Genomic DNA, 225,659 nt, shown 5'->3' on the forward strand with positions numbered 1-225,659 from the left:
ATTGAATCATCAGTACATGAAAGCACCATCACTAAAACCAAAGGTTTTTAACACCTCCTCCAGCTTCATCTGCCTGTAGAAAAGCAACACAAGGGGTGACCCAGCAGTCTCCAGTGTTGCAAAGTATATTGGTCAGTTTTAAATCAGTGACTGAGTTCCTTAGAACTCTATACCTTATTTTGACTTTTTGACAAGATTATGGTAGAATTGGCCTGCTTTTCCTTAGTGATTTTGTACCTGGACTTTACTGTGACACCTTAATGGAACAGAACCATCATTATTATTAGCTACACCCCTGTGAAAAGTGAAAATGGCTGTGAATAATGTCTACTGTATTGCAGTCTTGACAGTGATGCAGAAATGGTGCAATTTGTATCTCGTTCAGTGTGACATTTGAATGCTGACAGACTGACTGACCAGTCCAGTCTGATCAACTTTAATGAAAGTTTATAGGTTTAAAAAAAGTTACTATGTTTACATGACAGTTGCCTCTCTCCAGGTATAATCAAATTATTAGAAGGAAGGACAAACTGCTACAGTACATGTGTACTGGAGGAGACACATGCTTGGTATATACCTCCACCATGGCCATCTGTGGGATTGGCAGTAACAGTATGGGGAGGTACTGTATAATATGAATATAAATCATCTGAGAGGAAATACTGTATAATATGAATATAAATCATCTGAGACCTCCTCAAATCAAGGTGACTGCACCTATATTGGCAAAATGGAAAATAAAAATAACTGGCCCATGACCTGAAAAAAGGGCCCATGACCTGAAAAAATATAATTAATGGTCTTAGGGATAAACCCCTACAGTCTTTCTGTTTTCTTTAATTACCAGATACAACACCATGGAACATAATGTATGTTGTAACTGACAGAACCACCTTGTGGAATTACATATACTCAACTTTCAGACATCACAGGAGAAAGACTGTAGAATATTAAAAGGGAAAATTTTATCAGGGAAAATATATGCCACACAAGCCTCCTGCAACTCAGTTTGCATTTACTTCTTTCAAAAAATTAGCAGTGCAATGAATAGAGCTCAATGTAGAGTGAATACAATCAACCATTTGCTAGGTTACAAAAATAGCAATTTTCAGTTCTCCAGACACAACAAGGGAAAACTGCTGATCTACAGTGCAGACCAGAGGATCATACCTACTGTAATACTGACAGAAATTAATGTGACATGCAGAACATGGAGGCTGCATTAGTTGTCATTTCACCAGGCAGTAAGAATTACACATTTTCATACAATTATAAAGTACATTTTGAGCTAACATCAAATCAAAAAACACAACCAATCAAGTTTATTCTGGGGGTAAAGAGAGGGAAAAAAACAAACAACAACAAAACCTAAAGTAATGTAATTGGTTTTTTGTGTTATCAGTCATTTTATGAATGGTGGACATTTTAGAGCAAGAGCTAAAAAAAAAAAACTCTCATCCTCTACTGCAATGCGGTATGAGTACAAATACCCTGTCTTTTCAGTATACTAGAGTTAGAAGAAAAATAATAAAAACTAGATGAAATTCAGTAGATGCCTAAATTCAGAGTAAATTCTTTACAAATTATCATCACTGACATAATTGTGAAATTATTAGATTAGAGTTACATTTCATTCAACTGAATTAACCCCAAAACTCATAGTGCAGTTAATTACAGCAATGCAAAACAGGTAAGTAGAGAAACATATATAGAGAAAGTGATATTTCACAGTTAGACTTTATGTCTACCAGCAGACCTGGGAAAAGCCCAGCTCTCATTACGCTGCTGTTGCTTCCTTCTGTGACCGTTTTCAGGTCAGGCACCTGGGCTTCATTCCAAATGGAATTATCTTCAAAGTTCATGTCAGCTAATAAAAGATAAATACATTCAACATGTTAATAGTGTTGAAGACTTTCAGGGGTGGCTTGTGAATGTAATACTTGAGTGCCATCTAGTGACAAAAAGAAACACTGCAGCCCCTATTATTTGCAAACCACTGCTAAAGTAAAGTTAACATGGACATTGTTCAAATAACATGATTCATGGTGTATGGGATAAGTGACAGATGAAGTAATGAAATGCTGGTAAAATGTCACTGGAGTAGGCAATCAGGTAAGCTACTGGCAGAGCTTGGCAGGATGGGGATAAAATCCTAAATGTAGAATTTGTGATTATAACATAAATTATTCTGATGGCATACATTTTAGTTTGCAGAAATATATGACAATTCCAGTGAAAATTGGTGCAATCTTAGCAGTTTGTTGCAGTTTTCTTGGGTTGGATTCATTGGTGGGGGAGGTCAAGGATGATGATGAAAGTCCCTCTTCCCGCCTGTCTTACTGACCAGTTTTACATCTGTGATGATGATGTCATGGCTCACTGCCTTGCACATGTCATAGACAGTCAGCGCTGCAACAGAGACAGCTGTCAAAGCCTCCATCTCAACTCCCGTCCTGCCCGTAGTGCGACACGTTGCTGTGATGACCGCAGCGTTCTGCAACTCATCGAGGTCAAAGGTGACAGAGGTGTGGTCTAAGGGGAGTGGGTGGCAGAGCGGGATGAGGGCTGAGGTCTGCTTGGAAGCCATGATGCCGGCCAACTGTGCCACGGCCAAGGCGTCACCCTTAGCCAGCTGGTTATCCCGAAGCAGCCGGAAGGCAGTGGGGCCCAAGATGATGGTGGAGCGGGCTGTGGCTGTTCGACGTGTGGGAACTTTCCCTCCAACATCCACCATTGAGGCTCGGCCCTGGGCATCTGTATGGGTCAGCTGGGCTTCGGTGGTTTCATCCAGGTGAGTGTTGGAGACATTTGTGCCTGACTTGGTCTGATCACTCACAAACTGTTTGAGTTTGACACTGGGGTCTTCACTGGAACTTTGATTGTGGCACAGTCTAACGATGTGTGTTAGACTGTGTTTAAGATTTAAACGGTGTTTAAGATTTATTTTGGCATTCATTAGAAGTGTGCAAAAAATAGGTTTTCCTGGGGTCCTGAGTAAGTGGCTCCTCAAAGCATTAGGACCCCTGGCTTGTGCATACCTGAGAGTGTCTTCATTAATGAAGCTCATGACATTTGTGCGTGTAGTAAAACTTCCGGTCTCAGTGTGACAACTGGTAAGACTATTACCAAACTCAGAGGAGTGAAGGGGTGCTACACTGTGGAGGTTGTCTATCGTATTAGGTTTTTCTTTGTTGATATGTGACCTAACATGGGTACCCCCACTCATTAAGGTTCTAGAGCAACAAACATGGGCTGTCTGTGTTGAAGCAATGCAGTCTGGAAGGCACAAAAAACCCTCTCTATTCAGGACTCTCCTGCTGCCTGAATGGCACATGTGAGGAGCTGCTGCTGGAGAGAGGAATGTGTCGTTTGTAAGCTGGGAAACAATGGGGAAAGCTCTCTGGCTGTCTTGTGTCTTTGGCAGAGACAAAGACCTTTGGGATGTGGTGCCTGTTGGGAAAAGAGTCAACAGTCTGTTTAACAAAAACAACAAACATTCATATTTAGATGAAGATACAGTCACAGTTCAGATACAAGTTAGTAATTGTTATTAGTTCAAATGTAAATGCATCTTGAAGCTGCATAATTTACTATGAATGGGCTGGGCTGTGAATGTAGGGAAAAAATGTGGTGGTACAGCCCATGATGACCAAAACATCACAAATAAATCATGACTGAGCAGCGATAGAACAAACTGAGCGTGAGAGGTTTGTACGTACAGCCATGTCACCCACCAATGAGGATCATAGGTCTATTCTTCATCTGAGAGATACTGAACATGCCTGATGACACAAAAAGAAAGATATTACATTCCAGTAGAACTTCAAACTCCCTAAATAATCTGTGAGTACACCCCACAAATGATGTGTTGTATATAAACTACCTGCGTGTTGTTTCTTCTTCCTGCCCACAGCAGCTCCAATGATTTGCAGTAGCTCTTCATCTGATGCCCCGGAGCGCAAGACATCTCTCAAGGACACCTCGGAGTTCCCAAACAAACACACCTGAGAGAAAACAGACAGGAAGGAGTGTGGTTAAGTCAATAAAACAGAATCTTGGATGGTTCCAAACCAAAGAAAGGATGAGATTATTATAGCTAATATGTAAATCTATAATTACACGCTCACACACACACACACACACACACACAGTGTGTGTTACATTAACACAAAAACAGACCTCACAAACAACTCCTTGAGCCTAACAAAGAACAACTGTAGCTTTACCTTGAGGCTGCCATCTGCAGTGATGCGTAAGCGGTTGCAGGAGCCACAGAAATGGTCAGACATGGAGGTGATGAAGCCCACCTGACCTTTGAAGCCTGGCACTTTAAATGTCTGTTACAAGACAGAGAAGAGCGTCAAAAAAGTATCCCTGTGAAAGATTTCTTTAGAAATGGTTTCAAGCATTCAAACCAATGACAAATTGATTTGGCTCTTACAGCTGACACGTTTTTCTCAGATCTGACCATGAATAAGATTTGTTAGAAGATTGTGAATGTTGATTTCAGTTTTCTGTTGGCTAACCAATTAATAAACTAATAATTCCAGCACTACAAATGTGTGTCTGCTGAGAAGATACATAGTGTGTTCTGAAAGCTCTGAGTCTGAATGACTTACAGGTGATCAGAAGGATTCAATAATAATTTCAACTGTCAAAACAATATTTCTTAGAGAAATTTTAAATAACACACACTAGTCTAAACAAGAATGAATGGTGTTAGCCATCATCTTTGCCAGTGTTTCAGCTCTTACAGTAAAGGACACTGACCTTGGCAGTGTCTGTGTGTTCAGTTTGAAGCATTTCCAGATTGGGCCACTGCTGCCTGATGCGGTCCAGCATCTCCTGGTAACTCACCATCTTCTTAAAGTTCCATTTGTTGCCTGCAGAGAGGAGAAGAGGCAGTGTGGGTCAGTATAGGGTGTAGCATATCACAAGCTACAGCATATTTCAGCTGATCGACAATTCAACAACCAGTGACTTGTGTGTGTAGTAGCATATCAGTAATGTTTCTGCAAGCAAAACTGAACAGACCACATTTTCTTCAGAGGGAAAGGGGAGGAAGAACCCAAGCTGTGCTGAGTGGCCAAAAACATATTATACCCTGGATAAAACACTGCATTAATTTTAGTAATACCATTTTATTGGTGTTACTTGATTCTTAAAAGAGTTACCTGAACACTATTTTTTGGATTTTTTTAGACCTGCTGCAGTAGCTATGAGCATTGAAGGCAGAATTATGCAGCATTTTTCCATATTGTGTTCATATTTAAATGTCTTTGAAATGTCTAAACTATTTTTAAATAATGCATGAAAATGGCCTAGTAATATAATCTGACTCTTCAGATACCTTTCTAGACCTGTGTGATAAGACATTGTGGGAAGTGAACACTCACCGTCGAAGGGCATGTATTCGATGAAGCGCACCTCCAGAGGCTTCTTCTCTGTCAGCGCCACAAAATCTAGCAGCTCATCCTCATTGAGGCCTCGCAAGACCACACAGTTAACCTACAGAGGGCAGCAGACAACAGCAGGCCACTGATCACTAAGCTGTACATTCATTTCCTCAGCAGCCTGTTACAGTGTCTCAACTGTACGGAAGGCCAGAACCACGCAGTAACTAGACATTTTAGTAACCACACAGGCATCTGCACAAACAAAATGACTTCCTGGAGATGCATGCATTAATATTTAATTGCCTAAGACAGGCTTAACATCTTAGCCTGTTCAGATGTCAGTTTATTCATTAGTTAGTTTTTCTTAACATGTTTTCCATGCAGAATGCAATGAGGAACTGTGGTATGCAGTGATTAGTCACATACAGCAAATCAGGAAGCAGAACAGTGATTCTCTGCCTTTTGTGGGTAAAATGTCATGGCATGGATAAAATATTATATTTAGCAACTCTGTTACAACACTGTGCTGCCACAGCACTTTGGCATTAAGAGAAGAAAGTAACAGCCAATGTTTTACCTCCCTCTAATAATAAATACACTTATCCATAAATATTTAAAAAATTCAAAACCATAATTCAGATTATTCAGAGCCGTATCACTGTTGGTTCCAACAATGGTCAACAACAGTCAGAAATATTTATGATTCTTGACCTGCAGTACTTTATCTTTCTATGTTTATTGTTTTGCACCAAAATACCAAAGCGAATTCCTTGTATGTATAAACCTACTTGTCAATAAAGCTGATTCTGATTTTGAAATACAAGATGAGGAAATTTCACTTTTTTAGAGCATCAAGCTATATTTTTTCCTTCTTCCTGGCTTTTTCATTCCAATTATGTTTCAGTAACCACAATACGTTTGTTTTGTAGTAAAAATCCTCCATATTATCGGATATCCTCCATAAATGTTTTTAGGTCAAAGCAAGTTTGAAAAGATGAACAAAATACCTTGACAGGGTTGTAGCCCATTTCGATGGCCTTATCAATGCTCTCCATGACCTTGTGAAACCCTGGAAAAAAAACGATAGAAATTGATGATGAAATGTTTAAACTTTTGCAATTAACACATTAATCATACCTTGATTAATTAGCAGCTAGAGCTTTTTTAACAGCAAACTGCCAAGATCAGACTAATTTGTTTTCATTTGCACAAAATGCACAAATCCAGGCAGACTTACACTGGCTGGTGGGCTTTTCTGTAGGAGGTTAGGCTTATGTTTAGTCATCTAGGATTCTCATAATTGCAATTGAATGTCACATGTTGTACTTAAAATCCTAAATAAGCTTACTGAAGGCTAAGAGACAGTATTTCTTTGAGACTATACCTACAGACCTAACGTCTGCTAAACCTTTAACTGAAGAAAAAAAAAAAAATCAGGTGTTGTGGAAGAGGACTGGCTCAGACAACGCTTTTTTTCAACAACTTGAAGTTTTGGACGGACAAGGAGAACTGCAATTGCAGAGACAAACTAACACTGTTAGACTGTCAAACTGAGGACTGAACACCAGTTGCTTTTTTTTTTTTTACATTGAGACAGAGACTCCAGTGACGACAATATACAACCTTACATTCAGCTGTGCTCTTGATTCAACACAAGCCACAGCTGCAGTTAAGCATACTTTAGCTACAGTATCAAACATTTACTATTATTCTAAGATTACTTGTAGCATCAAAAACTGTTCTCTGACACTCCTATTACATTAGAGTGGCTGTGGCTCAGGAGGTACAGCGGGTTGTCCACCGATCACTGGGTTGGAGGTTTGATCGCCACCTCCTCCTGTCCACATGTTGAAGTGTCCTTGGGAAAGACACTGAACCCCAAATTGCTCCCGATGGTCAGGCCAGCACCATGCATGGTAGCTCACTGCCATCGGTGTGTGAATGTGTGTGTGAATGGGTGAATAAAAAATTTGTAAAGCGTTTTGGATAAAACCATTTACATTGTATGCTTCAAATCACTTAACCTTCCTTTAAGTCTTGCAGCTGACATTATGGGTCAAATACTTTTCCGTACCTTTCCGCCTGACAATAAACTCAAATTTGGCAGGGACCAGTGAATCCAGGCTGATGTTAATCAGGTCAAGGCCAGCATCTTTCAGCTTAGGCAGAAGCCTGGCCAAGTTCATGCCGTTGGTTGTCACTGCAATGGTTTTCAGGCCCTCCAACTTCCTGAGTTCAGCTGTAGGAGAGCAAACGTGGGAACAAGGAAGAGAAAAAAAGGACAGAGAGTGAGACACAGAGAGAAAACTGTGATGCTAAATGTTTTCATCCAGTATTTGCCAGGTGTAACTGTTGCAGAGCTAACTGAGCTAACTCACAAAACTTAAGTTCACCCCTTTAGATTTAAGAGTAAAAGTGGTAATATCAAAATGGTTGACATATCTGGCCTGACACTTCTGATGTAAATTGGGATGACTTTTAAAGAAGTACTCCACCGATTTAGCATTGCACTTCTGTAATACTGTCGGACTCACGATGGACAGTTTAAAACAATATATCAAAAATAAATGCAGTACAACCAGAGATATTGTGTTTTTCATTCCGTGCATTCTTCTTCAAAACCTGGCACCTATATGACATTACCCACAATGCAACTGTTTGTGCGCATTACACTAGCAGTGGCTAATGTAGCCTCGAGCTGCTAGCCTCAACCATAGATGAGGAGCAGGCTACAGAGATCTGGTACACTCACTCCTTTCTAACTCACATACCCTGATTCTTTTCATTTTCAAACGTTGTCAATGCGTTTTGCTAGTAGCAGAGGTCTGGTGAGCTCACTTCTTTCTAACTCCACACACCCCCAGATATTTTTCATTTTCAAACTTAGTCTCAAACGTAGTCTTCAGCCCCAGCCAACGCTGACCAAAGTGACAATTTATCAGTTCCCTTGGAAGACACTAAATGCTTTATACAATGTTTTTTCACATATGCAGTAGTACTCCCCAGGAACTGTAAACAGACTTTGATGTCTAAAAATCAGTGGAATTCCCCTTTAAATTACACTTCACAAAAATAACTAAATATACCACAAATTACAAAGCGTTATGCTAATAATGTCAGACTACATTACTTCATTGGTTAGGTTAGCTTAAGCAGATGTTTCCCACTCACTATAAACTGCATTAATACTACCAACTCTGAAAGACATATTTCGCCATGTATGCATGTATAAATAAAATAAAATAACACCTACATTTACAAAAGATTGGCAGTTAACTTTAATATATCGCTAGGTCCCCTACAACTGCTGGTTTTGGCAGTTACGTTACAGCTTGTGATGCTACAGTGACTTTGAGTCTTCACCAAAGAAAGAATCACTGAATGTACATCTGTTTTCTGCATTTTAGCACAGGAGCTCATGATCAATATGTTAAAAAGCTTTATATAATCAAACCCTAACATTTAACTAATTTCATGAATGCACCATGACATTAACCCCCCAAAATTAAAAATTTAAATGAACCCCCAACACCAATCCTGCGGCCAATGCCTGAAACATTTAATCACATTTTTTAAAAAACTGTTCATTTTGTCAGAAAAGAACAACAAAACTGGTTATAGTTTCCACTTCACAGTAAACTTTGATGAGGGTCATCAGGTCACAGTGGTGACTTGTCACATGTCACAGCGATAATTTCTGATCTTAATGGGGCAGCCTGTGGTCCTCTTTCTACAAAGACATTACCCATTGGTCACACCACATTGATTTGTTCATTCATATCATGCTTTAATGTTGCTCCCACAAGCACTGTTCTCAGAACATAATCTTCAGTGGCTGAGGCGGCAGTGGTTAATCTACAAATCAGGCTTCAAAATTGAAATTATGTGAGAATATGTCATTTGACTAAGCACATAGCTGTGGTATAACAAATCATTTTCCCTTCCACACATATGTCTTAATCTGAAGGCATGCATGGAAGAGTCAGTCCTGCTCCTCTCCTCTCTCTCCTTCCTCATGTCACTTAGAAAAGCTCTAGTCTAGTCAACAGGGTTAGAACATGAATCATAGCCTTGAATACCAAATGCTGAAGCATTCCTCTGAAAAGACTTTCACTTCATCCACTTAGGCATATAGTAAATTGCATAAAGCAGTTTGTATGCGCCACAAGTTGGTTACAAGTGTTGAAACAACTCAAAACAGCTCTCTATGTCCTGTTTTTATGATTTAAAAAAATAAAACACATACTTACGGAGTAGTGGACACACATGTGTTTCTACATAAATAATGGTGAACTAATGTGACTGGCAGCATATCAGAATCACAAAGGCCAACCCACCTTAATACACCTTAATATTAGCTAAATTAATTTTCACTAGTTCCTTACTGATGATATGCAGCACATCAGGTCTGATGAGGGGCTCTCCTCCAGTGAGGCGAATTTTCTCCACCCCCTCCTGGACGAAGAGGCGAGCCAGGGTCAGTACCTCTGATGTGGACAGCAGCTGGCCCCGTGGTGTAAGCTTCACCCCCTCCTCTGGCATGCAGTACTGACCTGAACATGGGAAGAAAGATACCAAACAAGATACCAAAGATGTAATATGCCACTCAACAGCTTTTATTCTACATTATCACAAGTTCACATATTTTTCAATACGTGGGGTTCTGGTAATTCTGGGAATTGAAAGGTGAAAGTGCCACAGAGGTGGCTCTACTTAGCAACATGACTTACAGCTAACATGTGAAATAAATGCAAAAATTATAAACCAGAGATGTAAACGTTAATGTATCCTTATAAAATGTATTTGTTTGATGATTATTTTTTCCTGTGGTCACCAATATTTTTAAATAATGCTCTACCTCCAGAGCCACAGCCGCCCCACATACAACAACATATCAAATGAAGATGATCATGCTGTTTCTCTTTTCAGAGAATGTTTGCATCCCATTGAGTTATTTAACTTGTCTAATTTGTTAAAGAGTTGGGTTCTAGATATAAAGCTACAGTTATATCAGCTCTGCTTTTCTTTCCACGGACATATCAGCTGTCGTCAGTATGTGTTTCTTACTTTCAAGATTATATTGCCCCTAGTGACAAACAGGTTTATCTGACCTGCACCGGTCCGACCCAGCAAGAGCGGCTATATGGAGCAACTTGACACATTTTACATTTCACAATTCTTCCATTTCAGGAGAAATTTAAAAGATTAGGCAGGCAGGTACTTTTTTTTTTTATAATTACATGCTAATTAACCTGTCCACTAATATATATGATTTACAAATTGATCCAGAGCCAATTCCCAAAGATATTTTTAACCGTTTAACCCTATTGTGCAGTACTTCATCACATACAAGCTGGACCTGTAAAACATTTATTTTCTATTTTAAAAATCTCTTTAAAAGTTTACATTTCTGGTTGGATATAAGCTGATGATTGGCCTGATGACCATCTCCTGTGCCTGCCATATATCTCTATGCCAGGCCTACTTAGATTGCACAGCTCTTGATATTTTCATAGAGACAAGTACTGATTTGGATAAACTGAACTTTTGTTAGTGCTACATACAAAATGTAGCACTAACTAAAATAACAATTCATCCAAATAACAAGCCTTGAGCAAGAAAAAAGGACCAAAGAAAAAGAAGAAAAAGAGGACTTATCCTCTTCAAGTAAAAGCCATTCCATTTAGAAAAACTATGTTCAAAACATCACTTTACATATTCTGCTGCCATTTCCTCTTTCTTTGGTAACAAGGAATCGAGGAGTTTCGGAATGACTGTTCTTCAATCTGATGAGAAAAGTTCTGCAGTCTTGTCAACAAACATCCTACTGCTGAAGCATCTTTGAATCCCCACCAGCTCCAGATGCTTTTCTACAGCTGACCCTGACCTCTACAGGGGGAGGGAAAACTGTGTTCCCGTGAGGATCAGTGAAATCTAACATTATCAGTAAGAGTTGCTGTGGTGGTAGGGGTTATAGTAGCAGCAGTATAATTATTATTACTGAATATGGTTTCTTCAACTATCTTCTTCAAGATAAGCACCAGGGAACATAAACCAAAGCGGCTGAGGACGCCTTTAATATGGCACAGTGGGGGCATCTACTCACAGCGCAGGTTGCATTTCTCAGTCAGGGAGATGCGCAGGTAGCTGTGCCTCCGGCCAAAGTTGTCAGTCAAGAACGCTGAAAAGGGTAGTATGCTGTCATCTCTTAGTCTCTCCTGGGGATAAAGACAACAGGAAAATGGCACTGTGGAACTGATCTGACACAAAAACAATTGCTGATAGTGAGGTACAGTAGCACTACTATGTCTTGTTTTGCAATATTAATTTGCATCAAACACAAGACTTCTGTTAACATACCGGTTCATTTATCTTATCCTTATTTATGTCTTGTCAAAGAATATTGGTGCCTTAGTCTGAGGCTGAATCTGTGTCCAGAAAACAGAAACAGTTAAAACCATTTATAGTTTTTGCAAGATACAAAACACTGGGGCCAGATTCTGGGAAAAACACAGGGATACTGTATGTGATAATCTGGAATTAGCTACATTTAAATAAAAATATCAACACATCAAAAGACTTCACTAAGTCAGTCACACTGGGGGAGTTGCACATAGCTTTGTAAATGACACATGACATTCGACTGTCAAAGGTGGGTTGCTTTTATGTCAAAATTTGTCAGCACAAAGGCAAGCACACGACTCAGCGGTAGATTAAACACACTAACATTAATCACAGGACCCAACAAGATACATAATATTTAAGCATCCCCGTTTATTTCTGTGTAGAAGACTAATTACAGTAATCTGAGGCTAATAGTTTAAATCCATTGGTCCTCTGGATACAATTCCAAAAGCCCACAAATACCTTCAACAACAGCCATTTTTGATTCTCAGAAAGACCTTTGAAAACGCTTTGGGAAAATATTTTCCTAGTTCATTCACCCCGTCACTGACATTACAAGTCCCTGCCAGGCATAGAGAGAGACAAAGCAAGTAGCTGAACAATAAACTTCCCCTTGCAAAGGATGTCTGTTATCTGTGATGTGAGTTAATAAAATCCTGAGGTTTAGCGGAGCTAAAATTATGCTCCACCATGGAAGAAATGTGCATCTAGTTTCAGGTATAAATTATAGGCCTACATTTGTATTTAATAAGGAAATCCTGGCTGAAGTAATAGGTAAGTAAGTAGTTCCTCGATTTTGATATCTAATCCTCTGTTTTAATATCAAGAACCTCCCCATTTGCAGATTATTGACAAAGGAATTGATTTAGGACTGAACTAGTGATAGTGTTGTGTAGGTTTGTATAGTTCATTAAAACAGCAATTGTTTACATAGCATTACTATTTAGGATCCTCTGTAATGAATTTGCAATATTTCAGGCCAGGGAAAATAAACTGGTGTAAAGTGGCATTTTGCCTGTGTCTTTCTAACACCACTGTTGTAGTTAACTTGCTGGTTTAATATTTAACGCTAGGTTGGTGCAACAGAGTTAGCTAGTTCAGCCTTTATTGGGCCCTTAACTGTGCAAGGGTTGTGGCGAAGCTACGTCACAAACTGACACAACTAGTCACCTAACATGCCTTTAGTTAATAAACTATAGTTAGCTAACAACTCCAGTAACTAGCCTGTGATTAGAAATTCACGGTGAAAACCTTATCACCAAGTAACGTTGTAACTTGTAGGCAGTGTCAGTATTACCTGTCTTGATGCGGCGAAGTTGGGAGCAGATAAAGTGGAGTCTCCAAGTTCAAGTTTATTTTCCTTGTGCGTAGCACTGGAATACAGTCGCGGGGTGTTCCCATTTACGCATTGCACGAAGAATTTTCTGAAATGTGTTAAACTGTTGTGTCTGTCAAACAAGCGGCAGCATATGCTAGCGTGAGTAGCCATGGTATTACTTTCTGACAGCTCCGAGGTTGTTCACGGGGCTCTTGCTATGAGCTCCTGCAGTAAACATGTCAGTTAACCCGAAGACTGAGAGAGAAGTGTCAGAGGCGGGGTTACGTCAGCCAAACGTGTCAACATACGCAAGTGCTGGTGCATGGTGGGTAGTGTAGTCCGGGGGACTCTGGAGTCAGTAAAATGGTGTGGAACACCTTTTAGAGTCTATACCCCAATAAAGCTCTTACATAAATGGTTCCCATGAACCTGTGTCCTTTGTGCAGTGACCAAGCACCACAATTGACCCGAGACCTTTCATATATATTTATGTGAATAAAATATAGTATAAATATTTTCTGAGGCATACATGTGTGCCATTTTCATTATGTGACAGAAGTCCCTTAGGTCACGTGATCGCACTTGAGTCACCTCTGTTCGCTGATAAAGATTGTGAGAGGCACTTGAAATCTGTCATAAAGCTAGTAAGTGGACCTTTGAGTTGAGATTATTGTGTCACACACACACACACACACACACACACACTGCTCCCAATGTCAAGAATGAACTTCCGCATGCTCAACATCTGAGATGTCGGTCAAAACACCAAAACACACACAACACCTTTCAATTCACACAAATCTGTGAAGGAATCCCCTCAGAATGTTTAGAAATCAAATGTGTAAAAAAATGCATTTCATTTACAGTATGTAGACTATAGTATATACAGCTACAATGTTTGATATATATTTGCACAATGCACTTAATCAGTTACAGTCACCATATTCAGAGTGCAGGTATAATTAAAACACAATGGCATTGTTGGATAAGTGGTCACAGAGCACAGTAGAAATATTCTTCTTCCAGGTGTGTCACTGCTGATCAGGGAAATGATCCACCTACTGTTGCAAATGGTTTCTAACTCACACATAGAACTTTAGATATATTCCTTGAGCTTTTTTCCAAAGCCATATGATGATGTGATCCTGATATCATGTGACCAAAATTTCACACTTAGGTCATGTGATAACAACTGAACCATCTCCATGACAACAGAGCAAACTCCATTCGCTGATGAAGGCCAAGAGATGTGGTTGAATGCTGTGGAAAATGTCCAGTAGGTGGAACCTGTGCTAAGAATCTTTTGTCAAACTACAGTGTACAAGCTCAATAATGACGCTCCAAGCTCAATGTGATGACAGGCTTTAAAATTACTACATGAACACTATGTGCATATATGCTCAAACAAGCAAAAAATATATTTATTGTTTGATTTGGGCCATTTTTATAAAACATTTTTGACACACCGTAACTGATACAAACAAGTCACATTTCCACAATACAGACAAGTAAGCAATTTCACTCTACAGTAGCAATCCAACAAAAATACCAAGCCCAATAAATATCAAAATACATATCAGATCAGACTTGCAATAACAGGTCTCAAGATTAAGGGATCAGAACAAAAAAACATGATTGGGTGACTCCAGTCACTTCAAACCTACCACCTGTATATTCTGTACTGTGCTATGCTCATCACCACTCTGCCTTGCCAGTGGGAAGACACTGTTTGCAATGTATGATATATCCACTAGATGGCCATACAATCTTGAATTAGTTTTTTGGAGTCTGCACAGCACTTAAGCATTTAGAAGAGAAATATACAGTCTGGCTTATGAGATGAAGACAATAACAAAGAGCATTTTGTTATTGGGGTAATCTTTTGGAAGAACTCTCAGCATAATCAACATATCTCATATACGGGATGATAGAAAATGACAGTCTGTCGCTGTATAATATTAACATTAAACAGAGGAGGGTATCAAGGTGAATGTTCTGGTTGTAAAATGTCTGTATGTCAAAGAATTTTGACAAATACAACTGCAGTAATTTAATTTTTGATATTTCTATGCTCCTAGGCAATCCAGTCCATATATTTGTGAAAATAACTCTCTCCCAAAGCTGGAAATAGAAGACCTGTTGGATCTGCAGAGTGTTTCTGTTTCCTGATGAGGGGCATTGTATTCTAATCAACACACCTCATGCAGACTAAAAAGCTGTTTGCCTGTAATATGTATTTTTGAAGTAGCCCTGCTGAGTTCAGCCCTGCCAGTAAATAATGAACCATGCTGTACCATGCAAGGATAATCTGCAAAATCAAATATGTACCACAAATAGATGATTTGCAGAGTCCAGTTTTATTTAACTCATGTGCAGTGAGATGAGATGTGCTCATGAGCGAAAACCAAACTTATTTATCTGGTGTTCACATTGTCATACCAATGATTTTCCTTTGTCTCAACGGTGAGGTGAACCGTATTCTAACTGACTCAGTGCACATGGCAGTGAACCCACAGAGGGGAGCAAAGGTGATTTTGTTGAGGAATCATTCAGAAGTTAATGTCTTGGATCAGCACAAGGGCTAAAGAGGTCCAGCAGTGAGTGGCAGAAGGCCCTCACCGGTCACAGGGCTCCATCAGTGCTGAACAATGAACCAAAACGTTATTCCATGCATCATGACATTACTACATTTTTTTTTACATTTAAAGTTGATTGATTGATTTATTGACACTGCGAACACACCCTCAGTTTGGAATCAGTCCTTTCATAGTTACAGCTAAAATAAGATAACTGTCGAAATTGCCAAAATTGAGTCAATTGCTCACACTGTCTTTATCAAATTCCCTTTTGACAGACAGAGAGGGCTAAACATATCCTCTTTAGGAGGCTTGTCACTTTTATACTAAGGGAAATGAATTTAATTCTTGGAGACTAATGCTTATGTTTCAACTCAAACATACTGGCCTTCCACCAGCCTGTAGGTGAAGACATGCAGTGTTGTTGTCAGACCCTTCGAGTTCGACAGTGAGCTGATCTATTTACTAAGAGCCCTAATTCGTTTGTTGGAAATTCTTGAATTCTTGAGCTTTCACTGAATATTATTTACAATTTTTTTACATTTCACACCTCTCATAGGTTGAACTCCTTTTGGAATTTGTACTTTTCCTTCTGCTATAGCTGTACATAATTAACTGAGCAGTTCAAATCTCTATTGACAATTGAAGACATTAAAAGCGCGGATACCATTCAAACAATACAGAATTTAAAAAAGGTTCATATGAGAAAAGTAAAAATGGAGAGATAGGACAATAGGAATGTGGATAAGATAAACTGCTCACCCAGATTGCTGAACTGCTTCCTTTTTCTGTATGATGGATTCTATGCACTTCAGCATTAACATATACATTGAAAGCAAACAGACCTGGATACTGAGTTATCAAGGGTCACTCAAGATTCTAATAGCTACAATAAATAAATTACACACAAAGCTAAAATATGGTCTTTCATTCCCAGAAGAAATTATTATAGTTTTCTTAATGAATATGGACATACTTGACATTGCTTTTCATCCTCGACACTGCTTTGTGACAGAGAAAAAAATATACTATGTAACATTTGATGTCCTTTATGGAGGTGAAAATGTTATTGATCACAAAGGTTATTGATTAAATAGTTATTGATCAGCGTTTGCTTCCATGCTGCACTGCAAAGCACATTCCCAAAGCCCTCTCTATCAATGATGGCTTATGCAAGTTTCTATTGCCTTTCACCATTCTCCTTTTAGCACCTGAAATGCATCCAGCTCCACCGACCGCTTCAGCTGTGCAGAAGAGTATGAAATCGCAGCCAGCCAAGAATTCTGTGAAGCATGTTGATTTCTTCACTCCATGTGAATCTCACAACAATTTACCCTGCTTTAGCTTTTATTTAATTTTTTTAGCTCTTTCTCCATCAAACTGGGCACCCTGCACGATTTAACTAATGTCTTTTTGTCTCTGCATTTCTAGGAGTTGTCAGCCATGTGAAAGTGGCGCTCAGCTGATGTTCATATGAGCTCATGCAGAATGTCTCAGTAATCACATTTAAAATGCAGGTTTTACACACTGCATTTATAATGTGTGCAGAGGTTTTCTACAAAGCGTCATGACAACTGCATCAGTGTATTTATTCGAGACAACATAACTTATAGAGTAAAATTGAGTTAGAATGACTTTCTACAAGCAATTATTGCATCATTTTAAAATATGGCAACTATCACACAAAAGTCATGAAATGCCTCTTCAGAGATGCACAGTAGTGTTGTGATCTGAATGCAATCATATCCAGTCTGGATTTGAACCTTGTTAAAACCATTACACGTCTGACACATGGATGGTGTTGCTGTGGTCTTGCAAGGTGTGAGGAGTACATTAGCACAAATGAACAAGTGTCAACCAAAGCTGGAATCAAAGAGCTTTGACGCAGTATTGCTCCCTCTTTGAATGTTCATACCCACTTATCTTTAATTGCCACCTGGACGAATTTTTGCTGCCAACCAGCAACCACAATTCCATGCAGAACCATGCCAACAGGCAAAAAGTGTAGTCTGCAGGCCTGTTAGTCCCCTTAAATGGTTGGAATGACAGTGGTAATTATCCTGTAATTAAACAGAGGTATTTAAAGCCAGCGCCGATCGTGAAAGAGATTCCTCAAATGATAGGCTCACTTCCCACTCTTGTCCAGCAGTATTCTCTCCTATTCTGTGTGGGCATGATTTACTATTGAAATAGAGGGAACGTGAATTTGCATATGGCTAACACCAACTGGTGTCACACTGTAACAGTTAATCTCTGGAGTTGTTTTGCTGAGCAGTATCTAATGGAAGGATTAAATATGTTGATCTTGTGATCTCCAATGGTGAACTGAAAGAGAAAAACCCTTTCAATTCAATTTGTCCTTGAAATGCATCATTTACACATATCTCCATTTTGACAACATTTTTGAGTTACATATATGATTTACGACAATAAGTGAGGCAGATAGTCAAGCAAGTCAAGCATAAAAAAGTAAGCCATTTCCCCCTGGTTGCTGTAATGTAAGATTTAACAAACAGTGTAGAACATCTTAGATTTGAGTCATAAATAATGAACACATATCAGAATCAGAATTACTTTATTGATCCCCGCGGGGAAACTTTTGTTACAGCAGCTCACTATCACGTCAGTGCACACAGGAATAGAAGTACTAAGCAAAAAATATAATACACTATAATACAGGTCAGAAAATAAATAAAATAAAATAAAATAAAAGTACCAAGTGGGTATAAGTATAAAATAAGTGTGAAGTACAAAGTGGGTTTACCGGTTGATGATAATAATACGGTATAAGGTAATAGTGCATGAACTGTCAAGTTAAGTTTATTAAGATTATAATGAGACATTGGGGTCACTCTAAAGAATCCCTTTACTGAATTAGCCAACCAAGTCATCTTCTCCAGTAGAGGTACAGTTTCGGACAAAATACATGTGCTGTGCAAACAGTGGCATATTTACACAGAGCAGACAGAGCAACATTAACATTCATTTGAGTTGGTTTGTGCACACCTGATGAACGTAAATGCAATATTCACGTTCCTTTTAGCTTTGTTTTTACACATACTACTTAGATTAAACTTATTTTTGTGGAGTTGTTCTTTGGCAGGGCAGTACTGAAAATTATCCATGACATTCATCTTCTATACATCAGGTTGATTTCCACTGACTAGCTGCAGGACGCCAGTTAAAATTATTTCTGCCCTCAAGCAGGAACTAATTGTGGTGTTGGCATCAGTGAGCCGCGCTCGGTAAGCAGGTGGTGCAGGTCTATGAGGCTATTTAGTCATTAGTCATCGGCATTTGTCATGCCGTTTGGGATGCATTGAGCCTCCGTTTTTTGCTTATATGGTGGAGGAAGTTGGGCATCCTCCTGTTCCCCACTGATCGAAACCTGGCAGCTTTGTAGTTTTGATGCATTCATCACACTGAATGCTGGCCCATGATGTCGGGAATGAGTTATTTAACGGTGCGAATAATAATGAATGACAGTGATGATATTCCTATTCTTTCTAGCAGTTTAAAAGACATGACAATTGCAGTAGTGTTTTTAGTTCTTTTGGTGGAAGTACAGAGCTCTTTCACTCAGTCAGGTCAAACCACGCAGCACTTAGGTGCTTTTAGTGTTACATTTTGTTTTTGGCAGATCCAGAAGCAGACACAGAGACAGAGGTTGTAGTAAGTAAAAGGTTTTAATGAATCAATGATGATCAGATGTAGGGGTTTCACTGGGCTGAGGACAGAAGGGGCAGGCACGTAAGTGTAATGGAGAATGGCTGGAGATGAGGTGAGATGGCGTGTGTAGGAGATGGCTGGGCGACGACACTGGCACCGGAGCCCTGAAGCCCAAAAGAGAAGATCCAATTAACCAGAGGCACAGGGAAAAACACAAGAAGGAACACTAGAAAATAATCCGAGAGGTCCGGCCGAGAGCACACCAGCACCAGTAGGACGGAGCAATCTGCCGACAAGTGGTTGCAGAGTTGGAGTATTTAAGTTGAGAGTTGAGATGATTGGAGTCAGACCAGGTTCCAGGAGAGGTAGCCGCACCCACAACACACATGACACACACACACACACACACACACACACACACACATGGAGGAGGAGACAGGTAAGAGACACAGGCGAACATCAAGAAAACCTGGAGTCGGCCGGAGCCGTGACATTTAGATTCTCAAGTTAAGCTCATGCATTCATATTCCTTTCTCCTCAGTTCAAATGCATCAAAAAGTATCCATATCATGTGTCTTTTTCTTTGCGTTCAAATTTGGCAAACTTTATCTGAGGAATTCCTACATGCTACACACATGGCCAATTCCCTTACTCAAATATAGGGCTAACATATAGCACTCTTACATTAGCCTTATTATGAGAGACATGCTGAGGTACTTGTGGCTAGCTAGCCATGTAGCCAGCTGCGTTGAGCTATGATACTCACATTAATATAAAAATCTGAAAGTACTTACATGATCACACAGTCGTCCTTTCTCCCTGTAGCCATTGTTGCTGTGTGGTGCTCAGCTGTTTTGTATAATCTGCTATGAGATTTGTTTTCAGCAAGAAAACACTTCGACTAAAGCTGGGTCAACACTACGCTAACACTAACACTAGTTAACATCAACTTTTACTGTAGCTGTCTAATGTGGAGCGCTATGGGTTTTAATACCATCCCTACAATGTACTGTACTCTTTGATTGGATTAAAATGTAAATATTTACCTAATGTCTTATAGTGTAAGGATGATTGAAATGTAATTTTACAGTAAGTGTTGCAATATAGGGCCCCTATAATTATTAAATGATGGGGAAAAAAGGGATTCCTAAAGCAAACTAGCCATATTCTAAGAATACCATAGATAACATTACATGAAACACTACAGCACAAAGTAACCTAAATCTATAGCTAATGTATGAAAGATTCATCACTTGATCTGACTGAGTCTGAGTCTCACTCCACTCGATGATGAAATATGCAGGTTGTGCAATGAACTGGCAACCACTGGAATGGAATAGAAGGAGGTCTGGCTCTATTTCAGGAAATAGGCAATGCAGAATCTTTATATATTTATCATATTTGCCTAGTCTGACAGTTTGATCTGAGTTTCATGAGCCTAGTTCTTGCGCTGTTTCAACCAATCAGAGTAGCGAAACGTGTGACTTCAAATCTGGACCGGTAACACTACTCTGTCAGTCATCGTGTCATACCTGCCCCATATTAGATAAACTGTTGTGATTGGCCCGACAGAATCCAGGACGGGTGGAATGGGAAAGGGGCCAGACGTCGCTGCCAGAGCAAATGAAACATGGCTTGGCAGATTCATCTGGTTCCCAGGCTAGAATGAAGAGACAATCTGACACAATGTCCTAAATTACTGAGCATGGTGTTTTTTAGCATTGGAAGCAATGACTAAACAATGGTAAAAAGAGTTTTGCATCCTCATTTTAAAGAGACTAACATTTCACATGCTTGTCTTGTCTTACCATGTATTTAAGAGACAGGGAGGACAAAATAAAGAGTGTGCCATTGTTCCATGACCAGTGGAGCAACCCTCTGATCTGTACATACCAAGGTCACTGGGACATCCACTGAAAGGGAGAGATAAGGAGAGATACTACAACTATAGTCATGTGTGTAATTACATGATATGAATGCCTGTTTAGAGATTTATTGCCGCAGAATGGTTAGAAGGTGACTTTCATGTTTATGCCTGTAAGCCACTTTGCCAGTATGTCTCAGGAACAATGGCTGCTCTGAGATAAAACATATTAATAGGATAGTTTCTGTACTGCTACAGATTGGACACCAGCCACAATCTATGTACTCCTCTGCTTTTCAGTTTCTGAAAATTGAGAAAATCCACATACTCTAACTAGCTATACTGCCATGTAAACATGATACACTTTCAGACTGTAATTACGAACAACCTAGGAAAAAAACAAGTTGAGTTCTGAGTTGGAATTTTAAGGAATTTCTGAATATATACAGATATATCTCCCATTTTGTGAAAAGTCAAGAAGAGTCATAAAGTCAGCAAACTGACTTGTCACAGCAGTATCTAGTTAATGTTGGTTAACATTGGCTACCAGCCACCATAAGCTTCTCACACACCAGAACAAGTAACGCTGTAAATGCAAAATCCCTGTGTGTATTGAAGTGAGCAAGGGTGGGTTTTATTTACTTATGAATTAATTTAATCTGTAAGAGGAAGCTTGTTATTTCTTCTTTCAAAAGTCAGTGACACACTTTAAAGCTTTGTATACTAGGCAACATTTAGCAAAAAGCATCTGGTCTTGTAAGCCTAAACCACAAAGTGAAGATTCTCCTCACTTTTATGGATTGACCCTAAATGTTAAGTATGGAAACGTCACTGGCCAAAAGATCATTTAAATACCCACTGTCTCTTACACAAAAATGAGCACCTTTAAATTTAGAGAATTCACACAGACCAACCAGGATGGCAAACACAAAGAGAGCATGATGTCTAGGTACTGAAGTCCAAATGTTTCTAGCAGTTAACTATTGCTGGCTTTTTGAGTCGCTGAGTGCAGCCATTTTGTTTACTGATAGTCTGTCTTTGCAGCTGATACTCTTGACCTTGACACTGGGCATTGCCAAGTTGTAAAAATTAATCTCTTTTGGATTATAGCTTCATGACTGCTGGCAGGATTGTCATAGCTCTCAATCCACCAGGAACAAACACTAACAATAATCAATATCCTCCAGAGGTGTCGTTCTTTGACATCCAGCATTATGTAAGGACAATGCATTGTCCTTTGTTGACTTCATGCTTTAGCTGAGGGACATGGGGACTCCCAGCACATGCAGTGCATATATGAAGTTAATCCTCAAGCTGTTATCACTTCTCTGAGAGAGTGGGTGTTAGCCACAAGAGACAGCTCAGAAAACGCAGGGACAAAAAGATGTTCAGAAATGAGGAAGACAGCTACAAAATAACTTTGAACATGAAATGGTAAGACGAACCTCAGTGGGTTGGGACAAAGCAGTTTTTCTAATGATGCAGTGCTGCAAATGCACATTGATTATAACCACTGATTCTATAATCACAGTATATGGTTTCCCCAGGCAGTGGAGAGGTTAATGTGATCATGCTAAGCATTTCGGTCATTAAACTTTAAAAATAATTTCCCTGCAAAAAGTAGATACGTTCCTTCAGCTTTTCAAGACTTGCATCTTAAGACATGTAAAGATCAGGGAAATGCAGTCCCACAACATCTTCACTTTTTTAACATTATTATTATTATTATTATTTTTAATCACTATTATTAGACAACTGACAGTGGAGACTGAAGGGTAACAGCAAATATGGTGGCAGACAATGGGGATGTTTTGAACATCAAAGATTAAATCCAGGTGAGAGGCACAGGCAAAAAAATAAAATGTCCTTTCAGTACTGCTTTGGAATTCAGTGTGACATTTAATTTTATCTTCAGACCATTTAAACAGAAAAGAAAAAAATCAGTGAATAAATCAGTGATTAAATGTCATTTTGAGAATCTTAATGCAATTACTTTAATGCATTACCCACAACTATTCTTAGCTGAATAATTTTTTTGTCATGTTGAAACACACCCGCATGTCCAGTACCTTAAGGTTAAGGGTATACTCACTGAATTATATTACTTCAAGCCTCAGCAGTTTGGACTCTCTTCCATCCTTTTACTTCTTAAAGGAGCTATTATTAACTCCTGCAGAGGTGAAGCACTTTCTAGTTCTCAGAGATTAATGAAAAGGTAGTCAGCATATGAATAATTTAGGTTTGTCCTCTTCATTCATTGCTGAACTCAATTTGGACAGATACCCACTTAACCCTACAGTTTCTTCTCCCTTTAGCTGACATCTTTTCAGGAATTTGATTGTAATGGTTTCAGTACATGATTGCCTAGTTTGCAGGAGCAGTGTGTTTGTTGCAGAATTATAAAGATATTAAATTATGAGTAAAAATAAAAAAGTAAAAGTAATCTATGATAACATGAGGGGAATGAAAATGCTGTGAAAGACTCAGCGGTGCTAATACCTGTGTCATTTGACATTTGCCTGCCAAATTCCTTCTTCAAACCATAACTTAAATAGAATTTATAGAACTGCTTGGAATGCAATTATGGAAATATCTGTAAGCAATTTCAACTATTTCTTTAGCTTTGAATACATTTTTCATTGAGACCCAGTGCAGCAGGTTAATTCAAATGCTGCAGTGCATTGGAAGTTAGCTTAAGGATGGCTGTCAGAAGGTTTACAGTACTGTCATCAGTTCCCAGAGAGTTTTCCCACTGCAACGTGTTACAGCAAGCCTGCATGCATCCTCACAAATGGTACTGAGATTGGTTTTAACTCTAACTGCAGCATAACTGCAACTTCTACAGTTTCTGTATTAATTTGCACTCTCATCGGAGCAGATCTGTGTCTCAATAGCAATTTTAGCTATTACTTTAATCTAATTTTCAGTCTCTATTACAATTTGGAACTTCCACACATCCACACTTTAACCTATAAAATAAACTGAACTGCATAAATCACAAAAAGAGTGGGCCAGCCTGAGCCAGACACTGGCTCTGAGGCACTGGACACATTAAATGTAAGGCAGGACAGGTTTTCAAATTAAACTAATGTATTGCCACATAACAATACATTAAAAAAGATGATAGAAATATACAACACATTTTTATAATTAATAAAATAACAATAAGAAGGACACATGTGATTTTCACCTTTACATGCACTCTCTTTCCTCCTCCTATTTCACAATATGCACAGTAAGGTTGGATTAAGAATATATTTATGTGAAATATGAATATATAGCCAATGTATCTCAGTTGAAAAAAAAAACACCTTCATCTGCTTTCAAGAAAAGAACAAGCTTTCTTCCCAATCAATTTTACTTTTAGTTGTTTGTCCCCAGGCATTCAGAGTGCTGGAAATGCAGCTATGTACATATGGCCAAAAGTACACCATGGACTAAAATATTCTCATTCTTCCCTCAAGGAAAGATTTTGTATGCTCGCAGTAGCTCTGCAGCCAGTGACATTTTAAAGAGCAATTTGCAAGAAATGGATGTGAAAAGGAAGCTAGCTCAACCATATGATAGAGTTTCCCTCATGTCCTCAACAATATTTAGAAAGGTGTACAGCCCAGAACAGTCAAGCTATGAACACATTATCCTTAGTTGGGTTATCTCAAGAAGCACAAAGTTATGTGTTTGTTATGGCTGAGGGCATACAAATTTCTTCCTTACGGGATAATAAACAGTCTTATTTGATTTCTCATGTTGAGTGATGTTCAACACAAAGCAAAAGTGATGATATCTCCCCAGCTTCTAAACTACTGTAGCATACATCTATCTGAGGATTAACAGACAAAGCAGTGGTCGTAATATGCAAATGAACAGAAAGGGAAAACATTTGTTATGTTGCATCTGGCGTATGGGAGGTATACAATTGATCAAGAAAAAATTGTGCTGCAATATTAGCGCAGTAATATTCACTTTTAAAAGGGTCGCTTCACCCAAATTGCAAAAACATTTTTTCACTTACCTCTAGTGGTATCTTGTGTAATTTTCTAATTTGTCCAGGTTTTGAGATATTGGTCTGCCTCGACCCAAATATAACGAAGGTGAATGTAATTTTGTTTGTTGTGCTTCAGCCACGTCAAGTCAACAGCAACAGCAACAGCTCTTTCCAGAAACAAGTTACGGAGGGGGTGTCACGGTAGCCTAAGGTGTATTCCACATAACCGCAATGCCCTCGGTTCTAATCCAGCCAGGGCCAAGAGTACTTAGCTGCAGACACAAAATGGCGAACCTCTGCAAGAGCACTTCCACAGTTGACTGGAAATCACGTGACCTCAGCAGCGGAAGTTGGTTTTCTTCAGGTCTTTTTGCGTAGCAGGCCTTACTGTAAAACACAACTTTCTAACTTTATTCACTGATTTTCGTGAAACTAGTGATACGGGGCACTGAATTTGATTAATTTACTGTTTATCAGACCACAAATGAGACAAAAATTAGGTTGGAAAAACGATAGATGCCAGAGCGGAGTGTTTCTAGGGGGCGGGCCTCACTGATTACTGTAAAAAAACACAAGAACTTTAACTTATTTCAGTGAAATTGGATCATATTTTATGGAGAAAATATTTTCTGGTTTTCCCTCTAATGTCCCCTGGCTGCTCTGCCTCAACTCTCTGTGATTTACGGAGTTTACGGAGAAATTAACATTTTCTGCATGGAGATTTTCTGCCACAAATGGACCAAGCATGCACATGCGTAATGTAGACGTTCACGCAAAAATGACACAAAGAAGACCTACTTCCGCTGCTGAGTACCGAGGTGCCTCTTGTGGAGGTCTGCCATTATGTTTGCATCCAGATCCCTCTCGCCAGGGCTGTGGTTGCAGGTCAGCCCCATTTTTCTCCCACAATTTCCTGTCAGCCTCTCAACTGAATACTATCTAATAAAAAGGCAAAAATACCTTACATCAGCATGCTAACATGCTCATAATGGCAATACTAACATGCTGATGTTTAATAGGTGTAAGGTTTACCATGTTCACCATCTTAGTTTAGCATGTTAGCATGCTAACATTTGCTAAGAAGCAACTAACACAAAGTACAACTGAGGCTGATGGAAGTGTCATTAATTTTGCAGGTATTTGGTCATGGATGAGGGAATTGGACACATTAAAATGTTAACCTGATGATGACACTAGATTAAGAGTTTAGGGATCAGTTATTAGGATTCATTCTCAGGATAACTTCAGTGTCAGAAATGTCATGACAATTCATTGAATGGTTGTTGAGATATTTCAGCCAACATGACCTCCACAGATGCCACCATACCCCATGGTGGCTTTGTTAACAGTCATTTATTGAGATTTTTCAGTCTGGACCAAAATGGCAATCTAGTAAGTGTTATACTTCACTGGATAAGTGAAAACTTTGACCTGCGGGTGCTGCTTTAGTCAAAGGATCACCAAAGTTATTACAATTTATCCTGAGGGGAACATGAATGTCTGTATAAAATTTCATGACAATCCATGAATTAGTTGTTGAGATATGTCAGTCTTGACCAAACTGTTGGCCCATCCGACTGTCCTACTGAAAGTCATTAGGATACATAGTTTGAGATGCCATGAATGTCTGCACTAAATCTTTGTGCCAATCCATCTAGTATATGCTAAGATATTTCAGGGGATAAGTGAAAACATTGACTAGTTGGTGGCGCTAAAGTAAGAAAATACTTCATTCCACCAGAATCACCAGCAGCTCAGTGTGTATGTGTGATAGCTCAGTTTTCATTTTCTCAGTTATGTAAACTGTAGCCAATAGGAAGTGTTTTATTAAGACACACCACCAATTTGATTCTAATCAATTCAAATATTTCAAATGTATTCATGGGTTTCTCAAACTTTTATTCGCTGCATTTTAATGCATTTGCTTTTTTACCCCTACAAGAAATCCAAAACACAAAGTATTACAGCCATCTGTTACTCAATCAAGTACCCTTAAGGTCTGGTCAGAGTACTGCCACTAATCTCATATAGTCTAAAGTCTGTCTCACTTTCTGTTATGTGTGCCATAAATTATAACCTACACATAGGTCAGTACATGTTCACAAAACACACCAAACAGGACAATCTCTTCACCCCCTGCCAGCAGTGGCCTTTGCAGGAAGAACATGCATTATTGACCAAGACGTGCTTTGCAACACTAAAAAAGTGAGACATAAAGAGTCTCCAGCGTTGGCACTTGAATACACATTCTCTCAAAGAGGCGAGCTGCCCTAAAAACTAGACGGAGTGACCAGCTGTGAGCAATGCAATCATTGAGCAGGCAAGGCTGAGTGCTCGCTCCACATCAGACCGGCAGAATGAAAAAAATAGATGTCTGAAAGGTCACCATCCTGCGGCTTTTACAGATTAATTCTCAAGATCAATAATTTAGCTGTCAGAAGGGCTGTTGAATCTAAAGTAAGGACACTGAAGTGTTTCTCACTCCATTCATGAAGTGTTGCTGTCTCCCACTTCCCAGTAAAGTTGAGACCTAAACTGAAGCATTTCTTGACAACAGTGAAGTGAAGTTCACCCTGATAGAGTGCTGTGCTTTTCAATAAACACTGAGAAAGCTGAGAGCAGTGATACTGAACAAGATGGAGCCATGGGATTCCATTTCAGTCAAGTCAGTGGAAAAGTCCACTGCACCAGTGTCCATAGATTAATTGAGACATTTCTGTGAAAATGTGCTTTACACATTTCAGGTCACAAAAACTAAACTAAAAATCACCAAAATAACATACTTGGACTATCTGTGTTTGCCAGAAATACATTAACTGCTTGAATCACTACACAAGTACATGGTGGCACCAGTGTGATAGCTGTTTTTGGCACCAGATACATTACTTGTTTGAATGACACAAATAAAACCCAGGAACCTGAATAAAAAACATCCTAAATTATACACCCTGCAAAAATATTCAGTTTGACAGTCATTTCCTCCAAAAAAAAAAAAAAAAATTCATTTGGCAACGTTTGACTTGGATGATTTCTTAATAAATTTGACTGCTTCAACTTAAAGGTACCCTGTGTAATTTCGGCCACTAGTAGTGCTACTGAGCAATGTTTGGATGAGTGGGTCCCTGTTTGTATGTTTTTATCTTGTGCACACGCAGTAGGATGCATATGAATATGCACAAGCACACAGATGACATGATACAGGAAGTCCAGTTTGAGTAACATTTCCATTAGTTTGAATGTTTATCAGATGCCAAAACAATAATTTACAATACTCTGAGACAGGATTAGAGTGTTTTCTGAGTGAGTTTTTGTCATGGTCACAATGGTAATTAATTAAGGTTTCAACAGCAAAATGAGTTTTAAACCATCAGTGATGCCGCAAACTGAGGACACTCTTCAACATAGCCTTATTTTGAAAATCACTTGTATTTTTCAACAGTGATACCACTTCCTCTTCCGCACCAGGTGCCAAATATCATGTGACGACGTCACTCTTTCCGTTAATGTCCTGTCTGAATGAAGCCATGACAAACATTAACGTAAAAGACATGTCTAAATGACAAGAATCCATCACTTTAACAGATAGATAAAGCCAGTAATTGTACATGTTCCATGTCTGAAAAGGTTTATAAAATGTAGCAGATACACTGTATATCGAAGTGTATAGGGTATTGATGGGAATTATGGCTCTTTGAAGCCTTTAAGGCTTATGGCTCCGTTCCTTTCCAAGAGCAATCTCTGCACTGTACAGTGGACAATACTCAAATGTTAATTCAAATTTGAAAATGAAAATTAGTAGTAAGTTCTATTCTCTGTGATTTTTAAAATCAGAATTCTGACTTAACTATTAGAATTCTGATTTTATCCTCAGAAATCTGAGAATAGTCAGAATTAGAAGAATATGATTATATTCTATACCTCAGAATTCTAAAGATAAAGATCAGAACTCTGAGAATAAAGTCAGAATTCTGAGATTAAAGTTCAGAGTTCTGAGATGAAGGTGGGAATTCTCAGGTTTAAATAAGAAATCTCAGATTAAAAGTTAGAATACTGAGATCAAAGTCAGAATTCTGAGAATAGATTTCTGAGATTGAAATGAGAATTCTGAAATTAAAGATCTGAGGAGGATAGTAGGATATCTGAGATTAAAGTCAGAATCCTGAGATGAAAGGTCAGAATTCTGAGAATTAAGTCAGATTAAAGGGAGAAATAAAAACCGAGGATAGTCAGATTTCTGAGATTAAAAGTCAGATTTCTGAGTAGTGAGAATTCTCAGGTTAAGTCAGAATTCTCAGATTAAAGTCAGAATTCTGAGAATAAAGTTTAGTCAGAATTCTGAGAATACAAAATTTAGTTAGATTTCTGAGATTAAAGTGAGAATTCTCAGGTTAAAAGTCAGATTTGCAAGATTAAAGAGAGAATTAAAGGTTAGTTCCGAGGATAGTCAGATTTCTGAGATTAAAGTGAGAATCCTGAGATTAAAGTGAGATTGAGATTAAGTGAGAATTCTGAGATTAAAGAAGTCAGAATTCTGAGAATAAAGAATAGAGAATCTGAGAATAAAATCAGAAGTCTGAGATTAGAGAATTCTGAGATTTGAAGATTAAAGGAGAATTCTGAGATTAGAATTCTGAGAATAGTCAGATTTCTGAGATTAAAGGTTGTCAGAATTCTGAGATTAAAGTAAGATGTCTGAGATAAAGTCAGAATTCTGAGAGATAGAATCAGATTTCTGAGAATTCTGAGATTAATCAGAATTCTGAGATTAAAGTCAGAGTTCTGAGATTAAAGTGAGAATTCTGAGATTAAAGGTCAGTTCTGAGATTAAAGTGAGAATTCTCAGATTAAAAGTCAGAATAGTCAGATGTCTGAGATTATAGTGAGAGATATGTGAGATTAAAGTCAGATGTTCTGAGATTCTGAGATTAAAGTCAATTCTGAGATTAAAGTGAGAATTCTGAGATTAAAAGTCAGAATTCTGAGATTCTGAAGATTAAAGTCAGAATAGAGAGACTAAAGCGAGAAATCTGAGACTAAAGAGAATTCAGAGATTAGTCAGAATTTTAGAGAATTCTCAGGTTGTCAGAATAGAGATGTCTGAGAAGGTCAAAAAGAATTAGTAAATTTGAAGTTAGAATTATGAGATTTAAGGTCAGAGTTCTGAGAATAGTCAGATTTCTGAGATTAAAGTTAGAATCCTGAGACTAAAGAGAATTCAGAGATTAGTCAGAATTTTAGAGAATTCTCAGGTTGTCAGAATAGAGATGTCTGAGATTAAAGTGAGAATCCTGAGATTAAAGCGAGAATCCTGAGATTAAAGTGAGAATTCTCAGGTTAAAAGTCAGAATTCTCAGATTCAGTCAGAATACTGAGAATAATCAGATTTGTGATATTAGTCAGAATTCTGAGATTAAAGGCCAGAGTTCTGAGATTAAAGCGAGAAATCTGAGACTAAAAGAATTCAGAGAATTCTGAGATAGATAAATGAATTTTGTGAGAATTCTCAGATTTCAGAGAATTCTCAGATTGTCAGAATACTGAGAATAGTCAGATGTCTGAGATTAAAGTGAGAATCCTGAGATTAAAGTGAGAATCCTGAGATTAAATGTCAGAGTTCTGAGATTAAAGTGAGAATTCTGAGATTAAATGTCAGAGTTCTGAGATTAAAGCGAGAAATCTGAGACTAAAGAGAATTCAGAGATTAGTCAGAATTTTAGAGAATTCTCAGGTTGTCAGAATACTGAGAATAGTCAGATGTCTGACATTAAAGTGAGAATCCTGAGATTAAATGTCAGAGTTCTGAGATTAAAGAGAATAGTCAGATGTCTGAGATTAAAGTGAGAATCCTGAGGTCTGATATTAAAGTGAGAATCCTCAGGTTAAAAGTCAGAATTCTCAGATTCAGTCAGAATACTAAGAATAATCAGATTTGTGAGATTAGTCAGATGTCTGAGATTAAAGGCCAGAGTTCTGAGAATAGTCAGATTTCTGAGATTAAAGGGAGAATTCTGGAAACAAAGTGAGAATTCCGAGGAAAGATTTCTGAGTGTCACAATTATGAGAATAAAGTCTTGTCAGAATTCTAAAATTAGGTCAGATTTCTGAGATTAAAGGGAGAATTCTAAGTCAGAATTCAGAGATTAGTCAGATTTCTGATATTAAAGAATAGAATTCTGAGAATAAAGTCATTACATTTAATGTTAGAATTCTGAGATTGGTCAGAGTTCTGAGATTAAAGTGAGAATTCTCAGGTTAAAAGTCAGAATACTGAGATTCAAAAGCAGAATACTGAGAATAGTCAGATTTGTGAGATTAAGGTCAGAATTCTGAGATTAAAGATCAGAATTCTGAAATCTGAGAATTCCGCGAATTCTAAAGTCAAAAATCTGAGAGTAAATTTGAAGTTAGAATTACGTGATTAAAGATCAGAGTTCTGAGAATAGTCAGATTTCTGAGATTAAAGGGAGAATTCTAAGATTAAGGTCAGAATTCTGAAATTAAAGTGAGAAGTCAGAAAACTGATAATAGTCAGATGTCTGAGATGAAAGTGAGAATCATGAGAATAGTGAGAATCCTGAGATTAAATGTCAGTGTTGAGATTAAAGCGATTAAATGTCAGAATACTGAGAATACAATTATTAAATTTAAAGTCAGATTTCTGAGATTAAAGGGAGAATTCTGAGATTAAACTCAGAATTCTAAGATTAGTCAGATTTCTGATATTAAAGAATAGAATTCTGAGACTAAAGTCACTACATTTAAATTTAGAATTCTGAGATTGGTCAGTTCTGAGATTAAAGAGAAAATTCTCAAGTTGTCAGAATACTGAGAATAGTCAATTTCTGAGATTAAAGTGAGAATCCTGAGATTAAATGTCAGAGTTCTGAGATTAAAGGGAGAGTTCTGAGACTAACAGTCAGATTCTGAGTTCAAAGGGAGAATTCTGAGATTAAAGTCAGAATTCAGAGATTAAAGAGAATTTTGAGATTAAAGTGAGAAATCTCAGATTAAGTCAGAATACTGAGAATAGTCAGATGTCTGAGAATAGTGAGAATCCTGAGATTAAAGTGAGAATCCTGAGATTAAATGTCAGATTTCTGAGATTAAAGAGAGAATTCTGAGATTAAAGTCAGAATTCTTAGTGTTATATATTTCTGATATAATTCTGAGAATAGTCAGTACATTTTAAGTTAGAATTCTGAGATTGAAGATTAGATTTCTGAGATTAAAGTGAGAATTCTCAGGTTAAAAGTCAGAATACTGAGATTCAAGATTAGAATACTAATAGTCAGATTTGTGAGATTAATGACAGAATTCTGAGATATAAAGTCAGAAATCTGAAAATAAGGTGAGAATTCTGCGAATTCTGCGAATTCTATAAAGGTAAAAAATCTGAGAATACAAATAGTAAGTTTGAAGTTAGAATTAGATTAGATTAAATTAGAGGGAGAATTCTGAGATTAAATGTCAGAGTTCTGAGATTAAAGCGAGAATTCTGAGATTAAAGTGAGAATCCTGAGATTAAATGTCAGAGTTCTGAGATTAAAGTGAGAATTCTGAGATTAAATGTCAGAGTTCTGAGATTAAAGCGAGAATTCTGAGATTAGAGAATTCAGAGATTAGTCAGAATTTTAGAGAATTCTCAGGTTGTCAGAATACTGAGAATAGTCAGATGTCTGAGATTAAAGTGAGAATCCTGAGATTAAAGTTCAGAGATCTGAGATAAAGTGAGAATTCTCAGGTTAAAAGTCAGAATTCTCAGATTCAGTCAGAATACTGAGAATAATCAGATTTCTGAGATTAGTCAGAATTCTGAGATTAAAGGCCAGAGTTCTGAGAATAGTCAGATTTCTGAGATTAAAGGGAGAATTCTGGAAACAAAGTGAGAATTCCGAGGATAGTAAGATTTCTGAGTGTCACAATTATGAGAATAAAGTCTTGTCAGAATTCTAAAATTAGGTCAGATTTCTGAGATTAAAGGGAGAATTCTAAGTCAGAATTCTAAGATTAGTCAGATTTCTGATATTAAAGAATAGAATTCTGAGAATAAAGTCATTACATTTAAAGTTAGAATTCTGAGATTGGTCAGAGTTCTGAGATTAAAGTGAGAATTCTCAGGTTAAAAGTCAGAATACTGAGATTCAAAAGCAGAATACTGAGAATAGTCAGATTTGTGAGATTAAAGAGAATTCTGAGATTAAAGATCAGAGTTCTGAGAATAGTTAGATTTCTGAGATTAAAGAGAGAATTCTCACGTTAAAAGTCAGAATACTGAGAATAGCTGAGTTCTTAGATGAAAGTGAGAATTCTGAGATTAAAGTGAGAATCCTGAGATTAAATGTCAGAATTCTGAAAATAAAGTGAGAATTCTGCGAATTCTAAAAAGTTAAAAAATCTGAGAATACAAATAGTAAGTTTGAAGATAGAATTATGAGATTAAAGATCAGAGTTCTGAGAATAGATTTATGAGAGTAAAGTGAGAATTCTTAGATTAAAATCAAAATTCCGAGGATAGTAAGATTTCTGTAAAAATCTTAAAGTCACAATTATGAGAATAAAGTCAGAATTCTAAAATTAGGTCAGAATTTAAATTTAAATTTAAAGTCAGATTTCTGAGAGAATTCTGAGATTAAAGTCAGAATTCTGAGGATAGTCAGATTTCTGATATAAAAGAATAGAATTCTGAGAATAAAGTCAGTACATTTTAAAGTTAGAATTCTGAGATTGAAGGTCAGAGTTCTGAGATTAGTGAGAATTCTCAGGTTAAAGGTCAGAATACTGAGATTCAGAATTCTGCGAATTCTAAAGTCAAAAATCTGAGAAAATTTGAATTATGTGATTAAAGACAGAGTTCTGAGATTAAAGAGAGAATTCTGAGATTAAGGTCAGAATTCTGAGATTAAAGGGAGAATCCTGAGAATAGTGAGAATCCTGAGATTAAATGTCAGTGTTGAGATTAAGCAAGAATTCTGAGATTAAAGAGAATTCAGAGATTAAATGTCAGTATACTGAGAATAGTCAGATGTCTGAGATTAAAGTGAGAATCCTGAAGAATTAAGAGATTAAATGTCAGAGATTAAAGTTAAAGTTAGAAAATCTGATTATTAAATGTCAGATGTCTGAGATTAAAGTGAGAATTCTGAGATTTAAAAGAGAATTCTGAGATTAGTCAGAATTTTGAGAATTCTCAGGTTGTCAAATAGTCAGATTCTGAGATTAAAGTGAGAATCCTGAGAGATTAAAGTGAGAATTCTGAGATTAAAGTGAGAATTCTGAGATTAAAGAGAATTCTGAGATTAAAGAGAATTCTGAGATTAAAGAGATTTCAGAGATTAAAGTGAGAATCAGAATTTTAGAGAAATCTCAAGAGAGAATTCTCAGGTTGTCAGAATACTGAGAATAGTCAGATGTCTGAGATTAAAGTGAGAATCCTGAGAGTAAGTGAGAATCCTGAAAGTGAGAATCCTGAGATTAAATCAGAGTTCTGAGATTAAAGTGAGAATTCTGAGATTAAATGTCAGAGTTCTGAGATTAAAGTGAGAATTCTGAGATTAAAGAGAATTCAGAGATTAGTCAGAATTTTAGAGAATTCTCAGGTTGTCAGAATACTGAGAATAGTCAGATGTCTGAGATTAAAGTGAGAATCCTGAGATTGAAGTGAGAATCCTGAGATTAAATGTCAGAGTTCTGAGATTAAAGTGAGAATTCTGAGATTAAAAGTTAGAGATCTGAGATTAAAGTGAGAATTCTGAGATTAAATGTCAGAGTTCTGAGACTAAAGCGAGAAATCTGAGACTAAAGAGAATTCAGAGATTAGTCAGAATTTTAGAGAATTCTCAGGTTGTCAGAATAGAGATGTCTGAGATTAAAGTGAGAATCCTGAGAATAGTGAGAATTTCTGAGATTAAAGTCTGAGAGATTAAAGTGAGAATTCTCAGATTAAGTCAGAATACTGAGAATAATCAGATTTGAGATTAGTCAGAATTCTGAGATTAAGAGTTCTGAGATTAAAGCGAGAATCTGAGACTAAAGAGAATTCAGAGATAGTCAGAATTTTAGAGAATTCTCAGATTGTCAGAATACTGAGAATAGTCAGATGTCTGACATTAAAGTGAGAATCCTGAGATTAAATGTCAGAGTTCTGAGATTAAAGAGAGAATTCTGAGATTAAATGTCAGAGTTCTGAGACTAAAGCGAGAATACTGAGATTAAAGAGAATTCTGAGATTAGTCAAAAGAGAATTCTCAGAGAATACTGAGAATAGAATTTAGAGAATTCAGTGAGAGAATTCTCAGAATAGAGAATACTGAGAATAGTCAGATGTCTGAGATTAAAGTGAGAATCCTGAGATTAAAGTGAGAATTCTCAGGTTAAAAGTCAGAATTCTCAGATTCAGTCAGAATACTGAGAATAATCAGATTTGTGATATTAGTCAGAATTCTGAGATTAAAGGCCAGAGTTCTGAGATTAAAGCGAGAAATCTGAGACTAAAAGAATTCAGAGATAGTAAGAATTTTAGAGAATTCTCAGATTGTCAGAATACTGAGAATAGTCAGATGTCTGAGATTAAAGTGAGAATCCTGAAAGTGAGAATCCTGAGATTAAATCAGAGTTCTGAGATTAAAGTGAGAATTCTGAGATTAAATGTCAGAGTTCTGAGATTAAAGTGAGAATTCTGAGATTAAAGAGAATTCAGAGATTAGTCAGAATTTTAGAGAATTCTCAGGTTGTCAGAATACTGAGAATAGTCAGATGTCTGACATTAAAGTGAGAATCCTGAGATTAAATGTCAGAGTTCTGAGATTAAAGAGAATAGCCAGATGTCTGAGATTAAAGTGAGAATCCTGAGGTCTGAGATTAAAGTGAGAATCCTCAGGTTAAAAGTCAGAATTCTCAGATTCAGTCAGAATACTAAGAATAATCAGATTTGTGAGATTAGTCAGAATTCTGAGATTAAAGGCCAGAGTTCTGAGAATAGTCAGATTTCTGAGATTAAAGGGAGAATTCTGGAAACAAAGTGAGAATTCCGAGGAAAGATTTCTGAGTGTCACAATTATGAGAATAAAGTCTTGTCAGAATTCTAAAATTAGGTCAGATTTCTGAGATTAAAGGGAGAATTCTAAGTCAGAATTCAGAGATTAGTCAGATTTCTGATATTAAAGAATAGAATTCTGAGAATAAAGTCATTACATTTAATGTTAGAATTCTGAGATTGGTCAGAGTTCTGAGATTAAAGTGAGAATTCTCAGGTTAAAAGTCAGAATACTGAGATTCAAAAGCAGAATACTGAGAATAGTCAGATTTGTGAGATTAAAGAGAATTCTGAGATTAAAGGTCAGAGTTCTGAGAATAGTTAGATTTCTGAGATTAAAGAGAGAATTCTCAAGTTAAGATTAACTTGAGAAGTCAGAATACTGAGAATAGTCAATTTCTGAGATTAAAATGAGAATCCTGAGATTAAATGTCAGATTTCTGAGATTAAAGGGAGAATTCTGAGATTAGTCAGAATTCAGAGATTAAAGTCAGAATTTTGAGATTAAAGTGAGAATTCTGAGACTAAAGAGAATTCAGAGATTAGTCAGAATTTTAGAGAATTCTCAGGTTGTCAGAATAGTCAGATGTCTGCGATTAAAGTGAGAATCCTGAGATTAAAGTGAGAAATCTGAGATTAAAAGTCAGAGATCTGAGATTAAAGTGAGAATTCTCAGGTTAGAATTCTCAGATTCAGTCAGAATTTTGAGAATGTTTAGATTTCTGAGATTAGTCAGAATTCTGAGATTACAGGCCAGAGTTCTGAGAATAGTCAGATTTCTGAGATTAAAGAATAGAATTCTGAGAATAAAGTGAGAATTCTGAGGATAGTGAAATTAAAGTCAGAGTTCTGAGATTAACGTCAGTCAGAATTCTGAGATTAAAAAGTCAGAGAATACTAAAAATAGGTCAGAATTCTGAGAATACAATTATTAAATTTAAAGTCAGATTTCTGAGATTAAAGAGAGAATTCTGAGATTAAAGTCAGAATTCTAAGATTAGTCAGATTTCTGATATTAAAGAATAGAATTCTGAGAAAAAAGTCAATACATTTAAAGTTAGAATTCTGAGATTGGTTAGAGTTCGGACATTAGTGAGAATTCTCAGGTTAAAGATCAGAATACTGAGATTCAAAGTAAGAATACTGAGAATAGTCAGATTTGTGAGATTAAATAGAATTCTGAGATTAAAGGTCAGAATTCTGAAATCAAAGTGAGAATTCTGCAAATTCTAAAATTAGGTTAGAATTCAGAAGATTAAAGTTAGAGATTCTGAGATTAAAGTCAGAATTCTGAGAAAGTAAATTCTGAGAAATTTCAGAGATTAAATAGAGATTAAAGTCAGAATTCAGAGATTAAAGTGAGAATTCTGAATTTTAAAGTCTGAGAGAAGGTCAGAATTCTGAGATTAAAGAATTTTCAGAATTCTGAGATTAAAGTCAGAGTTCTGAGAGAAAGTCAGATTTCTGAGATTAAAGTCAGAATTCTGAGATTAAAGTCAGAATTCTGAGAAAAGTCAGAATCTGAGATTAAATCAGAATTCTGAGATTAAAGAATTCTGAGATTAGAATTCTGAGATTAAAGTCAGAATTCTGAGATTAAAGTCAGAATTCTGAGATTAGTCAGAATTCTGAGAAAGTGTCAGAATTTCAGATTAAAGAGAATTCTGAGAATAATCAGATTTCTGAGATTAAAGTCAGAATTCTGAGATTAAAGGTCAGAATTCTGAGATTAAAGTGAGAATTCTGAGATTAAAGTCAGATTCTGAGATTAAAGTCAGAATTCTGAGAATTCTGAGATTGGTCAGAGATTATCAGAGAGATAGAAATTTAAAGTGAGAATCAGATGAGATTAAAGTCAGAATTCTGAGATTAAAGTCAGAATTCTGAGATTAAAGTCAGATTCTGAGATTAAAATGAGATTCTGAGATTAAATCTGAGAATTCTGAGAAGAGAATTCTGAGATTAAGAATTCAGAATTCTGAGATTAAAGAAATTCAGAATTCTGAGATTAAAGAGAGAAATTCTGAGATTAGTCAGAATTCTGAGATTAAAGTTAGAATTCTGAGATTAAAGGAAAGAGATTCTGAGATTAAAGTGAGAATTCTGAGATTAAAGTCAGAATTCTGAGATTAAAGTCAGATTTAAAGTGAGAATTAATAGATTAGTGAGAAATTCAGAATACTGAATTCTAGATTCTGAGATTAAAGTGAGAATACATGAGATTAAAGTCAGAATTCTGAGATTAAAGATGAGAATTCTGAGATTAAAGTCAGAATTCTGAGATTAAAGAGTTCAGAATTCTGAGATTAAAGAGTTCTCATTTGAGAATAGTCAGAATTTTTAGATTAAGTCAGAGAATTCTGAGATTCAAATAGTCAGAATTCTCAGATGACTGAATTAAAGTCAGAATTCTGATTAAAGTCAGAATTCTGAGATTAAAGTCAGAGATTTTGAGATTAAAGAGAGATTTCTGAGATTAAAAAGTCAGAATTCTGAGATTAGTAGAATTCAGAATTCTAGAATTTAAAGTCAGAATTCTGAGATTAAAAGTCAGAATTCTGAGATTAAAGTCAGATTTCTGAGATTAAAGAGAATTCTGAGAATAAGAGTCAGAATTCTGAGATTAAATCTGAATTCTAGAATTTAGAATAAAAGAATTCTGTCAGAAGTAGATAGTCAGATGAGATTAAAGTTAGAGAATTCTGAGATTAAAGTGAGAATTCTGAGATTAAATGTCAGAATTCTGAGATTAAAGTCAGAATCTGAGATTAAAGTCAGAGATTCTGAGATTAAAGTCAGAATTCTGAGATTAAAGTCAGAATTCTGAGATTAAATTCAGAATTCTGAGATTAAAGTCAGAATTCTGAGATTAAAGTCAGAATTCTGAGATTAAAGTCAGATTCTGAGAAAAGAGAGATTCTGAGATTTAAGTGAGAATTCTGAGATTAAAGTCAGAATTCTGAGATTAAAGTCAGAATTCTGAGATTTAGGAGAATTCTGAGATTAAAGAGATCTTCTGAGATTAAAGTCAGAATTCTGAGAATAGTCAGATTTCTGAGATTAAAGTGAGAATTCTGAGATTAAAGTGAGAATTCTGAGATTAAAGTGAGAATCCTGAGATTAAAGAAATTCTGAGATTAAAGTCAGAGATTCTGAGAATAAAAATTCAGAGTTCTGAGATTAAAGTCAGAATTCTGAGATTAAAGTCAGAATTCAGAAATTAGTCAGAATTTTAGAGAATTCTCAGGTTGTCAGAATACTGAGAATAGTCAGATGTCTGAGATTAAAGTGAGAATCCTGAGATTAAAGTGAGAATCCTGAGATTAAAGTGAGAATTCTGAGATTAAATGTCAGAGTTCTGAGATTAAAAGTCAGAATACCGAGATTAAAGTCAGAATTCTGAGATTAAAGTCAGAATTCTGAGATTAAAGTCAGAATTTTAGAGAATTCAGAGATTAGTCAGAATTTTAGAGATTAGTCAGAATTCTCAGAATAAAGTGAGAATAAAGTCAGATTTCTGAGATTAAAGTGAGAATCCTGAGATTAAATATCAGTTCTGAGATTAAAGTGAGAATTCTGAGATTAGAGTTCTGAGGAGAGTCAGATTTCTGAGATTAAAGGGAGAATTCTGATTAAATCAGAGTTCTGAGATTAAGTGAGAATTCTGAGAATAAAGTCAGAATTCAGAGATTGAAGTCAGAATTCTGAGATTAGTCAGAATTCTGAGATTAAAGTGTCAGAATTCTGAGAATAAATAGTCAGAATTCTGAGAATAAAGTCTGAGAATTCTGAGATTAAGTCAGAATTCTGAGATTAGTCAGAATTCTGAGATTAGAGTCAGAATTCTGAGAATAAAGTCAGAATTCTGAGATTAAAGTCAGAATTCTGAGATTAAAGTCAGAATTCTGAGATTAGTCAGAATTCAGAGAAATGAGATTTGGTCAGAATTCTGAGATTTAAAGTCAGAATTCTGAGATTAAAGAGAGAGAATTCTGAGAGATTAAAGTCAGAATTCTGAATTAAGAATTCAGAGATTCTGAGTTAAGAATTCTGAGATTAGTCAGATTTCTGAGATTAAAGAGAATTCTGAGATTAAGAGATTCTGAAAAATGTCAGAGATTCTGAGATTAAAGTCAGAATTCTGAGAATAAAGGTCAGAATTCTGAGATTAAACTGAGATTAGTCAGAATCTGAGATTAGAGAGAATCTAAAGTGAGAATTCTGAGATTAAAGTCAGAATTGAGGAGAGTCAGATTTCTGAGATTAAAGGGAGAATTCTGATTAAATCAGAGTTCTGAGATTAAGTGAGAATTCTGAGATTAAAGGGAGAAATCTGAGAATAAAGTCAGAATTCAGAGATTGAAGTCAGAATTCTGAGATTAAAGTCAGAGATTCTGAGATTAAAGAGATTCTGAGATTAATAGTCAGATATCTGAGTAAGGTGAGAATTCTTAGATTAAATCAGAATTCTGAGGATTTCTGAGATTAAAGTCACAATTATGAGATTAAAGTCAGAATTCTGAGATTAAAGTCAGAATTCTGAGATTAGAGAAAGTCAGAATTCTGAGAGGTCAGAATTCTGAGATTAGTCAGAATTCTGAGATTAAAGTCAGAATTCTGAGATTAAAGTGAGAGATTCTGAGATTAAAGTCAGAATTCTGAGATTAAAAGTCAGAGTTCTGAGATTAAAGTGAGATTCAGAGATTCTGAGATTACTGAGATTAGTCAGATTGAGTGAGAGAATAAAGTGAGAATTCTGAGAATTAAATTTGTCAGAATTCTGAGATTCAGATGTCAGTTAGAATTCTGAGAATAAGAGTTCAGAGATCTGAGATTAGTCAGAATTCTGAGATTAAAGGAGAGTTCTGAGAAGATTAAGAATTCTGAGATTAAAGTCAGAATTCTGAGATTAAAGTCAGAATTCTGAGATTAAAGTCAGAATCTGAGAGATTAAAGTGAGAATTCTGAGATTAAATCAGATTCTGAGATTAAAGAGAATTCTGAGATTAAATCAGAATTCTGAGATTAAAGAAGAGAATTCTGAGAATAAAGTCAGAATTCTGAGATTAAAGTCAGAATTCTGAGAGTCAGAGAATGAGATTAGAGTAAATTCAGAATTAGAATTAGTGAGAATTCTGAGATTCAGAAGAATAGAATTCTGAGAATAAAGTCAGACATTTAGAATTTGAATTTGAGATTCAGAGAGTTCTGAGATTAAAGTGAGAATTCTCAGCTTAAAAGTCAGAATACTGAGATTCAAAGTCAGAATACTGAGAATAGTCAGATTTCTGAGATTAAAGTCAGAGATTCTGAGATTAAAGAAATCAGAGAAATTCAGAAATCTGAGAGTTAGAGAGAATTCTGAGATTAAAGTCAGAATTCTGAATTCTGAGAGAATTTGAGAATAGAATTAGAGAATTAAAGATCAGAGTTCTGAGAATAGTCAGATTTCTGAGATTAAAGGAAATTCTGAGATTAAAGTCAGAATTCTGAGATTAAAGTCAGAATTCTGAGATTAAAGTGAGAATTCTGAGATTAAGTGAGAATCTGAGAATAGTCAGAATTAGAAGAATTAAATTCAGAATTGTCAGAATTCTGAGATTAAAGTCAGAATTCTGAGATTAAAGTGAGAATTCTGAGATTAAAGTCAGAATTCTGAGATTAAAGTCAGAATTCTGAGATTAAATGTCAGAATTCTGAGATTAAAGTCAGAATTCTGAGATTAAAGTCAGAATTTCTGAGATTAAAGTCAGAATTCTGAGATTAAAGATTGTCAGAATTCTGAGATTAGTCAGAATTCTGAGAATTAAAGTCAGAATTCTGAGATTAAAGTCAGAATTCTGAGATTAAATGTCAGAATTCTGAGATTAAAGTGAGAATTCTGAGATTAAAGTGAGAATTCTGAGATTAAAGTCATGTCAGAGATTCTGAGATTAAAGTGAGAATTCTGAGACTAAAGAGTTCAGATTTTAGTGAGAATTGATGAGAATTCTCAGAATTCTGAGAATAAAGTCAGATTTCTGAGAATAAAGAGAATTCTGAGATTAAAGTGAGAATTCTGAGATTAAATACTCAGAATTCTGAGATTAATCAGATTTCTGAGATTAAAGTCAGAATTCTGAGATTAAAGAGAATTCTGAGATTAAAGTCAGAATTCTGAGATTAAAGAATTCTAGAATTCTGAGATTAAAGTCAGAATTCTGAGATTAAAGTCAGAATTCTGAGAAAATCAGAATTCTGAGATTAAAGTCAGAATTCTGAGATTAAAGAGAATTCTGAGATTAAAGTCAGAATTCTGAGATTAGTCAGAATTCTGAGATTAAAGTGAGAATCTCTGAGATTAAAGTCAGAGATTCTGAGATTAAAGTCAGAATTCTGAGATTAAAGTCAGAATTCTGAGATTAAAGTCAGAATTCTGAGATTAAATTCAGAGAATTCTGAGATTAAAGTCAGAATTCTGAGATTAAATAGAGAGATTCTGATTAGTCAGATTCTGAAATTAAAGTGAGAATCCTGAGATTAAAGAATAAGAGATTTCTGAGATTAAAGTGAGAATTCTGAGATTAAAGTCAGAATTCTGAGATTAAGTCAGAATTCTGAGATTAAAGTTCAGAATTCTGAGATTAAAGTCAGAATTCTGAGATTAAAGTCAGAATTCTGAGATTAGTCAGATTTCTGAGATTAAAGGTCAGAATTCTGAGATTAAAGTCAGAATTCTGAGATTAAAGTCAGAATTCTGAGATTCTGAGATTAAAGTCAGAATTCTGAGAGAATAATCAGAATATCTGAGATTAAAGTCAGAATTCTGAGATTAAAGTCAGAAATTCTGAGATTAAAGTCAGAATTCTGAGATAATCAGAATAAAAGATTAAGTCAGAATTCTGAGATTTAAAATGTCAGAATTCTGAGAATAGTCAGATTTCTGAGATTAAGTCAGAATTCTGAGATTAAAGGTCAGAATTCTGAGAATAGTCAGAATTCTGAGATTAAAGAGAATTCTGAGATTAAAGAGAATTCTGAGATTAAAGTCAGAATTCTGAGATTAAATGTCAGAATTCTGAGATTAGAGAGATGTCTGAGAGAAAAGTCAGAATTCTGAGATTAAAGTCAGAATTCTGAGATTAAAGTCAGAAGATTAAAGAGAGAATTCTGAGAAAGTCAGAATTCTGAGATTAAAGTCAGAATTCTGAGATTAAAGTCAGAATTCTGAGATTAAAGTCAGAATTCTGAGATTAAAGTCAGAATTCTGAGATTAAAGTTAGAATTCAGAATTCTGAGAATAAAGTCAGAAATTCTGAGATTAAAGTCAGAATACTGAGAATAGTCAGATTTCTGAGATTAAAGTCAGAATTCTGAGATAAAGTAAAGTCAGAATTCTGAGATTAAAGTCAGATTTCTGAGATTAAAGTGAGAATTTCTGAAGTCAGAAATGTCAGAATTCTGAGATTAAAGTGAGAATTCTGAGATTAAGAAAGTCAGAATTCTGAGATTAAAGTCAGAATTCTGAGATTAAAGTCAGAATTCTCAGAATAAAGTCAGAATCTGAGATTAAAGTCAGAATTCTGAGATTATAGTCAGAATTCTGAGATTAAAGTCAGAATTCTGAGATTAAAGTCAGAATTCTGAGATTAAAGTTCTGAATTCTGAGAATAAAGAGAATTCTGAGATTAAAGTCAGAATTCTGAGATTAAAGTCAGAATTCTGAGATTAAAGATTCTGAGATTAAATTCTGAGTTAGAATTCTGAGATTAAAGTCAGAATTCTGAGATTAAAGTCAGAGAATTCTGAGATTAAAGTGAGAATTCTGAGATTAAAGTCAGAATTCTGAGATTAAAGTCAGAATTCTGAGATTAAAGTCAGAATTCTGAGATTAAAGTCAGAATTCTGAGATTCTTAGAGAATTCTGAGATTAGTCAGAATTCTGAGATTAGTCAGATTTCTGAGATTAAAGTCAGAATTCTGAGATTAAAGTCAGAATTCTGAGAAAGTCAGAATTCTGAGATTAAAGTCAGAATTCTGAGATTAAAGTCAGAATTTCTGAGATTAAAGTCAGAATTCTGAGATTAAAGTCAGAATTCTGAGATTAAAGTCAGATTCTGAGATTAAGTCAGAATTCTGAGATTAAAGTCAGAATTCTGAGATTAGTCAGATTTCTGAGATTAAAGTCAGAATTCTGAGATTAAAGTCAGAATTCTGAGATTAAAGAGAGATTTCTGAGATTAAAGTCAGAATTCTGAGATTAAAGTCAGAATTCTGAGATTAAAGTCAGAATTCTGAGATTAAAGTGAGAATTCTGAGATTAAGAATTCTGAGATTAGTCAGAATTCTGAGATTAAAGAGTCAGAATTCTGAGATTAAAAGTCAGAATTTAAAGAGAATTAAGATTAGTCAGATTTCTGAGATTAAAGTCAGAATTCTGAGATTAAAGTCAGAGTTTGAGATTAGAATAATTCTTCTGAGATTAAAGGGTCAATTTCTGAGATAAATTATCAGAGAATTTTGAGATTCAGAGAATTCTGAGATTAAAAGAGATTTCTGAGATTAAAGTCAGAATTCTGATTATAGTCAGAATTCTGAGATTAAAGTCAGAATTCTGAGATTAAAAGTCAGAATTCTGAGATTAAAAAGTCAGAATTCTGAGATTAAAGTCAGAATTCTGAGATTAAAGTCAGAATTCTGAGATTAAAAGTCAGAATTCTGAGATTAAAGTCAGAATTCAGAGATTTTCTGCAATTTTGAGAATTAGAAAGATTAAATTGAGAGAATTCTGAGAGAATTCAGAGTTAGAGAATAGATGAGATTAAATTAAAGTGAGAATTCTGAGATTAAAAGTCAGAATTCTGAGATTAAAGTGAATTCTGAGATTAAAGTCAGAATTCTGAGATTAAGTCAGAATTCTGAGAAAAGTCAGAGAATTCTGAGAATTAGAGATTAAAGTGAGATTAAAGTAGAGAATTCTGAGAGATTAAAGTCAGAATTCTGAGAATAGTCAGAATTCTGAGATTAAAAGTCAGAATTCTGAGATTAAAGTGTTCAGAGATTAAATTAGAGTTCTGAGATTTCTGTCAGATTTCTGAGATTAAAGTCACAATTCTGAGATTAATTCTGAGATTAAAGTTAAAAGAATTCTGAGATTAAAGTCAGAATTCTGAGATTAAAGTCAGAATTCTGAGATTAAAGTCAGAATTCTGAGAATAAAGTCAGAGATCTGAGATTAAAGAGAATTTAAAATTCTGAGAATAAAGAATTAAATTCTGAGATTAAAGAGAATTCTGAGATTAAAGTCAGAATTCTGAGATTAAAGTCAGAATTCTGAGAAAAAGTCAGATTTCTGAGATTAAAGTCAGAATTTCTGAGATTAAAGTCAGAATTCTGAGATTAAAGTCAGAATTCTGAGATTAAAGTGAGAGAATTCTGAGATTAAAGTCAGAATTCTGAGAATAGTCAGAATTCTGAGATTAAGAGAATTCTGAGATAAAGTGAGAATTCTGAGATTAAATGTCAGAATTCTGAGATTAAAGTCAGAATTCTGAGATTAAAATCAGAATTCTGAGATTAAAGTCAGAATTCTGAGATTAAAGAGAATTCTGAATTTGAGATTTCTGAGATTAAAGAGAATTCTGAGAATAAAGAATAGTCAGATTTCTGAGATTAAAGTCAGAATTCTGAGATTAAAGTGAGAATTCTGAGATTAAAATCAGTCAGAATTCTGAGAATTTAAAGTGAGAATTCTGAGATTAAAGTCAGAGATTCTGATTAAAGAGTCAGAATTCTGAGAATAAAGTCAGATGTCTGAGATTAATAATCAGATTTCTGAGATAAAGTGAGAATTCTGAGATTAAAGTGAGAATTCTGAGATTAAAAATCAGAATTCTGAGATTAAAAGTGAGAATTCTGAGATTAAAGTCAGAATTCTGAGAATAAAGTCAGGATTTAAGAGAATTGAAGAATTCTGAAATTAAAGTCTAAGTCAGAATTCTAAGATTAAAGTCAGAATTCTGAGAATATAAAGAATCTGAGATTCTGAGATCAGAATTCTGAGATTAAAGTCAGAATTCTCAGAAGTAAATTTAAAGTCAGAATTCTGAGATTAAAGTCAGAATTCTGAGAATAAAGTCAGATTTCTGAAATTTCTGAGAATTCTGAGAATAGTGAGAATTCTGAGTCAGATTTCTGAGATTAAAGTTAGAATTCTGAGATTAAAGTCAGAATTCTAAGGATAGTCAGATTTCTGATAAAAAAGAATAGAATACTGAGAATAAAGTCAGTACATTTGAAGTTAGAATTCTGAGATTGAAGGTCAGAGTTCTGAGATTAGTGAGAATTCTCAGGTTAAAAGTCAGAATACTGAGATTCAAAGTCAGAATACTGAGAATAGTCAGATTTCTGAGATTAAATTCTCAGATTAAAGAATTCTGAGATTAAAGAAGTCAGAATTCTGAAAATAAAGTGAGAATTCTGAGAATAAAGAAATTCTAAAATTAAAAATCTGAGAATACAAATAGTAAATTTGAAGTTAGAATTAGATTAGAGGAGATTAAAGAGATTTAAGTTCAGAATTCAGAGATTAAAGTCAGATTTCTGAGATTAAAGTGAGAATTCTGAGATTAAAATCAGAATTCTGAGAATAGTAGAGATGTCTGAGATTAAAGTGAGAATTCTGAGATTAGTGAGAATCCTGAGATTAAAGTGAGAATTCTGAGATTAAAGTGAAAATCCTGAGATTAAATGTCAGAGTTCTGAGATTAAAGCGAGAAATCTGAGATTTAAGAGAATTCAGAGATTAGTCAGAATTTTAGAGAATTCTCAGGTTGTCAGAATAGTCAGATGTCTGAGATTAAAGTGAGAATCCTGAGATTAAAGTGAGAATCCTGAGATTAAAGTGAGAATTCTGAGATTAAATGTCAGAGTTCTGAGATTAAAGCGAGAATTCTCAGGTTAAAAGTCAGAATAAAGAGATTAAGTTCTGAGATTAAAGTCAGAGAGAATTAGTCAGATTCTGAGATTAAAGGGAGAATTCTGAGAATTAAGGATAGTCAGATTTCTGAGATTAAAGTGAGAGAATTCTGAGAATTGTTAGAGAGAATTCTGAGATAAATGTCAGAATTCTGAGATTAATGTGAGAATTCTGAGATTAAAGATCAGAATTCTGAGAATTAAATCAGAATTCTGAAATTAAATCAGAATTCTGAGATTAAAGGTCAGAATTCTGAAATTAATTAAGTCAGAATTCTGAGAATAGATTAAAGTCAGAATTTAGAGATTAAAGTCAGATTCTGAGATTAAAGTGAGAATTCTGAGATTAAAGTCAGAATTCTGAGATTAAAGTGTCAGATTTCTGAGATTAAAGTTCAGAATTCTGAGATTAAAGTCAGAGTTCTGAGATTAAGAAGAATTCTGAGATTAAAGAGAATTCTCAGAATTCTGAGAATAGATTTAGTTAGAATTCTGAGATTAGTCAGATTTCTGAGTTAAGAATTTCTGAGATTAAAAGTCAGAATTCTGAAATATAGTGAGAATTCTGAGAATTCTGATGATTTCTGAGATTGAAGTGAGAATTCTGAGATTAGAAAGTTCAGAGTTCTGAGAATAAAGTCAGATTTCTGAGATTAAAGTCAGAATTCTGAGATTAAAGTCAGAATTCTGAGATTATATTTCTGATAGATTAAAGAATAGAATTTTGAGAATAGTCAGAATAAATGATTAGTTAGAATTCTGAGATTAAAAGTCAGAGTTCTGAGATTAAAGTAAAATTAGAAATTAAAGAGAATTCTGAGATTAGTCAGAATTCTAAGTTTAAAGTCAGAATTCTGAGAATAGTCAATTTGAAAGAGAAATTCTGAGATTAAAGGTCAGATTTCTGAGAATAAAGTCAATAAAGATAAAAATTCTGAGATTAAAGAGATTCAGATTAAAGTCAGAATTTGAGATTAAAGAATTCTGAGAATAAGTCAGAATACTGAGAATAGTCAGATTTCTGAGATTAAAGGGAGAATTCTGAGATTAGGTTCTGAAACTTAAGAATTTCTGAGATTAAAAATCTGAATTAAGAGATTAGAAGTTCAGAATACTGAGATTAGAGTCAGAATTCTGAGAATAGTTCTGATCTATGAGATTGAAGAAGAATTCTGAGATTAAAAGTCTGAGTTCTAAGATTGAGATTAAAGTAAGAATTCTGAGAATAAAGTCTGTTTAGTCAGAATCCTGGGAATGATGTCAATAAATTTAAAGTCAGAATTCTGAGATTAAAGGTCAGAATTCTGAGAATAATCAGATTTCTGACATTAAAGTTAGAATTCTGATTAGTGAGAATTCTGGTTAAAAGTCAGAGTTCTGAGATTAAAGTAAGAATTCTGAGATTAAAGTCAGAATTCTAAGGATAGTCAGATTTCTGATATAAAAGAATAGAATTCTGAGAATAAAGTCAGTACATTTAAAGTTAGAATTCTGAGATTGAAGCTCAGAGTTCTGAGATTAGTGAAAATTCTCAGGTTAAGTCAGACTGACTCAAATTCAAAATACTGAGAATAGGCAGATTTGTGAGATTAATGTCAGAATTCTGAGATTAAAGGTCAGAATTTTGAAAATAAAGTGACAATTCTGCGAATTCGGCAAATTCTAAAAAGGTAAAAAAATCTGAGAATACAAATAGTAAATTTGAAGTTAGAATTATAAGATTAAAGATCAGAGTTCTGAGAATAGATTTCTGAGAGTAAAGTGAGAATTTTTAGATTAAAATCAGAATTCCGAGGATAGTAAGATTTCTGATATAAAAGAGAATTCTGAGATCAAAGTCAGAATTCTGAGATTAGTGAGAATTCTCAGGTTAAAAGTCAGAATACTGAGATTAAAGTCAGAATTTTGAGATTAAAGTGAGAATTCTCAGGTTAAGTCAGAACACTGAGAATAGTCAGATGTCTGAGATTAAAGTGAGAATCCTGAGAATAGTGAGAATGCTGAGATTAAATGTCTGAGTTCTGAGATTAAAGTGAGAATTCTAATAAATGTCAGTTCTGAGATTAAAGCGAGAATTCTGAATCCTGAGATTAAATGTCAGATTAAAGTGAGAATTCTCAGATTGTCAGAATACTGAGATGAAAGCTCAGAATTTTGAGATTAAAGATCAGAATTCTGAGATTAAATCAGTAAATTTAAATCAGAATGCTAGATGAGATTAAAGTCAGAATTCTGAGAATCTTGTCAGAATTCTGAGAATACTTTCCAAGATTAGGAGAATTCTGAGATTAAAGTCAGATTCTGAGATCAAAAGAATCAGAATTCCGAGGATAGATTTCTGAGATTAAAGTTCAGAATTCTGAGATTAAAGTCAGAATTCTAGTCAGAATTCTGAATATTTCTGATCAGAATTCTGAGAATACAATTAGTATTTTAAAGTCAGAATTCTGAGATTAAAGTCAGAATTCTTAGATTAAAGTGAGAATTCTGAGGTTAAAAGTCAGATTTCTGAGATTCAAGATGAGAATTCTGAGATCAAAGTTCAGAGTTCTGAGGAGAGTCAGATTTCTGAGATTAAAGGGAGAATTCTGAGATAAAGTCAGAATTCTGAAGATATTTTCTGATATTAAAGATGGTAGAATTCTGAGAATAGTCATAGTAAATTTGAAGTTAGAATTCTGAGATTAAAAGTCAGAGTTCTGAGATTAAAGAGAATTCAAAGATTAGTCAGAATTTTGAGAAGTCAGAATTCTCAAGTTTAAAGTCAGAATTCTGAGATTAGTCAGATGTCTGAATTAGTGAGATTCCTGAGATTAAAGGTCAGAATTCTGAGAATTAAGTTCAAGATTAAATAAAAATTCTGAATTTTAGAGAATCATGAGATCTGAGATTAAAGTGAGAATTCTCAGATTAAAAATTCTCAATAAGTCAGAATACTGAGCATAGTCAGATTTCCGAGATTAAAGGGATGATTCTGAGATTAGTTAGAATTCTGAATAGTAAGAATACTGAGAGATTAAAAATCTGAATTATGAGATTAAAGTCTTGTCAGAATTCTAAATTAGAGTCAGAATTCTGAGAATACAATTATTATTTAAAATCAGATTTCTAAAGAAGAATTCTGAGATTAAAAGTCAGAATTCTAGATTTGTCAGATTTCTGATTTAAAGATTAGAAATCTGAGAAATAAAGTCTGTTTAAAGTTAGAATCCTGGGAATGATGAGAATTCTCAATTTAAAGTCAGAATTCTGAGATTAAAGGTCAGAATTCTGAGGATAGTCAGATTTGTGAGATTAGAGAATTCTGAGATTAAAGGTCAGAGTTCTGAGAATAGTCAGATTTCTGAGATTAAAAGTCAGAGTTCTGAGATTAAAGTCAGAATTCTGAGATTAAAGTCAGAATTCTAAGATTAGTCAGAAATCTGATATAAAAGAATAGAATTCTGAGAATAAAGTCAGTACATTTAGAATTCAGAATTCTGAGATTGAGTCAGAATCCTGAGATTAAAGTGAGAATTCTCAGGTTGTCAGAATACTGAGATTCAAGATTAGAATACTGAGAATAGTCAGATTTGTGAGAATAATGTCAGAATTCTGAGATTTAAAGTCAGAAATCTGAAAATAAAGTGAGAATTCTGCGAATTCTAAAAAGGTAAAAAATCTGAGAATACAAATAGTAAATTTGAAGTTAGAATTATGAGATTAAAGATCAGAGTTCTGAGAATAGTCAGAATGTTGAGATTAAAGTGAGAATTCTCAGGTTAAGTCAGAACACTGAGAATAGTCAGATGTCTGAGATGAAAGTGAGAATCCAGAGAATAGTGAGAATCCTGATTAAATGTCAGAATTTTGAGATTAAAGTGAGAATTCTGAGATTAAATGTCAGAGTTCTGAGATTAAAGCGAGAATTCTGAGATTAAAGAGAATTCAAAGATTAGTCAGAATTTTGAGATTAGAGAATTCTCAGGTTGTCAGAATACTGAGAATAGTCAGATGTCTGAGATTAAAGTGAGAATCCTGAGATTAAAGGGAGAATCCTGAGATTAAAGTTCTGAGATCAAAGTGAGAATTCTGAGGTTAAATTAGATTAAAGAATAGTTCTGAGAATAGTCAGATATCTGAGAATAAACTGTATTCCTAGATTAAAATCAGAATTCCGAGGATAGTAAGATTTCTGAGATTAACGGGAGAATTCTGAGTATAGATTTCTGATTAAAGAATAGCATTCTGAGAAAGTAAATTTAGAATTCTGACATTAAAAGTCAGAGTTCTGAGATTGAAGTGAGAATTCTCAGCTTAAAAGTCAGAATACTGAGATTCAGTCAGAATACTGAGAATTCTCATATTTGAGAATCAGTTAAATTCAGATTAAAGTGAGAACAGATTGTCAGAATACTGAGATGAAAGATCAGAATTTTGAGATGAAAGGTCAGAATTCTGAGAATTAAATCAGTAAATTTAAATCAGAATTCTGAGATGAAAGGTCAGAATTCTGAGAATTAAGTCAGAATACTGAGAATACTTTCCAAGATTAAAGGGTTGATTCTGAGATTAAAGTGAGAATTCTTAGATCAAAATCAGAATTCCGAGGACAGATTTCTGAGATTAAAGTTCAGAATTCTGAGAATAAAGTCTAGTCAGAATTCTAAAATGAGATCAGAATTCTGAGAATACAATTAGTAAGTTTAAAGTCAGAATTCTGAGATTAAAAGTCAGAATTCAGGAAATATAGTGAGAATTCTGAGCATGATTTCTGAGATCAAAGTGAGAATTCTGAGATCAAAGTTCAGAGTTCTGAGAATAGTCAGATTTCTGAGATTAAAGGGAGAATTCTGAGATTAGTCAGAATTCTGAAGATATATTTCTGATATTAAAGAATAGAATTTTGAGAATAGTCAGTAAATGTAGTTAGAATTCTGAGATTAAAAGTCAGAGTTCTGAGATTGTTTAAAATTAGAATTCTGAGAATGAAGTCAGAATTCTAAGTTTAAAGTCAGAATTCTGAGAATAGTAAATTTAAAGAGAATTCTGAGATGAAAGGTCAGATTTCTGAGAATTAAGTCAATAAATAAAAATCATTAATTTTTAGAATTCTGAGATGAAAAGTCAGAATTCTGAGATGAAAAGTCAGAATAAGTCAAAATACTGAGAATAGTCAGATTTCTGAGATTAAAGGGATGATTCTGAGATTAGGTTCTGAAACTGAGAATACTGAGGTTAAAAATCTGAATTCTCAGATTAGAAGTTAGACTACCGAGATTAGAGTCAGAATTCTGAGAATAGTCGGATCTATGAGATTGAAGAATTCTGAAATTAAAAGTCTGAGTTCTAAGATTGTTTAAAGTAAGAAATCTGAAAATAAAGTCTGTTTAGTCAGAATCCTGGGAATGATGTCAATAAATTTAAAGTCAGAATTCTGAGATTAAAGGTCAGAATTCTGAGAATAATCAGATTTCTGAGATTAAAGTTAGAATTCTGATTAGTGAGAATTCTGGTTAAAAGTCAGAGTTCTGAGATTAAAGTAAGAATTCTTAGATTAAAATCAGAATTCCGAGCATGGTCAAATTCCTCAGATTAAAGTTCAGAATTCTGAGAACAAAGTCTAGTTAAATTTCTAAAATGAGGTCAGAATTCTGAAAAACACAATTAGTGAGTTTAAAGTCAGAATTATGATATTAAAAGTCAGAATTCTGAGAATAGTCAGATTTATGAGATTAAATGGAGAATTCTGAGATGATAGTCAGAATTCTGAGGATAACCAGATTTCTGATATTAAAGAATAGAATTCTCAGAATAAAGTCAGTAAATTTAGTCAGAATTCTGAGAATTCAGGATGATAAATTTCTGAGAATAGTCAGATTTCTGAGATTAAAGTTAGCATTCTGAGTTTAAAGTCAGATTTCTGAGATTAAAGTGAGAATTCTCAGGTTAAAAATCAGAATTCTCAGATTAAAAGTTAGAATACTGAGATTTAAGTCAGAATTCTGAGAATAGTTGATATTCATGAGATTGAAGTAAGAATTCTGAAATTAAAGATCAGAGTTCTAGATGGTTTATAGGAAGAATTCTGAGAATAAAGTCTGATTGTTAGATTTCTGAAAATTCAGATTGTTTTTAAATTCAGAATTCTGAGAATTAAGTCAATATATTTAGTCAGAATTCTGAGATTAAAGGTCAGAATTCTGAGATTAGTGAGAATTCTCAGATTGTCAGAATTCTCAGATTAATTATCTGAGATTAAAGTGAGAATTCTTTGATAAAAGTCAGAATTCGGAGGATTTTCTGAGATTAAAGAGAGAATTCTGAGATTAAAGTCAGAGCTGATATTAAAGTGAGAATTCTCAAAGGGTATTTCTGATATAAGTCAGAATATTTAAATTCAGAATGCTGATATTTCAGAGTTCTGAGAATAGTCAGATTTTTTAGTTTAAAGATCAAAATTCTGAGAATAGTTATTCAGAATTCTAAAATAAAATCAGAATTATGAGAATAGTATGATTATTCAAAGTGAAATTCTAGAATGAAGTCAGAGATTAAAATGAGAATTCTCATGATTTATGAGGTTAAAAAAGTCAGAATTCTGATATTAAAAGTCAGAATTGTGATTTGTTAGTCAGAATTCTGAGAATGAAGGTCAGAGTTCTGAGATTAAAGTGAGAATTCTCAGATCAAAGCTCGCTTTTCTTAGATTAAAGCGAAAATTCTGATTCAAGAATTCAACTTCTTATTGTGTGTTTAAAGTCAGAAGTCTGAGAATTAAGTCAAAAATCTGAGAATAGAATAGAATTTCTGAGATCAAAGGTCAGAATTCTGACTTTATTCTCAGAGTTGAGACTTTAATCTCAGAATTTTGACTATTCTCAGAATTCTGGCTTTAATCTCAGAATCCTGACTTCTCAGACTTTTAAACATTCACTTTATTCTCAGAATTCTGACTATTCTCAGAATACTGTCTTTAATACCAGATTTCTGAACTTTAATCTGAGATTTCTGACTTCATTCTCAGAATTATGATCTTTAATCTCAGAATTCTGACTTTGTTCTCAGATTTTGAATTCTCAGAACTTCTGATTTAAATTTATTGACTTATTCTCAGAATTCTGTGTGTTTATCCTCTGAGAATTCTCACTTCCATCTTAAATCTCAGATCAAAGTTCAATTCTTTTCTTTGAACTCAATTACATTTTTCACATGTGACTTTTAATCACAGAATTCTAATCCTGATTTCATTCAGTTCTCATATAATCTCAGATCAGGACTTTGAACTCACACATGTGGCCCTAATCCTCATTCGTATATAAGGTCACACATGCAGTCCAGGTTCATAGAGAAATTATTTAGAGTAAAGTAGTTGTCCTCCTGATAACTCCTGAGCTCCATCAGAGCTGTCTAAAAATGTATTTCAGAAGCTAAAGGTGTAATTCTGTTTCCTTTGGAGTGTTTATAACAACAGTTTATATTTTTGTTACTTAAATATTATACCTAGCTAAGTGATTTCTCCTTGTGTTTTTAGTCAGATTATTAGGAAAGCGACAAGAATGCACAATTTTGGTGATTTTTTCTTAAAAATTTCCCCCCTTAGAATCATACCACTGAATGATTTCACTTTCACTATGTACGACTACATTGCCACTTGCCAGTAATTTGGTGCCCCCTGCTATAAACCTAGTTCCCCCCTTGGATATTTGTTCTAGCGCCGACAGGACGTCACTTGCGTGAACATCTGAATTGCGTGTGTTAGTGATCAACTTGTGGCAGAAAGGTGAGAAGGTCGCCGGGCCTCACTGATTACTGTACAAAAACATAACTTTATAACCTCTATTCACTGATTTTGGTGAAACTAGCAATATGGGGCACTGACTGCTTATCAGAGACAATGAGACAAGAATTAGCACAAGATGGTCAAAGATTGTGCAAAGTGTTTGTATGAGGACTGTGAGTAAATTAATTTAAGATTTCAGATTCAAGTTATGTGCCAAATGTATTATAAACCCTAGTGGGTTTATGAATTGTAAATTATGTTGACATGACCTTGTTTGATTTATCTTATAATAAAAATTATTTGAAATGTTTCCAGAAAATATTTTCTGGTTTTCTCTCTGGTGTCCTCCAGCTGCTCTGCCTCAACTCTTGGTGATTTATGGATTTTCCTGGACAGATAGCTTTAATTGTTGCTAAAGTAACTGCTAGCAGCTGCCTAGCTAGCTAGTTAGCTAGCTAGTTAGCTCAGTTAGCTGTGCAGCTAACAGTCCTATTAGCTGACTCTGCCCAGACTGGGAGCTTGGCGCACTGGGGAATGTTGGTGTTGTTTACATTACTAGCACAGGAGCTTTGGGCCACCGGGAGGATGAGGTTTTCAGTCCTGACAGGGAATACAGTACCAAGGTGATTTACAGCGGCTCTGACCAGGACTCTGACATGGCGGGGACAGGAGAGGTGTGACGCGGAAGAGGAGCAAGAGGGAGGTTGGGCATTAGTTAGCTCCCACTTCCGGAGGCCTGAGGAGGGGTTACAGCGGGGTCAGTCCCAGGGTCCCAGGAGCCAAACCCAGCAAGAAAACCACCTCGGTAATGTTACTGTATTTCCTGTCGTCAAACTGGCCTCCATTGGTCTCAGGAGCTGTGTTCGGTCCTGATCCAGTCATGTTTACTGGGAGGCTGCTGAGCCCAGTTCCTTTGCCTCCTCGGCCGGCTCCAGTTCTGGTGCCCATTCTGGTGCTCATTCTGGTGCCCATTCTGGTGCTCAATGCCAGCATTCCCTGCTGGGTCACCCCCGGCCTAAAAATCTCCTCCTCCCGATGGTCCAACGCTAAGGTAAGTAGATATTTAAGGTGTGGTGACTCCGTTTTCATGCCTAGCTACTGGATGATTGACCTGCATGTAGATGTTTGATTGCTGCAGCTGCTGTGTCATTCAAAACACAAACTATTGTCTAATGATGAATGCCACTATTCAACCTAATATCCATGGTCCATGTCTGCTAGATGTTTGGCTGATTTGTAGGAAACTATTCATAAAGTCAGTCGTGTGGATTTTAGGGAGATTACGGGTCATGCACATGCGCAGAACCGCTAAGCAGCACATCTCGATAGATAGAACATATTGACAGAACACCGGTTAAGAAAGTGGCTGGTAAAAAAAATTGAGTGGTTGGTAGATTTTGGAATCCACCAGCCACAGTGGCAAAAAAAGTTAATTTCCAACACTGATAAGAGGACTGAGAGATTTCATTTTCATTTTGACACCAGGAGAGATAAATGCAGCAGACTGGGGGCACTGTTTCACTTATTGCATTTGAATATTGTCCACTGTACAGCAGGTTAAGTCTTTGAAAATGAAACGTCAAATGGAGTTTTCATTTCAAAATTTTAGAAAATTGCATTTTCATTTTGACTTAAATATTGCTTGCATAAATGGAAAATTGTTTATATTTCTTTTTCAAATTTGAATTAACATTTGAATATTGTCCACTGTAGAGCGGGGTACGACTTTGAAAATTAAATGTCAAACAGCTTTTCCATTTTCATTTTAATATGGTCATAGAACACCCATACAAGTATGCGGAAATGAAAATGCAAATTTGATTATTGCATTTTCATTTTCATTTTTACTCAAATAACAGATACATATGTGGAAAATTATAATGCTATTGTGAAATTACATTTTCATTTCCAAGTTTACATAGATACATTTTAATATAGTCCCCTGTACGCTTCCATACATTTACATGCAAAGCAGGGAAGAAATCTGTCACCACCACCCCCGTACCAGATTCTGTGGTCACTCATTAACCATGTAAGCATTGCACTGAATCAGTAATTAAATTTACTGATTAGAATTGGAATACAGGCATGCAATAGGTGTTGTACTTGATGTTGTAATCTATCCCCAGTGCAAAGCTGATATGGCCAAGTGGATGGAATCTTATTTCATAGGGACTTGATCAGATATCAAGGAATACAACTCCTTCCCTATTTTCATGTCCAACTCAGCAACACCTCAAAATATCTATAATGATTCATTCTTCTGATGTGCATAAGATCTGAAAAAAACAGTGTGGCTCTATTAAATCTAATACAATGAACTGCAGAGTGCATTCAATGTGGGAGTCCAGTCTAAAAGCAAAAGGCTTCGTTGAGGCAGAATAATGAGAGCGAGACTGTTATTTAAAGACTGGAGCCATGACAACAGAAGATTACTGCTGGTGAGGAAAATTAGTTGTGCTTTTTTGAGAGAGAAAGAAAAGCGGAGGGGAATATGTTGCTATAATGTTATGCATGACATCAAATAAAGGAGATATGGTTTGGTTCTGTGTTGAGTGCAATGGGTTTGACTGACAGATGCTTTCCTTGCAGGATATGCTGCCTGCATTACTATTTGTTGTGAATACACAAAATGCAGAGGGCTACATGTTCAAATCACATAATGCTATATGGTTTTGAATCTGACAGTTTGGAGTTTTATTCACCCAAAAATGGAAGACACTCAGGCAGAAATATTGCATACTCACAAACTGGTGAGAAGGTCTGACCTCTGGGATCCTAAGAGTCTGCTGCCAAGCAGTGTTGTGTTTATGTGCTTTTACTTGATTATTTCAGAAATAATCTCCGTCCATACTAACACGCCTGAAAACACATATCCCATGACCATTCATTGTCTACTCTGCGGTTGGTAGCTTAGTTGCAGAAAATAATATGAATGAAGAACAGCAATGGCAAAGACTAAGACCAGAGATTTCTTTGCTTGGACTGTTGACGATTGAAAGTGACACGACCATAAGGCCGTCAACGCAGCAGAAAACATAGATTGGGAGTCATCATCATTGGGAGCATTATTCATCGCCAGAGGAAGCCATGGCAATGGGAAAGGAGTACCCACACAAGAAGGATGAAATCACAAAAGGTATGCAGGCCTAGCTATAATATTTTGGCTTGATACACTTGACACGTCATGACTGATAAGACCCAATCGGGAAGCGAACGTGGGTGTCATAATTTTTAAAAGTCTCCAGATTCCACCTGTCCAGACTAAAAAGCAATCCTGCGAGTTTTCAAACTAAAACGGGGTCAGCAGCATTTTCCAAAGTCCTCGTTTTAGGGGTTCGAAAATGCTGGAGTAGTGTGGACGCTAGGTGTAAATGTAGCAAAAGTGATGCATTTTAAAACATAAACGTATTGTGTAAGTGAGAAGTGTTTTTGGGGCCCAAAGCAGAAATTGTTCTGGGACCCCCTGGTGACCACCAGGTTGTAAGTAGCCTCTTAGTTCACTTAAACCTGTATTAGCAGATTTTTTGGCCACTTGGGGGTAGCGTAACACAACACTGACACATGTGTTAGCAAACAGTTGCCTGCTTACACATCCGGCAGACACACAACATTATCATTTATTTGCAGTCATGTTTCTGGCCACCTGATGAATGTAAGTCCAATATTCACTCTCCTTTATCTCTGTTTTGGTCTTCACGAACCTCTGACAAAAATATCCAGCTCTTTAGATTCTAAATTCTCCATTATGTTCAGAAGCTAGTCGCTAACTATGTCTATCTGCTGTTTGGTGCTGGACAGGTAGCATACAGTGGGTTTATTAGGGTTTTTTTGCTGAAAACAGCTGCCTGCTGCAACAATGAGCTAAAAGATGGTAAAATGCTCCATAGAGCTGAGGGGAATTGCTGAGTCGGGTGATAATTCTGTGTGGGTTCATCACACCAAGCAACACCTTTACCTGTAGTCATTTTTCAATTGTTAATATGAAAATATTGATTTGTGCAGCTGGAATATGCCACATAGTCTTGTTTTAGTTGAGTTTTTTTCTTTCATTAGCCTCTTTCTCATCATAATCTTGCTTTGTTTATCTTATTTGAATTGTTTAAAACACGCTTAAATCAGTTTTTTGTTGTAGCTTTAGAAATATGCTGTAACAGTCACATAATATTTTAAACAATATGAAAAATGAAACCTGAATGGCAAATTATACACAAACATAAACTGCTATAGACCTTTTCAAGTTGAAGAATTGTTCGCTGTCAGGTAAGGTTTACAGTCGTTTGAACTCAGTTCCAACTTCCAATTCCAAAATGTGCATGTGTATCCATTTTGATGCTTATATCTGAGCTCATGCACAATAGTCATTTTTATATATACCATACATTTTATAGACCTTTATTTAGTCATTGGATTGTAACAGTCAGTTGTCACTTGTCCTCAGTGTCAATTCCCTTGTCCCTTAACTTTTCTGGTAATGAGTGTCAATATCTTGCAACAAGACAGAGGAGGCCTGATTGCTGCTGTCACTAATATTAAGAACTGGCTCTTGGTGCCTGACTTTCAACAAATTAAACAGAAACCATGGTTGAAGGGTGAAATGTTGACATATCACCCAACAACTCATATCTGCCCTCCCAATCAGCAATACTAAGTTAAAAAAATGTAATATTTAAAGCCCCTATATGTAAAATTCTTATGTGATCATAACATCTTTCAAATTATTCTGAAGTTATTGTTACCATTTTGGTCAACCTTTAGTTATACCTGTTCCTTGCTGTCATATGACACCTGATTTAAATTGAAATTAAATTCAGTATAAAAGTCACCCCCTGTACGATGTGTTGAGTGGCCGTTCTTTTGTGCCCACATGAACATGATATGTGCATGTATTCTGTCATATTTGATGTATTTTTGATATGTGGCTCTAATCAATTTGTTTGGGGTTTTTTCACATGTATTTTATTGGTCTTGTTTTAGGTGCATCACTTCCTATTGCCCTTTTATGAGTGGATTCATTTGTTTTGTCTTGTGCATGTGTGACCAAACTGTTTAGTTTTAGATCAATAAGTTTTTGTTGTAGTAAAATGAGACCACTGCACCTACAAGCTACTCATCATGTGTTAATTATATATTAAAGGAATGAATCTGACAATTCTCTAGAGAGGGTGTGTTCTCTATCCCGACTGTTTTTTTTCTCCTTATCCAAATAAAACACATTTCTTTTCTTTTGTGCTGTAGTCTGGTTTACAATAAATTACCAAAATATATGGCTTTCTTTATCAAAGTACTTGTTGGTCAGTTAAACTAATCCATTTGGCAAGTGAATGCCACATTGACCATAAGTACACATCCTCTGGTTTCTTCAGGTTTCTGCGAACCCAACCCTCAAACTTGTAAGATCTTTATATAATGTGTTAAATCACAGCCTGATTTTGCCTTTAATTACACAACAAACTGCCTGCATTACCCTGTCAGTCACTTCCCTCCAAATGTTAACAAAGTTAAAATATGGTATTTTAAATGCTTATTATATAATTCTATCTTATGTCTTTAATTTTGTTAATTTTTCATGGATTTGTTGGAGGGTTTAAGGGAAAGTTTTTTTGTTGCATTTATATTATATCATATGTTTAGTTAAGGCCTGAAGATTTAATAAGATAAGTGATATATGTGAGAATAATGATTACCTGATTCAATCCTTTGTTTGCTGTTGGTGTTGTGTTTTGTAATATTTTCTTTGTAATATGTAATTTTCATGTACAGAAAAGTCATCCATCACTGATCGTCACTAATAGATTGTTGGAGCAGCTTTGTTGGATCCTTGTGTTTAAATGTGCACCCCACACCACATGTTCTGTAAGCGAAAGCCACCACCATCACAGTATTTTTTTCATGATCAGATCTGAAAACTTTATTAATATATTTTTTTCTAAGCAATCTCTTACACAGGGATTGAAGAATATGCATGATATGCATGTATTTTTGCTTTCCACTGTGATCACATGTTGTTGCCAATTGAGAAGTGTCACTTTCTAATGTGTTTGCCACAGTGCTGCTGCATCAGTGTCCATGTTTCACGAAACCTTGCACAAAAAAGATGCAGTGTGTGAAACTTCAGCTACCTAAACACTAACCTACCTATGCACTTGCCTACACTACAACATTACTACAACCAGTGGGAACTAATTAAAAATGACTAATTATCAGTAACCATTCTTCAATCAAAGGCTATTTACCATGAAATCCTCCTCCAGACACTGTGGGATTATAAGGATCGTGGCAGACCTCTGCTGTGAAGCATCAAAGAACACTGGGGGAAGCCAGGTATTGACAAGGAGGTTTTTATGTCTTTGATGCGTTTGTTTACAGGTTGCCATCGATCAAACATAGTAGGAGAGCCACAGAAATAAATAAATTGTACATTAGTAACATGGATGTTCATGCAGCAGCTGCACATTTGGAGTGAAGATCAGTTTGTCTCTTCTGTTTTTAAAGGTCATTACAGACTTTGGTCAGCAACATATAATTTCAACCTGTGTGTGTCCGTGCCATACAGTAGGAGTGAGACTGAGTCATCAGTCAATGATTGCTGATGCATAACATATGAAGTGCTATATTTGGTTAAACTCATGTCAGTTAATGTCGCTCTCTGTTAATTTCCCTTCATCCTCACACATCCTCTTTCATCCTTCTGAAAATTCCTTCTATTTTTACCTTCAGAGTGCAATACACTTTCTTTCAAAATTTGAAGCTATGAGTGTAAAGTTTTGCATCACTACACACCCTCAAAATATGACAGCACTAACGCTCTATATATCACTGCGTCTGATCGCTGCTCTCTCAGCCAGTGAAGCTGACAGATCATCATCTGAGACGGAGGATGAGGAGGTGGAGGCAGGATGAAGGAGTGAGAAGGAGACAGAGAGAAACAGCGGGTGGGGTGGTGGTGGAGGAAAGAGGGAGGGGTGTGTTTTTGAGTGTTTAGTGTGTGTGGGTGTGTATAGCCTTACTTTGAAGTGTTTTCCCGCTGGGGACGGCAGTTTCTCACAGACCGCTGCCTTGGACCGTGTCACATGCAATGCACAAGCACGGATAAACACAGAAACTTATATGGCAACATGCAGATGAAGACACAGACGGACTGATAAATGTGTATCCACACACACACACAGAGACGCATCTCACAGGATCAACAGTGGCATTCACTCATACAGCAAACACTGAACCTTGCCTTGCAATACAGCTCTGTTTTAGAGGAATAAAATCTAGTTTTTCAGGTATTTTCTGTCATCATCCGTGTGTCGTTTCTATACGAAATGGCTGCAGAAAGACACAATAAAACACTGACTGTGGCTCCTTGGAGAGGCAGTCCATTATGCAGGACTACACACAGGCAGACTCACTTCTGTAAACTCAAATAAATTCACAAAAAGTTGTGGCTTTTTGTCTTGCAAATGTAGTTTAATGCCATTGTTGGAATGTAACTATGTACATTTACTTAAGTACTGTACTTTGAGGTACTTTTACTTGAATATTTTTTTATGCTAATTTATACTTCTCCTTTATACTTCTAAGGGAAATATAGTACTTTTTACTCCACCACATTTATTTGACTGTTTTAGTTACTAGTTATTTTACACATTATGATTTTACACACAAAACATATAATGAGGTTATGATGCACTGTTATAGATTAAACTACCCAACAGTATAGTTAAAATGAACTCCAGCTCGATCAGCTGCAACAGTAAAATGCACACATTAATGCATCAGAAAGAACACAGCATAGTAAAATACTCACAGGGCCAGTACTTCCACTTTTGATACTTAGATAAATTAAATAATACTTACTTTTTCTTGCATTTTCAATGCAGGACTTGTAATGGAGTATTTCTATATAGCAGTATTACTTCTTTTAGCATGCCCTTCACCACTATTTAACTATATCTTTTTGGCAAATGAATGCAATATCAACAAAAAGTACTCAACCTCTTCTGTTTTCAATTTTGAATGACTCAAACTAAAGCAATTTGTGAAAATGTGGCAAGGCTTATAGTGGTCACATGGCTTGCATGCATATAAAAGACAGCTTTTTGGTTTTAATACTACTTTGAAGTGGACGTGAACATGCTGGCATAGACGGAAAATTCAAAACACACACACACACACACACACACTTCACTTTTTGACCTGAGCAAAAATAGTGAATCAGAATATTTGTTCACATCTCTGGAGGAGTGGTTGGCATTGTCAGCAGCTGTTCAACAGTCGCCTGTGGTTAATGTCTGGTTGGGTTAGATGTCTCCTGGACTGAAGTTTAATAAATGAGAACACATTTTGGATTGTTTAAATCAACTTTAGAGTCATCTGATTAAAGAGATTAATCACACACCTGTTTTCTGGAGCCTGCAATTTATGACTCCAATTTAAGGCATTTTTTAAAATGATAGAAGCTGTAAGTCCACCCACACTGGTCCCATCTAAGTCCCTATCTGATACATTTACCACCAAAACATTGAAACCTGATTATATTAAATATTAACTAGATTAAACTTGATTTGTACTGTCCTTCAAAAGACATTCTTGTTGTTTTTATTTATATTGTTGATATATAAAGTGCCACCGTGTACATGACTTAGCAGGTTACTGATGCTTTATTAATTCTCTATGCACATTTGAATGTACAAGTTATTTTCATGCACAACATTTAATTCTATAATAACAACAGCCTTCACAATAACAAGGGTTTATGGATGCAGCAACAAAAACAACACAGCTGTGTAAAGACAACATCTCTGTTATGGTGCAATGTACAGGTGTTACTGCATGGAGCTGCCCCAATGTGTCTGCAGGTCCATAAAAAAGACTCAATGTCTAAATGTCAAGGTCTTGCCATACCGAATTTTGTAAATTAACTTAATCTAGCTTTAGATGTTTGGAATTTTGTTTTGGTGCATTAGATTTGGACATGAGACTTTTTGATTTTCACATTTACTTCAATGAAATGTCCCTCATGTTTCAGTCTCAGGCAGTAAAAGGTCTTTTTGAAAAACGTCTTTATTTGCTCAAGCTTTTGTTGAGCCACAGTCTTAATGTCTTAATTTCTGCTTTTTCTGCGCGCGTCCCTGCCAGATTTCAGCTCCATCAGCTCGACTTCGTGCTTCGCCGCAGTCTCCAGCACTTTCTGCTTATTATAGAAGACCACAAAGTTATTTATGATGGGGTGGATGGGCAAGGCGATGGCTATCACCCCACACAGAAAGCTCACGGCTGCATTGCACTTGCCGAGCGTGGTTTTAGGGTAGATGTCTCCGTAGCCCACGGTGGTCATGGTGATGATGGCCCACCAGAAAGACTGCGGGATGCTCCTGAAAAGGGTCTCCGGGTGGCTTTGCTCCATGGTGTAGGCCAGCGCTGAGAACACAAAGATCCCCACGCCCATGTACATGAGGAGCAGCCCCAGCTCTTTGAGGCTCCTCTTGAGCGCGTAGGTCAGAGTCTGCAGCCCGGAGGAGTGGCGCGCCAGCTTGAAAATACGCGCGATACGCATGATGCGGAGCGCCTGGACAGCCTGTTGGACGTTAGCCAGCTCCATCATGGATGAGGTGCCGAAGTGGGTGAGGGACAGGACCACGTAAAAAGGCATGATGGCCATAAAGTCTATGACGTTCATGATGGAGAGCGCAAAGTGTAGCTTGTTCGGAGAGGAGGAGAGACGCAGTAAGTACTCCGCGGTGAACCATGACATGCAGACGGTCTCGATCGCCTCCAGGGTCGGGTGCTCCACCAGTTTTCCTTTGGCGTCTGTCACCTGGAGCTCCGGGATGGTCCCCACGCACATCACCACTGCCGAGACCAGGATAGAGAGGAAGGATGCGATGGCAATGATGCGCGCCGGCAGGGAGGAACTCGGCTTCTCCATCAGTCTCCACAGGGACCTCTGGCACCGCTGGGTGCGCGTAATGCACTGATCCACCTCCAGATCCTCCAGAATGACTTTCACTTTGTTTGCAATCTCTTTCAGCTCCTCCTCCTTCTCACATAGGTAACTTTTACAGCATTCATCTAAAACACTTTGGTCTATTTTCCAGAACTCCATCTCCTTGATGAAACAGATGGGGCAAATGCCGCGTTTGATGTGAATTTCATCGAAGTAGTAAACGTCGATGATGCACTTGAAGGCATCAGGATCTCGGTCAAAATAAAACTCTTTTCTGCCCGGATCGAAGTCATCGCAAAGGGACGAGATAACTTCATAATTCTGAGTTGAGCAGTTCAACAACTCCGCCAGTCTGCTCTCCGGGTAGCGGTTCAAAACATCCCCAAAAAGCACCACTCGGACTCCGCCAATGTTCACTGCAATCTCCCCCTCGGCACACAGACCAGTTCTATATTTTGGCTTCGGAATTGTCCACATTTTACTAAATGTTTGACTGAATAGATATTAATCCTATAATGCAAAAGTAAAGCGTTCTAACCAGAATCAATGTCCATCATTTCGGCGCGTAAATGTTTCCTCTCCAGACTGTTTCATGCACTGAATGGCACAGCTTGAGCGGCAAGCTTTTCCTAACACATCCCACCTCTCTCTCTCTCTCTCTCTCTCTCTCTCTCTCTCTCTCTCACACACACACACACACACACACAGAGAGAGGGGACAACCGCAACAACCACTAGCAGGTCTTTCTTCGCATGTCTAGGAGATGCAATATGTAGCTTGTTTGGAGGTTGTAAAGACAATTCAGTTAATAATTAAAAGAGCAACATTAATCAGCGCTGCACAATATAATACAGACAAACTCTGACTCATTTCCCCCAGTGGTTATAGCCCTATTGTCCGTTTCAAATTTAGAAGGTGAATGCCACATTTTGTATTATGGAGAGCCATTAATTACACTGTTGCTAATATCCAATGGAAATCTTCCAACATCAAAGCTATTGGTTGAGCAGTTATCATTTATGATAACAGAGATAAATGCTGTGAAAATGTATGCTGCACAGACCACAGATATAGCACACTCATCTTTGATCATGTACTGTATAGCATTCAGTGTTGGAAAGTAACCTGCCTTTAGGCCTACTAAACAATTTTGAGGCACTGGTAGTCTTAACACTGCTACTCAACTACATTTCACAGGGAAGTGTCCTACTTTTACTGTATCTGACAGCAAGTTACTGGTTAGTTTTCAGATTAAGATTTTACATAATCTTACTCTTTTTGGGGTGTGACCCCTTACAAAAAAAACCAAAACATTGGGGCCCATTGTCACATTTCAGATATCTAGGAGTTGTTAGAAGTTAACCCAATGAGAGATTCCCCCTCTAAACTTCTCCCATGATTTCATTTAAATAAAACTTTGAGGCCCAAAAATTTGTGAGGCACATTTTTCAACCGATGACTAACTAACTAAAGTAGCCTCGATCTGCTAGCCTCAAGCAGAGATGAGGAGCGGGCTACAGAGGTCTGCTAAACTCACTTATTTCTAACTCCACAGCCCCAGATTTGTTCTACTGTTTTGAACTTGTAGTCTTCAGCCCCAACCGATGCTGACTCAAGTGACATCACCTGAGGCAATTTATCAGATTTCACACAGCTCCCTCTGGAGCCACATATGCAGTAGTACTTCCCCAGACCTGTAAACATACTTTGATGTGTAAAAATTGGTGAAGTTCACCTTTAAAACTAGCTCCACCTTGACTAGCTACGACAGTGAAATTCTACTTATGATGCATCAGTATTAACAATTTATTATTAATATAATATATAATAATATGTCAGTCACAGGGGCCATTTTACTGCAAAACAAGTGTTTTTACTTTGATACTCTAAGGACATTTAGCTGATAATACGTCTGTAGTTCCACTTAAAGTTATTAAGATTTCAGTGCTGGTTGACTTGGCGACATCTGTAGTTACTGGTGGTAGTAACAGCGAGTGCAGGAATGGCACACCTCGCTACTAATGTAAATACATTCAATGACTATTGCAGAAAAAATCTTGACAATAAATATAAAAAATTTGGTCTGATTTCATGAAAATCTTAAGGATTATAACTTTAAGTAGGATATTGATTGCAGTACTGTTACTTGTAATGGAGTATTTTTACATTGTGGTATTGGTACTTTTACTTATGTAAAGGATCTGAGTACTCCTTCCACCACTGATAGGATTACATTTAAAAACATTCTGATCAAACATGAGTTAAAAGAAAAGTGATGTATACAGAGTCATTATATGCTGTCCTTGCAGAATATACTGTATAATGCACTGAAAAATGTACTGGACTGTTTTGTTGAATAATGTACAACTGTGCATGAAGAAAGACACTATCACACACTGGCTTTAGGATTTCTAAGAAGAATGTGCTCACTTAAAATGCTTGAAGCTGTACACTGACATTAACATTTACAGTACATGTTCTTTCAAAAGAAAACACTGAACAACATTTTTTAGATATTAAACCTATTTAAATGGTTCCACAGTTCCATGTGCAGCACATCACAAAGTGTAGCACATGTGCAGCTGATATTGTGGTGAAGAGGGTTCCAATCCATTCACTGTTCCTGACAATATTATTTACACTGCTGTCCCAGGGAAGCTGGACAGTTATTGCTGGCTCAAGAAAAATGTTGAAAACTAATATATTCAAGGATATATTCTTCACTGGATGTGTTTTATTTTAGAGTTGAGGGTCGACACACGAGTGTCGGGGCCCTCATAGCTTGAGTCATAGAGTGGGTCTTCTCTTTGCTGACTGCTAGCTGATCTCCAGCACATTGATGTTGATGTGGAAGCAGATGTAGGAAAAGTATTCTTGTTGACTGAGTCCTGGGATGTCACAGCTTACCTGCTTGGCAGAGGGAGACAGAAAACACAGAAAACAGTGTGTCACACACACCTGGAACCAGTTTAAACCAATCCAAAACTAGAATTACTGCCCCGCTGTTGAAGTTTACATCCATGTCTGTCCAGACTTATATATGTAGTGAATACTTGGAAGGAATTAAATAAAATGTATGAAGTGTATTTTTTGGCTAAATGGAAGTTATCACTATATTGATGATACATGATCATCATGACTGTATGATTCTAGTGAATATACATTGTTGAACTGATTAATGAAGGATTATCATAGTATTGGCTAAACAGGTACACATGTACTTGATTACTATGTAAAGATGGATTCTTATAGAGTATAGCTACACAAAATGTGGTGCTTTTGTTTTCTCCTGGCATAAATATTGTACTGCAAGAGTGTTTGTCTGTGCACCATTCAAATCAAGTTCTTTCAGTTCTGTGCTTTCTGTGATGCACCATGGTTATCTTGGCCTTATTTGATTTATTCTTGCAGAGTGCTGTATCTTGATAGTGAAGCCTTCTTTACTTAAAGCTGCTCTAATCAATATTTTTATATCAACAATGGATGAAATTACTACATGAAATTAGAAAGGGATTGCTTGTAGTGATGAACCCACAACTAATTTTCCCCTCAACTCCCCTAATTCAATTTAAAACTCCATTATTACTTTAATTAGAACTGATTCAGGTGTCATCATGTGACTGATGTCAGCAGGTCACCTGAGTCAGTTCTATTTGCTGATGAAGACTGTGAGATGTGGTTGAAAGCTACAGAAAAGGCTAGTAAGTGGACCTCGAGTTGAGATTGTTTTATCACATATACAGATCCCGAGGTCAAGAGTGAACATACATGCTCAAGAATTTGTATGTTTGTCTTTGTGCCTTCTCTTCTGTGCTAAATGAAACATGAATGTAACAATGACAATTCTAAGCAATGTTTACACTGCAGTGAAAATGGGTTTGGCCTCTTACATCTGTCTTGCTGGCAGTGGCAGTGGGGTCCAGATGCATGAACAGTGAGGCGAGTTCTTCTCTCACTTTTTTGGAACCCTTCTTGTCCGTCTGCAGCAGAAGAGCCTGATAGTTCACCGGTAATCCATACCTGACAGGGGACATCATTATGAGTCTACTCACACATGGAGATCACAGGAAAATGCAAACACATGCCATTTTTTATTAATGTTGAGAGAAAATGAGAAAATCACTAATATTATCAGCACTGACCTGAGGACTGATTCCACAAACACCCTCAACGCTTTCAGGTGAACCCAGGCAACAAACACCTCACTGAAATTCACCTTCAGCCAACGCACAAAGATTCCCTGTGGAGCAGGCATGCACATTTATAAACTACAACACACACACAAATCCAAAAGTGTATAGAAAGCATACATGGTGTTTAACTCACATATTGTTCCTTCTTGTGAACACTAAGTTGCTTCATCTCCTGCTGCTTCTTCTCTTCCAGGTCAAAGCTGTACTCACGCACGGTGAACCTGTGTGGATCATAGGCTACACTATGGTAATTGACATAGACAACACCGCTTTGACTTGAAGGGGTATTTTCTGCCTACCCGTCCTGCTTACTTGCTCTCCTGGGCTTTAGCTTTGAATTCACAGACAGCTCTTTTGAAAAGTGTAACTGAGAAAACGCCTCCCTCTTCATCCTCGTACAGCTTCCTGATGGTCACACAAAATAATGACAGAACAGAGCGACACATATCAGCATGCAGCAACAGGTCAAGCTGAAAGACAACAAAGAGAAAATAATGTTAACAAAAGCTGGGTGATATGTACTGTAATACTGCATTGTGATGGTTGACTAGATTTCATATTTAAATGGTTTGCTATATATAGTGAAATGAAGGCTCATCATATTACTATTAGTAAATGTTTGTTGCTGCCATTGTGTTTAGCCATATTAGCAAGCTAAACACTTGGTACAGATTTATGTTCATCATCAGGTCAACATTTTGTCCAATACTTTGATTTATGACCAAATACCGTCAACATGCTAATACTTGCTTAACATCAGCATGGTAGCATTGTCATTGTGAGCATGTTAGCATTCTGACGCTGTAGCTCCATGCACAGCAGAACTCACAGAACTCCTAGCATGGCTGTAGTCTTGTTGTTAACTATGTATAAAATTGTATAAAACGTTATATAGTACAAACTATATCTATACTATCTAAAACTTTTAAACCCATTTTTTATTGCTCTGCTCTTGTGACTCAGAGGGCGTAACACAAATATTATTCAGTACACCTTCAATTTTCTGGCAAAGAAAAGGTCAAATGTAACATGGTGAATATTGACATAAAATATCAGAAATCAGCTGCTCTACCCAAACATACCAGCAACAACTTTCAAAAACCCATATTAGTCATAACCCATTAGTTATTCTTATATTCACTGACACTAACCAGTATTTCCTTTCATCCATAACAAAGACTCTAAGATTTACAGGACTCATTCAACTCTGGAGTCTTTTTTTACTTTCAAGTGTGTTTTACCTGTTTGAAAACAAAATAACCCTTTTACAATTCATCCTTGACCAATTTGGATTTGCCAGCACTTTTAAGTTCTTTGTCTACTTTAATTGTCAGTCTACAAAGTACTTTAATTTTTCACGTAAGATATGCTACTCGTGCTGGCATGATGTCATAAAGCATTCGAATGTTAAACACTTATATTGAATACATTTCTTTTTTCTGGAAAAAACATTTCCTCCCACGCTACTGATCCAAGCCACACAGACTCTTACTTTCTGCCAGTAATGGAACACCTGTGGTTACTTAGCCTGACCTTTCGTATGCTGAGAACAGGAACTAAGAGCTTTGCCGGTGCACTTGTACTTGGATCAAGTGGAATGACTTGTCTTACAGCCAAGCCTGCATAAAGACAGCTCACCTGCTAGACCGTGGAACCACAAACTCTGACAAAGATTCATAGGTCCTCTCCCACTGTAAGTAGCTCCCTCTGTGACCAATAACATGCAGAAACACATTTACACATAAAGAATATGACATGAATATACAAACACAAACACTCATGTTATACCATAAAATGAAGGTTGAATAACTTAAATTGTTTAGTGTAAATGTGTCACCGACCCGGTCACCCCTACCAGTAGAGTGGTGAGGTACTCTGAGACCACCAGGTCTTCCTTCTTCACTATGTCATTCAGACTGCGAGTTTGCAAAGTCCTACTGGAAAGACAGACATTTCAGTTCAACATTTGAAAGTTAATATAATGATATATTTTTACTTAATATGTAACTGAGGTCACTCACTCTAGTTTGTACTCAAGGCTTTGCAAGCTTGTTTTCAAACTGTTGTACGCCGCAGCTCGGGATTTTAATTCCGTCTCCATCTGGGAAACTTCCTGACACACAGGTATTAACAGCACATGTAAGCAGGTGTACATGTGATAACCTCAAAGAGATAAGAACTCCTATATTGAATATGTTTAATAACATTTAATAATTCTGTATACATGCTGCTTGCATGCACATACAAAGATATATTGCAAAAAGTATTTTATTTCAAACTCAATTTAATCTGGATTTGTTAAAATCCCGTGGAATAACGTGTTGCAAAGTTCAGTTTCATTTTATTTAAGACACTTGGGCATTAGCTATCATTGGTCAGTTTGACCTATGACCCATGATGTCACCAGGTCAATAAAAGTCTCTGTCTCTTTCTCCGCTCTTCTCTCCTCGCCCCGCACCTTGGAGGTGGTCTGTGTTACGCAGATACCCCGACGAAGAACTAAGGATTACGGCCGCAACATGAGGGCCTGCCTTTGCCTTAAGATTTCTGGTTAGCTCACCGCTAACCAAACTGTTCTATCCCTCTCTGTGTGATCTGCCCAGAGCAGACACACAGCACAACTGAACTCTGTCTCTTACAGCAGCGACGCAAGGGCCTGCATACGATTCCTGCAACAATAGTTAGCGCTGACAGCTGCGACACACAGTCTGCCAGGGAGAGAAGCACAATGGAAATACCACCTAAAATTTTAAAATAGTAATAATCACAGCAACTTCAAAGAAACTTCTTCCTTTACGGACTGGTAACGTAACCACCAAACATATAACTGGGCATAACATAGCATAGCAGAGTATACGGCGAAGCACAGGACTGTGTTACTTTTTTTTATGTATCTGTATTGATTTAGTTCATTGAGTTTTATTGTTGTGATGTGTTTTCACTGTTATTTTGGTAGCCACATGTTAAGGGATGTTAGTGGTGTTAACACAGACACAGGGTCTGAGGCATGCAACTATCCTCTTTTCTAACCTGGCACCGTTTATTCTCCACAGTCCACCAGACACTTCAATTTGGCCCTTTAACAGAGCCAAACACTTTAACATACATGGCCTTGTCGCCATTTTAAATTAACTTTCTTTGTCTGATGACATGCGGCCTCGGCCATCTTGGATCACCCACACACACACACACCCTTTTGTTTTGTAGTTTAGTGTATTTAGAGTTAGACTTTATATTGTGTGTTTTTGCTTTTATCTTTCAATAAATGCTTGTGTATAATTGTGCTGGTTTCTTTAATGTTGCACAGGAGTTTATCATTTGCCAACCTCTTCTATGTTGAACTCCAAATCCTTCAACCTACTAGCTATTAATGATAATTTTGGTTATAGTTATTAATTTAATTATTAATCAGAGTTCCAAATTGATAGCTTATTGTATTTTATGAGACTCAATCCTCCTCCCCTGATTTAACAATGCAGGTGAGGGAGGTGTGGGTGGAGGTGAACAGTACAGCTTTGTATCTCTCTATTGCTCTCTCCATCTCCACATCATGCGGTATTTGCTAAGCCACGCCAACTTTTGAGAGGTCCAATCAAATTTCAAGTATTTTATTTAAATCCCTCTTGCAAATAAACAGTTTCACTTAGAAATACACATTACACACACACATCACATTACTGAAGCTAAAGACATCTTAAGTTTCACGGTGACTTTCACTGTTTCTTTTGTGTCTCCCAACTTTGACAAAGTGCAATAATAAATTGCTGGAGTACCTCTTTGGGGTGATTAGGACTTTATTTATAAATGCAGTATTACTGGTATAAATAAATAAAGTATTTAAATAAATATATTTACATGTCACATATTATCATCCTCATTTTCTTTAGTTTGCACCTTGTTGATGATGTCTGCCAGGCTGGTGAGAGGCAGAGCTGTGGGATACTTGGCTTTGTCCCACTGAAACTTGGTCACGTAGCTCATAAGGTCCACTGAGAAACATGCACAAGAAGTCATAACATAATTAGAAACCAAAAATTGCATAATTGTAAACACCACACAGTGGAATAGTGTCATTCAGAAAACATGAGGGCAAAAGCACTGTAAAAATGCACACTTTATATAGGGAGCCACACAGCATTACACTCCAGCTCAAAGAGCAAATTGCCAGCAGATAAAATACCCCTCAGAGACTTGAGGTAAGCTTTCAGGGGTGACACGATGGCTCTCTGATTCATGCTGTGGTCTGATGGGGGAAAAGTGATACTGGTTAGCCTGGTTTGTGTTGGGCAGTTGTTGATCTACCTACTGCCTAAATGCAGGAGGCTAACACAAAGTAAAGGGATCATTGTAGACTGTGTGATCTCTAAATGTGTGTGTGGGATGGATGTTTGTGTGTACACATGCATATGGAACTCGGTTTAAGTAGCTCTTAGTCTCATTTGCAATGTACATGTAGCCTGGGGCTTCTATGCACTTCCTTAATGAGTTTCTATATGATATAATTAACACCCTCAGCATGTATGTGTGTGTGTTTGTGTGTGTGTGACTCGCCTCCATTGGCTAAGGCGTTATCCAGCACTTTGTCACAGGACTGCTCCATCACCTCCCTCATACACTGATATGTTTTTTTAATCACACTAGCCAAGCAACAGGAAAAATATCATTATTACAGAGGTGCCTCAACTTATTTGTGTATTTTATATGTTATTTATTTAGTTACAATTTTAATAATGTATTGGCTCCTTTCCTGGAAATCTCTTTTCTCCAGATTCTTATGTTATTGACACTGAGGCTCACAATGAAATATTAATGTCCAACAAGGGTTTTATTTATCCAAGTAAAGACCTCTAGCTTAAGAGACATTCAGAAAACAATGGATCAAACTGAATAAAAACAAGTCTGGACTAAATTAGGAGACAAAATCTGTCTGGTTTGATCTTCCCAGGCCATTTTTTGATGTCGCAAATAGGCTTTAACATCCCTACCTACACTGCGTAAGCTCAGATACACCAACATTGAATTTAAAATCAGGAGGGAAAACTAACCGTCAGCTGCCCCTGACCATCAATTAATCATGGCACAGACCGCACACAAGCTCAGAGTTACAAGTCCTGATTAAGGACAAAGCTGCACATTAAGCTACAAACATCCAATGACCATTGAGACAAACAGTTTCGGCGTGCATCAACAGAGCATGGGCAACATATGCAGTTTGGTTCATCATTCTTGGACTTTTTTACCTTTCAGTCATTGTGTCAAGCTTGGAGAGATCATCTGACACGCTGAGCAGACTGTCCAATATTCCCACCTGAGGTCACAGCACGGACAGCACGGTTAATGTTACTGTGGCTGATGTATCATTGATTTCACATCATAGAGGGCTCAAATCACTAAACACAAGCAACAGTTCTGCATATATACATGCCTTGTGAACTTACTGGCTTTTAATATTCAGCCTGGCGATTTCCACATATCACATCCAATACTGCATTTAAAGGGTTTTCATGTTTCAACTCTTGATAGAATTGGAAAAACTGCTGTTAAAATGCGATTTCTGGCAGCCAAGGTGAACATTGATCACTCTGAGTGAAATGGGTCAGATGGAAATTTTGCCTCAAACTGTAGAGAGCAACCTGAGCCTTCACCAGAGAAGGACACCGAACACCATCACCCTCCTCAACTACACTCTACTGTACTGGTATCAACACAGAACTAACATGCCTGCAATTCTACTTGCTCCTTGTTTTTGACACTGCTGTTCTCACAGGTCCTTATGTGTATTTTTACCCTAATTGGCTCCCTCAGGTTCTTAAGATGATTTACAGCCTCACCTTGAGATCTGGAATGGAGAACTTGCAGCAGGAGGCCAGGTTGGTTTTGGCAATGGTGCACTTGAGTTTCTCTACACTGGTTAAACTGGTCTTGTCCAGGGGGACAGAAATCAACCACAAATCTGTCATGGCTCCCAGTGCTCTAGGTAGAGACCTCCAGTCAAAATCTTCCCCACAAGAACAGGCTTGGGTACCAAATAGACTGTGACCCAGAACAAACAAACATTAGTAAGATGAACTCTGTATGCATAAATTGGCTCTCATGCTAAGCTGACTTTGTAAAATTACATTTAATGATTTGATTAATGATGTTTATATATATATTTTTCTGTTCCTACATCATATTTACATTTTTTCTTGGTTATGGCTACAGACATAAAGTCAAATAAAAGAAACTAAAGAATGAAAAGAAATAACCCTTCAAATGAGGGATTCTTACCATCAAGTGATCTTCATGACCGTCCTGTGGCAGTCCCACTGAGTGTTGGGAATGTGTGAGCAGCAGCTCAGCAGCTCCACTGAGACTGACAGCCAGCCCACTGTCTTCTAGGATCACAAGAAGCTGTTACATCACTCCAAGTGATTTGAGTAAGGATACTTGGCTAAGTATAGGTAACCAAAAATGGTTGACTTTCAATTTGCAACTTTGCTCTTACTCTGCATGTTCCTTCAAGTTTTATTTATTTATTTTTTATTTATTTATTTTTTACATGAAAACAGAGTCTGTGGTTCTGTCACAGAAAGAGCAGACAACACTTAACCACTTGCAGAGATCATCAGGAATACAGACCATCACAAGTTGGAAAGCTTTTTGCACAGGGCTCACCTGGTGGAGCGCGTACCATGTACCAAGTCTGAGTCCTTACCGCAGCGGCATGCGTTCGAATCCCTCTGCTGCACGTCATCCCCCCTCTCTCTCTTGCCTTTCCTGTCTCTCTCCGCTGTGACTATCAAATAAAGCAGAAATTCTGAAAAATAATCTTTAAAAAGGAAATAAAGGTGAGGTGTCAATAAATGCATTAACTTGAGAGTCTCCACACTACCTTCCATTCCAAATAGACATATGGCTCAGAAGGAATGGAAGAAGAAAAGTATTGCGAGGGAATGCAAAAGTATTCCTCAAAAGAATTATTGCCGTGACCTTTAGGGGGCTCCATAGTTAAGCATAGTTTAGGTTGCCTTTATCAGTATTTCTTTCTGGTTTGTATGCCAGGTGTGGCCTTGACAGTTGCCTTAATATAATTCTCAATAATTTGTTCCAAGCGAATAAATTGATATTTTGTTTGAAATAAATTTAAAACGGCGACAGAAACATCTCTAGTTCAGCACAGCCTATTGTTAAGTCTTATTATTCATGCATGCAATTAACGTTAGCATAGTTAATTTGGTGGTAGCTAGCTATACTATTTTTTATTGACAAGAGTGAAATATACAAACATTCAGGTAAATAATAGCAGCACATACAAATTAAATATAGCTAGCTATACTAACTCAATAGGCTATTGACCTATCTAACGTTATAGATAAAAGCTAGGATATTTAACGAAAGTGTGTAACATGGAAATTAACTTTTTGTTGCGTTTTATCAATACTATTTTTTCTCTAGTTGTTTAAACCCATAATAACTTTGGAGAGGTGGGGCACTGTGTTCAGCCAGTGTAGTTTCTACTCGGACCTATTTCGTAAAACCCACCTGCACTTCCTGTTTTTGCTCCGAAGCACAAGTAGCAACAACGTGGATTGTGTGCAGTTCACCGGTTTAGTAATAGTGTTATGTTTGACCAGAGTCTTGTTCATTTTCTACAATGCAGATATCTAGTGTGAATGATGTGAAGATTTACAATTTAAGCCATGGAAAGTCTCTTCCAGAGGTAAAAACCATGGCTTTTTCCTAACGCTTAGTTACATTTCATAAGCTATAAAGTTACTGCTTACCTTGAGCCTAGCTAGCTAGCTAACGCAGCTAGCCGTGACAAGAGTAGTCTTAACATTGTGTATTGAGAAAATGTCGATGCCAAACTCTATTCAATAACACGTCACCTTAATGTAACCTTTCAAATAAACAAAGGAACACAGTATATAACGTTAGTATAACTTCATTTGAGACTCCTCAGTTCAGCCTTCATAGCTCATTATGCACCACTAATTTCAGTAAATGATGTACCAGTAATAATATTTGACCTAAACTACAAGAAGCCACTAAAAGGTCGGAAGCGAGTAATATGAAACATAGCTATATTAGAAAGTATTGTTGTAACTAAGCGCTGCTTCATTGGTTCATCTTTATGCCAAATCCTAATCACTTCTACCTCTTTAATGCAGTGGCTGTCAGATCGGAAGAAGAGACAGTTACAAAAGAAAGATGTTGGTGAGTTGACCGCTACAATTTCAGCATCACAGACTGGTTAATTGTCTCAGAAATGTATGGCATTATTCTGACTTTTCTATTCATTATTTTTTCTCCAGACATCCAGCGCAGGATTGAGCTCATCCAGGACTTTGAGATGCCCACAGTGTGCACCTCTATCAAAGTGTCGAGGGATGGTCAGTTCATCCTGGCAGCAGGTAAGACAAGCTATGGATTGTTTTTCAGCAAACCTTCCTTAAAAGTGAGAGTGACATCAGTTGTCACTCAGAACAGGCCTCCAAGAATGTCACACTTCACACTTCATTTTTTGTGTGTGTTTTTATTTTCCTTTCATTTCAGGCACTTACAAACCCAGGATTCGCTGCTATGACACTTACCAGTTGTCCCTGAAGTTTGAACGCTGTCTAGATTCAGATAGTAAGTCAGTTGACACACCCACTTATTGTATGGCATCCATGTCACGTACGACTACATTTGATTAATTTCTTTTCTCTCTTTCAAAGTTGTGGCTTTTGACATCCTGTCTGATGACTACTCTAAGGTAAGACATCGGGGGCACTCTTTCCCCAACACTTTACCAATGCTGTTGGAATTGTTTGTTTTTATGTATGATCTGTGTTGTTATGTAATTGTGGTATGTATATGGATAGTATTGTCATGCCATCACTTTAATGAACTGTAAGGTAATCAGAAACCGGTAATAATAATAATAATTATTATTTTATTTATAAAGCACTTTTTAAAACACAGTTACAAAGTGCTTCACATATAAGATAAAATACACACAAAATACAAGTATACATGCATACATCCATACATACATCCATACATACACTACCCTTCAAAAGTTTGGAATCACCTGTTATATTGATGTTTTTCTTCTTTCTTTCAATAATGGCTATTTTAACATAGATAAAAACTGTATAATTATACACCAAATGTATTATTTACATTTGAAAGAGTTTTAAATTAAATGATTAAAACTTCAGTTTAGTCAAGGTCCCCAGAGTGAATACAGTTGTAACCATTTTCCCCCCAAATACTCTTCGATTTTTGATTTGTTTTCCTGTCCAGAAAAGTGTAAGTGACCCTAGATCATTTTTGAACGACAACTGTGCAATTCGGCTCTAAATATTTTGGGAACCCATTTTTCTTTGGGCCCTCTGCAGTCTATTCAGTGGTTAGATTGAATAGGTTTAAACTGATTTGTCAGTCCATAGTATGTTTAGCTGATATTCCGTGATCCAATTCCAATAGTGCTAACCCCAGACTAACCTACTATTTGTATTTAGAAGCTTTAAGAATAGCTTTGCTAAAGCAACACGCCTGTTCTTATTTAAATATGCACAGATTTTAATGCTAAGCTTCCAATTTCGTTCACCAATGACTGCTGATTTCTTATATTCGTATTTAACTGTTGCTCAGAGGTATCTTTGTCTCTTTCTGCCCTTTCAGTTGTCAGTCTGGTTGAACAATCGTACAGCGTTTTGTTCTCCATGTACAACACATTACTTTTTTGCCAACACTTCATATAAAAGAACGTCTATTTGTAAAGAGGACTTTCTACAACCTAATAGCATGAAAGACCATTCAAAAATATTGGGTATTCCTCTCAGCCATCTGACTGTACCGAATCAAACTTTTGAATGGTAGTGTACATCACACATACAAATATACACATACGTATGCATGATACATAGACAAAGACTAAAGCATAATAATATAAACAAAATAAACAGAGAGCATTTTAAAAAATGCTAACCAATTTATCAAAGATATTGTGTCCCTCAACCAGTTGTGGGAGCTGGTGAGCAACCACTTTTTCAAGAATTTTAGAAATTAAAGGAAGTTTGGAAATTGGCATGTAGTTACAGCACATAAAATAAGTATTGAACACATCACCGTTTTTCTCAGTAAATATATTTCTAAAGGTGCTATTGACATACAATTTTCACCAGATGTTGGTAACAACCCATGCAATCCAGACATTTAAAGAAATCTAACCATAGATGTCCATAAATTAAGTTATCTATAATAATGTTGAATGACACAGGGAAAAAGTATTGAACACGCTTACTGAAATTCATTTAATACTTACAAATACTACGTACAAAAGCCTTTGTTGGTAATGACTGCTTCAAGACGCCTCCTGTGTGGAGAAACGAGTTGCATGCATTGCTGAAGTGTGATTTTGGCCCATTCTTCCACACAAACAGTCTTCAAATCTTGAAGGTTCCGTGGGCCTCTTCTATGAACTCTGATCTTTAGTTCTTTCCATAGATTTTCAATTGGATTCAAGTCAGGTGATTGGCTGGGCCATTCTAGCAGCTTTATTTTCTTTCTCTGAAACCAATTGAGAGTTTCCTTGGCTGTGTGTTTGGGATCATTGTCTTGCTGAAATGTCCACCATCATTTCATCTTCACCATCCTGGTAGATGGCAGCAGATTTTTATCAAGAATGTCTCTGTACATTTTTCCATTCATCCTTCCTTCAAATATATGAAGTTTGCCAGTACCGTATGCTGAAAAACAGCCCCACACCATGATGTTTCCACCTCCAAACTTCACTGTTGGAATGGTGTTTTGGGGGTGATGTGCAGTGCCATTTCTCTTCCAAACATGGTGTGTATTATGGCATCCAAAGAGTTCAATTTTGGTCTCATCTGACCAGACTATATTCTCCCAGTATGTCACAGGCTTGTCCAAATGTTGTGCAGCAAACTTTAAACGAGCTTCAACAGGCTTTTTCTTCAGTAACGGAGTCTTGCGTGGTGAGCGTGCATACAGGCCATGGCGGTTGAGTGCATAACATCGTTTTCTTTGAAACAATTGTACCTGCTAATTCCAGGTCCTTCTGAAGCTGTCCACAAGTGGTCCTTGACTCGTGAACAACTCTTCTGATAATTCTTTTCACTCCTCTATCAGAAATCTTGCGAGGAGCACCTGGTCGTGGCCAGTTTATGGTGAAATGATGTTCTTTCCACTTCCGGATTATGGCCCCAAAAGTGCTAACTGGAACATTCAGAAGTTTTGAAATCCTTCTGTAACCAATGCCATCAATGCGTTTTGCAACAATAAGGTTGCGAAGGTCTTGAGAGAGCTCTTTGCTTTTACCCATCATGAGATGTTTCTTCTGTGACACCTTGGTAATGAGACACCTTTTTATAGGCCATCAGTTGGGACTGAACCAGCTGATATGATTGCTTTCTAATTACTGATTGTCTTGGCTTTCCATGCCTTTTTGCACCTCCCTTTCTTCATGTGTTCAATACTTTTTCCCTGTGTCATTTAACATTATGACACATAACTTAATTTATGAACATCTATGGTTTGATTTCTTTGCATGTGTGGATTTCATGAGTTGTTACCAACATCTGGTGAACATTTCATTTCAATAGCACCTTTAGAAATATATTTACTGAGAAAAATGGTGACGTGTTCAATACTTATTTTACCCGCTGTAGCTAAATCGGTGGTATCTAGGAAGGACTTTTTGATCGACTTGCCTGTGAAATGATAAGAACATAGAGATCAAATATAACCGCATATATATTAATTTGTACAATTTCCCAGCAGCAATCATATTAACTTCCACAGAGAAAGCAGTCACTAATAGCTTAAAACTGTATTACTAATTTGCCACATTTCATGTCAACTAAGTACTGTTTTACACAAAACTGCCACATATCTTTTAAAAATATGATTTAGCTTTAGAGGTGGTCAAAAATGCTAAAAAAAAAAAAAAAAAAAAAAACACTGAGCATTTCAGGGACTTAATTAAAGTTCTGTCTGTGTCACACCAAAGTCCCTGAAATGCATTTTTGACTACACTTGCTTTTAAATTCACTATCTGTTTTTTTGTGTGTGTGTGTGTGTGTCTGTGTCTGTGCAGTTGGTGTTTTTGCACTGTGACCGCTACGTAGAGTTCCACTCCCAGCACGGACACTACTACAAGACACGTATTCCAAAGTTTGGAAGGGACTTTTCTTACCACTACCCCTCCTGTGACCTCTATTTTGTGGGGACAAGGTGAGAGCATGACTGAATGATAAATGTTGAGGCACTCTGGCATTCTTTTATGCAAGTTTTTAGATTCATCCTGTGCATGTCGTAGGAATAAGCTGTTTAGGCAACACTTGTTTGTTTTGTTTTGATTTTCAGCTCAGAGGTGTTCCGACTGAACCTGGAACAAGGGCGCTTCCTCAGCTCACTTCAGACTGATGCTGTGTAAGTATAAAAAGTGTTTTCCCTAACTGTTGATAGTTTTTATGTGCAGTGAGTACTTGTATGATCCAATAATCCAATGGTTAACTCTAGATTCAAAATTGTTGTACCACTAAAGTCTATGGTGCAGTCTGACATTAACTGATAAGCTCTTTGCTGTCATTGCTCTCAGCTAAAGTTCATGATGCTTCTTTTTCTTGACTTCTCAACCAGGGAGAACAATGTGTGTGACATCAACCCTGTCCATCATTTGTTTGCCACAGGAACCTCTGAAGTAAGTGCCATGGCAGGCTGGGTGTGAAATGAGGCACCAGTTATTAGCAGACACAAGTGTGACTGTGTGTGTGTGTGTGGCTGTTCATTACTAAGTGTATATTAGAATATACTAAGACTTATACTGAACTAAATCTTAATTGTGTTTATACACATAAAAGCCCCTAGTAAGGATTAAAATGAAAATAGAAGTTAGAAAAGTCTTATTTTTTGACCATGTAGGTTCACCATCAGGTTTCTTTGTGCTACATGTGCTTAAAGTAAAACAGAACAGTCACACACAATCACATAGTTACTTAGTTCAGTTATACTACCATTTAGAGTTTCACTTTCATTGGATGTGTTCACTAAAAATTGGTTGATTTCACCCATTTTATTATGATATTTTTTAATATTTCATATAAGATGGTTCAGGAATTGGCTTTATTCATTTTTGGATTGCCTAATGGTAGATCTTTCTCTTCTCTCATTTCTTTGATATTTTTTGGTATAAGCATCACACACCAGCTGGGCTGATAAAAATAAGTCTGTTACATGATTTCTGAGTGTTAAAGTTCAAGTTTTTCAAACCGTTACCTCTCACTTACATTAGGAGCTGCCAACACGAGAAGTTGCCCATTGCAGCTTTTTATTGGTCTTAAAAAGTCCCCGTTAGTTTAAAAAAAATGTTTTTATGTCATGAATTGTCTGCATTTGTCTGACTGTGTGACATCTCTTCCCTTCGATTACCAGGGAAGGGTCGAATGCTGGGACCCTCGTGTCCGGAACAGAGTGGGCATGTTGGACTGCGCCCTGAGCAGCCTCACTGAAGGAACAGAGTATGTACCAAGCTGTCAGCCTGACGATGCATATGTAGCCACATGGCACTTTTCTCCTCTGCTTGTAACTCTGCTGCATGAAAAACAAGCTGCAAGCTGTGCATCATTATGGTACACTTTAGAAATATCCAGCTTTCATCTGATTCACAGTTAGTGTATTATCCTGTCACAAAGCAGCAACAGTGTCTATCATTATTTAATATTTTTGTCTTTGTGTCTCACTTTACCTTTTATCCCCTTAATATTCTGTTGCTATGGTGTTATTGTGTTTTTGACAGAGTTCAAGGTTTGCCCTCAGTTTGTGCGCTGAAGTTTAATGGCTCCCTCACCATGGCAGTAGGCACCAGCACAGGACAGGTGAGCCAGAAACATTAAGCTATGTTTTGGGCTAATAATTCAAAGAAGTGTGACACACAATATTTTCATGCTAGCTGTCTGCAGCAGGTGGACATCAGTCCTGTTGGCATGTCTGTCAGAAAACTCTGTAACACTGGTCTACGGCTTCGTTCTCTACTTTGTCTTTGTTTGTTGTTGTTGTAAATGATCAGCTGCCCACATGGTGTGAAATTCTGCCTCTTCTTCCTGAGATTAGTCACCTCAAACAGAAGTGGCTGATATAATGCTGCCTCCTCTAAAAAAGTTACTGTTCTCAAAACGTGCTCAGTTTTGACTGAAAAGGTCAGGTGCAGCCAGTGCCCTTGTGATGTCGCCTCTTTGTTTAATGTAGCTATTTGCTTTTGGTTTTGATGTAAAAAATCACAGTTGCAGTTTGGAATAATATAATGGTTTTGAACACATCCTTAAATGTTTCCAGTATTGTTTTAGCATTTGGAAACCTACTTCTAGCAGAATGAAATAGATTTAAAAATTTTAGTGGTGTTATCCACCCTTTGCTTTGTCTTGAAGGTGCTGCTCTATGACCTGCGCTCCAGCCAGCCGCTGCTGGTTAAAGACCATTTCTACAACTTGCCAATCAAGTCACTCAACTTCCACGATCAACTGGACCTGGTTGTGTCTGCCGACTCCAAGATTATAAAATTCTGGAACAAAGACACCGTAAGACTCAGTAACAGCTATTACAAGACCTGACTTATCTTACTTGTACTGCATGATGATGTATATAAGGGTTGTTTCCATATTTATATATTAGCATTTTCAAGTTACCATAAATAATATCAGCCCATGTAAAATGTCAACTTGTTAGAAATCTGTGCATTTCATTGTGTTGATGTTAAGAAATTTCTGCTTAAGTACAACAAAGACAGGACTGGACTGTCTAGACTTTCTGATACCATTGATCTCTTATGTATTCTATCTGTTCACTACAGGGAAAGGCGTTCTCCTCCATACAGCCTCAGACCAACATCAACGATGTTTGCATCTACCCTAATTCAGGTGAGAACAACTACTCCAACAAGATCATGAGATAAGATCTTCTTTATTGGTCCCATTCAGGGAAATACAAGTGTCACCGCAGCAGACATACAAGAGAAGATGCATAGAAAAGGAACTTTAAAAAACTAGACTACTGAATACATAATGAACATCTACCGACATAAATAGTAACTTCAAAGTGTATCGGCAGAGCAACCACAAATAAAGTGAGAAGAGGTCAGGAGTCTGCACAGAGCAGTGTTGGCAGCTAAATACTTGTAATCAGCTATAAATCAGCCTTCAAAGGATGAAAAGTGCACCCTTGTCACAACCTCTAGCATTCATGTAGCTGTCTTTCACCTCCAGGTGGCGCCACCTTACCGTAGAGTTCACACACTGGCTTTGCAGTTTTGTCTTGTCCGTCACTGAATCAATTTTCACAAGGAATAAAATTGAAGGTGACCTTTCACATTGAAGTCATTATTGACATCATCATTTGGTCCTGAATTAATCCGATTTCTTTTTAGGTTTTAAGTTTTTTTTAAATGAGGTTTCATCCTTAAAGCTGCTATAGAGCAGTGAGTTAAAGACACTTCCCTACATTATTCAGCTAACAAATTATTTTTCTGCTTAGCAGCTTTTAAAAACAGTTTTCTAATTCCCTTATCATTGTCTGGGCAGAAATTAATTCTGCCTTTTAGGATATGCAAATTCAAATCCTAGCCAGCTACTTTTACTCTTTCACATACCAGTTTCATTTTAAAGTGTAATATGACCTTCAAATAAATATAACTAGAACTAAATTCAGTGTTTACAACACAGATGAGCTCTATTAATGTTTGCCCTGCTTCCGTCCTCACATTGTTTTGCCTGCATCTTGTGTCTCACTGCCAGGTATGCTCTTCACTGCCAATGAAGATCCTAAGATGAACACATTCTACATCCCGGTGAGTGCAGAGGCATTTACATTCCTTACTGGTGACTTTACAACCAGCGTGCAGCAGACAGGTCACATTCACATCCTGTTGATCAGATACAGTGTCCTGTGACTGAAATGATCTGACAGCAAGTCTTACTCTAGAGAAGGGGGTGTGTGTGTGTGTGTACAGTAAACTAGACTTTGCTTTGTAAATTCCAGACATGATGGACCAGACATGCTCAACTTAGGCCCCTCTGTCCTGCATTAGAGAAGGGTCAAGTGAATACATCACTTAGCTGTTGGAATACATGTTGGATCTACAGCTGAAAAAAGAGATTTTGCTAATCGTCAGTTGTAAGACTGTGCTGATTTTCTTTGTCTTATGTGATAGTAAATTCAGTATGGTTGGACTGTTGATGGGGCAAATTAAGAAATTTCAAGACATCGCCTTGTGCTTTAGGAAATTGTGATGGGCCTACTACTTTCTTACATTTAATTGGCCAAGCAATGAAGCGATTAATTGAGAAAATAATTGGCAGATTGATCGATAATTGAAATTAAGATTAATGATAATCAAAATAATCATTAATCGCAGCTTGGATCAGAGGATCAGAACCACTGTTGTGTTATTGAGAAGCTCAGGTTCCTCAAGTTCCACTGAAGTGTGCATGAACATGTTATTATCATGATCTAAAGTGCGCTTTACTGCTTTTGAGTTTGAAATTCTGTTTGATACTTTTGCGTAAAATACTGTGGTAATAGTTGTGTGTTGAAATGATAATCAGCATCGACATAAAAATTTAAGCAAGGTAAAACAAAATAAATGTTTCAAAATCAGGAAATGTTTTATAAAACATGAGGAATTGTCAGTGTGACGTGTGTTGGCTCAACTTTAAGCCACACAACGTTTGATATCATCTTATTAGTAATATTGCTCTGAGGTGAGTTCAGACAGCACGTTTTGATTGGTCCAAGTACCTCCATACCTGAGGGAGACTTATTATGTGATTTTTAATGATCTCAGGAAGTAAACTTCTTCGAAATATCAGGATGTGCGTTCAGTATCAGGATGTGCGTTCAGACTTGTTTGAGCAACCTGTCATTTATACTTTTGCAATGTTTCTGCGTCGAAAAAAAAAAAACAGCTGCTCTCAGCCCTCTGCTCCTCACGCAGCTGATTATCTCTGTAAGACAGTTTGAAGCTATCAGTTCAGCAGTGATTAAACAAAAGAATGACTGGGTGCTGAACACTGGATTCTGTCTACTTCTGCTTCAGAGTGTGACTCCACACAACGTCATCATCTACGTGGATTGAACAGATTCCACGTAACAGGCAGAAATGCTGAGTTTAATCTGTTCCATAGGACCTTCCGCGCATCCAGTGATTCCAACTCAGTTAGATTTCATAACAGGAGTGGATCTTTGATCTGCCGTACTTTAAACTAGTTAACTAGTTAACCCTTACTTAGCTCAGTGTTTTGTTCAGTGTTGTCTATACCCACATATGGGGAAGACAAAGACTTTGAACTTTGAGAAACAGCACTATATAGTGATGTAAAAGAAAATACAAATGGGTGTGACTTGAGTAACATTACACACTGTGAATGTTGTCTTTCACTCCTAACAACCTGAAGTGTTAAGCAATACTGAGAAGCGTTCACTTCTCAGTAGTGCTTAACACTTCGGGTTAACTTAAGGTACACAACACCACCAAACAAGGCGTGAAGTATTTCCGACCAAACCTTAATTTCCAGATACCACACTTTGTTTATGAAGCAACAGCCTCTAAGACAGTGGTTGTGACCCCTTAAAGGATAGGATCAGATTTTTTTCAAGTCTATCTTAATACAACAGTCACAGTCCATGTGTACATTGAAAGAGTTATAATAATAATATATAATAAAACTTTATTTATAGAGCACTTATCAAAACAAAGTACAAAGTGCTTCACAACAAGAGAAATAAAATACCACAGTGAATAATGTAATATAAAGAAATAAATTACACAAAAGCAATAAAATAAACAGCCAGTTCAGGTAAAATCAGGATATGCTTTCCGATAAAAATGTGTTTTGAGAAGAGACTTAAACGAAGACACTGAGTCAGACAACCTAATTTCTTCGGACAAGTTGTTCCAAAGTCTCAGTCTCTGTAATCATTCCTCCTGTCTGTACTGGCCATTCATAGGGACTCTACTGTAAGTGATGAGGGACAAAATGCCCAGTTCTCATTCTGTGCAAAAATACATTCTAAAGTTCAGCTGTTTTTCTCAATTCTCAATTATATTTATTTGAATCATTTTATAAGGGATGAAGATATGAAATTATCCAGTAATTTACAAGAAAAAAGCAAAGATTACAAGTCCAAAAAGACACAGGTTTATGTAGCAGGAATATGTCTTTTTTGCGTTGTGCTATCCTATTAATCATGTCATGACCCCTCAGATTTGCATTATGTTGCGACCCTACAGGGGGACCACTGCCCTAAGAGGTTCTAACAGAGAATTGGTTTTAGGGCTGTAACTACCAATTATTTTCATAATCAATTATCTTTCTTGATTAAACAATTGTTTGATCGTCAGAGTCTACAAGCGGCCATCACAATTTCCCAGAGGCGAGGTGATGTCAGCAAATTGCTTGTTTGATCTGAATCAACAGTGCATAACCCAAAGATATTTAATTTACTGTCACAATCTATGCCAACAAAGACAAGCATCAAACTGTCATGGTAGAGAAGCTAGAACTAGGGACTGTTTGGCATTTTTGCTTAAAAATGACTTGAATGATTAATCAGTTTTCAAAATAGTTGCCAATTAATGTTTTGTTGATGAACTAATTGATTAATCGACTTAATCTCTTAATTGGTTTTGCCTTTCAGATCACTCCTAACCAGATGTTGACATAACATAAGAGAAATTTCTGGTTTAATAATATTATGTGACAGTGTTTCTAAACATGAGCACATGTCAAAGTGAGAATTTGAAGCACACAGTCAGCAGTGATAATGTTAGGATAGTGAAATGTTTTTTTCTGCTGTGAACACATAAAATTTATATTTTTAGTCAAAGGTGCACACTGTGAAAATGGTTGCTCAACCTTAGAAGCAGTGACACTTTGCTGTGTCGATGCTTTTGCTGTATCACCAGCGTTGGGTCACAATGCAGGATAATTCCACAGTTCAGTGGACAAAGGAACAGCTCAGTAATGTCCAAATGGAATGGAAACATGACATGATTAAGACAGTTAGACTATTTTTGTTTCAACACATACGTGACAGGTTTTGGACTTCGGACTCAACAGTCTAAATCTGAACTGCCTGTGTATGTATGTTTAGGCTCTGGGCCCTGCACCTCGGTGGTGCTCCTTCCTTGACAACCTGACAGAGGAACTGGAGGAGAGCCCGGAGAGCACAGTGTATGATGACTACAAGTTTGTTACCCGGAAGGACCTGGAAAATCTGGGTGAGACCTTGCTGCCTTAATTTCTCCTCACAAACCTCATTGAATGTGGAAACAAATCTCAAAGTTATACAACCAAACCCACAGAAAAGATTTCCCCAAACCAGACATGCACTTGGTACATTTACTCTTTTTTGTTAGAAAGCACAAAGGTTTAAAGAGATCACTGCACAAAGAGGGAATTTAATCCCAGCCCTGAAAGTTACACCCAAAACTATGAATCAATCTGAGCCACTTTGCCGCCTTGGGGGTTATCACGGGTGGCTAGACTAACTAACTAGAGGCCTAGGGAACGATTGAGAGGCTTTAGGTAAGAAAAGTAGTTTGTGGGGGTGGGAGAAAAGAGGGTCGGGGGGAGTGGACTCTAGAAGGGTTGAATGAACATTGGAATGCAGGCTCAGCAGTAAAGAGATCAAATGACAAGAAGCAGAAAGATGGTTGGCTGCTGTGGAATCAAAGGAGAGGAGGGGGCAGGCAGGGGAACAGCGGTGTTGATTTACAGGAGCCACGTAATATGGCCCTGTTATGTAACCATGAGGCAGCCCGGGCAGAACACACTGACGGAAGAGCCCATACTCCACATTCTGTGTCCCTCTATCTACACGCTCTCACTTGCTGGCAGGCTTTGACGCAACAAATACATTTTCTAACTCAACCCAACCTGTGTGTGCTGCTGCTCCCCTTCACACCCTAGAGTGAGTAATCTTAGGGTGGAGATTCTCTCACTTTTATCACTTACTGCTAGGGTTTTTTTCTCATCCATTTCGGACTGAAATGTCACAAATTTATTATCAGGTGATTCCTGAAAACAACAAGACTCAACTAGGGTGCTGGCAGAGTAAAGTCCGTTTAATGTCCAGCCCAACTCATTCGGCCATTTGCGTTCTCACATACAGCTCCTCTGGGTAACGTCTAGATAAGTTCAGGGTTGCAGTGCATGTGTGAAAGACGCTTAAGAGTCTACAGCCATGCTAGTGGCTCTGTGAGGCTGTACTTGTACTTACAATGACAATGCTAACATGCTGATATTTAGCAAATATAATGTTTACCATGTTTACCATCTTAGTTTAGTGTGTTAACATGCTAATATTTACTAATTAGCACAAAACACAAAGTATATTTGAGGCTGATGGGAATGTAAGGTACCAAAACCAGAATATCATAAACCAGAATATTTGACAAAATTAAATTTTTGACCTGATGGTGGTGCTAGACGAAATGTCACACTCTTCTGGACCGAGATGTCTGGTGTTCTTCCAGGGATCTGCTGTAGCCACTCCTCCAGTTTGGGGGTCACTGCCCCGAGTGCTCCGATGACCACAGGCACCACTGTTGCCTTCACCTTCCAGGCCTTCTCCAGCTCTTCTCTGAGCCCCTGGTATTTCTCTAGTTTCTCATGTTCCTTTTTCCTGATGTTGCCATCACTTGGTATTGCCATGTCAACCACAACGGCTTTCCTCTGCTGTTTGTCCACCACCACGATGTCAGGTTGGTTCGCCATTACCATTCTGTCAGTCTGAATCTGGAAGTCCCACAGGATCTTGGCTCGGTCATTCTCTACCACCTTTGGAGGTGTTTCCCACTTTGACCTCGGGGTTTCCAGTCCATACTCAGTGCAGATGTTCCTGTACACTATGCCAGCTACTTGGTTATGGCGCTCCATGTATGCTTTTCTTGCCAGCATCTTACACCCTGCAGTTATGTGCTGGATTGTCTCAGGGGCCTCTTTGCACAGCCTACACCTTGGGTCTTGTCTGGTTTGGTAGATCTGGGCCTCCATCGCTCTGGTGCTCAGGGCCTGCTCCTGTGCAGCCATGATAAGTGACTCTGTGCTGTCCTTCAGTTCAGCCCGCTCTAGCCATTGGTAGGATTTCTTGATATCAGCCACTTCAGTTATGTTCCGGTGGTACATCCCATGCAGGGGTTTGTCCTCCCATGATGGTCCCTCCTCCAGCACGTCTTCCTCTGTTCCCCATTGCCTGAGACATTCCCTGAGCACGTCATCTGTTGGGGCCTTATCTTTGATGTACTCGTGGATCTTGGATGTTTCATCCTGGATTGTGGCTCTCACACTCACTAGTCCACGGCCGCCTTCCTTACGGCTAGCGTACAGTCTCAGGGTGCTGGATTTGGGATGGAACCCTCCATGCATGGTGAGGAGCTTTCGCATCTTAATGTCTGTGGTCTGTATCTCTTCCTTTGGCCACCTTATTATCCCCGCAGGGTATCTGATCACTGGCAGGGCGTAGCTGTTTATTGCCTGGGCCTTGTTCTTGCCATTGAGCTGACTTCTTAGGACTTGCCTTACTCGTTGGAGGTATTTGGCCGTTGCTGTTTTCCTTGTTACCTCTTCGAGGTTGCCATTTGCCTGTGGTATTCCAAGGTACTTGTAACCATCCTCAATGACTCAATGCCTGCACATGTGTGCGGCATTGAGTCATAGGCTTTCTTGTAATCAATCCAGGCAGTGCACAGGTTGGTGTGTCGGGCTCTGCAGTCTTGGGTGACTGTTCTGTCAACCAGGAGTTGGTGTTTGGCTCCTCTAGTTCCTTTGCCAATGCCCTTCTGTGCTTTGCTCATGTGTTGATCCATGTGTCCACTTATCTTAGCCGCGATGATGCCTGACATGAGCTTCCATGTTGTGGAGAGACAGGTTATTGGCCGATAGTTGGATGGGACTGTATCCTTTGCAGGATCCTTCAGGATCAGGATTGTGCGCCCTTCGGTAAGCCATTCAGGGTGCATCCCATCTCTTAGCAGCTGGTTCATTTGTGCTGCTAGGCGCTCATGGAGTGCAGTGGATGTCTGCCGCTGTGATGGTGACTGGATTCTGTTCAGGGAGGTTGCTGTGGTCCTTTCTCAGAGCCGTTGTTGTGTGATGCCTCCCTCTCCCATATACTTTTCCAGTACTGCTCCGTTTCCAGCCTTGGTGGGTCTGCTCTGCTGTTATTACCCTGCCATTGAGCGTACACTTTCGCAGGTTGAGTTGCGAACAGCCGGTTTATTCTTCTGGCTTCATTATCTCTCGTGTATCTCTTTAGGCGGCTGGCCAAGGCTTGGAGCCTTTGTTTGGCTGTTTCGAGTGCTTCAGGTATGGGCATCTGGTTGTACTTCTTGGGTACTTGCTTTCTCATTGCACCTCTCTCAGCCTCTGTCAGTTGGCTCACTTCTCTCCGGGCCTCCTTGATTTTTGCCTCCAAACTTCGTTTCCATGGTGGGTACTGTCTTGTTCCAGTAGCCCATTTGTCGTCTCGATGCCCTGGTTCCCCAACACCTGACTCAGACCTTGTTTGGCCGGGCGACGTCTGAGCCGGCATGTCATGTCACTCATCATCATGGGTCATTGCTCATTGCGCTCCGAGGGGGATTCGAACCCTTGTTCCCCCATGTGAATGTCCCGTGGCCTACCAAATCGAGCTATCCAGCCGCTATATATATATATAAAAAAATATATATATATATATATATATATAAATATATATATATATATATATATATATATATATATATATTTTTTCTCATAAATGTCTCTTTAATTTTAGTTGGGTTTTTAAAAAAAAATGTATTTAGCAAATTTCTGACTTTATTGTTTGTTTTCCTTTCTTGTGTCAGGTTTGTCTCACCTGGTGGGATCATCTCTCCTGAGAGCCTACATGCACGGCTTTTTCATGGACATCAGGCTTTATCACAAGGTAAGGTGTCTAACTGCTATATCAATTTCGTATTTACATAGCTTAAATAGTTTGCTGAGCTATTAAATTCAGACTGATCATGATCATGTCCCCTAGACAAAAACCTGCTGAAAAAGTGTTGTTCTCAAAGAGATGTGTTTACTATTTAAATTTTTGCTGTTTGGTTTGGTTGCAGGTCAAAAGCATGACAAATCCTTTTGCATATGAGGAGTATCGCAAGGATAAGATCCGCCAGAAGATTGAGGAGTCCAGGACTCAAAGAGTGCAGGTTAAGGTGAGCAGTCGTGGCGAAATGTCTCAATGTCTCAGTGGTTACAGCTTCACCTAGTTTGTAGGTAGTTTTGCAGAACTGTTAAAATCTCTGGCCCTGACAAGCTATTCTCTCTATTTTTTATGTTTGTTTAAGAGAGAAAATCATGTGTTCAGTTTGTGTTCAATATTGACAACCCATATCATTAACTTCCTTATAAAGTTCCACTAAGCATTTCATGGAGTAAAATTTACCTTTCAAACTGCACTTTTTACTGCCTTGAAGCTGTTGTTCAGTGCCTAAAAGCAAAGCTTGTTCACATCTGTCACACTTGTCTCAAAGACTTAAAACAAATAACCTCTAGCAAGGTACACTGTGTGACTGTTTGTGTAATCAAATATGTAATGTGATCTGGCTGAGACAGAAGTTGCCCAAGGTGAACAAGGAGCTGGCTCTCAAGCTGATGGAGGAGGGTGATGATGAAGCAGAGCTGGCCTCAAGGAAAAAGAAGGGCAAGGTAGGAGAACACAGATTACAAAATTAAGGTGGTTCAGTCTCCATTTTTGCTTCTCTTGTCTCTGAATTAATTTATTCTTTATTATAAGATATTGACTTTATCACAGCAATATTCCTTAAAAACTCATCTGTCATAAGTTTCTGTGTCTGGCAAGGTGCCAAAAGATTGGGAACTTTGTGTTTTATGAAATTAGACTCAGTTGAAACTTTAATGAAAATTTTTATTGAAATTGAAATAAAGTTTTAAAGTTTCTTTCTGTACCTCTTGAGCTGGATGTCCCACCACAGCATCAGAGAAAAAGGGGAAAAAAATAGAGAATCAGTAAGCTCTTCCCAAACATCAACGCTAATCATTTCCTGCATCTCAACTTTTCAACACTGCAGGCTCTCCCCAGCATCCTGGGAGACGACCGCTTCAAGGTGATGTTCGAAAACCCCGACTACCAGGTGGATGAGCAGAGCGAGGAGTTCCGCCTCCTCAACCCCATCGTCTCCAAGGTCGGACAAAAGAGGAAGAAGAAGCTACGTCTACTGGCTCAGCAGGCTGCCACTTCCCAACAGGTAACGTGGAACTTGGCTGTTAGTTACATTATCTGCACAGATATTGAAACTTAAGTTTTACAGTCTCCAGGCATTCAGAAATGCAAGTATGTGAGTAAAGGACATCAGACTTGAACTGCCAAGTTTTAATCTGCTCCCACATGAGAAAGGAAACAAGTCTTAAGAGGGATTTTCATTGGTTTGAGCCAGAAGAGAGTAGTGTAACTAAATAGTGGCTTTCCACATTCAATTCTTGTATTGGAAATACTGTATTAACTATGATATTAGCTTGCAGCGCTCCATAATCCCTCCAGACATGGTCATCTGTTTGTCTTTTGTTCACAGATCTCTTCAAGTGAGCTGTGTTTGCACATACTGTATTTTCAAGAGACATTGTTTACGATGAGGGGTCAGGCCTGTCCTCAGTGCCAAGAAAGAATATCACATCAATAACTTTGGCTTTGTAACATCTCTGTCCAGGTGGCTGAAGACGAGGAGGAGCCCGAGGGGCGAGCGAGCTCCGAGGAGGAGAGCTCGGACGACGACAAGAGCTGGGTGGAGGAGGTGCGGGAGCAGCGGAGGTTGCTGTGGCAGGAGGGCCGAGACCGCCGGCGGCAGGAGAGGAAGGAAGCAGACCGCAACACCGTCCTGCTGGAGAAGGAACAGAATGGAGGAGAGAAAACCTCAAACATCGCTGAGAGCAAGAAGACAAGTCAGCCTCAGTTTTATCAGATCAAAGCCGGGGAGGAGTTCCGAAGTTTTAACGACGTGGCCCGCAAGCAGAGACTACAGAAGTATGTCTTTGGAAATGTATTAAATGAAAGTGTTGGAGGCGTGCTAGCTTATTGTGTGGGACACTCTTTGAAATACAGACAATTATTCCGACTGCACTCTATATATACTATTTGGTACATTGTGTCTGAGGAATGTGTGTGTTCTTCCAGAGCTTCTTTGGAGGACCGTCTGAAGCTGGAGGAGCACTCTGGAACCAGCAACATGGCAGACACTGCAGTGGGCAGCAAACAGCTAACCTTCACTCTCAAAAAGGTAAACTGTTCACGTGGTGCACCATCCTCTGTCACTCCTATAACTCACTCCCAATTACTCCATTGCAATGAAGTACAAATATAAAACACAAACTGTAAACAAACTGGTGCAGCCAGGTGTACAAGGTGGAGAGGATGCACCAAGGTGGTCTGAAGATGTAATGGCAAGAAGATGGTTTAACTTCACACAGTGTCACACTCATGGTAAAGTTATTGATGAGCTACATTTTGGTAAAGCGACCTTGGTCAGACATTTCATATATCAAATGACAACAAGCCAGCATCCTATACCACCAAAAATGTAAAGGTGATTAACTATGGGTGATGTCAACAAACCCCAAAGAAGAACAAAATATGACCAAAGCTTTAACAATAGTCATACAAAAACAACAACTTCATACAAGTACCTTGAAAACACACAATAAATAGGTCAGTAATCCAGTGAACACCCCCCATACAATATAGAGCAAAAGAAGATACAAAGCATACCACAAGTCTGTTAAAAACCCCTAAATATAAGTATAACATAATAACAAAAGGGTTACTTTGGGTATGTTATTGTTTATTCACCTGAATGGACCGTAAAACTTTTTTTTTTCTCGTCCCCTGCACCTTCCTGAAGTAATGCCTAATATTGCTTGCTTTTTGTAGGTATGAATGTACAATTTCTTTACTCCATGAATGTACAGGTGGTGGAAACACACAGCAGCACATTCTGCGTGTTAAACGCAGAATAACACGTGTTATTCTGTCCTCCTCTTGCAGTCGGAGCAGCAGAAGAGGCAGCAGCAGGCAGAGTGGGAACACCACAAGGAGAGAAAGAAGCTGAGGCGCTCGGCCGGACACCTGAGCAGCGGCCGTGGGAGAGGCCGGGGCGGCGGCAGGGGAAGAGGAGGAGGGAGAGGCCGGCACTGAGGAGGGCAGCTTAGTCCTCTACCCAGGGCCTTTGTCCTGGATGGACAACAGAGGCATTACCGGCACAGGCCTCAGCTCACGTCAAAGTTATATAGTGTCTTCCAGTAACTCAACTCTGTCAGACATCTTTTGAGGGTTGAAGAATGTGGATTTTAAGCTCTAGAGACATACTGGAGACATTCTGCACCAGTGGCAGAGACTGACATTGATGAACAGACAAGTCTGCCCCTTGCTTCTGGGTGGTCTGGGCCACGTGTTTAACTGCTCTCTGCAAATTCAGAGCAAATTAAAAAAGATTACCTATGTCGCTGCCTGTGTGCATATAATGCTTATGCTATTATCCAAAAATACCATGACTGCAACTTTTTCTTACAGCTGCTCCTCAGTGGAGCCTACTATTTCAGTTAATGAAGGGGAGAAATGGTAAAAAATGGTGTAAAAAAAAAAATTTAAAAAGTAGTATTTTTAATGCCCTTTGTTATTACTGTATATTGTTAAGCCAACACTGGATTAACAACACTTGTACTCAATATTATATTTGGTACGATACTTGCGTGTCTACATTGTTTTTATTGCTGAAAATCAAAATATACCATTTTCTACTGAGTGCCAAAATGGCTCAAAATGTGCAAATAGTCAAACTAAAGCATGTTTTCTTTGCAGCAGTTTACTACCTACATACGTCAGAAGGAAGAGGAGGGGAGGAGAAAAATGTGATTGAGGAAATTGTTTTGTTTTTTTTTCCTTTCCCCTACCAACAACTGCAGTTCTTGGAAATAGAAGGACTGCCTGGGTGTGCTTCCCATCCCCCAATGTGCTGATGGCGTGAACCCCCTCTTCTCCAGCATTGGCCCATTTCAAATGTGAGGGAGGTGCGTTTAAGCCCTCAGCATGCCAACGCTGGCCCCCAGGCTCATTTGAACTCATTTTATGTCACCATGCTTTTTCACAATGACCCATCTGCCTAGAAAAACCTAAGTGTATAAAGGACAATACACCGTTTTACGGGGGGTTATGTGGCAGATTATTTCTTGTCCGGGACCTGTAACTTCCTGGAGTCTCCGCTGGCTGCGTGATATTTTTACACTTTGGAATTTATACAGATTAAACAAATGAGATGTAACGTTTTAATTAGTGTGACTGTATTGCCCTGTCACGTTGTATAAGGCTAGATAGGTCAGGGTCAGGTTTGAACATACTTTAAAACAGAAATTCATTGTTACAAAGCCTTTCAAGGAATAACAGGAAGCTTTTTAACCAGGTATTTGCTGAGAGATTACCATCAATAGAAAGTAGGTTACTGGGGCCAGACGACAAAGCTCCAGCCTAGTTCACTCCTTTTGTGTTGGGACGCCAGTGACACTGTCCCACTGCAGAACAAATAAACATCATTTAGCAAAGTGTCATCTGGTATAGTTCTTAATGTGGGTCCCAGGCAAATTGCTCCCTTTACTTTTCACGATGCTTTGGCTTTACCATGACAACTGGCAATCAGGCCACAGGAAGTAGGTCATCCAAAGCTGCCACAAAGAATAAGGAAACTGAATTTCCATAGAAGCAAGGCAGTGCTATTTGATATACTGTAACTTGTAAGCCAAACCATTAAGTAGACCCGCAGTATTCCTCGTGGTTCAAGATTTCTGTCTCGTGGAATCTATCCAGTTATTTCAGTTGTAATGATCAAAGATATTGCTGACTCCAATCAATACAAATCAGAGCTTTGTTGCAGTAGGACATTGGGCATAATAGCAAATCATGATGTGTCATGTTTAGTTATAAACAAAGGAAGCAAAAACCAGGATCCTTAATGTGACTGAATCAAACCATATTGGGGTGGTGTGAGAAAATATGTTAATACATCTGCTGATGAACAGTCTAAATAGATTTATGTACATGACTTGTACATTTTCTGTATGTATTCCTGGGGTTCAGTATCTAAGACGCATGCCATGCAATCTCAATGTCACTGTTCGATTCCAACTGAGGACTTTGGTTGCATGTCATTCCCTCGCTCCCCATGTTTCCCGTCTCTGAGGATACTACAGCATGTCTGAAAAATATCTGAAGGTTACTATCTATGCTGATGTGGAAAGTTGAATCACTACAGGGCGTCCGATTAGAAGTGGCACGGTCATAGTTTCTTGGTTTCTTGATCTCTATATGTGCAGGGAGTGAAGTGCCTTCTTAATCCATGTTCCTCCATTAAGAAGCAGCACCTACTCAGAGGTCACCCAGCTCTTGAACCTTTATTAGGTTATCTGACGACACTTACATTGCAGGGACTTTTCTTTGAATTTTATTACAAATGCATGCCAACCTCTGTACATGTAGGTGGGCTAAGATATATGCAGTGGTTTGCTCTTTTGCACCTTTCATCCTAAATTGCATAGAGCAAATATAATTGTGTTAATGGTAGAACCATGACACCTAAAATGTGAAGCAGTGAGCCCTCTCTTCAGTCTGTGCCGTTTTCCTCCCCAAAGGGATCAAAGGAGTGAAATGTGCTGACGCCGAGCTTCAGGCCAACCCAGGAAAGCACAAAAGATATTCCAGTGAAAATACGATCACATTTTTCTTGGCTACCAACCAACTCTGGGCAAATCAACCTTGAAAGAAGAAGAAGTGATGAGTCAGCGGAGAGCCAGATTAAACAACTCTCCTCACATCACTCCATGGACAGAGCTGACAAGTGGGCAAGTGCGGAAGCTGCATGGTCAAAGGCAAATTTCATTATGACAACCTTTTGATATAATTGAGACCGTAATTAGGCTTAATTTTTAATCACTTCATTTAATTCAATGTAGTATTTAGATAATTATATATGCAAATGACATTTGAACATTTTTGTTACATTCAGGCAGAGAATTTATAAGGTTTTGATGTTACCGCTCTTACTCTGAAAACTTTCGGAGCATCTGTTTTAGCACTGTTGCCTCGCAGCAAGAAGGTTCTAGGTTCAAACCTGGTGCCTCTGTGCATGGGTTTGCTTCGGTTTCCTCCCACACAAGACATGCAGGTTAGGTTGATTGGAGACGCTGGAATCCCTTTCGCCAGCCCTGTGATTGACCGGTGACCTGTCCAGGGTCTCTCGCCCAATGTCAGCTAGGATAGGCTGCAGTCCCTCGTGAACCTTCAAAGGATAAGCTGATGTTTTCACTCAAAAATGTCACAAATCGACATTGTACACAATAACTAGTTGTCCTACACTTGTTTCCGAGTGCACTGATTGCAAATAACTCCTGACATAAACTAGGGAACTGTAACCATTAAGCAAAATTTTTTATTCACACTGACTCTTCATTCTCATTCATTCTTCATTCTCTTCCGGTGTCTGTCTGACAGAAAGGCGTACGTACAAAGACACAAAATAAATTCAGGTCACTGTAGAACACAGAATACCACTGTGAGTACACCACAGTGAGTGGATAGACAACTTGAAAGGCATTGTGTCTGTGTACCAGCCATGCATGGACAGTGAACATAGGTTTTAGAGTTAATATTGTATCATCTCTGGTCTTTGCCTTTGTAAAAGTAGTCTGATAAGTACAAGGGCCTGTAACAACCTTCAACACTGTAAAGTTGTTGGAAATTTGGAGTCATTCTGACCTTCAGTTCAAGACACACAATGATACAAGACACACTGGTGCTGCATAATATCTCAACATTATCACTGTGACATTTTAAAAATCTGTAAAAAGCAGCTCACATATTTGTCTGGTGATATGGTGATATTAAAACCAGCCTAGGGAGTTAACAGTAATTTCAGAAAAATTGTTCATCATTAAAATGCAAGTTTTAGCAAGGAGTCCCAAAATCCTTTCAGATCATGCGCTCTGCAGGAGCGAGGAAGTGTAAAGTTTGATCATCTTCTCTTGCATCCGAAAGATTCCTCCTCACTGGCATTATGTGATGCAGAAACTGTTGTACATGCTTTTATCTCCTCACGCCTCGATTATTGTAACAGCCTGTTCACTTGTCTTGATCAAAAAACTTTGACACGACTGCAGACTGTACAGAACTCAGCTGCTCGGCTGTTAACCAGGACCAAGAGGTACAACCACATCACACCTGTTTTAGCCTCTTTACATTGGCTCCCTGTTTGTTTTAGGATTGATTTTAAGATCTTGTTGATTACTTTTAAGGCTCTTATCCCATAATTACCACTTGTGGCCACAGTGGCCGCAGTTCTTTAACCTTTTATAAATTCCAGCACTGCTATAAAAAGGGTATAGTTCAAACAGTGCCTTTAAAAAAAAACAACTAAGATTTAATTCTGCAATTTCTGTACATGTGTGGTACAGAGGGGGAGCACAGGCATCTTGAAATAGATTACCTAGACAAGATGTCAAGAAGGCAGGAGTTGTGTGACATTTAGCGAATGTGAACGAACTATCAATGAGCCCTGTCAGCAGAGAGCCACAAGACCAAACCTTTAATTTCCTTTTTTTAAGGTATTGCGGTAACATGCCAGACACTACACCAGGACGTAAATTACAAGCCACCTATTGTTTTATGAAAATACAGACCCTGACATTTACCGCCACTCTGACTGTCTTTGACATCAGGTTTCATCTAAATTCACTGCAATACAATTTACAAAAATGCACTTCCTCTTCTGTGGCAGGCTAGTCATGGTTCAGTGCCTGTGTGGTGCAATGGTTTTCACTCTACCATCTGTCTGGGTGGAGTCTGTCATCAGAGTTTTAAGTTGATTAAGCTATCTGTGTGTCAACATGCTGCTGGGGGCTCACCCCATCAAAGTCACTCTGTCTTATCTGAAATGACAATTGGACCAGAGTCAAAAGAGTAAAGAAACAGCACAGGTGCCATCTGCTCAGATGGGCCTAGAGCCATGCAGAGAAACACTAAGACTGACGGTCTGATAAGTGGCTGTCTGGGCCAGCTATAAATGCTCAGGCATACTGAGGTCAAGCCTTCATGGATTCTGCCTGTTAACCTTTTATGAAGTCTAAACACCTCCGGTCCTTGACCTCTGACCCCCACAGCTACGTAGCTATTTGAATGGATGAGTCAGTTTAAATGAATGGATGAATCAGTTTCTGCTGTCGGCAGCAGGTTTATGCAGAGTAACTATATGAAATCACAGTCAGTTATTATCAGGTAACAACTATGTACCTTTTATGGGCAGTAAACTAAGAAAACCAAATTGTTCTAAATAGGATTATGTTAATTCATCAATCTTTTATCTAACCCTTTCTTTTTTCTTGAGATACTGCATAGTTATATATCTTCCTCGAAAAGGTATTCAAATGAAGAAAAAAAAGTCAGCCGCTCACAACTCAAAGACATGCACCCTGTGATGAGGAACTGCAGATGTTTTGTGTTAAGGATTGAAAATGCAAAAAAAAAACATGCTAAACCATAGTGTGCTATTGGGAATAGAGACAGCTTAGTTGTTACACACTATCACAAATAGTGCATACTAAAATATGAAATACATGTAATCATCTCAGCGCCTTTAACTGTATTAAGCTTGCACACCTCTTTTTCAAACCTCTGATCGATTCCAATTATCTGACATCATCTTGTAAGACAAGAAAACAGTTCAGTGTATCATGACCAGATAAGTCGTGTCAGTTTAGGTAAACAAAACATCTTTTAACTCATTTCCTAGCTTTTTTAAAACAGAGATACAGATCAGCCACTGACACAGATAACTACTTGTTATTTATTCCAAGCATCAGCTTTCATCACCTTGGTACAAATGAGGTAGAGTACAGATTATTCTCTTGAGAAATGTCAGGCAATGTTGTGGTATGTTTCATACACTTATTGTCACAAGACGTGTTATGCGCACTGAGCTGGATAGTACAGGAACTGTTGAGGAAAGAGTAAAACGGACTGTGGCATTTCATTGTGCAAGTATGAGCTAACAAAGAAGTGGAGAAATACGAAGCCAGATGCAGTGATACACATGACACACAGTCACCGAGGCCTGTACACTGCACTGTATCTTGTGGGTGGCCAATAACAATCATCATCCTTGTATTTTGTGAGGCCTTGTAGATGTGGGGGTTAGACCACAATGGTCCACAGTAATGATAACAGAAACTCCACACAGAGCGAGAGATAGACATTACAAGAGGAGAAGAAGGAGAGGGGTGAAGGAGAGGGTAGGTAGGACATTTGGTGGAAGAGAGACAAAAACAGAAACAAAAGGAAGTGACTGGAGTGAAGAGAAACAATCTAACCCGGGTTTGCTCTGTAAGACATTTTAAGTGCTTTGTGATCTTGTGATTTTGAACAAGCTGATAAACATCTGTTGAAAATGAATTAGCCCCCAAGTGTGAGCCCACTTCCTGCCTCACAGGCATGGCTTTGCATAGGATGTCCCTGATAGAACAAGTTCAGATTTAGGGCAGAACTAAAGGGAAAACTGCAATGTATGAAAATGATGGCAGATTATGTCATCATACAAGTTTGCCGCTTAACCTCATTTGAACGTTTTGACCATTTCAAAAAAGGCTGTGCTTTTTACTTTTTGATAATTAAACTGCTTGGAAAAATTGACTTCATTCACCAGCCCTGCAGAAAATTTGAATGGAAACCCCGTTGTTCAAAGAGTAGAATGCCATCTTGATTGTGGCCTCAAGACCAGGAAAAGACATTAAGTTAAGCCCACAGATATGTGGTCCTCATAAAGCCCTAAAGTTTCCTGTTAGTGTCCTGGATGCCTGTGCAACATTTCCACATGTTCTGTTGGGTCACACTAACCAAATTCTTCATTTTCCTCCATTTAGTAATGTCTGCTTGCAAACCAAATGTCTATGAAAGCAACCTTTGGACTGATTAGACTGTGCTTAAAGGGGGAATGTCTGAGGGACGGGGATTTGAGGGGTCTGGGTGAAAAGGCATTTTACTGCATAGAAGTAGAAGCACTATAAGAGACTTTTTTAAGAATCCTGCCATTTTCAGTGGCTTACAGTGGCATATGTATTTTTTATTCATGGCAAACATTTGTTTTACAAACTTGGACCAGGATATAGATATGATAAAAATGCACCACCTCCTCAAGTAATACCCATGAGTGCTTTCATTGTATATCTCTAGAACTTGACTTTACAGAGCTGATGTGACATATGTGACACCTTGCCATCTCTGTGTCATCTTGTGATCTCCTTTAATCTCATCAGGCAGGTCAAGAACTCAGACTGAGACTGAGCATACTGCCGTCCAGCCAGGTCACATCACTGAGCCTGTGCTGTGCTGTCAGTCAGAGCCAGCAGGCTGTTGCTGTCTGCCAGCGTGAGTGAGCATCTCTGGGATTAACTCAAATGCAGTGCAAGTTTCTTCCATCACAGCTGGCCATGGGGAACCTGTACTGATGATCATCGTCATAAAGTCAGGTAGATTTAAGCATAAAATATGCATGTGAGGGCTGCGACTAATGCTTATTATCATTACCGATCAATCTGCGAATGATTTCCTTGATTGATCGTTTTGTCTATAAAATGAATATTTCCATTCTAATTTCTCAGCGCTTGTTTTATCTGAACAACAGTCCAAACCCCAAAGATATTCAATTTACTATCATATATGACAAAGAAAAGCAGCAAATCCTCAATATTTGCGAACATGAGACCACAGATTGCATTTTTGGTTGAAAATTGAATGAAACATGTTTGTTTGACTCTTAAAGATTATTATACATGTTTCTCTAATTTTCTACACAGTCTGGCAAGGACAGCCTGGCCAGACAGTCCTGGCTGGCATGCCTGTGGACAAATATATTTCATGTTAGGAATGTGGTTAGACATACAGTCAAAGATGCAGGCTTTTTCAGCATTTATTGAATGCCTGGACTTGAAAATGTTGAAATTCACATCAAAGAGACCTTTCAAACGTTCAAATCTACATTTTTTTTTTTTTTTTGAGGTAAGGAAACCTGGCAAAAGGCAATACAGGGAAAGTTTTTACTTGTGAGTGCTTACCAGTTAATTGGTGAGCCCTGTCTGACTTGACTTTACCACAATGTACTGACACGCCTAGAGTCTTTTTACGTAGATAGGAGGCCGGTTTGAACTGGCTGTGTTACCTTTAGTAATCTTGTGTTTTGTAGCTGTCTAGCGGTCCCTGTCTCTCCCACCATGTGAATGAAGTGACAAGGCTAAACCGGTTCATACGTGGATGGGAGGCCGGTTTCAGCTAGCTGCGTTGCCATAGTAACGAGCTCTCTATAAATACTGTCGGGATCCTTTATCGGCTTCCACTCCAGTTTCAGTCCTGGTAGAGAGGCGACACCTTCAGCAGCGGGCTTCATTGTGAGGGGGGAACTGCTTTATATTTTTTATCCCAGAATTCGGGTCTAATGGACAAACTCTTTGTAAATGCTTTTTAAGGTAAGGCAAGGACTTTTCAATGTCGTATTACTAAGAACGTCACATTTTACGTTAGCTTAAATGCTTATCAACTAACGTTAGCAAACGTTAGCTAGCACGCTGTTTCCGTTATGGCGGCTTAAAAATGACAGTGAAAAAGGGATTTATTAGGGTAGGGTATTCTTGCTATTTTACCGTAACGTCAATTTCATTCAAAATTTAATCGCTCTAGAGTGTTGCCTAACAATACTACGTGGCTGGTATGATAGACGCCTGGTTAGCTAATGTTAGCTAGTAACGTTAATTATTATCTTATTTGTGTTAATTGTGTTTATTTGTGCCCGTCATGGCAACTTTTCAGGCCTATAGACTTTATGTATGTTGACGTTACGCTGAACGGGTTTTTGAATTGGCAGTGTAAACTAGGCTAAACCACCACATAACCGTATCTTCAAATGCTATATGCCTCATGGCATAAAGAGCTCCTAACGGAACCGGCATATTGACGTGTGCGTCATTTGTTAGTCACGGATTGGTTCATTTTTATGCCATTTTTTTAAATTAAAGGCGGGTCTTCTTTGTAATTGGATTAAATCTTGACTGGGCGGGGCTTAATCATTGGTCCTTTCAATGACTTTCTGTGCAGATAGAGTTAAGTTGTCATACCATAGTTATAAAATGGAGCACTGTTAAAGACTGTAGACTGGATTTGTATTTGCGCATACCTCAAATCAAGTTTAAGCTAATTATAATGGTTTTAATAGAATAATCTGTAACTTTGTGTTCAATTTATAAATATGAAAATCTGAATTCATAATTAAAAAAATGGAGTAAATGTATACATCCAATGTAATTACAATATAGATATTGTAATTTGTACTTTTGAGTTTAATCTTGAGCTTTAAACCCACTAAAGTTGAGCCCCTAACTAGTTCTGTGACTTCTTTCCTGACCCAGCTTCTTCCTCTTGAGGATTTATTCATGTTAAAATACTGTCATATCAATTTTTTCTGTGTTATTGGACTATATATATATATATATATATATATATATATATATATATATATATATATATATATATATATATATATATATATATATATATATATATATATATATATAATAACACAGATTTGCCTCAAGGGGCTTTACAATATGTACAGCATACAACACACTCTAGCCTTAGGCTCTGGATTTGGATAAGGAAAACTCCTCCACCAAAACAAACTTTAACTGCTCTTGTTTACAGAATCATCACTCTAGGAAAACACACACTGGCTACTCAGCAGGCCCTGGCCTCGAGTCTTATTTGAAGGGATTTAACTTCACTGGTGAGCCACCTTGGCTTCGCTCCACTTGAGTAATATTCAAGTAAGTGTGTCACTGCAACGTGATTCAGTACTGTATTGTCATGTTCTTCAGATATACTATAATAAAATTGTCATTCAGTCAAGTACCATGCTTTCACACTTGCACTGTTTGAGACTTTCCCATGAGTGGCGGAAAAAAAATCGACCTTAGTAATCAAGGACACAAAAGACACTGTTCTCAAAGCTGGATGTAATCTCAATATACCCCCTCCCCTTCCAGTTTTCTAGTGACCAATCAAAAGGACTTCTTGTGACCATGAACACTGCCACTTCTGAGTTTGAATTCTCTTTCCTGGAGGAGGGTTTCTCTGCCCGGGATATTGTGGAGCAGAAGATCAATGAGTCATCCATGACGGTAAGCATCCTGTGCTGACATTGTTTAGGGGATATACAGATGGCACCATTTGTTAGGTGATGAATGTCAACAGGATGCAACTGAAAGCAAGCTGTTTAACTGAAATCCTACACTCTTGGTCAGGTTTCTTGTATCGCATTGTCTGAGTTGTATTTCCTTTACTTAACTCTTAAAACCTTGGTGGTGCAAATGATTGTCAGTTTTAATATTACATTAAATTATTTATTATTGTTTGCAGTGTACCATGTAATATTCTATATTGGAAAATGTTTTTTACAGCACTGCTTTTGTTAAAAGCACATCCTTTTTTTATTTATTTATTTTTTTCCTATCCACTGCATTACAGGATGACAGGGATGCCTTTTACATCTGTGACTTGGGAGATGTGCTAAAGAAACAATTGCGCTGGGTGAGGGCCTTGCCTCGCGTCACTCCTTTCTATGCTGTCAAATGCAACGACAGCCGGGCTGTAGTTATGACACTGGCATCCCTGGGAACTGGCTTTGACTGTGCAAGCAAGGTGCGTGTTGGAAAAATTCCATAGCACTAGATGTTCTCAGAATAACATAATTCAAAGCTCTGATGATTAGCTGAAATTGCAGTGGCAGCTCGTGTTTTTAAATTAGCACTTTTTTTTGCTGACTGTTGGCATTGTCCCCCACTAGACGGAGATTCAGATGGTTCAGTCTCTGGGAGTGGATCCAAGCAGAATCATCTATGCCAACCCCTGCAAGCAAGTTTCTCAGATCAAGTATGCGTCTGCCCATGGGGTCCAGATGATGACCTTTGATAGCGAGGTGGAACTCATGAAAGTAGCCCGCTGTCATGACAATGCCAAGTGAGACATTTTACCATCCATAATATGAAGGCATGGTATATTATTTTTATCTGCTTTCTCCCCATTTTTGTCCTTTTCACTAACTGTCTCTGCTTTGTGCCCAGGCTGGTGCTGCGTATTGCCACAGATGACTCAAAGGCGGTGTGCCGCTTGAGTGTGAAGTTTGGGGCCCCACTCAAAGCTTGTCGAGGTCTCCTGGAGCGGGCTAAAGAACTGGGGCTGGATGTGATCGGTGTCAGCTTCCATGTTGGCAGTGGCTGCACTGATCCCGGGACCTACACCCAGGCTATCGCTGATGCCCGCTGTGTCTTCGATATGGGGGTGAGTTGTGACAGAAATGCATGTGCAACGGTAATTTATGTGGGTTTTCATCCAGCAAAACAAAGTTAATCTTAATTTTGTGACCTAGGATGAGCTGGGCTTCAACATGGACCTTTTGGACATCGGAGGTGGTTTTCCTGGTTCAGATGATACTGAACTCAAATTTGAAGAGGTATCTTGCATTTTCTAAAATCATGGGGTGTTTTATACACTAAACATTATTTCTGTTCTGGAGGCAAAACAGCATTTGTGCATTTAGCCGCAGCATCAGTAGTACTAGCACAAGATAAATGCTTTTTTTAGTCTTACATTTACCTGTTATCACTTTGTTTTTTTTTGGTTTTTTTCTTACTTGCTAGATCACAGCAGTAATCAACCCAGCCTTGGACAAGTATTTCCCTGCTGACACTGGTATTAAGATTATTTCTGAGCCAGGGCGCTTTTATGTGGCCTCTGCTTACACACTGGTTGTCAACATCATTGCCAAAAAGGTCATCATGGATGAGGAGTCAGCCTCTGACGGTAACAGTCTTGACTTAGAAAAATATTTTCTTCCAAAATTGTATTTGTAACATTTCTTTGAGGTAAAATGATTTATGCTTCCTTCAGAGGAAGATGAAGGGACCAATGACAGGACTCTGATGTACTATGTCAACGATGGCGTGTACGGATCCTTCAACTGTATACTCTATGACCATGCTCACTGTTTGCCAATACTACATAAGGTAAGTGAAATTCAAGGATTGAAGTGGCAACAAAGTTTTTCATCATACATATGGGTCAGTGAAAGGTGAAACAAATGGCTAACCTCTTGTCTGTCCCACCCCTCTCAATACTAATAGAAGCCAAAGCCAGATGAGGTTATGTACCCCTGCAGTATCTGGGGACCAACATGTGATGGCCTTGATCGCATCGTTGAGCAGTGTAACCTGCCTGACCTGCAGGTGGGCGACTGGCTGGTCTTTGAGAACATGGGTGCCTACACCGTAGCCGCCTCCTCCACCTTCAACGGCTTCCAAAGACCTGATATTCACTATGTCATGTCCCGCCGTGCCTGGTGAGTAGATGTCACAGAAGCTGGAAGTGGTAGAAAGTGCAGGTTTAAATGCATCTTGCATTCTAGACAATCTAACTTTTATCTGTCTTCTACAGGCAACATGTGCAGCAGATCTGTTCCCAGGGCATGCCAGCTCCGGTGGAGGAGTCTTGCCTGTTAGAAGTGCCAGCCTGCTGTGGCAGAGAGAGCAGCTTGGAGTTGTCCACTAAGCCCTGCCAAGCCCACGTGGTTTAAACACATACTGTACATCACAGCAATGTTCTCCACACCTAGCATCCTTTATTAGTTACTGGAGAAGGTTCTGTTTGTTTGTTTTCTTTTCTTCTCCCCAAGCGTACGTGAAATTTCAAGGCCAGTTACTTGACAGGAGAATGAGAGGGACATGTTGTTGCGCACATTTCTGTGTTCTGTATGGAAGCTGGGGATCAACCTTCAATGAAATGAGGCTGAATCACACTCCGAGTGTCTCTGTGTGTTCCAGGCAGAGTGTTAAAGGGCAACTCTGTACTTGAACTTGTTGCTGCAGTCTTCCTGCCATAATATGGGGGAATGACTGTAAGCACTTGAGAACTGTAGTTCATGAAGACCCTATTTGCTGAACTGGAATAGTGTAGGAAGAGACATACATCACAAAACTACTTCACTGAAGATTTCCCATCACCACAGGACTCACAACACTTGAAACTGTAGCAATAGTCCAAGAGGTGAAGGGTTACTCACACTGTTAATTTAATATCAAAAAGAATAGTAGCAGATTCCTTCCAGCTTAGGCAATCGCCAGTGCTGACAGACCTACAAAATGTAAGGGAGGTGGGGGGGGTTAGTTTACTAAACGCTCACCCTAGAAAGCCCTGTTAACAGCTGAAGTCACATCCCTAGCTAGAAACTCGCAAAGAGGTGGTTGGAGGGGTGATTTAATTCCTCAAAAATGGCTGCTATGTTTATATTTATATTTTCCATGATCTCCACTTCTGTACAGAACCCCTCAAGTGTTAATCCTCTAGATGTTAACATATCAAGAAACACCAGTTATTCCTTTTTTTTTTTTTACTGGTGTTTATGATGTAGCTTTCCAGTGTGTTTGTGTGTGATTATGGGCAGAGCAACTCTTTCTCATGCTAAATTTTGATGTGTTTTTACACAAACTCACAGGAAATGCATTCATGTCACATTCTACATGTCGAAACACTATATAGTGCGTCTCTGGCTGTCAGACAGCAATATACTGTAGATACATAACTAAATTTGACGTTTCGGCTACCCATGTCAAGCATGTGATCCTCATATATGTCCTGGTCACCAGACAGACTACTGGTACCACCAAAAACAAATCTTTAGGATTAACACTTAAAACACAGGGACTCAAGAAGCAGACGGCACCTCTCTTCTCTCCACCTTATTTTATTTTTATTTTTTTGTACCTTGTAGAAGGCAAGAAGTCTGTTCATGATATTAATAAGAAGCAGTGTTTAACCATACATTTGAAATGGATATGAAAGATGGGATTGCAAAATCATAATGCTTTCCTATGGAAACTTTTTGAAGTTTTGTATTTTATTAATAAATAAAACATTAGGTGCAGAGCCAAATTATGGATGTTGTGTGTTTTGTATGTATGGGATAAAATTTAAAAAGGCATTGACGTACTTGTATAGGCACTATGCACCTTAGAAAGCTATTCACAGGATGTTTCAAGAGTTCCATCTAGTGTTTGTAGAAGGAGTTTAAACCATTGCTGCCTGTGATAGTGTGACATTTTCCACTTTGCATACACACAGTTGAGTTCTCAATAACAGCTGTGACATGGCTGAATTTTCCGTCTTTCACTGTTATCTGCCTTTCCACTCGCAACTGTGCTTTAGACACGCAAGGTAATTGAGTTTCCCTGCCAGCGTAGAATCAACACCCTAAAATAAGCTTGCTTAGATGTTGTTTTTGTTTTTTAAAAAAAAAAAAATCAACTTCTGCCTAGAATGTAAACTATCCCTGAAGTCAATCCTGACCTTTATAGATTTTACGCAATGCAACAACTGGATTGTATAACACGCCTAATCTTGAAGATAAATCAACATTGTTCCAGAGATTGTCTTCCACATAACAGTTTTCACTGACCATTATTTCTCAACTAAGTTTCAATTAAAACTTATCACCAGGTAACCTTAAGGGTAAATGGAATATATTCTGTGTATGTGATTTGGGTAATCTGACCCTTTATGAAGGGGAGTTTGTTATCCTGTAGTAATACATACATGTGAAACATATTTTTGCATAGATTTATATATACCCATATATGCACTACACCTAGTTCTACTTACATTTACATGTTTTACATTTAGGAATTCTAGTAACATCTGTAATCAGTGACATTACATCCACAATAGTAGTATTAACAGTTTTTTGCCATGAAATTATTGGCCTTTGTTTTGTCAGTTAATGTAGTTTTTTCAGATTTTTATATCTCTGTTGGTATTTGGATAGTCCACCTACAGATAGAATTTGTAACATTTCAACTGTTTTGCTTCTGTTCAACAGATTATCAATAGAGTATATGTGACAATTCATGAACATACCATAACAAATATATATTTTTTATGCATAAACCTAAAAACAACCTTAACCCCAGTCCTGTAATATCAGAAAACTTTTATTTGTTAAACAGTTGAATTGTTGAATCTCAACATAAGCTGTTGAAATGTTGTACTGTAGGCGGACTAACCTTTCTTTCTACTACTTCTTTAGAGTTAATTTAGTCAACAAATTAGGCTAATTTGTTTAGGCTAATACTACATTATTACAAATGGAGACCTTTAAATCCAACTGGCCTTTTGGTATGTGGTTTCTAATGTTTTATTATGTAACGGTTATATCTTTATGGTAATGTTTAGGGAAAAGTTCAGGCCGTATAAATGTATCTTAATGTATGTAATGTATCTTCAAACCACTGGTTAAATAGCGATGTGTTTGTCTTCCATTTTGTAGCACATTAATTGTCTATACAGTGAACCATCCATGGACAAACTTTAAAGGTACATAGGAGGTGCAGTACTGCAGCATTCACAAAGAAAATTAAAGTTCATTTATTCACAGTATGCAACAATTTATTATACGAAACTTCTCTGAAAAACATGTCTCTACACACAAAATTGCTATCTAAATCTAATAAAGCAACCACAATACAAAATGAAGTAATCAAGTTTACAGTAGCAAAAAAGCTAAACAAACAAATAATTTCAAGTGTCATTGAATCAGTGTGTCTGACTCATGTCTGAAAGACGGTATGATCAAAAATTATTATACACAGAAAAAGGCCAATATACACTTTTTACAGGTAGGTCAAAGGTAAAAGGTAGCCATATTATATAGCCAAACACTTTTGTTTACCTTGCATACACACTAAAGTGTCTTTTTCACTTCTTCATCTTTTCATAACTTCTGTTATGATTTGGCACTATATATATAAAATTGAAATTGAATTGAATTTCTTTTCAAAACATCTCACAATTTAGCAGCAGAGGTAGTAACAGCAGTAAAGTAGGAGTTCTGGCAACAAATATATCACTTACTCAACCTTCAGAACTTCTAAGGATTGTAAGTAGCAAAAACTACTGTAAATATCTTGCATATGACAAGACAAAAGTAGCAAAAAGTATATGTACAGTGTGTGATGACACTCATTTTGGGAAATACCGATACACTTATTCACTTTCTGGCAGAAGGTTTGATGAGATGATTGATGCCACTCTCCTATCTGTCCGTTAAATATAATGCTACAGCCAGCAGCCGGTTAGCTTAGCTTAGCACATAGACTGGAAACAGGGGGAAACAGTTAGCCTGGCTCTATCCAAAGGTAACAAAATCTGCCTACCAACCTAACTAAAACTCATGAACTAATTAACGCGCTATATTTAGTTTGTTGCAAGTGTAAAAACCACAATTCTGCGTTTTACAAGGGGTTATGTGTCGGACTATTTGTGTTTTTTTTACACTTCTGGTTTTGTACGGATTAATGCAACTCGTGAGCTCGTGGTTACGACATGGTAAGTCGTGTACACGACATGCTCGCCGTTGCCTAGCAGCGGTGTTCTTACGACTTACCACTTGAACGCCAAGCATATTGTGTACACATTTCCCAAAACGTCAAACTCTTGCTTAAAAATGTAAAACCATACAAGGCTGGATTCATTTTAGGTCTAACTCAGCTTTTTGTGGGCACAAACACGTTTAACTAGCCAGAGAGAGACGCAGTGGCTATGGTTTCAACACAGGAAGACATATTTCTGTGCGGATAATTGTTACCTAGCATCCGCAAAGAATTTATGGATGTGCATGTGAGATTATGATTTCACCACAGCCATGTTTCTCTGCTCATAATGCTTCCTGATGTACTCAGTAATGGCGTTCTCATTATTAATCTCTTTCCTGAACACCATAATGTAACACTTTGGGGCCAAGTGACAGCCTAGGATGCTGTAGCTAGAAATAAGAATGGCTGCACTTTCAATGGCTCGTTTGTGCTTGCCAAACAAACTAATATAAATCGGGATGAAGATGATCCAAATGATTAAAAACAGCAGCATACTAGTGGTGATCAAACTTGCATTTTTATACAAATCTGGCAACTGTTTACCTTTGATTGCAAACAGGAAACAAATAAGGCCCAAGAAAGCGATGTAGGATAACATGGCTATAAAGAACATAATAGAGCCTATGGCACACTCATGCAGGATGATCTTGTCAACATCTGTTTTAACAGGCTTTGGAGGATAAAGGTACAGCCATGGCACACACAGGGCAAGCTGGATCCCAGAGACAATGGTCACCACAGCCATCGGCTGATTGAGCTTCTTCATCCAGGACCCTGTCTTCAGGTCAAAGTTGAAGCCCACTAAGATTTGGAGCAGGTTGGCCAGAATACAGGAGATGCAGAGGGAAAAGGACATGCCAAAGAGAGGCAGGCCTAATTTGCAGGAAGCTGCAGTGGGTGTTCCCACGAAGCTAAATGTAAGGCAGAAGCAAACCAGCAAGGAAAAAAGCTCCAAGAAACACAAGTAACCTCCAACAGCTTTCACAATCGGAGTCCTACGATAGATTGTAAACAAAATAGCAAACACAGTGGTGGCAATTATCCCAAAGACTCCCAAGGAACTCAAAATGATAGTGAAGGGATCTGACCAGTTTAGGAATTCAACAGTTTTGTTCAAACACTTATCCCTCTGTGGAGTTGAATACTGATCTTTCCCGCAGCGTTTACATTTATCACCTGTAGAAGTAAACCGAGAAACGCAAATTTAACTACACAAGGACAGTAGGAATATTTTTCCATCATGAAGAATAAACTCCTTTGAAAAGGACTGTGAGAAATACTAACATGCAGAATATTTTGTTTTACATAAATGAGGAAGTACCGAACCATAGCATCTGATCATCATTACAGACAGCAGTGTGACAGTAAAGTTATGCAATATTTGCAAATTAATGCAAAACTTTGGACATTTGGGAAAACAAGAGAGGCAACAATAAGAATTGAATCTGAACATCATAACATCCTTTGACATAATTGTGCAATATTCTATGTAATACTCCTGCGCAATATTTTAGTTTAAAATTCCCTATTTATTGATATTGATATTACTCATACCTCTATTACTGCTGTGCAATATCCTCCGTCTCATTATAACCTTAATAAGCTACACTTAACTTGACAGTTCATGCACTATTACCTTATATTGTATTATTATCAACTGGTAAACCCACTTGGTACTTCACACTTATTTTATTTTATACTTATACCCACTTGGTACTTAATTTATTTTCTGACCTGTATTATAGTGCATTATATTTTTTGCTAGTACTTCTATTCCTGTGTGCACTGATGTAAAGGCGAGCTGCTGTAACAAAAGAGTTTCCCCTCAGGGATCAATAAAGTATTTCTGATTCTGATTCTGATATCTGATATACTACTCACACGTAAGAGAGTTTATGTTTTTTTATGTTTAACTTTTAGTATATAAACTTTCTGAATGCATTATGTGGATTATAACTGGTACCTCAACTTTTTAAGGGAGCGTTCCTGTATTGGCTATCATCTTCAAACATGGTGTAAACAACATATTTATTGTGGTTTATAACTTTAAAGGAGCAGTGTGTAAGATTTAGGGGGCTCTATTTGCAGAACATGGCAATTATATTTGTAGCACAGGGACACTAGGAACCAGACACGGGGCATTAGCCAATCAGGTGAGAGCCACAAATTGATAAGTAGGCTCATGGGCAGCAGGTGTGGAGCAAGTGAGTCATGTGATGCACACTGGCCCAAAAATTGTCAATTCCATAGACTTGTGGCTGTAAAACGGTGGATAACATTTGGAAAGTCTAGAAGAGCCGCACGATTAAATCATTTTATATCCATTCAAGTTAGTGGAGGGCTAAACTGGAGTCTCTTATGCGCTTGCTTTATGGGCCACACGATGTGGAAGTACATGCGGAAGATGAAGGTAATTTTATACTGGGAAGTTGAAGTTTTTTGGCTTCATGCGCCACTGAGCAACTTTCATAGGACTGAACGGGGCCCCGCCTCCGACGCTGCATCCAGTTCTCTTTATACATCCATGGTGTGGAGGCTGTGAGCTGCCCCCACACTCAGACTATGGTGCTTTGTGTGCTCTCTCCATGGGGCTGAGACTGTTCTGTAAACTTGACGTGCGGGTATTTTATAGCGAGACATCGGGACATTTGTGGTGACAAAACCGGATATTTTAACCCAAATCATGATAAGACGGTGTAGTCCCTCATTCGTCCAGGAGTGTTTACCACAGTGTTTTAACACCATGGTCAAGCTAATCACATGCTAATCAGGTTCTTAACAGTGATGAGGGAGGTGCAGCCAGAAAACAATAGGCCTGATTACTGGGCCATCATGGAAACAAAAGAAGGTCAGTTTCAGGTGAAACTAGGCAGGGTAAACAGCACTCAGGAAGACTCCTTCCTGAGGGCAGGGCTTAAGCTACACAGAGTAGCTTAAATTTCTGAGTTCTCAGACCATTTTCACAATTCAGAATGACTTCCGGATGAGAGCCGAAACGTCTTGAATTTGAAAACATTGTCCAGATGACTACAACTGACCAAGTGGTTTGTACCTGAACCTAACCAGACCTTAACCACAGCGCTTGAAATGTAGAGAGTCACACACTTACACACACACACACACACACTCACACACACAGACCTTTACACACGCAAGCACGCACACACACAGACAAATAAATAATCTAAGGTATACATTTAAAGTGTGTACCATTATACATTTTCCATTAGCAAAACATACATTATATATATATAAATATATTGATAAATACATACAATATTGTTACAATAATTATTAATAATAATTACAAATATTGTAAAAACATTCCACCCCAACTCTCCCCTATTATGTAAATGTGATAGATATTCTCATTATTATGTATCCATAATAGGGATCCTCTATCCATAATGGGGAAGGATTTGTACTATTTGAGGTGGTGGATTTTTCATATGGGAAGGAAACTGAGTTGTCTGCAGACATTATCATGTTGCTTGAGATTAATAATTAAACACTTACCATTTACAGCGGAAAACTCTCCATCTGCACATGGAACACAATCATTGCAGCACTTTCTGTTTTGCTTTTTCAGCTCCTGCCCTGGTTCACATGTTTTAGAGCAGTTGTAAGCAGTTACCTTTGAAAGACAAAACAGAATCAGTACAACATGATATTGAGACATTTTTTTTTGGAAATAAATATATGATGAAAATTTGACCTTACTGTCACGTTCATTTTTCCAAGAAGATCTTCTGGGACTTTGATTTTTCTATCTGGCCAGTATTCTCCAATGGTTTTTATACGTGCGCCCTGTTTGGATTCAGTCATGTTCCAATATACAATATCGTATCCTAAATAAGGGTCTCCATTGTGGTCAAAGGATATATGTGTGGTGTTCACAGTGAAGTTGACGTTCTTGACTTCCATAAGAAGCTGTGGAGACATAAGCAAAACTACATTGATGTAAAATCAAGAAATGTTGTCAATATTGCTTCTACTACTGGCAAAATGACAAATCATAAAACGGAAATATTTCATATAGCATATAGGAGACTTCCAAAAATGTTGGGAAATTTGCAGCTTAGGTATATTTTGCTCAGGCCCGCTGCAGGTCAGCAGACAGGACGAAGAGTTGTGCAGAGGTGTGGGCAATTTTATTTGTGCTTTAGAACGTGAAACAATAAGAAAATAACGTTTTATTTCTCTGATTCACTGCTCTGTTCTCGCCTCTTCGTTCATTCTCTAGCTCTCTCTCGCTCTGAGCTGGGGAGGAGGGGCCGACTTTGAATCGTGTTTTTACAAACAGCAACAACAACAACAAATCCTACCTATTCTGCCTTTAAAGACACACATTAGCAATGCAAAATATGTCAGCAAGATAACTTTACTGTACCTCCAATGCTGTAAAGTTGGCGCTACGTTCACAGTGCTGGTTGTCACACTTTAGCAGGTGTCTGAGACCCTCAACAATGACTTGAACAGCTAAGTAGATACTGTACGAATCATCCTGGTCAATGTAGCTGGCCAAGCAGCTTAGGTACAGACATTGCTTGGACCCTTGTGGGCTGTTTAATAGCAAGCAGTTACTTTCACTGTTCTCCTCAGACTGATTAGTACAAAGGGGATTAAGAGTCAGGTAATGTTCGAGGATGGCGTTAGTGGTTCCATTGAACATTGAGATGACATAGTCCTTAAAACCAGGCACCTCATTCCTCTTAAAGATAAATCCGAAAATGTCCCCAGCCTTCTCAATGCCTGGCAGTGTAGAGACCGTTGTAGAGGTGGACCACGAATCACTTGCAATCCAGGTTCTGTTGAGGTTGTGTTTGATAGCTGCTTCCATGATGAATTCAACATTGGCACCCTTGGTGAACATGATGACGGCCTCAGCAGAGGATTTATTGATATTTCTCACCAGCTCTGCCAGCCTCGCATGGGTTTGGGAATTGTTCTGGGGAAAGATACCAGGCAAGATGTCAGTGAATTCAATGCAGACGTCCCCCATTTCACTGAAGATGTCCATAAGGCGATCACTGCCATACTTCCCGTACTCATCATCACTTCCTACAATGGCCACTGTTTTCCAATTAAACTGCTTCACCAGCGCAGCAATGGCCTTTGTCTGATATTTATCACTAGATACTGTTCGCAGGAAAGTGGGGAACTTGAACTTCGTGCTGAGCAGCTCGCTAGTCGATGCATAGCTAATCTGTAACAAACAGGAATAAATCATGAGGAAGTTGTTCTGCATGCAGTTTGCACAAGTGATGCATTTAAATCTAAAGACAAAGGATTCTGTTTATTACCATTATTTATTTAATGATGCGTTACAGAATCTCAGATTTAGAATCTGTCATAATCTCATCATTAGCCTCAAAGGCATTCAAAACATTTTGCAATTTTAACTGTAGCTAATAGGACAGTATCAAGTACAGAGAAGACAAACCTGGGCAACGGATGACAGAGCAACTACTCGTGCAACAGCTATTGATACTTCCGAATATTTTTCACCAATCACTGCCTTTGTTTTGGGTTCAGTTAAAGCAGATTGAAAGTTTGCAGGTACTAAACAGCTCTGTGGGTCTGACTGGTTCTTCAGTAGCTGGAGTGTTGCTCTGATGGCAAAGCTGACATCACCGCAAGTGTCATGGATGTCATAACCTATGGTGAAGTCGGGGAGAACTCTTGGCGTGCGCTGGTTTATTTCTCCGATGGCGTATATCATAACTTGAGTGTGCAAGAACGTTTGGAAATCATACCTGCAAAAATTGACAGAGGACAGATTTCCAAAAAGATTCTATTATATTATAGTCATGTAAATTGACTCATTTCAGTGAGGCCATACTTACTCAACACAGGAGAGTGGTCCCGGCACTGTGGTTCTATTGGTTCGCATGTGAATAGGGAAAAGTCCTCCAATGATGATGTCTCCAGGAGAGTATGCATGCAGAAAAGCACCCTCTCCTGAACAAGGGCAAAATACACTCAAGATACTAACAAAAAACCATAACAAGAACATTGTGAATACACAGGGGTAAACACACGTATGTATGCATTTGTTCCTCTCTCTGCAGTATGAACTGGTTCCTGGACAACAGCTCTCATATAACTTGCCCTTGGGGGAAGTCAGGCAGGACCATTTGCATTGTCAGACAGAACCTGCAACTTGATGCAAAACACCTGCTCTTACTAACACACTTTGATGGCACGAGAACCACAAGGTGATTTGAATTGCTCATAGAAGAGGATTCATTCACCGTTACATTATCAGTCGTTCTGATCTCATAGAAGGCAGGGGTCTGTATTCAAATCGTGCGATGGCTCTCTTATTCGACCCCAAAAAAGAAACACTGGGGCACAATTTGCACTACAGTCCATGAGAGGGCAGCATGCTACACGTAGACTATGCTCACTGAGTATATAGGTTTATGTTTTGATTCACTACGACTCATTCCATCATGGTAATTTGTTCAGTTACCATAACAAGAGTAATATGGCGATAATACTATAGATATACTATATTTTGCAAAACCAATTCAGACCCTCATCAACAGGTCATTATTGGACAAGAAGTCCTAAAAGTGCTTAGAATAGAGGAACGTTTGAACATCTACAGTTCCATGACAACTGAGCAACGTACATCTGCTGATGAAGACAGTGCGATACAGTCAAAAGCTCCAGAACAAGTGAGTAAGTGGACCTTCAATTTGGATTGTTTTGTCGGCTGCTGTTTCCCAGGCAAAGAATGAACTGTCCATTCCTTGTATGGTTATTGCTTGTCATGTCAGCAGAGGTCAGAATTGTAAAACATATTACATAATATGAGGCAATGTGTGTGTGGAATCCTGTAGATGGACATTTGAAGTTACTTAGCTTTAACATTCAACTCGGATAAAGCTACTAAAGCGGTTTCTTTTTTTATCTGTTCAACTTCTGGAAAGACACTAAATGTATGCAACATTAATATCTTCTCAGGAAAAATGATTATACCCAGTGATAGAAGTACTGAGATCTTTTACATAAGTAAAAGTAGCACCACGCTATAAGAATACTCCATTATAAGTAAAAGTCCTGCATTCTTAATTATACTTAAGTAGAAGTACAAATGTTTTGGCAGCCAAACGTACTTAAAGTATCTTAAGTAAAAGTACTCATCAGGTGACAGAACGGCCATGTCAGAATGTTAAGTTATATTATTGGATTATTATCACTGGTCCATTAAGATGTAAGCACTGTTCTACTTTATATTCTGTTTTGGTAGTTCAATTTAGAACAGTGCATCACATTTTATAAGCTGATTATATTTTTGAAAAAATCTTGATCTTCAATCTGACTACTAACTAGTAGCTGTCAATTAAATGTTGTGGTGTAGAAGTATAAAGTAGCATAAAATGGAAATACTCAAGTAAAATACAAGGAGGCCTGTCTTAAAACTCTACCTAAGTACAGTCGGCTATTTGAGTAAAAAGCTATTTAATAGATATTTCACCAGTGATTATTATTATTATTATTATTATTATTATTATTATTATAGCCTCCGGTGTTTCCTGATTTAGGAGTAGTTTACTACTACTGCTAGTAGTAGTGACAGTCTAATATGAAAATGCACATTGTATTGTTTGTTAAATAAATATTCAAATAATATACATATATAATAGAATAATAAAAATGACCTTAACTTCAGAAAGCAATTAAGTCCTGGAAATCCAGGACAAACTCAGTAAATTCTAGTTCAGAATCACAGCACAGCACAGTAAGCACCTTACCTTGTGCACTCCTTCCTTCACTTCCTCCACATGTCTCTGGATTGGGCCTCTCGCTCCCCACGCCTCGTGGGCCGTGGACCAGAGCATATAAAGAGGCCACAGACAGCTGTGGCAGTGGACCGAAAACAACTGTGCGCGACTGAGGGCAACATGACTTCAGCAATGTGGGGACTGCTCTGTTTCATTGGCGTCCTGGCGTCGGGAACTCTGGGAACTCTCCCACAGTTTGGGTCACACGACCGGCAGATTCACTCAATTAGGCCATTAATCCCGCGGGTGTCCCCGCAAGTCCCTCCGAGGGTCAAGCAGCCGTTTGAAGATGCCAAATCTAACGAACAAACCTCTGACGAAGAACCAAGTTCTGAAACCTTTCAAGAGGTCCAGCTGGGGGATCACACAGCTACCGACAACCACCTGAAGCAGGGGAGACGCAGAACTGACGACGGAGGTTGGTTGGCTGATGTTATGTGTCCTACATGTTCGTTTACAGTGTCCATCCACCTGCTTTGGATGCGTGCAATAACCCTCTCATTTGTTTTCCATGAGTGTGTCATGGTTTGGACACATTTGTGAAATTTGACGTGAAATTATTCACTTTAAAAAAATCAATCTGACTACACCTATTATTATTATTATTATTATTATTATTATTATTATTATTATTATTTTAAAAAGAATTATATTATAATTTACAATACTAGGTACCTGTATGATTTGTGCCCCTCGTCTATTACCATTACATTCCAGCCACAGAGCTAAGCAGAAATAACCCAGAAGGTTGTTTAACAACACTTCTGAAGGTGTTTTCAGAATCCTCAATGTTTATTCTAACCGGATATTTCAAATATATTTTTTTTTTAAAAAAAAGCAAAAAAACAAACATATCCCATAGATTACTATCCCATTTTCCAAGTTGCCACTATTTTTCCTATTCAGGTAATATAATGTTCTTGTCTGTTTTGTAATACACAAGTAAAATATTAATGCTTTGTTGGCATTTTGTATGAAAATATAAAATATTGGAAAGAGACATCAATATACACCAGTATAAGTGATAATGAAATGTTAAATTTGGTTCATGTTGTACAAATTGAGCAAGGAGACATGTCATTTCCGGCTTTTTGTTTTGATTAAGAGAAAGAGGCGCAACATCGAATATTCTTTCACACAGATGGGTAGGAGAGGATTCTGGAAATACCTTCAGAACAGCAGTAAGTGTTGTTTTTTCAAAGATCACTGGGTATTTATTTTTCTGAAGATCAGATGCTTAGCTCTGTGACTCCAATGTAACGTTCATACATGAGAGGCACAAACTGGGGCTAAATTAAAATGACCTGGTTATTCTCCACAGTCATAATTTAAACATTAATGTACCAATTTTATACTATAAATATATTGTATTTAGTTATTGGCTTTTTTGTTTTGACCAGGGATTACAGCATAAATTAGGCAAAATAATTGCATCCGTAAATGTGTGTCTGTGTGTGTGACAGTATACTGTATACGATGTAAATAGGTCTTCAACAACAGCCCAAAAGGCATGTAATGCACATATATTCCCTTCTGTGATATTCACATTGAAAAAGTGCTATTAAGCTAATAATCATTAATGCACGCCTGTCACGTTGCACCTCATTTTGCTTGAGTTAAACTGAAGTAACCACTGCTCTAATGCTCTCCCCTCTGCCTTCTTCCTCTCTCTTGGCAAAGCTGGTGGCACTAATTCCAGGTTTTATCGCTATCAGCCCTCCCACCACCAGCCGCCAAAGAGAAGCCAGCCGCTCTCACAGCTGCAACGCACAGCTGCACCATTTGCATCCTGGCAGCCTGCTGGAGACTCGAGTGGCTCTCCTGCATCCATCAGAACGGCCGCAGGTACTTCATTTCTTGCCATAACTCTTGTGTTCTCATGTAACTCCCAAAAGTCAGATGTGGAGTCGTGGACAGTCATTTCTGGCAAATTCAAAGGAGAAGCCACCATAGCATGTACAATAGACATAGACATAGACAATAACATATTTGTCTCATAAAGTTTGTTTCTCATTTATTAGCAATTAATGAAAACATTCATATTTTTCTGATAGAGCTCATGAAAGTCCAGCGATATTGAGGTAGAAAATGAAATCTTTTGGAACTCATGGAGATACCACAGCTAACTTTAGTTCCTGGGGAAAGTTTGTTTAATCTTGCTGTAGTTTCATTACAACATTTTCTCTTTTGCCTAGGTGCAATGGCTGGAGAAAAGGTTGATTAGTGTTGATTAGTGATTTCCTATTTATAGTGTATGCTTGTATTCAGCCCATAGTACGCTGGTGTTTTATAAGCAAGCTTAAAGGTTCCTGATTTCATAATTCTTATCTCACTGTGCTGAGTTTTAAGTGACCAACACTTAAAACAAAACATTTGGGGATTTGGTAGCGCTAATAAGAGCTATAATGACTTGAGGGAGTGTATCTTTTAACACTACCTTTTAGGGGCCATTCTGAAGCTGAATATTATCCGCTTGTTTGCTTATTACTTGATGGAATATTCTAGCAAACCGTATTTGAAAGTGACGTATTAGCTGTTATGATATTCTAGAATTTATCTGGTTTAATAAAATTGGAGCACTCAAACGTTATGAGCACGATTAGCATCTGGTGCAGCTTGTTTGCTTCTCATTTCATTAAAAATATCTCTAAGTGAATCAGGCGACCAGTCAGAGTCTGGTTTAAAGTGTGTGTGCTTTAATGAGTGTGTGTGCAGGGATGTGTAGGAATGCATGCTATATGAGAAGACCAGGAGATTTCCATTCTCACAAGTTGTGAGAGTTGTAGTACTGTATCTTAAATCCAAAAACAAATGAAAATACACTTTTGATCCATTAAAACATTTTTTTATTTTTATTACAGCAACAAGGTCCAACTGCAGAAATCGGCCTATAGACTTGGTCTTCATTATAGACAGCTCCCGCAGTGTACGCCCCGCTGAGTTTGAAAAGGCCAAAGAGTTCCTGCAAGACATGGTGGACAGCTTGGAGATCGGCTCAGATGCCACGCGAGTCGGCCTCGTCAATTATGCCAGCACAGTGCAGATAGAGTTTCTGCTGAAGACGTATTTTGACAAGTCTGCCCTGAAGCAGGCACTGGCCCGTGTTGAGCCCCTCGCTTCGGGCACCATGACAGGCATGGCCATCAAGACTGCCATGGAGAAAGCTTTCACCACGAAGGCAGGGGCCCGAGTTAGCTCCATGAATATCGCCAAAGTAGCCATCATTGTGACAGACGGGAGGCCCCAGGACAAGGTAGAGGATGTATCAGCAGCAGCTCGGGCATCTGGGATCGAGATCTACGCAGTGGGAGTAGACAGAGCTGATATGATGTCCCTCCGCCTCATGGCCAGCCACCCACATGATGACCATGTCTTTTATGTGGAGACCTATGGTGTCATAGAGAAGCTCACTTCCAAATTTAGGGAAACCTTGTGTGGTAAGGATGCTGATAATGGGAGTGCGGATATTCCATTAGATGGCCGAATTGATGATTATGGACTAGACCTAGATGGCAGAAAAGACGGTAATGGAATAAATAATGAAAATGACGATAAAGGAAACAACGGTATGTCAGATCCGTCCTTTAAATGTCACCTGTGATCAAATGGACAGCACCATAGAGGGAATCTCCATTTTAAAGTCACTGGTCCTCTTCTTTAGTCTTAAGAACAAGGGAAGGTAACCAGTGATTTACCGCCACTTGTTGTGTTTGATTTCCCACAAAAAGGCGTTCGCTAACTGTTGCCATGCAGATGGTGATGTGTGTCGTTACCGCAGTCAACATGAAACATGTCCAATGAGTCATGTACTAACCAACTTAAAGAAGAAGACAAATCTCTGATCACTGGTTGATCTGCCAATTCAGAGCAAATTCAACAACCTTGAACACTTTAAAATGGTTGAAACCCTAATATGATGCTGCCTTCACTTTTCACAGGGAGCGCGCTGCTCTTTGCATTCTGCGCTGCATCTTGTGCCTTATGCCGTGTGCCCTGCTCAGTTACCCGAAGACGTGCTAAGCTGCCCAGGTCCGCAAGTTGGGCTTTTGCAGTCTTTGACAGAATATTAACGGCCACTCATTCTGCACAGCAAAAACTGAATTAGCTTCAGCTAAATTTGACTAAAATGTATTTGAGTGGAAACGGTAAGAAATTAAGACATTTTTATGAAACCATTCATTTTTATAATTGCTTAAATCTTCCTCTGAGTGCACAAAAACAAGTTATTTTAAAATATGTTAATTATAATACAAAGACAATAGATTTTAAATGGTTAAATGGGAACATTTGGGGAAATACACTAGCTAGCCTACCAGCACTTTATAGCTTAATAGTTAACATGTTATATTTAATTATTTTAATCCTTACAAAAAATGAAACATTTTCAAGAACAACAAGTTACACAGGGGATTTTGTGTGATATTATTTCTTGTATTTATTGGCTGAGCGCAGTGACTTCTGGGTGTCTCTGCCAGTTGCCTGACAACCTCACGGTGACAACATGATTCCAGGAAGAAAAAATATCAAACTGTTCCTATAAACAAAGCATTACATTTAGTAGAGTGAAGAATGTTTGCATGTTTAAAAATTTGGGGGAAAAAGTAATCATGTGAAGCGTTTACATATTTTCTGCTAAAATGTAATTTTTATATTTAATGTCGTACTTAATGCTTGTAGGCTACAGGAATGCTTGATCCAGCCCAATTGCTCATTGCCATGATATATTTGGGTGATATCAGAACTTGGAAAATAAGAACCAGGAGGTGTTCAAAATAAAAGTGTAACTCTCAAATTATTTTGTATGGATCCCCCCCAAAAAGTCTTTAGTTTTTTATCTGAACTGCTTTTGCATTCCCTCACAAAAAGTTTTGCATTTTCTCATAATAAGTTTTGTGATCCCTCCCAATTCTTTTGCAGTCCCAAGCAATCTATTGCGATATCTCACAATACATTTTGCATTCCCTCTGCTGATCCGTACAGGAAGGGCGGCTGAGCGTTGTGGTGAAGCTTCTTCTTGAACTCCTGCGATATATTTTGGTAACACATCTGTTTCATCTGATAAAAGCACAGGGTTCAAATTCTTAAAACAGAACAAAAAAGTGTAAAAAAATACACTTCAGGTACGTGGCCTGTGCAGACAGCTGGACGGATTAAAATAAGAGCGTATCTGTTCCGCCGGACGGACGACTGAAAAATGCCTCTTGTGTAGACATGCTGTAACAATAGCCATAGAAACAGCTGCAACTGTATCCCTAGCAACAACAGCATCCATAGCTCCAGCCACAGCTTCAGCCGTAGCTCAACCCACTGCCAAGCATGCAGCTACAGCTGTGGACATCAGGAGGAATGCAAAAACGTATTGCATGGTAACACAAAAGTTATTTTGAGAGAACGTAAAACACTCTTGGTAACCCAAAAGTTATTGCAAGGTAACGCAGAAGTATTTCATTAAAATACAGTACTTTTAAATAACCATCCACAAGTAAAAATAAATAAATAAATGTAAGAATTTCACCTTTTAATTTCTCTTTACAACTTTTGGTACCACCCAAACTAGCAAGGTAACAGCTAAGGTTACCCATGCTATTTATGCAAGTTTCCCCCTGGCGCTGAACTCGTCACACACTGTGCTTAAATTTCTGACTGACTTCCAGTCACGCAGATTCAAAAGCTTGTTTTTCAATGACATCTTGAACGTGAGTGCGTGAGTTCAACCAACCTCTGTGTTTCACTGAGACCAACTTCTGTCCGTCCACAACAGTGGCGTCACTACCAAAGACATGCAGTGATTATGACAGAGTGTTGCCTTTAGTAGATTTTGTGTTTGCATGGTCTGAACTGCTTGGAGTATTGTGTTGGAAAATTAAGATGGATAGTTATTCAGCTGACTTAAATTCAAAAGCCAGTGTAACCTTTGAAAGTGGCAAATGACTGTCTCTTCCTTCACAAATAACACAGGATTTGAAACAACAAAATTAATTCACTCTAATATCACTATCTGAAGCACAGAGATCAAGCAAACTAATCTGCATGTGGCTCTACGGAACTACAAACTTGCACAATTAATCAATACATACTCACAACTCACTAACACAAAAGTATAACACGAAATTATTGATTTCACTAGGCTTAAGCCAATCAGACATCAGAGTGTTTCTTTTCAGGTTTGGATGCATGTGCTCAGGGACACAATTGCCAGCACATTTGTGTCAACGATGGCAACTCATACAACTGCAAATGTCGTGCGGGCTATGTCTTGAACCCGGACGAGAAAACATGCTCACGTAAGAATCTTTATCTTTGTCTTAATGTTTTTGTCCAAATGTCTCAGTGTCACAAAATCCCAGTCTTTGTTTTTACATGATCCTCTATCTTAAAACTACTGCCAAAAAAGATTGAACATGTTTAAAAGTTGTACTTTCATTGAATCTTGCTTAAACAATGATTTTGAATTGGATGGGGAAAGCCTTATTAGAGGCAGAAAATTCTAACTTTTAAAAAATTTAAAGTGAGAACTTTGTTCTAAGTTCATAAGCTTTTGAAGCTCTATTTGGACATCAGTTAGTTCACTTTGTGCTGTGGACACACTGCATACCATCTCTTGTTACTAATGTTTTGGGTTGCCCTAAATAGATTAGGGCAGACACTATTCAGCACAAATTAAATGAGCAGGACTTGAAGGCCTAGTTTTGAGGCCCCTGCTCTAGACTGAAGACTGGACTATGTCAGTCAGATGTGTCTCTTTTCAGGTTCGGATGCATGTGCCCATGGACATAACTGCCAGCATATTTGTATCAACAATGGTGACTCATACAGCTGCAAGTGTCGAGTGGGATATGTGTTGAATGCAGACCAGAAAACATGCTCACGTAAGATCATACATTTCTCAACTGGTTTTATTTTTAGCTTTTGAGACAAGTATATTTGTTGTCATAAATACATTAGGGCAGAGCAAGACATGAAAGACTGGGGCAGATGCTAAAAATGGCACAGAGCATACGGCTGTGGCCACCATAAATGATAAAAGGAATGACATCTCATCATCATCTCCATCTCCAACATGCATATCAAATCCATCTCCAAGTGACACTCCAATAATGGTATTCTATTGTAACTCTAGTTATATTTTCACTCTAGTAGGACTTTCGGGGGTAGAGCCAGGTGACTTTACTAGCTGTAACATGGACATGACTTAACTTATGCCCTCACATGAAACTGGTGCCATTGGCCCAGGCAGAGGCGGGGCCAGAGGGGTGCCCCCCTACCAGAGTAAGAAAGAGATAGATAGCTGGCTTGTTAGTAACAGAACCTCTGTAAGTGTCTGTTGTTATAAAGTCAATCAAACGACCACAAAGAGATGCAAAACAACTACAAAGACATGCAAAACGACCACAAAGAGATGCAAAACAACTACAACGAGACACAAAATGACCACAAAATGAAGCAAAACAACTACAAAGAAACAGAACGACCACAAAGTGATACAAAATAACTGCAAAGAGACACAGAACGACCACAAAGTGATACAAAATAACTGCAAAGAGACACAGAACGACCACAAAGAGACGCAAAACAATCACAAAGAGGCACAAAACGACCACAAAGAAATGCAAAATGATTCCAAAGTGATGCAAAACAACCACAGAGACACGCAAAACGACTACAAAGAGATGTAAAACAACTACAAAGAGACACAAAATGACCACAAAATAAAGCAAAACAACTATAAAGACACATAGAACGACCACAAAGTGATACAAAATGAACACAAAATGAAGCAAAATAACTACAAAGACACACAGAATAACGACCAAGTGATGCAAAACGACCACAAAGAAACATAAAACGACTACAAAGAGCCAAAAAAATCTAAATTAAGCTGTATGCAGTTGTCTAAAGGACATGGCTGACATTTAGAGTGGTCAGTAAAAACTTAATTAGGGTCTTAAGGAGGGCATTGTCCTTATAGGGAGAACCCCCATAAGCTCATCACAGATCGGAAAAGTTGAAAGCCCATAAAGGGTGATGTGCTCATGTATGAAATAGAACTGACGCAGGGCTCCTTGACTTATGTAGTTAGACTTAGTTGGTTAGATGTGGAAGTGTTTCTTTTCAGGTTCAGATGCATGTGCCCAAGGACATGACTGCCAACATATTTGTGTCAGCAATGGTGACTCGTACATCTGCAAATGTCAAGAGGGATATGTGTTGAATGCAGACCAGAAAACATGCTCACGTAAGAACCAGAATATTTTTTATAGATTTGTTGTCTTTTGATCAGTTCCTATGTGTTTTGCATGACTGAAAGTTTCTATGTATCCTTCATATACTGTACATAGCAAGATCTGGTGAGGCACCTCTTAGCTTGTTTATATCAATTGTAAAAGTAATAATTGCCAATCAAAGGTTCTACAATAAGTTCAGGGGCTTCATGTCAGATGTGTGAGTTTTTTTATTTCAGGTTTGGATTCATGTTCCCAGGAACATGACTGCCAGCATATTTGTGTCAGCACTGATAATTCATACATCTGTAAATGTCGAATGGGATATGTGTTGAATGCAGACCAGAAAACATGCTCACGTAAGAACCTGGACCTTTCAGGTAGACTTTATGTTTGTATCATGTTTTTTTAAACAAAATCTGTAGAAATACGTTGGCTTGTGAGTTGTTGAGATAATTTTGTGTCATAAGAGAAAAGTTGGGGTTTTCCCAGTCTTTTGGTATTGTTGAAGTATTCTTGGAGTCATCACAGAAGCCATTAAAGGAACTGCACCTTAAGGCACTTCCACACTGGCTTCTGCTTCAGTTATGGCAGTTGCTACTTGGATTCTGAAAAGTGGGAAGTGAAAGCTCAGTTCTTCTTGAATTTGTACAGGGTCAGGCTAGATCAGCTCTTGTGACTATTGTTACGGGGTTGCCCTGAGTAGTGTACCACAACTGGTTGTTGAGACAGTCAGTTACATGTAGAAATGTCTCTTTTCAGAGTTGGATGCATGTGCCCAGGGACATGACTGCCACCATATTTGTGTCAAAAATGGCGATTCTTACCTTTGTATGTGTCACGAGGGATATGTGTTGAACGCAGACAAGAAAACATGCTCACGTAAGATCCCTTCCAAATAGATTTCATGTCCATCTCTTGGTGCAGTGTCCAAGGTTTCCCAAAAGTTCATTATTGTTGGTACTTGAGTAAATGTAGAACACATTCTTTGGAAGTTTTGTTTGCCAAAGTAGCTTTAAAATTTTATGTATGCAGCAATATTGAATTTATTTGAAAAAGCATGAAATTAGGAAACTAGCATTGATGCACAGAGAGTTTGAGCAAATGACCATGAATTATATATTTTATAAGAATAGCCCATTAAAGTCTCAGCTATGATGTGCTTGACAATTAGACTCAATTGATAATTAGATTGAGTGTGTTACATGTGGTAGTGTCTGTTTTCAGGTTCACCTACATGTGCCCAGGGAAATGACTGCCAGCATGTTTGTGTAAACACTGATGATTCTTACATCTGCAAGTGTCATTTGGGATATGTATTGAATGCCGACCAGAAAACATGCTCACGTAAGCACCTTTACCATTTTGTTAGATTTGGAGTGTATGTTTTTGTCAAGCGTCTACATCTGCAAGTATCAAATTGATTTTAAATGCAGACCAGAAAACATGCCTTATGTGATTTGATATGCATGCCTTAGAGCAGTGTCTTTGGTTTACGACAATCGTTACTTTAGTACTTGATTAAATCCAGAAGCCACCAGGTCTTGCTGTTGGACAGGCGTGTTGTAATGTGGACTTCTGATAGAAAACATACTATAATTGTGAATGACCAAGAATTGTTGAGGTACTTTGTACACACTTTCTACATGCCTCTTGTGACTAATATTACACTTTGCTCTTAGCACTTTCACACAGTCAGTTGTTGAGCTCAACCTGAATAACTCAGAGACTCGGGGGACTGATTGATACAGAAAGAGGAATGGAATGGAACCATTGTTAACATCAGTAGTAAACGTTACAATGGCCAGACAGAGGCTAACAGTCCAGGCTGTCCTTGACGGATGTCATGAGATGTCAGTTACATGTGGACATGTCTCATTTCAGGTTCTGCTTCTTGTCTTCATGGACATGATTGCCAGCACATTTGTGAAAACGATGATGACTCGTACATCTGCAAGTGTCGAGCGGGATATAAGTTAAATGCAGACCAAAAAACATGCTCACGTAAGAACTTGGACCTTATGATATGTATGTCTTAGTGCACTGTCACTGGTTAGCTAAAGACATTTAGAAATGTACGTGCTTGGTTGAAGGTAGACAAAGGCTCAAAGCATTTGGCGAGGCCATCACATTTCTTTTTTTCAATTAATGCTGGCCTATTCTGATGGTGGAAGTGTTAGCTGTGGAAGCGTCTTTTCAGGTTTGGATATATGTGACCACGGACATGACTGCCAGCATATTTGTATCACAAATGGTGATTCATACCTTTGCCTGTGCCGTGTTGAATGGAGACCAGAAAACATGCTCAGATAAGAACCAGAATTTTACCTATAAATTTTATATGCATGTTAGGGTTCAGTGTCTTGGTTTTCCCTCAAAGTCTGTTATTTACTTGAATAAATGTTAGAGAACCAATTCTCTGGAACATTAAAAATGCTAGTATTGGTGTTTGCCACTCCAAAAGTTGGTGAAGCACTGTGGACCCACATACATCAGCTCTTTTAGGTTGTTTTAAATAATTAGGAAGTAAGATCTGAATTTATTTTGAATGAGAAGGGTGTTCGGAGACTGGGACTGATGTACCTGCAGGTATAGAGCATGTGGTCATGACTTAAACTGTAAAGAGACTAAGTGCTTCTTGATGGCTATAAGTCAGTTACAGTTACAAGTGTGAATGTCTCTTTTCAGGTTCAGATACTTGTGCTCAGGGACATGACTGCCAACATATTTGTGTCAGCAATGGTGACTCGTACGTCTGCAAATGTCAAGTGGGATATGTGTTGAATGCAGACCAGAAAACATGCTCACGTAAGGACTTGAGCTTTATCATTAGATTTGATATGCATGTCCTAGTGCTCTGTCTGTGGTTAACTACAATCTTTATTGTTATTATTGTATATACTTGATTAAATGCAGAAAGAGGCACTGAGCATTTGGCCATGGCCTTTATACGTTTTTAAAAAAATCAATTTTGGCCAATCATAAGCTTCACCAAGGAAGTTAGCTGTGGATTTTAGCTGTGGAAGTGTCTCTTTTCAGGTTCAGATGTATGTACCTAACCCAGGGACAGAAGAAATGCTCATGTAGAAATCTGGACCGTATGTCTTGATGCAATGTGTATGGATTATTACTAAAATACATACATTTAGGTGCTTGAATAAATGTAGAATAAGGCATAGGGTAAATTATTTTTTTATTCTGTTGACACATCATAAGCTCCACAACAGACCAAAGATTAATTAACTGATGGTGCTAGACTATGTTAGCTGTTGAAGTGTCTCTTTTCAGGTTCGGATGCATGTGCCCAGGGACATGACTGCCAGCATATTTGTGTCAAAAATGGCGATTCTCACCTTTGCATGTGTCATGAGGAATATGTGTTGAATGCAGACCAGAAAACATGCTCACGTAAGAACCTGGACCTTTCTAAAAGATACGATTCTCTTCTTTGGTACAGTGTATTCGGTTTCCCTAGAATCTCACTATGTTATTTTCTGCAGTGAAACTGTAAATAAATAAATATATATATATTTTTTAAATGGGCCGATTGGCGCTTGTCACAACAGCTTTAAATGGGTAAGCCACTTTATTTGCGTAAGACAATGAATCTCTGAGTTTCGAGTGCATGCCCTGGTATAATGTGTCAGGTTTCGTCCAAATGAAATCCTTCTAAGTACTTGACAAAATTTTACAGAGGCCTTTTTCTAGATGATTAAAAAAAAATCCTGTGGTATTGGGGTTTGCCAATACAGCCCCAAAGTGTCATTTTGACCGCAAGAGCTGATGAAGCTATCAGTTCTTTTAGGTTGTTTGTAATAGTTTAGGATGGTTGATAATGACACTGGGGCTGATAGACGTAGCGGTATGGTTTACACAAATCTTAAAGGGATTGGTGGCCCGTTAAAAGCTCCACAAGTGCTCCTTGACAGATGTATTTAGAAGTCAGTTACCTGTGGAGTGTCCAGGGACATGACTGCCAGGATATTTGTGTCAGTCTGAATAAGTCGGACATTTGGGAGATGGATAGTAGCATCAATTGTAAAAGGAACAACGGCCAGACAAAGGCTCCAACAGTCCAAGCCCTGCTTAAATGATGTCATGAGATGTCATATCACATGTGGAAATGTCTGTTTTCAGGTTCTGATCCATGTGCCCATGGACATGATTGCCAGCACATTTGTATAAACAGTGATGATTCGTACATCTGCAAGTGTCGAGTGGGATATATTTTGAATCCAGACAAGAAAACATGCTCACGTAAGAACCTGGACATTTTTTATTAGATTTAATGGAGTGTCTCAGGTTTGCTTCAGAGACCGTTATTTTAAGTGCCTGATCATAATGACCCATCATAGGTTCTATTACTTACTAAGGGCTCTTTGATTGATGTAAATTGAGCCCGTCAGATGTGGAAGTGTTTCTTTTCAGGTTCAGACAGATGTGCCCAGGAACATGACTGCCAGCATATTTGTGTCAGCACTGATGAATCGTTTGTCTGCAAGTGTCAAATGGGATATGTGTTGAATGCAGACCAGAAAACATGCTCACGTAAGAACCTGGACCTTTCTAAAAGATATGATTCTCTTCTTTGGTACAGTGTATTCGACTTCCTAGAATCTCACTATGTTATTTTCTGCATGTAAATAAATATTTATATATATATATATATATATATATATATATATATATATATATATATATATATATATATATATATATATATGGGCTGATTGGCGCTTGTCACAACAGCTTTAAAGGGTAAGCCACTTTATACACGGTCAGACGCACTTCATATCATCTCTTGTAAGTTGGGTTATGATTTGGGAATCATTTAGCTCATTGTGAACAAGCTCAGACTGATGCACTGAGAGGAATGGAGTACATGACCATAGATTTCATGATCCTCCTGTTAAAAGGAAATTTGGTCAGTTGGGGGTTCTCAGCGGGTCAAGAGCTTCTTGACTGATGGTGTTAGGCTAAGTCAGATGTGGAAGTGTTTCTTTTCAGGATCGGATGCATGTGCCCAGGGACATGACTGCCAACACATTTGCGTCAACAGTGATGACTCGTATATCTGCAAGTGTCGTGTGGGATATGTATTGAATGCAGACCAGAAAACATGCTCACGTAAGCCCCTGATTTGTTTCAGTATGCATATCTGGTGTTTGTGATGTGATCCAGCATCTCAGATATTCCACAAAGCACTCCATTCAGCTCTTCAAAGCGTGGTTCATCAGAGCACCAAAAGCTCTGACTGGAGAGTAGGAGCTGATGAGGCAGTTTGTCTTGTGGACACACCACATATCAACTTTTGTGAATATTTTTTGAGATCAGCATGAATAAGCAGGAGATATAGAGACTGGGAATGTTGAAATGTATCGGTTACATGGCTGAGGCATCCACTTCTTTTAAAGGGAACTGTGACCAATGGCTCTGCAAAAAGCTAAGTGATTGTTTTTGATGTCATAAGACTAAGTCACTGAGGTGTGAGCTTTTCTTTTCAGGTTCAGGTTCGGATCCATGTGCCCATGGACATGACTGCCAACATATTTGTGTCAAAAATGGCAATTCTCACCTTTGCATGTGTCATGAGGAATATGTGTTGAATGCAGACCAGAAAACATGCTCACGTAAGAACTTGAATTTTACCTATACATTTGATGTGCACGTTGTGGTGCAGTGTCTCAGGTTACATCCCTCAAAATCCAATATTTTAGGTGCATGCGTAAATGAGCCATTCTCTGGAGGATTAAAAAATCCATATGGGATTGGTGTTTGACAGAAACACCCCCCTTTTTTATCTAGACAGCAAGAGCTGGTGAAGCACTGTGCTGTGGACACAATGCATATCAGCTCATGTAGGTTGTTCTAAATAGATTACGATAGTCTGTAGTGAATTCATTTTGAACCGAGACTGGGACTGATAAACATAGCCATGACTAACATAGCTTGTAAGTGCGATGGTGGCCCATTAAAAGCTCCAAACGTTTTTCTTAACAAATGTAATTAGACCAAGACAGTTAAGAGTCTCTTTTAAGGTCTAGAATACTTTGCAACAAAGGATTCTAGAGCAAAACTGCCAGCAAGTTAGAAACTAGCTAACGTTAGCGTTCATCCGTAGACACTTGACACAATCTCATTCAGAAACTCTGAAGGTTATAAAGTAGAGTGTATTATAGCTAGCTACTTACATTAATCTAAAGCGTCTCCACTGGTGTGTCCCCCCCTCCGTACCTGTTGTTTTTACCTCTTTTGGGGGTGTCCAAGTCTTAATTTGGGGTGGTCAGACCCCACCAATCTCCCTGTAATTCGAACCCTGAGTAAGACAATGAAAGTCTGAGTTTCGAGTGCATGCCCTGGTATAATGTGTCAGGTTCCGTCCAAGTGAAATCCTTCTAAGTACTTGACTAAATGTTACAGAGGCCTTTTTCTAGATGATTAAAAAAAAATCCTGTGGTATTGGGGTTTGCCAATACAGCCCCATAGTGTCATTTTTACCGCAAGTGCTGATGAAGTGCTATCAGTTCTTGTAGGTTGTTTGTAATAGTTTAGGATGGTTGATAATGACACTGGGGCTGATAGACGTAGCGGTATGGTTTACACGAATCTTAAAGGGATTGGTGGCCCGTTAAAAGCTCCACAAGTGCTCCTTGACAGATGTATTTAGAAGTCAGTTACCTGTGGAGTGTCCAGGGACATGACTGCCAGGATATTTGTGTCAGTCTGAATAAGTTGGACACTTGGGAGACGGATAGTAGCATCAATTGTAAAAGGAACAACGGCCAGACAAAGGCTCCAACAGTCCAAGCCCTGCTTAAATGAAGTCATGAGATGTCATATCACATGTGGAAATGTCTGTTTTCAGGTTCTGATCCATGTGCCCATGGACATGATTGCCAGCACATTTGTATAAACAGTGATGATTCGTACATCTGCAAGTGTCGAGTGGGATATATTTTGAATCCAGACAAGAAAACATGCTCACGTAAGAACCTGGACGTTTTTTATTAGATTTGATGGAGTGTCTCAGGTTTGCTTCAGAGACCGTTATTTTAAGTGCCTGATCATAATGACCCATCATAGGTTCTATTACTTACTAAGGGCTCTTTGATTGATGTAAATTGAGCCCGTCAGATGTGGAAGTGTTTCTTTTCAGGTTCAGACAGATGTGCCCAGGAACATGACTGCCAACATATTTGTGTCAGCACTGATGAATCGTTTGTCTGCAAGTGTCAAATGGGATATGTGTTGAATGCAGACCAGAAAACATGCTCACGTAAGAACCTGGACCTTTCTAAAAGATATGATTCTCTTCTTTGGTACAGTGTATTCGACTTCCCTAGAATCTCACTATGTTATTTTCTGCAGTGAAACTGTAAATAAATATATATATATATATATATATTTTAAATGGGCTGATTGGCGCTTGTCACAACAGCTTTAAAGGGGTAAGCCACTTTATACACGGTCAGACGCACTTCATATCATCTCTTGTAAGTTAGGTTATGGTTTGGGAATCATTTAGCTCATTGTGAACAAGCTCAGACCGATGCACTGAGAGGAATGGAGTACATGACCATAGATTTCATGATCCTCCTGTTAAAAGAAAATTTGGTCAGTTGGGGGTTCTCAACGGGTCAAGAGATTCTTGACTGATGGTGTTAGGCTAAGTCAGATGTGGAAGTGTTTCTTTTCAGGATCGGATGCATGTGCCCAGGGACATGACTGCCAACACATTTGCGTCAACAGTGATGACTCGTATATCTGCAAATGTCATGTGGGATATGTATTGAATGCAGACCAGAAAACATGCTCACGTAAGCCCCTGATTTGTTTCAGTATGCATATTTGGTGTTTGTGATGTGATCCAGCATCTCAGATATTCCACAAAGCACTCCATTCGGCTCTTCAAAGCGTGGTTCATCAGAGCACCAAAAGCTCTGACTGGAGAGTAGGAGCTGATGAGGCAGTTTGTCTTGTGGACACACCACATATCAACTCTTGTCAATATTTTTTTGAGATCAGCATGAATAAGCAGGAGATATAGAGACTGGGAATGTTGAAATGTATCGGTTACATGGCTGAGGCATCCACTTCTTTTAAAGGGAACTGTGACCAATGGCTCTGCAAAAAGCTAAGTGATTGTTTTTGATGTCATAAGACTAAGTCACCGAGGTGTGAGCTTTTCTTTTCAGGTTCAGGTTCGGATCCATGTGCCCAGGGACATGACTGCCAGCATATTTGTGTCAACAATGGGAACTCATACATCTGCAAGTGTCGAGTGGGATATGTGTTGAACATGGATCAGAAAACATGCTCACGTAAGAAAGTTCTTCCTTTCAAGTAAACATTGTTGCGGTGCCTCAAGATGTTTTGTGTTATTCCATAGTAGCTCCAAAGACTTCTGCAACAAATGCTGCTGAGGCACTTGTATTTTTAGACACACATACATATTGTAATGTTTCGGAAAGGTATTCCATGAATATTAAGGGAATGATAACCAAGAACTCCTTGACCTTGAATTACATCGACCAATTCAGTTAAATGTGGAAGTGTCTCATTACAGGTTCAGATGCATGTGCTCAGGGACATGACTGCCAGCATATTTGTATCAACAGTGGTGACTCATACAACTGCAAGTGTCAAGTGGGATATGTGTTGAATGCAGACCAGAAAACATGCTCACGTAAGGATCTGGATTTTTTCCAACATACATAATGGTGTATTGAAACCTTTCAAGGGATTGTCCATATTTTGAATCAGTTCTAACCTCAGGAATTTGTCACCCAACCCTCTTATACTATTGCCTTGTGAGCTGTCTTGTACAACTAGTGTTGAGCTTGGCCTGACTGATTCTTGGTGCAAATTTGCCAGACTGGCACTAACTTACCAAAAAGTGTGGAATACATGGACCTGATTTTCATGAGTCCTAAAAGGAACTATGAGCAACCAAGTTTCAACAGCTGGCCAAGGGCTCCTTGAACACTCTTTCCCTATGATACTTGAAGAGGCTTTATCAAAGACGGGTTGGACCATGTGCTTGACTTGACAAGAACCATTCTCAAACCATCCTAAACTATACAAGATGATTTAAGGTGAGATGCCAGTTTTCCAAACGCTATCTGTTTTTACTTACCAATAATCCACAATCCAATATAGATATCCTCTGTTTTATGTCATGTTTCACACAGGCTTTGCCCTCTTAAATGGTTTATAGGCTTGAGTAGTACTTATTATTTATATACGTATTTGCATTTGTGTAGTCTGAAAATCAGGATGAGCCTAACCTTTTGTATGGAAACTGGTCTGACTGTAAAGAAAGACACTGTAACTTCACTCTGCATCCACTTCTCTTCTGCATCTGAAAACACTAATGTAAACCTAGAGAGGAAGAATACCAGTCAAGGACAATGTCATCTCCGTTTGCTGACTCCATACGGTGGTCCCTGAGGGACCATACGGTGGTCCCTCTCTTACCCTGGTTTCATGGCGACACCATGAGACCAGGGCATCCACCATGCTATTACTGGCAACATGGACAGTCTAGACAGCCTGAGTGCAGGATGTTATAGTAATGGCTGTACTTCTTCAATGCTGAAGAGATCAATCTGGACAACAGAATATGCTCTGTTGATATTCTGGCTCAAAAGGCAATACCAGGCACTAGAAATTTAGCTCATATCTTACATGGTCAAATAGCTAAACTACCTGGCCAGCCACAGGTGGTGGCATGGCATAACAACCCAGCAGTAGAGAAACTGCAAAGTCCTCCTTCCTTTGAGGGAACAATGACAGCCGTTTTCTGCCAGGTCCCTAAAGTGTGCCATGATTCACACAGTTCAAGTGACTCAATACCTAACCCAGGTTAGGGTTTGCCATTAACTAGAAAAATAGTCTCTGTCATCTCAAATTGTGCACGTGTTGGGCTGTGTTCCCTAAAGGTGGATCTATTGTATGTTTCTTTGTCATGGTGTCATACATACGTGTCCTTTCAATGACACCAGGTGTAAGAACTGATTTATAGCTGAGTCTAGATTTACCCCTTGATAGCAATGGTAGCACTGCTTTAATACTTTGTGATAGAAATTAGTTTAGCGTTACTAAAAAGGTGAAGATAAGTAATTTTTCAACTTATTCCATGTTATTCCAAAATTCTACCAGAACTGGAAACGTAGGGGGGAAGAAACACAAATCAGCCCTAGTAGACCATTTCTCAAGGTTGTGAAGCCCACACAGCCATCATGTATGGTTACATTTCACATTTTTGAGGAGGTGCACATTGCCACAGCCAGACCCTCTATGTAGCAATTGTGCAACCATGTTAAAATATCGCAACATCTCAATGGAGAACCATAAATTCACCTTAAGAGTCTAGCTTGTATAAAATAGAATGAAGTTTAAGGATTGTCACCCCAATTGTATGACCACAAGTCTGTAACCCTGTCAACCTACACAAAACTCTGCCAATTTGTCAATGCAGACTATATTGTTAAATAGAGTCAGCCTCCATAGAGAAGAAAAAGCTCTTACTAATTGTCTGTGCTCACACATGCACATTTCAGTTCATTGCCCCAGGTCGGAGTTTGATCAAGCCTATGGCACTGATAGGGGGCTTTGCCTATGTCTATAGATTTAGGGCTACAATGCGTTCGTAAACATTTTGATTTTTATAGTTAATATACCTTTCACGTCTGTCTTTTTGCATTCTTTAGTTGTGGAGAAGTCTGCAGCGGACTGCAACCAAAGCTACTGTGTCCTACGACAAGCAATACTACTACTGATTCAGCCATTTACAGCACAGTTTATAGGACATAAACGTGTGCTGCGCTGCTGGCTTATGGAATGAGAGACTACTAAGGCAATGGAAGTTGTGGTGTGAGCCCACAGAGAACGTTGGTCCAAGTAAAGGACCAGAACAAATTGGTTGTAATTGATTTGTCTGTTGTGATTGTTTCTTTTTCAGTGAATTGGTATTGTATGTATAAGTGAGTATATTGCTCAAACGATTATTAACGTGTTCTCTTTAAAGGTATCCACATCTGACCTCAGTAACTAAGCACTCCTAGGTTGTGATTAACTAGCTGAAGTGATTGAAACATTTTTAACATATTTTCTAATTTCACTCACAAAAGAAAAATCACGATTGTACCTGATCTCTGCTACATTGTTCAATCAATATCTATTATGCTTATGTTTTCATTTAAAACAACACCTAACTTTTATCTGATTTCGTCTGCTCCAAAATGTTCTCATATGGAACATTGACATCGACTCTTTGGGGGTTTCAAAAGATGCTGGCCTTTGATCCACTAAGAGGAAGTTAAGATGGGCTGTGTTGCTTTTTTCTACTAAGTAGCCAAATGAAGTATTACAAGGAGGCTACACTACAATACGGTGAAACATTACTCACATGCTTTGACTTTGTCCATATTTTCCTCATTCTTTCAGAGGAAATGAGAAGTGAAATAACTCAAGATGCCTGCATGTGTGAAGCTCAGATTGTGTTCCAGAAAAAAGTACAGTCAACCATCCAGGAGCTGAGCAGAAAACATATCCTTTTTGCTTGGGAGGCTTAGAAGGATCCACAGTTTGAATATGAAATACAATTTTAAAATTGTGATTATTATGTGAGAGAAATGTCTGCTTTACATTGTGTGCCTCTAAAAATGTTAGACATTTGCACTAGCTTGGGCAGTTGCTATAACCATTTTGTCTTATTTGTACTTTTAATGACACTAAGTTTAATCTGAATCTAAAGTCTGTTGATTTGTAGTGGTGCATTTTTATAAATGCCCAGTGTCATGATGAACTGGTAAACATTACATCTGCACTTTATAAATTCTACTTCCTTGACTGTCTGTTCACTTGATGAACTTTCAGACAAAGTGAACCTGATTGAGGACCAGCAGCTGTATTAAGAACAGCGATGAAGATGTCAGAAGACATGTTCAGGACTAGCAGTGTATCCAGTTTTTTTTGACCAGCCGAAGTCATCTGTAACCCTCAAAATCTCTTAATGTTTCAGTAAAAATGTCTAAGATGATCTGCATGGTATTGATTTCTCGTGCTGTATACTGTTAGCATTACTGTTGCGTATTATAAGACTGCATTTTGCTTTCACAACACTGTCTGTTATTACGTCTTACAGTAAAGTCAGGTATAACTGGTGTAAATGTTTACATATACCTGTATTTTTGCAAGAAAACCTACATTTCCTCTTAACAGTGTAAGCCATTGAGTTGAGACTCAAACTATGTAGGATAATTAGGGAAGTTATAGAACAGTTAGAAGTGCTAACTTCTAAAACAATATATGAAAAATTGTTCAACATGTTAAAAGTTTACTTTTTTTGTGGAGAAAGATCCTTGTTGTGTATTCATTGCTCCGATCAGTGTTCTTGTGTTCTTGGTAGAACACAAAGCCTCCATCCATAACCATAACACAACAACTAATCTCTTATACAACAAGAGCATTGTTGTTACCCTTCTGATTGCAGCACTATTACGCAGAGAAAATACCCAAATAAAGCCTGATCCAATTGGCCCATAGCAGTGTTATACAGTGTTCACAGTGAATTACTATAATCCTTCGCTTTGATACCTGAAATATTTCAACAACTTTATTGCACAACACTGATTGGTAGTTATTGTTTTGTTTGTAATAGACAGCTAAGATTGCTTTGGTGGGAGAGGAAAAAGAGTTTAGGGAGTTCAAGGGTGATTGGACCGCTTCAGTACTTTGCACACTTGGCAAGTATTGGACCAAGACTTTCTGGTAGCAGTCTGGTTTCAGTGCACTAAGTTTTGAAACCTTGAGATTTTGAGCTAAGATCCACTCAGTTTTTGTAACCAGTTTAAACAGTATTTAACTGTACAGTATTTTATTCATATAATACATACATGTAGCCTATACTGTATTTTCTACTTTGTCATAGCCATGGAACACAAGTGAAACAAAGTGAAATGATTTGTGGTGTAGGGGTCTTTGTGTAAACTGACAGCATGACATATTTTGGTGCTTTTGTGATAGAAAACAACTTGCCTGTATATTTTTATTGGAAGTATAGTTGCACATGGAAAATAAATATTCTGAAACAATGGATCCTATACATCTCTTTTATTGTGTGTTACACTGGTTACTGAAGGCACATTTAAAATAAATACAATTATGATAGGGACTTTTAGCATCTCAGAACAAATCAGTCCATTCTGAGAGTGACTTTGATATCTTCACTCTACTCACGCTTTTGATTTGTTTTGCATTGGCCAACATAATTAGGTTAAATTCTAAACTGTATTAAAATGATTTGTATTGTAGTGCTGGTTTAGGCATTTTTCATAGTGGTCAATTATGTAGTGGGCCTACTACGTTAAGTAGGCTAAAGTAAGTGCAAGACAACCCTGCAAAGCTAAATAAAGCAGTGTTAGCTTTTCCTCAAAAACTCCCAAATAAATAAAACAGGAGTGATGATTCTTCAAAAGAATGCCAGAGCGCGAACAAGAAAAACTACAATTACCAGAACGACCCCAAACCCAACTCTTCCGGTTTACGGTTACCACGGGAGACCAAGGGAAGCTAAAGCCTACGAGTTCAGGAGTCCTCCAATACAAGCAACGTCGAATTTGAACCGTTTTTTATTTCAATACATTTGTTAACGTTATTCACTATTTCGCTATATTTAACGTTAACCGTCTTCTGTACTAGGTAACTGTCGTGTTAGGCAGGTAACGTTAACTAGCAGAGCTAACGGTTTAGGCCAGCGTTACATTTACCAGATCGAGGCCGCATGATGTAGGTTAGCTAGGTTGAAAAAGTTAGCTCACGTTAGCTGTCTAAGTTTGCTAAATCACGTTAGGTTAGTGTCTTATTATGTTAACTAGTTTAACTACGCGGTAAGCAATTCATTTCGGTTTGAAAGAGGGCTGTAACGTTATCACCACCACCATGTTTATCTACCTCAGTAAGAAGGTTAGTGCCTAACAACCTGTTGTGCTCTACCTAACACGTATTAATACTAAGATATAGAGCGTTGGTTAACAATGTAGCTTTATTTTTCCGTGTTTTCTAGATTGCTATCCCCAACAATATCCATCTAAAATGTGTCTCCTGGAACAAAGATCAAGGCTTCATTGCCTGTGGAGGAGACGATGGTCTCCTCAGAGTGCTCAAGCTTGAAACCCAGACAGGTAAGTTCAGGGGATGGAGCTAACAGCCTGCACAGTCCTGGTCCTTTTTGCATGAAAACGAAAACTTGAATCATTAGAAAGGAAATCTACAAAATATTAAACACAAACAACACATAATGCAGAGTTGTTTGACCTGTGAAGTGGTTTACAGTAACTATGGAATATGCTGGATAAAAATGGAACCCATATCCCACCTAAAATGACTGGAGTACTGTCACTCATGTCACTAGACAAAATCTGAAAATCTTGTTGGGTGGTTAGAGTCCCTTTCTAGTTTCTAAGATTGGTAAGCCTTGATGACATAATAATAATAACACTTAAATTACATAATAGTAATACTAATAACAATTATGATGATAATAATAATAATACATAAATGCAGTCTAGCCCAAGGCCAAAAGGTCAACATGTGTCAAATTTGTTATAAAAAAGTCCACTGTTGATTACCCATATACTGATGTTGGCTGGGCCTGGTTTCAGGTGTTCTGCGTCAGTGACACTGTGTGTCCTTGTTCACATTTAAATATTCTACATATATTTATTTTTTTATTGCCGTTATTCTGCTCTAGGGTAGAATAAAAATGGACAGCTAAATGACATTGCAAAAAATAGTTTTTGGGGTTTTGATTAATAATGTTCCATACATTCAGCTTGGTGAATGTCTTAATCTGTCACAGTCAAAGCCGTTATGTAATAGCCATGTGATTGAGATTTGAGGGTTCTTGAAAGGACACCTCTTACATTATGTAAGACATTTTCTGAAACTTTCATAAGCTTTTTGGCTCTGTTCTGGTGCCTCAGTGTCCAGTCACTGTAAGTACAAATGGTACGTCTGTTGGACAGACCCACTGCTGTTATGTTATCATGTTGTTAAACATACAGAGAAGACCACCAACAATAATGTGCAAGAAACAATAAAAACTCTGTGCAGGTATTTACCTACCTCACTGAGAACTGATCACTGATCTCTTTTACTCTTTTACTGCTTTGTCAACAGATGATGCCAAACTTAAAGGTCTTGCTGCTCCCAGTAATCTGTCAATGAACCAGACTCTAGAGGGACACAGTGGTAAGTTATATTCAGTAGTTGTCAAACCGGTTATCATTATATTATTTTAGTAACAGGCAGCGTCTACAAAATGAAAGTAAATACACAGTCCGGCAGTGCAAGGACGTGAAGCGAGCCATAGGAAATTTATCTGACACTTCATGATAACTACACTTGCAGGCGCAGTACAAGTGGTCACGTGGAACGAACAGTATGAAAAGCTGACAACCAGTGACCAGAATGGACTCATCATTGTATGGATGCTCTACAAAGGTGATTACTGCCATCAAACTAAAAATACAAGTTCTTGTCGTTTCTTGTTATAAATGTGGCTTTTACAGTTGTTTGTCTTTGCCCTTCCAAAGGTGCATGGTACGAGGAGATGATCAACAACCGGAACAAGTCGGTGGTGAGAAGCATGAGTTGGAACGCTGATGGTCAGAAGATCTGCATTGTGTATGAAGATGGAGCAGTCATTGTTGGATCTGTAGATGGTAAAAACAGATTTATAGTGCGACTGCTAAAAATCTAATAAATGGCGATCAATCACGATATTTTTCTAGCCAGATTTAGCATAAAATCACTAAGGCTCCCTTGACAAGGATTGCTTTGTTCCCATACTAAGGGAATGAGTACGAACATGTACAGTAGGATAAATGTCTTTTTTTTTTGTAGGAAACCGGATTTGGGGAAAGGAGCTAAAGGGAAATCAGCTTGCTCATGTGGCATGGTCGCCAGATAGCAAGATCCTCCTCTTCGGCATGGCCAACGGGGAAGTACAGATCTATGACAATCAAGGAAACTTCATAGTGAGTACATAAGCTTAAGTAAAATAGAACTGTCAGTTCATTTTAGTATGTACCCATGTAGAACTACATGGCTTCCTGACTCATAGGATGCAAATATTACGAATAAAAATGCAGGTGCAATGCGGAGTCATGTGTGCAGAAGGAGTGGCAATGCACATTTGGTATTTTCATAGGTGCAGGCTTTCAGTGCACATGGAAAAAGCAGATTTAGGAAGAATCTATTATCATACATTATCAAAGAGCATATTGTGGGGCAAAACATTAGTCTCTTTAAAGCTTTAAATGGTGGGATATTAAATTGTTGATGATAAAATATTAATAAGATGAGAAATAATTGTGTTAAGTTTTGTAAAGGCCCTTGTAGTAGGACTTGAAAATTTCTGACTTTGGCAACCCAAACTGACTTTGATTCTCCCTTTCTCCCTCTCTTTCAAGCACATCAGATCCTATCATATGCTTGCTTTTACTGATTACATATTAGCATATGTTGACTTTTTTATGATCTATGGTATGTTTCAGATGAAAATGACCATCAGCTGTCTCAACAATGCAACTGGAGCTGTCAGTATTGCAGGTATCCACTGGTACGCAGGAACTGGTGGTTACGTTGAACCAGACTGTCCATGTCTTGCTATCTGTTTTGACAATGGAAGATGCCAGATCATGCGCTACGAGAATGATGAAAGTAAGAAATTAAAAACCTTCAAAGACTGCAGTATATTCTCCAGGTTACACTTCAATGAAATGTTTACCATTGGTGATGAACTATGCTGCTGCCCTTCTTCAGATCCAGTGTGTATTGACACTCTGATGAATGTGGTCAGTATCCAATGGAATCATTGTGGCAGTGTTCTGGCTGTGGCGGGTTCTCTCAGAGCCTCAAATGTGGAGAAAGAATTCAATGTCGTGCAGTTCTACACACCATTTGGAGAGGTGAGGGTGAAGATTTTGTTCCCTTACACAGAGTTATATACATCATCACATCATATATGGGACCAAACAGAAGAATTGACATAGAATGGACTGAATTGATACAGAATACAATGTCTTTTGTTGCTCCTTGCAATGCCAGTTTCTCTCTTGGTAAATGGATTCATTATTATTTACAAGGTTTTTGCCGCTCATTTACCTATTCACGCAAATACTCACACCGATGGCAGCGCTCTACCACGCAAGGTGCTGGCCAACCATTGGGAGCAATTTGGTGTTCAGTGTCTTGACATGTGGACAGGAGGAGGTGGTGAGGTGGTAATGTTTCGCCATCCTACATTGTTGGGTGGTTGAAAATGCAAGTAGGCTGGGAATTGAGCTCTAAAAGCCAGAAATCTCTGCACCTGGCAAAATAGTTCTCTGTTTTGCCATTGATATTGATAAAAAAAAAGACATCTATCATCTCTCGCTCACCCATACCCCCTACTAACCCCAATGGGGAAATAAAAATGCTTTGAGACTGGAAGATTTTTTTTTCTCTTAAAATGTTTTTTTGTGTTTAAACAGCATCTGAGAACTCTAAAAGTTCCTGGGAAGCAGATGACAGGAGTTGCCTGGGAGGGAGGAGGGCTGCGCATTGGCCTGGCTGTGGACTCCTACATCTACTTCGCTAACATAAGACCAGACTACAAGGTAAATGCCAACACTTATGTGTGACTTTTAATTAAAGTTTTTGGGAGAGAAATAATTCTTGAAGACACTCGTAGACAGAGAATACCTATACTTAATCTGGCATGAGTGTGTTTAAAATGCTGGCCAGTTGCAAACTCAGGGTATTCATCAGGTCAGAGATATAGAAAACAGATTAAGTAAAACCTGGTTTTATATAGTGATGGTGGTCACAAATCCAAATAAACAATATGTCACATTAATATTAATTAGTCCCATACGTCTTTAAATCAATAGAATGTTTAGATTATATTGGGGCATTATTTTCATGTTCCATTCATTTTTAAGTGTCTAAAGGTTCTTTTGATCATTGATTTTCTCTTTTACATGGAAGGTGTGTGTCATAAAATACATACTAGACATTTTTTTTGTATTTTTCTGAGTGTTATAAAGCAGCTGACTACGCTCTGAGGACCTGGTCTACTGCAAAGACAACACCTTGCTTGTAGGATCTGTCCAAGAAATATTGGGCCATATGTTTCAGTCTATTGTCACATGTTGAAACTGATCATGTGGTGTATTCCTTTTTTAAATAAAGAGGGTGAAATTAGTCATAGTTGAGTAATAATATGTGGTCAATTGCCTTACAAAGTAGTATGAAGATTATTTTCCTCTACTCTATATATTGTCTAAAATTTAACATTGATAATCTCACACCATGGTTCCAAATGTTCAAAATGCAGTGAAACATATATAATGTATCTCCACTGTAATAAGAATTCTGGTGATCCATTTTCTAAATCTGATCAAATTTGTTTTCTCTCCTGTTTTTTTTTTTGGTCAGGATCATTTTGTTGTTGATCAAGTGCATTCATAAAATCATTCATGTTTTCTTCCAGGTGAGTATACATTTCTCCATGCACTCTAAACACAAGGTACATTGTTAGAAATGTATGTAACATTTCTGTCATGTCTTTCTTTTGGCTAGAAATGTATTTTCGGCGCTTCACCTGGAAGAAAACATGAATGCTTTTAGTCCTATTTAGAACATGGGGTAGTGGTGCACTTCAGCCTCTTTGTGGCCAAAATGAGTATTACAACAACAAACACTTCAACAACAAAATGATCCTGACAAAAACAAAAACAAGAAAGAAAACAATTTAGGTCAGATTTAGAAAATGGATCACCAGAATAATTTTTTTTTCACTTGCCTCTCAGGGCTTCCATACCACTGTCTGAAAAATATTTTCTTTGAACCTACAGTAAAACTTACTACTTGGAAGAAGTAGCTACTGCACTACACCGCCAAGTTATTCTGACAAAGGGGTTGTTTGAAGGAACATGTCTTTTATTTGATCATATTTCTTCCCAGAGTTTAGAAACCCTACACAAAATCTCACCAGCTCTTTTATGTCCCTTAACAGTGGGGCTACTGTTGCAGCACAGTGGTGTACGCCTACACAAAGCCAGAGCGGCAAGAGTACTGTGTGGTATTCTGGGACACCAAAAACAACGAGAAGTTTATCAAATATGTCAAGAGCTTGATGTCCATCACTACCTCAGGGGACTTCTGCATCCTAGCCAGCAAGGCAGATGACACCCAGCCTCAGGTACTAACACCTCCGGATTCTATGTACAAACATGGCAACAGTGAGAGGAACGCAAAAAAACCACAGGATTTGTAATGATCTATAAAACATTGCAGGTTCATTTCATATGCTAGTTACATGCTGTATGATTCAGACAAGCTTATCCATTGCTTTTGACAGTTAAATTCTAGCTCTTCCATACAATGGAGAAGATACAGTATATACAGTAGAAGATACAGAGTGAGCTGAAATAGTAAGGATCACAAATGTTTCTCTGCTGTCTTGCCTCCTGTTTTTCTAATTCATTGCCACACAGGAGGATGCTGAGTTAGAGTCTGGGAGTCATGCAAGGGTAATGTACAAATTAAAACCACACACTCAAAATGAGGACTATTTGTTTTGATAAAGAATCATAAATTGACCTGTTGAATAAGTTTGTACTACTGTGTGTTTTTCAGTATGTCCTGATTCTGTGCAACTCCATTGGGACTCCACTGGACTCGAAATACATTGACATTGGTGAGTTCATACAGTAAAGAGAGAAATATTAATCTTGTGATGCCACTTCATTTCAATTTTCTAGTCAACACACCCATAAAGTGAATTTTCTCACATTATACCATCTACTAAACAAGCTATGTGCACTGCAAGCTTGCATACAGTGGGCATACAGAAGTAATGAACTTGGTAATAATCTTCTTGTGGCACAGCAGTGGGTTGATCAGAGTCCCAATTTTCCATCAGGTTGGTGTATTTCTTCAAGCCAATGCGAGAGATCACACCCTGTGTATAGAGAAATGGTGGCTGGCATTCTGCCACCTGCCACCCACAGTTACATCTTTCATGGGCCCACAGCATCCTATAGCAAATAGACAGTGTGCACTGGGCGTCTTTATCTCACAAATAATCAGCATTCTGTCTCTGCTTGACATGGCCAAGACAGTTCCAAGTCTGCAGATTTGAAAGGCTCAGTGGTCTGAATGGGTTTCAGATACCCCACCTTGGTAAATAATAAGAGAGTGAGTTCAAGTATGCGCCTTTTGGAGGTGTCTCCTCTTGTGGCCTCATGATGGCTTTTTTTTTTTGCCAGTCTAGTCAAAGTGTATCTATTTGAGAACACACTGTATTATTTTCTTGTATTTATCCACAAAGAAAATATGCACAGAATTGTTCCTAGTTCAAAGTTAAAAAATAAAAAGATTTACAAACATTAATTTGCCAGGTTTTTCACTGTAGTTTAGTAAAGTTCACTGTAAGAGAACGAATTGTATTTTATGCAACTTTTCACCACCCAAATAAAATGTGAATACCTAATTACTATTTATGTATATGTACTGAAACTGTATGGTGTGAGATCAACAAAAACAAACATAAAACCTTAAAATCCTCTTTGTTGGTGACATTGGAAACACAGTCCCCTGCATTTGAAATTTGATGCCAGAAGCTGGGCACACACATGATCTGCCAAATGACATAAATAAGAAGTGGATACAATTGATGGAGTTGGTCCAAAATGACTCAAAATGATATACACTCTACACTGATCTTCATCTTTGTAATTAAGTCACTTGTCTACTTGGACAGATCCACTGTTTGTCACCATGACCAAGACACATGTGATCGCTGCATCCAAAGAGGCTTTCTACCTGTGGCAGTACAGAGTGGCGAAGAAATTAACGGCCCTGGAGATCAACCAAGTGACCAGAACTAAGAAGGAGGGAAGAGAGAGGTGAGTTTTTAATTTTTTTCAGAAGTTGGCACAACCTTTACAGGGACAATGGAGCCGTATCTAAACTCGATGCCATAAGGACTGTATTTAACAAAGCCAGGCAGTGGATGGGGACAAAATAGAATTCCTGCGTCAGAACTTACAGTACACATCAAGCAGATCATGGAAAGTTACACAAGTAACCACAAGGCTAGCTTCTGTGAGTCAGTGGATGAAATGTTGGGTTTACTGGCTCACTGTTTCACTGTAGGGTGTTGGTACTGACAGTGCCATGAAAAGGATTCATTCATCTGAATCAAATGCCACTGAGGTTCCAGACAGGCTAGGCATGACCTAATGTTCTGCCAGGGCCATCCTAGCAGCCGGAACACAGTTCACCTCAGTGGAAAGGACAACTGTTTGTCTGTCTGGCTGTCTCTCTTGCTCTTTCTCATTTGTTCTCTCTTCCTGCCTTCCTAGGGTCTATCACATTGACAGCAATCCATCAGCAGCCAATGACAGTGGTCCAGATTTTGCAAAAGCCTTCACAGTAAGACACATTTCTGCCTCTCTAGCTGCACAGGTTTCGTAACATCCAGGTCGAAGCACAAAATCTAAAATTTACTCAGACCCTTCTGAGCCATTTAGCACAGTATACTGTGAAACAAGATGTTTCCTTTGAATTTTATCTCACCATCTATGTGAAGCCCTTTTTTTGTCTTATTTCATAAAACCAAACTTCACAGGGTTCAATTCACTGGAAATGTTAAAGTTTCTGTATAAAATTGATTAACTAAACAAACATATAAACTACTGCTGATAGTGATAATAATAATAATAATAATAATAATAATAATAATAATAATAACAATAATAATAATAAAATCAATGAGAATAAAGTAATTTCTTACAACAGATAAATTGTATATATTATCATGGTTCGTGTGTGTTTGTTTCTGTTCTGTTTCAGGCAACTCGAGATCCCATCTGTTGTATTACAGCAACAGATAAGACCCTGATTGTGGTATGTACATCTCTGTTTTAACTAAAACAATTTGAGTCATGCAATAAAATGAAAAGTAGAAATAAAGTAAAACATTGGGTGTATGTGCTTACAGGGCCGTGAGTCTGGCACCATCCATAGATACACCCTCCCAAATGTTGTTCTCATCCAGAAACACAATTTGAACAACAGAGCCTACTATCTGTCCTTGAACTGCAACTCCAGGCAAGCTTTGATTGCTGTTACGTAGATTAAACTCGTCGCTGTCCAGATATTTATTAACCAGCTCAAACACAGTTTGTCAATTGTGAAAGCTTTTTAATAATAAAAATAAATAAATTAGGTTCACATTTGCAGAACTGCCACATAAAATGTAACTATTATTTTCTTTAGTCGTCTGGCCATAATCGACATTGCAGGCGTGCTGACTTTGTTGGACCTGGAAGTTCGGGCCTCCACAGATGACAGCACAGGAAACCAGGCATCTGCAGGAGATCCATCCAAGTTTGAGCGCAAGGATGTTTGGGACATGAAGTGGGCGAAAGACAATCCTGATCTTTTTGCCATGATGGAGAAGACCAGGATGTATGTCTTCAGGAACCTAGACCCAGAGGTGAGTGCTCAGGTGTTTGTGTGATGGTCTGCTGCATTGTCTTGTTGTCACTAAATAGACATTTAGCAACTGTTGCAGTAATGTATTGCATCTTAAAAAACAGGAACCAATCCAAACATCTGGATACATTTGCAACTTTGAAGACCTGGAAATCAAATCTGTCCTGCTTGATGAAATCATGAAGGTAAAGCTTTGGTCAAAAATGAAAGTTGCATGTGAGATGCCTTGAGTCCCAACACAATCATGTTGATATCTAAAACATAACCACTTATGCTAATACCAAGATACTTACTTTCTCATAGTTTCAATTGAAAGTTTTATTTTGCATCTTAAATATCCTAAAACAGATGGATTTACGATAGTTTGGAATTGCTGACTTGTCTTGGTGTTACATATCTCCTGACTAACGTGGTAACAGCTAATTGCAAATTGCTAAAAATTCATCCCTTTGCAGTGTTAACAGGCACGAAGAGAGGCTTTTCTCATAACTAGAACTTTGTCGTTCCTTGAAAGTTCTCAAAGGTGCAGTTTGTATTTGTTGACTTAATTAAACACTGAGTTATGGGATGTTGCTCAACAGGATCCAGAGAGGCCTAACAAAGACAACCTCATCAACTTTGAAATCCGCTCCCTGAGAGACAGTCGTGCATTGATTGAAAAAGTGGGGATTGAAGATGCCTCACAGTTCATTAAAGACAATCCTCACCCAAGACTCTGGTAAATGCAAATTTTGATCTTTACATTTGATTCAGCATAAAACTTTAAGTTTAAGGGCCCTATTTTAATCGTGCAAGCGCAACGACAAAGTTGTGGGTCTTGGCTGCACAGACTGTGCGGGTGTCTCCAAGCATGCCTGCTATTTTGGTTCATGTATGTGCAGCAGTGCAAAGAGCAAAAGGGCTGGCTGAAGGTGAATATAGATCAGAGGGTCGGGTGATTAATAAATGCACTCTCAGCCACATCAGTGGTCTCATCGCTCTGAAACAGATGTGCCAGTCACATCATGAGGCAGGACGTCAAAAGCTCAGCAAATGAAGGATCAGCCTCATATTGTTGTCTGGATGGTGCAGATTAAACAAACTGAAACAGAAGGTTTTCATAAAGTATAAAGCAGCTGTGGATAACTGATACTGGAAGAATCACTCATATTAATTTATAGATAAATGCAGACTGCGTTATCGATGTTTGTGATTTAACCGCATTAAACATTATTTGTTGATGCAGATTTAAACGCATCTGCTTGTTGGGGGGGGGGGTTAATCAAATTTGTTTATTGACATTATTGAGTTATTGCTGTGCATTTGCTCCAAGTATTTAGTTTGCTCTTGTTGTTAAAATCACCAAAGTGGCAGCAGAGTGATGCTGTGCCAGAAACAGACATGGTTCTGAGACGTCTATTCTCTGTGCAAAGTTCCTATTTCCACCAAAATACCAACAACTCACTTTGCGTTTCCTCATTTGAATGAACCTTATGTAGCCAAACCATGGTGGCCCTCACTGCCCATGCAAACTACCCATTTCTTTTTCTGTTGGTGTTTTGTTGCTGGTTGACACAAAAACATCACCTCCTTTGCAACCTTTCCATTTAATCAACAAATGTAAAAGCTTTCACGAACATATAGCTTGAATCACTTCATTTTTATGTAGTGATACAAAGCAGCAAAATCAATTCTCAAAAGCTATTTCTAAATTGTCTGTGTTGGACAGAAAGGGAAAAAAGACATTTGAATTTTGTTGTCAGCTCAGGTTAGCACTAATGTATGGCTGCTGTCACTACCATTTTTCATCTGAACATACTGTATACTCTATGCTGGTGTGGGAGGATGATAGCAGAGTAAAAGAGATTTATGGTAAGTCTTTTGAAGCAGCAGTGTGATTGCTATAGCTTATGTGTGTTCTCTGGCTGGTGTGTCAATTTTTGCAGCATCCCTCAAAATCTGGCAACATCAAACAATGGCCCTTCTTATTCTAGGAGTCAGTTCCAGTCTGTGACCTAAGGATAATCTTTGCACTCATCTCATAGAGTTATAAAGTCATAGAATCATTGAGCTTGACACAGATGGCTTGATTGCAGACAATTATTTGGTAAAGACCACTTACATATTGATTTACTGTTAAAAGTAACAGTCTTAGTCATGGATTGGTGAGTGACTTCATACAACTTAATAGCTCCATTCCAGTTTAAATCTAAATTGATCATATTAGAGTGGGTATAAGGATTTATGCATACACATCATGCCATGCAGGCCTACTGGTGATAGTAGCTAACCCCCCCCCCCTCTCCGTTATGAACCTGTCAGGCGTCTGCTGGCTGAGGCAGCCCTCCAGAAACTGGATCTGAAGACGGCTGAACAGGCCTTTGTCCGTTGCAAAGACTACCAGGGCATTGAGTTCGTCAAGCGCCTGGGCAACCTGCAGAGCGAGCCCATGAAACAGGCGGAGGTGGCAGCTTACTTCAGCAGCTTTGAGGAAGCTGAGCGGATGTACCTGGATATGGATCGCAGGTACATTTAGTCGGATTTGTTGGGGCTTATTTGATGACATTTGACATCAAAACTTCCACTAATTGATTCAGTTCTTTTGTTCAGTTTTGTCATTTTCAATGCCAGTGTTACCTAATGCCAGCAGTTCTTTAGGCATGATGGCTAGTGGGTGTTTTATTTCTTGTAGGGACCTTGCCATCAGCCTTAGGATCAAGCTGGGAGACTGGTTCAGGGTCCTCCAGCTGCTCAAAACTGGCTCTGGGGACTGTGATGATACTTTGCTGGAACAGGCGTACAATGCAATTGGAGACTACTTTGCTGACAGACAGAAGTGGTATTGGAAATTTTGTTTACCCTTTCTTTCTCTGGTCGTTCAGTGTATTTAGTACAGAAACGATGTATACCTGTGTGAGTTTATTTGTAATATGCTATACAGTATATTTGTTTTGGGAAAATCAATCACAAGACTGTCATTAGTACCATGTAGTATATTTAGTATATCCCAAGCATCAAAAAATGCAGATAATATGCTATTAGTCTCTAAGTTGTATGGTATTATTTTTAAAAGATAGGTGAACATTCTGTCAACTCTGTCTTGCTCCCATGTACATTGGTCACTATAATCATTCCTCCTGTTCATACTAGCTGTGAAGCGATCCCTTCCTAACATGATTCCAGTGTAAGCGATGGAGGACAAAATCCACAGTCCTCATTCTGTGGAAAAATGCATGATGTTCAGCTGAAGCTAATGTGAGGCTTCAGCAGTCTGAGTTAGCAAATTCAAGTCTTCCAAAGTTACAGCCATTTGAGCGCACAATTCCTTCTCTCTTTTTCCATGTGTTTCTTTACTGAGCCGTATGGGCGGAACAGTAACAAAAACAGTGTTTTTTGTACTAAAAAGACTGTAACTTTATAAGATACCCACTTGATTTAAGTAACTGCAAATGCTGAAGCCTCATGTTAGCTTCAGCTAAACTTTAGAATGCATTTTTGCACAGAACGAGGACAGTGGTTTTTGTCCCCCATCACTTACATTGGAATAGCACTAGGAGGGGCCAGTATGGATAGTAGGAATTATTACAGTGACCAATAACTCTTTCAGTGTACTTATGGGCGTGTAAGTATTGTTCGAAGACAGTTTGAAAAAATGTGAACCTATGCTTTAAGATCAAAGGAAACACTGCCTCACTATAGATTTTGATATAAATCCTTTCTGTTTCAAGGGTCAATGCAGTGCAATACTACCTTCAGGGTCGTAACCAGGAGAGGCTGGCAGAATGCTACTACATGTTAGAGGACTATGATGGCCTTGAAAGGCTGACCACTGTGCTGCCAGAGAATCATAAACTTTTACCGGTGAGCCAAATGTTCAGGTTTGACTAAAAATAACTCTCTGATATTCTCTTTGGGTTTATGTAGAAGTTTCAGACGTTAATGACTCTGAATCTGTACCTTTTAAATAAAACCGACTCTGCAGTATCTCCTACATTTCCATTCTCAATCTCTATGTTGCAGGAGATTGGACAGATGTTTGCCACTGTGGGCATGTGTGAACAGGCTGTGAACGCCTACCTTAAGTGCAACCAGCCCAAAGCTGCTGTTGACACCTGTGTCCATCTGAACCAGGTGAGAGACAGACAGAAAACCTGTGGCGCCAGAGTTTCTGAGTGACGTTATGAAGACATACAGATTAAACACACACTTCGACAGCTTTGGACCACAGCAGTCACTGCGCCACCTGCTGTCCTCCCACTCGCATCCTCTTCCTGAGTGATATTTAGCCCTACAGTGTGAATGCTGCTTTCAAACTATGCTCTTCCTAAGTACATTTGTTTAACTGTTTTTTTTTTTTTTTTCAAGTTTGGACTCAGAGAGAGAACAAACTTTCTTTACATCAGTAACGTCAGCTGCAGCTGTTTAGCCACAGCTGGCTTTAATTTAAAGGACTTTGTGCTGTAATTGACCATGTGTTAATCCAAAAGGAGAAGTCGTTAGCGGCCCAGACTTCCTCCCTTCTCTGCAGTTTCTCCTGCTGCGTTAATACTGTGTTTTTGACAATGAAACGAACAGGCTGTCAGTTTAAATGTTTCCTCTTAACCTTCCTGTTGGCTCATCCCCGGAATTTAAAAAAGAAAACAGTGGTTTCTCATGTTATCTAACTGTTGTGCCCTGACTGTAAGTGGGATATGCAGCTATGGGTCATTGTCAGTAGTGTTTGAGTACTACACACAAGCTAAATTCTTGTAAATGTTGCATTCATAGCACTGACTTTTATGATCATTATTTCAGATTCATTTGACAATTACCATATTGGAAAAGCTAGAGGAAAAAAGTAATGATGTTGTCATTTTGGTTTTGAATGAATGTTGTCATTTTCTTACAGTGGAACAAAGCAGTGGAACTCGCCAGGACCCACAACATGAAGGAGATTAAATCTCTTCTTTCCAAATATGCTTCACATCTGCTTGAGAAGAACAAAACTTTAGAGGCAGTGGAACTGTATCGGAAAGCCCACCATTTTCTTGATGCAGCCAAACTTATGTTTAAGGTAGGCTTATGTTTTCATGCTCACTACTTTTGAGTGAGCTTCATGAAAATAAAAACCTTACGTTTTATGTGGCTTCTACATTCAGATAGAGGTCTGTTCCATAATAATAAAACTAGAATTTGAGCTGAGCTAAAATTAAATTATTTTCAGCTTCCATCAGCACCCTTAGAAGAGTATTTTTAACAGTCAATAATTTGAATAAAGTTGAATAACACCTGGGACCTTCTCATTACAGGCAAATTTGTTTATGTTCAAAAGGATACTAGGCAATTTGATAACTGAGAGAAAGGTTATTCTTTACCAAATATATTTATATATACTATTCTGATATGTAGCTAAATAATTGCTGAAATGTTTGTGGGCACATACCATGGAATCTGTGGCTACTGTTACAGATAGCAGACGAGGAGGCGGAGAAAAGGACCCGACCACTGCGGGTGAAGAAGCTCTATGTGCTGGCAGCACGTCTTGTTGAAAATTACCACGAGCAGGTGAAGACGTCACAGCAGAGCAAAGCCAAAGGGAAGAAGTCGGAGGTAATATATTACAGTATACATTATACATATACAGTATATACTATGGATATATTATTCTTTAATAAAAGCTTTTACATATTTAAGGCCTATTCTAGAGCTGGATAAAGTCATCATTGTATTCTAAATGTATAGATAGGTATCATATACTGTTCTCTATATCATTTACTGGTGTACAGTGTACTGTACAGTATACAGTATAGTGTGTTTATCCTTCATTTGCTGTAATTAGGCAACATTTGCACTTGCTGGGCTGCTTGAGGAAGATGCGACCTCTTCAGACAATCGTATTGTGGACAATGCCTGGCGTGGAGCGGAGGCGTATCACTTCTTTCTGCTTGCTCAGAGGCAGCTATATGAAGGCTACATGGAGAGCGCAATGCGCACAGGTAACAAATCACACAGGGGACATGACCATATACTGTAAGGTAATAATTAATATCCAGCATTCTCTAAACCCTACTCAAAGACAGGAGTTGAGTTCATGAACTATTATTTAGTTTAATAATCATAAATTATAGTATTGCCCAGGTTGTCTCGCCACACGATTTCGAGGTAGACATTATTCTGATATGTGTGCATTATCAAATTATATTAGATACCTTAGTGTAATTTGTGTAAATAAGTAGAACAGTACTTAGCCATTAGATCAATATCCTTACTATGGATTTTGTCACTGCTCTCACTGTCTTTTCAGTTAAAGCAATACTGCACATGGCACAGTACAATGCTTCACTTGAAAAACTATGCTTCCTTTGTGGTCATCTGACCAAAGTCTCGTAACTGTTCCACGAATCTAAACGGACGGAGCTTTTTCAGCTTACCATATCAAATCAAAATGATCTGTTAATAGTATTAAATCTCATTTAAATCCCACTTGCATAACTTAGCTTTCGTGTCTTAATGTTTACTTATTGCCTGCACTATTTATTGAGCCTAATTAATTAGGAGAGAATTAGATGTTGCCCAAAGTGGCTCAAAAACATCAAATAAGACCATAAATTTAATCGAAAATCACCTCCATTTCTGAGACACTAAAATCATGTTCCTGGTCACTTGTGTTGATCTTTAAAAAGCTTGACATAGAGCTGAACCGGGTAGCTGGCTGCATTTTACATACTGTAGGAAGTGTTTTGACTGACATGAAGATGTGTACATAATGAACGTATTTCTACCAGCCCATGCAAAACATGGCCTACGCAATACTGGGTTCGTCTTGCATGCATATTTTTGTCATGGTTTACACTGAATGCAAACCATTCAGCTTAAACATGGAGGGGAATTACCCCAGAAAAAACATTCATATGCTGTCAAACTATTGTTTGTTTTTTTTTGCCTTAGACAGTCTTGGGACTTCAAGTCAAGTTAGTTTTTTTATTTATTTGAATTTTATTTTATAGGGACGATGCAATTTAACATAGTTCCAATCAGAACATGAAACTGATGTGCTGCACAGAGAGTTTATAGCTATTGCTATTTTCTTTTACATGTACAGTGTAATTGTCCAAGGAACGCTTTACATTTTCAATGAAATAACAATTATCTGTTTCTGTGGAATATTTTGGTCTAAAACCAAATTGTTGAAGGAGTTGATTGGTCTCTAGGTGGTCAATGAGATGTGCTGCCACAGCCTTCTAAAGTACCTTTGACAGGACAGGAAGAACAGAAATAGGGCAATAGTTGCATATCAGATCACTGTCCCCTGCTTTGAAGACTGGTGCAATGACTGCCTTTTTCCAGTTTTTTGGGAATTTGCTGGTCCTAATTGATAAATTGATGAGTCACAGGTCTTATCACTTAAGAGCTATATTTCTTAATGAAACAGTTATCCAAATTATAAATGTCTTTTGCCTTAGAATTTGATCATTTCTAAATAGCTTCTTGCAATTTTTGCTTCATTGACCTCTTGAATATGAAAAGAATCTGGTGATTCTATAGCTACTGTATTATTAGTTTCAGTTGGAGAATCTAAATCTTCTGTCAATTCTTCTATTGATTGTATAAAGGGCGTGTTAAATTCATGTGCCATGGTGGCATTATCTGTGATGGCCGTACCATTTATTTTCAGTTCCTTAAGTCCTTTTTGATGATTTGTTGGTTAAAGTGTTTCCAAAGGGATATATTGTGGCCTTTGGTGTTTCCTATAAGTTGTGTATTATATGAGGCTTTGGCTTTGAGTAATTCCAGGACGACTTTATTTCTTAGACATTTGTAGATCAGATGATCAGTATTGAGCTTAGAAGATAATGATGTTTTCAAAGCCAGATCTTGTTTTTTCATAAGTTTCCGTATTTCATTATTTAGCCATGGTAAAGTTGCCTTCTTTTGTTTACATTTCATGTTTTATGTATATTTTGCTGTTAATTTCACTAGAGCAGTAGTCATGGAGTTACAACACACATCCAAGTCATCTATTTCTATGAGCTGATCCCAATTAATATCCCACAGTCACGTTCAAATGGCACAATTTTTGACTTAGAGATGGAATTTCCTATAATAGATACAACCAAACAGAGCGGAAGTCTAACTCTTCACTGTCTCTCTCCGTTTTTTAAAGCCCTTCACCTGCGTGAGTATGAGGACATCATCCCAGCGGTGGAGATCTACTCTCTGCTCGCCATTTGCTCCGCAGCGAACCGGGCCTTTGGCACATGCTCACAGGCCTTCATCAAGCTGGAGTCCTTAGAGAGTCTGAACCCTGAACAGCGGCAGCTTTACGAGGATCTGGCGCTGGAGATCTTCACCAAGCACACCCCAAAGGACAGCCGCACGATGGAGCTGGGCAGATCATCAGACGGGTGAGGGCGCCAGTGAGTGCAGATCAACCTCTGCCTCCAAACACTGATGGGAGACTAGTTTCCTAAACTGTATGGCTGTAAAATCATATTATCATATTATTTAAAAGTGTTTGAAGGAAATGTTTTGGGTAACTTTTTTCTTCTTACACATATTTGGACAAATTCATGCATGCTGTTTTTATGTCATTAAGTTCCACGCTGAGGTTACTGATTACCGTGGAAAAACAGAGACATATTAAAGACATGATGAGTTTGTCTGAATCTACACTGAGAGGAACAACACTAATTGCTTTAACAATTTATTAGAGGAGTGTTTTTAAATTATTAGTATTAAAATATGAACCAGTAGTATGAGTGGCCAGAGCAGGACAGTGTTTCAGGGAGTTGCAGTAAACAACAGCCTCCATTATTCTTTATTTGTGTTTTTCCCCTATAGACTCAACACCATATAATACTGTACATGGTCTGTAAAGGATTCTTGTTCTTTGGCTTATTGTAAACACTGGCCTTTTCAACTTATTATAACTACAAATAGCTTTCTGCTCCATCTCCGGGCAAAGGACAAAAACTAGTCATGACTCAAGCCCAAATGCACTTAATTAAAGCAAAATTTAAAGTTAGCTATAGTCATTAACCATTGTTAAAACAGAAGTGGAGAAATATATTTTTCTCATTAACCTTAAAGTGGATATTGAGATGATTTGTATACAGTGACACAACAGTTTGGGGAAACTGAGGAGGATGAAGTGGATTACAGAGCCAGTTCCTGTGGGCGAAAGAAGCAGCATCGGTGTCTTTATTACGGTCACTGTCCAAAAGACAATGCTGAATAGGGAAAAATGCTAATGTTAGCTCTGGTGCTCTATTCTAACGCTAGCACTGTGTTGAGTGCCACACCCAGTTGTAGGTAGTAGACAATAAACAGTTAGCATAGAGCTATATAGACAGGGACCAGGGACATGTGGTGTATGCTTTCATCACTAAAAGGGAAATTTGACCAGTAGGCCGCTCTCTAAAAACTCTTTGTCTTCCTTTAACCCTTTACTAAGTTTTCTGTGGCCTTACTACATCACAATATTCCCAACTAATTCTATTTTTTCCATTTTAGGACGGAAGGAAAATTACCCACATGCATCGTGACAGGTCTGCCGATCCAGGAGTACCAGTTCTGGATGTGCAGTGTGTGTAAACACTGCGCTGTAGAGCAGGAGATCGGCAAATATAACTGCTGCCCGCTGTGTCACAGTCCTGTAGCATGAAGGTCAATCCCATAAGGATAAGGATTCATTTTTTGGAGGAAAAAGCACATTTCAAAGCATTGAAATGTACTTTAGCCTTTGTTTGTGGAACACATGAACTGAAATTATTTACTTGTGGAAATAGCTGCACTTTGTTTCAACTTAATGCTTAACAACGATGAGATTAATACTCAAATAAGCAGCTTTGATGATGCTAACAGAACAAGCACCTATACTGAAACTGTCTAATGTGATGTCAGCAGTCAAAACATATCAATATGTTCAACGAGCTTCAATTTAAATGTCTTTAATAACTTAGTTAAATGTATTTCTTTTACCTTAAATGTTGTAAAATACATGAATGAATATAACTGCTTTGTTAACTATTTTTATATGGAAGTAAACAGTGAATAAACTGTCACATTAATACAACAATTTAAAATGTATTTTGATTGGATTTCATTTTACTGACCTTTTAATGTCATGCTTCGTTCTTGAGCACTGTACATAATGTGGAAAGTACTGTTTCACAAAGGACAGATAAGCTTTCCAACCATTATCACCAACTAGTCCATTTGGAAACTAGCAGTCAAAACCCACACCATCAGTAGTGTTTACTGAGAACATCACTGCACTTGGGAATAGTGCTTAACAAATACGTATCTGTGCTGACCATTTGTAAAGAACTCCTAAGTACGTCCAACTAGATGAAATACCTCTTTAAGTGGGGTATGCCCTGTGCTCCCCAGGGGTCAGTTTGGTAGATAATGAGGACATGTTTCAAAGGGAAACGCCGCCTCTATTATGGTTTTAATTCTCGGTACATGATAGGATGGAATAGGATGGGTGCAAGTTTTTAGCCTTTTACATTGCTGTGTTTGCCTGAATTCAAAATGGCATAAAATAACTTTAATGGATTTAATGTAAAACCATATCCTCAAGGCTCCACCACTGTAGTCTGTGCTGAAGTTCCTCTTGCTGTTTCGTTGCATCAGCGCTCACGCGCTCCGATACAATCTTCTCCTGCCATCTACTGTCAGTAAATGGCATCAGTGAGTAAGCTACAGCATCATAAACAGTCACTGTATAAAAGTTATTTTTAAATGTGTCTGCTTAGCATATTTTAACGATATTTTCTGTCATTTGTTATGCATTGCAGTAGGAGTATTTGCTGCTGTTCATAGTATTACAGCTTGATTTGTCCTAATTATCACTTTGATTGACTAATAATTACTCAATTTTGGCTGGGCCATGATGATAGTTTAAATGACACTTCCATTATTAGGACATGACACTAGGGTTCCTCAATTCATTTTAGTAATTCACTTATATGTATATGTATTAATTCTGTTTTCAGGTTTTCAAATGAATTATATTCCATGTCCACATAAAAAAAGTTCCAGCTCATGCTCAACCCCAACCTGAGCATTATTTCAAATAGAGTGTGTGAAAGGTTGATATACTGCACTGCATTGCTCTTGTGTTCTATATTATTTCTTTGCAACCCGGTGTTTATTTAGTCATCTTCATGTCTCAGATCCCCCTCTGCTGCATTCTATTCTATTCGTTTTGCAGTTTATTTAGTTTCAAATTATTTGAGACAAAAAGACAGCACAGCAAATCCAAATGCATCACAGAAAATATCCACAACAAGATGAAAACATGAGGAACAGAAAGCAGCCTTTACAGAATCATCATCATCATCATCATCAATGTGTGATCAGTGGTCCTGTTAGAAGGTGCGTCGCGCCCTGCGCTGCACTCCAAACCCCCGCACCGCTGCAAGGAACGCTACACTCCGGACCGAGCCAGGTATGCTGCTGTGATCATTTACTCCAGTTTCCAAGTTTCTGTGGAGATGCTTGAACAGGAAATATTCTCTTGCTGCGACCGTTGTTCTGCCAAGTGATCATTTTTGAACGGCTAATTTGACTCCCAATGTCCCTGTAATTGGCGCACAAAGTCTGTTTTATGTCACTTTATTTAGTCTTCTACTTTTTATGTTTCGCCATCGATTCTTTTTCAGAGTCTAAAACACTGACAGCTTTAATTGCAATTTAAAAACGCTTTATTACCGAGCTTAACACAAGACAAGACCGTGCTCCTGGTTTTAGAGTGACGGCAGGTAGTGATGAGTATTGACGAATCCCAACTCAGTGTTTGCATGTAAAATGTTGGCCACACTAGATATCATAGATGTCTACTATAAGAACATTTTCAATTTATAATTTCATCAGCAGGAGTTTCATGCACTAAGCCACTGGTAGCCAATACATTCACTTTAATGAGCCAGTTGTTCATGTGTTAAGGCTTAGGTTCATTTCTGTTGCACATCTAACTCAAAAAGTTGAATACTGTAATAATAATGAGCACTGTCATGACTTGTAACTTGTGATAGGCTACAAATAGAAATGTAACTATATATTTTGAATGCCTGATGGAAACATTTTATTTCTAGGTTGTAAATGAAAACTGCACAGCAAGTGATGCTGTCATTTAACCGTTCCTTTACAGGGTGTCACAGAAACCCAGATGCAACTTGATACTTGACAGCTCTCAGCGTGTGACCGAATGACCTACAAGAAACCGTGAGGTGTACTCATTTCAGTGTCATTGTGTGCAGGCGACAAAGCCTCTGAGATTTTCACCAAAGATAAGCTGAACAGCATCTAGCAGCTGCTCCATCATGGTGTATGGACAGATCCTTCATCGGCACAGCCCTGATGATTGCTTTATTAATGTCAATGTTGGTGGTTTCAAACAACAAATGGAGCACGACGTTCTGAAACGATTCCCACAGACACGTCTGGGTCGCCTTCTGTGTTGCAGCTCCAAAGAAGCAATCCTGGAGCTCTGCGATGACTTCAGCCCCTCTGAAATGGAGTACTATTTTGACCGCAATCCACTTTTTTTCTGCTACGTTCTCAACTTTTACCTCACAGGCAAAATCCACCTGGTGGACGGGCTGTGCGTAGTCTCATTTTTTCAAGAGATTGAGTATTGGGGCATCAAGGCGCGCCACCTGGACTTCTGCTGTTGCCACAGATTCCATGAACTGATGGAGTTTGCTGAGGATAAGCGCTGGGATCAGAGGAGCGATGAACTGCAGCTCCACAGCTCGGACTCGTCTGTTGAGGAGCTGTCAGCTTTGGAGGAGGACATAGAAATGTTCGAAGGCTCCTGGTGTGCAGATGTCCGCAGGAATATTTGGATTCGACTTGAGAATCCAGGTTACTCCACTTCAGCCAAAGTGATGGCTTTAGCGTCCCTAAGTATGGTTATTGTCTCTATTGTTGCCATGTGTGTCCACAGCATGCCAGACTTCCATCAGGTTGATCTCAATGAGAAGGAGATTGAAAACCCAGTGCTTTCTTTCTTTGAGAGCCTCTGCGTTCTTTGCTTCTCTGTAGAGTTTATTCTTCGTTTGGCTGTTGCACCATCAGCCAGGAAGTTCTTGTGCAGCCCCCTCAATATTATTGACTTAATGTCAATTATGCCCTTCTATGTCATTATAGCCTGTGATATAATGGATGAAGGTGAGAACACAGACCTTGAGAATGTTGTCAAAGTGGTTCAGATTTTGAGGTTGATGCGAGTGTTTCGCATCCTAAAATTGGCTCGCCACTCGCCCGGCCTTCGCTCTCTTGGCGCCACACTGCGCCACAGCTCCCGTGAAGTAGGGCAGCTGGTGCTTTTCTTGTCTGTGGGCATTTCCATGTTTTCTGTTCTCATTTACTTTGTAGAGAAAGAATCTCAAGAGTCAGAGCTGCAGACTATCCCCATAGGCTGGTGGTGGGCCACCATTAGCATGACCACAGTGGGCTACGGGGACACCTTTCCCGTTACGCTTGCTGGGAAGCTGGTAGGAACCCTGTGCATCATCTGTGGGCTGCTGATCGTGGCTCTGCCCATTACGAACATCTTCAATAAATTCTCCAAGTTCTATCAGAGGCAAAGACACATAGATCTCAGACAAAGCAATAACTGAACCCTCTCCAGCAAGTACAAGGGGTTTAATTAAAGAGTACCAGGTTGCAATGTCAAAACTTTTAACAGCAAAAAATCCTTCATCACTCACAACTCATGAGAAGTTGTAAAAGAAGCTGTGACCATGACACATGAGCAGAGAAAAGGGTTAGCTGCAGAATGTATTGTAATGAACTCCTTTTTTCATGACTTTACTGACTTCATTCAGTATGGACAAGTCAACACAAGCAATACCCCGTTTTCAAGCCCTTAAATGCATTACGAAAGTTTGACAGTAAAGGATTGAGTCACATTCAATCTTGCATTCATAGCAAGTTTTTAAAATTCCTCATTTTTGCCCACTGAAAAGATATGACAAAGCATTCTGGCCATCTCCATTCCTGCCATGCTGTTGCGGTCCTCATCTGCTATTAATCCATGCGTATTGATCTCATGTCTCTGCTGCATTTTGAGTCAAAAGGCTTTTAATTGCTTAATCCAATGAGAGGCTTCTTGCTGTTTGTTTGGTCATCAGTGTAATTAGTTCTTAATCAATGTGCCTGGCTCAACAACAGTTAAAAGTCAATAAAAAATCCTTACAAGGAGCTGAATTCACAATTCATGTCACGATGAGTATCGAGAGTCTTTAAACGGAGAAGAATAAACCAGACAATAAAGTTATGTGTCTGGGTTTGTCTTATTATCATCACCAGGATTTGTATTTCTTTCATGCAGCTGTTAACAGGTTATATTTCACATTTGTGTTGAAACTATATGTAAGCAAACATTTAATCATGCTGTGGTTTAATGCTCTCCTTCTTGCCACAGTTACCTTCATCAGTATCTGTGTTTGTTTTATCTGTTATCTCGTCCACAGATAAGAATGTGCCGATCGATGAAAACAGACCAGACATCCGAGCCGCCCTCCAAAGAATGCCAGTAATGTAGAAAACAGAAACTTCTATCTCAATCCAATTGATTTTAATATAAATTATGGCCTCTACAATACTGTCTGTGGTGAGGTGGTGATCTTTAGTCAGATTATTCTCACCGGCAGCCGATGACTACAACATTTCTGCTATTTTGCAGGCGTCAGCTGTCAGGGAATTGCTAAGCAGCTTGTGGCATCAGCCCTTAAATAAACGTCTACGTCAGCACTGAGGGTTACGGTCACCTTTTCTCCTTGGGTCCCTCCTCCTGCGTACTGCCTTACCCCTCAAAGTCAAACAGTGTTGCACTCTGATTTAGTTCATTGCTTCAGTCTTTATAAGTGAAAGTCCCCGTCAGCAATATCTGTGGTCGTCTCAGTACTGAAGGACAGCCAGGTGCTTTCTACACAGGAACGTAGAGATAATGTCTGTGCTGTTGTTGTAATCACTGAAAGAACAAGACTAAAAACCTAAACCTGCTAGTGACCTCCATGAGGCTGTTGACATGATGTTGATGTTATTGACATGATGTTAACATGCATGTTGACAACTAACATGCAGAAGGGATGACATGCACCAAAAAGCCAACAAAAAGAGTGTAGGAAGCACCTTACTTGCAAAAATGAAAAAATGCCATAGGATTTATGTGAATGGGGCTGCTGTTCAAACTATTTATTTATATATTGTTTAATATTCTATGATATAATGTAGACCACATTATAAAAACAATAAATGTAGAATATTTGGGGAAATTGTATACCATTTCATTCACTCACCCCTATCCTCTCAGTTATTACTCTCTTATTCACAACTATTTGCTCCTATCGCTTCATACTATGTTTTATGTTTGTTAAAGGCCCACTCAGTATTTTTTGACCACATACTACGCATTACAGATATATGTACATATATAATTAAAGAAAATAAGGAAAACAGTAAGGAAAATAAGAATTAGCTGTTTCCCAGTTGACCATAATTGAAAATATCGGCCTGTTTTATTTTAGTGTTCACTGATAGCTATTGTAAACAAACCTTTCAATTCCATGTTTTGAATGTGGTGGTGGGACTATGCTGTTGTTTATGTTTGGATCACGGATGGCGCCTTTAACATCTAAATAGCATCACACTTCTTGCAAAGCAACCAGTCCTCTCGTACCCACACGGGAACTAAACACCTTAATATCAGCATATACAGCTGCACCTGTGCACTGCTTCCTCCTCTTGCTGATACCAACATCATCCACCAACAGTACCTATAAATCTGTTAGTTAGCATTTAACTAGCTAAGCTCAGACTGGGTTCAGTTAAATTGGTACTTTCAGTGTAACAACTTTCAAACATGCAGAGGGTTAACTGAATGGGAGCTGAACTGGATGTACTAGGAAGTTCCCTTTATGCTGCTCAATCAATATTTTATTATTAACAATGGATGAAATAACTATGTATAATGTGACCTGAAAAAGCTCTGATAAACCCACTGTACACTACCTGCTCAGCACCAAACAGCAGACAGACAGTTAGTGACCAGCTGGTGGACATAGTGGAGCATATAGCAGCTAAAGAGACTCCAAATAAATGCTAATGTTGTTCTGTGTCTGCTAGATGTGCAAATATGCAACTGTAAACTTTATAAGGTGATACTATTCCAAAATTGTCTTTACAACTTGTTGCGCTGCCCCCAAGTAGCCAAAAAAAGTCAATTAATGTGGGTTTAAAGGTGCAATGTGTAATAATTAAGACTACTCTCACCTGTTGAAGTCATACTCCAAAAGAAATAGGAGGCAGCATATCACATATCAGGTCATAACTGCTGCTAACTGCTGTTAGCCAGTTGGCACAGATAGCTGTGCGGCTACCTTAGTGGTCCTAGCACAGGTTTTAGACCGCCGGGAGGTGGAGGTTTTCAGGCCACAGCGGGGACTGCTGGCGGGCGCCGGAATGGGCACCAGAACCGGACCGAGCAACGGTACCGGGCTCAGTAGCCTCCCAGTGAACACGGCTGGACCGGGACCGATGGTGGCCAGTTTGAGGACAGGAAATAAGGTACCAAGGTGACTTACAGTGGCTCCAACCAGGACGTTGACTCTGGGGACGACGAAGACACGGTGGATTCAGGCGGGGTAGGAGCGAGAGGGAGGTCGGGCATCAAAAGGGCAGCGACAGCATGTAGAGTCAGAATATTTTTCACATTTAACTGAATTAAGGATTTATTTCGACCAATCCAGAGTTGGTGATTGTTGGAACAGTGGAAAGACTAACCGAGACGGTTTTGGTGAGTTTTATTTTGTTTCTGCAGTTAAGCAGGTCTTAGTTTAGTAAGAAAGAAACGTGAATTCAGAAGGTGTACGGTAGTATCTTTCTGTTTAATAAGGAAAATAGGTGTACGCATATGTCTTTTTCTTTTTTTACATTTTATTTTGTTTATTTATTAGACTAAAAAAGCTAAGAGAGCTTGTGTAACGGAGTGAAGTCTCCCAGCTGAAACTATGGGGGGCTTGTAAGTGATATTACAACACAGGACGTGCCTGGGCTAGCTGGTTAGCATGCTAACTTCAGTAGATATCTCTGCAACACAATACATACACGTCTTTGACATAACGTAACAGCTATTATTTCTTCACATTCTGCTGAGAATTTTAGTTAATTTTTGAATGTTTTAAACTCTTAAATCTCTTAAATTCTTACACATTGCACCTTTAACAGATAGGTTCACATTTCTCTGAGTCTGTCTTAAAACAACATACCGACATGCCATACACAGAATCAGGACTTAAATGATGCTGTATGTCTGGAAATACAGTATGAGTTTAATCAAATCCAAATGGTAACTTTTATGGAATTCTATTATACAGTATATATATGCTTGTAGAATTGTATTTTTATTTATTACAATCCAATATTGACTAAGAAAATATCACAATATCACATTCTCGTTACTGTGTCTAATCAGTGAAATCCTTCATTTACAAAATGACCCCCACATAATCATTCTATCCTTATATGCCTTTATTTTGTATTTACACTGAGTCCTAACGGGTCTGGGTAAACTCTTCCACAACTTATCAGTGTGATCACAAATCATTCTCTGCCCAATTGATCACTTTCATACTTGGTAACACACAATTAGTTGCATGTAATACTATTCCATTTAGATATGTGTGCTTAGTTGCTGAAATCTGCTGATTAATAGGCTTGGCTTACTTTTCTTCTGAAAGTTATAAAAAGCATAAAAAACATTTTTTTCCTATCAAATATGTAACTGAAACCCCCTTCAGAGTGTTTTGTTTTTTGAAACTATGATATATATATATATAGTGCATCTAAGATTAATTTTTGGGGCCTCATCTTGAACACTGCCGTTTCTTACTCCAGCACCAGAATAATGACTGCTCAGCAGTGTACTGGCCATCAAATAGGACTTGAGCCACATGTCTCAATATCTCCATGTTTGATGTTTATTAGCCTTTTACTGCTTTGCTAGTTTCACAGTGGCTTCACAAGACTTAAATCAATTTCCCTTTAATTACCCTTGTGGGGTTATCAGCTGTTCTGCTTACTCAGCACATATACATCGACTCACAATGAACAAGTCGTGTTCAAATGAAGGGCGTGTTCTTGAAATGCTACTTTGACAGTGGAGGGAAAAAGTCTGCACTCTGGCTGAAAGAGAAGAATAAAAGGTCACAAGTGTGCTTGTATGTCTTAAATTCACTCTGAGCTGTAATCAGATCTCGGGGGTAGAAATCAATTTAATCCAAGCACACACGACAGTGACAGGAAAGGGAGAGAACGGAGAAATCTGTACGTCGAGGTTACAACAGTTGCTGTGTCACAATATGGATCAGAGTGTGATTTTTTTTTTTTTTTTTTTAGCTGTAAGTGTGTGTGTATCATGGAACATGTCCTTAATATAATGAATAAAAACGAGATAACGATTGTAACGATTCAATTACACATTTGTCTCTGTGCCAGCCACCTGACAGCCCGAGCAGGCTGAAAGATCCCAGAAACTCAGTGTTTGATTTCCATGAGTGCCCATGCTAGGATTTCAGCTATTGATGTCTGAAGAGCGCTGGGCCACGGACACAATCACATTAAAGAGGGAAAACAGAAAGCTGTCCACTGTGGCTGGTTGCAGGAGAGCATCTTGTATATTCGAGGCTGTTTTTTTAGAGGATATTTACATTATGCTGACAAAGATAAAATTGGTCAAGGGCCAGGCTATAGGGCAAGATTGTGGTTTTGGTTTAATACCGATAAAGCAGGTGTCATGCCAATTTTCATCACTTAAATGGGAAGCTGAGCAACAGGCCAATATCTTCCTCTCACCTTTAATGTCTTTTATTGAATGTTCGACGTTCTAGGACCCCCACATAATCATTCTATCCTTATATGCCTTTTTTTCTATTTTATTCTACTTGATATCATACAATTAGTTGCGAGAGAACGCAAAACATGTAACGAGGGAATGCAAAAGTAGCCCTCAAAAAAATTCCCGCTGTGACCTTTAGAGGACTCTGTACAAACTTACTTCTGCCTGTTCTCCTTCTCCCAAGGTGTTTGGGCAAAAGAATTCCCCGGGGGCTCGCACACCGACTATTAGTTCCGGGAGGGTAACAACAAGAGGGAAGTGGGTAGATGGGAGTTTACACACCCAAATATAAACCTAATGAATACCAATAAATATCATATATAATATTTATTGGTATTTATTCAGGTTTATATTACAGCCGAACTCCCTATACCCACTCCCATCACTCCCCTCCGGAACTATTAATAGGTGTGCGACTATTATAAAGGCCGATTTAATATGGCATTAAATTTGTCTAATTACAGCTTGTGTTGTCTAATTAAGCTACCATAGGCCCATGTTGGCAGCATTAAATGTGGTGTCTAATATAGCATGATTTGGTACTAAGGGTAGAATAGAGTCTAATTCATATTTTGGATCTGATATGGTATTGTATTTGATTTAATTTGACTGTGATCTTGTAAAATGGTGTCTAATTGTGTATTAGGATCTCCTGTTTGGTTTCTAATTAGAGTGTAATTTGGTATAATAGTGTCTAAGTATATTTTGGGCCTAATACGGCATAATTTAGGTGTATGGTGTCTAATTAGGGTAGGGTAGGGTTGTGTTTGTTTACTGTCTAATAAAGAACATATAATTTCTAGTTTCGGTCTAATTTGATACAAAGTAAGGCTTTTTACATCTTATTAGTGTACCGTAAATATAAAGTGCGACCCATTTGCTATCACTCACCAACACTGCAGCTCCCTGACGTTCTTCAATTGAATTCAATTAAATTTTATGTATATAGCACCAATTCATAACAGAAGTTATCTCATTGCACTTTTCCTATAGAGCAGGTCTAGACCGTACTCTTTATAATATTAATTACAGAGACCCAACAAATCCCACCATGAGCAAGCATTTGGCGACAGTGGCAAGGAAAAACTTCCTTTAAGAGGCAGAAACCACACTCATCTGCCGCTACCGTTCTTCAAACCTGTCTGTTTCTTTTACACCTTCATGAGGATTATTTCTTACTTACGTTAACATTTTTATCTCCAAATTAATGTAGGACCTCTCAACAGAGATATTGCTGGCTAACATTAGCTAAACAAAGTGCAAATGCTAACTTAGTTCATTGACGAACGAAGTAACAAGTGCCGGTAAGTGATAACGGTCCAGATTTATAGAGGCATATAAAATTTGGCGATTGGCGTCACCTCCTGACAATATTAGAAAACATTATCGAGAGAGCTGGCTAATGTTAGCCCTCCTGAATATTAATATTCTCTCGACTTCAGTGGGTAAAAGCTCCAGTTTTCATACCACCAATGTGCAATCTTGTCCCCTGCCTACAGATTCTACTTTCATGTACAGTTTAGAGATTACTTTCTCATTTACCTGTATTACCCTGTTATTAGGTATTTTACTGGGGTGTGTGGTCATTTTATTCCCTCTAAGCACAGCACTGTTGAACGTGCCCCTGGTAATAGACAATAATAGTACACTTAGTAAAGCCTTAGTTCGTAACTGTAACGTGCAGAGACATAGAATTTGATCATAGCTGAAAATGAGTGTTGCCATGTTTCAGTGATTAAAATGGCGGGCACTGATCAAAAGAATTCTGCTAGCTAAACTAAAAGACAGTCCAGTACCTTTCTGTGTGAGCTAAAGTCAGTTGAATGAATAAATAGAGTTATATGTTTTAGAGATGTATGTTTGGTAATAAACTGTGTGAAGTATGGCTGAACTGAGGGAATGTTTGTAGCAACACAGTTTGGTCGTGTGCCAGCGTGGAGCAGGCTGGAGAGCTAATGGTTGCATGGATTGGTACGCTAAGACAAATTGTTGCTAGCAAGCTAATGTTACAGCCTATGTTGTTCCTACACTATCCCTTCAAAGTCCTTGGGTGTTTCAAGGTATGACATTTTCAATGTTGATGGTTTTTTTTATTGTCATTTCTGTGACTACACTGGGAAACAATTACAGTGACTGATGCTTTTGGTATACAGGAGAATACTGTTAAGTTAGATGATGTTAGTTCATATAAGCATAATTCACATAGGTTTAAAAAAGGTAATAAGACAAGTTCATATTATACATACTAGAGCAATGTTAAATACTTACCTGGTGTTTTCATATAAACTAAGGCTGTCCATTGTTTACCTGTGTGTACAGTACCTGAAAGGAGAGTAATTCTAAAGCTAAATCGTTACTTACCTGTTACTTACCTGTAATCCCTGTAAAAGAAAGAAATTTAATTGAGCACTTACCTTGGATATCCAGGAGAGAAACCCCATGAAAAGAGAATTCAGATTAGTATAGATAGTAATGTGTGTTTATGGCATTTTGTATGAGTTGTCAATGGCATTTAAATGTTTGCTTATATTTGGTTGTGGTGTAAAAGACTAAGGTAGTTAGTAGAAAGTCAGTTGTCATGACTTTTCACAGCTGTCTAGTGGTCACAGTGAGTAACTACAACCACACATTCCATATCAATAATTCATGATTTGTACAGATATTGGTATTACTGCCAGAAGTGCATGCGCAGTTGTAGTTACTTAATATGACCACTAGAGGGCATGGATACTCAGGATTATATATACGCTCATGACAACTATTGACTCAGAATCAGAAATCAGAATCAGAAATACTTTATTGATCCCCGAGGGGAAACTCTTTTGCTACAGCTGCTCAATCACGTCAGTGCACACAGGAATAGAAGTACTAGGCAAATCAAAATATAATACACTATAATACAGGCAAGGTAAATTAAGGACAAAGTGGATTTACCGGTTGATGATAAGTAATGTACAGTATAATAATACAATGTAAATATAAGTAATAAGTAATAGTGCATGTACTATCAAGTTAAGTGTAGTTTATTAAGTTAATTATGAGACGTGGATATTGCACAGCAGTAATAGAAGTATGAATAAATATCAATAAATTAAAGTGAAAACAGAGAATATTGCACAATTATTTCAAGTACTGCAGTGATGTTAATGATCAATGTCCAGTTTAATGACTTAGGGTAATACAGACAGTTAGAGGGAGGAGTTAAAGAGTTTGATGGCCACAGGCAGGAATGACTTCCTGTGGCGCTCTGTGGTGCATTTTGGGGGGGACGAGTCTTTCGCTGAAGGTGCTCCTTTGTTTGACCAGCACGTCACTCCACCAGCATCAAGCCAGAATAGCAAAGTGATCATTCCGATGAAACATTCGAAATAAAACTTTCACAATAAACAGAAATGCACTTCCACATTGTGACAACTACTGTGTGGATCTTCAGATGGACAAACAGTCCCAGATGTATTGCAGGTCTGTCTTACTGTCGAATTACATGGTATAGTTTCCCAAGAATTATAATAATATTTAGTATTAACTATAGACTGTAAACGGTCAGTGGTATTAACATAACCCATTGCCATTAACGTGCAGTTGTAGATACTTATTGTGACCACTAGGAGGCAATGAACACATGAGTCATGAAACGGTTGTCTCCGCCTGCATCAAGGTAAACACAGTGACATACTAGCACTTCCGGTGGCAGTTTTCTAAATAAAATTCACAAAGTCGACTACGGGCCCAAAGGTAGTAAAGCAGTAATTTCCCCATAGGAATGCTGTGAAGAAGGGGGTGCTAATGGAACATTAGAAAGTTAGGCAAAACTCTGTTCAAATGAATTATATGAGCAGTTTTTCCAATTAGTGTTGATTCGATTCATTATGAATTTGCATTACGTCAGTCAAGATGGTTTAACATAAAATGACTCCTACATTAATAAAATGAACCTACTACCTGGCTCTGTAGTGACCAAGGCATTACTTACTGGCGTTGTGTCGTTTTTCCTGCATGAGATAACAGCCGTCCACTTTACCAGTTTGATAGCAGAAATATAATATTACGTCCGGTGACAACTTTCAGAATAAAACAAGTAGACGCTATACATGGGGGTAGTATTAACATTAGCCTACTGCTAACATGGGTATTAGTACTGATACCGCTGAAAATAAGAACCACCATGCATATGTGTATCATTCGCACTTCAACCCAGTGTTGTAATGCCCCTCTGTGACCACTTGAGGGCAGTAAACACACAATAATGGGCCTAAACAATTCCGGTGTCCACTTTCACAGTAAAACAATTAAAATATACAGCTGTGATGCTAATATTCTGTCCACTCCAACTTAATGGGGATGGACAAAACATTCACAATGATAGCACAGGAATGTTGTACGAGAACTCATTTGTTGTCTGTTGGTTCTAGATAAAAGACGAAGTTTCCAGGTGTGTGGCTGTGTTGCAGCTGATACCACTTTATAGCCTGCAGAGGGATGGACAGTAATGTCCCCTATTAATAAAAGTGTAGTGCATCCAAGTGTTTTGACAGACCTGGAGTAGTTACATTTTTCAATGTGGGGACATGAGCCATTTTAAACATAAAGCCTATACTGAACATATAATGACAATATTATCATGTCCTGTGTCATTGCTCTGAGAGGCTTCAAAGAAGCAATTGAATGAATTCTGAAGTAGTTTTTTGAGGTAGCTCTTTCCTTTGTCTTTTTTACGAACTACTTGTTGTTAACCTGTCAACCTGTTAACGTCTTTCAATTCCACCAACCAAGTCAGAAATAGGGTCAAATAGTCTTTCTTATTTTGGAATGATGAGAATGATTAATAAATAGTGATGATATTTTGAATACTAGACTCAATGACAGGCCTTTAAAAAAGTGTGATGCATTCCCATAAACAAAATAGGACAATGTCAGGCTGGAAATGATTTTTTTATTATTATTATTATTCATTTAAATTAACAAACACTTCTATACATATTGCTGTTTTTTTTATTCATTTTGAATCATTTTAAACAGTTAAAGCATTTGGAAAAGATGTAATAGTAGTTGAAAACAGACGACAGACAGTAGATGACATGTACAGCAGAAGATACAGTCAATGGCTTTCCTATGTGTGTCGAGGGGCTCCAGAATATTTCAACATACAGACATATCAGACTCGCCCACAGTAATGTTTTTGGTTATCGTTTCACCTCTTTATGTTGTCATACAGGATTGCAAGACTTCCTGTTGCACCCACATGATATCACAACCAGTGATGTTAAACCCACCATCATCGAATGATGAATAGCCAACATATTCTTTCCAAAGTAGCAGCAGCTTATATTGAATTGCAAAGTCCATTTTCTGCATCCAGCGCAACAAAAGTCTTCCTACTACAACTTTTATTCCTCTGATAACAAAAAGGGTTCGAGCAAAGATGACACCCCCCCTTTGACCCCTGACATTATATTCACGAGGAATGTTTGAAGTAAACAAAAAAAGTCCCAAATATCGTTGTTGTGTCCTTCTCAGTGCACAGTATTGAAAACCCTCATCCCTTTAAGATACACACGTAAAAATAATGAAAAAGAAGTGCTTCATAGATCTTCAGAAATATGACATCTTCTCAAGGTGTCCCCTCTTTCATCTCAGGCCAGCTGTAGAGAGAGTCTTCTTTTCCCTTCCTTATTGTCAAAAAGTGAACTGCGTCTGGCCCTTGTTTAAAGCCAACAAGGCTTCCACAAAGTTTCTGCTGAGTACCTCGACGTTGGCATATGTTCATACACCCATAAATCAGCACATCTGAGTTGAATTTAAACATCATTTCTTTACTAAAAGTGACAGATTTACAAACACAGTATAAACAGGGTTGACATCATTGGCAGCTGGCGACAGTCTAGACCACAGTGGCTTTTTTTCAAATTTGAGCAAAATCCCTCCTTTTAGACAAAGACGAACGAATTACATGTGTCATACAAACCTTTTTGGCTTTTTAGAAACCTGACCTGCCCTGAGAGGCAGTGTTGGAAAAGGTTAGACCTTTATTTAGAGAATATAAGAAACAAAGAAAGAAGTACGGAATCCAGTGGAGGAGGGGTTTGTTCAAACTTTTGTCGTTTTTTTTTTTTAAATGTCTGAGCGAAAAGACAAACCTTTCTTGACGTGAGACAATGAAGCGATGAAGTTTACCGTCCCTCCGCATATAAGTACCACTAATGCAACACTTTGGCTAGACCATACAACAGCCTGCAGTCCTGCAACGTTCTTCACTATGGGGTTCGACTACACATGAGAGATATCCCTGACATCAATGTAAATCACATACACTTTGTCATAAACAGGTTGTAAAGTTCAGGTACAGAATCACCGAGGAAAAGCACACCAACACTACTGTAAAGTCAAGCCACTATGGCAAAATAGAAATATAGAGTATTGAGGAACTAGTCATTGATTGAAAGTTGGCTCGTATCCTTTGCAACACTGAGGAGTGCTTTGGTCACCCTGTGGATGACCATTTTGCTTTTCTACAGGCAGGTTAAGGAGAGGACAATGTCTCAACAAAACACTTTATAAAATGTAATCAGCACAGGCCATAAATACAATTAAAGAGATGGAAAGAGCGTCAGAAATGTGTACACACTCTAAGTAGCGATTCCTGAATCAAGGTCCAAGTTATGAAAGGACAAATCTAAATGGAAAAAAACGATGAGAGGAAGTCTTTGCTTACTGTCTCTTTCTCCCCTCAGAAATTCCAGTAGAATGCTGACCTCGTTTAGTGATTTATTGATTCGTCTTGGCGGAGTGCAAGTGTCTGCCACATGGCTTTTTAAAACATTTAAAAAATATATATATATATATATTAAGTATGCGCTCTCTAATTGCAGTCACATCAACTCACAATTGCCAGATTTAGGCATGTTTTTCTTCAGAATTGTCTGCTCAGTAAACAAGTTGACACTGGAGTTGAAATGGCGAAGGGTTGACACTTCTTAGGGTTGGTGCACACACTTTTACAAATAAAATTTTTTTACACTGAAGCAGAACAAGAAGAAACACACGGCGTAGCCCTTGTGGGTCTCCCTGCGGAGGGGGAAACGGCTCACATGGTCAGCTTGGTCTGGACTGTTGAATGTGCTCTTGGGTCTTTAAAAGACACTGACGGGGGGGGGGCACGCAGTTGGTCCTCATGCTTGCCTTCAGCCACAGTGTTTGTTTCTCAGAGGCCTTGCTCAGAGGGCCAGGAGGGTGGGCGAGTTGAGGGAGTCTGAGGACTGGTCGCCGCTGCTGCTGCTGCGCCGGTGGGCCTTGGAGCAGGACTCGGAGGAGGGTGAGGGGCTGTCGGGCTCCAGCATGCTCGGGTAGGTGAATATGAGGCTCGGGGCATGGGGCGTGGCGGCTGGGGTGGACGCCGCCACCACGGGCGTGTTCAGGCTTTCTCCATCTGTGCAGTACATCCCGCCGCTGATACCGCCGCCACCCAGGCAGATTGGCTTGATGACGGAGCGCTGGGGCTTGCCCATCTTCTCATCGTCGTCGTCTGGCTCTTGCTTCACTACCACTTGGTTCATCTGAGCCCGGGTGCCCATGTTGGGGCGCATTGTCAGGGGGAGGGGGGCGCACTGCTGCTGCTGGTGCCCTGATTGCTGGTGACGCTCCTCGATGGGGAGCTTGCACACGGGATTGTGGGCAACCAGCATGAACTCCAGCTTGTCTTTCTCCTTCTGCAGGGTCTCGATCTCCTTCTGCAGGTCCGCTTTCTCCTCCTCCAGCTTCTCAGTCTCCTGTGGAGACAAACAGGAAATAAGGTTGAGCACTTAAGGCTTGAGTATGAGCAGGTTTGTTTTTCTAATTATTTTTGGGGGCATTTGCGGCTTTATTGGACAGAAACAGTAGAGAGATGACAGGAAATGAGGGGATAGCCAGACGTGAACCGGGAACGTTGCAGTTCACATCAGCATCTTAACCTCTAGGCCACCAAGGCGCCCTAAGCAGGATAGTTTTAACTTGATCAAAGCAAATACTGCAATAGCATTTTCATGAATATCCAATGACAAAGCCAAAATTATATTCAGCCTAATCAAAGCTTTGAACACATGTGATAACACCAGAATTTCAAGTTGCCTCGAGATGCTGTAGCCAGATTGTATGAGTGTTCCCCTAAAGCGCCAAAAGAGGGAACTGTTGGTTTGCTACAGTTTCCTAAACATATAAAGCAGCACAACACACGAAATCAAGAATTTGTCATGGGCCATTTGGACTCACAACGTGTAATCTCGAAGCTTTCTGCTTGAGTTTCACATAATAACTGTGCATTGTTTGTGTCTCAGAGATACGAGATCTGCATCAACAGTGTGTCATTAATGTGTCACATTAAAGACAAAGAAAGATCCCATTTAAGCTGTTCGTCCGTTCTAGACATCTCGCAGATAAAGAGAAGCTGACATGCTGTCTGAGAAGTTTGACTCATGGGCAAAGCTATGAGGAAGTTATACACAAAGGGCCAGGGGAATGTGCCCAGACGCTTAACAATTTCAGTAAATCAAAGAGGAGACACTGTAGGAATATTGCTCCTTTTCACTGGAAAGCAACACTTCCTTATTTGGAGAATAAGTTTTGTTTTTTTCCTTTGAAGCAATGGCTGTGGTGTGTGTGTGTGTGTGTGTGTGTGTGTGTATATGTGTGTGTGTGTGTGCACGCAGCATGTCTCTATGTGGGCTTGTGAGACAAGCAATTGGCCCCTTTTACAAAATGTCCTGCATTCATGGAGACAGCTGCCTACAGCAAATTCCACTCCTAGGGTTTTGGGTTTTTTTTTGTTTTTTTAAGGCCTGACAAGCTCAACCTCGCTGTAATTCAGCTAATTAGTCCATTTGGTTGCCAGGCAGTGCCGCGAGACAGCCCTACCTCTGTCTGCAGCTGAGCGAGACAAAAAGCTTTTCATCGCCTGTCATCTCCTCACTCAGACCTTGCACTCAGAGACACGGCGAGAGAGAGTCGAACCAGAAATGCGAGATTGTAAATTTAGGTGCGGGGTTCAATCGCTCATCAAAAATCTAGACTCCTGCCAGACTTCTAAACAAGTGTGACTTAATCCCCCCCGTGCAACATGTATTCTATGTATACAAAGACTGTATTTTGTTGCTTTCTTGCCATTTTGATTTTCTGCGTCAACTATAAGCATGGCAAAGCATGGGTGTTAGCTAGAGGTGGTTGCCACATAAGAGGAACAAGACGCCCCAGCACTTAAACTGATTTGTGGGCGTTTTATATGATGAAAGCCGGGGCCCAATAATAGATTCGGATCTGATCTGGTGGCTCCAGTTTTCAGGTTTCTACTCACCCCTTGCAGCATCTCGGTGAGCTCTCGCCTGCGGTTGCGGCATTTGGCAGCGGCTAACTTATTCCTCTCACGCCTCACCCTCCTTTTCTCTTCTTCCTCTGGGGTGAGCTAAGGGCAAGTAAGGAATAAAATGAGTTGGTCGACAGACGCACACAATCACTATGAAGCCAAGAGCAAGAGAACAAACAAGAGCTGGGTACTACCGGCTGGCTGTGAGGAGAATAACAATGATACAAACAGGTAGACTTTATTGGCGGGATAAAATGAACTCAGCGATATATTTGCACACCTGTTACCCCACATTGTCATCCCAGATCCCTCACCTGTTCGTCCCTCTTGCGTCGGCCCCTGGCGTCCCCGATGGAGCGGATGACCCCGGGCCTCGCCAGTGTGTTGTGGCCCAGCAGCCCCGGGCCGTTGGTCAGGTGATGGCCGTACGGGTGGGAGCGTGAGTAAGGGTTGGACATGGAGGTGATGACGGTGGGCTGTACCATCCACTGCAGGTCTTGGCTGGTCGTGATTGCATTGATGGTAGGTATGAAGGCACTGTTGGAGCCGGGCATGTCGACCCTGTACTTCTGGAACAAAGGAAGGAACGAGAGAGAGAGAGAGAGAGAGAGATGATAAGACGGGTTGCATGATCACATGTAAGGACATTTTCCGGAAAAGTGGGGTGGCATCCGCTCGCAGAGGAGCGTATGGGTCAGTCGCATGCGACTTAAACTCCTTAAGCATCTAATATCTATGAGCCCTGCCTCATTACGCTTACAGCACAATGGCAGAGACACACACCACCACCCACCATTATGAAATTCACACATTTTCCACATTTCAAGCATATAGTAATGATTCAATCTACAAAGGCAAAACACTGTGTATGTAACCCCTGGAGTGGAACAGTGACACATGTTGTGAATCATGTGGGAAAGCCCAAGGTGCCCAGTGCATCTCACTTTACTACAACTGGGGAAGTGTTAGACGTGTCTGGACCGGCAGGAGGGTAAATCTACATATTAGTTGCACTTTTGACTGGGTAGATACATAATGTAAAGGCTCATATGGCGCTGTAGACCTTCTTATATTGTCCTGAAGAATAACTGTTCCAGAGGGATTTTTCTGAAACACAAAATCTGGCAAGTGACACCGATAAAATATTATTAATTTTTTTACTGTGTTTTATCATTATATAAAAGCTAAATTATGCATTTGCCTATAGTTGTGGGTATGTCTAAAGCCATGCTGTGATGCAAGATACTGTGTTTCTGGTCTAAAGACAAGATTATGACTTCAAACCAACTCAACCTTTGGCACTCAACCCTCAAATAGTGGATTTGGAGCCCTCCTTTCAAAACCTAAACTTTTTCTTTCTTTTTTTTTTAAATGTATAAATATCTACAATCAGCATGTACTGTATGTGTGAATCTGACTGTAATAATGATCACAAGTATGAGGATGTCAGATCAGTATTATCTGATGTCTCTGGAGTCCGCAGACAGACGTGCAGCCTGCTTATGTGAGTAATTTACGCACGTCCCCATATCCCCGTATTCCCGACTTTCCGTCGGATATCCCGGCAGTCTATTGGAACTTTGTTTATCTGGTGAGTCATTGTGTATGGGATTTGTTAAGCACATGTGAAACGCGTTCAGTTCCAGTAAAGGGGGAAGCAGCCAGCTGTAACAATCCTGACAGTTCGCCAGAATTAGATTTTTGGCGAGCTTGGCTTCAACATAAGAGCGTTAAAATTCCCATTAAAAAAAAAAAAAAAAAAGGATGAAAGAAGAAGAATGTGTGTGCAATGGAGGACAAACACTTTGAGTAGAGTCATTGCATAAAATGTAGAGAACTTAAGTGATGAAACTCCCGGTCTAATAAAAACAGGGAAAAAGCCTTGTTTTGATATGTCTCAATAACAAATGGGCCATGTTCCAGCCCGCTGTAATGGGAAACAGCCAGTGTGTGATTACAGGGAACCAGAGCAATGATAGATACGGGCCAAAAGTCGTTTACCGTAATGTTGCGTGAGCCTGACGAGGTTTTTCCACAGAAGCGCACAATACGCAAGACTTGGGTACGGGTAAACAACAGCCTCTTCCCGGATTTATATATTTGTGAACATTTGGACACGGCGTCACAACGTCACACTGGCATGCCTACAGTGTGTGGAGGGCACATCTCACTGTGCGTATGAAACCTTAGCCTTCGATGAAATCGAGGGGATTGATTGCAGGGATGGGTATTTTTAAACTGTCTCTCAGAACTCAGCGATTTCAGGTTTGGCATGAGGAAGTACAGGCTTTTGATCACGCTGCGCTCCCGGTGTGTACGCGCTTCCCGCTGGAGGAAATGTGCCAGGTGCAGCGCGAGACTGGCCTTGAGAAAATCTGACCACAATCCGATCCGCGACCGTGTCATTTCTGATCAGTCAAACAAGACCCAAATACCAACTTTAACGCAACTAATATCACATTTTGCAGCAGGCACGTCGCCTAACCCTTGCCTCGTCTGCATCAAGCAGCAGCCTACGTGCCTGTTGCATTATCCATTTTAACTCTGCCCCGTTTATTGCCAGCAATTTATTGCGCAATGTGCAAATAGCTCAGGGTATGTTATGCATGTGTTATAAAGGATTTATCGTCCTTGTAATGCATACGCGTAAAATGCGTCTCCAGTGGGGTGCTACAGGCGCAAAGACTCCAAACATATTATTTACGCACTGATGGGAAAGATGAGAGCGACGAGAAACAGATAGTGGATCTGAAACTGACATCTGGAAACCCCAGGCTCAAATCCATTTCACCGCGAGCCGAGTCTACCGCACCGACCAGCACAGATCACCTCACATCTGTCGGTGTAACCTGTAACGTTTGAGAAGTTGTGTTGTACCGTGAGGACCGACTGAAGAATCCATGTTTATTTTTTATTCATGTGGTCAAAAATCACCACGTATTCGCCATTTGCAGCGTGCGCACCAGACAGCGCTCACGGTTGATATTTGATCAAAAAGTACACGATCCGATTGTGTGACAGCGTGTGACAGAATTCAAATGGTACGAGTCCAAAATACTTGTGCATAGATCGAGTCTTGCATCTGTTGAGTCATCGGTGCAATCTGTGCCATTGGGTTCATCCGGTTTTTTCCCAAGCGACCTGAAGAATTCCTATCAACAGCTATTGACGGGCGGAGGCGCGGTGCCACGATAAAGAAAATTTTAAAAAAAAAAGATCTACAGGACACACAACTTGTAATTTTAAGAGGTTGTGCACTTGAAATCGACTCCAAGGCAGACATTAGGGTATTATTTAAAGATAATGTCGCGGCAGTTTCCTGGTGTTACCTGGTAGCTTGAGGTAGAGATCGGACTTCCGATCGTGCTGCTGCCGCTTGTGAAGGACTCTGGCTGGGCCGGAGAGGTGCTGCTGCCGCGGGACGAGGTGTCGTAGTTCCCGGAGTAGTCCTGGTACATGATCCAGGAAAGAGGAAGATTTCAGCAGACTGTTTGAAGCACTGAAACACTTTTTTTTTAAATCCTCGCAGTGAAAAGGCACCAACAGAAAAATCCTCTGACTCGAGACGTTGTTAATTTCAGATATCCAGAGAAGAGTTGGCGAAAACACAAAGTGCAATTATGCTCCTCTAAACTAACCTAAAACATCGCGCATATATTACCAGTTTCAATAAATATTGTCTTGTTGTGTTAGCCCTGCTTGTAAAGACTATTTCTTAATGTGCCTTTATTATACTGGAGCCGCAGGTAGACCTAAACTACGCTATCATAAATCCGTCTAGGTGCGCAAACTTCAACCTAAAGTCAGTAGCACACCTTCAGCAGTCAAATCCAGTTGAGACAAGTGAACCTGTAGTTACAGTGACTCACGCAGGTTAACATTCGCTTTAAAGCCTATTGCCTGGCTAATGTTCTGAATATTTTCCGTCGCCTTGCACTCTATCTGAGCTCTTTGCTGTTCACGGAACAGTTCTAACTTTTTTTCTTTTCCTTTTCACCACACTTCCTAGAGATGACTCACTTCAATGGCACTATGAAAAACTGCAACGGCTTTTCAACACCAACGAAACAGCCTACGTCACGCCTGGGCGTTGCGACTTCATCCAGGGAGGGGTCGTTTCTGGATAAGGCAGTGAAAAAGAAGTATCCGCTGTGAGCATCGTTCGCCCGGCGGACACTGGAGATATAATCGAAAAGCAGGGAGGCAGTTAAAGTAGCTAAAACATGTCTGGAGATATTTATTTTTTGATACGGACGTCAGTGCCGGCTGTGGAGTTCACTGTGTGTCTGACTTGCTTTGGTCCATTGACGCATGTTTCCTAAAATGGGCAGTTGCGTCAGAGAGCGCGTGTGGGTTTCCTTGGTAAAGGAAGCGTCAGACACGGGAGGGATTCCCTCCCCTAGCGCACTGCACTCCGGACTCGGAGCTCTGGCGCGCGGGTCCCGGTCCGGTTACTCGTCAGTGCAGGAAAAGGAAGATATCAAAGCGTTCAACGTATAGATAAAGAGCTTAGGGGCGCGCGCTGGTTTAAAGTCGCGCGGCACACACGTGCGCGCACACACTGGGAGTGAGTTTAGAGCATCAGACGCATCTCTTGGAAGTTTTCTGTGCCAGAATGAACTCGACACCCGCATCTGTGCTCCCAGAATGCCTAAAATGTATTGACAGCAGCGAGGCCACGCGCGTGTGCCATGCCCGTTTCATTTCTGCTGCTTGAAGACACGCGAGCTTACCATCCACCGGCTCGCATCTGCCACTGTTCCTGTTAATAAAGACCACCCAACACGATTGGACATGCAGCGTTTCTGCACAATCGAGTCTTTGTGTTATTTGGCGGCGACGCATTGTGCGTAATTTGGAGAGGTGGCACGGAGCGCGAAGGGATGGCACAAAACCCAGCACGATCCCATGCAGTTGGTCAATTGAATGTGGCCCACTGGTTAGGTCTACACAAAACAGTACAGCGTGGATGCCTTCAAAGGGATCTCAGTGAAATGTGGGCTAATTGTAATTCGGACGCACCTCATAAACAAGGGCACAGCGCCCAGAATGTGACACGTTACACGATATGAAACGGCGTATTAAATATAATCCAATCTGCTATGGTTCCTATTTTAATCTGTATCACCAGAACTGGTTATGCTGAGCTCTCTCTCTCAGAGCTGTTTGCCCGCGCATCTCTCTCTGCCAGAAAGAGTCGCTCCCATCAAAAAGTTTCAGCTGCAGAGTTCAGCCGGGGAAGTTGTGTGGAGCGAAACTAATGAAGCTGCAGGGGGGTTTTCTGAGGTGACCACTCACCGCGGAGGGACTGAGTTTTTTGTGCTTGCTCATAACGTGAACACGTCAATTACTGTAGGTACTCAAGCCCTCCAATATGTCACCCTTTCCAAAGTCACTGGGTGTCATTTTCGCCGCATTGCCTTTTGACCCGTGCGGTGATCTGTAACTCCCTGCGCGCAGAGGCTTCTCCAAAGCCACTCAGAGCTCCGCTGCGTACCCGAGCTTTTGGTTACGTGAAATGGCGACAGAAAGCACGCAGATGTTTAATGCATCTTCATTTGAATGCTATTAATTCATGATTAATGTTTATCATCTGCCAACGACACCGCTTTTGAAACGGTAACGGTGTTGCTAAGCGACGCAGTTTCTGCTAAATTGCTTGGGGGGAAATCTAATCTGCCACAGTCCTATAATTAATGCTGTAATATCATTTGAGATGCACCCATCGGCGTCAATTTGGGTAACGCAGCCTGTGGCACTGTGACAGGTTGTGTTCCTATATGAGTCCAATTTTGATCTTTAAGTACATAATGAGATATCATGCAAAAAAAAAAAAAAAAAAAATTGGAATACACAACAAACAGCGTTCTGTGACGCCTGTCAGTCAGACGTTAATGCTCCAGTTTGACATTAGTTTCGTGGATGTTGATGGTAAATGACAGATTGGGGGGGGATTTATTAAAAACCTTGAGTGCCTAAGCACTGCAGCACAGAGGAACCAAGGAGACGGCCAGGTCACGTGACAGATATAGGCTCTGGGGTCAGCGTGCGCCACTGATGCGTCGGTGTCCCTCCATCACACATCATAAGGAATCAGATCCATGCAGAACATCCCATCCAGCCTGCCGTCCGCACAGGAATTATGTTCACTGACAGACTATAAGCAAGAGGCTTATGGCCGTGGCCGACGCGTTACAGGTGCTCGTGACGCAAGATGGTTGATGACCCTAATGCTGCCTTCAAGTGCCCGTCTGCTAAATCCGAATGGGGGATTGTAAATAAAGGCCAGTCACTCGTTTGGTCAAGTGCTTTTGGTTTGGAGAGTGAGAAAAACAAACACTTTCAAGTTTTGAAGGTTTTGGCGACATTTGGCCCCATGGCGCAGAGCTGTGCGCAGCGGCTGCGGCAGGCGGAGGAAAACATTTTGTTTCATTAATCTATTTGCTTGGAATGTTGTTTACAGGCAGCTCTAGACTCAATAGATTATTCAGGTTTAACGCTGACTAACGCACAGAATGCGCTTGACATCTGAAGAATACAATTATGAATCAGAATTAGAAGAATAATCACGGAGTACAAAATGCCAAACATATGTGATAAGAAAATGCCCCCCCCACTGCTCAGTGTCTAATGTTAAGCTCCACCACAGTCAGTCCTGCAGTGTCTTCCCTTTGCTGGGGACAGGAGTTTGACTATGAACATGTTTTTTTAATAGTTCACGTGTTCTATGGTGTGCAATTTATTTCATACATTTCCTTTATATATGGGCCTACATATCACACATTCTCATTAGGCCACTACCAGTGGTGGAAAGAAGCATTCACATTCACTCTAGTACTGAACTTAAGTAAGAGTTTGAGGTACTTGAGTAGTTACTTTATACTTTTCCTCCACTACATTTCTAAGGTAGATATTGTACTTTTTACTCACCTACATTTGTTCAACAACTATAGTAGTTACTTTGCAGATGAAGGTTTTTACGCAAACATGATCAGTTGATAAAATGTAAAGCATTGTTATGGATTATACTGCATATAGATTATAGTTAGAAGCACCACACCAGAATCCTCAAGATCACCGGATATAAGATATAAGATATAAGAGCTTGAATGGGTTCTAAAGGGTCTGCAAGCATAATAAATAATAGAGAAAAATACTTGCCAAAGAACTATTCAAAATGTCCATCTATGTTTAAATTAATTCTGCTATTACGGTCGAATAAGCCAAAAGTTTATTCTAGGTTTCACTAGGTTGACGTTCTACCTCTGTTTAAGTAATTTATGTTGCACTTTACTCCTGCAGGATGCCATTGTTTTGTATTTGTTGTTTTGCATATGAACAACATATACAAAGCGATGGTGTGGAAAAAGAAAAATCCAAATCTATATTTTTTTAAAGAAAAGAAAAGAAATAAATCCACCACTACAAAATTAAAATACTGCTTACATATTTAGGCATCAGTATTAATTAATAATACTCCAATAATATAATGTATAGTAATGTAACCCTTACAGGAGCCATGAGTACTTTCATGTTTGATACATTTTACTGATGATACTGAGACCCTTTGACTGAAATAACATTTTGAATGCAGGTCTTCTACTTGTAATGGAGCCTTTTTATATTGAGGTGTTGCTTCTTTTACTTAAGTATAGAATCTGCATATTCCTTTCACCACTGGCTACTCCATTATTATCATTAAAAATGATTGATAGAGTAAGATTTTGTGTGTGAATCTGTAACAAGCACCTCTTACATGTGTTTGTTGCTCTTAGTCCCTTTGGATCAAATTTAGGCACGGTTCAGGTGCATTTTCTGAGAGAAAAGCCATTCTCCACTTTAGTTTTTGTGAAGGATGAAATGGACTCATATGAATTTTAAACCTACTCAAAAGTGCATTCACTGCATTCACAGTATTATTGAGTTTCTTTATTGCTAAATAATTAGCAGGAAAACAGCTCAGCGGAACAGAGAGGAGGAGACTGTTTTATCTGAAGAGAAACTTTTCCTCAAGTCAGCAAGTTCAGAATCCACAATAATCGCTGTGTTTGGTGTTACGCTTTCACTTTGCTTTTTTTTTTTTGTGTGTGTGTGTGTGTGTCCTTGTCTTCCTTTGTTTTCTTCACTCACCTGTCAGGTTGTAATACCTTAACCTGGATAATAGCTCAACATGATCAGCATGGCTAATCTCACAGCTCAGGTGCTGGCAGCAGGACACACGCAGGCACCAAAGTGCTGACTAGGAGCATAGAGAGTGGGTTAAACGTGGGTTATCATGACTGACAGTGAGATTTATTGTTGTGCTAGTGGCCTGTTAACGGTTAATATACTGTTTTATGATACAACACTGCAAAAAGGCAGCGATGCATGACCGCTAAGTTCACTACATGATACCGGAAGTTGGGTAGACCTGCCAGTGAGCAACACTTGCTCTTTTTCCTACACTGTTCACTATGATATACGATCTATTGAAACTGATCCTGTATGACTTGGTTTGTTCTGACAATGCAGTGGCAAACACATGCTCTCTTGTCACAGTGTCTTGTGCGAGTTGGACCTTTTTAAATAGAAATCTAATCAGCAGTTTCATCAGGATGCCCACTGTGCAAGAGCATGGCTTTAAAAAGAGGCTGGATGCCAGACTGGCACACAGCTCCTGTGAATTAAAGTAACCATCCTTCAGTGATTTCATTTACTGGTTGCCTTGGTGACTCATGTAAAGCAGTCAAACACAACAGCGCAGAGGGATAATTTGATCATTCTTGACCTCTGGAGTGTGGGATAGAGGAGAGAAGAATATGAATTCACTGGCTGCATATCCTCCAATAAGGCCATTCACATTCAGGTATGCAAAATGCACCGCAGCTCCTCAACTGCATCTTCCTCTTGGACTCCATATGAAGACAATCTGATGCACTTACGTCAACCTCCTTTGGGGTGGTTTCAGCTTGAATGCCAGATCCCATATCTAAAACTATTCATTTCTTATGTAAATATGACAGTTTCAGCTGGGAATAGATGAAAATGTTAGTGGATTGATAACATGCCCAGAATTCTGTATATTGTTGGCATCTAGTGACAGTAACTAAAGACGCACGCCACCAATTTTACACGCAGATCAGTTTACTCGTCATGGGAAGTACTACTCAGCTTTGTGAAAGCAGTCATATACTGTCTTCCGTGGCTCTGGAGGAAGTTTCTTCTTTTCAAAGTCGTGGGTAATAACCCCGGTGATGTCATCAGGGTTATCTCAGCTTGGGCTTGGGGTCAGATAACTGGAACATTGCATTACAAACTGGGCTTGCGGAGTTTGAAAGACGTGAGCACTTACAGGCAGGGATGGTCAAACAAAAAATGCTACCGAGCTGCATTATGGGAGTATCCAGTGTTTTCGGAGTTTGACCCATACTAAGGACTAAAAGCCTCTGTCTCTTTAATTTTGGCCATTCATTTTAAAATCGGACTCTCACAGTTCACGCCAAGGCATGTTAGTACAATATGGCGACAACAAACAGTTACTTATTTACACATCCTGTAGTTACGCAGCAACGTTGTCATTTATTTGGAGTCTTTTTTTGTGTCCCTCTCTTTTAAGTCTGTTCTTGGTCTCTGCCAACTGCTGAGGGAAATATCTGGCTCTTTAGCTGCTAAATGCTCGGTTATCTTAGCTTAGCACAAAGAAACAGGGGGGAAACAGCTAGCTCAGCCAAGACAAAGTCCAGCACATTACCCCCCCAATAAAACTGCAACATGTTTTTCCACTTCGGTTTTTGTACAGATTAAACAAACAGGATGTAATTAGTGAGCTGTAGAGGTGCTGTAGGCGGACGGAGCCAGGCTAGCTGTTTCCATTTTTATGCTAAACTAAGCTAACCAGCTGCTGACTGTAGTCTTACTGGACGGAGTGGTATTGATCTTCTCATCTAACACAAAGCAAGAAAGCGAATGAGCAAATGTTGAACTACTCCTATAATCATTTAAGTAAAGGAGGTTGATTGATTTTCCAGATTTTTGAGGGAAGGGTTTTCTTGTGGTTGTGGTAATCATGTCAAGAGGTTCCACTTACATAAATATCAGTCCATGTAGTTAAAAGAAAAGGTGGCAGTTGGGAGAACTGCTTACTTTCCTGCAGAGCTGAGATGTGGTTGTGTTGCAACCTGAAACCTGCCTACACATCAGCACTGCTGGGTGTGGAGCTGAATCTCTTTTTAGTCAACAAATGCATTTTAACCATTTGATTTTCTAGAGGAGACAAACAAATCCTTTACTAGAATTGTTTGCTGGACCTCAGACTAAAAGGAGAGCAGCGCTGGAATTGCCTTGAGGTGGGAATTAGGGGGTGGGAGCATCTTATCAAATGCCATCACTTAGCATCTAAATGTTTCCTTGCTTATTTGCTGCTGCAGTAGGGAAATAAAGGGACCTCATCTGATTGAACTTCAGCTACAACTTGTTTTCATGTCATTGTGCAGGTCCACTCGCTGGCAAATACATTTTGTCACAGGAGATTGCAGTGAAGCAAGGTGCTATATTCTGTCATTTACCAGGCAGCTTTGTTTAATCAAGTGACCGCAGGCAAATAGCCAAATGGAGACACACATATTTACCTGTACTGAGCATACAGCGCCTTTCAATCATCACACCCGAACACACTCTTGACAGTAACTTCACAAGCATTAAGGTATCAGTTCCTGATACAATGGAAGGAAGTGCGTCACAGACACGCTTGTACCTCGAGACAAAGAAGAATGGAACGCTGCTCGGGGTGAAAACAGCAGAGAGAGAAAGGGAAATGTTGGAGCATGTGGTGGAAGAAGTGAACAAATAACAGGGTCTGAGAGAAGAAAAGACAGCGAGTGGTCGGGGAACTTCTGAGCAGGCACGGAGCGGTCAACACAGCCACCTGCAGCTCGCAAATAAACAGGACCCCGATGTTCCTTCCACTTTTACTGGACTGCTTGTTTTCAGTGGAAGAAAACAAAAGTCCCCCCTCCCCACTCGATACTAGAAACCAAAGAAAGGAAAACGTTGGCTGCCTGACAAAAATGGGCTTTATATGTGCGTATTATTTTGTTTTGGTCCTCCTGCGTGTTGTTTTCCTTGTTGCTGGCCCAAAACAGTCAAACCAAATAGCGTTTCTGAGTGACGCGTCTTAGTGCAGCCACAGAGCACACACAATGGGCAAGTTTAACTTACTCTGTCAACAAGGTTGTCAGTGTAATTTATGAGTATGCTCGTCTGACAGGAGGCTGAGGGCTGTGCAGCTTGGAATGTTAATGGGTGTAGGTTGAGGAACTGAGTTGTCCGGCTGTTGTTTGACCTCAGCTGAAAAACTGCCGTCCTCCTTTCTACGGCGGACGACCTGAACTAAACCAACCTGAAGTTTAAAGAAGAAGCTGCCTTTACCTTTAAAAATGTAAAATATGTGAGGTGGTTTGTTTTGTTGGTTTTTTTTTTAGTCTTGGAGCATCTTTGGTGCTTTATTTCAGTTGTGTTTTCTGCACTACACTTCCCAGAAATTACCTGTTGAAATAAAAGTGTGGGTTGGTTGATGACGTTTGAGTTTCAAGGCTTTTGATCGGTTCAGCTCACTACCCATTTTTTTCTGGAAGTCTGGAAACACAAACAAATCACTTTATGTGCACCAGCAGATTTTTCCCAGGAAGTGGTAAAAGTGTTTAGAACCAAGTCCAGTTTTCTTAACTGGAGGTTGAATCATGTGGACTATTACTGTAAAGGAAACAAGACATGGATTTAAGAAACAGTTTCTGCCATATTGCTACTGAGTCTCTTAATCAAGCAATGCTGTATTGGAAAACTTCACTTCCTGTTAAAGCTTAGGGAAGATTAGCACTGCTGGCTTGTCTTTAGATGCAATCTTGCATTTTTTTTTTGTGTGTGTTAACATACAGAATTCTTTGTGTTCAGTTTTATGTGTGCCAAGATCTCGCTCAGCCCCTCACATGCCGCTCTGAGGCTTATCTCCACTGTAGAATAATCCACATTGTTTTAGCTCTGTTTATCTGGGTCCTCAGAGAAAAATCTATTGAAGAATCAGATGGGAGGATATCAGTGTTGTAACTGATGAGCTTTCAGATTGGTCCCACTGCTGCCTCTGTGAAATCTTACTACTGTTATATGTTCGATACCTTAATATACAATTTGAGGTACAACAATGACTATTCTCTGCCGTCAAGTAGGTCCATTGAAAATCCTGCTGCTTACGTCTTTTGTTTTTGTCAGTTTTTTCAAAATTCTTTTTATTCTGAAGTTTTGAAATATAAAAGCAAACTCAACACGACACTGAAATACGTTCAACACAAAAGCAAAATCCAACTAAATTTAAAGAGTATGCACTGAAAAAAAAAAAAACACAAAAAGGAGGAGGAAGGCTTAATGGAGACTACCTTTGTTCATAATGACAAACCAAAGGAGGTCATCACTACAACACTGCTGAACACAAAGCAGGTCTAAAGCCCCGTTCGGATGGGATTAACATTTCAGGGGTTACTAAAATATTCACACTGCATTTTAACCATGGTGAAATTGCAGGTTGTGGTCTTATAATAGACATGGACATTCAGGACTAAAGAGAATGGCAGTACCTCCCTGTAGCGGACATTACAACAGCCCATTTGATGTGCCTCTCCTGATGGCTTCAATTTTTTTGTTGTCTATTTGGCTCCCAGATGGGTCTATATGTCGGTGTCAACATGTTTCTATCAGATTAGCAAAAACATTTCCAACTTTGTCCGTTTTCACACAAACGTCAAATTACATACTGAGCTGATAAAATGCAGAAGAAGGGAAGGCAGCTCTTCTCGTGGAAAAAAAAACTCAAGAGATCCACTTTAAAATGCAAGGACGTCGCTCCAGATGGGATTTAAATAACAGGAGGACCAGCCAGTTGGCTGAAAAACAGTAGGTGATTGCGGCTGTAATTATTATTGGGGTGGTCGTGAATAATCATCCACATATGAGCTCCGGAGGGGATTAAAATCACTGACCAGTGCAGGTAGTGTTAAAAACGCCCCACCTCCCCTAGAGAAATAAATGCAGTCCGAATGGGGCTCAGGAGTGTTGGCCTACAGCCATGCTAGCGGCTCTGTAAGACTGTAGTGAGGCCCAGCTGTGCTTTGAGCTAAATGCTAACATCAGGTTCACCATCTTAGTTTCGCCTGTTAGCATGCTAATATTTGCTAATTAGCACTAAACACAAAGTACAGCTGAGACTGATGGGAATGTCATTTTGGCACTAGTAAGTGAAAAGTTAAGGAGTTATTACAAGTCGTCCTGTGGGGGCCGTGAATGTCTGTAACTAATTTCATAGCTATCCGTCCAATAGTTATCAAGACATGTCACTAAAAACCAAAAATGTCAACCTCTTTGGACACTTTCAAAATAAATGTAACATAGTTCCTTCTTTGATGAAAACTGAAAGATAAATATTGTGTAACGTGACTTTTGAACCTCTGTATAATTTGAAACTGTTTCAACCTGTGCCTGGTGTTTGCCGAACAAGTGTGGATTCAGACACGGTTCTTGGACACAACATCATTGTTTTCATTTTCCCAGGCTTCTCTTGCACGCTAAGCTGAAGCAGAATCAACCTAACATCTTTGGTTTTTCGGACAACACTGTAGATAATTGTAGATAATACATGGCCATAGAGCCTGTGACATTACCAATCGGTAATCGGTAAACATTTTTTTAATCATTTGGAGCAAAAAAAGACATTTGGGTGGCAGGGTAGAGCCAGAGTTGAGCTGAAAATGGCAGCAATCACTAGTGACTGACTGACACCTGTCAATCAATTTAGACACACTGAAACATATGTCTCTTTAAGCCTTAATATCTTCTCAATGAAACAACAAAATGGCACGAAGACACATTCAAATAAATGAAGGCATCAGCTGAGACGCTAACGTCTTGTGGCTGAACAGTCATTGATCAAACAGAAATGTGGAATTGCAGGGAGGAATGGGAAGGAAGAAGGCGGGGGTGGTGGTTGATCGTCTTCCTGCGGTCGACTCCTCTGCTGCGTCCGTTCCTTCTGGCTCGATGGAGGCTTAATGTGAGTGTGGAAAAGTGGAAAATCTAATTAGGCTGCCAAGGGGCGTTTGTGTCACTTGGCATGAGCCATCCCCCACCCTCTCACCCCCACCCACAACCACCATCAGTCCCCCACCCCCTCACTCACCCCTTGCTCTTATCTCATTTGCTGCAACGACCCACGATGTTTGCGCCTCTTTTTGTATTTCTACCAATAGTCCTGCGGGACGTGACCCACTGGGCCAAAGGAGCAGACGGAGGTCAACAGTTTACAGCTGCACAGAGGTTCTGAAGTGGGTGAGACCTGATGTGGTGGATCTGCCACTGAGCACTGACGCGTGGATACACTTTTAGCAGTGTGGCTGCTGCATGGAGAGAAGGGCAAACACACTGATTGCCATTTTTATCTCGCTGCTTGTGTGACGTTATAATACGATGCTTCCACCACACTACTGACACGCCACGCTTTATTTTAGATTGTGGCTCATATGAAGGCTTTTGAAAAGCTGGTTATATCTGATCTCAGTGGCTTACCCGCATTTGAAACTGACATGATGTGATAGCAGTGTCGAAAATATGTGAGCAGACAGTTACAAGGAGAAGCTGTGGTTTTGTATCTGCCATTCTCTCACTTGTTTACATTAAATACAATGCACACAGCCGTATTCCTTTGCTGGAATGATCCTACCTGGCCCCAATGTGCCAATTAGTTTTTGGGAATTTGATTAAATGCAACTTTATTTGGCACTATGCGTCATATGAGCATAATGTATACTGTCTAAAACTTGATTTTGACAAAAGGACTACAAGACAACATAATAATGCAAACCCCATCTTGGTTGATATTGTGCTTTTATGGTGCAAAGTCCCTAACGTATTTTCAGATAATCAAATAGCTAAAACCAGTTGAAACGCAGTGAACCAGGGGATTTTGCAGGGCAGTTGCCTCTTAGCCCGGTTCTCAGGATTGGGTTACACCAGCTATACGTAGTCGCACTGTATATAACCATTACTACGTTTCTGTGTAAAGTCCTTCTTAAGTTCTTAATAACTACCAGCTTAAACTAGTGAATTACTAAATCGGTTTGCAACATTAAAACTAAATGTACCATTTAGGAGATCAATTATATTTACTCTTAAATTTAAAGGGGTCATACGCTAAGGTTATTTTTGTAAGTTAGCTCAGTTGCTGTGCAACAGTTACACCTGGCAGTTCGTATGTGTAAATATTAAGCAACAGCTAATCTCCACATAAGAAACTAGTTTGTGGCGTGCAACCCGTTCTAATTTAGTGATGCACAAATCTCCACTTAGTATTGGCGTAGTCATGGACTCAGACCTGAATTTCAACAGCCACATTAAGATAATTACGAGGTCAGCCTACTATTACCTGAAGAATATATCCAGGATTAAAGGACTTATGTCTCAGCAGGATTTGGAAAAACTTGTCCATGCATTCATCTTCAGTCGACTCGACTACTGTAACGGTGTCTTTACAGGTCTCCCTGCAGCTGATTCAGAACTCTGCTGCTTGCGTCCTCACTAAAGCCAAGATGGTGGATCACATCACTCCAGTTCTGAGGTCTTTACACTGGCTTCCTGTCTGTCAAACAACTGATCTCAAAATACTGCTGCTGGTTTATAAAGCACTGAATGGTTTAGGGCCAAAGTACATTTCTGATCTTCTGCTACGTTATGAACCATCCAGACCTCTCGGGTCGTCTGGGACAGGTCTGCTTTCTGTCTCCAGAGTCAAAACTAAACATGGAGAAGCAGCGTTCACTTTTTATGCGCCACATATCTGGAACAAACTCCCAGAAAACAGGTCTGCTGCAGCTCTCACTTCTTTTAAATCAAGGCTGAAGACTTTTCTGTTTGCCGCTGCCTTTTATTAAACCGAATTATGATTAATTTCTTACACTGCACTGTAACTTTTACTCTCCTGTTTTATCTTGTTTTTATTTTCTATTTAACTCTTTTTAATTGTACTTAAATGTCTTTTTGTATTGCCTTATGTTACCTTTTCCATTTTGTCTTGATGCCTTTCATGTTTTGTACAAAGCACTTTGCATTGCCTTGTTGTTGAAATGTGCTGTACAAATAAACTCGCCCGGTAAACACAGTTGAACCGAACAGTTGGTGCAACTGGCTCCGGGTGAATATTTAGAGAGTAGGCAAACATCAAATTTTGATTGGAATGGAATATTCAATCAAACACAAGTTGGATGTAGCTCAAATATTGTAGCTCATGTCAATGAGGTAATGATCTGAATGGAACATTTGTTACATTTTTCTGCTTTTACCATTCATGCAAATTCAAAAACATGAGATCTGGTGTTTAACTTTGATTTCAGACACTAACAGCTGCAGTGTTAAGTCTCAGTACTGTGGAAGTCGATCAATTTCAGCAGCATAATAAGTGTCAAAATGTTATTAGAAGATGTTAATAACAGAAAACTTTTACCTTTAACTTCATGCAGCCCATGTGCAGAATTAACATTCAAAGTGCAAGTTGACGCGATACTAAACTGATGCCCGAGCCGTACTTCATCACGTGGCTGCGTCACATCCGCTCAGGCTCAAAAGAAAAGTTTCCCTCAACTCGTCAGGAAACATGCTCATCCCTTGTGCACTCTTCCAACGCATGGATATTTATTTTTCAGAAGAGGGGGGGTGAAGGGATGCGGGAAGGGATGTTGGTGGAGGGATGAAGGAGTCTTGTCACATTACATGTACCTGTCTTTGCGCGTCTTCACTTGCGGCTGTCATCTCACCTGACAGGTCTATCAGTGTCCACGGCTGATCAGAACGCGTCCCTCAGCCTGACAGGCTGAACCAACAGTGTGGCAATCCAGACTGACAGCTCCTCAGGTAGCTGGTGGAGGGAGGAGGGAGGGAAACAGGGAGGATTCGGGGAGTCCAGACAAAGGCCACTGAGGAGTAAAAGAACACACACACAACAAGAGGAGTAAATTAAAGTCAGTAAACACCCTGAGATAATCCACCCAGCATGACTGATCTTAATGCTGCTTTCCTGAATTTCCCACAACCATCTGTATACACTGATAATAAAGTGATTCTGAGATAATGCTTTGTAACGGAGCGATTGTTGCCAAACATTACCTTTAAAACCTCCATTAAAGCCCGGAATCCTCTTTCTGCCGAGGAAACGCAGGGTGCCAGTTTGAGTATTTTTAAGCAAATTGAGTCTCATCTTTTACGACAATCAAGCACATTGAACCAAGGCCAAACTGCTCGCTTAACGCAGGGGAACCAAGAGCTGTATTCCAAAGAAAAAACACCTGCGGGATGTGCTTTGCTTAACCCATGAAAGGTTTAAATCAAGTGTCTATGATCACACCCAGGGGAAAATGAGGAGGGAGGGAGGCCCCCTCCGCTCTTTCCCCTCTTCGACAAAAAGCTGTCTTTATCTTGTCAAAAGCCATCGAAAACAAGCCCATCCAGAACGCCTCAACAACACGAGGACGAGACAAAACGGGAAAACCTACAAGCTCCAGAGCAAAGACTCATTTGATCAGCTTAGCTACGCTCTCCTGGCTTCTCATGTACGAGGAGTAATTAGCAATTAACAATCAGGGTTTAACTAGATCCAGTTATTATCTGTAAGCAAAAGGGGGGAGAAAAATATCTGCCGCTTTGACTTGGGAGTGCATTAGAATTCCCGTGCTACTCGAGTTTGATAAAAAAGAAGAGTGAGGGACCCAAGCAGTAATTCTCTCATTTTCACGACATCTCTGGGCCATTTTTTTTTTCAAATTCCCAGATCAAACAGGCTGTAACAAAAGGCCCCAAATCCCCCCTCCGCTCTCCTCCCTCTGCTCTCTCTTTCCAAAATTAGTTAAGCCTCTCAGCTCCATCATCCTCAACATGGCTCGCATCAACAACCCTACGCTGCATCGCAAATGCTGCATAGCCTCTGAAATCCACCCCTCCTCGCACACACTCCTCTTCAACTCCCTCCCTCCAAACACGCTGAAGATGAGGAGGGGGAGAAAAACTCCCATATGTCACTCTGAATTTGTACTTACAGACAAAACACAAAGTACCCCACAGTCACTAGAGTTTGTGATTCCCCCAATCCTCTTTCACTTGGCTAACTGTTGTCTTTTGTCTTTTCCGGGGGAATATGTTAAGTCAAAAGGCTGCTGTACAAAAAAATAAAGATGAAAAACAAAGAATCGGGCGAGGCAGCTGGGTGATTCGGACACGGTGACAGGAGAGGAAAGTAAACAATCTCGAATAAGGCGGCTGTCCGCCTTTACCACTCTCTTGACATATTCAGGCCTTTTGGATGCTCCTCGTTTCCTTCCAATTACCTCGTCCTTGCTACTGCCCCGGCTGTTTACGGTCTTGGTTCACAAGGTGATGATTCAGGATTTCAATCACCTTTATACACTTTCTCCTCTTCTGTTATCATCATTTTCATATACACTCCCCACGTCTGTGCTGCACTCCCGCAACATTGTCTGTCTCTTATATACTATTCTACACTTCAAAAGTTTCCGGCGACTAGCCCGACTTCTGAGGTGAAGTGGGGTGAGTGATGCCAAGAGCTAACTCTTGCTCTGGGTTATTGCCCAGGAAGGTGCTCGTTGCTGAGCTTTAAGTGATCCTGTTTCACACACTTGTCAGTTCTCCGGGCTGGCAGGTCCTTGCTGCCTCCGAGCTAGCTGCTTATAGGGTTGTCACTAGAGCGGTTAATGTTAATCTAATGCTAATATTCATGTTTGCCAGCTTCCTTGAGCTAAGGACACCTGCTTTCTGCAGCTGAAAGGCCTCCGTTAGCATCAAGGCTGTTAGCATCCACTGTATAGTCATTACTTCATTAGCTTGGGTTAAGTAAGCTGTCCCGCCACCAGCAAGGCTAGGATGGAGATGAAATTCTTCTCACCTCAAGCCATACAGTGGAGCACAAAAATGGTTAAAACAAAGCCGAAACACCACTCAATTGGCCATTTCACCCTCCGAGGGAAAATGACCATTGCATCTTCAATCGTTCCTCAAATCGAGTCCCAGTCCAGCAAAGCATGAACTCAGCCGGACCACAAAAACACACTCTCATCAATTTAATCATCCGCAGTCCACAGATTCCAAGCTAATTATTCCAGCCTTTAATTATTCCATCCGACTGCCGTTGAGATCTCTTAAAGACGGCTGGATTAGTGGATTTGGAGTATTAGCTTGGAGGGTTGGCAGACCTCTGCACTGTGATTCAGGGGGCTGAGAAACACATCTTCAAAAGGTACCTTGAGCAGTACCTTCACAGGATCATTACACTGGATAAATCCATGTTAAGTTGCTTATAAGCGTGTAAAGGTGAGCCATGTTTAGGCGCAGACACTTTTGAGGGAGGAGGCTTACTTAATGTGACTTAGACATTGCAACAGTGACACAGTTTAAGCCACTTGGGAATTGTTTACAAGTTACTTAAAGGGCTTATGTCAACTTGGGTCAACCTCAAGGACTGAGGAAAACTTCAGGAGTGAGTACTTTTTTCCAGATTGACAATTTAAGTTGGCACATTCAAAGGAATGATTTAAGCTACACCTTTTAAATGTAATGATTCAATCACCCTTTTGTTATTTCAACAAACCCTCGGTTCAGATTTGGTACGCTTCCTTTCACACACAGGGCCAACCACACTGAAATTCACCACTATTGAAAATCAATTGCTACCTTTTGAGTGCAAAGTCGTGATGTCTCGAGTTGACTGTCAAGTTAAACTATTCTTTGCTCATGCTCGTTAAAGATGCCACCCCTCCTTTGAACTCCGTCTCTCTCTCTCAAACCCCAGATCTCCAAAATGAGAGCAGCTCGTCCCGCGGCTGACAACAGAGATGTTTTGAAAGCAGGTCGGAAAAGGTTAGAGCAAGAAACATGGAGCGGGGCAGTGAAAAAGACAAAAAGAATCTTGCTTTTTAATTATTTTATCAAGAGCCTTGATGCTATTAAATGCCCCAGATACATTCACCCTATAGTTCTCAATTAGACTTGACAGTTGCTGCATTACCAACAATAAATATAGCAAAGGGCTGTGCCTTAGGCCAGGAAGGACCCCTAACTATGACCCTCATATTTAATGATGAAAACAAGCAAGCGCACACTCTGCCTCGCTCAGGCACATGCATGTGCACATCCATGTGCGTTTACACACACACACACACACACACACACACACACACACACACACACACACACACACACACACACACACACACACATCCTCTCTGTGCTGTGGCTCCTTGTTACACAAGCACATTGGGGGCTTGTGAAAAACAACAGCATCTCTAGGGTTTATAAATGTATTACAGATACTAAAGGTGTACACATAAAAGTACACCTTTACACATTTGGAGGGCAGCATAAAAATAATGAACATCGTGTGCTCGCAGTTTATTTCACTCAGCAGCATCTTTGCCTTTATTTCAGGTCAAAATTTTCATTTATCCAATGAAATATTTAAACAAACAACAAAAAAAAAGTCTCTTTATCACCAGCCATTATCTGTTTTAACACCTGTAGAAACAGTTTGCTGCTCTGCTCCAATAAGTTAAAGCAAGCTTGCATGGCTGTAGACCCTTACCCCGCATTATCGTATCATGATTACGAGTTTCTAACATCCATGTCGTAATTACGACTGATTCAGATTTTTCCTGAAGCTCCAATATCTCCAACTTAATAATACGGAAGTACCTGAAAACCGTACAAATGTGGAAGCCTCACGCCAGCCAAAGGCCGGCGTTTAATGCAATTAAACCCAAATGTAATGGATATGGTGTTATGTTGTCAATGCTTTCAAGTTGTTAACATGGGAATCTTTCCCATCCATCCAATGATATCAATGATAATTTCCAAAAGAACAAAGAAACAATGCAGACCAAAGACAAAACAATGACACGCTGTCGGGGGAAACAGACTTCTTTACTGGATAGAAATTTTGACAAAACATATTCTTCAGTAACTTACAGTGCTGTCAACAGGTCAGTAAAAGACTTCACGGGGCTTTAAACAGTCAAATGGAACATACAAACTATTAAAAAGGCAAAACTAGTTGTAGATCATTTTAAACATCGACAGTGGAGCCAAACTTGACGATCACGTGAGTGACAAAGACAAACGAACAGTAAACAAAGGTGTTTTGCATTGTCCCTACAGCTCTTTGTGATTAACATGTAGTTAATAGTTTACATATCGTTTACATATCAAAAAATATCTGTTCATAGCACGGCAGCTCTGGATGGAGTGTTGTGAGCCCAACCCTCTGTGGTTTGACTGTTTGAAGCCAGTTCATCATTGGCACAACACAATTAAACAATACTAGTTATTGTTAGGTCAGGACAGACAGATTGTACAGGTTGTTTCATCAAGTTCCTGTCAAAGTTTGGAGTTTCTCTTCAAAATAAATGCTCTTTACTGTGAGCTGACAACAAGCAAGAAACAATCATGATTTCAGCCTGATTCCACAAAACTAAAATAAAGAGTGAGCGTACTAAGAGGCAACCATTTCAAGGTCAGACATTGTGGAATTCACAGAGTCTGTGTGCAATAAGCACACTGTCATTCTCACTGTACTGTTACAGTACAGTGCATTTCATAAATGTAAGTCTGTGCATACTCATATAGAGGTACACAATGACAAAAGCACAAACACACACTCACATACACACACCCACAGGCAACTCTCCAGGCATGTCATTAAGCTAGAGAGTACTAGAGTTTCCCATTGGCAAAGGCTCCCTCTTGGAACTGAGGGATGAAGCTCTTGAAGTATGCCCTGGGTGAGAGAGAGAGAGAGAGAGAGAGAGAGAGAGAGAGAGAGAGAGAGAGAGAGAGAGAGAGAGAGAGAAGCAGATAAAACATCAAAATGTGACAACAATTGTGCTTCAACTGCTTCAAAGCATCTAACAAATTCACTGGGTCAGGCCCAGCATGTATGAAAGTGCAGATGAAAGGCAGAATGTCTTTACTTATTACAATTACAACTATACATGAGATATCTACTCTCTATGTGTTTACGCTCGTGAGGGAAACACAAGACACATAACACAACTGACAGTACAAAATCAAACAGAGTAAATAAAACAGCAGTCCGCAAGGTATTTAGCCACATATTCAGGTGTGTGTGTGTGTGTGTGTGTTTGTGTCAGGTTAGACTGAAAGCAAATAGTTAAATTTTTGGAAATATGCTTATTTGCTTTCTTGGTGTGAGTTAGATGAGAAGACTGGTGCCACTCAGGCATGCGTTGGTTCAATATGTGGGTTAGCTTACCTTAGCATCAAGACTGGGAGTAGGGGGACACTGCTAGCCTGACTCTGTCCAAATGTGACGGAATCTGCCTACGAGCACTCCTAAAGCTCACTAATTAACACGTTATATCTTATTTGTATAATCCGGGACTCATTTCTGTGTTCGGACTCAGAGACAAGCCTTTTGAAAGGGTTTGTTTATTTTATTTGGAAAGCTTTAGGAGGCTCGCGCTGCTTGCCCGTTTCCCAAATCTCTCCAATGGAGTTGGCGAGTGCAAAGTTAGCATGACCAATAGTGCACTGGAACCTCGAGCAAGGCACTGAATCCCGAGGGGCGCCGCTACTTGGCAGCTCCCATCTCGTTAAGATGCATTAAGATAAATAAATGAGTAAGTACACAGATAACCTATGAGCCAAACAGATTATTGCCTTCTGCACCTGTAGTCACTCAGGTCTTTCAAATATTTACAGCAGTTATTAACCTTTGCCATGCAAAAAGCAGACGCTTTTCAGGCCGGAGCCAACGCCCATAGAGTTACTCTAATGAGGTCATACCAGTTTATGTTTATTGAATAAAATCTGTGAATATCAACAAATGTGTGTAGTGCAGTCCAGACAATATGGTCTTATTGTATCATATGTCTAATACAGATCATACATTTTACTGGGCGTTACAGTCTTGGGAGAATAGTGCTTAAATGCACTTTGTGGCGAACGGAGTGTTTCAAGACCTACTCACTTGGCCCTCTTTGCCATCTCATTGCCGTCCCAGCGAGGACTGTAGGGATATGACTTCTGCACCTGAGAATAGAGCTGACCGCTGTTGGTGAAGTGGTACACAGACTGGAAGGTGAGGGTGGGCTGGTCCCTGGGGAAGTACAGCGGGAGATCCACTACGAGGAGCAGAAGGACAGAGAGAGAGAGAAATGTATAGACGGAGAAAGAAGAAAAAAAAAGGATCATAAGGTAACTGCAACAGATGTGATCCAGGAACAGACCCCAGTATGTGTTTGTGTGTTTTGTGACTTTCCTACCGTGTACTAGGAAGCAGAAGTCCTTCCACATAAGTAGAAGAGTGAGTTTTGTGAATCCCTCAGCATCGTACTCCACCACACCCCTGCAACACACAAATATTCATTTCTGAAAAGCCTCACTAGGTCTCACTACTACAGTAGTTTCTTGGTAAAGGACGGGGGACATTGACCACTTCAGAGGAAGATGTGGTCCTCTCTAGTTGACTCACATTCCAAAGTGGCTGAGGAAGGCAGCGATATACTCTCTCCTCTTGTGATAGCCTTGGATGACATACTGCACCTAGAGAGAACAAAGTGGGAGGTTTGGTACACACAACGGAATTGGCAAAATTCACACAGCAGAAGCAAGCATCCGAACCCCAGCAGTGACTTATGAGGAGAAATGTTTAGATGTTAACAAAACAACTAAAACTAAATAGTATGTGTATTTGTGGCATTTATTCGACTTTGCAGTGAAAGGGTATCTGCCACACCCAGAAAATAAAAATCTGCCTTCAAAGGACGTTTTTGCTCGAATTACATTTAAGATTAATGTAACGACCAAAATCAAAAGGACGCATATCTGTAAAATGGCAGGAAATGGGCTGTGTAACGTCAAACAAAGTAGCTGTTTCAGGTTGGGATGTCCAAAGGTTGCTCCAGTGGTGCCAAAAACCAAATAATCGTAAAAAGATATTTCAGGCCAAACTATTGTACGCTGAAATCTAGACTGTGGCACACCCAGAAGTGCAACGCACATGAATATGTGCCAAAGGTCTGTGCTGCGGTTCACAGTACATCCATGGGTTCAACAAGTTGACTGCTGTGGGGTCTGAATACAGGCCGATATTTATTTTGCTGGCTACAGGACACTTTGTGCATTGCAGCATGTAAGTAGGTTACAGATAGCAGACAACACCTGAGGAAAACCATATCATAAGAGCACGTCTGAGACTCAAACCATATCAAAGGAAAGATGTGAAATACAGCCAGAAAACGTTTTTAAGAAGTTGTGCGTGGTGACGGTGCCTGTCTGACGAGATCTCACCAAGGAATGTGATTGGATCATTTATTACAAATCCAGTTTTCTGTAAGAAATGATTGACTGAGAACACCTATGATGAATAATCAGGCTGGTTCCAAATCAGCTCCATACCGTTTCACTATTATGGGAAAAAAGGGAACGTCAAAATGATCACACATTCAGGGTTTTTTATAGAATTATTGATTGTACTGATCACTCAAAGGGCTAAAATATCACACAAATATGACTGTGTGTGAATTATTGAACACCTGGCAACACGAGGTCACTCCCTTAAAGGAAAAGTAGCTAATGCCTGCCCAAAGAGTCAATGGATTCTTTTCAGTGGATTCCGTTAAAAAATAAATAAATAAAGAGGGATGAAAAGTCACCAAATACACAATCAATAACTCACTGGGTTATCCTAACTGTTGTTGATTTAATCAGTCCATAAGGGACATACAGTAAATTGTACTGGACCCCACTGCCTTGTCTGTCTTGCAAAAGAACATCAACATATCATATTGCATTAAGGTAATACTCTGCACTATAACAAAAGGTCTATTTTGCTACTCTCTATTGGCACTTGATGTCAAACCACAGAGATTTCTAATGTAGTTCATAAAATTGTATATATTTGTGAGCATCTGGTAGCCCTTAGCCCTTATTTAGAAATGATCCTAACAGCAGCAATGGGGTTTTAAAGCTTTTAAAGGATTTGGAATATTATTTGACATTAAGTGACAGAAAACATGGGAACAGAAGAGGGAATGAAATGTAAACAAGGGGCCTTAATGATTACATGATTATAGGTCGTTGACCCCCGGCCTGGAAGACTTCCCTTGCAGCATCAGCATTTCTGCATATCCTTTTGAAAGAACAAACGTATTCTCTTTATTGTTTTCAATCTCATTAACTGCATTCCCCTTTTGATCCCTCTCAGCAACTGTCCTGTCCACATGGTTTCAGGGCTTTTCTTGCCCTGAATTAGGCCCTCATAGGCAGCGCTAACTCTCAGCCTGAGAGGAAAGGCTGCCAGAGAGGCTTTCTGAGCGAACCTACCCACAATGTAAACAATTAAGAGAGGTGAACTTTTTAACGGCTGCTTTCATTTTCAACCAGACAACTCAGATATTACATGCAATATCTGTAAAGGCAAGTTTAAATGTCACAGAAGTATAAAGTCTTTAGCTTACCACTTGACAGCCAAATAAGCTGCTGTTAAAAGCTCTACCATAGAATCTGTCAAATGGAACTAGAAAAGACTGTCTGCTCAAGGTGCTGTGTTAATTTGAATATAATTTCTCCATTTCAGTCAACATTTTTACATGGAGCCTCTAACATTATGTTTTTTTTCTTACTAAAATCTTGATAAAATATGGTAACCGTTTCGGTTTCCCACTCAGCTCATGAGCTACATGCATGTTGTCACGTCTTTGTAGTGTCTGCACTGAGCGTGACACCCAAAAGCATCTGCTACTTATCAGCGATGATATCATGAACATGCTCCACGCAGAAAGGCCCCAGCTGGCATTCTTGCTGAGAGGCAACAGGTTTTTAAAAATATATGAGAGCATATATATATATATATATATATATATATATATATATATATATAAAAAAACACCAGTGAGTGAGCTGGAATTTCGACAGGGGGAGACATTGAAAATTCACAAAAAACAAACCAACAAAAAACAATACATTCCTCCACTTTGATTTTCAAACACATGCACCCGAGAACAGGTTCTCCTCTTGTGAGCACATGACCAACATGTCTTCAGCGCGGGCTGACAGGTGGGATTAATGATTATCTTTAAGTCCAAAGAGGAGAAGCTCAGGGCTCGCTTGACTGTTGAGCATCCCGGGCAGGTGAGAAAGCCTGCAGCCAGCCAGCCAGCCATGAAGGTGACTTGCTCCATTCACCTAGCAAGACTAAGCTTTAGGAGGATGGTTACATATCACTGCACCTGGGCCATGCCGGCCAAGTTCACATGACTTAACATCACAGAGAAGAACCTGCAGCAGAATTCCCTCAGTCTTAAAATTAGACATCCACACTATTTAATCAACGGGACATGAACAAAATGCAGCAATGTGAAATCCTTTTTACCACACCAGCGGGAATGTTAAGTTATACACAGAGCTGGGTTGGATCCGGTTCCCAGTTGGCAAAATATCCGGATTCACTAAGCTCCGAGGCTAACACATCGAACCCTTTCCTCTCCACATTCTTAGTAGCAAAGAGCAATGTGCAAAACATTCAGGTGGCAGGCTTATTTTCAGGCCACGCTGACCCTATCGCTCACCAGTTAAAATGACAAACAGCATCAGTGTCTTTTGGTTGAAGTGCTCTCTGCAAGATAGCATGTGTGTTCATCCAAAGATTGTTTGTGAAGGAAAAGAAACATCTCTGCACAATCGGGATTGGACAAAAACACCATCAGGGTGGTGCCCCATTTTCAGGAGCATCTCCCATTAAACTCCCACCTAAATTATCAACTTAATATTTATGAATCGGAACCTCCAAACATATTTTTGGCTTGCCACTGATAATCTGGTCTTCCCAGCAGACAAAAACTGATTACAGATCTTTCAGTTTAGTTGTTCATAACTTTCGGTAGGCTACTTGCAAATGCTGAACAATGAACCCAAACAGATTCGATAAGGGATCAGAAACGATTTGAATTTGACTTCGGCACTGGTTTTGGATTAAATAAAACTTTATCAAACCCTAACCCAAGTTATACATGCATTTGCACTACATTTTACTTCAAACTGGACTGAACAGTATGTATTGGAATTAGTGGTGGGACTCGCAGGGAAACGCACGATAAGATATGACGATGTTTCCCGTGATAGAAATGCTGTCATGACACTGTGTGCTATATGAGCCAGGGTTTTCCACAGCATATCATACAGTACTAGAGTCGTCTATTTATAGTTTTCTAAACTATAACTGTAACTTTCAGGGAAAAAGAGCAGAGGTGCTTTATCACTCAGCAACGGTCACATATTCAAAAAGTGAGGCGATTATTAAGATTGTTCTCTAGTATTTAAATTGATCAAAAGACAAGTCAGGGTCTGACTCAACTCAGGAGAAGACCACGGTCGATCAGGTTGGGATTTTCAACCAGCCATATTTGGACAAAGGATGAACCTTTGGAAAGAAGAGCAGTTTCAGAGCTCACAGATCTGCAAGGGATAAACTGCGCCTCTGGCTCCAGCAAGGCAAGAAGAATGTGATAATGTAATGTGATAACGGTGCTGGTGCATCTATAATGCAAAATAAAAGTCTGTATTACAATACAGCATTGCTGTTATTATTTCTCCCAGCCCCTAAGCAGTAAAAACACATGTAGTAAAACTGTGAGGTTCATCCGAGGACAGGCTATATCATAAATAAAGCTAGAGACAGTATTGCCTTACCCTCTGCTACTGCATGGTTGTGATTACTCATCAACTATGTATGAATGACAGCATTTTGTGAAAGAGGAAAGTAGTAATCTATGATACGCAGTCCTGTGTGACAGGTCTCATCTCTGCAAGAGCTCTTAAACACAGACACACATTGTGACTCAGCCTCCTGTTCAATTATGTTTACATGGGACAGTGGAGGCGGCAATTTAGCTTTTTCAAAAGCTGCAAGGCCACACAGGCCTACTCAATAAGCTGTTTATCTAGTTACACTCTGTGTGTGTGTGTGTGTGCCTGTTTCAAGGGAACTGTGGATCAGTGAACTTTCCCACCCATACTGAGAAAGGATTTCCCTCCCCCACTGTCACTGTGACTCGCAGCCAAGTCTTTTTATTGGCTGCCTGGAGGTTTGAGTGATGCAAGACAGGTGATCTTGCTCTGCAGGTATTCAAACCTGCCTGCACCCATGACTCCCTCGCCTGTACATCCATTTATTGTGTTTGTGCATGTCTCAATGGGGAGTGTGATGCAATAACGCCGGAAGTGCTTCCTGCTGTGTGATTAAGAAATCTCTTCTCTCTCTGTCACATACGCATTCACACCACCCCCGGCTTTCATATTATAAAAGAGTGACTGATCTGATATCTGACTACAAATGCATTTTAAATTTGGTTATCTCATAAGATCCACACACACATCCAAATCCAAATACTATAGGAAAATCGTACTGGAAAAAAGGAATAATTACTAAAAGAAAAATCACTTGAAAGAATTGGGAATGCGAAACACAGACTTTAGACCTCGCCGACATTTATAGATAAATAAAATGCAGTCTTCATTATGACATGTTAATGAAAGGAGTAAGCACACACACTATACTTCTAATTGACCTCAGCCACAGTGGAAATGTGACATGAATTGAAATTTGCACAGCATCTTCATATTTATAAGAAAGTACCATCCACAGATTAGAAATATCATGACTCATTGTTACGTTTGCTGTCTACTAGCTTCTGGGAAATCCACTCACACAACTCACTGCTCTTTTCTTTATGTACAGCGAAGAAGTCACTGTATAGATTAATCTGCCTGATTCATGTGTTGCGCTCTCTAGCGATGCCGCCATTACTTTGGCGGCTGAGCTGAACTGAACGCCGACAGTGAAAGCACATATGCTTGTGTTAGTGATGATATCGGATATTACCCCCCTTCGACAGAGAGGTGCCCTATGTGAATGTGCAAGTTATTCAGTCTCAAAAAAAAAAAGTAAAGTTGGTTACGACACAGTCTTTGGGAAAAACACAACAACATTTATTCCATTTTTGTTCGACCTCTGCAGTCTGGATGTGAAACTCTAGCTAGCATTACTTGCTAGTTTGTGATTAGAAATCAACAAACTTGCAATCCATGATTTCTTACACTGTAATCAGATGAAATACATCATTTAATAAAAATGAAAATGTGATATTTTAAAAGTGGCATTTTATTTTTTTTTTGTTTATTTATTGCAGGAGTACATCAACATTTAAATTCTGCCAATAACATAACATACAAGCATACTATTAAAACTAAGACCAAAAAACAAACAAAAACAAAAAAACACACACACAAAGACACAAAAAAGCAACAAAAATCATGCAACTGCAACTCCCCCCCCCTCTTTCTCGCTCCTTCACCATGACCTACCCCTTCCTAAAAGTTTAAGCCAGTAAACACTATGCAGAAAGTAACAAGCCCAGCTAGCGAGTCTGTTGTCGGCAAGCTGCTCAGAATGCAAACAGGAGGATTGAACGGAGCTGAATTAAAGTGAAATTAATTTCACGGAGCAACGGCCTTTGGATTTTTCCTTTTGTTTGTTTTTTTTCCAAAGTGGAAGTTTATTGTTGGAGCAGTGTCATTTAGCGAGTTGCAGGAGAAAAGATGTTTGGCTGTCTATTCAAAGACTGCATCTGTTGAAAAGCTGAAAGTGTTTTAGATTCTAACCTTTATTTCAAATTATGATTACTATTTCAACATATAACAGGTTCCACAAGATCCTGTGGACATATTTGCTGGCAAAAGCAGTTAAAAAGTAAAATCCTTTAAATACATTTACCACACTCGAACGGAGAGGCAAACACCACTGACCCCTTTAAATCGAGACTATTTTTTTCACTTGGATCTATTTTCACTTGCTTACAGTTGAACACTTTAGCCTGGAATGTAACACCTGCACTTTCCTAGGTATTGGTTTCTTTCTCTCTTTTATGTATTTAGTTTTTATGTGTTACAATCTATTTATTTGTGATGTGTACTATGCACTCGTGAAGTGTACTGAGACACACTTGTGATTTTACACTTACTTACTAATTACAGTGTTATTTTGTTGGTTTACGAGTGAGATGCCGCCACAGTATTCGTGGCCTGTTTACTAAAGCGAGCACACTGGCAGAAACAACCTGCTGTCTTCTCTGTCGCCTATGAAAGACAAACACGCTGTTGCTGTATAGTGATGTGTCCAACAACCAGGCGATCACCACGACTGTTTTCGTTGACCGCGCTTCTCCTACTGTCTGCTTTGCATGGTACGTGTGAAAATGCAATGAGAACAAATACCGTACATACAGGCTGTTCACTGAAATGGCGTGATTGGGTTGATCATTATCTTGATAACCAGTTGTGAATTGGACCCTTGTAAAAACATTAGTGCTCTTATAGAATATCAATGACCTAGAACACACACCTGAAAATGGTAAAAGTAGTTGAAGCAGACACTTGACAAATTTAATTATACTGCATTAATTATTAATTATTCTCAGCTTCTCTCTCATAGGCCAGTTTTCTACCTGACTATCACTATCATGTCAGAAAAGACTAACAACTCAGGATGACTTCATAGAAATTGATTAAAGGCAACCATTATCTTGCTTGAGTTGATCACATACTGTATGTACATTGGATGTGACTGAAAATCCCTCAGGGCCTATTAGCTTCTGAAGCGGATTTTCATGAGTAATTTTTTTTTTATGATGCAGATGCCAGGTGCTGCCATCACCCAGCACAATCAATGGTCACAATCACAGCTGAGGTATGTGGCAGTATAGTTCTGTCAATACAATCAGAGCATCTGGAATAAGTGGGAGGAAATAGTTGATGGTGTTAAAAGAACAAAATGACTGCACAGCCTGGCTGGTTCCTTACCATTCTTTGGCCACAATCGATAAATCTCACAAACAACAACACATTTACAGAAGTCAACTACCGCTTTGTGTCTTTCTCCTGATGAATCCACTTACCATCTCTGCTTACTCTGGCAAAGAATGCTCAATGCTACTTCTGCCCCAAAAATTAGCCACATGTCTGCTATTGAACAAGAGACAACGCTAATTGCTACTTCATGCTGTCCAAGTACCAATTTTTCATTTAGTCCCTTTATGCTTGACCATTGAAAAGCCACAACAAATGACAAGTAACATTTTAAATTCTAAGAAAGAGGTACAAAAATGACCTTTTTTATGAAGATGTTGATTAAGTTGACAAACGGCCTAAACTATATGCGCCAAGAGGATTGCCACACTCCAAAAACACCAGGGGTGTAAAGGTCTGTTATAATGGTTATAGTAGTAATGTTCAAAGATGTTCTAGAAGATATGTAGATACTATTGAAGCCCAATCAAAACTGCTTGGATAACCTTAGCCAGCACACTCTTTTCTGTGGTAGTTGCTTTAATAGCTCAAATATCATTAACTTTCCAAAAAATCCAGTTTGAACCAACGGGAACTAACACATATTTAGTTTGAACACAACCCATGTACAGCAGCCTAATCAGAAACTATGTGGTGGAATTGATGTTTTGCTCATTTGCAGTGCCTCCCATGAGTAAGAAGCTAACAGGTTAGCGGGGTTCCAGACCTCTGAATCACCGCCTGCCCACATCAACGATTTGTTCAGCGATTTGAAGTGAAACAAAGTGTCAGTTCAGTCTAGTTATCAGGGCACGAACAGGTGACTCCAGATTTGTTGTGTTGGCAATGTTACTGTGAAATGCTTCCGCACATTACGTCTCACTTTCAGATGGTTTTGTGTCACGATAATCCATTCACAGCATGCATGTGAATGGGCATAAAATAGATGAGAGTGAAAGGATTTTACAAATGTCCCCCGCTGGAGTACAACGCCTGTTGCGATTATACACCAACATTTTTTCATTTGAACAGATCACTACGGACTATGCCATTTTTTCCCCACGTTCAAAGGATAGCGTGGATTTTAAATTAAGCTGCAGCAACATACCAAGGCTAACAAACCAATGCTGTTTTACATAGTACATGGCTGTGTTGTGTTCGCTGCAGTGCTCTTTACACTGCTGTCAGGGGAGCATGTTTGTTGCAGTATTAAGGCACACGACTCCTCTGACACAAAAACAGAATAATCCCTCAAGCTTAATTTTAGGTTATTTACTGTAAATGTTAAAATACTTTTGAATTTAACAACACCAATTGACCAGCATGCAGCACTTAGCGCTGGTTACACTTTGCATACTGCAAGAAACCAACAGCCCTGAGTGAAAACAATGGGAGTGACTATTGACTCTTTTCGACTCTTTGCCTTTCCAAACACAGGCTGTGGCCTCCGTGACTCTTTCAGGAAGGTGGAGGGAGCGGCTCAGACACCCAGAGACATGCAGGTCCATCAGGGACACAAGAGTTCCAGACACCCTGAGTATGCTGGTCAGAGTCCTGGTGAACAGGAAGAGATGGAGGGTATCTGTGTGTATTATGTGCATGCGCGCATGTGTGTGTGGGGAGGGTTTGCAGGGGATGGGCATTTCCCCGGAGGGAAATGGCATTACGCTGTGTCTACACTGCATATCTACCTGTCAACCTGCAGAGACCAGGGAGCGTTCAGACAGCCTATGGAGGATGGCCAGTATGCCCACGTTGGCCGATACCAGTCACACATGCATAAATGCACATACACACATTAACACGCACACACACACACACACACACACACACACACACACACACACACACACACACACACACACACACACATAGCTTGCCAAAAGACATCCCTCAGTGGATGCATGCTTTGCTGCACCAAAGCTTACGAATATGCATTAAATGATTCACATACCTGTGTCACACACACACACACACACACACACACACACACACACACACACACACACAAAGAGTAAAGAATCTTGCTCTTATTTAAGGTAGCTAGACATTAAGAGTTACAAATAAATGTGAAATAATGCAGACCCTAACACTAATAGAGGCATTATTTGTTTGTGATGACGACATCCACGTATACACAACACACAAATCACATCTAACCACATTGTGTAAAAGTAAAATGATCTTTTATGTTATGTAATACCAAACATTTTTACCTTGTTGGTGAGTAACTGGCACACTTGAGGGACATAGTCAATTAGGCATCCTCCACTGGGGAATGCTGGGATATGAAGTGCTGAGGAGCCTCCCAGAGCACTGATTGAACAAAAAAAGACAACAATTAGCCTGTAAATTCACATATTTAGATTACACGGAACATAAAGTTGCTACTATGTTTTCTCTGCCACCATGACAATCTTTAGAACAATTCCAGACTTTGTGTGCCCACTCGCCTTTATGGAAATGTATGTAAACTACTGAGCAAAACACTGAGCACATTGGTTGGCTGCTATCTACTAAAGTTGTAAATACAGGAGTGACTCATGCCTGTGGTATCCTCCTCATTCTCCTTCACTTGTTCATTTATTCTTTTGACATCCTCCTGATTCAATCCTGCAGCACAGCTCCATTAGTGATTAGTGCATGCTTGTTTAATCAGGAAATCTGCTGCTGCAGCTCCCTTATGACTAACCAACCGAAGTAGTCACTCCCTCATTTTTTCTGATCTGGGGCAAAAACAGAGGGAATACCCTGAGGACGAGTTAAAGGTCTTAGGGAATCGCTTATTGGCTTTTAATGCTCATTTAAAGACACAGAGGAGGCTTTCTTCTGCTGATTTCTATTTTTATTTCATTCTTCATTATAGCAGGACAGTCACAGGGCATTTAGAAATGCTGTTATTTTAAAAGCAATGCTGACGTGGATGACTGACGTTTACCAGGTTAAGTATGCATGATGCATGTAAACAGCCTACATCATGTAACATTATGTCAAATGTCAACGATCAGATATGTTGAGATGCAGCCCCTAGGGATAAAACGGTAATCACGTATCTAAAGGTGAAACACAACAGTGGGTCACAGACCACAGTCATGATCGTCACATCATCCCAAAGCTGTTTTTAAGTCTAATTAACCAAGTCCAAGTCAAGTCTCCAGTCTTTAGTGGGCTAGTCCAAGTGACGTCTCAAGTCTTTAGAAGGCAAGTCCAAGTCAAGTCTCCAGTCTTTAGTGGGCTAGTCCAAGTGACGTCTCAAGTCTTTAGAAGGTAAGTCCAAGTCAAGTCTCAGGTCTTTAGTGGACTAGTCCAAGTCACGTCTCAAGTCTTTAGAAGGCAAGTCCAAGTCAAGTCTCAGGTCTTTAGTGGACTAGTCCAAGTCACGTCTCAAGTCTTTAGAAGGCAAGTCCAAGTCAAGTCTCAGGTCTTTAGTGGACTAGTCCAAGTCACGTCTCAAGTCTTTAGAAGGCAAGTCCAAGTCATGTCTCAGGTCTTTAGTGGACTAGTCCAAGTCACGCCTCACGTATTTGAGTCGTTAGAGAAAATAGGTAGCGTAGTGCATTAAGGATCAGACTGTTTAACATTATAACTATTATAATAAAGTCAAGTTGAATCTTCAGACATTCAAGTCTCATGTAAGTCGTCTTATAGCAGACGAGACCAAGTCGAGTACAAGTCTACGACCGATCATCCATCAACAGCTACAAAGACATTGCTTTTTCCCCCCCATGGTGTATGAAAAATATTTTCCACATTTTCTCATTGCTACAAGCTGAAAGGCAGCAACTAACACAGAAGGCCTGAGGATTGCACAATGTTGAAAATTCCAAAGAAAGGTTGTGGGAGTAGTGAGCAGGAAAGGGGAGCACAGCACCATGCGCTCCACCTTACTGTCGTAACCACAAACCACAAATGGTTATGGGAAAATGTTATGGAAATTGACGTCAGGAAAAGGTCAACAGCGATTAGAATCGTAATCTTGACTCTACATACACACTTTGCCTAAGAGGTGTATTCAGAATAATTAATAAAAGTGCTCTGCTCTGTGTAGAAAACAGCTGGTTTCTCATCAGCTGCTCTTCTGTCACACAGGAGTGTCTGAATTTCCTAAAATTAAATTAAAGATAAGAATCACACCAATCCACAAAGATTCAAATACGTTAACAGCTTTTACTCTCCATCACTAGTCTAAGTTTAGTCTTTTTGTCAACTGATGCTCAACTGAATATTAATAAGGTCTTATTCACAGAGAAGCCATGCAAACTGTCATGAAGCCATTTTCATTGTCAAAATCCTTTTCTCCCCAACTCCAAAGCCATCATTTACAGTCGGTTTTGTGCACATAATTAGCATTAGCCTATGCATTTTGCTGTGCAGCAACAAATGGTCGATTGAAAATGGCGAGGAGAGAAGCTATTGAAAATGAAAATCTAAATGATGCCCATCTATCCTCCCACAGATCTAAGAATAGTGCCATATCATTCAGATGGAAATGTGGACACAGGCACAAAATAGATGGTGGTGTGTTCGTCACTCATTTGTGTCAATGGCAGGCATGTGAACAAATGTGATGCATTTTGGATTTCAATGGTTTTGCCTCTGGAACACCAACTGAATGGAGGCTGATTAGACACCAGCCTCTTGCGCTAGTATCAAATAAAAGGTCTCCCAACATCCAAAACTTGACTATTTAAGAAGTTCTAAAACAGTGTTTCCCAACTGGTCTAGTCTTGGGGTCCAAATTTTCCCTTCACATCAGCTCACAGTCCACAATAGACCAACTTAACACCCATTCACTTTATTTCCATCCATGCATTCTGCCTTTTATTTCACAAAATGAAAACTAAAATATTTAAGTAGCCTACTGGGGCTTAAAAAAAACATTGCAGCAAGAGAGTACAACTAGGGCTTAAAACCAAATTTAAAAAAAATTAAAAAATTAAAAGCCTTGCAATGGCAGTTACAAGTATTTCAGGCTACTAAAACCACTGTTACAGCAGAACATGTGAACAGGCCTGATAAAAAAAGAACAGGGCAATAAAACAGCTACAGAGCTGAAAATGAAGAGAAGAAAAGTTGTTTTCAAGCTCAGACCAGTACTTCACTGCATACAACTTTTGTGTGGTTAGTCTAAAGTAAAACAAAGTTAAATAAAATCAGTTTCATAATTGTTAGCCTGTTGTGAAGCAGCTAGCTTCTCATCAAGCAGCTCAAGCTGCTACAAGCAGCAATGACTCTGAGAAAGACTGATACAGTCAACGGACGTGCACGGGTGGAGTCACATGATCAACTCAACTGGCATCGATAGGCTACTCGTATGGTAAAGTTGCATGTTGTAGCAGCTCTACTCACTTGGGAGCAGAAAATGCTACTTCAAATTAAATTCGTAGTCAGGAAATGTTATTATATAATATGTTGTAATATAAGTTACGTTTTTTTTTTTTTTTATGAACTTGACCCACTCTGAATGGATCTGACCCACCAGTTGGGAATCACTGTGATAAAACATGATTTTAAGTAAAGTTTTCAGCCTCCACCTTGAACAGACCCAACAACCTCAACTGAAAAACGCTGACTGGAGAGTATATTTCTTGAACATGAGCCATGTTTTACTGCGAGAGGCCTGAAATTGCACTTCAGTGCCAAAACTGAGAATCAAACATTTGAGAAGCAACACCATATCAAGGTCAAGCTGAGGGGGAGAATTTAATTAGGCCGCAAGTTAACATGTGCAAACCTGCACCGCATATTTGAGAAGTTATGACAATCCACAAAGATGACACAGGATTGTGACAATCAATGAACATACATGTGTGTAAATATTAATGGGATACCCCAGTGATATGGTATTGCACTTCCATAAAGTTGGGGGACTAACATAAGACAGATTACAAAAAGAATGATCAAAATGAATGCAGCTGAGGGCAAGATACCCTGACTTTTAGTCCCTAATACGAGTAAAGCTCAAAAGAAATGCTGGAGCCTACCTTTCCCATAATGCAACCAATAGCATCTTTTTTTCCAGACATCCCTGTCTGGTAAAGGTAACGCAGGTTTTTTGTCAACAATTTGTCGTCTCCAAGCCCAAGCAGAGATAACCCTGATCACACCATCTGGGTTATTTTCAAAGACTTGAAAAAGAAGACATGATACAACTGAGTAGTACTCCCCATGATGCGTAGACTGACCTCTATGTGTAAAATCAGTGGAGTTCCCCTTTAACAAAGTGATACACTGTAGGTGCCGATGTTAAAAAAAGGTTTGAAAGTGACTGATGGGAATCTGTATACGCATTTTGAGTCTGGGTCATGTTTAGATGCATATAAAAAACAAACACATTTCCATATCTTAGTTTTAAAAGTTTCAAAGTAGTTGGTTCAAAAGGTAAAATCTTCATTAACATGTCAGTGTTATCAGACTTCCAGTTATGAGCTTTAAATTGCTTTAAATTGAGCTCCCTGTGGGTGGGCTCGGAATCTAGACATAATGGTGTTTTACTTTCCAAGTGGCACCCTGAAGAGTCCCCGCTTCTGTCTCCACTGGTGACACCGCTCTCAACACTACCCACACACACTGGAGTCATCATGCAGACATGCTGCCTAACACAACCCCTCTGAGCAATGCAACCTACTGTAAGACATATTTACAGTAGACAGTGGTACATGCACGCATGTAAACACACACACACACACACACACACACACACACACACACAATCATGCTGTACAGTGACAGGGCTGCCTGTGACTTCATCAACCAGAGAGATTATCCTGTGTGACTCAGGTGGATGGTGACGAAGCTCAGTTTGTTTATTTGTGTGTGGTTTTGTGTGTGTGTGTGTGTGTGAGAGAGGGTATGTATAACAGTGCAGTGACAGCGTGAGAGCAGATAAAAGCTCAATTGGAGAGAGGGCAGACATGATTCATCACCGAAATAAAAGATAAGGCGAAGAAGAACCGTTTGGAGATTCAAATGTAGTTGCAAAGCAGCAACATTTCCATTTCGATTGCCTTCTTCATTTCCTAAATCCTGGAGGGTCCTCAAAGGCCCACATATGACTCTGCTTGTTGACTGTTTGGACTAAATAACATCCTATTCTTCCTCTGTATGGCAATAGGAGTCAGTAACCTTCCTGTTATGAGGTGACTATCCTGGCATAACAGTACAGAATTTTACTCAGATTCACTATCATCATCCATTTGGATACAACCAGATTAATAAGAGCCTCAAGCTGCAACCATTACACACACTGACTAGTATATAATGTTGGGCAAAACTTTCCTATTGCCCACTGTCACCGCTTCAACTGGTAGTAGTTGATCTTTTTGGCAGTAGGGTGGGTGCTAATAGCCATGTGAGCTCCACATAACCCTTTCACTGGATTACTAACCCTTTAACCAAATATACTTATGTGATTTGTGCATTTGAAAAGCCACAATTGAGTGCTGCAGGTGAGGGGGTTTATGCAGTCTGAGACACTGTGCAGGCACAAGGACAGGCCCATTTTGCCACTTCTACTGCAACTACTGATGACTTACAAATTGTGCTTTTAGAGGTGAATTTTTTGAGTGACATTTGACGTCTTGACTTCTGGTGAAGCAGAAATGTTAATGACATTTTTGTTTTTTGTACATTATCAGATAAACTCCAAACTGTGGAGCTCATAGTTCCTTGATAATTCCTTGTCAAGTCATGTCAATTTTATTTATATAGCCCAAAATCATAAATTTGCCTCAAGGGGCTTTACAGTCTGTACAGCATACGACACCCTCTGTCCTTAGACCCTCGATTCGGATAAGAAAAAACTTCTCCCCAAAAACCCTTTTAATGGGGAAAAAATGGAAGAAACCTCAGGAAGATGAACAGAGGAGGGATCCCTCTTCCAGGACGGACAACTGACGGCCGAAGCTGAACTCGGTTGTGGGACAATAAACCCTGGCACACACATCAGTGTGTACCACATAGGAGAAGCATAATGCTTTTGTCTTAAAGGTGGGGTTCCGTGGGCAAGCCATTTAACGTTACCTGACACACACATCATGGCTGGAATGGCTGGAGCAGTGTTGTGTGGCCCGGTCCGTTTGTTTCCCATTTACAGAGCCAGGGCTGGGCACAAACACTGGAGAACGAACAGCTAGCGAGCAGATATTCACTGAATTTGACAAAACGACGTGTATTGGATTAGAGTCGCATACCCCACCTTTAAAGGCCCAGACAACCTATTTTATCAGCTTCTTCTATGAGCAATGGGGTCCATAAACACAAAAAACATGCCCGTTAGAACAGTTTTGGTTATTTCACATTAGACATTTGTGTTTCTCTCTGTGGCAGGGCTAAATTGGAAAAAGGTGATGTCACTAATCAGATTTTTGCAGCATCTGAATCAGAACCTGATGACAGTTGTGGGCTTGTTTCTTTATGTTGCTGGGCCACTTTGCTGAGTTTTTTTTTTACTGTTAAACTCTTAATAAAGAATATTCCATAAGAGTGTTTTTTTCTAAAACTGATTCTGATTGTTTGCTTATTTAGTCTGGAACATTTCTTTGTTATTGAGAAAAATGTACAATTTTGAGGGTTTGACTGATGACTCCACCATTATAGTGTTTTATGGAGTATTTGCAAGATTTTTCTCTGTCTGTGTCTCTCTCTCTCTCTCTCTCTCTCTCTCTCTCTCTCACACACACACACACACGCTTGTTTCATTATCCCCGTGGGGGACAGTCATTGACATAATGCTTTCCCAAGCCCCTTACCCTAACCTTAACCCTTACCCTAACCAAATTGTAACCTGTACCCTAAAACCAAGTCTTCAAAAAGCAGTCTCTACCCAAATTTTTTCCCCCACGGTGACACAATTCCCCATGGGTTAGTGTGCATTCAGGTTAAAGTCCCCACCGGGATATAAGAACATGAAACACACACACACACACACACATATAATGGTACTAATAAAAATGAAAGCAGAAAACGTGTGTTATAAAGTCTGTATGATTTCTGTACTGCACAGTAATGTACATGTTTACAGTATGTAATCTTGCTCACTTTTAACACCACATTACTGTTAACAATTTTTTCCTCTTTCCGACAGATTTTTAATGAACAAAGCTGGTCAGATCTAATGTTTTGATTTCAGTGAAGATAATTAGCATAAACACACACTGTATACTAACCACTGGGGGATTTAAGATGGCCTACATATTGCAGAGAACCTACTTCAAATAACTTCCAATAAACAAAGCAACACAAAACTCACACAGACAGAAAAACACATGCAGAAGTGGTCAAGGAGACAAGGAAGAGGAAAAAGTGGCAGAACGCTTAGAGCCGCTGAGAGCGAGAGAAGTGCCTGCACTGACATCTTAGACTGTTGAGTGGGTTTTCCGGGTTAGTGGTGAATTTACTTTATCCGACTGACAATTTCTGAGTGTGACAAGACGTTCAGAAAACCTTGAAAAATATCTGATCGAAATGCAAAGATTTTCAAAGGCTATAAAACACCTCTACAGACCCTGGAGAAGGGACACACACAAACTGTACACCCACACAGGCACATGCACACACACACACTTACACACATCTGCAGGCAGGCAGGCAGGCAGGCAGGCATGCACGTACACACACACACACACACGCAAGTATACACACACACAGGCACCTAAAGGCAAATGCAGATACACAAACATAAGTGCGCTGCAGCCTAAAACTGTCTCTCTGTGTTGATTTTTCTGGGCTCCTAAATCTGGTTTGGGGGCAGAGACGGTGCCCACTCGATTCTTTTATGCAATGCAGCAGGTTTTCTGGGGGAAGGAGAGATGTATCCAACTCATCTCATGGGCACAGTACAATCAGGTAAACGAGAACGAAAAGCGAGAATGAAAAGAGCGATGAGTCTGGTTACAAAATGGTCGGGAGAGACACAAAAGCAATCAGGTTTAAAAAAAAAAAAAAAAAAAAAAAAAAAAGACTGTGCAGATGTGTGGTTGGTGATGATGGTTACCGAGCCAGATTCTCCAAAACTGATACAAGCTGCAATGAAACAATCTCAATACTCATTCAAATAGTTCACTATTACAGATAAAAACTCAGTAATGCAAATGAGCATTTTATTGCTGCAGCACTAACAACAACAACAAAAGAATAAAAAAGGAAAGCAAGAAAAAGTAGAGATGTCCCGAGATGACCCTGAGGATCGGTATCGGGACAGATCAGAGTTTATTTTAATGGATCGTATCGGCTAAAATAAAGCAGATCAAAATTTACTGTATTCTGCTGTTCTGTCCACCTCAGTCTGCTAGTGTTGCAGCGCTGCTCTCCTTAATGACAGCTGGGCTCTACAGTGCTGCATGTAACTGCATATGAGAGGGAAAATTAGAGTGTGTGAAAGTGAAAAAATATTTGATTGCACCAATGACTGATTCGGACACTCGGACATTGTTCGACACCCCGATTGGCAAAATTCGCTAACCTCCGACGAATCAGTTACCTCTCCTCTCTCTTTCTCGTTAGCAAAGAGCAGTGTACAAAATATTCAGGTTGTAGCTGCTCATTTTTAGCCTGCGCTGACCATCACTTTCACCAGTTAAAATGACAAATGTCTGGCCGCAGGTCATATCAGCTGTCGCTAATTAACATTAATTCCTCAGACTAAATTGATGGGAGTCCAAAATTAAACTTGGCTGTTGTCGGGTTTGTGAGCTCTGCAAGCCACTGTTTGTTCTCAGCCAACGATTATTTATGGAGGTAAAAGAAGCATCACTCTGTAAAACCGCTGTATAACTGTAAGTCGCTGCACGTCAATTTCAGGAGTCATATTCTCCAATTAAACTTTCCTTAATAGCATATATTTTGATAGTCGATTATTAAAGTTCCCCTCCAGACACATTTTAAAAGTATGTAAAAATACTCTGCTATGATTAATATTTTGTTTAACATGGTTATCCCACATAAACAGTAAAAAAAAAAAAAAATCTGAAAAGGGGCTGGAAGCACAACTACTCTTTCTCCCTCATTATGAAATTCTGGATCTATGAAGGACCGCCCACCACCGCTGCGTGTTAGGTTGACCGGTGTCGGTGAGCCAGTGAGAGAGCGGTGTGCGTCAAGATGGCTAAAGTTAGAGGAAACATCGGGGAGATTCAGCCGTACATGTTGGAGCGTCAGTCAGACTCAGATGAGGAGTCTGTTGTGCACCAAAATTGGCGACTAGCAGACGTATCAGAATGGTAAATGTAGTTAGCATGTTTTATTTGTTTATGTTGTTTGTTAGCTTGTTAGCTTGTAACTGGCAGAGGCTGACACAGCCTTAGTGGTTGTGCTATGATGTTACAGTGTGTTCACATTGTTATTACGTAACGTTAGTAGACAGTGGAAGGAAGCTCCAGGGTCTGGTTTACATCCAAAAACTGCACACTCCACCATGTTTGCTGTCAAAACCTTCACTACACTAACTTCGTGCAAACTCTTGCTTTCTGTAATGACAAGTCCGCTCTGGCCTGGAGGTTTCAGGTTCCGTTGCCGGTGGCATGTCAATTGGTTTTAGAATTTGTGACGTCCCAAATCTAGCTTGCCCGGAGTACGTTTGAATCTCAGATTTTAGGAAATTGTAGAGACATCTCCCCCTTCAGTAGAGGAATGTGAAAGCACCTCACTAGTGAAGGACCCCCAAATGTAAATAGGCCTACTCACTAGTGCCGGTGTTCTATAACATCTATAATCAATATTTTTATATTAAAAGATTGCATGACTACTTGTATATGAAAGGGGTCACTAGTAGTGACGAACCTGCAGAGAATGATAACATCACTGTGCAGTTCCTCTCTGCTCTACTAAGCGTTTTAGCATCTTTCAGCTCACTATTTTGGTTTTATGAATATTGGACTTACATTCAGGTAGATCCATACACAACTGCAAATGAATGCTAATGTTGCTCTGTATCTGCTGGATGTGTAAATAAGCAACTGTTTCGTAATATGTTTACCATATCAACCTAAAAGGTTGTTGTGTTAAGAGCTTGTTTCCTGTGCCCCAGGTTGGACAAAAAAAAAAAAAAAAAAATCAGTTATTACAGGTTTAAAGACAATCACCAATTATCATGCCATCTGGAGAACACAGCTTCCATGCATTGTTACATACAGCTCAGCGAAATTATTAAGAATGAAGTAAAAACAGTGTTGCCTAAAGCCACAGTGGGATACTATCCATGTTAGTTCTGAAGAAATTGTTTGAGGCTTGTGCAAGGCAAAAATTCCACAGGGAGGGATACGTTTGATCTGCATTTTCTGAAAATCTCTGATAGCTATTCATATCTTTAATAAGATGTATCTCTTTGATATATGAATCCAAGCCAACACACTCCTAACCCACTTGATACTAGTGACCCTACTACTGCCCTGTCTCATAACTATTCTGTTTCGCTGGGATACTAGAATGTTGCATTTCTTGGTCTGATCATAGCACGGCCTCCACTGCAACACTAGTTGTTAAAAAAAAAAAATTGGGCTTTCCAAAGACGCCTCCAAAGCTAACATTTTTTACATTCTCTAAATGTCTACATCTATTTAACACTTAACAGTTACTTTAAATGAAAAGGGAGGGAAAATCATAGGAGCTACACAGTTTAACACCATGCCTTTCACAGTATATTTTACTCTACACGGCTGTAAAACATTATATAACAAATGAGCACTGAAGCCTACAGAATAACAGTGATTTGACTCATAATCAATAATTTCTACAGAAAAAGAAGCAAATATGGTTGTACAGTCACATCAAAGAGACAAGCCGATGCAACGGTCTACGTACACTGTACATTATTGGTAAAAATGTGGGTGTCTGTCAGGGTATTTCAACATCTTTTTTTCCCCTTGCCGCTCTGTAAGGCAGAAAACATTACAGTGATGGTCTGTTTGAAGACTGGGGAAGAAAAAGTAACAGAGAGTAAGAAAGAGAGAGGAAGAGGGAATAGAAATAGAGGTATAACACTGTAGCTCAGGGGGCTTACGAGTCTGCGTTCAGAGCTCTTAGATCCGAGCCCCTGCTGAAGGAGAGTAAAAGTGAGATATCAAACAACTCAGGAGTGATAAAAGAGAGGAGTAGAGAGGTGGAGGAAAGAGAAAAGGAGAGAGAGGAAAAGCTCTCTTCTCCCGTGTGTTTTTCCCTCTCTCGCTGTGTTTCAGTCGGGCGAGGGACGACCTTGCTTGGTGGAGCACAGCTCTTCTCTCTCTTTTAAGTCCCACTCACTCTCTCGGTTCCCTTTGAGGATCAGCCAGAGGGATCAGCAGAGGAGAGGGAGTGATAGAAAAAATGGAGAAAGACGGAGAGAAAAAAGACAGGCGGCAGACATGGGAGGGGGGAGGGGAGGGGGGCTCGGGGAGATACGACCGAGGACACAAGAGTTAAAAACTGGAAAAAGTGAATTTTAAAAAAGTGAGATAGACAGGATAGCAGTGAAGGATAAGAGGGCAAGGGATGGAAGGATTGAGGATGAATGGACAAACAACCGAACGATGGACAAAATGATCGGACAACTGATAAAATTATACAATGACGGAAAGACACACAGAAATTGCAGACAGAAAGAACCCCGGGACATTTTGACACTGAATAGATGTCGTTGATATGACAGCTTGTACCAACACTGAAATCCAGTGGTGCCAAAACTGAAATGATGTCTGTAGTTGTCCACAGCTGCCACTATTTTATAAAAACTGGACTGATTTAAACAATTTCCAAGCTTTTTTTGAAGTTAATTTTAGCATCCCATTATATGATATTGTAAAAGTTTAGTTCAGTTTTAATATTTCCATGAAATCAAATCCCATTTATGATATTATGGTTTATGATTTATGGTCAGCATTTTTTTGTGTATGTATTTACATTCAGTAATTACCTCTCTATATAGTAGTTCTTACTGCTACAGGCGGAGTCTGCCATCCGTGCACTGGATTCAGATTGTCTACCTATACACGAGGGATTCACAGGAAAACGATGCAACATGTAATCCAGGGTAGTTTTATCTCACTGCCTCAGTATATACTGTTCACTTTCTTTACATCGTGTTTACACCAAAAGCATTTCTTTGGCAATAGACAAGATTTTTGCTTTAACTTATCATTATGAAGTAAACGCTGATTGTAATGGCTACAGAATAATGACACCATCGGTGTTTAGATTGGTTCCCTGCAAGCCTCGCTTTCACTATGCAATTCTGTCTGCCACCGGGTACGATCTCCCGGGGAAAATGAAGGCTTGATTTACGGCACAAAGGAAGTGCGTCAACCATCACGCAACCCGAAGAGGATAGCGCTTTTGTTTTCTCCGGTAGCACTCGGTAGCTATCCCCCAGGTAGTGGAAATGGCACATGGTGGAACAACCGGAGTAATTGTGGAAACTCTACCCGGCAAAAGAAAAAGAGCCCCGTTGACGGAGGAGGTAAAGAAGGCGAAGAGAGAGAGAGTGATAAAAACCGAGGTACAACAAGAGTGAACCTCAGACAGGCATTCACTTGATGGAGAGAGCTCCGGGACTTGAGAGGGTTCCAAACCGACATTCAGTTGGCATTCTTTCTACTAGACCAGTAAGTAACAAAACGTTGCCTACTTATTAATACAACTGGGTGTTAATAATAACACTGCGGGGGGGTTGTCACTTTAATCAGCAGATGATTTTTAACACAGTGTCTACACAGGAGGCGTAGCAAACAACAGCTTCCATCTGTGTCTACATAGGATGCGTTCAGGCACGGTGTTAAGTGTAGGTCACCTGCATTTTGGCAGTGCTCAGACTCAATCACTGTAGCTACGGGTGAAAAAAAAACCGAAGAAACTTAAAGCCTAGAAATATGCTTCCGGTCGCGTTTACACACATATAGCGTGCGTGAAGCATAAGCCAGTGTGTGGCCTCTGTGGACAGCTGTACTGATTAAACCAGAAACTTTTGTTTGGCTGCACTGTAAACAGATACACCAGCTGCTCTTCTGTTGTATTTCTGTAGCTGCTGAGTGTCTGCTGTAGTATAAATCTACACTTGCTGTTACCACGGTAACCATGGGTGTCACCAAATCAACCAGGACAGAATTCTTAAGGATTACACCTTTAAGGAAGGAAGGGGGGTTGGTTAAAAACTTGGAAAAGTGAATTAAAACAAACTGTACATAGACAAGATAGAAGTATAGGGGATGGGGGGGGCAGATGTGTGGACAGATGGAGGATGAATGCACAGACAACAGAAAAAATGGAAAAAAATTACAGGATGATTGATTAAAAGCTGGAATGACAGAAAGATTTCAGACATAAAGAACCCCAGAACATTTTGACACTGAATAGATGTAGTTGATATGACAGCCTGCACCAACACTGAAATCCAGTGGTGCCAAAACCAAAGCTGAGCCAATTTCTGCTGCTACACTCACTGTTTAATACAATTAGAACTGATTTAAACAATTCCCAAAGCTGCTTTGATGCGAGTTTTATTTTGGCATTATATGATATTGTGAACATTTGTGGTCGTTCGGGTTAATGCAGAAGCTCCTGAATGTCGCTGTCTATCAAACGCTTGCTAGACAAACAGAGGAATGTGCAGGAATGCTGCAACAAATGAGTTTTCCTCTTCACTGGAGCCAATGTAGAGACTATGGGCAGCTACACAAGACCAAAGACTAACAAGGGTCAGTAAGGACATGGAGGAAAACTAACAGGGTAACAGATCTGCATGAACACACGTACAGCAAAAGGCTGGCTCGCACACATCCGCATGCTAAATTAAGTAGCATCCACAATGAATACAATACAAATGCGCTCAAGCACAAACTTGCACACACATGCAATTGTTTGTCTTCAAACAACAGTGAAGACGACATACATTTTCGCCCTGGGTCATGAATTAACACACTCCCACACAGCTGACAAAAGGTGCATAAAAGCATGTAGCGGAGCATATTCATAAACGGCCTTGATATGCGTATGTGCAAATATCTCAAAACAAAGAGGCCACATTAAGCAGAAGAAGAGGGATGGTAAATGAGAGCTTGGCTCAACGTGGCACCGTTAAGCCTCTGCATTTTGAGATGTTTCTTAGAGGGTTTAGATGAAGAGGGTTTGTTTTCTAGCCTCTCCTCCCTTATCTAACCCCCCCGCTCTGCCAGCATCTACCCCTCTCCATCAGCTGCTCCGTAGCTTCCCCACTCTCTGCTCTCCACTCTACTGCCTTTAGCCTCCTTCTGTCTGTTCTCCTCACGCAACTGGCAGAGGAGGAGAGCCTCTAACACCACTGCAACA

General features: G+C 39.1%; 11 protein-coding genes across 20 annotated transcripts in view; 5 read left to right on the forward strand and 6 right to left on the reverse strand.

The window, feature by feature from the left end:
* Window positions 1–998: 998 nt before the first annotated feature.
* mocs1 (molybdenum cofactor synthesis 1) lies at window positions 999–13,396 on the reverse strand. 2 transcript variants are annotated; one of them, XM_044165908.1, is made up of 11 exons: window positions 13,099–13,396; window positions 11,503–11,614; window positions 9,782–9,949; window positions 7,471–7,635; window positions 6,404–6,465; window positions 5,397–5,508; window positions 4,771–4,883; window positions 4,227–4,337; window positions 3,884–4,004; window positions 3,735–3,782; window positions 999–3,450 (listed from the first exon to the last, which is right to left on the reverse strand). In XM_044165908.1, exons 1-11 carry the CDS (start codon window positions 13,288–13,290, stop codon window positions 2,300–2,302), a joined length of 2,355 nt encoding a protein of 784 aa, XP_044021843.1. In that variant the 5' UTR covers window positions 13,291–13,396; the 3' UTR covers window positions 999–2,299. The 2 variants fall into 2 exon arrangements, with proteins under 2 accessions (XP_044021843.1, XP_044021844.1); XM_044165909.1 differs by having other exon boundaries at window positions 3,364–3,450; window positions 3,720–3,782.
* Window positions 13,397–63,601: 50,205 nt separating this feature from the next.
* On the reverse strand, window positions 63,602–65,935 carry kcnf1b (potassium voltage-gated channel, subfamily F, member 1b). Its single transcript, XM_044165920.1, has one exon. The coding sequence runs from the start codon at window positions 65,378–65,380 to the stop codon at window positions 64,061–64,063; it is 1,320 nt and encodes a 439-aa protein (XP_044021855.1). The 5' UTR covers window positions 65,381–65,935; the 3' UTR covers window positions 63,602–64,060.
* An 808-nt stretch (window positions 65,936–66,743) lies between these two features.
* Window positions 66,744–77,226, reverse strand: atp6v1c2 (ATPase H+ transporting V1 subunit C2). Of its 2 annotated transcripts, XM_044165921.1 has the most exons (16): window positions 76,863–77,226; window positions 75,794–75,874; window positions 75,367–75,470; window positions 74,928–75,129; window positions 74,337–74,404; window positions 73,648–73,733; window positions 73,277–73,339; window positions 72,991–73,085; window positions 71,118–71,209; window positions 70,938–71,033; window positions 70,735–70,803; window positions 69,409–69,501; window positions 69,230–69,317; window positions 69,046–69,143; window positions 68,794–68,923; window positions 66,744–67,810 (listed from the first exon to the last, which is right to left on the reverse strand). In XM_044165921.1, exons 4-16 carry the CDS (start codon window positions 75,054–75,056, stop codon window positions 67,721–67,723), a joined length of 1,197 nt encoding a protein of 398 aa, XP_044021856.1. In that variant the 5' UTR covers window positions 75,057–75,129; window positions 75,367–75,470; window positions 75,794–75,874; window positions 76,863–77,226; the 3' UTR covers window positions 66,744–67,720. The 2 variants fall into 2 exon arrangements, with proteins under 2 accessions (XP_044021856.1, XP_044021857.1); XM_044165922.1 differs by lacking the exons at window positions 74,337–74,404; window positions 75,367–75,470; window positions 75,794–75,874; window positions 76,863–77,226 and having other exon boundaries at window positions 66,744–67,813; window positions 69,230–69,338; window positions 74,928–75,033.
* nol10 (nucleolar protein 10) lies at window positions 76,626–95,868 on the forward strand. The gene is made up of 21 exons (XM_044165918.1): window positions 76,626–76,798; window positions 77,250–77,295; window positions 77,394–77,492; window positions 77,635–77,712; window positions 77,799–77,836; window positions 81,188–81,324; window positions 81,457–81,522; window positions 81,733–81,793; window positions 82,525–82,610; window positions 82,889–82,967; window positions 83,517–83,666; window positions 83,939–84,005; window positions 84,879–84,931; window positions 88,237–88,363; window positions 91,973–92,052; window positions 92,228–92,326; window positions 92,727–92,819; window positions 93,203–93,379; window positions 93,839–94,152; window positions 94,303–94,405; window positions 95,170–95,868. Exons 1-21 carry the CDS (start codon window positions 76,733–76,735, stop codon window positions 95,317–95,319), a joined length of 2,169 nt encoding a protein of 722 aa, XP_044021853.1. The 5' UTR covers window positions 76,626–76,732; the 3' UTR covers window positions 95,320–95,868.
* A 7,493-nt stretch (window positions 95,869–103,361) lies between these two features.
* On the forward strand, window positions 103,362–109,188 carry odc1 (ornithine decarboxylase 1). Its single transcript, XM_044165919.1, has 11 exons — window positions 103,362–103,679; window positions 104,908–105,029; window positions 105,249–105,383; window positions 105,730–105,903; window positions 106,049–106,221; window positions 106,326–106,542; window positions 106,631–106,714; window positions 106,902–107,064; window positions 107,152–107,267; window positions 107,385–107,599; window positions 107,695–109,188. The coding sequence occupies exons 3-11, from the start codon at window positions 105,285–105,287 to the stop codon at window positions 107,831–107,833; spliced, it is 1,380 nt and encodes a 459-aa protein (XP_044021854.1). The 5' UTR covers window positions 103,362–103,679; window positions 104,908–105,029; window positions 105,249–105,284; the 3' UTR covers window positions 107,834–109,188.
* Window positions 109,189–111,340: 2,152 nt separating this feature from the next.
* LOC122861467 (G-protein coupled receptor family C group 6 member A-like) lies at window positions 111,341–117,737 on the reverse strand. Its single transcript, XM_044165917.1, has 6 exons — window positions 117,530–117,737; window positions 117,127–117,439; window positions 116,074–116,889; window positions 115,404–115,613; window positions 115,200–115,317; window positions 111,341–112,859 (listed from the first exon to the last, which is right to left on the reverse strand). Exons 1-6 carry the CDS (start codon window positions 117,697–117,699, stop codon window positions 111,934–111,936), a joined length of 2,553 nt encoding a protein of 850 aa, XP_044021852.1. The 5' UTR covers window positions 117,700–117,737; the 3' UTR covers window positions 111,341–111,933.
* A 1,720-nt stretch (window positions 117,738–119,457) lies between these two features.
* Window positions 119,458–140,797, forward strand: LOC122861466 (matrilin-2-like). Of its 5 annotated transcripts, XM_044165916.1 has the most exons (24): window positions 119,767–119,894; window positions 120,582–120,657; window positions 121,157–121,321; window positions 122,338–123,042; window positions 125,641–125,760; window positions 126,226–126,345; window positions 127,593–127,712; window positions 127,938–128,078; window positions 128,461–128,580; window positions 128,926–129,045; window positions 129,583–129,702; window positions 130,387–130,506; window positions 130,987–131,106; window positions 131,836–131,955; window positions 132,127–132,246; window positions 132,706–132,825; window positions 133,203–133,328; window positions 134,564–134,683; window positions 134,855–134,974; window positions 135,396–135,515; window positions 135,894–136,019; window positions 136,265–136,384; window positions 139,147–139,248; window positions 139,564–140,797. In XM_044165916.1, exons 2-24 carry the CDS (start codon window positions 120,618–120,620, stop codon window positions 139,614–139,616), a joined length of 3,258 nt encoding a protein of 1,085 aa, XP_044021851.1. In that variant the 5' UTR covers window positions 119,767–119,894; window positions 120,582–120,617; the 3' UTR covers window positions 139,617–140,797. The 5 variants fall into 5 exon arrangements, with proteins under 5 accessions (XP_044021846.1, XP_044021847.1, XP_044021849.1 ...); XM_044165911.1 differs by lacking the exon at window positions 120,582–120,657 and having other exon boundaries at window positions 119,458–119,894; XM_044165912.1 differs by lacking the exon at window positions 120,582–120,657 and having other exon boundaries at window positions 119,458–119,894; window positions 127,938–128,057.
* A 442-nt stretch (window positions 140,798–141,239) lies between these two features.
* On the forward strand, window positions 141,240–160,295 carry wdr35 (WD repeat domain 35). Of its 2 annotated transcripts, XM_044165924.1 has the most exons (28): window positions 141,240–141,666; window positions 141,767–141,884; window positions 142,882–142,953; window positions 143,113–143,205; window positions 143,298–143,426; window positions 143,608–143,741; window positions 144,261–144,426; window positions 144,529–144,674; window positions 145,239–145,364; window positions 146,765–146,950; window positions 147,246–147,281; window positions 147,388–147,448; window positions 148,514–148,658; window positions 149,118–149,187; window positions 149,608–149,661; window positions 149,756–149,865; window positions 150,034–150,253; window positions 150,357–150,437; window positions 150,834–150,970; window positions 152,554–152,757; window positions 152,924–153,070; window positions 153,960–154,092; window positions 154,252–154,362; window positions 155,120–155,284; window positions 155,680–155,820; window positions 156,050–156,206; window positions 158,375–158,615; window positions 159,724–160,295. In XM_044165924.1, the coding sequence occupies exons 1-28, from the start codon at window positions 141,643–141,645 to the stop codon at window positions 159,872–159,874; spliced, it is 3,558 nt and encodes a 1,185-aa protein (XP_044021859.1). In that variant the 5' UTR covers window positions 141,240–141,642; the 3' UTR covers window positions 159,875–160,295. The 2 variants fall into 2 exon arrangements, with proteins under 2 accessions (XP_044021859.1, XP_044021860.1); XM_044165925.1 differs by lacking the exon at window positions 147,246–147,281.
* A 543-nt stretch (window positions 160,296–160,838) lies between these two features.
* On the forward strand, window positions 160,839–164,480 carry kcns3a (potassium voltage-gated channel, delayed-rectifier, subfamily S, member 3a). Its single transcript, XM_044165926.1, has 3 exons — window positions 160,839–160,905; window positions 161,429–161,665; window positions 162,368–164,480. The coding sequence occupies exon 3, from the start codon at window positions 162,540–162,542 to the stop codon at window positions 163,839–163,841; it is 1,302 nt and encodes a 433-aa protein (XP_044021861.1). The 5' UTR covers window positions 160,839–160,905; window positions 161,429–161,665; window positions 162,368–162,539; the 3' UTR covers window positions 163,842–164,480.
* Window positions 164,481–174,912: 10,432 nt separating this feature from the next.
* Window positions 174,913–182,493, reverse strand: fosl2 (FOS like 2, AP-1 transcription factor subunit). 2 transcript variants are annotated; one of them, XM_044165928.1, is made up of 4 exons: window positions 181,784–182,493; window positions 178,769–179,020; window positions 178,446–178,553; window positions 174,913–176,886 (listed from the first exon to the last, which is right to left on the reverse strand). In XM_044165928.1, exons 1-4 carry the CDS (start codon window positions 181,910–181,912, stop codon window positions 176,335–176,337), a joined length of 1,041 nt encoding a protein of 346 aa, XP_044021863.1. In that variant the 5' UTR covers window positions 181,913–182,493; the 3' UTR covers window positions 174,913–176,334. The 2 variants fall into 2 exon arrangements, with proteins under 2 accessions (XP_044021863.1, XP_044021862.1); XM_044165927.1 differs by having other exon boundaries at window positions 178,769–179,023.
* A 16,936-nt stretch (window positions 182,494–199,429) lies between these two features.
* The window catches only part of babam2 (BRISC and BRCA1 A complex member 2), an 86,089-nt gene continuing 59,859 nt past the window's right edge, over window positions 199,430–225,659 (reverse strand). For both annotated transcript variants that reach the window (XM_044165929.1, XM_044165930.1), the window contains exons 8-12: window positions 211,604–211,703; window positions 202,018–202,088; window positions 201,809–201,891; window positions 201,514–201,667; window positions 199,430–200,301 (exon numbers count right to left, since the gene is read on the reverse strand). In XM_044165929.1, coding sequence (XP_044021864.1) covers window positions 200,238–200,301; window positions 201,514–201,667; window positions 201,809–201,891; window positions 202,018–202,088; window positions 211,604–211,703 — 472 coding nt within the window. In that variant the 3' untranslated portion in view covers window positions 199,430–200,237. The remainder of the gene's footprint in view (window positions 200,302–201,513; window positions 201,668–201,808; window positions 201,892–202,017; window positions 202,089–211,603; window positions 211,704–225,659) is intronic.

The sequence above is a fragment of the Siniperca chuatsi genome, linkage group LG15 (assembly GCF_020085105.1).
Source record: "Siniperca chuatsi isolate FFG_IHB_CAS linkage group LG15, ASM2008510v1, whole genome shotgun sequence".
Lineage (NCBI taxonomy): Eukaryota > Metazoa > Chordata > Actinopteri > Centrarchiformes > Sinipercidae > Siniperca > Siniperca chuatsi.

Bases quoted from the DNA above. Each gene is read 5' to 3' on its own strand.
- kcns3a (XM_044165926.1), top strand. From the start codon at position 162,540: ATGGTGTATGGACAGATCCTTCATCGGCACAGCCCTGATGATTGCTTT.
- odc1 (XM_044165919.1), top strand. From the start codon at position 105,285: ATGAACACTGCCACTTCTGAGTTTGAATTCTCTTTCCTGGAGGAGGGT. The intron at 105,904-106,048 runs GTGCGTGTTGGA...GTCCCCCACTAG, and splicing joins GCTTTGACTGTGCAAGCAAG to ACGGAGATTCAGATGGTTCA. The intron at 107,268-107,384 runs GTAAGTGAAATT...CAATACTAATAG, and splicing joins GTTTGCCAATACTACATAAG to AAGCCAAAGCCAGATGAGGT.
- kcnf1b (XM_044165920.1), bottom strand. From the start codon at position 65,380: ATGTGGACAATTCCGAAGCCAAAATATAGAACTGGTCTGTGTGCCGAG.
- atp6v1c2 (XM_044165921.1), bottom strand. From the start codon at position 75,056: ATGACAGATTTGTGGTTGATTTCTGTCCCCCTGGACAAGACCAGTTTA. The intron at 69,502-70,734 runs GTGAGCTGTCTT...TGTGACCATCAG, and splicing joins GTGGTTCCACGGTCTAGCAG to GAAGCTGTACGAGGATGAAG. The intron at 69,144-69,229 runs GTGAGTTAAACA...CCTGCTCCACAG, and splicing joins TTCACAAGAAGGAACAATAT to GGAATCTTTGTGCGTTGGCT.
- mocs1 (XM_044165908.1), bottom strand. From the start codon at position 13,290: ATGGCTACTCACGCTAGCATATGCTGCCGCTTGTTTGACAGACACAAC. The intron at 4,884-5,396 runs GTGAGTGTTCAC...TCCTCTCTGCAG, and splicing joins CGAATACATGCCCTTCGACG to GCAACAAATGGAACTTTAAG. The intron at 4,005-4,226 runs GTAAAGCTACAG...GTTTTCTCTCAG, and splicing joins CTGCAGATGGCAGCCTCAAG to GTGTGTTTGTTTGGGAACTC.
- wdr35 (XM_044165924.1), top strand. From the start codon at position 141,643: ATGTTTATCTACCTCAGTAAGAAG. The intron at 141,885-142,881 runs GTAAGTTCAGGG...CTTTGTCAACAG, and splicing joins CAAGCTTGAAACCCAGACAG to ATGATGCCAAACTTAAAGGT. The intron at 154,363-155,119 runs GTGAGAGACAGA...ATTTTCTTACAG, and splicing joins CCTGTGTCCATCTGAACCAG to TGGAACAAAGCAGTGGAACT.
- fosl2 (XM_044165927.1), bottom strand. From the start codon at position 181,912: ATGTACCAGGACTACTCCGGGAACTACGACACCTCGTCCCGCGGCAGC. The intron at 179,024-181,783 runs GTAACACCAGGA...CCTTTGTTCCAG, and splicing joins TCTCTACCTCAAGCTACCAG to AAGTACAGGGTCGACATGCC. The intron at 178,554-178,768 runs GTGAGGGATCTG...ACTTGCCCTTAG, and splicing joins GACGCAAGAGGGACGAACAG to CTCACCCCAGAGGAAGAAGA.
- LOC122861467 (XM_044165917.1), bottom strand. From the start codon at position 117,699: ATGTTCTTGTTATGGTTTTTTGTTAGTATCTTGAGTGTATTTTGCCCT. The intron at 116,890-117,126 runs GTTTGTCTTCTC...TGTTTGTTACAG, and splicing joins CTCTGTCATCCGTTGCCCAG to ATTAGCTATGCATCGACTAG. The intron at 112,860-115,199 runs GTAAGTGTTTAA...TTACTTCTACAG, and splicing joins AGAGTTTTCCGCTGTAAATG to GTGATAAATGTAAACGCTGC.
- LOC122861466 (XM_044165911.1), top strand. From the start codon at position 119,477: ATGTCTCTGGATTGGGCCTCTCGCTCCCCACGCCTCGTGGGCCGTGGA. The intron at 127,713-127,937 runs GTAAGAACCAGA...TTTTTATTTCAG, and splicing joins AGACCAGAAAACATGCTCAC to GTTTGGATTCATGTTCCCAG. The intron at 129,046-129,582 runs GTAAGCACCTTT...GTCTCATTTCAG, and splicing joins CGACCAGAAAACATGCTCAC to GTTCTGCTTCTTGTCTTCAT.
- nol10 (XM_044165918.1), top strand. From the start codon at position 76,733: ATGCAGATATCTAGTGTGAATGATGTGAAGATTTACAATTTAAGCCAT. The intron at 81,523-81,732 runs GTAAGTATAAAA...CTTCTCAACCAG, and splicing joins TCACTTCAGACTGATGCTGT to GGAGAACAATGTGTGTGACA. The intron at 94,153-94,302 runs GTATGTCTTTGG...GTGTTCTTCCAG, and splicing joins CGCAAGCAGAGACTACAGAA to AGCTTCTTTGGAGGACCGTC.